Source organism: Cygnus atratus, chromosome Z, assembly GCF_013377495.2.
Source record: "Cygnus atratus isolate AKBS03 ecotype Queensland, Australia chromosome Z, CAtr_DNAZoo_HiC_assembly, whole genome shotgun sequence".
Taxonomy (NCBI): Eukaryota; Metazoa; Chordata; class Aves; order Anseriformes; family Anatidae; genus Cygnus; species Cygnus atratus.
This window is the reverse complement of record NC_066396.1, coordinates 27,774,381-28,050,869: the sequence shown is the minus strand read 5'-3', so window position 1 is coordinate 28,050,869 and position 276,489 is coordinate 27,774,381. Positions and strand designations below refer to the sequence as shown.

At 40.1% G+C, this 276,489-nt stretch overlaps 3 protein-coding genes across 6 annotated transcripts; 2 read left to right on the top strand and 1 right to left on the bottom strand.

Moving 5' to 3' along the window:
- Positions 1-43,564: 43,564 nt before the first annotated feature.
- DOCK8 (dedicator of cytokinesis 8) lies at positions 43,565-138,570 on the bottom strand. Its single transcript, XM_050716416.1, has 48 exons — positions 138,383-138,570; positions 121,309-121,411; positions 117,052-117,227; positions 114,087-114,158; positions 108,958-109,081; positions 108,183-108,395; positions 107,564-107,649; positions 106,889-106,955; positions 106,376-106,525; positions 105,659-105,739; positions 104,826-104,985; positions 104,078-104,217; positions 103,752-103,845; positions 102,694-102,856; positions 92,446-92,563; positions 90,715-90,785; positions 90,132-90,270; positions 88,536-88,637; positions 87,668-87,763; positions 86,341-86,575; positions 85,246-85,410; positions 83,339-83,514; positions 81,391-81,486; positions 79,971-80,066; positions 78,994-79,143; positions 76,543-76,656; positions 75,327-75,482; positions 72,984-73,123; positions 71,975-72,144; positions 70,152-70,297; positions 69,009-69,191; positions 68,106-68,241; positions 67,205-67,292; positions 64,826-64,922; positions 63,429-63,563; positions 61,698-61,850; positions 60,397-60,555; positions 59,490-59,590; positions 58,840-59,032; positions 54,004-54,147; positions 52,990-53,121; positions 52,045-52,179; positions 51,418-51,507; positions 50,109-50,345; positions 49,319-49,462; positions 47,687-47,793; positions 46,617-46,784; positions 43,565-45,980 (listed from the first exon to the last, which is right to left on the bottom strand). Exons 1-48 carry the CDS (start codon positions 138,433-138,435, stop codon positions 45,920-45,922), a joined length of 6,315 nt encoding a protein of 2,104 aa, XP_050572373.1. The 5' UTR covers positions 138,436-138,570; the 3' UTR covers positions 43,565-45,919.
- Positions 138,571-148,575: 10,005 nt separating this feature from the next.
- Positions 148,576-175,270, top strand: LOC118257652 (COBW domain-containing protein 1-like). 4 transcript variants are annotated; one of them, XM_035565838.2, is made up of 15 exons: positions 148,576-148,805; positions 149,634-149,720; positions 150,569-150,665; positions 151,809-151,900; positions 154,924-154,983; positions 156,008-156,045; positions 159,347-159,393; positions 160,108-160,194; positions 161,001-161,045; positions 164,563-164,619; positions 166,735-166,786; positions 171,886-171,954; positions 172,052-172,117; positions 173,914-174,043; positions 174,726-175,270. In XM_035565838.2, exons 1-15 carry the CDS (start codon positions 148,700-148,702, stop codon positions 174,797-174,799), a joined length of 1,107 nt encoding a protein of 368 aa, XP_035421731.1. In that variant the 5' UTR covers positions 148,576-148,699; the 3' UTR covers positions 174,800-175,270. The 4 variants fall into 4 exon arrangements, with proteins under 4 accessions (XP_035421731.1, XP_035421734.1, XP_035421733.1 ...); XM_035565839.2 differs by lacking the exon at positions 161,001-161,045 and having other exon boundaries at positions 148,618-148,805; XM_035565840.2 differs by lacking the exons at positions 166,735-166,786; positions 171,886-171,954; positions 172,052-172,117; positions 173,914-174,043; positions 174,726-175,270 and adding an exon at positions 164,908-165,223 and having other exon boundaries at positions 148,613-148,805.
- A 16,640-nt stretch (positions 175,271-191,910) lies between these two features.
- On the top strand, positions 191,911-275,817 carry PGM5 (phosphoglucomutase 5). The gene is made up of 11 exons (XM_035565869.2): positions 191,911-192,256; positions 200,227-200,389; positions 202,960-203,106; positions 205,517-205,642; positions 208,040-208,230; positions 209,140-209,294; positions 241,641-241,756; positions 251,692-251,827; positions 252,723-252,906; positions 258,671-258,805; positions 274,214-275,817. Exons 1-11 carry the CDS (start codon positions 191,996-191,998, stop codon positions 274,301-274,303), a joined length of 1,704 nt encoding a protein of 567 aa, XP_035421762.1. The 5' UTR covers positions 191,911-191,995; the 3' UTR covers positions 274,304-275,817.
- Positions 275,818-276,489: the final 672 nt, after the last annotated feature.

Sequence of the window (276,489 nt, the reverse complement as noted above, 5' to 3'; positions counted from 1 at the left end):
GGGAGGGGGGAGGGTGAGCGAACGGCTGTGTGGTGTTTGGCTGCCAGCCGGGCTAAACCACAACACTTCCCAAAAACACAGGCACACACACACACGCCACCAAGACCCCTGTTCCTGGCTCTGATGCATCCCATCTCACAACCATTTGCAGGTATGGCCCAAGTCAGTACCCCACGGCTGTGCTGGAGACCTTCTGTATGCAGATATTGAATAGTTTCATGCTGCTGCTGCTAGCACATTTGACAGCTGTCAAGGGATAGGACAGGAGAACAGTTTATATCTAACATGGTTACTTGAGAGTTCTGAAGATTATTTTATGGAAAAAACACATCAGGTTTTAACTGTGTACTTTCCTAGAGCTTTAGTATGGGAACACAAGGTGATCATTGGCCCAATCTGTAAAACTATAAAGGTGCAGGTTTAATGGAATACAAGTAAATCATACCAGGTAAGAATTAAAGAACTTTTACTGTAAATTAATAGATAAACTGGTGCACAAAGCAAGACACGGACCAATGCCTCTACAAATACATTTTTCAAATTCTACTCTGTTTACAAATCCCCAAAACAGCCTCCTAAAGGTAACTGTCTTCATAAACTAAAACAAGTGGCATTTTTCTTAGGACACAAGAGCTCTCAGTCGCAACATGCAAGAGGCTGGGCAGGGACATCAGGAGACCAGCTTGGCTAGGACACGACCACTTAGCCAAACTAAAACACAAAAGCAAAATGCATAGGCACTGGAAGCAGAGGTGCACATACTGGGACGATTACAGGGATATGGCCTGGGAGTGCAAGGAGAGGATCAAGAAAGCCAAAGCACAGCTGAAACTCAATTTGGCTAAATACATCAAACAACACAAGAAGGGTTTCTTCAAGCACATGAGACAGCAAAGGAAGATAAACTTTCCCAGCAATGAGCAAAACATGAATGAGTTCTTCAACCTGCATAGAGAAGGCTGAGTTGCTCAACAGCTTGTTTGCCTCAGTCTTCGTAGGTAAGTGCTCTAGCCACACGGCCGGAGTCACAAAAGATAAAGGCAGAGACTGAGAGAATGAAGAACTACCTGCTGTAGGAGAGAATCAGATGTGAGACCGTCTAAGGAACCTGAAGGTGAACAAGGTCCTGTGGGACCTAATGAGATACATCTGCAGATCTCATGGGAACTGATGGATGCAAGTTCCTAAGCCACTGTCCATCAGTTGCAGTCCAGCAAAGCTTCCAGTGACTAGAAAAGGGGAACACAACCCCCGTTCTTACGAAGGGAGAAGAGGAAGACCCAGGGAACTACAGGCCAGTCTCATATCTATTCCTAGCAAGATCATGGAGAAGATTCTCATGGTAATTACACTCAGGCACACATAGAATAGAGAAGTGATTGCTGGCAGCTGACATGGTTCACTAAGGGGCAAACAGTGCCTGACAAATCTGGTAGCCTTCTACAACAGGGTTACAGCATTGATGGATAAGGGAAGAATAGCCAACTTCATCTACCTGGACTTGTGCAAAACATTTGACATTGTCCCACACAATATCCTAGTCTCTAAATTGGAGAGACATTATTTGACAGATTGCCTACTTGGTGGATAATGAATTAGTTGGATGGTCACACTCAGAGCCGAGGTCAATGGCTCAATGTCCAAGTGGAGATCAGTGACTAGTGGTATTCCTCAGGAGTCTCTACTGAGACCAGAACTATTTAACATCTTTGACAGTGACACAGACAGTGGGTTTGGGTGCACCTTCAGCAAGTTTGCAGACAACACCAAGCTGTGTGGTGCAGTCAACATGCTGGAGGGAAGGGATGCCATCCAGAGGGACCTAGACAGGCTCAAGAGGTGGGCCTATGCAAAAAACATGAGGTTCAAGGCCAAGGGCAAGGTTGTGCACCTGAGTCAAGGCAATCCCACCCATCTATACACGCTAGGTAACCAGTAGATAGAGAGCAGCCCTATGGAGAAGGACTTGGGGGTACTAATGGATGAAAAATGACACAAGGTTGCACAGCCCAGAAAGCCGACCAGATCCCAGACTGCATCAAGACAGCTGGCCACCAGTTCAAGGGAGATAATTTACAGTGGCCTTCTATGAACCAAAGAGGGTCTACTGGAAAGCTGGAGAGGGACTCTTTGTCAGAAAGAGTAGCGACAGGACAAGGGGTAAATTAGTATACTAAACTAAAAGAGGGTAGGTTTAGATTAGATGTAAGGAAGAAATTCTTCACTCAGAGGGTGGTGAGGCACTGGAATGGGTTGCCCAGAGAAGCTGTGGATGCCCCATCCCTGCAACTGTTCAAGGCCAGGCTGGATGGGGCTTTGAGCAACCTGATCTAGTGGGAGGTGTCCCTGCCCATGGCAGGGGGTTGGAACTAGATGATCCAAAGACCCTTTCTACCTAAATCATTACCTTAATATTACAGAATCTTAGAAACTGTAAGGGTCTGTCTGTGGGAGGAGAAGAAAGGAAGGATTCTGCAGGAAAACCCAAGTAGGTGTTACACTCTAGAAAGAAATCATAAATGCAACATCTGTTACAAAACCAGAAATCCAAAAGCCCCAAATGTCCCCTTAGTTGAACTTTAAAATAGCATTCAGTGCTCTTAAGTAACCAAAGCGAGAGCCCATTTCTTCCTCCCTCCATCTAGCATTTCCTCAATACATTCAAATATTGATTCATCCATTTACACAAAATATGAACTTGTTTATGCTCCATACTAGATAGTCATGATATCCTGAAAATACTTTTCTTAGATTTTAGTTGCAATACATTCCAAGACAATCTCCATCTACACAATATTAAAAGTTAACGCATGAGCAAACTTAAGATGTTAGAAGACAGTTATGTCCTTGGAGCTATATACTCACAGATAATGGCAAACACAAAAGTCATCGTGTTCGTGTATAACCTCCTGTTCCACACTTTTGTGGAAAGTGTTAAAGCAGCTTCCTGTAAGAGTTTCAAACTGATGCCAAGACTTCAGATCTTCAAGACAATCAGTCAGTTACACATCCAGGCTGACATTTTGAGGACACAATAAAAGTGGTTTTCAAATACCTATTACCATACTCAGAATGCCTGGTCCCCACATCATGGTGTCATGATTGTTTAGATATTATTCATAGATCATTTTTGCCTCAAAAGATTGTCTTTGCATGCCCTCCCACAGCCATCTTATCTTTATCAGGTACTCACATTCATCTCAAGTGAGTGTTTATGCCCACACCTGATGCAGATTAGTTTTACAGCACAACTATGTGACAATAAAGGCCGGGACTAGGGAATGGCTTGAGCTCCAAGAGGGGCAAGTGATAACTTTGAGTGTTGCACCTCAGAAAACCTTTGAGTGTTGTACCTCAGAGTCAGAAGTTCTCTGGGAGCTAAGATTTATCACATAGTTTACTGTTTTCCATGCCAGATAGAAAGAAAGCTTCAGCTTTGCCTTTTAGCCCAAACAAGTCACAATATACACAATCATACTCCTACATATCTAAGCCCCACCAAAACAAAAACACTATGCTGCACGCCCATTTTCCCTTAAGGAGAGAACAAACCACACTTAACAGGTGCTAATCAAAACATCAAACATTAGAAAACATTCTGACACAATGGAGATTTATAAAAATATGCAACATCTCAAGCAAAATTTGAATCCGTATAAAACAGATGTATGTATCTTGTATCAAAAAGCAATTGTTCTTCTAAACTGCCTTGCAAATGGCAATCTAAATTCAGTCCCAGGAAGAAAACAGACTTAATCGATTAGCACAACTGAGTGCTAAGTAGAAGCAAAGATAAGCAGAAATGAAAACAGACATAGTAAAACAGTTAAGCAGAGATTTTACTTACGCCAAGGGAGCAAGTCGGCTGATAAAGTTGTCATCTTTACAGGAAGCTCTAACTTTGATCATACTTTCAATTTAAACAAAGCTCGCTATGTAATAGATATTTTGCAAACTCATGTAGGCAGGGCTTCAACAACTTCTCATGGAAAGTCTATGTACTTCACAGGCATATTCCAGCTTGACAAGATCTCCACAGATTGGTAACAAGTACTCCATCTTCTCCTCTTTTCCATTTTAATATTGTTCAACACCTCCTCCCACACACACCTCCAACACATGCACCTCCCTCCAGACAGACAGATTCACTTATCTAAAGAGGAATTTATGCTGGTCTGAAAAAACACCAGCCCCCTCAACTGCAAGGACATGCCTGGATAACATATTGAGATATGCCTTAGATGTTGTGTCAAACACTTCAAAGTCAGTTAAAGATGCACTGCATAGCACCAAAAGGGTAATTACACTCTCACTGGGGAAAAAACATTTTAAAATAGATTTGTACGTGAAGGTAGCATTTCTAGAAGTAAAGACATTATTTCCTAGTGAATGTGCTGTATTTTTGAACAGAAAGCCCCCAAGTAGCCAAAAGCAATATTGCATCTTGGTACACTTCACTGGCATAAGATCTCATAATTGCTAAAGGAAATAACTAAGGCTACGTCTGCATGGCACAAAGCACCATGCTAATTAACCTTGCAGAGACACTAATTAATCTGGGCAGGACACCATGATAACATGACTACACTGCTGTCCTGGGAATCTCCCCATGCCAATGTATCATGCTCTTTGGTCATACACACCCACACACACCAGCAGTGTCTTTCACATTAAGGAGTCTTACGCTGAAGATGAATCCCCATAGAGAGGTGTTTCCTCTCAGAGGCTGCCATATAGTTTATTTTTTTCATTATTTAAATCTGAGGTCTATGGTATACAATACCAAACTATACACTTAAATAATTCTTACCAAATAGTAAAATAATTGACTGGTGTTACAGAGGATAATTAAGCTGTTAGGAGGACCATAAGAGGATGTATTTACGGACAGTCTTCTTGGCATTTGAAAGTTGGCACAGAAGTTTCAGGACATCATCTCAGAGGGGTAACTGTAATAATGGCTATTGTCTATCAGCCCTTCAGCTGCAGCAGATCACCCCACAACAGTCCAGTTTCTCATCTGGTCTCCAGACAGGGCAAGGAGGGGTGCTTGTACGTGCTAGTGTAAGTGTTCGCAAGTTAGTACATTCCAAATAGCAGATAATGGAGCCGCTGTAGTTGTTAGCACATTTTCAAGAAGTTAAGTTGTTGCCAAACCAACTCCACAGCTTTCCTTTTAACATTATGGTGATTAAACAAATCTTGGGCTACAGCCAGAAAAACAGCTACCTTATCTGCTATAACTGATGCCACCTCTTGGTGCAGAAACCAACTCTTCATATACTGCAAATGGACTTTGAGCTTCTTCTGACTTGTTAAAAACACACACCATAAGTAATAGTGTACTGAATAGCAGCTTTAAGTGCCTGTTCCAATAGGAACTGGTCTCTGAACATGCAGAGAGCAAGAGGAAAAGGGAACATTTGGCATACAACACAACCTGCAACAGAACATAGTCCTCCCAACAGTGCAGAACAGGAGAACACAGAAGTGTCATTCGCTGTGGAATAAAACAAGTCAGAAAGTCATTCTACTGCCAGGCAGAACAGGCAGTTTCAGAGAACAGCCCCTGTCCATCCCTCTTTCTCCTCTCCCTCCTTAATCCACATTTAAAACCAGGGCTTTCCAAGACTAATCTCAAAGTCCTAGACTTAAAGGATGTCCTAGACGTAAAGGATGGACTCTCAAGCAAGGCAGACCTTCTACAAAACACAGCCCCGTGAATTTATGCATGAGCTACTTTAGTGACAGAACTCATATTGCTGGTAAATGGGATACACAAGACCAGCTAGAACCTGGCAGGCAATGCTGGCTTCTCATGTTTCAGTTAGTTTGCAGGGGCAGAGGTAACAGCACAACAAAGGGCAGCTTCACCTTGGTCCTTGGTTTGCACTACATCAGTCTGAAAACTTTTAGCCCTATGGAAAAAGTGACCGGTTTGAACAAGCACACTGTTTCCTGTGGCAAAAGCACAGGGACAACTTAATCTTGGAAAGTGCACTGCATTCAGACAAGGACAAACCACATAAACTGCATCAAAGTGCTTTTAAGCCCTCCTTGCTCCTATCAGAGAGGACAAGCACTCAAACAAGTCTGTCTGAATTGGTCACGTATCATTTCTACACTACTGGGAAAAACACCACTGTAAAAAGCATAATCAGATTACTAGAAATGAAACAGCCCTTGATAAGCTGGTGTTAGTTGCAGTTCTCACGCTTGGACCCAAGGTGCATCTGCTCAGAAATGGAAAGGTATTATTAAAAAACACATTTGCTACATGATCGCTCTCAAAACCAGTAATCTTTCTTTCACACACACGTATATATACATATCAGATACCCATGGAAAAGACTAATAAAAGCTGTCTCCTACAAAATGATTAATACTTTTTGACCCAAAGGCTGAGTGTTTGTGGATGGTACACAGTAACAATGACACTTTGGATAAACACTTTAGTCTCTAACCAGCAAAACTGGTCTATACTGTCACAGAACAGTACAACCCAGCAATCCACATGAATAGATGTGCTGAGCCTTAATACCTTTAGCTGTCAACTCAGATGAGACTGACTCAAATCACTGAATCCTCAGAGGCCAGAACATGCCCTACTCCTTCCTTCCTCCAATACCTTGCCTAGATAAATAGCAGAGTTCATCCTGAGTTTTCTGAAGGGTGATCTTTGCTTAGTAGGACAAACAGTTCTGTGATACAGCCACCACTCCAGACTTTTAGCTGGCAGACAGCAATCTGAGCTTTAACGAGAAACAGGCTAACTTCTGAAAAGGACAAGCACAACTATCCATTCTCTAACTGATGCTGCTATCATAGATGAAACTTCACTGACAGCACTTACAGCTTACCCAATGCTTTCTTTTATCCCACTTGCAGGGAAGTCACTGCTCACGGACTGTCACTCTAGAGAGTAAGAGGAGGGGAAGTCATCAACGTACACAAGTTTTTTTCCTCTTCCTTTTTCACATCGCCCTTTCTGTAGGGGGACCAAATTCTTTGTTCTCTGTCCAGATGACTTTAGCTATCACAAGTCAGATGGCCTAGGTTTAGAAGTGCAACATGTTTTCTGTTGCTCTAAAGCAAGATGGATATTACACAGCCACTTTAGATGGGCTAAATGTTAGGCAATGAATGGAGGGAAGACAGAGTGTCACAACTGAAGCAAGTTACCTAAAAGTGATTCAAGAAAGATGGAAAACTAGGATGACTCTTGGCTACAGATGTCTTCAATTAACCTTTCTCAAGGCACCAGTTTTTTTTTTGTTTTTTTTTTTTTAAACATACTGTATCAGTTATATCCTTTGCTTGGTCACAATATCATACCATGCAACTCGTCTGGCAAGCAAAGTACCTAAAAAATTTGTGCTTGCTCCCATAAGGAGACCAGGGATTACCAAAGGCTGTGAAGGTCATCCTTTTGTCCTGCAGTGAAAAAAAACTGGAAAAGTGGAGAATGACACTGAAAGGGGCCATAAGAAACTATCTTGCTTGCTCAGTTACTACACACAGATGGGACATGGGCTTCATCTGACAAGAGCCACCTGCATACCTCTCTGGTCCCATCAGAGATTGTCAAACAGAAGAGGGGAAAGGCTCTGCCAGCTTGTAAAAGGAAGAAGGTTACTTCACTAAGTACACTTAACTTTCAAAGTTAGGTTAAAGATATAGAGTTGGTTGTCATTAGCTCCTGAAATAGCAGCTCAAACACTAGTAATTGATGAGCCTCAAAGAGTCTTAACTGCTGGATTTCAAGCAACACAAGCACAAGCAAGCCTCTGTAAGAACTGCCCTTTCTTCCTGCTGTTGCCCCATCCCCTCATTTCCTATGAGAAGATTCCCCAGCATCAGGTATCACAATGTATCTTCATGGGTGTAACACAGCTAAAGGTAATAACAAAACATATATAAAGCAGCTAATCTGCTTTAGAACCACACCTGAACCTGTATGGTAGAGAATACATGTCCTTCACAGCTCCTTATCTAGGCCTGGGAGCTTTGTCTTGGTCCCCCTTTGTCTTGGGACTGGCAACATCCCGAGGCTTCAAGTTGGCAGGAAAAAAGACAATAGGACTAACATCCCCTTCTGGCACCAAGGTAAAACTTGGACCAAATCAGTCTGCTTTGCAGCTCAGGCTTTTCTATATCTGTTTTGTTCACATACCTTTGGGATTTTCAAATGGGTATTACCACCATCTCCCTAATGAGATTCCAAAGCACTTACTCCCAAAAGATGGTTTTTTTGTATGAGCTACTGTAGAATAATCTCCAAGATCCATCACTTTTTTGAAATAGCCCTCAGCACCCACCACACACAGTCCTTCTGTTATGACTCAGTGGAATTTCTGATGCCAAACCAAGATGAGAATGTGCTTCTGTCATGCTTTCAGCCTAAAGCTTTGGAGATGAAATGAATTAATGAACCCCAAGCTGCACAGCACTGATCTGCAGAAGTGTCAATAGTCACGTATCACTGAGGGTTACTGTCATAGCAATGCTGTTTCCCTTGTGCAAAAGGAAAAACAAGAAATATGGCAAGCTGTTGCAGATGTTCTTTATCAATGACTTGAGCAAGAAGAGCTAAAACCAAAATCATTCGGAATTTCTAGGGATTCGGTGACCAAGAAAAGCAAGCAAACAAGCATGTGACCTCCCAAAGAATGGGGATATTGTCCTCCAGAGTCCCACCATTAGCTCTTAATAGAACTGCTTTCCCCAATTTCATTTCAACTTTACATTTCAAGGAAATGTTTGACTGTGTCCCTCAAATGAAGCAGGGAAGTAGCTGGTCCTCATCCTAACACAAGCTAAAAAGAATAGCAAGGAGAAGACAAGCACTATTAACATGCAGTGTCAGTCAGGATAGTCTTCTCTGTTGAAATTATCATGGGTAGTATATTCAGCAATGAGTCAGATCAGAAATTCTACAAAAAAGTACACACAAGTGTAAATATTCCTGTCCCTTCTGGAAAAAAAAAAAGTAGGGAGACAGACATTACAACAATACAATACACTGGATTTTCAAGCTCCAACTCATGAGCATTGAGTTTGTAAATTAACAGCTACCTAATTACTTGTACAGGGGAGTGGTGGGTGAGGGAAGTAACGATATACAAATGTGAATTCTGTTACTTTAAACGTGTTTCCGTCAAAGAGCCAGCCAGAAGGAGGAAAACAAAATTGCAAAAATCCTCTCTGTACACAGTTCATAAAACACGAAGGCCACAGAGCAAGGCAACCCAGACCCATTCTCCCCAAAAAGCTGCAGACTTCCTTTTGCAAGCACAGCCTGCAGAAGGCGGGGGAGGGAGAGGACAGAAGAAAAGCACATGAAAGCCAGCGCAAACCTTTGCAACCCTGCTTCATCATGTCAATGTGAAGGCTCAGAGTGCTTGCTCAGGGTCACTGCCAATGAAAAAAAAAAATCATCAACTTGATCGCTGTCATGCCACAGCTCCAGCCTAACAGACTTTGATTTGTGCAGGACCATCCGGGATGTTGCAGCACCCTGTATGCTGCTTGCCCACCATGGAGATACCGACGGAGGATTTTCTCACACACACGCATTATACACTCTGTAATACTTTCACGACATTAAGTACTGCCCTTCAAAAACAAACCACCACTTCACGCCACAAGGACTCCCCCATTAAGATATATTTTAAATAGCCCATTAGACTGTAACACTCAAGCCTACTCAGCCACACAAAACCAGTCACATTTCACTATTTCACAAAAAAAATTGAAAAAAGACTAAACTTACAGGGTTGTTACTCCACCGTTTCTCTCTAGCACAGGGCACATCATTGAACTGCAACGCCTGAAACAGTAACTTGACCTCTCTGGGAAGGTGGGCGGTATTATACAAGCTGAAACATTAGAAACATGCATAATTATGCCGGGTATTTGCCACACATTCTTTCATCCGTGAACAAATATGAATGGAAAAGTCACACTGACACTACAGGCTTAGATTATGTCCAAACCATCAATTAAGAAGATTTTTCATGAGGCCTTGGGAGAACAAAAGTTTTCAGAGCAGGAGAAATTTTCTGTGGAGTTACACTGTGCATATATTACGAAGAGAGCACCGCCAGCTCAAAGCTGAGACAACAGTGAGCTAGACTAGGGAATTTTGGCTTTCTTGCCCGCCACCACTGACAGCTTAGCCTGTCGCTTTGTTCTCCTGGGAGCACAGGGACCCGTGGCACCCATTCATGCAGCGACAGCGAGGACACCTGCCAGGGCGCCACCTGCATCCTGCCACTAATCACCCACCCCTTCCTGCAGGGTGACACCTCTCCTCCACGCTGGTGTAGCGCCTTTCTGTCCCTCAGCACAACCCAGCCCAGTGAGAGCTTCATCCAACCAAGGACCTTAAGCAGGACCCGTCTGGTTGGGCTTAAAGCATTAGCAGATGGACAAGGAGGGCAGGTGACTGGAGACAAGACACCATGCTTGCCCCCAGCTGCACACACATCCATGGCTCACACCACAGCTGCTCAAGCTTCTGGCAATGCCCCTTTTACACCAAGCATGCGGAGGACCCTCACTGTATGTAGCCTTCCCTTCCAAAAATGCATTTGGAGGAACTGCACACACATCTAACCACAGTCTTCTGTTGTCACATGAAGTTTTCCTCTTCTTCAAATTCAAGACTTAGCCATGCTCCTGGCCAAGCAAGATGCAGCATCCACAGCTGCTGTGATCCTAGTTTCCCCTTGAGACGTTTTGACAGCAACATCCACATATTTTACCTCGCAGCTCTCTAGTTTATCCCCTTTCCACGAGGAAAGACTTTGTGTTCTTGATTCAACCACTTCATTCCCCATGCTTGCCCTACAAATAGACGTGGAATACACAGTGTTTATTTCAGCTAATTCCCCATGCACTACGGGCAATGCGTGCACATCTGAAGCACTGGTACAGAGCAGAGACATGAATTATTCTAGAATAATTCTTTTGTTTCATACTTCAAGCAGGCCAGCTCCTTTCTCTCTCTGCCCCTTTGTTTATATACTTCAAAGCTTTTGAAGGTCATAGCAATGCATACATTGAACTGCCTCTCAAGATCTGAGAATCAGCACTGGATACAACCATTGCAGTTTCCAAACATGAGCTGCCAACAACGATCACATACTGAAAACTTAAGCAAAGTTTTTTCCCTACATATACCTGAAAACACAAGATAAAAAAATTGGTGAGTGCCAAGCAGCGTAAAGTGATACAAGAACTCGCCAGGGATTTATTTATTCTTGTTAGCTTTAAACTTGTTTTTTCAAATAGTGGTTTATTTATTAGAGGTTAAAGCATACATACTTTTTTTGCCCTTCTGAAAACTGTGGGAAGCTTTATTTTGAAATTTCTCACCTTCTTTATAACTTAAAAGTCAGTTAGAAAAGGACAGAGCAGCTTTCTTAAACCTTACCTAAGATATCTGTCCAAAATGCCTGAGCTGTATGATGAAAAAGCTTTCAGTCAGAAGTGGTTTGGGGACAAAAGAAAGGAAACAATGTGCATCTGCAGCATAGAAATGCCCACAGAGCAAAGACCTGAGTTTGCAGCAAATCCCCATTGGAATCATTTAATTGCCACTACGTATGAATAGGAATTTATCAAGCCTTTTTCAGTATTTGCTTTTCAAGTAAATACTGAAGAACGGAATCTTAAGGTTATAGTATTGACTTTCCCATTTAGAAGTGGTTTGATAACAACCTTCCTTGAGTCATTCTGCCAGGAAGGAGTAGTGTGAGCACAGAGCTAATTTGGGCTTGTTAGTTAAGTTCCTTCTCCTGCTTTATTCAGAAAGCCTAGACAAATAGTTTATCCATGGACAGACCTCAGGGCCTTACAAAATATTTTGTATTCCACTGCAAGCTTAGGCACATCACATAAACATCTGGAGTGACCACTAAAAATGTGAACACCTCCCCCTCAGCCCTGCAGTAGTGTCTTCATGATACTGCTTCATAAACTGATCCCTGACAGAAATTTAAGAAAAAAAAAAGTATTATAGAGGGCTTCCATAAAAAAAAAAAAGTGTAATCCATAGCCTGTCTATACATAAGCCAGGGTTTGGGGAAAAAGGGAGGGAGGGGGAATTCAGGTGTATAAACAAACTTTTTCCAGTCTTCCTTATCAGTGCTTAACTTCTGAGAGGAAGAAAGAGCTTTGTATCATTACTGATAAGAGACTGTTTCCAGAAGTGTTGGAGACCAGAGTGCTCTGGGGGGAAGCGACGGTGAGAATCATGTATGTTCATCTTCTCCCTGGAGGTACAGTCCTGTCTGGAAGTGCTCTGAGCACACCAAACCTAAGACAGCATTCAAGTCATTCTGGTGTACTCTGACACCTCCACAGACCGGGAGCACTGAAAACCACAGATCCTGCATGAAACAAGCACATCTACAAAGGCTCCCAGCTGTGTTGTCCATGCCAGAGCCCATAATTAGTGAACAAGCTGCTCAAAATGCAGCAGATATTTTGATACCACATTTCACAGCATATCTGGACTGAAGCCAAAGAGCTGCTTGCTGCCTGAGATAAGCTATAAGGGGGGTAAGGCTCAGTCCTCCCAGGAATGGTTTCCCCAGGTCCTAAAGCAGCAACAACAGCACCTTCAGCTTAGATTGCAAAAATACCTGCAAAATCACAGCTATCAAGCCTAACCACTGGGAATTTTTATTTTCAAATCTGTAAAGAAGCTGTGCGTTACTGCGTATGTCAGCAACTGCATAATAGATGCAACTTGATTACCTCAGAACTTACTCTTCACAAAACCAGGGAAACATCATCCTTCTCTTCACTGCTACTCCACAGGAGAGCACTAAGTGCTTCTGGTGACACACGGGGCAGTAGCAAACAACCAGCATGATAAGCGGGCATTCACATTTCACTCCTGTGAGTAACACATATATAGTTTAAAAACACACAAAATCAATGCATATGTTAAATATGAAAGAAAATGTCCTCAAGAGCTAGATATGCTCCAAGATCATGTTTCAAAGCAATGCTGTATCTTTCTGTTAATCTTTTGGGAAAACCAGCATGGATACTCCGCTGCAATGTGATTAACACAGGAATTCAAGCCTCTCCATTGTGACCTTTCACAGAAACCTCAGGGGTCAAGAGGAGCAGCTTGTATGTGTTTTGCTACAATGCCAAGATATCTGAACTATCAACATAAGCCTTCTCTAACAGTAAGACCAACAAGTTTCTTGGGGGGGACTTTCACACAAACCCTCTAAGATTGCCACAAAACACGTTCTACGCAGCCACTAAGGAAAAGTTATTCTTCTAAAAAGTAGTTGCAGAAATTCCATTTTGATATTCAGCAGGGAAAAAAAAAAGTTTACAGACTATCAGAACAGTAACAAGAAAGAAAAAAAGAACTGCTTTCTTAGAGCAATGGTTAATTAACAAAATGAAGCTGAGAGGCGATTTCTTGTTCCAGCAGTGAAGTGCTTGGCAGACAGAGGGAGAGCTTGAGGAAGGTCTTTTTTTTTTTTTAATTTAATCTTCTTCAGCCACATCACAGCAAACCCTTGGAAAACCCTGATGTGCACAAGCAAAATTGAAGCCTGGCAGCAACGATGCTCTGTTGCCTTTGATGCCGGAGGTGGTCGTGCCATCCTCCCGCAGCTCAGTGACGGGCTCGGGGAGAAAGCAGCGAGGTGGGGAGGTGTCTGCAATCTATTGCTGCGCTCTGCAGAGGCCCCAGGCTCCGTGAGAACAGCAGGTGAAAATTTAAACTCAATCCCACTCAGCATGCTTGGTATAAATAGCCCCAGGGTGGCAAACATCAAGCCATGAAAAGAGATTATCAGATGAGTTTTTTTCTCCTCATTCTTACCCTTTGCAACTTGAGAAGAGTGAAAGAGGACACCAGCAGCTAGCAAGGAGGCTGCTAATTAATTCCTCCTCACCCAGGCATTGCAAAGCTTCCAGCCACAAAGTCCCTGCCAATCTAAGAACAAGCACTTGATAGCACTAGAAGAAAGAGGCTTGATTCGTTCTGAAAAATGGCATCAGAAGAGATACGATCATTTCACAAGATCAGCTTTCCCCCTGTAGGCAGGGAGAAAAAAAAATGAGAGAAGCAGCATCACTCTTGGGTACATAATTTTAGGACAGGTTAACATTCAGAGCACTGACTTGTGTCCCCAGTCATTTCAACGAGGGGTCAAGCATGCTACAGGCACAGATACTTTCAACAGGATGACTTTGCATGAGGAAGAGCCCTTATGTTCTCTCTTCAATGAAGACACTTCCCCCAAAATAAACAATCACAGTAAGTTGCAAGAGAAATGCCCTGCTGTCAGGGCAGAGCCCACATGCCGTTTCAGGGTGACAAGCCAGCGTTTCAGGGTGACAAGCCAGCGCAAGACAGGCAGCTGAAGCACTTGAAAGTGAGGGAGACACGGCTCTGTTGTCTTTAGGTGCTCAGTTAACCTGGATAAAAGGCTATAAAAAACTCTTTGAAACTGGTAATAAGATGAGAGATGAGTCAGAAGAAATAATGGGAGAACACTAAGAGGCTCTGCAAAGATATTTCAGCTCTCTCAAGCCTTCTGCAACCAGCAGTAATTTGTTTGCCTAGCATGGCTGCTCTGTTAGCACTATCACAATGCCAGCAGAGAAGCCCTGACAGCAGGAGCTGGACTCCTGGCTGTCACCAGGCAGATAAAGCCATAAGTCAAAGCATCATCTGAAGCACCTGCAGATCAGGTGCATCTTTCTGGACTGCCAAGCGGACACTGCAGTCATTGAAACTTCAAGGAACAAACCCACCTGCAAGCACAAACACTCTAAGCCCAAACAACTTTCACCCTTTGCACCCTACCTGTGTCTGTGATGTCCCTCCTTTCAGCTAAGATGCAATGAAGCATGCAGCTGTTTGAATTTATATTGTGGTTTTGGATGAGGGAGGCCAAGATATAAATTAGTGCAACACCCAGAGGAGCTCTAGCCCCATCACCCTTTGCCAGTTATGCTTAAACACTCCCAGTTTTATTCCCCTTCACAACCTGCTTCTACCCAAGGCAAAGTGGGAACAGCAAGACCCTCTCTTTGCACTGCATGGGTCAAAGCTTGCACAGGACAGCTGGACAAAGAGCAATGTAAAGGATTTGGCTATGTAATATATACTGTGTCACTCCCTGGGCACACAGCACACATTGAATGCACCACAGATGTGCACCTAGCCAACTGTGTTTCCTCGCATCGGCTTTCCCATCCCTTTCCCCATCCTGAAACTGCTTTTCTTCCCTCCTGACCAGCAGTCTCAGCTACATTTTTCCCTTGAGAAAAGGACTACAATTTCTTGCCTTACCAGAGAACAGAAGCTTCACTGGAATCAGAGAAGAAAGAATGTTTTACTTGGTTTGAATCTGAAGACACCTGCAGTTCAGTCTTGGTGTGCAATTCAGAGCCAACAGCAAAAGCATGGAAGTGTCAGGACCAGACACTTAAAGACACCAGATTTTGCTCTGGGCAAACAAGAGGAACATATATAATATACATACACATAAAAAGATACTAAAGCAGAAATCCTCCACTGATGATACCCTATTGCTGGTTAATCTGTTCCCATGGACAAGCTCCTCTTTGAGAAGACTGACTAGCTTCAAGCCCTTCTTCATGCAGGTAACCTGGAAGAGGATGGCCAGAGGAACCTGAAGATGCAGACAGGCTGGACCAGGAGTGCTGGTGGCCAGCAGCTTGTCTGGGTAAGCAGAAGTTACATAGGTATTCTCCAGATGGTTACTGAGCATTTCACTCCAATGCTATCAGATCTGAAGCATGAGATGGAGCAGAATGTGTAAAGGCAAAGTCTCTTCTTTCCTACTAAACTCTGTTTTTCATTCTCAGGAGCAATACAATGCCACAAACATTTCTTTTTTTGGTGTAAATTGAGGGCGAGTCCTTCCCTACTTGGGATAAACACACTTGCACACATTCCTTCCTTTTATACTGTGTACATCACTGCTTGGCATCACAGGCTGTGGCAGGATGACTCACTGTGGGATGTTACTGATTAACAGCTCACTTCAGGACTTTTCTGTGTGTCTCTACACAACTCCTTGCTCATATCACTCAGGCATCCTGACACCACCTGTTTCTTGTGACTGCCCTTGGGTATATCAGACAAAAACTACCTTAATTCCAGAGTTCACCAGGTACCAGCAATCTTTTTCCTCCCCTCCAGGCCACAGATCGGACCTGCTTGCAACTGCACAGTCCTGCAGCACCAGCCTTTCACATCCCTGGAGGCTCTGCACACCATAAAGCAGGATTTTGGGTCTTGTTAACATCCCAGGTGTCCAAGCTTTAAGAGACAAAGCTGTGAGTCACTGAGCCCCCAGGGGCCAGGGTAGTGCCGGGCAAAGGCACACTGCACCTGTATGCCATGGGCTAGAAGCCTGTTGTTTGCTGGTCTAAGAGTTGTAACAGCTAAGGGACCTTCTCATGTGTCTACACACACACCTGGTCTTATTTCCAAATGCAAGCTCTAGCAGTCTGCTGTGATCAGTTGTGCCAGCCCCACTGATTTGCACAAAAGCCAGAAATCACTCCCGTGTCAGGGGACTGGTAGCCCCTACGAGTATATTGTAAATATTACCAGACAAGATTTACATCTGCGTCAAACCTGTGGTTTGGCAAAAAAAAAAAAAAAAAATTATTTCAGCCCATCAGTGCTTTGATCCTCTGACAAATCATTTCCTGACACAAGCTGAAACAACACAAAGGACCTTGGACACCAACCAGCTGTCACAGTTGTGCTGAGAGCTGGCACTGAAGCCATGCAGCCAGAGGGGGAAGATTTAGGTGGTGGTAGTGGAGCAAATGGCAGTCTGCATGTCTGCATTCACAGCTTGTTTCTTCTTTAGATGAAACTTTTGGTGGGAGCTGGCAGAATGGGAGCCCACCAAAACACGTGAACAGCTGCTGCAGGACACTGACATCACTGGGGTATAGCAAAAACTCTTGGATGTATTACAACCAGGGGCAGGGGCGGGGATGAAGGAGAGATGGTTTTTCTTTGTTTTTCTCTCCAGAGGATGCTTAGGCATTGTCAGAGCTCCAAATGCAGCGACCCCTTTTTGACCTTTGGGCCTGAGCTGAGAGAGAGACAAGTGAGCTTAACAAAGATCTGAGACACCAGATGGGAAAAGTGCAGGCAGAACTATGGTTTAATAGCCCTCTCCTTTTATCCTGTTTAAAATGAAGTATTCACACGGTAACCCACAACCTAAAAAAAAAAATGAAAGAAAAACTGACACTAGCAGCCTGCTTTCAACATCCTCCCTCAGATATTCTCCTAGCACAGATATATTCATATTTTCCTCTGTTTGTACTAGCATATATAGCACCTGGCAATTACAAAGAAATGCAGCTTGAGGGGAAGCAGATTAGAAGTATGACTTGCTCCATAGTTCTGGTATGATGAATTCTTAATTAAAAAAACACTATTAATTCAAGGTGTTGAAAGGAACAGTCCACAAAACTAAGTAGTTTTTTCCAGCCTTCATCCTCATTTTAACTGATGTATTTTATCACCAGCCTTTGAGAAACCGATTCTACAGTCTTGAGTGGAACTAACCATAGCACACAAAACAAAGAGTGACAGAAAAAAAGAACCCTTGAGATACCCCTGACATTTATTAACTTTTCCTACAGACAGCATAAAACTGAACTCCTGAAACTCCTTCTAGTGCCAGACTTGTTACTCTAACGCTTCTTTCTTAAAACGAGTTTTGGTTGCCAAGCAGCTCTCAGATGTGCAACTCGACCTGCCAAGGTCTGGCTGCACCAGCGTCTTCAAGCTTCACAGCACAAAGGGATAAACTTAATAAAACCCGTGCTCGGTGCTTTGAACTAAGGCTAGATCCAGAACTGACATTACTCTGCAAGTCTCTGTTGTGATGCAAATGCTCAGCCTGCTCTCTTCCCTTCCCGCCCCGTGCATCACTGTTCCAAGACTACACCACCCAGCCCTGCCCACGCTCTTGCACCAACATTTCACCTTTCTGGCCTCCTGCTCAACCTGACACTCGTGCCAGCACACCGGCAGCCACAAGGGAACAGCAGCAACATGCCAGCACTGTGCGTAACCCAGAGCCAAAGCCAGCCCAGCTCCACAGCTGCTGGCCGAACAGGGCAGCAAGCAAACTGGGCAAGAGCAGAGGAACTGCTCATGTGGTGTTAGGTCAGGAGTTAAAATATCACAACGACCTGCAACTTCCATCGTGAACAGAAGAGTGCCAGAGCAACACAGAGGAGAAACTCATCTGCACAAGGCATCCAGCTTACAACGCAGTTTCTGCCACCTGAGATAGCCAGCAAGGCGACAGTAAGAAGGGTCATCCTTCCTCCAGAAGGAAATTAAAACATGACTTAAAATGAAGTTTTCAAGAAGCAGCCAAGAAAATGGATGGAGCTAGTAGAGACTTCCTAAATCAGAGAGAAGCTTGGGATCTCAGTCTAACAAGATGAATATTATCCCTTTTTCACAATAACTAGGAGCCTTCTCTTCCTGCAGGTCCATCTTCAGCTTCATCATCATTTTTGCTGACAGTACCATTACCATCACTCACCTCACCTGACTTCAGTCCCAATTGGGCCATCCAAAGTGAATCATAAGCCAGCCATGGAGTACAGCAGCTTTTTTCACCCCCACACACACAATAACAAAACATAATTCATACAGGAATGTAAAGCCAAGTCAGTTGTGGCCATACTTCTCCCAGAATGTTAGCAGCCCTGTAACAATCATCACTCAATTAACATGTTAATGAAAGGAAATCAAAAGGTCAGGTCAAAAGCCATGTGTGTGTAAGTCCGCATTCACAGCTAAGAAAATACCAGACTGCTGCACACTCTGCTGGTCAGAGCCTCTGGCATGCACAGAACACACAGCGGACACAGTCCACAGACCACACTGCCCAGTTACAAACATCTGAGACTGGAGTACTAACGGCAGCACCTGTGACATCTCAAACCATTTGCATGCTGTGACCCCTGGCAAATATGCTTTTTTTCCCTTCTTCTCTCCCTCCCAGGTTAATTTTATACTGTTTCCAAGATGACAACAGAAATGCAAGAAATGCACACAACACACAGGCATGACAAAATTCAGGCCAACATGCCTTGCTGAGAAAAGTTTCCTCTCTGCAGCTTCCCAGAGTTGGCAACTCCTGAATGGTGCATCTTTTATTAGTTACAGATAATTTTTCTTTGTAACTCTGAGACTTGAACTTGGTACCAAAATAGCCAAGGCAGCCTAGCACCTCTTTTTCCATAACTAAACTATAACAGCTCACAGCAAAAACAGCCTGAAAAGTTGCAATTATCGCCCAGTGCTGCTATGTTATGAGAGGCACCTGTATTCCTTCCTCCCCCCCACCTTGTAATGAAGGGAAAACTAATTGCACAGCTGACTCATCACTCCTGCAATACTCCCTTAAGACAAAGCTCAGGACTAACAGAAATTTGATGACAGACTGAAAATGCAAAGGAACAGTTTCTCAAGACAAACTTTTACTTGCCAGATTCAACAGAGGAGCCTGAGGTCTATCAGGGCCAGCTCTTTCACTTTTTATTCTTTAACTTTTTTTTTTCTTGCTACCCCCTTCTCCTGTATTCTCTTAGAACCTCTGAATAAACAGAGTGAGCACTCAGGGGCAGGATGAAAGAGGAGGAGCGGGCACAACTTGATGGGGAGTGAACAAAGCATGTGCTAGATAGAAAACTTACAGGAAATAGGAGTCAGGAGAGCTGAGGCAGAGGAACAGCAAAAGCATGAGAACAGCAGAGATGTTTCACAGACACGTCTGGGCAAAACTTCAAGGCCACGAGGTAGAAGTACTAGGAGCCAGGAGTCGCATTGTGCCTCTTCACCCTGAACAAAGCTATCGTGAGCAGCTCCCATGAGGGACCTGCAGGCGGTGCGATGGCTTCCACACCAGCAGCTTGTGGGCAGCTGGGAGAAACCAGATGCGCTGGGCATCCAGGCCTCCCCTAATCCCCCTCAATCAATACTCAGCTGGTGATCAACGTGGCTTAAGTGGTCAAGATGAGGCAATCGGCACAGATGGGACGAAGAAGTCCAGCTTATAATCAGGAAGGCAGTCAGCTGGCATGGCCCCGACAGAGCTGCCCCTTGAGCAAGCTTAACCTCAGTGTCAGAACTGGTACTTCTAGCAGGGATACTTTCAGCTGCCTTATATTCACGTGGTGCAGTCAGAAGCATCCTGCTAATCCTCCAGAACTACCCTCCTAATTCACCAAAATTAGCAGGAAATTAATTTTAGCTTTTCTTAGGACACTGTGCTGGAGACTACATCACTGCGAGCTGTTCATTCATCCTGCAGGCAGATACCTCTCACTGTGTGGCAGGCTAGGCAAGTGGGGGAAAGCACCATTTTGGCTATCTGACTTTAATTTACCTCTGTATGCAAGTCAAAACCCATCTCAGATAAGACCAGCCTCTTTGTAGGAGAAGCTACAATGATCTACTGCAGTTAAATCCTCACCTGCAAGCCACTATTGCTTTAATTAGATTCAGTTGAATCCAGGACTCTGCAGTCTAGACATGGTTTAGCAATTGCTTTTATGTGAGTAACTCATTGCAAGAGAACACGGTTCTTAAAGGAATTAGATACTCATCACATGTTAGGTTTTATCTGGGTCTTACCTCAATTTTTGGCAAAGAAAACTACTCTGGATTTGGACAGGACAAAGTCAGCCTAGCTGAAGTATTCAAGCACAAGTCCAAATGAAGATTTTATACAAGCAAGAAAAGAAAATGTTCCTCATATAACCCTAACACTTTTCCCATGTTTAGGCTTCCTGTTCAGAGCAGAAACGTTTATACTATGGTTTTGCAGAATAGTATAGAAACACAATTGAGGCAATACAGATTACTATTACTTGTTCTGGCCCCTTCTGACAACCTCTGTACTAATATGGGTTTTAGGCAGACATAGAAAGATTGACACAAAGGAGAAAAAAAAAAAAACAAAGTACCTGCTTCTGACCTACAGTACAAATACACCAGTCACATTTTCAAGGACTTCCCATGCTCATGCATCTTTTCACAGAAACTTAAGGCAGGAACATCAGAGCAAATCTGTGTCTCAGCAACTTGGGGGTTGAAATCAACGTGGCTAAATGCTCTAGCCCTCAGCTCAGCTGAAGTTGGTTTGACTAAGTTTAATGTACATAAAAAAGTGCTGTTGGATGAGAGAAAATAGTAAGTGTCATTCTTCTAGCTATAAATACATTTAATTGCTATTTATGCTTTTCTCAAAGAATCTCTGGCAGAGTTTTGGTTAGCCAGGGGAACATCAGCCCAGTGTTTCTGAAGACTGGATGTGCAGGGAAGACATCTTACATACCTGTCTAGTTCCTCTGCAGGGCACCAGTCACACTGGCCAGCCAGCACTGGTACCAGAATGGCTGTAACTTGACATTGCATAATACAGTATTGACGAGCTCAATTAACAGTTGCTTTCTAAGGCACCAGAGAGCATAAAGAAACCCATAAATCAGCCCATTTCTACTCGAGCAGTTGAAGAGAGCTTATTTTCTGCAGCTTACAGAGGAGACAACCCTGGCCAACTTTTGTGATGCAAATCAACAAGTTGCTTGGAGGAAGAAGGGGAGAAAAGGCCTTTTAATTGAAATTACAGTGAAACTTCCTCCCTACACAACGGCCAGGGAGACTCCAGGAGCCAATTCAGGAGCACTGCGCCTCGTCCAGAACTGCACCGCTCTCCTTCAGACCCTGCACAGCCAAATTTCTAGCCCCTTGTTTGCACACTCACATGCCTTCTGTCACATCACTGACCTGCTGTCACCAAAAAGGTCTGGAACCACCTGGAACCAGCACCGGTGCACCAAGCTGTTCCTGAAACTGGGGGAAAGGGTTGTAAATCACTGCCCTTCCACGAAGGTGTAGGTACAAGCAAGCTGCTGCGACTCCTTCACGCAGCAGTAAGTCTCCAAAGCAGAGCGCCTGCCCGACTGAAACAACTCAGGAATGCGAGCAATGTGGGCAGGGGGACTCTGATGGATACTGAGGGAGGACAGGAGCAGGCAGACTCCTGTGGTTTCCCGGCCGAGCTGAAGGACCAGCCCTGCAGACCCCACGCGTGCACACACAGGCACAGGCATCACGGGAATGCGAGCAATGCAGACGGGGGGCCGAGGGGGCTTTGCTGCCTGGTAAAGGGGGGTGAGAGCAGGTACAAGACCCAGGGCGGACTCTGGTTGCTGCAGGAGTCTTTAGGTCACAGCAGATGGGTCCTTTCCCATCCCAGCCTGTGCTTGTGGATGCAAAACTTTACTCGCAGCTTTGCAGCAAGACCTTTTGTCGCTAATAGCTACACCGGCTGAAACAAACTGCAGGTCCATCCCCTGGTATTTGGCAAGTTGCTGACATCAAAAACACACCAGCATCAGGAGCAATAAACACATGCACTTAACACTTCCTCGGCCAGTGATTTGATATTCAGCCCTACAAGCACAACCCTTCTGCTTTTTCTCCCCCAGGCTAACAGAAAGAACTGCGGCACATAGAACAGACCTGACGCTCTCCCAGCTTTACTCCAGCCAAAAATAACAATTCCTTACAGCATGAGGAACGCTGTTTTAAAGGTTCATGAAGAACACCAGGCTGTTTCTACCACACTTTCCTGGTCCCAAGGTCCAGCAGAGAGAGGGGCCGGTGCAGGAGTGTTGCTGCTGCAAGAGCTCCCCGCGGGGCTGATGCCGTGGCCGGCCAGCAGCATCTCCTTAGCACGCCTACCGTGCAACTCGTGACAGTCATAATGTGTGCACCGGCACAAAGAAGGGCTTGTTTTCCTTAAACTTCCCCAGCTGAGAAGGTTCCTGGCAGCCACTAGTATTTTCGTGGATGTAACTGATCTCACACATCGCTTAAAAACATGACAGCGGTCACAAGCAGCAGCGGTGATGGGGTGAGAAACTGCAAGAACAAACACAAAAGAGATAAAGGCCAAGTGATAAATCACTGATGGGATCAGGAAGAGAGCAAGAAAGCTCATACTACACACTGCTCAGCCCTTGTCCGCTTGAAAAAAGATCACGAAAAAAAAAACATAGAAGAACAGAGTTAAGAAAAATGCATGAACTTTGTCAGCCCAGCAAAGTGAAGCTGACAAACTGAAACTGCAGCTTATCACACCTACACCATTTTCAGCACGTCCCAATTTCAGAGAGATTCATTCCCAGGGTCTTCTTGCAGGTGACTCTCTGACCTGGTGAAGCTACCAACGGGCCACACACAGAAGAGAAATCCAAGCACTGCAGGTAAAGTACGTGTGTGAAGAAAACACTCAGTCCCAGTTTCCAAGCCAGAATAAGTCTTGCATTCATCTGAGAAAATAAACTCTTCAAGAGCTTACCATAAAAAAGGCAACTTAAAAGTTTAAGAATTATTTCAATACCACGTCAGGAAGGAATGGAACTTTAAAGAAAATCTCTTCTTGTGTTGCTTTCTGTAAAATCTTAAGGCTAGTCAGGGATAAAGACTGTTGTTTTAAAAGCAAATTGTTTGAGAAATGTGAAGTGTGTTTTTAAAAAAAAAAAATGCTGTGAAGCAGCTTAATTCTAATCCCATTCATAAATCCACACTAAGTCTTCTGGCTCTTTTCAGGTGTCTTTGAATTAGAAACCAAAAGGCAAATTTGGCTGCTCAAGAACTCTAACGTTTTCCAAAGTCAACTTTTCTTTTTTTAAAGAAAAAATTTGCTCTTCAGCAAAACTGTTCAATGACTAAAATTATGAGAATTGACAGTTAACATGGAAACTTTCTCCCTGCTTTTTGTTTTGTTTGTGGAAAACTGGAGATTATGAAGAGAATTTTAAAACATACATTTCTATTAACATCTTCATTGTCACAACTGATCTTCACTCAGTTGCCAGTCTCTGCAAGAAAAGGTGACAGTGACAGATGAACAGAAAGCTGGAGAACACAGAGCTAGGAGTTAGGAGGTACACTGAAAGACACAGGAGCTATGGTAACTCTACTTTAGTATAGCCATGAAGTCCCACCTTGGTGTACTTGTATGGTTTTCCATAGTGTCCATATGCAGTTTTGGACAATGTCCTCCACTTCGTTAGTATTTCTCCAGCCATACCGCGACCATCTTTTACTTCTGGTTTCTTGTGCACTTACACTGCAACAAACAAAAAACCCGAGCCTAGCCTGCTAAATTACTTCTGCTTCCTGTCCCTGTTTGCCCCAGAAACCCAATTACAAAGTTAACTCATGCTAATGGAGCCTGAAGGGATATGCACACACTCAGCTACATGACAAGTCACAGTGAATGACCTGCCTGATTTTGACCTTTGTTTGGTGATCTAAAATGTAAACAATGCATATCAAAGTTATCTATCACAGAATACCAGATACAACTTGGTCCACCTGTGGGTAATTGGCATTAAAAGTCAGATTCAAATAGATGTATGATTATATATTGAGGCACTCTGTTCCAAAAAAAAACAGAACAATAACAAAAAAACAGCAGGATCAACCCCAGCATCAGTTCCTACTCTGAAGAAAGTTTCAGCTAAATATCTTCCCTCAGCAGATATTTTGCTGTGTCAACTAAAGGCACATCTACTTCGAAGAAAGCAAGGCTTTGCTCCAGTGAGGCCCTCCAAAAGCCAGGCTTGCCGTGGGAAGCAGACTGTGCCTTAGTATATCAACCACTGACATCACAAGAAGACGCTGAAAAGAAGGAGTTGAAATAGAGTAGAACCTGTCTACTAGCATCTGGGTTACTAACAAAGCACTGGTGAGACAAAAAAAGACAAAAGCCCCACGGGCTTAAATTGCCTTTGCCAAACTGCAAAACAGAAAAGACCTATCAACTCTTTTGTTCCGATTTTTCTGTCGGAAGCTTGGAAATCGGAGACACAAATTTCACAACATTGTTTCATTAGTAATTATGCATGGGTCATGTCCCCTTACTTTTGTCTGATAATCAACATCTTGACTGTCCTTTGTTACTTTTTATATCCTAATTTTAAAACACTTAAAAGCCAAAAACAAGAGAAAGAAAGGCTCTAGTCTTAATACAAAGATTTTTTTTTTTCTTTTCTTTCCAGTCACTGCACTTCTTGGCAAGTTCTCTGGCACAGTACTGAAGAACTGCAAAAAAACTCTGAGGTATCTTTCTTTCTCTGTACAAACCGGATTAGCTGGGAGTAACCCTTAGAGATCCTCTGCATTACCATATGCTGAGACAGGGATGAAAAGAGCAACATTTGCAGAAAGTTTACTATTGTCTGCAGTCCCTTCGTTTTTTTTGACACAGCTGTTCCAAAGCAGCTCTGGAATGAGACCCCTCCTTTTCTCATTTAGCAGCTCATGAAGTGAATGAAAACACTGTGACAGAAGTCCTAACATACACAGCCATGTTTATGCACCTAAACAAACACATTCAACCTCTGACATGTCTCACTCCAGGGGAGACTCCAAGCCGTTACATAGCAAAACCAATTACATTAAAAAAAGTCAGAATAACTCAGGAAATCACTATTTTAAACTAAACTCTTCCATCTCTGCATGAATACGAAACATGAGGCAAAGGCGTTTTCCAAATCCCACGTGCAGAGTGGGATGCTCCTGCTCACCACTTTCAGAGATGTTTGTTAATGGGACAAACTTTAGAACAAGCCACGTTGGCTTCCACAGGCTCATGGGGGAATCCCAGTGTCAGGAATTAATGGACATGAAGACATGGCACACCTCTCTGCTGGCGCTGGGATGCTGCCCACCCCTTGATCTAGGCCTAACAGGTTTGTTTCCAGACACATTTGGTGCTCCCAATCAGTTTCGCCCCACAGCCCATAAATATTAGTGCCATCACAAAGAAGCTGGCAGCAGGAGGACAAGAGGAGACCTCGCTCATCTCAGTGGGGCACAGGTTTGCAGCGGGCTGCAGCCCTGCAGGGAAGAGCAAGGAGGAGCAAATATTCATAGGGATGGCAAAAGACACCGCAGCAGTTCCAACACCATGTCTGACATTCATGGTGCGAAACCACCTGGGTCAACCTGGGCAGCACCCTCCCCCTTAATAATTACACTGGAGATCTGGAAAGGGATCAGAAATGTGTCAAAATAATGAAAAAGTCTCAGAAAAGAAACTACTCTTGCTTTTAACAGATTGAGAAAGCACTATCTGGAAGCGGCTAAGGAATCACAGAAAATAAAGAAAGGCACATAAAAGGTAAATCAGAGCTTCTCCTTATCACAAGGATGAGGTACGATCAAGCTATGCAATTAGGAGTCCAAAATAACAAAAGAATAAAAAGATGTCTTGACTGCTCCCACTCCTGGTCTCATGTGCATGCGTGCATACAGATCCATGCTACAGAAGTCATTATCACTGCAAAGCATCCATGAAGGCTATCGGCATGGTGAAGCTGAGAGAAGGATTGTACAGGTAATAGTATTATCCAGAGCTACACTTGGAAACCCTAAAGTCTTCCGGGAAAAAAAAAAAAAAAAAAAAGCCTGGGGACTTAATGTTAAAAAAAAAAATCAATGTCTGCTAATTACAGACTGATACGAGACATAAGGCAAGGGACAGATTAGCCCTCCTCAGCCTTGGGTATGTAAATGCTACACTTTTCTCAAAGCCTCTGTTACAAAACTCCTCAGCACACAGCAGCCTTGCTGGGGCTGGAGCCTTGCTGGATAAATAACAACTTGGCTGTTGTCTTCTCTCTGCCACCCTCCCGAGCAGCCTGCACTGCCCAAGGCCCCTCTGCTGCCTCTCTGCTAAAAGGACAGAAGCCACCCAAACCACCTGAGGAGAGGAGCCACCCAGACAAGACATGCTTGTGCCATGGTGGGCTAAGGACTGAGAGAGCAGGACAGCAGAAAACAGCAGCAGCACAACCCACACCTGCCAGGGCGCTGCAGCTGCACAACCCTGCACAGGCCTCCCTCTGGGCACAGAAGAAGGCAGGCCAGAAAGAAAACCACAGATACTTGGCAACCTCCACCAACAGAGCTCAGGGCACTTACAGATGGGAAGGGCACCCTCTACTTCCCTGGCAAGTGACAAAGTTTCATAAGGCATGGGCTTAAAGGCTGCCAAACCATGGCAGGCCAGCAAGCCATCTGGTCTGTCACTTGAGAGGTGCAATGAACGTAGGCCCAAGACCCACAGAGGTGTCCTTGCTGTCCCCCCCCCCAGGTGGCCCATGTCCACCAGCTGGCCGTGAAGCAGCTCCAGCTCCCAGTAGTGCCATTCCTTTGTAATTCAACAAGCCACCACCCTTCAACAGACCACTTTCCTCAAGAGGCTTTGTTTTAGGGAAGTGTTGCAGCCTCCAACCCACCAGGGTCGGATGAGATACAAGGGTCTAGTGTTGGCTCCTGTGTGCAGTAAGAAGCCTGTGCAAACATTTTCAAGATCGGTATTTTGGTTGACAAAAAGGCCAGACTCGTTTGAAAGATTTGCTTAGCTACAATTAAGTTTCAACTGTTCGTGCCTGACGCCTCTGCCTTCAGTATACTAACTCGTCTGAAGAATTAAAGGGACATTTGAAACACAAACTTATGACTCAGGTTTAATTGTCAGGTGTCCTTCTCCAGTACAGCTCTAATTAGAAATCAGAAACATTTGAGAGCAGAAAGAGACTAAAAATTGACATAAGCTACCAAGGGAAGCCTGTGGGAGCATTTTAGTTCTAACAGGGTGCCTTCTTTAACTTATGCTTTAGCTAAACTACTTGTTGGGCTTCATACATGGGTAAGAGCCTAGGGCCTGTGACAGCCTGGAAGTGAGGACAGACTGCAAGAGCATCTGATCTGAGTGACGGAAGTCCTTGCATTACTAGCAAAGCTCAGAAAGCATTTTCAGTATCCACAGTCAACACCTGAAAAGTCATTTCCTGTTTTCCTCATCAATGGAAGTGTACAGTTTAATGGTGAAGCAATGACTGTCACAGTACACATCTTTCTGTTATCTTGCAGAGGTTGCCAGGGAACATTTTGTAAGAAGAATATGATTATGCCTTAAACCAGTCTTCAGATTTAACTTCCAGTCTCAACATAGCTGTCATGATTGCAGACAGCTTCCCTGTGTAAAATACATGGAGGAAGCAAGTGAGATAGAAATTAGAGTATAATTCACAATAGAACACTGCTAGGAGTAACCCTCGCAAAATATATAACTGCAAGAAATAATCAACTATCCTATTCCTGACATGTGCTATTACTTCTCTTTGGGCCCCAGCCATCTGACATACAGACAGCTTGCACATTATTGCACCTCAATAGGCAGCATCTATAATGGTAGCAAGAGATAACCGTGGAGTATCAAAGTTGACAAGCCTAAGTGGTTTCCATGATTTCTCCATGAGATGCCTAAATGCTTTTTAGAGCCCTGCCAATTATTCAACCGCAAAAACAGATACTTTTAAGATACTTAAGATGAATCATTTCCCACTAGAACCAAACACATTAAGTTTGATCATAAATCTGAACCTCTAGTCAAGACAAACTTATCTATCTTTTGTAAGTAATGAAATAAGATTTGTATAGTAAAATTCAGAATAAAACTCAAACAAAAATGTTTTAAGTAAATGCAGTAAAAAAATTAGAATTTTATTCACAAAAAAATAGAAAAGTTAGAAAGTTATTCACAAACTACATATACTGCATCATCAGAAAATTAGGTGGAATCAAAACTTTTCGCAAGTTGTTGGTTGTTCACTTTGTGTTGCAATTCCAAGTGAACTCCTCATCATTATGACACAACCTAGTTATTAGCTTAACACTCATCATCTTGCCACAATGCACAAAAATCTAGAAAAAAAATCATACCTGCACATGTACATACACACAAGCTTTCAAGCCGCCTTGGGAGTTCTGCATTTCTTCCCTTTCTAAGGCACACAGGCAAGTTTGGATGGATCAGACAGTACAAGAAGTGACGCCTGAAATTCCCACCATGCCCCATTAACCAATTCCATTAGCTAAATGACTAGGAAAACTACTTTTCTGTGACCTACCACTACAGTAGGTGCTGACACCACAAGAAAATTTGCAACTGTCCTCAATTAACAACTAATGCTTTGGTAACTAAAAGCACGATCAGCTGCCTGTTTGCAACAGCTCTGCATCATTTACAAGAGACTCTTCATTTAGAAGTTTTCATTTCACTTTCAGCATCTATTATTTAGATGCACAGGGCACTGCAGAAAGCGAGTCCACAAGAAGTACCAGAAGCTTACAAGCCCAAGAAAACTGCCTAAAAGGCAAACATATACAAGGGGGAATGACTGAAAAGACTCATCTCCTACAGAAGCCATTCATGGTATGAGAACTACATCCATTGCCAGTTCTGCCCAGGGCATGGAAGTAGCGTTTAGAAACCTGCTCAAGCAGCACCTAAAAGCTCCACCTTCAGTTTCCAATTGAGGGCCGAGTTTTGTCCTCAATGTCCCCAGTGCAATTTTAAAGTAAGAACTAATCTCTAAAGAAAGCAGGTTTGTGCAAGTTTAAAACCTGAGGCACTGGGTACTCCTCTACAGGCTAGAATGCTACAGAAGTTGTCAACAAATTAGCCAGAGCAGTCATCTGTAATTTATTTAATGGCAGTATCATGTTTGCCACCAGATAACCATCCACATCAATTGACAAGTTTTCCTCTGGCTGGGACTCGGGCAATAGACAGAGAAAAATCTTGATGTGACATCACATAATTTTGTTGTAACATCATGTAAGAGTTTAGAGTAACATCAAATCCCAACAAGCACATGATGGGCAAAATCACAGATTTTGATCAGCACTAGTGTGTAGCCACCTACGCCTCTGCCCAGCCTGGTGTTACGCTGCTGATGGGTACTGTCCTGTCGGAGTAAGCCATATTTCCCCACATGCACCTACACCCCACAGGATGCTCACACTATGAACTCACACAGCCAGTCCCCCCAGGTCCCACACCGCAGAGGTACAACCTCTGACTCAAAATGGCTGGAGGAACAACACAAGCTCCCGTGCCACAAGACACCTTCTGCTGAGGAGGCATTCTGGGGGTCTGATCCCATTTTACCTAGTCACTGACACGAGCCAGATGTTCCCAGCCGGAGGAGAGACAAGACTTCATAGATGTCACTAGCTGGCTGGCTGGGTCCCAGCCAGGAGCTGTGCCTCACGTGCACTACTCCCCTTGGGAATCAGACTCCAGACCTGAAGACCACAGCAGCAATCCCAAGGGCTTGAAAATCCACTCAAAGTCAGGGCTTTCTTTCTACCTTGGGTGCCTATTCTAAGGTTCAGTCTTTCTAAAACTCACATTAAACCAATCAGCCGCCTTCCACCTCCTGCATATTTTACTTTCTTCACAACATGCACACACAACCTTTAATCAGAGCCAGCCACTCCATCAGAAAGAGTGAAGTAAAAGGGCAAGACATCTGATATTTTCAATCAGCAAATTGTCGTGGCCACCTTTCTTGGCTAGCCAAGACTCAAGGTTGTCAACTAAGCTACAGAATTGCCAGAAGGGCTGTGCTGTTATTTAAATGTTTTAGAGCTTTGATTTCACAAAAAGCACACCACGACTGACCTTAACATCAGAACACGAAAGCTAAACATAGCTTGGTCTTAAGTAAAACCCAGGGCCAAAGAAGTCACAAGAAAGTCATTTGCAGTACCGAGGCTTACAATTATGCCTGAATAAGTTTTTAAACACAATTGTACATCGAGCTATAGGGCCTTTTCATGTTCTTTGTTTCATAAAGAATAAAACAGTTTTCAGACACACCATAACGTCTTTAAGTGCTTTTCGAGATCCATGAACAGCGGCCAAAGTTAAGGCACGTTCATAAGCTGGGCACTAAAACCCAAAGCTTCCCACCTCCACCGCCCCAAAAGAAAAATCGCTACGTTTAAGTGCTAGCTCACAGGTCAGACGGTACCGAAGGCAGTCCATTTAACCGAAGCACGGACGAGCACAGGTCCCTCTGTGGATGCCACTCGCTCCCCACGCTGATACCCAGCCTCGCTCCCACCCTCTACAGGTGCCTCCCCATCTCCCCTCGCTTCGGCCCCGAGACGTGCACACGGGGCACGACCAGCTCCCGAAACAAGCAGCAGAAACCTGCCTCCGGCGTGCTGCGGGCTCTCGGAAGGGAGCAGAGGAGCACGGCAGGGTGCCGGAAAGGCGCGCGGCTCGGCAGCGCTCCGTGCCCCGCCACCGCAGCGCCGGCTTTCCCCTGCAGCACGGTGGCAAAATAAATACAACAATTAAATAAACAAAAAGACAAAAAAAAAAAAAAAAAAAAAGTTCGCATACCGCTGCCCGCCCCGAGGGAAGCTCCAGGCAGGGGACCCGGACCCGCACCCGACGGCAGCGACTCCCCGCTCCCTCCCCTCCGGGGGGGGGGCTCCGCCGCCCCGCGCCCCCCTCCCGCCGCTCACCCGCGGTCTCGGCGCCCCGCGGGGGCCCCGCGGCGGGGGCGAGCATCCCGCACGCCGCTCCGCCGGCCGCTTTGTACCGCCGGCCGCCCGCACTGCGGCTGCGCGATGCCCAAAACCGACGGCGGTCCCCGCTCTCGCCCCCCGACGGCGCCGGCCGTGCAGCGACCCCTCCGCGTCCCGGCTAAACTCTCCTCCCCCGGACCGGCCGGGGGTGGGACTTGGTGGGGCGGGGGCGGTGGGATGGGGTGGGATGCCGTGGGATGGGGTGGGGTGCGGTGCGGTGGAAAGCAGTGGGATGCGATGGGATACAGTGGGATGCGATGGGATGTGATAGGATGTGATGGGTTGTGACGGGATGCGGTGGGATGCCGTGGGATGCCGTGGGATGCCGTGGGAAGCAGTGGGGTGCCATGGTGCAGTGGGGTTTTTGCCCCGGTGCACAGCATCCCGTTGCCGGCTGCAGCGCGCCATCCCCCCCTCCCCGCCCCCCATCCTCCAGCTCCGCAGTGTTGGAGATGCGCTGGAGGGTCGGGGGTTAATGAGGAAAAAGGTTGGTTTTTTTCTGTTTGTTTTTTTTGTTTTTTTTTTTTTTTTTTCATTTTGCATCCATCTTATATCCCGGGTCGCCCAGTCACTGGGATGCAGGAGCTCCACACCAGGGAGAGAGGGGTTGCCACTGAAGAAAATACGGCATCCTTGGGTAAACCCCACAAGGGTTCAGGGTTAACCTGGGAGAAGCCCTCCCAGTGCTCTGGGTGGAGGGACTGACCCTAAACCCTTCGGGAGGGTTTGGACCAGCCCTGGTGCCAGGACAGGGCTGCCAGAGAAATGAATTTTTCAGCCTCAGAGCCTGGGGAGGAGGCACCCGCCTGCTGCCAGCCTCTCTGCTGGACAGGGGCCTCGGCCACGAGCCCGAGAGGAGAGCAAAATGTGCAGCAGCTCCTCTGAGCTGCTCTGGAAATCTCAGCTCAGGAGCAGCGTTATGTAGCCAGTGCCTCAATCTTACTGGCCTGAACAGGCTGGCTCTGAAGCCCTTGAAGCTATGAAAGGGCACAGCGGTCCCTGTTCCATGAGTCCTGAGTTTTTGGCTTAACTGCTTGAATATTCAGTGTGGATTGATGCATGGTTTCTTTCACTCTTCCCACACTTAACCCAGGTGCTATCCTCATTGCCCCAGGCTCCCAGGTCCCTGTGAGCGAATGCTTTGGAGGCTTTGTGGTGGCCCCACATATTGGCACACCTCTTTTCCTGGTCTTACCTGCACTACAGTGTCAAATGCTGGCACCTTCCCTTGCTCCCTTCTCATTTCCTTCTTTCTATGTCACTCCTCTGCTTTCCTTCTGCCTTTTTCTGTGTGATTCTCCTTAAAAACATGAATATTTCTAGATGTTTTTTTTCCAGATAAAACACCTGAAGCTCGTGAATGGTGAATAGCAAGGATTGCTTCAAGAATATTGATTCCAGAATCTAGCAAGGAAGACATTAAGAAAATTTTAAAATTTCTGGTTTTCCCAGGGGACCACACCCAAGTAGCATTAGGCAAGAAATTATAGGGTTTTCTTGTCCTATAAAAAGCTAGTAGGCTTAGTGATATTTCCATCTAAATCATTTCCAGTATTTCTTCTGAAATACCCAAAGCCATTAAAACATTTTAGAGATTAAAATGCACTGAGTATTTTTGTAAATAAAGCTGTTATGATGTTGATAGAAACTATCTCTCAAACCACTAATATTTACTTAAAAGAAAAAAAAAAGACACTTAAAGACACTTTAGTATATTTTAGTTCAACAGCACGTATTTTTAGAAATATTTGCAGCCCAAGTCTGTGACCAGGCCCCGCAGCACTTTAAGACACTAATAATTATGACTGTGCTAAGTCTCTATGAAGAGGCAATTTTCTTATGGCTGAGCTACCAACTCCAGAAGAAGATGGGGGGCTGATGAAAGAAAGTTGAGACAACAGAGAGGACCACTTACCATCAGTTATAACAACAACCAGAAGTAAAGCACGCTCAGGCCAGCAAACAACTCCTTTGCATCAGCTCATTCATCCGAATAGTTGGGTCAGGACCGTGTTGTACCAGAAACTGTACAAACATGGAGTGAAAGCACTCCAGACCGCAGCAATGAACAGAGCAAGCAGAGAGGGCTCTTTCTACTCCTCCCACTTAATCCTTTCTTTCAGGAGTTGCCAGCTCTTGACAGTTTACACAAGCAAAATTAAATAAAGAAGTCAATTGTTGGTTACCTGTGTAAGTGTGGCCAGAAAAGACTCTCAGCATGGTCACGCAGCAGACGGTACTTTTCTCTTGGACATTGCAGCTGACACCAACAGGTCTTGGTCCACCCTTCAGAAAATGGTGGTGAACCTGAGGGTCTGCCAGATGGGGAAGAAGGGGGATGTAAGGGAGCAGAAAGAGAGGAGGGCCAGTGAGCATCTTCATGCTCAGCTCCATCCTCCCTGGCCTCCTGGGCACATGCACGTGGGGGAGGTTGGGAAGCGAGGTGGCAGACACTCCCCAGGCTCCCTGTAGGGAAAAAACAGCTTTAGTCTAAAGGAAAGCTGGCAGAGCCTGAGAGAAGGAAGGGGTCGAGGGTGACAGCATGTTCCTCACCCACTGCAGGTGGGCACATTTAGTGGAGGAGCAGGGTGCTGCTCCCTGGGGTGCACTGCGGGTAGGAAGGCTGGATATACCCTTAACTTTCAGCAGACAAAACCAACCCGCTCACCCCCCAAACCAACAGGAACAACAACAACCAGAACACAATCCCACCTATTTTCCTAAAACCAAACCAAACCAACAAAACAGGTGCCCCGTATTGGTGAGCAAGGTGGCCAAGAAAATCACAAGAGGCATGTCCTGGGGTTGAAGAAGTAAATCAAGGTAATTACTTGAAGAAAGTGTTCACATTGCAATTTCCATGATCAGGATCTGGCCCAGATAAATATAGTGTATGCTTTGACACACTTGTCTGTGAGATATTACTTATACTGTGAGTGCAAATTGCCTGGTAGCTACATCAGAGACAGGCTGCACCAGCCCTGCTCCCATTTGCAGCCCAAGCCCTGTTTCAAAGTGCGGAAAGGATGCCACAGATATATATCCCAGAGGAGTCACTTTAGGACTTCCTCTAACCAGGATGGGAATCTGTGCCTCCACAGCAAGCAGCCCCTCAGCAGGACAGTGGATGGAAAAGGCTGATGCTCACTGATGTTTTGCACAGCGCCCTGCCACCACCTCCCTGCAGCACCCCAAGATCTGAGACGCAAAAAGTTGCAGCAGCTGCCAGGGCTCTGCAAGGCTCGCAGCTCCAGGGAGGCCCCTGAGGCCACAACAAACTTCACCTGGTCTGTTGCTGTAAGTGGAAACAGCCCTGCCTCTTGAACAAAACAATCCTATTAACATTTCACAAACAGAATAATCCCGGTTCTGCCAAAAAAAAAAAAAAATTGAACACTTTCTTTCCATCGGAAAATCCAGTGCTTCCCTGTGCCTGATTTTGCTCAGCCTAGAAATATCACCCACACACACATAGACACACAAAGAAAAGTCCCCTTACCAAAAAGAGGCTCTGGCTTGTGGGAAGCAGTGTTCACAGCACAGGCCTAGGCCACGGCACCACCCCAGTTCACCCCTGCCTTTGTCTTCCTCGGGTCCTGCAGGGGGATGGGGTGGGATGGGGCTGTGCTGGGGGGAAGCATCTCCTGCAGAGCCCTGGGGTGCACCGCTGGTGGTGTGTGAAGGACACTTTGAAGTGCTGATCATTGCCCAGCAGCTGCTGCTGCCAAAGCTGAGTACCAGCTTAAGGAATTAAGCAGAAGTGCATTTTAAAAACACTGCTTCCTTTCTGCCCTGCGAACCCTCCTGCAGAGCAGGGGCCACACGCTGTGCTGGTGTGGATGACCCCACTCCGTGGCCAAGGCAGCTGGGAATATTACACATCCCAGGACTTAGATTAACCCTCTCTGCTAGCAAGCCTGTAAAAGCCCAGCTCTTTTTCCCTCTGTGCATCTGCTGTCCTGACTTGCTTTTTAGGGAAGCAGCAGATTCGGGACGTGTATAGGCCCTCTGACACTGCTCTCAGCCCAGCGCTCTGCTAGCAGATTACACTGCATGGCTTGTTCCCTAACACCGTCTGCAGAGGAGGGAAGCTACACAAACACAAAAGGAGGCAGGCTGTTTTCTCTGCCCTGGCTCAGGACTCACATCTGTGGCAGCCTGGAAATAGTACCATGTGCTCGCCTGTCAGTCCCAAGTGAGATGAAGCGATGCAGCGTGCGGCTGAGTTCCTATCGCCTGAGTTTTCAGCCCTGGAGGGTGCATGTTGCCATTTGTCACACGTTGTCTCGGATCCCACCATAATGCCTGTGGACATTTGAGGCTCAGCAGTTTTCTTGATTTGTGCATGAATGCACAGGAATGCAACTCCAGAAATCATTTACCAGATGAAATGTAGCACTTGCCTTTCCCCTTATCTTTAAAGGAGCAGTGCCAGAATACTATACTCCCCAGGGTTTGACCGGGTCTAATAAAATGGGGGAAAGGTCACCATAATTTTGCCTTCCAGATTTAATCTACCTTTTATCACTGAAATGTGTCAAAGGATGATTGCTTTTTTCCAGAGCTACCAGACTTTTCTTTTACTTCTGAGCTTGGTGAAAAAGCTATTGCATTTTCAGTTGAACCAGCAGCATTATGCAGTTTTGTTACCCAACTCAGCCTCCACAAAGAGCTTTACTTGGACTTAACATCTGCCATGAGTCATCTGACAGCTAGAGCAGGCACATAATAATTTCTGTAATGGGTACCTGCACAGAGCAACCTGGGTCTAGAACTGCCTTAGGGAAACATGCTACAACCTAACATTGCCACCAAAGGTCTGTTAGGACAAACACGATGGAGGAGATGAGTGGGTCCACTCGCCAGCTCAGGAGCCGGAGGGTTGGGCTGGAAAAGTTCACAGGACACCTGTTTCTCCTGCCAAGGCAGGCAAAAAACTTTTCACAGCACCCTGATAGCAAAATAGAGACCCACAGTGAAGGCGAAAAGCAACAACCATATTATGCCATAAGAAGAAAGCAAGAGAGAAGAAACTTCAGCAATTTCTTGCTGGAGCCAAGATGTTTGTTGAGTGATATCCCAAAGTTAGACTCAAGTCAGAGTGATCCTAAATCTGTGCGTGTTCACCCCAGGGAACGGCAGAGTCAGGAAATTAATGATCCAAGCATTCTTTTACCTAATGGAGGAGTTCCTGCCTTCCTTGCAGCTGATACTCATCGCTGACTTTGGCTCTGCAGCAAGAGACAGGACCTGAGGGACACTTTGAAGTATCCCTGCATTTTACATGCATTCAGAATTTTTTTTCTATCTTTGTACCCTAAATTAAAATGTGCTCTGCTCAAGATTTGGGCTAGTATGGACTGCTCTTAGGCATAGACAGATCTATTTGCTTTGTATAAATGATGACTGGATTTCAGCGACGGATTTCATGAAATTCATTAGTCAATTGTTCTCTCAGGAGGACAGCTTTCTCGAGATGGAAGATTTCTCAAACTTCATCCTAGTTTCAAATTCACAATGTCATTTTAACTTAGCAGAATTGTACTTTTCTCTCTCTCTCTCCTTCCTTCCTTCCTTCCTTCCTTCCTTCCTTCCTTCCTTCCTTCCTTCCTTTTCCTTCCTTTACTTTTTTCTTTTTACCATCAAGCTGAAGAAAAGAGCAGGTTCTTCATTCCTGTTTTGCAAACAAATTTGTGAAGCTGTTTTGGTAGAGATTGGGGGAAGTTTTAGCTGCTCTTCAAATGTATGCCTTGCTGATTAACTTGTGATTTATAGCACAGGAGCTGGGTGTGTGTTCTCCCTCATAACTCAGAGATTCTTGGACCAGCAGCATCTGATACTGGCTGCTGCATGGGTAAGAAACAGGACGAGCTGAACCACATGCCAGGTCTAATAAAGCTATATTTATTTTTTGAGAAACTTGTGACCACCAGTGGAAATCTTCAGCCTTTGGATGTACCTCCTGACAACAAAACCTGGCACAGACAGTGAGTATAGATTCCTCTATAAAGTAAACTGTCCTATTGCTTCATTTTTGCCAGGCAGAGGCTTAATTTGGGACGTGGCAGTTATTGTACACACACAGATACCCTCTTACTGTGGTCAGGCCATTTGAGAACAGATGAAGAGTCCCTGATTTCCACACATGGTGTTCTATTCCCATCTCTGCAGACAGTGATTGCACTTTGGTGTTTCTAACCATGCCATGGACAGCCCAATTAGATGAGTTATTTTTACTGATACAGAGCACTGCTGGGGACTCAAAAATAAGTTAGTCCTTAAAGCATTTCTTGATTTGTTGCTTTTCCTGCAGACAATGCTGTGACAACTCTGTTTCACTGAGTAAGGGCAGTTTTGCAGTCCTGTTTCATGTGTTCACTAATGATCTGGGTGATGGGGCAGTGTGTACCCTCAGCAAGTTTGCAGATGACACAAAGCTGGAAGGAGTGGCCGATAGGCCAGTAATTCCACAGTGATTCCAGTGCCCTTGGAAGCAGTGCCCTTGCTGCCAAGAAGGCTAGCAGTATTCTTGTCTGCATTAAACAAAGTATTGCCTGCAGGTCAAGAGAGGTGATCTTTCCACTCAGCACCTGTGAGGCTGCACCTGCAGTGCTGTGTCCAGTGCTGGGCACCCTGTGAAAGAGAGACCTGGACATACTGGAGAGAATGTGGCAAAGATGACATCAAGATGATGGAGGGACTGACGGGAGCACCTCGCATATGAGGAAGGCTGAGAGAGCTGGGGCTGCTCAATCAGGCTAGGGAAGAGAAGGCTCAAGGGATCTCAATGTAAGCACCCAAAGAGGGTGCAAAGAAAACAGAGCCAGGTTCTTTCCAGTGGTTCCCAGTGATGGGATGAGGCAATGGGCGCAGACTGGAACACAGGAGGTTCCTTCTGAACACACTTCTGTGCTGTGTGGGTGATGGAGCACTGGCACGGGTTGCCCAGAGAGGCTGTGGAGTCTCTTCTTTGGGGATCTTCAAAAGGCACATGGTCCTGGGCTCCCTGCTTGCTTGGGCAGAGGGTTGGACCAGATGTCCTCCAGAGGTCCCTGCCAGCCTCAGCTGCCCTGCCATTCTGTGATCCCACCCTCTTTCTAGCACTGGCATTCAGCAGCCCCCTCGGTGGCACATCCTGGCATGTCTCAGCTCTCCCATGTAGTCTCCTCAGTGCTCTCCTGCCCAGCTGTGAACCACAACACCTTAGTGAGCTTCATAGCAGCTCCGTCTGACAGCTGACTGTCCTTCTCAGCCCATGCGTGTGTTCACAGAGGTCAGGCACAGGTGTCTTGGTACATGGCGAAAACTAGAACAGCATCACAGAGGGTGGAGATGGGAAGTATTTAAAAACAAACCACTGAAGTTAAACAGAGGATTAAACAAGTGCAAATACCATGTCCTGAATGCTTTCCCTTAGTGGGCTGTGGGAATGATCAGCAGAGAAGGAAGGCATAGCTGACCTTTCTAGGAAGATGGCCTCCTCCCACGAAATGTTCTGCCTGCCAGGTGGGGCCAGAGGGTCAGTGCCCCTCTGAGGGTACCTGGGTTGCCAGCATGACCCCAGCGAGTGCCCAGCCTTGGGTACAGCCCCCATCAGTTAGTAAGAGAGATCAGCAGTGAATCAAAACTGGAGGGAATGTCAGGGCTTTCTGCCTTTGCCCTCTGTTTCCTCAAATTGTTCTGTGAACTGGTGTGTGTGCAAAGAGCAGCGCAAACTGGAACTCCAGATACAGATTTCCCAGCCCCTCACAAGGAGAGGGTGGTCGAAAAGCAGGAAAGCAGCAAAGCACAAGCCTGGTGCTCCCTTTCCAACCAGCAGCACTCCATGAAAGGAGCGGGATGCAATGCAGCCATGTTCATGCTTCCTTATCTGGCGCTCGATGGCAAGGGCAGCAGCACTCCACGTTATGTACGTGCTTGGAAATGCTGACAGCAAATCCTCTGCTTTGAACTTTTAATGACATGAAGTCACCTTGGCCAGATTCCTGCCTCTGATGGGAGCTAAAAGCAGATGCCTAGGAGAGAGGATAAAAACATGGCAAGTATAGGAAAATACTTCTGTCACTATACACATCCATCTCCTGGAATGCTGCAGTGCAAAGACTTCCTAAGCTGGGCTTCGTCTTCAACACTGAGTTTAACTGATCTCACTGTACCTTCCTTTTTTAGATCGGTACAACTACTTATTTAATCTATTTATATTTCTGAAATCCAGATTATTTTAGGGCAAGGAGTTCCAAATCTAGTTCTTTTTTTTTTTTTTTTTCTGGTGTGAAAAAGTCTTCCTCCATTTGCCCTAATCCTGCTGCCTGATCACTATCATTCTTGTGCCATGTGTATAAGGCAGCCCTCGTTCACCTTCTCCATTCAATTTGTGATACACACCAGCCACATCTTCCGGAATACCCGTGTTTCCAGGCTGAATCATTTTCACCCACAGCATCCCTTGTGTGCACAGGCCATGCAAACCGCAGTCACTCTTGGCACCAGTTGCTGCAGGAGGTGTGTGGAGCCATGATGCCGCTGCCCGGCTGCCTAGACCCTGCACAGTTCAGGAACCTACTCTGCAGCCTCCAAGGAAAGCACAGGGTGCCTTTTGTTTGCTACTTTTTTAGTCTTCCAGGTCTTGATGGAAACTATCAAAAGCCAGGCAATCAGCAAAAAATTATACACCGCCACCTGCACCAAGAAAATCCAACAGTAACAAAACCCCACTATACCAAACCAAACCAAAACAAAACAAAAACAACCCCTAAAACAAACTAAGAAGAATATAGAAAAAAAATCATTTTTTCCCTGTTTTCTTATTTTTTAATCTTCTGTAAATGCTGTTTGCCTGGCAGCTCCCATGAAAGGACAACACCCTGCGTTTGGTGCTGAGTGCCCCAGGCAGTCTAGAAAGTGAGGTGCATCCCGTGCACCATCTTACTTCTTTCTCCCTTTGTTCCCTGCAGGGTGCTGGGTTTTAATCTTTTGCCCTCCTACCACTTATTTATTTCATTATGGATGGATTTCTTTCACTCAGCTGCAACCTTTGCCCCATGCTGAAGCAGGTCATGGGGGCTACTGGGTTTCTCCACAACCCGAGCCTACCTAGTCATGAAGGACTGGTTGTATTCTCTTTAATTTGCCATGGATTACAAGAGTTTTGTTCTTGCTATTGTAATCAATGGCTGAAGACTGATACATGAGCAGATTTAGTTGAAATCTTCTAGACCCTGTCAGCTATTCTCCCAGTGTTAAAAACTGGAAGCATAAAGTTACAGTGGAGGTGGCATCATTCCGGGACAACTCCAATCTTTCAGGTAAGAAGCATCAGCTTAGTTTTTGTAAAGGTGTTCTTGCTTGCCTTTTATTTTATTTTATTTTATTTTATTTTATTTTATTTTATTTTATTTTATTTTATTTTATTTATTTTAGTTTAGTTTTGTTTTTAATTGTAGTATCAGCTAGGAAAAATGTCACCCCAAGGGGTCAGTTTTAAGTCCAGGATTTTATGCCTTCACTCAAGAAGGAAGATAGTCTTTTGGGAGCACTTACAACCTTTTCTTGATACCTGAAACGGGGCTGTGCATTTCTCTTAAAGTTGACCTGCAGACAAAGAAAATTAACTTTTTTGTTTGTTTGTTTGGTGTTGCCTAGTAGGCAACCTCTTATTAAGTAGTCATCCTCTTATTAAGTCCCAAAACACTTGTTTGCCTGGGGTTTGAAGATCACTTTCTGGCACTCTCAAGTTTTGGATGTATCAATGGTAATAAGCTTTTGTTATTGTTGTTGTTGCTGTTGTTGCTTTGTTTCTTTTTTTTTTTTTTCCTTTCTGCAGAGATTTCCTTGGGAAACTAAAATTTGCACAGTCATTCACATTTCAAAAGTCAGAAATGTGCAGTAGGAAATCATCCCTTCCAGTTGTTTTACAGATGTTTGCTAAATAGCACAAAACGTAGTTCCCCTGCTATCTAGCTGAAATTCCTTCTCCCTCCAATTGTTAGAGTTTCACTTACTTTGTAATTTGGATTTCACCAGCAGGCATCCAATACATGTTTAGGTATATTCCACAAATACAGGTAAATACAGAAAAAAACCCTTATTCCTATCAAAATAAATAATATGAAGTATTACATAGATATTTTTCTGTGCCATAAAATTCAAAATCAACTTTTTAAGATAGAAAAAAACATGTGTAATGATTTAGAATACTTACATTTGTATTTAGGTATCTTCTATTTCTATACACATGGAATTTAAATAAGTATGTACCAATTTTTCCTCACAATTTTCGTTGACAAGGCATATAGTTTGTTAAAAGTGTGTAGTTCTTATGTAGTAAACAGGAGTTAATCCATGCTTAGGTCTGTCCAACACAGCATATGCTGCATAAACTCACTAAGGGGAAGATTAAAAAAAAATAAGTAGAATTCAGGTTTGCAATTTTTTTCGTAAAGGGAAATTTTTGTTTTGAAGGGTACAAAGCAGCAACAGATTGCTTAAAACAGACAAGCAAAGCAAAATGTTACAATTTTCGAGGTTTTCTAAACTAATCCTAAAAAAAAAAAAAAAAAAAAAAAATCCAGGGTCGCTGGCGTTTTTGTTTGTCCTGATCAGCTAAACATTTTGTTTGATATTCTCAAGATTTTTTATTAAGCAGGATTGCATGACTCTATTGTTTGTGAAAAAACTTCATAGAGTCATAGAATATTCATGTTGGAAGGGACCCACAAGGATCATCGAGTCCAACTCCTGGGTCCCCAAAGGACCACCCCAAAATCAGATCATGTTTCTGAGAGTGCTATCCAAATGTTTCTTGAATTCACTTGGTTCAGGCTTGGTGCTGTGACCAGTGCCCTGGGGAGCCTGTTCCACTGCCCAGCCACCCTCTTGGAAGGTTAGCTTTTTAATTCTTCAGCAGTTGGAAAACAGTCGGTTTTTAAAATACAAACATTTCATTTAAACCAATCCCTCACTGAGAGCATAAGCAGCCACAGAATTATATTCATTTTACTCTGTCAAGCAGTCAATCAATGCCAGGTTTTACTGTTACCTTTCCAAGTAGTAATTGAGCTCTACTGTGAGCATGCATTGCCTTTATTCATGTAATCAAAAAGTACTTTTCTACAGGGGCCCCTTCTCCTTTCAGTGCCCTGGTTAGACCAGTGCATTACCCAGGCTGAGATGACTTATTTTAAACACGTCATTTAACCAGCTTAAAAGATTGTTAAAACATAGTCAATTGAGCTACTCCTCAAATCACCCCACTTCCAAATTCAGCAGTAATTGCAACATCCTGTGAACACTTTTTGTACGTGGTTCTGTCTTCCAGAAGGAAGTGGCATTGTAATGCAGTAAAACACTGTTATTAGGTGGTTCATTTCTGCAACAAACTCTGCTTTGAGAGATTGTAACACCTTGAGGAGTTCTTGCTGTTGTGGCAAGATGGGGCACAGCTTGGGCTGTGAACAAGCAGATGCTGGCACTGAGCTAGAGGATTCCAGCCTTAAAATTAGCCCCGCACTCCTTAAAGCTGATGCTCATTGGTGGTAAATGCAAGGAGTGAAATGAGGTGTGGTAAACTCTCAGCCCAGCCACCAGTGGGAACCTCTGGATCTGGATGGAGGTAGTTTTGTTTGCATTTGATTGCAAGTCTCCATAGTTTACCCCTGAACCTCATATGTGTGGACACACACAACCTTCTCTGACCTTGAATAGCCCAGAGTGCACGCGACTGAAGAATCAGGTGTGACTCTGTGTTATACCTATACACCGCAGGAAGAAAGGAAGGCTTTACAGTCACTGAGCTTCCAACCTGCCATTTTTCATGGCAATTGAATGAAAAAAGAAGTTGCGAAGCAAGCTGTTACCTGTTACCGCTGCACAGACACAATTTATCCTAAGGACAGACCAACTCTTTCCCATCCCAAATCTTTGCTTTCTGCTGAATGGATGATTCTACAAGGAAAGGCTGTTCCTACTGAAGCTTTCAGACACATTTTTCTGAGGTGCAAGATGCAACACAGTGGTGCTTCTGAACTTCCTACGAAACAGTCACTTTATTGAAAAAAAGAATATCATAAGGTAGAAAATTTACATTTCATATAGTTCAACTCTTCAAAGAAATGTACAAACCATGTGTCATTTGTGGAAGGGATGACGTGGGCTACAAACTGAGGGCTAGACTGGCCAACTGTTTGAGGGGTGTTCAGCTCATAAAACTTGAGCATTGAGTCCTTCAGTATTCAAATTACTCAGAGAATTGTTACAACACAAGGAAATCGATTGCACAGGACCACACAACATAAAACACTTCATTACTTTTACATACTATATTGTACACCTGTAGGATTTTTTTTCATTTGTTTTTATTTTGTTTACCTGATGTTTCTGATATTTAGCTGTAAAGGATAAGCATCTTGTAAACAATGAGGCTGGATTATGGGGTGGAAAGGTGACAGTATTCTCACCTTCTTCCAAAATAGGCTGTTAAAGAAGATGGATAAGAGGCTAGGCTTTGTCAGGCAGCAATTTCATGGCTTCAAAGCTTTGGGAAATTAGTCATCTTTTTAACTTAAAACTGTTTCACAGTAGCTTTAATATAGAAAAGCCACTCCATGGAGGCATCTTTTCCTTTGAGCTTTTTATAGTATATATATATATATATTTACATACTTTGGATGCTTTCACTTCAAAATCACAGTATTTATTTCTGATTGTTACATTTAACAAGACTATGAATGAGAAGGGAAGTATTTCCTTACACTCTAAGTGCTGTATAAGTGCAGTATTTTATTTAACTTGTTTCCACATCGCATCTTGTTAGACCTTCTCTGGTGAATCTTCTGCATATTACATGCAAAATCTGGCTTACTCAGATGTCAATGGAAGTGCTGGGAAGATTCCTAGGGAATTCCTAGGGACTTCTGGGAAGGCTGCAGATGAGCATAAAAAGTCAAAATGTTTCCACTAAAAGCAGTAGCCTCAGCCTACCTTATACTGACACAGCAAATAGGCTTTGTATTGAGAATTACATGGCATGAGCTCTGAAAAGGTTCACTATAATTTTCGAAAACAATGTACATAGAAAAAAACTCCTTAATTTCACTATTTCATTTAATTTTAGCATTAAATTATGTTCTCGGGCAAATGGGATTGGTTACTTGAATCAGCATTGAACTATCATTTCCAAACAGTGAAAAGATAGAGGGAAGGAAGTAACATCAGGGGAACTTATTTCAAAACACGAACATTACACAGTAAACAAGGTCACAGTGCAAATTGTGGTTCTGCCATGGCCTCACTAAATGAGTTCTGAAGTCTTAATATCTCTGTGTATCAGCATACCCATCTGCAAAATAGTAATAATGTTTCCTCACTTCAGAAAAGTGTTGTAAAGACTATTTAGTAAGATGCTTGCTCAGGGCTCAGAAAATAGCAAGCAGTGGGCATTATAAATTACATGCTAATTTATCTTAAAATGCAGTAAAGCCTGCATAAGTGCTTTGTAGGAAATCCTCACTGTGTGCTTTTGAAGTTAATTTTGAATAAGGTTATCTATGTAAGAGCATTACATAATAAAAATCAGTCATAGCTTAGCACCTTCTTTTTAAGCTATTACTTATTAGCTTTGCTAAACATGACATTGATTATCAAGAAATACAAGAAATCCAACATGTCAGGTAGTTGTCTCTACATTTCACAAGAAATGTACATACTTTTCATACAAAAGAAAGAAAAAATAAAAGAAAATCTATAAGAATTACTCTTTGCTACTTGCTTTCTGAGCTTTGGTAAGAGAATTTGTGCAGAAATCTCTCTGCAGTTAAACACTGTGATGGAAACTGGTGATAGAAACTGAAGGAATTTTTCCTTCCTACAGCTCCAGCTCAGTGAACACTGAGCAGGGGTCCATGTCCCTTCTCATTAAGAAAACATTTAAGCATGTGATTAACTTGCAGAATGTGTTTTAGTGCCAAATGGACATGGATAAATGCTGTCTTGGAAAAGGAACATAAATAGACGTCATTCCTCAGCATCTCTTAGACATCTTGTCTGGATTCATGTAACACCTCAGCCAAACCTCAGCCTGCCAGTGGTGACCAATCTCATGCCACTGATCACTGCAATGGTCTGCCCCTTCCACATTACATGACTATTTCACAATAAATGTAAAAGCATCTAAAAAGCTTCCCCTTTTTCCCAAGCCCTTATGAGATACAGTTGATTTGGAGTCATCCCACAGTTCTCTGAGATCTCATTTAAATGCATGCTGTCCAGAAAGAGCACGTGCTATCTTGTAAGAAGAGATTTCTGATTTCACTGGTGTTGAATACTCCATCACTTCTGGCTTCTGGCATGAAACTCTTCCTTGGCTGAAGCAGCTAGTCCTTAGGTGCTCTGTGAACTCTGGGCATCATATTTCTTAAAACTGTGGTTATGAAAAGATTCCCTGCAATGAAATGGATCCAGAAATAAAGTTTGCAAATTAAAAAAATTCAGGAAATACCTGCACTGTGAAAAGGAGCAGCTTCCCAATCACCAGCTGAAACATGTTACATGTTTGCAGGCCAGAGGCTTAGTCCTTCTTCCCCTCCCACCCCACACTGGACACAGTGGATTTGTGAACAAGCATATATTCTTAAGTAAAGAGCAGAAGTAAAGACTCTTCTGTCTCAGTCATGGGACTAGACTGGATTATGTTATCTGGAAGCAAAAGAATCATTCTTACTTCATGCTGGCTAACACCACAAGGTGCCATACATTCAAAATATACATGTTCTTATCTGGCTTCAAGTGTTCAAGAAATGGTTAAGATACACTTGATCAGGTTGAAGGGGAAGTCTTATGTCACCGTGCATTAAAATGACATCAGTCCCTAATCCATGATGGAAGTGCTTGAGAAACACAGTTAATACTACATTCTGCTCCAGTGGAAGTCAGCAGACTTCTTTCACCAAGTATGAATTTGACAGTGTGTATTATGGCCTGTTTTTTGCTGCTGGTAAACCTGCCTTTCCTCCTGAAAAAAAAAAAAAAAAGGCATATTTTTGTGTAGCTGCAACAGAAAGTCCTGCCCTGTCTGTACCTTGTGCTGTGGACTTTCACTACAGCATTGTACAGCTCTGGGATCTTCCTCTCAATCATGGGCCTAAGGTTCTCCTTCAGCTTCCCATAGTTCTTTTTGAGTTCTTGTTGATATTCCCGCTGGTCAGCAGTTATAAGGCGCTTGTTCTTATCCACTGCTTCACCACACCTAGACAAATGGAAAGAAAAGAAGGCATGACATGTATCACCTAGTTCTGCTAAACTCATTAACTTTGCATTAGGTAATCTGAATAGGCCAGTTGCTGGCTCCTGCAGGCCAGGCATTCCTCTGATAGCTGGTCAAGTTGAAAGTGATAAAGGACAAGTAAGAGATCTTTGTCCAAGTACACAAACTGAAGTAATATTTTTAAGGACATTAGAAATGCATGAGAGAGCTAATAAAAATAAAAACAAAACAACAAACAATAATAATACAAAATAAATGTAATGGCTGCAGAATACTGAGTAACTGGCCAACTTACTGTCAACACATGCAGCTACGGTATCTGACAGTAGTATCATATGCACAAGGCTCATTCCGATTTTATTCAGAGTTGTTCTTCAGTAATTGTGCTTTGTCTGGACTAAAAGGATAAGTATCTTGCTATATGAGTATGCTTATTAAAATTTACAAGCATATCTCAAAGCAAAGGCCGTATGTGTCTACCACTACCAATGTGTCCTGAGAGGGTCAAACATTTTCTTATATAAATATATATAAGAAATATTTATACATTTATATTCCCATATATAAATATCATTTAATAAAATCAAAGCATTAGTCTTAAGTGCTCAATTTCCCTAAAATATCAGAAGATAAAACAAATGTAAGCTCTTATTTTCTACATAATTCTTTTGAAGTGTTAAAATTTACTCTCATTTGGGATGCAAAACCCACCAAAGCACTGACCATGAAGCAGAGACAAGTTCTGCACCAAGTGTCTGAAGTGTGAGCTGTCAGGATTTGTGGTTCTAGTTTGCATAATTAATTACACAGCCATATTACTGTTGCATTATTGCCATTACTGACATTATTGATGCAATTCAATATTTCAATTTTGTTTTACTGACCTCATTATAAATTCTTTGAAGCATAACCTCAGCTTGTTGTGATGTCGATAAAGTTTGGGGTCTGCTGGAATTTCAGCCAGGAACACTTGTGCTACCTCTAGCGGTCCCTTGTAGGAATAACAAAGGAAAATATCAGAAAAACATCTGCTTAGACTGAAAACAGACCACATGTTTGGTTATTTTGTTTGTTATTTCATGTGTAGAATTATGAAAGAAAATAAAACCATGCACAGTCATGAGAACAGGACGTTTTTGCTTGTTTTTTCCCTATTTTATTTTTGTTAGAGTTTTTGCCTATTGTATTTTATCCTCTCCTCCTTTTATTTCTCCTCCACGCCCACAAAGAAGAGAAAGAACAAATTCTAGTCAATAGAGAAGATCTGGGGTAGCTGTACTACCAAATCTGGTTACATGAGAGAAACACAGTTCCTTATGCTTGGTATTACAAAGACCTCAAGGGAGTTAGATAAGCCCAGGGCAGAAAGGTGCCACTCTCCAAAGCTCAAAACTGCATCTTACTTCATACTGGAGGCTTTGGCTGATGAAGAATCTGGAGAAACCAAGTGTATTTAGGCTTTCAGCAAAGAAACCAAGTCCTGTGAAAAGGCAAATAATGCCAACTTTCATTCTTTCCTTTCAGATTTATTTATTTATTTATTTATTTTTACTGGGCATATTTATGTTATTGTAGCCACATCACAGCTTTCTTTTTGAGCACCCATATATTTGGCTCCATGTATTTTCTGTGAAGTGTCAGTTTGTGATGATCCCACAGCAGAGTTATTATTATATTAATTCCCTGAGGATGTATCTGGAGTGAACAATATGGCTGAGATGGCTAGCGTGTTAGAAATAGGAAATCCTTGGATGAATCCACAAGGCTTGTGTGAGTATCTGCACCTACAACCAACACAACACTTCAACAAGCACTTTTGCCAGAAGAAACACTCCCACCTCTGCTTGACTTCACCTCTACTTGACACAACCACATAGCAAACCTGATGAAGGAACTGTGCTGAGAACTACTCGAGTAATAAAAGAGAAGATTGCCTCCTTTCATTTTTCTTTTTTCTTTTTATTTTTTTTAACCCTCTGCCAGAGAAATCCTCTGCATCTGTATTGGTTTGAAAAGAAGGAACTGTGGACACGAAGGGAGCATGGAAGACCATTCCTGTCAACAGAGACATGTAATGTCAATTTAGAGCATTTCCTAGACCTGACACCCATACCTAAGCTGATCTAATCCATGTTAGAGGCTCCGTGACCTGAGAACCAAGCTCTTATGAGATGTATCCAGCACTTCTTATATCACCTGGGGTGGTAATATCACAGAAACACAATTTCTAAGCATTTTAGTGTTTCTGCTTTCAACCAGGACTTGGAAAGTGTATGCACGTGCACAAAGCTGCAAATGAATGGAGGATAAACTATTTATGCTCCCTAAATCTATGCGCAGAAAGTCCTAATGACTGGATAGAATACAAGAACTACATATCAAGGGATAAAGTTTAAATGCACATTGTGACTAAATGTGTCTGACTACATGTACTTGTCCCACTGCAAGAGATGATTGCGGAAAAAGTGCAGAGCATTATGCAGGAAATATTCATCTGGCTTATTTTGATCCCTTACCTGATTTACAGTGGCTCCAACTGAGCCCTGCAAAACCATTTGTAACATTTTGGCATCTGGTGGCTCTTGGTTTGTGGCTGCAGTTAGTTCCTGTGTTTTTTTCCTCATATCTTCAATAGCAACTTCAATTGGTGTTAAAATAAACTAGTGGAAATGGAAGAGATGCTTCGTTACTTGAACCATATACACAGTTGAACTGTTCTAAATCTGGCAATAAAACTACCATCAATCCATGTTAGAGTAGTAGTTGTGAAGTCCAGGAAGACTGTTCTTTCTAAATACCGTCTTGATAAATGCTCCATCTGATCCACAACTCTTTGATGTCTTACCTTGCAAGAGTAGGATTTGGATCAGACTCCCTGTTTGTATATACTCATTATTATCCTAAGTTACTGATTTTATGTCTTAAAGAGCTTTCCACTTCCTACTGCTAAGCAAGTTTCCTTGCCTCTATAGCAGCTCTGAGCCCAATTTAACTCTTTAACTGTGCTTTATCAGCTGAAGTACAGCCATAAACAGCGCTCCATGTATCCTCCTGCACAGCAACTCAGAGGTCAAAAGAAGGATGTATATCCTCCATCCTCTCTGCTTCACCTTAAGTATTCATCTTGCATTTCTCTACCTATTCTATGCCATTCCAATTTATGAGAGTAATGTCTGAAAAATTCAGCTTTCTTTTTTTCTGTCAAGCAAAGAATTTGAAAATCTCCCCCTCTCCCTACCCTCGCCCCTCTGCCCAGAGACTCCTTCAGCCCCCGAGAAAGTAGATCTGTCCTCAAAACCCAATTACCTCTTCTTTTTGGATAATATTTATTCTAGTTTTGATGTAGGGGAAAGCATGCATTGTTGTCAAGATGGTGTTCCTCTTGTATTGCTCGCTAAGCTCTCCTCTAGGGCGCCCATCCATGGTGAAAGGCGTAGTGTACATGAACCGACAGAGGTTGAAGTTCTTCTCAAAGTAAGTTACCCTGTCCTTCATCTCATACTCATCAAAATACGGCTCCACAAAAGTAATCTGTATGTATGCCTGAGAGAAGAGGAAAGAATCATTACAGTACTTTACAATGAAAAGACTAAAGGAATGGTACATATGAAATATCCCATAGTTCACACTTGGCTAAGCATGGTCTGGAACAGCACAGAGCTGCAAAGCCTTCAGAGTTTCTTCTTTTCTCCAGAGCTGACAAAATTTATCTCTGGAGAGGGCACAGCATAACTCCAGGAATCAGAGCAAGAGCAGGGACTGGAGATCAGAGCTTCAACTTTCCATCTGCTGTGACTAGCTACCAAACCGAGCCTTTCACGTAACCTTTCATAGAATCATAGAATATACCAAGTTGGAAGGAACCCACAAGGACCATTGAAGTCCAACTCCTGGGTCCCCAAAGGATCACCCAAAAGTCAGACCATGTGTCTGAGAACTTTGTCCAAATGCTTTTTGAACTCTGTCAGACTCAGTGCCATGACCAATGCCCTGGGGAGCTTGACCCAGTGCCCGACCACCCTCTGGGTGCAGAACCTTTCCCTAACACCCAGCCTCACCCTCCCCCGTCCCAGCTCTATGCCGTTCCCTCGGGTCCTGTCGCTGTCCCCAGAGAGCAGAGCTCAGCACCTGCCCCTCCACTCCCCTTGTGAGGGAGCTGCAGGCCGCCATGAGGCCTCCCCTCAGCCTGCTCTGCTCTGGTCTGAGCAAACCAAGGGGCCTCAGCTGCTCCTCATAACTCTTGTCCTCTAAACTCTTCACCATCTTCATAGCACTCTTTTGGATGCTCTCTAATAGTTTTATGTCCTTTTTGTATTGTGGTGCCCAAAACTGCACAAAGTACTTGAGGTGAGGCCACACCAATGCAGAGAAAAGCAGAACAATCCCTTTGCTTGACTTGCTACCTTCATGCACCCCAGGATATGGTTGACTCTCTTGGCTTTAAGGACCTCCCTAGTCACACAGGGATAGCTGTAGGTTTTTTTTTTTTTTTTTTTTTTTTTTTTGTGCCTTGCTGTTTGAGCATAAAAGCTTCAAGGAAGGAGATCCCTCTCTCTCCCTTTCTCTTCTGTGATGAAGTATTCAACTTCCCTACCTTATTAGGTACCTTCCCTACCTTATTAGGATCCAGCTTGCTTTTGTCTACAGGAGCGGAGTCTTTAATCACTTCCACAGCATCCTCCCCAAAACACTGGCCATAAAATCCCTGGAAAAGAAACAGAATTATTCCAGAATGTTTTAAGTCTTTAATACAAAGCTAATGACCTAAGTGTCTCTAGGGAAAAGGAGCAACTATGACTATTTCTGGGCTCTGTACAGTAAACACACTACTTCATGAACAACAGCTGGTCAGGCTCAGGCACCTCACTGACAAAGCTCAGTGTTAGCTGCTCACAAAAATGTAAAGCTCCAGCTAAAAAGAGAAGAAGAGAACATTGCAGTTTGAAGAAAAAGTTGAAAAGGTACCAAAACAAATATTGAGCCTGTTTAGATCAAATCATTCAACATATCATGAATCTTCCCATTAGAGACATGGCCTCAAGGTACTGAGAATGGATCACTTTCATCATTTTGCTATAAAAAGGCTATAAAAGAAAGGGTATATACAAAGGGAATAATCTATAGTATAGATCAGATTGTGATTGATTCCTATATATCAGTAATAATATTAGAGTTGTGCACATTCATTAGGAAGTATGACATAGCATAGGAGATTATATTATCACAACATTTTTTTCTTTACCTCTAATCTGTGAGAAATCTCAGGAAGTTTGGTAATTGCAGGCTCCTTATAAACAAATTCCTGTTCATCTAAGTCCCCAAATTTAGATCCATAGAAACCAACACGGAAGTAAGTTCCAAACATTCGCTTTTGACCCTAAATGATGCAGAAAAAGAGGAAAATTACAATTACTTTTTATTCAATGGCAACATAGAATACTTTGAATGCCTTTTTTTTTTTTTTCAATTTGATGTACTAAAAACAACTGAAAACCTACTAATCCTACATCTTCCCATATTTCAGAGCCATATTTAGCTTTATGTGTTTTCAATGCCAATGAATTAGAAGCACATATTCATGAAAGAAAGCATAGAGGTGAAGGGCACATTTGACTGAAACCTAACTTAAAATTTAGGCTGACCATGAAGTGACTTTTACAAAACAAAATAATATATTCATAAGTTTTTTTAATTCCATCAAACTTAACAAAATTCAAATTTTGCAATGAGCAAAGGTTGGTAAGAACTTGAAACTGACTAGACTCAGTAGTAAAATGCTTCTGGAGGTAGAGAAATAAGGGGGCAGCACACATGTTGAGAATTCAGCCAGGCATTTGTCTTTCTTCTGTTTGAGCATTGAAAATACTAGCTAATGGACAAGAAGGTTGTTTTTCTTAAGTCGATGTGGCCAGGTTGAATCAGGCAATTTCTTATTCTAGGTCTGTTCAGATGTTCTTCTGTAACTCTAAAACAGTTTTAGATTCACTTCTTCTCTTTCTTACAGGGAGAATAGAGCCTGTTTCACTGTAGAGTGTACTTCACAGGTAAGACAAAGCAGATGGAAGCTGTTGTTACAAAAAGGAAATGGACCTAGTTCATACCAGTTTTCATTTTATTATCACCAGTCATAAACAAACAGTGCAACCCAGTAACCTGTCTTGCTAGTGCTGCCTTGCCTTACAAGTACCTTATTAATAATGCTGTCAAAGGCCTTCTGTAGCTTGCTGTGTGTCAAGGTAAGCTTTCTGAAGTCTCGATGTGCTTCCAGTATAGGGATGACAATTTTGTACACCTCATTCACAGTTTCATACAATCCCCCCTTGGGAAAAAAAAGGGAAAAAAAGAAAAAACATAGAAGAAAAGAAATGAGTCCTCAGGCACTCTGAAAAGGAACTGGATCTATACCAATGGACAGGCTGAAAAGGGTATTTATGGGACTTCAATCTGTTATGTAATTTGTTTTAGTTTTCTAAAATCCAGTAATACTAGAAGAGTAGTTCTTAAAGTAGCTCTAAACCAAAAACTGGATCAAATTTGGATCTCTGATCTGCTGAGCTCTCAACCCCAAATTCCTGTGTGAAGAACATGGTTTCTCATTATGGACCAGAACAGTTAGATTTCTAGGTGACAAGAAGGGAATGGATTTGTTTTGTGTGTATGGCTTTATTGAGACCAACGAGCAACAAAATCTGCATCTGCAATAAAGGAACCCAAATGATTTCTTCAGAGGTGCTAAATAATGCTTTTTACCACTGCAGCAATGCAATGAGCTAGTTGAGTATTAACATCGTGACTCTCTACATAGTAAGGGTAGATTTTTAGGTCAGTGGTTATACTCTGTGTGAAAGCATAGCAGTAACTCTCACATCTTTCAAAAATCTGTATTTTAAGCAAGACCTTTTTTTTAAGATGTACCATCCCATGAAAATATCCGCCAGAAAGTCAATCACTTTCTGCTGATGCTGCCTGTAGTGCCCACAGTAGAGGTGGGTACGTGGCTGAGCTAGTCTACTTAAGTGTGTTAAGTGGAGCTGTTTGCGACAAGGCTGGGTCAACCACAAGATGCATCCCTTCCTCTGTTATCTGCAGTGGGGCAGATCTGTGGAGCCTGGCTGAGCAGTAAGCCTGCCCCTCCTTGTGTGCAGGAAAACAAGCTGGCATAGCCCCTCTACATCTCCACATGCTTTTGGCCCTCACTCACCGTGCTGAAGAGTTCTGCTGCTTGTTCCAGTAGCCCTACCAGACCACTTTCTGAAAAATACCTCCCAGAACATATACCGTCTTCATCTGGAGACAAAACATCATCTGAAACAGCAGATTCCTCCAGCACATTAGATGAAATGTTCTAAAATAGATCAGAGTAGAAAAATCAGGATCCAAGAGCAATAGTCTACAGTAAAGACCCAGGCAGAAACAGTTTCAACATACTTATATGACAGGAAGAAGAATGAGATGGAAGTGCAGCCAGGGGGTACATAGTTAAATCTTATTTAGAAGCAAATGGAACATCATAAATATTCACAGATGACAGATCAGGAGATTTTTAGAAGAATCCTAAACTTTCTCGCCTCGGGTTTAAAAGGCAAACTCCTGTAGATCACTAACTGACCTTCCTCTGGTGGCTGGATTTCCCTGGATCTGCAATGCACAGAATCTCCTATGCTGCAGTGGTCACTAGCAGCCATTCCCTTTCAGTTTCTTTTACCTCAGAGGTGAAAAAAATTCAGGCTGTACATCAGGTCTCCTGTGAGCTGTTTGAATAAGCTGAATTTTCAAGTTGTTAATTTTACAACTTCTGCAAACAAAGAAGTAGAACATATACGATATTATTCTAAGAACTATAATACTGGAATGTTCCTTCTTGTCTCAGCCTCTACCCTGTTACACCTTGATCCTAAACAATTTACTCATTTTTTTTGTTAAAGTTACTGATCTTATCGTGTGTTTAAATAAAACTAAGTAAATTATGCAGTGTCAGTCACTCTTTGTTTGATTCTAGACCACAAAGTAACAAGTCCACAGCTCTTCAGGATCCCTTTGGATTAATGATGCTGGGTAGAACCGACATAAAAAATATTAGAATATATAGAACTACATGTAAATGCACATTAAAATATGTGCAAATACAATATGGAACTAACATACGTGACTTTCAAGAGCAGCAGTAATCCTAGGGTTCAATTTGCTAGTAATTAAAAGAAGTTAACTTGGTGTCATGGTGTCTCACTTCAGCAGAACTGGCAATGGCAATCTGTCTGAGTGCAGGATAGATGCCAGCTGGCTAGCTATCTGATTCCTGAAAGACATCTTTATAAAACTGCAGAGACACTGAGGGCTGTTACTATTGATCAGATTTCAGATAAAGAATTGGCATCACACATCATTAGCAACACAAGACTTTTCCCCGTGGATTTTGTAGCTGTATTTATTCCTCCATAGGTGAAATTTACTCCAGCCATGCTGCCATTACTGTGTCTAGTCCGAACACCATGTCAGCTCCACTGCAAGGGTGAGCACAAAGCTCAGGACAGCATCTGCAGGAGTTAAGAATGTGTCTGAATTTCAGCCAGAGGGAAAACTGCAGCACCTTTTAGCATTCCAATGCCTGCCATTTTTGACCTACCAATCTCATGGAAGACAGTGACATAAACCACAGTTGGCATACCTGGCACACATCTAGGGAAACTCATACAACACGTTACAGTTCAATTCCTGGCTTTGCCTTTCTGTAACAGTAGCCGTTAAGACTGTTTTCACAGAGTGGCATGCAGCTTTTGAGGGCTTTCTTGATTTGTTTTCTTTAGCAATGGGAAAAGTGTCCAGAGAAGTGATTTATTTTTGAGAGAAAACCAAGAAAATCACAGACATTAATTATCTCTTCTTTGGCTCTAAATCTGTAATAACTTATGTCAGACATGTATTTCCATGTTTTACAATCCACATGTTCTAATAGGAGGCCACCCTCCATGACATATTTCTGGTGCTAGTATGAAGTTTTGCAAAGTGGACATACCTCATTCACCTTTAGCCTTGATCTACCTTCCATATGGAAGAATTTTGTAAGTCACTATATGGTAAAGGCAATACATAAGTTACGTCATATATTATTTGCAATTATTTTGGACCTCATGGACCTATTTTTCTTTAAGGAAAAGAGACACTTTTGTGAACTCAAGAGGCTTGACAGTGATCATCGGCCCTTATCCCCATGTTAGGAAGGAAGACTGCAACTTAGATCCCTAAAACAGCATAGCTGAATTAGCCTGACACCAGGCCCAGGCTAATTAGCCATGTGTCTCAGCAGGTAGCCATACACATACTAGGACCTTGTCTATGGTAATATAAAGTGACTTTATAGTTAGTCCACATGTTGTTCATAGTTTCCTTAAGTACTCCTCATCACTTGTAAGGGTGATTTATTGCAAACGCAAATTGCTGATCTCCAGGGATAGTTTTATGATTGCAGAGATGGGAGCATACACAGTTTTGCCTGGCACAGTATAAGGACAAGTGTTATATCACTGACAACCAGTTGTCTGGATGTTAATGGAATTGTCGCAAGAGACCTAGGTCAACTCGTTTAATTCTTTGCTACATCACTTTACTCTTTTATGCATATATACATATATAAAAAGATAACACTTCTGCTCATTCAGAACAATAGTTTTTATACACATTAATTCTCTCAATTCCACAACTGAATACATATCACCAATACTAGTTAATTCCATATTCAAGCTAAATGGAGAAACGGATACAAAAGAATCAATGGGTGAGATCTGGAACTCCAGGTAAAGCTGGGACACTTTGAGTAGTGTTATTCTTTTTTTAAAGAGGTCATCTGAACAAGGTAATCACAGGCGCTACAAAACACAAACCTGTGTGTAAAGCACGGGAGCTCCTCTCTTGAAAAGCTTTGTAAAAATGCAAAGTGCTATTATAGTTAATTATTGTCATTGCTGTCAGATGAAGAGTTTTGTAATTGGGTTTCTGCTCATTAAGGCATTTAATTCCCGCTCTCCTATGGAGCAACTGTTCCTTTAGCAAATGTAGTTACATACGCATTTTGACGAAGGAGACTGATTTGTCTAAGATACTCAACTCCTAAGTCTTAACTTCTCTAGTGCCTTGTAGAATAGACTTTAGTTCTCCAAAATAACTGGAACCATACTCATTCATCTGATCAGTCTGGGAGGAATGAAAGAAGGAATTGCATTAAGGTCAACTGTGCAAGATTACAAGTATTCGTGGTAGACTGGGAGCAGCAAGACCTTGGAAAAGGAATGCAGATTTCATCTACATCCAGACAATAATCATATAAAACAAGTAGGGAGGGAAGAAGAAAATAGAAATAATTAATGTAAGTTACAAGTTGGGAATGCAAAACTGATAACGGATGCAAAAGAATAAGAGATGCAGAAGTATAAATCCCTGGCCAGAAGATTATCCAGTAAAAAGTATATACAGGTAACTACCAGTGTACTAATTGTAAAGGAATTCTAATAATGCTAGTCCATTGCCTGATTGCTAAGGTGGAATTGTGAATACTATTCCCCAACATACTAAACTCAATGCAAAATGCCATGTGGTTCAACGATATTCACATTTACTATTCTGAAGGGAAAAAACAAATGTGTTGTGATTATATCAAGGGATGATGAATGTACCAACTACTAGTGTTAGCCATTTCAAAATCACCTGGATCATAAAATGTGCCCCTCAACTCTTCGAATGAACTAAGCAAAAGGATATTCATGCAGCTAGTACTGAGTTGCCGTATGTTTTGGAAAACTGGAGAAGTTCCAGAGGAGGAAATGTCTTTTGGGGACTACATTTTTAAAAAAGTGAACAAGATAAGCAGCCATTGGTAGGTTTATCAGGCTACATTCCAGACAAAATAGTGGAAATTCTGATACAAACTTTTACTAAGGAAAAAAAATCAGAGATCGTAATTAATCTGAATCAACACCAGACTATAGAAACTCAGGTTCTACTTTTAAAGAGACTATAATCTGACAAAGGCAATAATGCCCAAACAACAGATATCTATCCAACATCTGAGTTAGTACTGCACAACATTTCTATTAATTGCTTAGAATGATTCCAAAGCATTGCAGCAAACGCTACAAATGAAAAATAGTCTTAGAGAGATCTTCACATGTCTTAGACAATAATCACAAATGAAGAATCTACACATGGGGATATTTTAAAGGTACAGTCATTTTTGGTTTTTAATTATGTGTGGAAAAAAAAAGTGATAAACTCACTAAGTTGGCACAAAAATTAGTTCAGGTAAGGATAACTAAAACTGCATAATCTGACAAACTATGTAGAAATAAATACTTGCATTTCACAATGTTTAAGTGACAATAAAGAATGACTTTCTTATCCATGAGATGTAGAAAAGAAGTGTGTAAGAAAACAAATAAACAAACAAACAAAAACCACAAAAACTCTTTGGAAAAGATCAATGTATCACTGAGAAATGAGCTCAACAAGGCCAAAACAACCAGTGGAGTCTTTGAAGATAAAACTGAGAGATGATACTTCACAGGGTTAGAGAACTTGTGGGACACTTTTACTGCTTATAGACTAATATGATTATGCCATTCACTACTCAGAAGGATGTTGGTTAGTAACTAGAGAACAGTGAAAGAATTGGAGAACATATCTAAAAGAACACAGTAACTCCAATTACCTAGCTTATCCGAAAGAAGGTTGAAAGATTCATCTGTAGTTATTAAGAAACAACCCTAGGAAAAGATATATGATAATAGAAGGGTTCTATTTGGCAAACATGAAATTACAGCATCCAAAGGATGCAAAGAGAAAATAGAGACAGAGAGATACTACAGTACCAGTTTTCATCAGTGAGTGTAATAAATCATAAGTACAACCTATCACAAGTGTTGATGGATTCACTGTAACTTTTCCTTTCCATACATGCACTCTTACTCTGCTTTAACACAGGAAGAAATACACACCATGACAGATCATCCCAGCCTTATATTGTCAGAACTTTGGATCCTCCCCTTACCTGAAAGCTGACACTGCCCACTGGGAGATAGCTATGATCTTCAAGCATGCTGAGGTACTCAGCCACCAGTGCTGCAGCATGGACAAGACACATGGCTGCTTCTGTGTAGCACTTCCTCTTGGTGTGCTTCTCTGCCATATTCTGCAGCCAAGTCAGTCTCAAGTCAGGCGATGTCTGGTATCCTTTAGCAATTCTAACAACATGAGGAAGAAAGGAGATATGACTGATCTCTTCTTCTCAAATAACAGAAAGGACCTCTATAGTTCCAGGGTAAATGGAAGCTGACACCTGTTTCTTTATTCCGTGAATATGATTCACTGAGCACTGGGCAAAAGAAATAACTAGGGAAGAGGAACGAGGACAGAGAGAGATTACGAGGAGAGTAAAATTCCTGAATCCTGGACCCTTCGGTGATGATTAGTCCCTGACTCCTGTCCTTGCCCAGGCCCATGTCCACCAGCCACCTCCCACGGCTCCACTGCAACACTGTCCATCCTGCCTGGGCCCCCTGTGAGAGGTCAGCTGTGCTGAAGTAGCAGTGTACATGCAGAACAGCCATTGTGTTTGTCCACATCTTGTCCCTAACATACACAGCTCTTGTGCTCACCTCACTGCAGAATTTCGTCAGTAACAACTGTAAATGGATTCACCTGTACATGAGATCCATGAGCATCTCTGGATCTTCCTGAAATTCCCTCATTTTCACTGTATCTGACAGGATGCTGTTCAGATTACACAGCAGCTCCTCTACCTGCAGTAATACAAAGATCAACATGAATTTCTCAGGCATTTTTTTTCCCTTCTAGAAAAACACCAGCATCTTCACCAAATGATAAGTTATTCCCATTTAGTTCCTCTTAGCCAAGGAAATGACAGGATGCTGAATTGCTACTAGGTATGTTTTTCCAGCTCTACTCAATGCAGCAAACACTACTGACACAGTAAATCTTATACATACATTTTAATGAATCAAAATGAGTTGGACCTCTGTGATCAGTTTATTTCTGAATGGAAAAAAATAAACAAAGCAAAACACCACAAACCTATGTGCTAGTTTAGTTCATCTTTAGTTGAACTGTGATCTGATAACAAAGCAGGTGTTTTTGTAAGTCTTCAACACAAACTAAGTTATTTTAAGAATTTCAGCAAAGCACCTGGAACTTGTCTGAAATGTTTTTCATTATCGCTACTCCTGCCTTATAAACTGGGAGACAAGCTTCCACAGTGCTACTTGTCTGAAAATATAATTAATCAGATTCCTTCTTGGGAAACTCTTACAGTGTACAATTCCTGCTGGAGTCTAGAAAAAAATGTGCACAAAGCTAAGAGATAACTCTTCTCTAATGTGATTCCAATGGAAATTTCCAAGAGTTTATTCTACAAAATTACATCCTCCACTTTTGTCCTGCCTATTATTGCATAACAGATAAGCTCAGGCAATAACTCCTGCATCCTTATTTTCATTACTGTGGAAGACCAAGACTATAGGTCTTGCTCCAAGCACATTGCTATGTGAAAGCTCTGATATAAAGCCACAGATATCACAAAAGATTTGACCTGAAGGGGAAATGGCGTTGCCTGCATATCCACATCTTCTTCTGCATAGGCCAGGATGGTTCGTAAGGAACGTCGAAGGAATTCCTCATTAAATTCTGGTGATTTGCCAACCAAAGAAGCTAGTGACATGGTCACCTGCATCTTCACTCTTGCAAAATTCTTTCAGAAGAAAAAAACGACAACAAGAGAATGATGGCTACACCACACCATGCATATCAGTTCACATATCTCTATCTCCTGCATAAACCAAACACACTTTCCCCTGCCCACACCGAGTGGATAAAATCACTGCTCAGGCAAGTAAGAATCAGCAAACCCTGACTCTGATGTGTCCATGCTTTGGGGCAAGAATGTGCCTTGGAATACATATGCTTGCTTCAGACAGGGGGAAAGTCAGAAGCCCTTTTCTTTTCCCCTCTGGACAGGTCAGCAAGTGTATAAGTCACGCCATCCACAGAGAAGGAGAGGCAGCAGGACTATGTAAGCATTCTGGAAACAAGTCTAGGAAGCAAAAGGCCTCTGAGGGCTTCACATGGTAATGTACCATGCCTTGTTGGTTAACTGTCTCAGAGGCACATTCTGCTCCTGCAAAGCCTACACTTTTCACATATTCAAAGCTTTAAAAGTAAAAACTAGAGGAAAAATACTGTGTAAAATCAGATGCTATCTAAAATGCTAATGAATGTCCTTACAGGCTAGGACATTAGGAATCTACATGCATAAAATAAGCATTTTGCTCTGTATGCATGGGTACAGTCAGAGCCTAGTTTACTGTTCCCAACACAAAGGGGCAAGTGGAAAATTCACATTAATAACTAAATACAGTCATTCTACTGAGGCTGTAAATGCATTAGAGTAGAACTGGTCTAGGTTTAAGCAGTTCTGACACAGGAGTGAAAAAGAATACCAGAAAAACTGAAGAGTGTTGTTTATCCATAGAATCACAGGATCGTAGAATCATCTAGGTTGGAAAAGACCTTCAAGATCAAGTCCAAACAACAACCTGACCTACCCAGCCCAATCCCTAGACCATGTCTTGCCCTTGCTAACAGAAGTCTATTTGAAAATGCATTTACAGATACTGCATAAAAAAAAGAATCACATTTTCCTAAACAAGACAGAACGATAATTAAAACTACGTTTCCCCTACACTTGTAGGCACCTCTTTGACTTCAAATATGTGAAACAGCACAACATATTAATCTGCAGATGCTTCCCATGTGTTATCACAACTTAAGTTTTACTTTCACTTGGTCACGAAATTGATGTCACAAAACATACTGCTGTTCTCAGAATCTTACACTGGTAGAGCTGAAGCTGTATCTCATGAGGAGATAAAGAGTAGCACATGCTTGAGTCCGTGTAACATCTATACTGCTGCTGCAGTGGTGGAGAACTCTTTGACACAGGTCAGCACACTGTTCCACCTCCTCTTCAAACAGGAAATCTCCAAACTAAGGGAGACAGAGAATACATCATTCATTACTCACATTTCTGGCCATTAAAATATGAATTTGTGCTTAGCGCACAAAAATCACAGGATTCAGACAAAGATTAAAATTTGCAAGAAAGATATTTTATATCCTTTGATACAGACATCTGATTTCTGTGCCTCTGTAGGTTCCATTTCCAAGCCTTTTTACAGAAAAGAAAGGTTTTAAAATAGACTTAGTGTTTAAATAAAGAGCAACAGATTGAGAGAGAATAAATTTTTTTATGGAGTCCCATGGCTCCAGAAGATTTTGAAAGATCAAATATTGCAAAATTCATAAAAAGCATGGAGAGTTGCTATTTTCAGAATATATAATGGTTGATGAAACATGCAAATATTTCCTTAAGCATAAGGAGCAATTACTAGCTTTTTGCACCAACAGCCTACCCTTCCTCAGCCCTCCAGCATGTTCTCCCTCCTACGGTATGCCACAAAACTTCAATTGCCCAGCTTTCATCCAGACCCTCCTTTAAAGCGTCTCCTCAACACACCTCATAGACAACAAACCCATGGGACAGGATGTTTGTCGTAAGAAAATGTCAGTGTATACAGCACAGATGCACCAGTACTGTATGTACATAGACTGGACTGATAAAGGTGTGTGAACAGAATAGAGGATATTATTTCTCATTTGCAGGACTATTTCCCAGTCCTCAAACTTTCTTCACTTGATTATCTCACTGTTTTATGCCTAATTTATATTACAAACCTGCTGGCACAGGGTTCTATCATTTTCATTTGTTTATAAAATAACATTTATATACCTAAGGTGTAACAGAAATAATTGGAATGATTGCTTCATAAAATAAAGAACTGAGTCAGCTTAACTGGAAGATCTATTTCAATGAAATAACGATTGCTTCACAAAATTCATTATTTTTATCTTTGAAAGCTAACTTCCAATTAAGTACAATGAAAACATAATTATGAATTTCATAACTGCTCATATACCTACCCTATAATTAGACTTTGTCATCCAATCTACATCTAACAGCAGACAGGCATTAATTGGACAGGAGTATCCTGTTTATTATTTGCATTTTAGAAACGTTTAGGTGAAAAAAGCATTTCACAGATTTTTCCTTTTTGGAAATGTTTTTCTTTGTAGGTGAATGGATCTTTACCAGATTTTAGATTGGAAAGTGGTCTTGATGATATAATAACTCATTTTACTTTATGGAATCTGTGCAGTCCCTAGAGTTAAGATTCCTAATTAAAATCAAAAAGTATTTAAAATGATTAGATGGATTTTTTTAACCTCTTTTATTAGTGAGTTTTCTATATTTAAGAGTAAACTGCTAGAATCATGAAGTTATTCTGATTCAGTTAGTCCACTTTTTGTGGTCAATGAAATAATCTTGCAACAACTGGAGAAGTCTCTCCGTGTCCCTACAGACAGGCATTGGTATTTACATATGCAAAACATATTCAGTGAATGCTACAGGAAAAATGGTGAGTGAATGCACACAGCTCTGCTCTAGAAATGCTGCTCTGATAACTTGACTGGAAGCATGTAAACAGAAGTATTTCAAGAGCATACCTTAGCAATGAGTGCTCTGAGTGTAGCAAAGCAATGAGTCAAATAAGTGGTGCTCTGATCGCAGCCAAGAGAATTTACCAGGACCTTCAAAACTCCTCCCAAAAGATTGTCTCTGCATTCTGCCGCAAAGCTTGCCTACACACGGAGGAGAAAAACAACAATAACTGCATTAGGTAATTCAGCAGTGAACTGGCACATAGGAATTGGTTGTTCTACTATCCTCTCCACAAGACACATCCGGCAGCTTGGAGATCACAGTTTTGTTTTGTTTTTTTTAATTTGTTAATATCTGCTGAAGAGGAAACTCAAAACAGTTTTGTAGTGATCAGGAAGATGAGTGAAAATGTTTCCAACATTTTTCAATATCCACAGACCCCCAATGCACTTTTAAGCTCAGCCAGCTTCTGCAGTGACTCTTGCAGCACTGTCCACTTTCTGTCCAGTCTTTCATGCACCTTGGACTAGGAAGTGATTCCCTGGTGGCCATGCACCAGCCTTTTCCCTCATGCATTTCCTGGGCATACAAGCTATACAGGCATACTGGTATGCTCTGATCAAACCCGCAACCTGGATATTGGGAACACAAGGCTCTATGAGGAGTGTCATGCAAAAATCATGCCTGGTACTGCAACTATCTGCTAAATGCTTTTCAATTAGCAAGTTTTGAAGAACAAAGTTTTCTCTTTGCTATGCATTAATATATATGTTGCTCCAACAGCAGTATTCCAATACCCATGACTTTGGAGCATCTTTCTTAAACCATCCTGGCACAGTAAACTATCACAGTTCCACTGTGAAATTTTGCTTCATCTGACTCCTGCAAGTTAAGTTCTTTACATTGCTGTTCAGGGGGAAACATCAGCACATCCTTTTCAGAAGCATTCCATGCTGGTGGAAGATCCTTTCCTGCATCAGGCACTCTGTGGGAGTCAAGGCTAAATCCTTTTCTCTCACAGGATCACATGAGAGGCAAAGTATGACCTAAGGCTGGCCACCAGCCCAGTTCCAAATTACTAATAACTTTAGATACATTCCTAACATAAATGAAAATTTTTCTTTCCTCATCCTCTCCAAACTCCCGCGTCATGGTAAGACAGCTGAAACAACTTTCAGCCACATCAGCTGAAGACAAGGGGGTAGCCTTCCATTTCATTCACACTAGTGTAATGCTGTATAGTAGAAAGTGCTTGTGAAACCAGTGTAAAGCAATAGTTTTGTCTTTGAATTCATTCATCCTTGTCTTCTCCCCCTCCACTCCACTTCCCCACCCCAATTATAGAAGCTTACAGGAGGTCTTTAATGAAAACAATTTGCAATGCCTAAGAACATAAAGTTTTGCTTCCACTGACTTCTGAGGGAGCAGGGATTGGTACAAAGCCAGCTCTGTAGTTTCCCACCTGGATGATGTTCTCTTGCATGTCAAGAATGATCAGGTTAGCTTCAGTTGCCAGGTTTCCGCTGATCAGAGCTTCTTGATCTAGCTCCGCTTTTGTCCTACAAAAAGGAGTTCTAATTAAAGCACACAGCAAGTATCACAGGAATTAGATGACCTTCTATCTAAACGAAAGCAAAATACGAATGATAGTATTCTGAATAATCCTGTAAGAGCAAACAATGAAAACAGTGTTCAGCAGTGTTTCTTAAGAACCACGGTGTCAAATGAGGAGAGCTGATGCTGTAGACTACAAGTTCTAAAGCGAACACCTGAAAACTAGTCCACTGGATAGGTCAAATAGATGCTGATGCTTCCTTATTGGCTACTCTACCCTCAATATCACACTCCATTGTTCAATAACCTAGGAAGATATTTCTGAATGCATTAGCAGGACATGAAAACCCAAAATGGAAAAAAAAAAAAAAAAAAAAAAAGGAAAGAAGGCTGCATTTGGCAGAGGGGAAACAGCTTCAGCGCCATAGCAGCAGTACTTAATATAACAACTCAAGAATGCTGATTCTTGGGATCGTTGACAATACAAGACAGCAGGTCCCATGGCTGCAGGGTCAGTGCAGCAGCACCCCAGACCACCTAAGAGAGGTCTGAAGCACTTCCCAAAGACAGAAAGTATGGCAATGTGACACCATTTTAGTTGAGACCTAAGGATGAGATCTGTAACACAGCTCCCCTTCAGCTGAGCACTCTGAGCTTGGGGCTCAACTCCTAACAACTGTGTATTTTCAGACATGCCATAAACACAAAGAGGAGGTTTTATTCTACTTCCTAAACCACTCAGAAATGGGCTATTGCATGGCCTGAAGCTACTCTTTAAAGTTTGAGATTAGAGCTGCTCTGACTTGGGCCAAGAGCACCCAAAGGTGTATTTCTTGGATAGATGAACAGTCTTAAAACCACACTTCTGAGTGAGTTAATAATCTGTGGCTTTTCTGCTATGTTTGCTTCCCTTTTCTGCCCAGTGGAGTCACACCCAAAAAGAAAACCAGAAAAGTAAAGAGCCATTCTTTGGGGCACAACCAGGTAAATCTGGAGAGGGCCAGGACAGGAAGTCACGACAATAGTACAGTTATTAATTACAGTGACTCAAAGCAATGAAGAACAGAAGGGCCTGCCAAGAAGCTGGCCATGGATTGCTAAATATGAGTAAGAACTGAACAAATCAAGCAAACAACATAGTCCTTTGAACCATTTCCAGCAACCACACAGTCTTACACTGTAACCATGCCGAATGGATATTCTTTGACACCACACTTAGCTTATATCTGCAGCTCCCATCCCAGCCCATGCTGGGCTCAAGGAGTCCTGAAACCAGGACAGCAAAGTAAGAATATCCTCACAAGATCTGCATCTCTTCCAATCTTGGACAGACATCAGAAGGATTACTCTTTTAAGGTTCAAATAAATTTCTAGTTAACAATCTTTGTGTTCAAAAATATGTGTGATAATCACAGATGAATGCTAGGTGGCAACAACACAGTTGCTGAGCAGAGCACAACCCAGTATTCTCAGTTCAAGCTCACACACGTTGAAGAATATCATCAGAGCTCAGAGCAGCTGGACTGGTGAGAGGCCATTGTGTGTCACATAGTCAAAATTCAAACAAGTATCTATGGAAAATGATCTCTGCACAGCCCCTTTAGAGAAAAGCAATGAGTTTCATGCTTATAGAAACTTAGCACACATCATATGAAAATACTGTTAGTAAAAAACCTTTCTTGAAAATATGTTTTTCAATAAGCCTAGACACTCACTTGTGTACAAGTACTTGCGTTCACTTGTGTACAAGTACTTGTGCACAAGTACTGAAAAGGTGAAATGTATTGGTACATCATAACTTACAAACTGCAACAAGAAAAATGTTCACTATGGAATCACCTTCCCCTATTCCTGCCAATAACTCTTCCGTTAACACAGCACATCAAACCCAGCTCAACTTATTTAATGTGGCAAAACTTATACCACAGTGTTAAACACAGCAAGGTGCTACAGCAGCAGCAAAGTAAGCATCATAGCAAGCCTCTGTGAAGTATTTGACATGACATGTACCAATGACTAGTGTGTCCCACTCTGGTATCAAAAGGAAAAAATGCATAGTGATTTAAACATCCCATTCAAGCATTTGTGATCTTTTTGTTGTGCCACAGCAACAGCTGATACCTCTGCTGCATAAACATTTTCTATTTCTTTCCCTTTGACAGAGGAGTGAAAGGATTGAGACTGCTGATTTTGCAATACAACAATCCTATGAGAAAGAACAAAACATAATAATAATAAAAAAAGCTTGGTTCTAATAAAAGCAATATATTTTCATTAAATGACTTACTTATCTTGTCTCTCGTTTGCTTGCCGCCAGTGAGTCTGCTCCTTTCTCCACCTCAGGTTTTCATTTAGCCCCGCTGACCTGTCATTCCCTAAAAGTGCAATATATATCAGTGAGATTAAAGGATAGGGGGACACCTGAAGTCTAACAGCTCATTGAAAGAAAGAGCTACAGGTCTGAAACAGTCTGTTAGACTCATTCGATTTTATGGCCTCAGGGTTCTAGCAAAAGGATAGGACCATTTTTTCACCTAGGATTTTTAGAACATCAGCTTGTGTACAGCTGTCTTCAAAGACCAAAAAAAGAATTAGTCCATTTATTAAATGAAACTTTTTTTTTACTACAATTTGTTCTCACTTATAATTCTGACACTATTTCATAGCTCTTGATTAACAACAATTTGTCAGAACATCTTCAGATTTTTTGTTTGCCTTCATATTCTTCACCTGAGAAGAGGCCAGTCCTAGCTACCTGCTGCATAGTTAAAGACTAGTAATATTTTTATCCACAGCAAAACAAAATGCTGGGAAACGGAAAGGACTGTGGGAGAAAAAGATAAGGATGAGAACAGGCAGTGTGCATGAAACACAGGTTTCATGAAACTTTGGGTTGGAAATGAGGAGACATTTCTTCTCAGAAAGAGCAGTCAGGCATTAGAACGGGTTGCCCAGGGAAGTGGTGGAGTCACCATCCCTGGGGGTGTTCAAGGAAAGGTTGGACGTGGTGCTTTGGGACATGGTTTAGTGTGTGATAGTGGTGGTAGGGTGATGGTTGGACCAGATGATCTTGGAGGTCTTTTCCAACCTTAATGGTTGTATGATTCTATGAAATTCAGCAAACACATTTGCATCTACAACCTCTTGAGATCCTGTCAAAAGACATGGGGAAAGGGAGTATGAAGTACCAGCTGGTATTCTGCAGCGCTTCATCATTTCTCCTCTGGCTCCTTCACCTCTCAATAAAGCCTCTTCTAATCGGGCCTTCACATCTCGGGACTTCTGGAGTGCTTGGGTGCTAACTTTATCTGAGCTTTGTTTGCCCTGAAAGTAAAGTCGAAGTAATCACCATCAGTGCTGCCATCTTTGGACATGAGTCCAGGTTACACCACCAGAACCAAAGACAACAGGAAAGACTTGGACAGCAGGCAGAATATCATTGACTAGTATACAAAGGTTGGCACATATACTTAAAGGTTGCATATGAGGAAGGAGATAGTATATATACTGTTAATAAACACAAAAATGTAGCTCAGTGTTACAGAGTGAGGAATCAAGCACAGAGATAAAGTTATTTGACCCATTTCTGATAGGCTCTGTCAGAGAGGGGAGTCCTGATGTCCAGACCCAACCCTTAACTGAAGGGTCATCTGCCAGGACCTTGCTTTAAATGGGTATTGCATAAAGAGAACAGCTCCAGTAGTGACAGTTCCAATTGCTTACATTCCTTCACAGACAAAAAATATTAGTAAACTGGACCTGTGTATGTATTACCCATCCAAAGTAGCCTTCAAATCGCCAGGATAAGGAAAATAATACAACCAATAATAAACCAACTTTATAATATGCCCTCAAAGGTTTTGATGGCATTATGCATGAATGCTGGTGTCAGTTATTTTATCTGAATTAATTTATCTATTTGTAGTTTAGATTAGACAAGAGCTAATTTAACACTTGTCGATAACAAATTTCCCCTGGACAGCCAGAATGAAAAAAGAAAACCAACAACAACAATAACAACAACAACAAAAACAATCACCAGACAAACAAACAAAATACTTGCCAACAAAATCATGCTATGTTTCACTTACCTTGTACTCAAAGCATGAAACACAAATGAAAAGGAGGTCTAAAATCCTGTTCAGTTGCATGGATGGAAGGTCTGCAATCCATTTCTGTATTAGATTCTGATCAGCGTTTTTCATGATCCAGAGGAAACAAATCAAAAGATTGCGAGTGGTGTCAGGACCTAATGTGGCACTCTGTCTGTAGGGCTGGAAGCAGATAAGATAAATGTCAGCTGAAAGAAGAAAAAGAAGAGGGAGGATATTCAAGTGAAGTAATGTTACTTAAATTTCAGTGGAGTCAAATCTCAAGGTTAGGCTTCAGTAAGTTTAACCTCTTTCAGGTTATACTAACTGCATTTTTAAAATCTATGCATGTGTATTAATGACAGCAGGTTTAGTTGTATGTATGTGAAAGCAAGACAGAAGCACAGAACCACTGTTGTTAGATGACTGTATTTTAATTTCTTTAGAATAATGTAGGCATATATTCTATAACTGTTTGGTCCCCTCTTGCCAGCTGCATCAGCCAAATTGCACAGAAGATAAAAGCAATCACAAAGAAAAAGATTTAGAGAAAAACTGCATGGAGCTGCGACAGAGGAAGTTCAGGCTGGATATTAGGAAAAGGTTCTTCACCAAGAGGGTGGTCAGGCACTGGGGCAGGCTCCCCAGGACACTGAGGCTGCTGGAGTTCAAGAAGCGTTTGGACAACCCCCTAAGGCATATGGTCTGATTTTTGGGTGGTCCTATGTGGAGCCAGGAGTTGGACTTGATGATCCCTGTGGGTCCCTTCCAACTCAGGATATTCCATAATTCTATGAAAAGATGGATCTAGAGCTCTAATTCCATGGATTTAGATGAGACTGGGACTGGGAGGTGGAAGGGTGGGAGATGGGGAGTTATAGTAGCATTTGCTGATGTCAAAATGTGACTAGGTTGGATGTGAAGATGGCAATAGGCACACAGAATTAAAAAATGGAACCACTTATGGTGAAGAGGCAATTAGAAGATTGGAACAGAAGAGTAGGAGATGACAGGAGGAATATATATGAAGCATTCTTGGAGGAAAGAAGAAAACAATTTCTTATGACTAGTTATTAGTCACAAGAAAGGATACCAAGAAGAAAACATATGCAAGAAAGGAGACTGGTAGAGCCCTGGACATACCAAGGACGCCAGCGATATTCCAGAGCTCCTGAGGCTGAACTGATTCCCCGCAATGGCAAGTGCCACATTTTGATTGATTGCACCTGCAGACTCTTGTTCTTCTTCTGGGTTTCCTGTGCGCCCCTTTCCACTGCGTGCATCTGAAACTAGATTTGAAACATTCCACTGGGACTTCATCAGCCATCCAGTTGTTGCTGCTCACATTTCACAGTCTTCCATTAGGTGGTTACCTAACAATATGTTTGGCACCTCCATCTCTGAGACTTGGTCTGGCTGATGTACTAACCAGCCAGAGGCATAGCATTAGCAAGATCGTTTGGAGTCACTCGCAAAAGACGTCAAATTGTTCAAATAAACACAGGGAAAGGAGATGTGCCCAATAATCTCCATGTGTTTGTGGAAGCTGAATTAAAAGCAAAGGCAGTAGCAAACATGAGGTTGGCTCTGAAGTTCAAAACTAAGCCAGAGATACTCAGTTTCTGTCTATTCCAGGTGAAAGGACCAATGTGAATGCCATGCCTGAGCTTGGGGATATTCAGCAAAGTACCTAAGTCCGCTAACACCTAACACAGGCAATATTTCCTGCAGGTTAAAGGACAAGTTTAATTTCAGTTATTTGGCTGCTTCTATTCCCTGCAAGTTCTTGAAATCAATTTTCAGCAAATAAAGTTAGTTATACCCAAGCTTCATAAAAATCTCATTTGATTCTGAGTGTTCATTTGTGTTTTGCAAGAACTGCTTCTCAGAGAAACTAAGTGACCAGCCAATCTAAGTGTGTTCAGAACAAGATCAACAACCTCTGATATTGCAGGTATTCAAAAGAAAGGCACTCTAAAAACTAGCCGTATCGGTACACCTGGGCTTCTTCACTCTGACTCCTTTTCATCTGTGGCATAAGGACAATACTTATATTAGAAGAATGCAGTGAGACCTGATTAACCTATGTGTAAAAAATGCTTTAATGTTATTAGACTGAAACTGCTCAATAATACATTCATAGTATTAATTGTTTTCTCCAGACATCAAAATGCAAAATATTTTCAGAACCAGCGACAAAAGTATATTCTTCAAAGATTACACCTTTTTATTTTCTGTAGTCTTCATTATTTTATTTTTATGAAAGTGAAAGGTAGTTTTCCAAGTAGCAAAGATCGACTCTCAAATAAACAGTCAAATTGTTATTTTGAGCAGCTTCATATGAACATACTTGTAGAAAAACAGAAGTACTTAGATAAAAATGTATTAAAAGGCTTAATAATATCAGGCAAAGTTTATAGTTATAACAGGTGATAAGAACATATTTCCTGACTGATAGTAAAACTTGCCGGAGATTAATTTTGATATCATGTTAATAACCCTAAAGAGCAATAGAAAAATGTGGAAGGTATACAATCCAATTTATTTAATTGTCACGTAATGCAATGTCCATATCATTCTTGTTTTCTTTCCTACTGTCTGTTAAACCTATCTGTATCTCAATATTTCTTGCAAACTCTTTTTGCAAGATTCTACAGATATATATCTCTGGTCTATCGTTTGTTCATGGAGTGAGGACACTTAAATTTTTCCTGTCTTTAAAAATCCTGTTTACTTGGAAGTAAAGAAATATTCAACCTTGCTGAACTGTGGGGAATTTCAGCACTTAGGGTATACTTTTAATGTTTAAGTCAGATTGTTTAGACAAGGTACTTAGAGTCTACCCGATCTAGTGGGAGGTGTCCCTGCCCATGGCAGAGGGGTTGGAATTAGAAGGTCCCTTCCAACCCAAACCATTCTGCGATTCTATGAAGAGGCTGAAAAAGACAAACGAATAAGGGTCTTACTTGTAAAATCATGAAGCTGTGGCAGTGAATCCAAAATGATACCAACCAAAGGGAGGTATAAAGCTGCAATTTTAATCTTCAGCTCTTTTTTGGAGCAACGTGGGTCTAGGTCATGGGAACTCAGCAGGCTAAGGATAGCACTGACAGCTTTTTTTTGTACCTTGCTAATCCTGTTAACACAAAAAATAGCCATGAGCTCCATTAATGAATTACGCACAAATTATTTTTAGATCAAAGATTTAAGATTTAAGACACAAGGTGAAGGTAGAAGAAACAAATTAATACCCCAATATTCATTACATAATAACATCCACTCTGATCAGAGAGCCATGTTCCCTGCAAAAGACAGCTGTCTTACGAGGCCAAGTCAGTTCAGAGCACCCAAGTCTTTCAAAGCATCTCATAAAAATTCAAAATGGTGAAGAGAGATGCTTGAAGATAAGCATCAGACTTTGCACAAAATTAATCTAAACTCTTAAGTTTAGACAAATGCAGTAGTGTTTTAGAGAGAAAAGCAACTGAAATTTTAAGCTGTGATCTGTCTGCTTGCAAATAGTACTTTCTCACTCACTGAGATCAACATACCACAGATAAAGCAATGACTGTTTTATTGCTGTGTTACAGAGTGACTCATTTAAAGATGGTGAAGACCATTCATTTGTTTCCCTTTCTCCATAATCAATTTTCTTCACAATGACTGATTTATTAATGTTTGTGAGAATGTCTGTAGCAGATATCTAAACATCCACTGCATTTTTATATGAACCTTTATGAAGGTTCATGCAGTAGTACTTCTTTATGGAGGGAGCACCAAATAAGCTTTGCAGGACTCACCCACTCTGTGCCAAAGACAGAAAATGTTATTTCTCATAACTCCAGCCAACACTGCCATGATATATTCAACGCATCCAGGGGATAAACAGGACTACCCTGTAGTTTAACTATGGCCTAGCCAATAGTAATAGTGTGACAATGTTCCATTCTAAAATTTGCAGACTGGGATACTCACCCCTCACTGTCTGCATCCAGCGCTGCTGACAATTCTGTGAAGAGTAAGCCAGTCAAAAAGTGCTGCTGACGGTATTCTGATGAGAGGTCAAACATACCAGCGATTTTCTGGTCCTGGAAACTAGAGCAGGAGCTAGAGTTCTGCAGAAGTATATTAGAAGTGGTTAAAGGATGATTACTGAAATGAAACTTTCTTAAAAATGTTGTAGGGACATCCATGTAGATTACGAAATATCCTACCGGAGAAGTACAGACATTAAAATAAGTTTGGACATTTTGGAGGAAAATATCTGAGAGTGAAATAAAAAGCATGCATTTTCCAATGAGTTGCTTGCTAGGATGCAACCTCATCCTTTCCATTCTGCACAAATCAGTAACTCATTTGACATTTTTTAAGACGTAAAATTCCTATGCTGTATTTATCAGTTTGGGTAGGAGACAAAGTCAGAATTTTCTCCACGTTCAGGATTCTACATTGCTCTTACTGTTGCAGAGCAGATGAGGTGGACTTTGGAAATCAGAAGCTCTGCACTCTTCAGCATCCACAATGTCTACCATGGAAGTAAGGTCAGGAAGGTTGTGTGAACAGTGTTTCCTTTCACCCTGGAAATCCTTGACTGAGCTAACTGGCAGCAGACATAATTTAGAGCAGCGTTCAAACTGCTGTAACTTATGACTATGACTGATATACGGCCAGTCCAAGAATGGAAAGTTACTGCTATATGTGTGTTGTGAACTTTTTAGCTTCTCCAATCATAGGTGCCACAGGTCACCTAGAATGCTTTTATCCCCTGATCAGGTGAGCATAACTCTTAGACTCTACTCCACAGTGCAGCTACTAGGGTTTATGAGTCCAAAATTTGCTTTTAATTTATATTGTTCAATATTCTCTCCCAGTATTTCTGTCAGTCACCTGGGAATAGTCCCAGAAAACACACATATGAAGTATCAGTATACCACATCATGGAAGATGTCTTCCAGCATACTGGATTGAATGAAACCCACATCTCTGAGTAGCCCCATATTTTGGATTCACATAGCTCCACCTACTCCCATTTAAACCTCAAGCAGACAAGCACTGGATGTGATTTGTTTGTGTGGTATAACACTAAGGTGAAGAACATCCACTTAAAGTGAATTTGGCTACTCTCCAGGAATTCCAAAAGATTTATTCACAAGGCCGCATTTCTTACTGAAAATCTAACTGTAGTTGGGTAGCACTCCTGCAGACAGATCAGAATTAGTGCAAGGGTGGTCAGCTATTGTATTAAATCATGCAAGGTTCTCAGAAGCCTTATTTATTTGTGTAGTTGCACTTCACAAGTTACTCCTAAATGAAAAAAAAAGAGTTGATGCTGATTGAAAGAAAGAATGATCAAATTGGTGCCTACCCAGCTCTGATTTCCTAGAACTAGTTGCAAGAGCTATGCTGATTTCCCCTACCTCCACAAGCAGTGTACCCCTATTCTAGCCCTTTGACGTTCAGGATTAGCATTAAGCAAAACTCTAAGGAAAATATATATAAGGAAAACCAGGAAAAACTCTGAGAAAATATTATTTACTATTATTGACCTGTCAGAACCTTAAGGTATGAGATGTAGCATATCTTTAGCAATGACACTTGAAGAGGAAACCATAAATTTGAATTGCTCCATTACTCAGAGAAATCACTGGCAAAGTCATAGCATATTCTGTACTATGGGGTGGGGAGGAGCCCAAGAAAAGAACACTGCTATTTAACATGAAAAGAATGATAATCCTTCTCTGAACAACACTACTGCTCAACAGAAAATTTTTCAATGATATTGAAAATTACAGCGGCTTAGTCACTAACTCCCATAGTGCTAGCACCTTCATCCACTTGGACAACAGAAACTTTGACTAGAAGGCAAATGCACTGAAAGTTTGCTGTGCACTGCCACATGCCAAATTTTCCATGTCTCCAGACACTGATATTGAAATACATATTTGTGGTTGTGTATGTGTGGAATATAGGTATGCCTGTAAATGAGCTCTGTACCTTCAGAGGCATGTTCCTTTTAGACCATGTATGTCTACCTTAACAGTCATTTTCTATTTACATGTTTCTAGAGAGGTATGCTGAAGAATTACCACAAATATATCTGTGCCATACAAATTTTAACTTGTGTAGGTTCAGTTTTGCAGTAGCACTCCTTAGCCTTTACTCTTTTGCCCCTTTTCTTACAAGAGGGAGATTGTTCTCCCCGATTCAGTGGTGGCTGATTAATTCTAACCTAAGCAGCATAATACAGAGCAACAGAAATCTTTCCCTACATTCATTGTTCAGGTGAAGTCCCCATAACATTGCCTGACGGACGCCTACCTGGGAGGACAAGGATGGGGAGGGGGATGCTGGAGCAGAAGCTGAGGTCATGAAGAAGAGGTTCAGATTGAGGTAGTGCTCATGGCTGCAGAGAATTCTCAGGAATTCCAGCCTCATGGAAATCAGGGTGGAGAGTGAATTCAGTTTGTTCGAGAGCTAGAAAAACAAACCAAAAAATGTGCCTCGTGACTGGTGTTTGCTATTTAAATTACCACGCAGTGAAATATCCTCCTTCCTGAAACAGCCCAGCATGCATTAAAATGCTCAGTGTTTCCCTGTACCTAACCACTGTTTCCATCCATTAGGTGGTGTTTGTTTGGAATGGTGGGTGATGCTTTTTTTCCCTTCTGGCTGACTTCCCAACTTCCCAAGAGACTGTCATTTATTTTTTCCCTCCCAAAAGAAAAACACATAATACTTTTTCCCTTTTCCATAACAACAAGATGAAAAACAAACAAAATTTTGTTGAGTCTGTGGCAAATTCATCAAAAGGCTGGCTAGTCAGCACACAGCACCAGTGGTCTTGTGATGTCCCTTCACAATAATACTGACATTAGTGGGATTTTGCACATACTATAGGAAACAGGGGTGGCAGACACCTTGAATTCTCCCATTAGCTGACAGCTTTGCCTTGTTTTGGCAGAAAACCTGCAGCAGGTATATCAACTCACAAGAAAGAAGGAAAACCTTCCAACTCAAACACAACAAATAACTTCATACTATTACCCTGAAAACATAATTTATTTTTAATTTTTTGGAGGCTTGTTGTCCTGGTTTCGGCTAGGATAAACCACAACACTTGTAAAGGAAGAAGATAGAAGTGGATGATTTTGATTGAACCTGCCATATCTAAATATTGCCTATAACAGCGATGTTTTAGTGAGAGACCAAAAGCTGCTCTATATGCTCTGCAGACCTTGAGGATCACAAGGGCTGCTACTCAGGGATGTAAAAAAGGAAGGGAAGAAAAGTAGCCCCATGGATGCTCTGCTGCAGTGTAAGGTATTGCATTTCTAAAAGAATCCTAACCTCTACTCATTTTTTTTTCCTGCAGACCACAAATCAAAAGAGTTTTAAACTCTCTGTATATGCAATAGGAAATTTACCTTACCCTTTAACACAACTCAAAGGATCCTGATGGATAAATGAATCAACCACAACAGAACACAAGACTGGCCATAAGCCAAATACAATCCCAATCACACATGATGCATACCTGATTGCAGTAATGTTTGATGAGATTAAACACAAATCCTCGGTCCATTAAAGAAAGAAGATCATACAAGAAAAATGCCAGGCTGATGTTAATTTTTTCTGCTTGTTCACTTTCCTTTAAAAAATAAGGGGGTGGGGAGAGAGAATTACAGTTATGATTTACAAATGTCACGTAAAGGTGGAAGACTTTTTAGAATCACTGAAAAATACTGTAGGGGACAGCTCCCAGAGACTGGGAATAGACTGGACAAATTGTTTCACTTCTCTAATTTACATGATCCTGTTAAAATTATGCAGAATCACTCCTGTAAATGATTTCAACTGTTGCTGCTTTCAGAGAGAAACTGGAATAGGAAGAATGACCAAGTTTATCTTTGCAAACCTTTGGGCTGACAACACTGAAATGGAATTTGAAACCTGTTCTGAACTACCTATGGGCTCCAAACTTGTATATGCCACTTTCTTTCTCTTTCTCTTTTTCTTTTCTTTTTTTTTTCTTTTTTTTTCTTTTTTTAATTGAACTTTTAACATTACAAAAAAAGTTTAGGTATTCAACATATTCTTTTAAAATATTAATAAAAATATTCACTGGATATACTGATGGAATGCCAAGTATTTTGTTTAGAAATTTCATGTTTAAAACTGATCAGAAAAATATTATCTCTAAGATAAACCTGTGGGTTCTACCACTTGTTAACTAAACTCCTTTATATTTACAATTGGCCTGATTACCAGAGACACACAAAGAACTCCACGTACCCTCTAAAACAAGGGTACAGTTATTCCAAACATATCAGTTTAAATTGTAATAGCTCAGTAGCATATGTAGTTCACCGAGAAGAATTTGTGGAGGTGCCTGAGGGGTCTGCACATGTTTTATGCTCAGAGCCCTCAGGTGGGTTAACTGAAGACTGACAGGAGATGACTGCAAAAAATGTTACTGCTACTGTTATCTCTGACTAGTGAGAGCAGGTGTGCAGCACCTCAGGGTGCTTATGACTTAATTTTTCATTTTTCAACCTTTTTGTTCCTTTTCAGGAACATATATGTATATACGTTTTATGATACGAATTTACACTGCAAAATATTTTTCAACTGTGCTGAAAAAAATAGTTTTCCACCAGCTTACAGGGTATTCTAAACCTCAGTTCAATCTAACATGTCCAACCATATATCGAAACATACAGATTGTAACTTCACGGGTTTAAAAAGCAGACAGGTATCAGCACCTGCTGTTCTGTACAACTAATCAACAACCTTAATTCTGCAAACACTGCAGTAGGATTTTCACACATAATTAGGCTCTGTATACTCAATTAAAATTGAATTGAATTAACAGTCCATAAAAACCTGTGTATTTCTCATGCAGAAGCCATAAAATACTAATCTCTTGGTAAAACTTACAGTTCCATTAAAACATTTTAATGTAGCAAATTTTTATCACACAGCATAATAATAAAAAAAAGTCACTGATGCCTAAGTGAACATTTCCATGAAATGCTTTTCCTGCACGTGGCTATCACAGTAGCACACCAAAGAATGGAGTGGAACAAAGGCTGAAAACTTCAGAAACAACTTTTTGGTGGACAGTGATGGTCACCTCTGCTATTCTCTCTCCTCATTTGTCTGGTTGTGGCCTTTCACTAGTTTCAGCTACTTGACAGCACAGCTGGGCACAGGTGGAGAACTGGACTGGGGACCCAAGCTGGTTGAGCAGTAATTGAGCAGGTCAGCTTTCCAGCCTGGTATGCCCTGTGGCAGAACAGACTGCCCTGCCAGCACAGTGCTTTGGCAGCTCTGGGGCATGAAAATAAGCCAGCTGCAACAACAGAGTGAACAGAAGTCACCCACTGCATATCTGTGGCCTTCACTTTATGTACTGGCCAATGGGGAGCGGCATCAGTGATGCCAGTTGACAGTAGTGATGTTAACATACAAAGTGCATTTCATGATCCTTTTAGCTTCATAATCCATTATGTCAATGGAATGTTAAAATACACCAGGAGAAAGACGTACATGGGTTTTAGGGTTTATTTCTTGTCTTTGAGTTTCATGTGACCAATTCATCTTAAGAGATATTTGGGGTTATACCACTCATGGCTGGGTTTTGCAGACCTCAGGAGGTACATTGCATTCATGTTACAACCAGGGAAGTCAAATGTAGAAAGAAGCGCTATGCAGTAGGATTGCGGGTAATGAGAAAGAGGGATAAAAGGAAAAAGCTACACATGGGCTGCACCTTGATGTCCTACAACTGAACATAAAGCAACTCAGCTACTGAAAGAGGGAGTCCAACCTTTCCTGTCTGTGGGAAAAGGGATTCCCTCCTATACCAAGACTACAGCCTCAGTTTTGGTCTAATTCCTGTGACGCTCTTGAAGGTAAAATAGGATTAAATACAGCTTAGTGTAATGTAACTTGACCAGCCATGATACTTATTTCATGCATTTACCTTCTGTGGTTTGACTAAAAGTGCAGCAATCTCTGAAGTAACCACACTAACTATGGTGGTAATATCATCTTTGAAACGGTCAGAGAACCGGCTTCTTCGAGGGTTGTCCTGTTTCTCTATATTGTGAACATACTGAGCCATGCTCTTTATCTGCAAAGAAAAAAAAAAAAGGAAACAGAGATATAACAGAAGTACAACTACTGCTTTAAGTTAGTCCATGAGAGTAAGATTCATAAGATTCCTTACTTCTTTCTCCCTGAATGTAGCCACCCTCATCTTCTCAGAGCCACTTGACAAATCCTACATTTATTGGCAATGACAACAGAGAGCCTAGGGCTCGACCGTAGATGGTCACTGATTCCTGCTCATGATCACTCGGCTGACTGCTCTCAGCACTGAGGCTGGGATGACCCTCGCTGGTCCCCTGCCCCTGAAGCTCTGAAATTCTGCTGCTTGCACCTTCTGGCTTTCATGATGACAGACAGGGAGTGACACTTTCGGAGTTAATTCCCACTCCTTGATCTGCTGTTGTGTTGTTTATATGCTTTCAGTGAAAGCCAGTATGTCAAAAAAATTTCCAGTGGCATCTGTCACCTCAGGGCTCTGTAAAACTGACTTTGGGAAGCCTTGCCACCTCACCTATGCTTTAACAAAGTGTAAGAAATGGGAGCAATTATTCACAGAAAAGGAAGAACGGGCTCAGTTTGACATGTCTTTCAGACTTCTGTAGCTGTAGACTCCTGTGCATGTAGTTCATGTGAGATTTTGGTGTCACAGGCTGTCAATTGGGAATGGGAGTGAATATGGAGAATTCTTCACATGTACTTCCATTATCTGGAATTTTACAGATAATATCACAGATAATGTCACAGTGGGATTGAATAACTGAAGACATAGTGGTCCAACTAAAGCTGTGCCTGCTGTACATGCTGCATTTCACCACCAAATTGATATAAAACACCACTGATATATCTTACCAGGAGTTCAAAGAAGAACCAGGCGTACTTGAAGACAGTCTCTCTCACCATACCTGTGCTGACCACCATCTGCAGTGCCAGCTCCTCATGGAAGTGCTAGATAATAAACACAAAGTGTTGGTAAATGGCTTTTCATCCAACTCTTCCTTCAGTTTCAACCAACCTCCAACACTCACACCTTCAACATCACTCATACTGGAATCAGTAGATGGCTGGGGACATGTGGACATCCCTGTAGGATGAGAAGGTGGATTTTACTAAAATGCTGCATAAGTAGCACGATGGCAGCAAACAGGCTTTGGGATCCATTTTTCTGTGGAGCCAGAACCTTGGATACCCAAATTGGAAAATGCCTTTGGTCCATCTTCAGCCTGTTGGCTGTGTGCCTGGCAGTGAGCAGTCACATCCTCTGCTCCCTCCTGAGTGTTGCTGTTTAGTACATTTGTGTTTCTTGTGAGAAGGTATAAGTAAGATTAACTCTGTGGTGTGAGAGAAAGACACAGCAACAACCACAGCAGAGCATTCATCAAATTTTTAGTTGGACACCACTCTCTTTGCAGTGAGATTCAAACATAAGACTCACAGTCCCAATGATCTAAACTTTTAGGAAGCTCAGATCTGGACTAAGCAATTATTGTAGTGTTTATTGTCTGTTTCTGACACACACACAAAAAAAATAAAGCTAATGAAATTCCTAAGGCTATTTACATTCAATAGAACATAATAATGCAGACAAGATTCAGAATGGGTATGAATCTATGCTTTTTGGCATAAATCAAACTGACGAACAGAAATAAGAAAGAAGTGTCTCTTAACCACAACAGAAATTCTGGACTGCTCACTGTAGAGTTTTTCCCCAGCTTCTTCATCCAAAGCCACTCCTGCTGATTAATGCCAAACATGAGATCCAGCTCTGGAGGAATTAGCTATCTAATATGGTATCTTCTATGTTGTCAAAAAGCTATTTGGGGTTACATACTCAGGATGAAGAGGAATTTCTTGGTTCTAAAAGCTACAAAAAGGGGAGAAGTAAAACATTCCTTACAGAAGACTGAGGTGGCAAACATGTCTGAATGCAATTTACGGTAACATGTAAAGGCAGGTATCCAAGGGGAAAAAGCAGTGAAAAGAGACAGAGGCCCTAGCACCTTGAGAAAGAGAGCAAAGGGAGAATTCAGGCAGGCTGCTACTTGTCTAAATCTGTCCCAGAAAAAGAATCTAAAGACTCTGGAGCAGAGGCAGAAATGTTTGGGCAATATTTACCCACAGATTCAGTATTTCACTGAGTATATTCACTCCTGTGGGAGAACTCCTTGTTCTCCCTCTCCCCTCTCCACGTGTAGAAGTACTTATTACCAGCACTGTCCCCAGAGATTCCAGGCTCCGTTAATTTGCACCCTCACACTTATTGGTAGGCTACCTTTTTATTGGATGGTCTTGGATTTGCACAAACACTTGGCATATCATTTGTTCCTTCAATGTAGAAAGACATCCGACTAGAGCTGTGATCCACAGGCTGAAGAGAATGACCAGAAGAAATATATACATGATAAGTTAATACATAGAACATGCTAATTACCAGAAAATAAATCAGCAGTGGTGTTTTCTCTGCAGGTAAATACAGATGTTCACCTAAACATCTTTTTTGCTTCTTTCTCTCCCACTGATCCTCCCCTCCCGAGGAGGCCAAAGACCACCCGAATTTGGCAGACACAGGAGTGCGAAAATACCAACACTGACATCATGTGCCCAACGTCAGCACTGCAGCTGTGTTTTGGAAGCTCTAAATTTCACCCTTGAAAGGTCCTTTGAAATGTCCTTTAAGTATATTCGGTAGTTCTACATCCTAAATAAACTATCATCTGGGATTCTTCCTACCACTAAAAGTAATGACAATGTAAAGGCAGTGAAATGGCAGTAGTCACTCAAGCATTGTAAATTGCTACATTTATCAATGTGATGAAGCTGTAACATCAAATGTTTTAACTGTGTATTATTTGGAAAAAATAAAAACATCCTGAAATCAGTTTTTGTTGTTTGTTGTTTGTTTGTTTGTTTGTTTAGGACACAGTACCTTAGTATAAAATTTGTAAGGCTATTAAGTTGAAACCTACATTATTAAAAATTGCTCTGGATGTATACATATACCCATAAAAACAAACCAAATAGATTGGCTAAGCCTATGCACCTTACTAGTGATGGTTTAGTTTGCTAAAGCCATTGTTCACTTTAACTGGAGATGCACCTGATCATTCATTGGAAAAAAGACCTCAAAATGTTTCTGAAAATAACCTTCTTGAGAAGCAGTATTTCACATACATAACACTCAAAGCAAAAGAAAGGGGCATATGGTTCCAAGCTGCTGCAGAGCTCTGCCAGGGCTGCAGCCTGGAGCAGGCTCCCTGCATGGGGGTAAAATCCTGTAGCTGTGAGAGCCCAGGCTTCCAAGCTTCTGCTGAATGAGGAGCTTTAGATTTTGTTTCCCCCAGTGAGATGAACACATCTATCCTCAAAAAGCTCTGAGATGATCAAAGGACATTGCAGACCAGCAAGTGCTTGGTGCCCGTCAGGGAACTAAAATCCTGCTTCTTAGTTCATCTTTTCCTATCCTGTAATCTGTTGGTGGCATGTGTATTTCTGGATGAGAAAGACAGATGAAGTTTGTGTTTGATTCTGTGGTGAATTAAAAATTTGGAAAGACTCAGTTGCAAAACCCACACAAGGCATCTGCACTGTAGCTGATATCAAATCATGGGGCTGTTGCTATATATATTGCCTAATTATTATTTTTTTAATGGGAAACTATTTACCACGAAGCAGGCTTTATGAATAAAAAATAACAATAAAAAGAGTGAAGAGGAACCAGAATAAATTATCAGTGTATTTTAGGAAACCTGTTTCCGTCTCAAGGACTCTTTTACCCCTTTTAGAAAGTGAACCTGTGCCCACTGTAATCAACAGCAGTCTTCTCTCACACTGGCTTTGTTAAAGTTGGACCATCTCTCCCTGAATGCTCTAGGAAATAATGTGAACAGAACCTAAACATCATGAAGAATGGGAGGGTGAAGCACCTTGGAAAATAAAATATTTCTGTGGAGTGGCTAAGCCTCAGATTCAGTCAGAATTCTTACCTCGTATTCTATTCACTGATAAGAGACATCAAAACTTAACAAAGTGGATATAACATATGCACATGCCAAATCAGACAAACAGCAGATGCTTCTGGTGATATATACAGTGCAAATCCAACTCTGGTTTATATGTATACATACATAAGAAGCAAATCCAACTCTCAAAGAGCAAATCTAGACTCTCAGCTCAGGTTCTGGCCCATACACTTCTCCAGATATTTGACTTCCTTCTCTTACCTTGGATGACATGATGTTTTTGACCTCTTCATCAGTAGCAGCCTGTGTGACAGTGATGTCAGGATTGCTGCAGCTTATAACTCGGCTCTGCAGAAGTTTGCTCCCCACGGCCACTGCAGAAGTACGCCCAAATGTGTAATAACGAGACTCCGACAGAATGGCACTGCCCCCTGCACCTGCCCATGGGGAGATGTTTGAACTAAGACTGAAGAACATATTTATATGAGACAAACATGAGATTCACTGAGATCTCTGCTTGGTGCTGCTACAGCACCAGCAATATGAATAGCACAGAGCTCTCAAAAATCTCACCACCAACAGCTTTGTTAACAAATTACTTAGGCATTGAATAACAAGGAACAGACATTTTGGGAAACTACAGCTCATAAGGTGATTGTGCGTGCAAGTAGTGAAAGTTTAAGAAGACTATCTGAGTAGCAGCACTATTGTAGTAGCTCTTTCTTCCCTCTATCGCCTCTTTTTAATTTTTCTGTAGATTAAGACAAGATTCACATGCCTGAACAGATAAAATTTAACACCATACTCAAAGTAGCCAAGAAGGCTGGTAGATTTGCCTGCAGGAATTTCACTGAACAGTTACCTAGTTTTCAGCTTCCCTGTGGATCTTATTTTTCCAAGATAAAGATTTTCTGAGTGTAGGCAAACTTAGAGGTTTTAGCACATCCTAATGTCAGCCTAAATGTTCCTTAAGGGAGGTTTACATGAATATTTGAAAAAGACTTACATATCTTTAGTTCTCACAGCACAGCTGCTTGGTGATATGTCAATCAATACATAGCAATTGATCATATGAATCCTATGCATTTTAAGACAATAGACACCAACAGAGTCACAGAATCAGTGAATGGTTAAGGTTAGAAGGGACCTCTTGAGGTCATCTTGTCCAAACCCCTGCTCAAGCAGGTATACCCACAGCAGGTTACCCAGGTCCCTGTCCTGGTGTTTGAGTATCTTCAAAGAGGACGATTCCACAACCTTTCTGGGCAACCTATTCCAGTGCTCCGTCACTGGTACAGTACAGAAGTGCTTCCTGATGCTTAGATGGAACCTCTTGTGTTCCAGTTTTTGCCCTTTGCCTCCTGTCCTGGGCACAGCTGAAAAGAGCCTGTCTCTGTCCTTCTTTGCACCCTCCATTCAGGTATTTACAGAAATGGATATGAACCCCTTGACCCTTCTCTTTTCCAAGCTGAACAGTCCCAGCTCTTTCAGCCTTTCCTCATGGAGTGATGCTACAGTCCCGTGATCGTCTTGGTGGCCCTCCATTCAACTTTATCCACTACATCTATGCCTCTCTGGTACTGGGCACAGCACTCCATCTGTGGCCTCAACAGTACTGAATAGAAGGGAAGGATTATATTACTCAACCTATTGGCCAACATACAGGATTTTATTCTCTGCTGACATGCTTAATGCAATAGAGAAATTAGCAAAGCTTGGCCCTCTGCCACTTAGCAGTAAGTTGATTTGCATGGAAAGCAGTTCACTGATTTACAGGCCAGTAAGAAATTGGCATCTTAGGGCCATTTTAATTTTGGAGGAAATTTCTTTGAAGAAAGCCTCAGTTCAGGACATGTCTTGCACTTTCATCTCCGTGGAGCTACATGTTGCCTGTAGCCGCAATGCATGCCCTCTGACCAAGACTCTGGATCTTAAACAAAGGACAGTGAGAGAGAGATCATGGGTGGCAAATCTGTGTTGCTCTCTGCAGCACTCAGAGAAAAGTGATGCATCTAAACAGTGCTGTGCTTGAAAGGTATGTAGTCTGGGTATAAGAAGTTCTGTTTTGCTATTTTATAGGCAGTTGCCTATGTCTCAGAAGCAGCACACTTAGAAGCATGTATCAATAAAAAAAAAGAATTCTTTTGCAACTATTGCATCAATATTACCTAGTTTGGCCACTTCTCTTTGAGGGTCTGGCAGACGAAATACATAGTAGACATAAGATGCCAGAAGGCAGTTTCTCCCATGCTGGTCTTTGCTCAGATCTTTGCTGTTGTGGAGACTGTTCACTATTGCAACCACAGATTCAAAGGCAAACTGCGAGAAGTTGGCTGTGAAACAAAAGGTAAGAGTTAATCTTAGCCCTGAAGGGTGTTACACAAATAGGTTAGGGCATTCCAACTAATTCATACATGCTTTAATTCCGTCCCTAACAAATTCACAGCTGCAGACAACAATTGTTATACCATGCCAGAATCAAAGTGTATATAGACCAATAACCCATCTTCAATTGACCTACTTTCTGCTTCTCCACCACCTCACGCTTCATAAAGGCAGACCCTAACTGTTAATTATCATTTCTAGCAGCCTTCACGCATTTCCTATAAAATACCTACTTGAAAGGCACCAATACTCATTCTCCTCCAGCTGACAGGGAAATACAAGCTACCAGGCTCTTCCACAAATAATACAGTGAATGACAAGTACTGATTATCAAAATGAGATAGGAAATCAACTGCACCACTCTCTCCAAGTGTGCTTTCCTTCCAGATATAACATAAGTAATAGGCAGCTGGCAGCTTCAGAAACAGAAAATGCATGACTATATCATCTCTGTTTTTGTGCTCACCCAATTCTGTCTAAAAATATTTGGGCAGAGGAAGTGGTGCAATCAGCAGTGTCAGCTGTAGAATAAGTTATTTTGCCGGTGTTTTCCTTGCAAAGCAACTGAACTCTAAACAAAGTTAAACCACATTCCTGCTTCTGATATGTCTCTCCAGGTAAGTAAACAACTACAATTTAAACTACCTCTAAAAGAGAGGTACCTCTGAAAGTCTTATGTGTGGGGAGAAGAGGAGGACAGATAATCTAATCAAACCTGATTAAATTGTGTTGTGAAATTGTGTCTTGAGAAGCACAACTCCTTCTGAAGTGGACTACCCCAACTACTAAACCTGAGCCTGAATAATTAGCAAGCTTTTCCACATCCACATATTTAGTTTGCTTACACTACCATTCTAAGACCACGCATCAGTAAATACCTGTCTGGCCAGCTATGACCATGGGCTGTACAGCCAGCTGGAAAAGTTTATCTAGTACTAAATGTAAAAACAAAACAAGAGGTTCGAGGCGTGAAGAATTCAAACAGATAATGCTGAGTTTCAGTTCATGTTCCAGTGTAGCCTCTGTGATCTTTTGGTCCATCAGTCGAATGGGGAAGGTCACTTGACTTTCGAGAGAGTGGCACAGAGTGAAGAACTTCTCCAGGTGATTGTCCTGCAAATACAGCGCACTCACAGTTAACAAAATTGATACAGGTCAGCCTGCTACTAGCTAAGCAGAGCCTGAATTACATCTGATATGGGGAGAAAAAATATTTTCACCCTTCTGGCTTAAAGTGGTGGTTAGCTCTAGAGACCAATTTCTAAGTCAACTGCCACAATGATTTGTTTGCTTCTTTTCATCTGGCTCAAATTCAGAATGTAGTTAGTTCAGATTAAAAGCAGAAAAGCTAAAACCTGCAGTAAAGTGATTGCTTCATTTCATGACAATGCTGTTCCTTCTCCCCGTCACATCATAAGTTTATAGCTCCTCTGCCACCTGCACCTAACAGTCTCACTTCCAGCTACATACAAGTTATGTGCCTTATGAGTATGCCACACTTGTATGTAAAAAGTATGCTATAAAAGGGTAGCAGACCTGCTTCAGACACAGGATCTCTGGTTGTTTGGATGTAGCTATCAGAGTTAAACAGAATAAGAGAAAGAGTAGGAGACACAACAAAACACCAGAAGCAATGCAATCTGTTGAGCTTCAAATCCCAACAAAAATGGGAAACCTCTGATTTCCTATCACATTTAGATGACCAGATTCCTAGAGTTCTCATTCAGCACTAAGCTTGGGTCCCTAGACCACATGGCATGGATGGCTGAGCTGCCTAAAGCATTTTGGCAGTCCAACCTGCCCCTGAAGGAGGGGAGATGCTTCTCTGCAGATGTGGGTACACTGTCTGACCTAACATCGCAGAACAGAAGACACACACAGAAGAAACTGGCACTGTGCCCTGCCAGTGTCCTTCAAACAGGCCTCTGCTGAGCTGAGAGGACACCAGACTCCCTATTGCTTGATGTGACTGGCTGCTGAGAGTGCTCATTTGTTCACTCATACCCATGGATTTCATTCACCGAGAATATCAGGTTCTTTCCACAGCTATAAGACAGTAGCTTTTTAGCTTTTTTTAGCTTTTTAGCTGTTTTCAAACCTGTGTAGGCTTAAATATCTTCAGTGTATAAACCTCCTCAATCAGCCTGGACATCTGAACTCTCTTTGAAATGAAACTACAACTGCATATTGCTTCTGATGCATTACCTGGGTGTGAACAGATGAAACAGCTTGCACTTCAATATTGAAAACACCCTTGTGTCCCTCAACCCACTTAATAGGTGGCGTCTGTGATGGAACTTTCTGTGATAGAAAAGAAATATGGGAATCATTGTCTGCCTTTTAATGATCAAACAGAAAGCCTGTTTACATGGGTCTGTAGGGTCTTCATGTGTTCACTTCAAATATCTAATTCAATGCCATACAGAGGACCCGAGTTAGGCATCTTCTTGCTGTTATAGACTAGGTGAATTAAAACTGATGCATTAAAGAGGGAAATGAGGAACATTTCAGCTGGATGCCTAGCATAGACAGTGTGAATGCACACCACCTGATGAGAATTTTTTAAGGTTAGAAGTTCACAGTTAATGAAATGCCAAAGGCACTCATTGGTGATGTGGTACCCATGGACAGTTTTTAAACCCATGGACAGCTTCTAAACCTGTGGACAGTTTCCTGCTTGCCATATTTTACTCTGATTGCAGTTTTGTGCTGTAGTAGCAGCACCTGATTCCATTTCCTCTCCCTTTCCCACATAGCTACAAAAAATGAGCAAATCATGCTGTGAAAGAAAGCAAATTATTAAACTGACACCCTCTAAACAGATGTATCACTGGTTAGACAATTTGCAATGATCGGTTTGGATTAATAACTTTAAAAAACACAATATAACAATTTAAAATAATAATAACACCAATGAAAATAATAACAACAACATTTTTCTCCAGAGCTTTCGCCCTTTAAAGTACAAAAAGGGGCAATTGTCTACAAGCAGACACCAATGTTAGATCATAAAATACTCATAATGTTCTTCTACACTGGGAAAATATTATCTTTTTATAATTTTCTTTGTTACCTCAGGAGAGTGAATTGAGTAGTGGAAAGGCAGCTTATCCAATGCAACAGGAAGACAATAATGTCCTGTTTGAAGACGATCATTTAGCAGAATTGGCAGCCACTGAAACAAATGAAGAGAAAATGCAGCAATATTCATGACTATATATGATTAGAGCTATTTATCTAATTTGTTATGGACAGTCGACAGAACAACAAATGAGATATTGACCTGAGTTTCTCTGCTCCAATCCATTCAACAGTAATTTGCATTTTAAATTCACTGATAGCTACTGTAGAAAAATGTACAAGACTGCTTTACAAACCAACTCTTTTGAAGAAAACAAACACAGAGATTTTAATGTGTGACATGTTTTTCAAATAAATCCTATCAGAAAGATTTAATAGGGCCCATGTTTTTCTTTAAAAAATAACTTGTCTTGAATAGGCTGATTTTTGGCTTTGAAGCAAATCAACAGAGTTAAAGTTTTGCTAGGGATAAATTGAACATTTTGCTAGGGAAAAATTGAACATTTTGCTCAATGTCACCATGAGGATTAGGGTCAGAATGACCCATCCGAACTCTGTATTGATATCTGGACACAATTCTTTTTGCTCTTATTTAAATCTGAAAGAGGCTGTGCATTTGAGTAGCACAATGCAGACATATTTTGTATTTAGGTGAGTAGAAACCTAAAAATTAAGTCCTCGCCTATGTCAAGTCTTGCTTCTGAACTACAGGCTAATTTACTTCTTACCAATACCATTGGAATTGGTGGGACTGTATCTGTCCACAAAAGAAAGCCCATTTGAAAGGATTATTGGTACTGGAGTCAAAAACAAACACATACTTCACAACCAGAACAAACAGATAGGCTCCACAGTTCAATACCACTAGGACTTTTTCCAATCTAAAGTATTATCATCATTTATGCTTTTCTCTCATTCTAAAATCTCTCTAGTTAAAAATATCTATTGATAAAGAAAAATGTCAAAGAGATTATACTACAATACGTATTTCTTACGCTAATCAGCATGAAGATAAACAAAAGTGATAGAATTACATTTTGGCTTCTGGATTTTTTGTGATTTTTATTTTTACAAGGGTAAAGACCAGTTTTAAGATAAACTATATGCCATATAAAACTTAATTAAAATATTATTTTAGTTGTTACCTCATGTATGAACATGTTAGATAAACAGTAAATAACAGTAATTGCTTTTTTTTTTTTCTCAGTAAATAAAACCTAACAGAATTAGGTGCTATACTATAAAGCACTGCTGTTGTAAATATTTAGGTGTATACTTAACTTCAGTTGTTTTGAGTGAATTCATCAGCTTCAAAGATGCTTACCAATGTAAAGATACAGGACAAGGATGTAACATAGCACAAGTTGCATCTGTATTTTTAAAACCTGTACGCTTAATGAACATATAAACATGCCTGTGTTATCCATGAATTGACTATGAGGACCTTCTACAGGTTTTGATGTGTTACCACAACCAGAAAGGAAAGGTGTGACAAAATTCTTGACAAGCAAAGAGTCTATATGCATGGGATGCACACCATGCCCACTTACCCCCATACACGTACACATTTATATTAAATGAAACTTACTGAATACCCGACGACGGTTTCCACAGATGCTCCTTGCTTTGGCTGGCAGCTGATATGATAGAATGTGAACAATAGATGGTGTTTCTCTGTGAGTTTTGCTGGCAGTTTGATTTTAACTTCTTCATAAAAGTCAGGAGACCTGTTTAAAAAAAAAAAAAGCCACACACATCTCCAGAGTAAGTATGAGACTGGGTAGAAGGCATGTTTGCCAGTAGGCTTCCAGATGTTTATAAGAAAAGTATAGATACGGAAAACAGCTTCTGAGACAAGTTAAGCAAATGGGCTACACCCATCTCTGGACATATCTACAGCTTTGAATCAGGGAAAGCATAGATGCAGAGTGTATCAGCAGGAATGTTTCAAGTATCACCCATCTTCTTACTTTCAAAACCATTCAATCTTAATTTGGGATTTCAGCTGTTAAAATGGATTAGTACCATTAAAATTAGTACAATGTTAAAATTAAAATCAAGTTTAAAATGGATTAGTACCATTATTCTTTGATTAACTGTGTAGGCTGAGAGTTATGTAAAGAATTCATGATTAATACATCTCATCTCATACAAATAATAAGATTGCTTACTTATTATGATATGTGATAGCTGTGTATATCTCCTGCACAAATTCTGGACCTGAAGATTTCCCAAAAATTACCTGCATTAAGAAGAAAAGAAAGTAACAGCAGTCAGATCTAAAGCATTTAATAGTTATCATCCTGTATCAATTTTAAGACAGTATATCAAAGCTGAAAATAACCCTTCACTTTGACCTTTGCATGTTGAAACAAATGTGTTATTACCTGGCATCTTCCTCACACAACATTCAGTGTAAAACACCAGGAAGATGGGGCAAAGGCACTGACTATCTTATATTATATTGTCTAGTCATGCACTATTAAAAGTTAGGAACTCCAGAAATGAAGTTGTGATAAGCCTCTTGAACATTACCACATTGCCTTTAATCAAATGTTAAAATGTTAAATTATTTTTTTTAAGTTTGTTTTTCAGTTGTATCTTGATCATTCAGGGTGAGATTCACCTCACCTTAACCTTAGAGGTCCACAGCTCCTTTATGTTTAATAGTGTTTGATTCACTTTTCTCATTTCAGCCTCCATGGTAAGGTGCTGGAACCCAGCAACCTTAAAGGGAGACCAGGGAAATAAGCTCAGACAAGGATATCTGTACAGCACAAGCCCATATGTACTGAGGTGAAGCTCACGCTCACAGTGCAGAGTGATGCAAGACAAACTGCCTCTGTCCTAAGTGTTCATCAAAACTTAATTAGTGATACGGGCAGAATTTAACAAAACCAACACTGCAGTATTGTGTGAAAGATAAGTGTTACATTCATACAGCACAGCTCCAGAAGAAGAAGAAACGTGGCTTGGGAAAATATTGTGCTGATGCTCTGATTTCAATTCCAGAGCTCATCTGGAGTAAGGAATGTACAACTATAAAGTATGCATTGTGTCAGCATACTCATAAAGGCTGATCAGGTGTCAGTTCCTGCTCCAACATATTGCTGGATTAGGGTTCCTCAAAGTAATATTTCAATTCAGTATTTTTCCCTTTAGCACAACTAAAATCACAAAAGATGTTATCCCATGTCATTCTTAAATAGCCAATGACATGGTCTGAAAGTTTCCCAAAAATTTCAGTCTGAAGCTGATGCCTACAGGGCTAAAGCACTTCAAGCTTAACGCCTGAAACTTAGTAAAATTGAGGACAGGATCCTATAATGAGAAATATTGGATGACCTGAACACTGACAGCACTGCCTGCTTTGCTAGGAGTGCATTCATGTGCCTTAATACACAGGACGCTTCAGAAAAAAAACTCTACCTAAGCTGCATGATTGTGCACCCGTTCATATTCACGTAACGAAGACTCCAACTTCTGCATGGCAGTGTTACATTATTTGCGTACACACAGTGCATATGGATGGGTTACACTGTATGGCAGAATGCATCATTCTTAAAAGGTCTCTGAGGCTCTGTGAATTTTACCGGCAGAGTTTCCAACATGGCATTGGTTTAATATAGCGCCACTCTTTTGAAAATAAGGTCGGAAGAGTTAAATAGGAGGGAGTGATATGCCCGTGTTCCACTCCAGTGACAGTTCTTTCCTGGCATGGGTCAGGACTGCAGTTCTGCTTCCTGATGAGTTGACAAGCTTCACAATCTCTCTGATGTTTGCCTTCCTAAGGCCCAACTAGAAACTGTGGCAACATGAAGTAAACAACAAGTTGTCTCTTCAGTGACTCCTCAGGACTGCACCTAAGCAAAACGTTGCTAAACATGCTCAGCTTTTATTACCGGCATTGCACAGGATGGGTCTTCACCGCACATAAACTGGATCTTGATAGTAATGTTTCTTGCAGAAGCTGGTCGGTTAGCAAAATTCAGCCTCTGAGGGTAAACGTAGAGGAGATTTCTGAAAGACAGAGAAAGAAGAATAAAATAGGCAAATGGCAAGCTTTTCAAAATGAAGTGCACAAACTAGCTTTTACCTTCTCTCTCTTTTGTTTTTTTTCTCACTTCTCTTTCACTTCTTTTTTCACTTCTCTCCCTGTCCTTCAGTCCCACCTATATAGTGAAAGCTTTCCAGGAACAATTTTCCAAAAGTTTGCATGGAAAAGATAAGTTCATCCTGTGACTTAAAACATGTTGTGTTTAGGGATTCCAATTTCTAGATACAAATGAATGAATAACTCTGCTTGATGTAATAAAAAGTAGGAATCTCTCAAGAAAGCAGCTCCCTTCTCAGCTACAAAGAATCAGATTTTGAAAGGGGAAAAGAATTACTCAGAGAATCACAAATAAAACGAACAATATACACTCCTAGATTACAACACCGAAAGTGGCGTGTGTACCCAGACAGATTACTAAACTTAAAACGCACCATTAATTTCTGTGGGCTATTTGGCAGCACAGATGGTCTTCTGAGTTCAAGACCCAAGAATTCTGACAGAAGAGTCAAAATGAAAATACAAAGCTTTTTCTCCACTGAAGTCTCTGGAAGGTCTGAGATTTCAGCTAGACCTGAATTGTACACATTCTGGAATCACAACTATGTCTATTTTATGAGTAATTAAATAGCCAATTTGGTATAAGATTCTCACGCTTTGTCCTTACAGTATAAGAAATAAGACGAATATTTGGTGGAAGCATGTCGGCTTCCAACAAGCAGTACTCACGGACTTTCACCCTTGCTTTGTGTCTGTGACAGTCAGAAACTACACACAAAGTTTCCCTGTCCTTATCACAGTACCTTAGTGCTATTGTCAGCTGAAATTGTGTGGAGTAGCTTTGGAGAATATTGTAATTAAATCAGATAGTCCATCTTCCATTTGTTGTATTCTAGGACATGGAAAACTGTGGTTTGTACTCCTTATTGTCATGTGCCAGAAAGTGACAGTACTCTTCAGTTACACAGTCCAAGCTACTGCACCAACCAACATATGCTACATGAGCCATGGCATGTCTTAGCAGACAGACCAGTATGTGACTTGCCTTTGCCTTAGTTCAGCATAGCACTCCTGCCTGCCACACTAATGTGCTTTCTTCCTTACCTTCCTACATGCACTTTCTGTTCTACCAAATTCTTTCCAACATGATGTTAGGAAAAGCTAAGTGAAAGTGAGAAATATATCAGTAACCTCCACTGAATTATGTCTGGGGAATGGCATATTAAATGAAGGATATTATCAGCATTACAACTGTCAGAGATGAAGAAATACATATAGGGGAGGGTGCATAATCCAGTTGTTGCTTCATTAATCTGCAGCCCAGCAAAAGATGTCACAAATCCATATAATGTCCCTGAGCACTGGATTTTACATTTAGTTGTGACTTGAGATGAAAGATATGGAAAATCACAAACAAACAGAGCTCTCTGCTGACTCTGCTGACAACCAAGGAAGCATTACTCCAGCATGTACTGTACTGAAGAGCTAAAGCTTATGCCATTTATGCTCAAGCAGTTTTAGGGACCTTGCTTACATGTGTATTAAACCTGAGGAAGAACAGAGGCAAACACTGATTCTGGGCATCCTGAAGAGATGAAAGTGATGCCTGACTCTAAAAGTAGGAAGCTGGAAAGATGATTGAACGAGGTTTCTTCGCACTGCAATAGGGACAGGCATGAACAGCAGATCCTTTGCTGACTAGTGCCTAGAGTGCTACCACCTGCCAGCATCAGTGCCCTCCAAAAACCTCAGAGCCCGGGCATTTCCACACAGCAGTTAGCATGCCTCTAAGGATGTGGTGAGCTCCAGGAGGCATCATGACCCCCTTGAGGCTTAGTGCTGAGCTGAGTATTCAAACAACATGCCATAGCAATTGCTTTCAGATAGTGTAATTAAACTTCTCCTCTCAGTCCCTCAACAGAAAGAGCAGGGGTCTATCTCCAGCCATAGCCAGAAGCATGCACAAAAAACAAGAGCCATCCACAAGTCAGTAGGCATCTACAAAAGCCATGGCAGAACACCGAACATCAACACTAGTGTCCCAAAGGATAACAGGGTTCTGGGGGAGGCACTGATTCGGACAGCTTCTCTGGGTCTGAGGCTGACCCAGCAAGGACTGTAAAGTAAAAGGCTGTTTCAGGATGGGAAAGCTAAGGGTCCATACAGCTTGACACAGGACACAATGCAACAATTCTCATTTGAATTTGCTGACTTTTCTATACTTTCATGAGACTTAGCAGTGATGATTGGATCACTTCCTATGGCCAAAGCAATGCAGACCAGTGTTCTGCCAAAATAAAATCTGTGCATACTTTTCAAGACTGTGATCTGACAGAATTTTTGTCTGTAACAATTTGCTGTGTATTATATGTGTGATATAATGAAATCTTTCTTCTTGCTGTTACATATAAGGTTTCAGCAAGTGCACCTCAAACTTCTGAGACATGTTAATTGATGACTGTACATAACAAAAGCCAATATATTACCAAGCAGTCACTACTGATAAAAAGTACAGATTGTGTATAAGTGTACAGAGACTGATCAATCAGCATTGCTATATGCTACTTATGGTATTGGAAACAAAACCTGATACTCTCATTAGTTATAACTTTCAATCTTTGTGGATTTCTCATGTTCTATTCTTTCTGGGGGAATCTTCAGAAAAAAATGGTTGAAACTGATAATGTAAATCACAAATACTGTACAGAACTACTGCCCTTACCAGGCATTGACTAGAACAAATGGCATAATGACAGAACTTCAACATGTCATATCCCAAAGGTTGTATATATATATATATATATATATATCATATATTGCGTATCTTAGAACAATTTTCTTCTAATTTGGACAATAGTTTGAATATTTTTTCTCATGTTGCTGAAATTAGGAAGTATTAAAGAGTCAGTGGTCAGACCACATTAAATTTTGAGTGAGAGTAATTTTCAGTTTAGTCTGTCCATTAGTACCGGTGTGAAAACCTTAATTCTATTAAATTATATTAAATTCTATTAAAAATCTTAATTCTATTAAATTTTTAGTTAAAAAAAAAATGTTACCAGAGGAATGGAGTGAAAGGCTGACTCTTAACATCAGATTCCTCAGGATTCAAATCACATCAAAATTACGAAAAGAAAATAGATCTTCCTAAGCTTAGATGTGATCTAGAGCTTAGAGTCAAAGCAGACAAAATTTTAACAGCTTTCTCTCCAGAACCCACAGTTATTCTATATACATCATTAAACTGACTTCCTGTTACTTCAAAAATTAAATATTACAAAAAAAAAAAATAGTCAACCACATAATGGGATTGAAAACCAGGACCAAAGACAAGTAAGTGAGATGTTGTGAATCATAAAAAGCACGAAGAAAATAATGTAACCTATCATAATAATTTTCTAGTGTGCAAATGTAGAGAATTTTCTGACCCACAATTCTCTGCTTCACATTTTCTTTTTCAGAAGTTAGTCTTAAAACAACTTTAAACTTTTTCAATATGAAAAGCAAAGAGATTATACCACCTTCTGAGGTCTCTACCCTCACATTGCAGTCCTCTGCCATAACTAAATCCACTGCTCCACTGATAATAACCTCACTTCCTTAACTTCCCGAGTAGCAGTGTTATTTAAGGGGATAAAGTGAGTGGATATCCACCAGGTATTCACTATTGCAATATGAAGACACTGTAGTAACCAGATGGCAGGTCATACATAAGGCATGGCCCTGTCACTTGACTGAAGTATGAAAAATTGAAAAAAGGAAGATAGCAACCATGACTTAGAACTGTATTTTTACATTCATTTACCATCCCAGAACCTGCAGTTCCTCTGGCTCTGTAAACCTAGGTGAAGTTCTACCTCAAAATTATTTGTAGTGAATCCCTGATAATTAAGAACATACCAGATCTTTACACGACAGTCAACCTATTCAAAATATGGTGGTATGGTTGACAATTGTGGTGGGATAATTTTGGCTTTTAAAATTTCAGTTGGAAACTTAAAAAAAAACCTTAATGGTGGCCATAGGATTCAGCAGTAAACCTAGCACACAAGAATTATGCAGCTAGGAGTCAACAAGTGGAAGTTGGATTTGTCTAAATTGACTTGTTGATTGCATTCACCACCACCACCTCCCCACCCTCCCCAGATCCTGATCTGGGAGGCTAGAATTTATACTGAAAAGCTGCAATGCTCCTCAGTGATACCTCTTCTCTAAACTGCATGCCTCAAGGTATCTATAAAGCAAGAATAGAAATGTATTGAGAAAAATGATGTGGTCTCTGCAGGAAGCCCTGCAGAGCTAGGCTAAAGAAGTCATCTGTCTTACCAAATGGGAAGACACCTACTACTACCACCAGTAGTCCAACACCTTAACAATTCTTGGGTGAAGTTCAAGCATGTTCATTTTGGTGGAAAGCAAATGGTCTGAAGAAGAAAGCACAGTGTCCTGAGGTCAGCAACAAGATCTGCAGGCTTGGAAAGGAATTCTTTCAGTTCTGAGAGTCCTGGCTGAGAGCTCTTTACAATAGAAACAGATTCAGTCAGTATCTCTCAGGCTCACACTACTGAACTAGGGTTACTATCAGTGATCAGAGTAGCTTCATTATTTCTCTCCAACACCTTCACACAAGATCACAGTATAAGCCATGGCCTGCTGAAGTGGAGCTGCAGCAAGACCAAAACAGTGAAGAGGATGATTCCATTCAAAACCATCTGGAAAGGTAGATACCTCATAGTAGTTGTTTCTTTCATGTCTTCAGTATAACTTCTCTCTTGTGAGAATGGTGAGCATTTGGTGTTGCACTAACTGGTAGCAATAATAATAATAAACGAGCAGTTCAATTTTTCTGAGAGTGCTTGACAGAGCGCTCTTACCTTAACATCCTAGAGTAGAAGCAATAGTCATACCTTTTACAGGACACAGAAGTGGGAAAAAGAAATAGCCTCAATTTTGGGAAATCAAACCACAACAAATTCCCAGAACTGACTGAACATAATATACAAATATTAGTGTAAACCTTCTGACGTTCCTGCATGATAGGCATCTTGCTGTGGATGTGACCATGCAGTTGGAGAATATGAGATATAACCATTAAAACAAGGTTTTGCAGAAGTCAGTGGCAGAATTGGAACTAAATTTAGGAAGAGCCATTCAGTCCCACATTTCTTATACTTTAGGATTCTGCTTGGACTGAGATACCTACATGTTAAATCCATGCAGTCTTTAATTCCTGCAGGTCTCTGGAAGACTCAATTTTACTTGCAAAAGACATGAACACTGGTTTCTTTGGTCTACATTATGAATGATTTACATTTACTTTCTGTTAATTTCAAAGCTGACTTCAACAAGATTTTCTTGCTGATAGTGCTCTTTTGTTTCCACACATCAGACTGAAGAAATAATACTGAAGCTGAAGAACAAAGGCATCAAGAATAAAACATGAGCTGTGTTTGGAGGCAAAACACAACCCTTATGTAAGATGTGACACTATATGGTAGAGTTTAAATAGTATAAAAGTGCTATAAAAAGTAGTATAAAACAGAATATGAAAACAGATACTATACTAATGATTTCCATATACAGCAGCTATTCAAGACACCAAATTGTCAAGATTTGGTTAAATGCTATTGCATTTCAAATCACACTTGCTTAACAGCCAACTCAAAACTGTGTATTTATGAATCTAATTTATGATGATGTTAAATTACAATTACCCAAAATGTTTTGAACAACCCTCAAAACCCCTCTAATTAAAGTACTTGTTTTTTTTTTTTTTTTAAATAATAAAACACTTTTCTTTAGAGGCTTTGCTTTCGTCTGGAAGTTTAGGCAAATACATATTTTATTCAGATTCTCAGCTCAGTGAATATGCAATGATTACCATGCCATGGCGGCATGTTTTTTTCTGTGCCGGTACTACATAACCAACGAAGATTGTCATGAAAAACAAGCTGTCTATGGGAGTGGGGCCTGTGCTCCCAGAACGCTGTTTGTGAAGTTTTTATCTTTATTGTTTCTGCTTTGTTATACAGTATTTGACAAAGTCATTTTTAACTAAGTAATAAGCAGAGGAAATTTTATGAAACCTTCCATGAAAAGTCTTACTTCCCCCTCCAAATCTCATCAATCATAGACTCATAGAATCATTGAATCATTAAGATTGTAAAAGACCTCCAAGATCATCTAATCCAACCATCACCCTACCACCAATGTCACCCACTAAGCCATGTCCCTAAGCACCACGTCCAACCTTTCCTTGAACACCCCCAGGGACGGTGACTCCATCACCTCCCTGGGCAACCTGTCCCAATGTCTGACTGCTCTTTCTGAGAAGAAATGTCTCCTCGTTTCCAACCTGAACCTTCCCTGGCACAACTTGAGGCCATTTCCTCTAGTCCTATCACCAGTTATCTGTGACAAGAGGCCGACCCCCAGCTCCCCACACCTTCAGGTAGTTGTAGAGAGCAATAAGGTCTCCCCTGAGCCTCCTCTTCTCCAGACTAAACAACCCCAGTGCTCTCAGCCGCTGCTCACAGGACTTGTGTTCCAGGCCCTTCACCAGCTTCGTAGCCCTTCTCCGGACATGCTCCAGGGCCTCGATGTCCTTCTTGTAGTGAGGGGCCCAAAGCTGAACACAGTACTCGAGGGGCAGCCTCACCAGAGCCAAGTATAGTGGGACAATCACTTCCCTAGGCCTGCTGGACACATTTCCTGATCCAAACCAGGATGCCGTTGGCCGTCTTGGCCACCTGAGCACACTGCTGGCTTGTACTCAGCCAACTATCCACCAATATTCACAGGTCCTGCTTTAGTAGTAATAGGGGAATCACAGAGCATCATTTACCTACAGTCTTTCCTCAATCAACACTAGTCAAAGCTGGGTGGAATGATTACCGTAGAAAAGCCTCCAACTAACACTGCAGACTGCAGACTAGAGCAAATCTGAGCACACTGTCAAGTGGTGTGCAATTAAATGAAATAAAACAGCAAAGAAAAGCTTTTTTTCCCCGCTTCCCTTAAAAATCCTGTAAACACTAGGCACTTCTCCTATCAAAGCACAGACCTTCCATGCCTGGTTAAGCTGAGTTACTGCTGAGGTGATGGGACTTAACCATCCCTCTTCCTCAGAACCAACACCTCACAGGGGCAGTAAGCATCACCATTTTCATTTATACTTCACAAGAAAATAAAATGATAAACAAACTTTAAATTATATGTTTTTTCCTATTAAGAATAGAAAGGAAGGTATTGAAAGAAATAAATCTTGGAATGTTTTGACATTTTCAGGGAGCTATTTTTATTAAAGAATTGTAGGTACACAACAAAAAGAAGTGTTCAATTTCTCAATGCACAAAGAAAGTTGGCTGGCTGATCTCTCTGGCATAAATCAGAAACAGAATCACCTAAATTAATGGCATTACACCAGTGTAAAAACTAGCAAGAGCCAAGTTCAAAGAGTATTACGGAGGACTCTGCTTTTCCTACAATAGAGAAAAAACTATTATTCAAAAAGAAAAAAAAAAGACTTTTTCCCCCCCACCCCCTCAGGTATCTTACACTGGAAAAAGGAAGGAAGGAAGGAAGGAAGGAAGGAAGGAAGGAAGGAAGGAAGGAAGGAAGGAAGAAAGAAAGAAAAAGAAAACTAAGTCTTTGCATCTCTTTTAAACATCCAGGCAACAAACTGAAGGTAGATATTTCATTAGTATTGTCTGGACATGTGCAGAAGTATTATTATCTTAGTAAGATCTTACCAGACTGTATTTTTAAAAGCTTTCATTGATTTGTTATTCTAATAGTTTTCTATATGTAACCCTCTCCTACATTCACGGTAACACATTAATAGGAAACAGCTAATAACTTCATCTATTTTTCATTCTTTTAATACCTAAATCCATAGCACTGGTAAATAAAACTGGTTTGTAGACTTACAGTCAAAATTAGGAAACATTAAACTGACTTCAGGACAGCAGCAGGCCGTCACAGTCAATTCAGTTATGACTAACTGCTAGCACATTGTTTTATGAAGCTATGGTTCTACTTCTATGATTCTATGGTCCTTGAGTTAGAGGAAAGATAATAAAATAACATAAAAAACTTCATATCTGGCTTTGTTCAAGTTCAGAGTCAACTTCGTGGAGGGTAGCTTTGTCTCAAGCCCAGAACAATATTCACCATGGAGAGAACTAAACAAGGAGGCTTGGATGGCGATTAATTTAAACAGATAATTGGCCTATACTCCCTATTAACACTTATGCTCACCAAAAGGAGCACTGTTGTGATTGTGTATATGGTGTAGGAAAAGCATCTCAGACACAGCTAGGTTATTCTAGCTTGTAGGAAAAGGAAGTGCTTTCAATGATGCTGCACAAACCCAGGTGCTACTTCCTGGCCCCACCAAGTCCGCATTTTGTAAGGTTTGCAAAGCTGCCTCATTTGACTTTCTGCGGAACTATTTCTGGAGTTCAGAATTATTAACTATTTCAGCAGCCTTTATAGGCAACTCCCCGGTCTGACTCCAAACATGGTTGCAGTCACAAAGCTGTCAGAACACAACCTAGCGTTCTGGCATTTTTTTTTTTTACCTTTTCCCCAGTGTATTTAAAAAGCTGTCTCCAGGGTTAAATTGAGTTATTAACTGATTGAGTTTACAGTTTACAGCATAATACTATTTACAGCATGTCTGTTGTGTCATCACCATTGATTCATTAAATGAGGTAAAGATTACCTAAGGCAAACATACCAAATAGATCTTCTCTTTATTACTTACTACTAGTTAGGCAGGACAGCATCCATTTTGTTGCCACAACTTTTACTTAAGATGAAAATCAAAACAGAGCTCAAAAAAAATCTGAACAGGCTATGCATGCTGGGTGTGAACAACTGTTGAGCAACAGCAAGAGTTTCTTCTAATATGGACATCTTTATGCAACACAGATGCCTAACTACTGAAGATGTGTGGAGACACACCAACTTGCTTCTGGAGATCCACAAATTAATTTTTAACATGGTGACTCTGGTATTCAGGATGTCTAGCTGCAGAAATTTACCCTGGTGAGAATTAAAGAGAATATTCTGTGTGAACTCAATTCCCTTTCTAGCTCAGGAACTCACAATGGTTGCCAATGCTTTTTGTTTTCAAAAGCAAACCTTTATACACTACAGGGCTCAACAGTGGAGCTAGAAAGTGCTGCTTAGTTTTGGGGACAGACAATGAATAGGAAAGTTAAACCTTCAGCCTATTTTTTTTCATCAAAAAAGTGTTGTTACTCAAGTTCATTTATGTTTGCATTTTCAATTGTATAAAAACTACCACTGCTTTTCTTCCATGTTTTCGCTAACAAAACAGTCAAATGAAAGTATTTTTTATCTTTAATACTGCAATAAACACCTTTTGAATTATTGTTAGTTAGCTATTTCCAGTATCACTACTTATCAGAACACTATGCTGCACAAACACATCGAAGCACATTCTTTTGATACCTGTTGCTTCTTGGAGACTCAGTTATGTCAGACCACTAAGAAATGCTACTGAGTATTTTAGTCTCCTTGAAACAACCAGAACAGATTTAATGAAATAAATGACAGAGTCCTTGTTCAAAGTGAAAAAATACACAGAGCTACACATTACTTCCTTAGATGGCCAGATGACTCAAATTAACAGTAGTAATTATCAAGCACAAATATCTATGAAAACTATGAATATTAAAAATAATGGTAATTGAAATAAACACACAAAAGGAAAGATGATTATATATATTAAAATGTATTATATATATATGTCAAATACATATATGTGTGTGTATCAATTATATATATATGTAATATCTATGCCAATATATATACATCCATTATATATATATATATGTCAAGTCAATGAAAGCTGTTAGGTTTTTGGACATTTTAGAAATATTTTGCATGGGACAAGGTAACTACATAACTAAATACAGCATCCAGCAGGTATCTTACCTTGTAATGGCTAACAATATCAAATCATCAGCATAACACAACGTTTTAAGCATTTAAAAATATTTCTGAAAAAATAAATCACAATTATCTTTGCAAATGGATCTTAAGAATTAAAGAAAAATAATCTTACCTATAAATGGTATGGGGAACATACACTTCTCTAATTGGGAATTCCAAAATCTCTTTGTGAGGACGACTACGGTTTTCTGGAAATGGCTTCACTGGTAGTAATTCTGGTGTCAGGCAATAGCCGAGGTTTTCTGGAGCTGGGGAGATCTCCAGTTTAAGTGCTCCTTTAAAGAAATCATATTTCACCAAAAAGACATATCAAAAATAACTAAAGCATAGAAGTAAGCAGAAGTAAGAACTGGATCTTTGGTTTGAGGCCTACATAAGAATAAAAAACATGCATGTAGAAGGATACACAGCGAGCTGAAAAAAGGTGCTGTCTAGCAGAGTTCTGTCGCTCTCTATGAAGATTCTGCTTTGATTAATATCTGCCAGAGTAGACACCACCCAACAGGAACGACACACTTGCTGTGGTCAGCAATTAAATGACTACTACTGATAACATTGACACAAAAATTTACCAGGCCTTCAATTTAACTTTTGGTAAGTGAAAACTTTTGGGGGAACACAGACTTGTCATTTCTGGCTGTCAGCTAAAAAGGCAAAAGAACCTTTGCACTCAGTTCGTGTTTTCTGAGGTTCCTCTACAATCCAGAAGAGGTCAAGCCATAATTTACGTAAAAAGTAAAAATCAGCTGGTCAGGTGTTTGAGTGTAGCTAAACTCTATCTTCACGTCTCTACTTTGTTAGCTAACACTGACCCAAATACAAGATGAAATATGTACACATTTTAATCTCCTTCTGTAAAATATGACCCATTAAAAAAAACTGCAGGGAAAATCTCCTTTGAAAGCACTGTCTTCAAACAGCTTGAATAACAATAAAAGGCATCCAGTAAATACACTGTAAATTAGGGAGGAAAGCAAATCACTGGAGAGTATCAAGCTAAATATGAATCTTCATACCCACTCATGTGGACCCGAGGAACCCAGAGAGTTCCACAACAGTATGTTATAGAGTTAAAAAAAAAAGTTTATTATATTTTGGGGTTGGAGTTGATAGAGCGATTTAGAGGAGAAAAGTATGTATATTCTATTCCATCCAAAATGGATTATGTACCTGGTAAAGTCTTAATTCTTCTCTGCAAGGAAGATGATCTTTTGAAATCAGCTAAAAATTTGAACAGATCTTCATCACTAAGCCTGTCACCTTCCTACAGGAGAAAGACAAAAATCAGTATTCTTATAACAATACTCCATGACACTGAGAAAAGTTTCTGAATGAAACATAACCTTGAGGCATCCAAAGCAGGTGGGTCACTGCCAACTCAACGGCAATTATCCTCTGTACCCCCACTAACATCACTGGGTAATTCTTCCCAACACAGCTCACATGACACATATGAAATATGTCTTAGGCAATCAGAAACAAAGAGCATCTTGTACCTGTTTAAAGAAGGTGCTGAGTGTCAGAGAGATTGTTTTGAAGTTTGATGCTGGATAATTGTCCTCGGAGCTGAGACTCCTCTCAGAAAGTCTTCTTGCCTGTAGCAGTGTTGCCTTCTTGTCACTAGCTGATCCTTTCCCTTCAAAGGGAAATTAAATAAAATACCAGCATGCTTTGTATTGCTTCTCTACAAAGACTATAAGGATACACTAAAAATCCACGAGTTCCTGGTAACGTCAGAGGACAGAGAACAGTACCTACTACCTTTTGCCTGTATTTCCCACTACTCGTATTTCAGACTATGCGACATAATGGAATGCCAGGACACACCTAGTGTGACATTATTTCTGCTGCAACGCACAAGCTTATTTAAATTTTTATTTAATGGGTTTTATAACCCCCTTTGGTCAATGTTAGGTGCAGCTTAAATATATCACTTGTACACTCCAGAAACTAAGTAGTTTGATTCCTATGTATTGCAAATGGACTCCGTATAGTAAAGACACTTTCCCTACTACAAAGCCAGTGTTCAACCAAAATTGAGTCTAAAACATGGAAGAATATTTAGAGTACATAAATACATAAGCAGAGATGAAATAGTGAGAATATTAAATTGTATTTGAAGGCTGAGAAGGTGTGAACTTGAATCTGTCAGTCATTCTTGAAGCCTGAGTGAATGACATTGTTTCCTATGGTCAAAACCACCTAAGAGTTGCTTTGTGTTAGTTAGAAAACTTAGATGACTACCATTTAAACCTTCAGTCTCAGGTATTTCTCGTTCGAGTGTGGAAACATTGAAGAAATTAGTTAGGCTTATGGGAATCCAGGCGAACGGCATTCTGTATTTCCCCAGCCGCTGACAGAAGGATTCAGCTTGTGCTTTCAGTTTTTCAATCTTTTCTTTTGTCTAAGACAAAGAAAATAATGAATGTGTTAAAAGCAATCAGTTAGTTTAACTCAGTAAAGAGAAAAAAAAAAGAAATTATTTACAGTTCAGTAAATTGCACTCTTATCTCTTGTGTTTTCTTGTTACATTACTGCCAGAATCATAGCTGTTTTAATTTGTAATTCACTTCCCATTTCTTTTTAACAAGTTCATTTTTATTATCAAAAATGAGCATGCAGATCTTCTTGCAGTGACCCTTATGTCCACCATGAGCAAGCACAATAAAATGTTTGCAGGTTTAGTTCCTTCAACAGATACACAAACAATATTCTACTGAAGGTGATATCTAAAAGGTGAGAGATGTGGGGGGATTCTAGGAAACACTATCAGTCTGCTCCATGGAGGTAAATGACCATGCATTCCCTGAATAAAGCTCATGCTATCTAGTGATGTCAGCAATGAACTGGTCATGCACACACCACAACAGTGGTGTCCTGACTTCTTAATGTCAATCCTCAGGATTTCTTCTCAGGACTTCTTCGGAAGTCCTGACTTCTTCATGTCAATCAAAGACACCAAATTGCTTGTCCTATGGATGCACCAACTGACTTCCTCCCCATTGTTCTTTGGATTCTGTCCTATTCCATGTGTGTGCATTTTTTGATCTAAACATTCTTCATGGTTGTTGACTTACCTTGCCAGCTTCACTTTCTTTAAGAACCATGTAGGGTTCTGCACAGTCTCCAATTTCTCCTTGCTGAAGTACTTTTTCTATCTACAAAAAGCAATAAAATAAGACACTCAGAAAGGAAAAATGTCACCATAATTAACACATTGCTTCTCTAACAATACAAAAGAACCAGCCTAAATTTACAATACATAACTCTTAAAGCTGTCTTTATGGACTAATGTACAATGAAACTTCTCCCAGTTTTCCATCTGTTTAGCTATAAAGCAGAAAACTTGTATGTGACTACACTGTCCATCAAGTATGACTGAGTTTTCACTGAAATCAAGAAAATTAACACATTCCAAATGAAACAGTTCAGGCTAACTTAGTTTCAGAATTAAATATACAAAACAATGCAAAGTGTTCTAAACCAAAGGCCCTTCTTCCTCTCACCCCCCAATATTATTCAAAAATTAAAAACGACTTATTTCACTTTACTTTTAATTTTCTTAACAAAGAGAGAGGAAACTCTACCTACTAGAACTAGAACACAGAGTATTGATATAACTTCTTAGCTTGGGAGTGAGATATACCTACATTTGTATGATTAAAAATTATCAGAATACCTCCTCTCGGCTATGGGAAACTTACGTTTGTTAACTATTTGTCAACTCCACAAACTCAGACAATAGGCACGGCTGGGAACGGGAAGCATGTTGTTGAGGTAGCACTGTAACATACCTTTATTACTAGGTATATATCCGATGAGGGATAAGTGACAGAAAATACTGCTGATCTTGCCTGAGTAGACAGGTCAATGGAGGGTGTATGAGAACGCAAGAATCCTCTTAATGAATCAGGGTTCAGGTCACAATGAAAATTTTCAGAGATCTTGAAAAGAAAAAGACTTATAATGTATTGCAAAGTAAAAAAGCATTGAATTTTGTTTTAATAAGTCAAAAGAAGTAACTTGAACTACAGAATAAACAATTGCAAATGTGATAGTTTGAATAAAAAGAAACCTGGATCAGGCTGCACATGTGCAAAAGTTGTGTACTTTTTGTAAGCTATTCTAAATAGCTTTTAGAGTTAAAAGATATAAATAAGAGATAAAATCCAAGCCAACTGAAAAAAAAGAAACAAGACAAGATAAACGTCCTAGAATTTTCAAACAATAATGAAATTAATCTGAAAAAAGTAAATGAATGAACAATTATTATTCCATTCCTTTTTTAAGCTGTAGTGCACACTTACCTTTTTTCTTTCTTTTATATCATAGAGAGCTATGCATGCAAACAAAGGTTCAATCTCTATATCAAATCTGTTAAGGAAAGACATGCAGTACACTCATTAGAATTTTACTCCTAAGACTCTGCATAACAAAAAAAAATAAAAAATTGGGCATACATTTTCACTGGTATTTCCATTAAGAAGTGAGGAAAAATATTTAGTTCCAGATTGTGGCTCTCCCAAAATTTGGAGGATTTTTTTTTTAATAGTGCCTTTCATTAGATGATTTCAAGAGGAAAAAAAAAAAAAAGGAGTAAATTGCTGTCAATGTATTTTCTAAATTGGTCCGAAAGCTGGTCTCAGATATCAGTTAAAATGATCATACCATTCTTGATTTTTTTTCTATTTATCAAGTCCACTAGCATGCACAGAGACCAATCTAGTTTTACTCATAATATATACCTGGCATCATCTCCAAATCCTTTTGACCATGACAATATAAAGACTTCTGTAAATATGGATAGAAACAGTTTTCTGCCAAAATTACACATGGCAAGAACAAGCAAGCATGTAAATGCTTGTTGAACAGGAAACATGCAGTGTAACAGGTCTGTAGCAATACAATCAGATAAATTAAGAAACTGTAAATGAGAGCTGTAACTGAGGCCTTCCAGAGCTGGAGTATGTAAGGATACTTACTTCAGAGACTGCAGCTTTACCAAAATCCTGTTACCCAAGTGTTCCTTTGGGCGATCTGGCACTGGTCGTATCTCCACTGCATCTTCCTGTCATTAAACAGTTATTCTATTCATATACTGTTAAAGTAATTGTAAATTTGCATGCTTACATAACAGCTTTATATGATGTAACTTGGCTGCTGCTGCTACCAAACAACATTCCCTCACTCATCAACCATTTCACCTCTTCAGCCAGAAAGAAAATTGATATACATTCCCAAATATCTACACTACTGACTGTCATCTGGTGTGTTTCCCAGGCATGTGTTACTTGTGCTGACACAAATATTTTAACAGAATGTGGCCACACTGTTGACCCACACTAAATGAGGGTAGCAAGGCCTTAGGCAACACCATGAGTCTGGTACAACCTCTTGAATGCACATACAAAATAGCTTGTGGAGCCCATGGTGGTGTCCCTTCACTGTGTTATTACCCAAGCTAGACACGCAGAAGCAGAAGAGGCAGAGATCCAGGCCAGGAGCCCCATGTTTGAATGTGGAGCAGGCATCCATCAACACGCCGAGAATGCCCCACCCCAGCAAAGCACAGCTTGTGCACGGGAAGTCCTCCGAGCTCACCTCATCCACGGATGGGTAGAGGGCGAGGAGCTCAGCGTGCCTGTTGGTTCGCCGGGCTTCCTCATTCTGCCTCTCAAACTCCTCGGCGCTGACATGCCGCAGCAGGTTCTCCAGGCGGGGATCGGGCTGCAGGCTGCGCAGGTCGAAGTCACAGGAGGCCGGGGCAGTTCTGGAGGTGTCCTCGTGGAGCATGGGCACATGTCTGGGCCCTGTCTATTGGAAAATGAAGGCACAGCAAAACTTCCTACAGCCCACTGTGGCTTGGACATCATGAGGTTTCTCTTGCCTATCTTTCAGAGGCTGCCTTAATTTCACATCTGCCAGGAGGCCCAACAAGTGGGAGATGATGGCAAGTACTGTCCTCCACTTTGTGCCTCTCCGCGTGCAGGGGAACAAAGAAAAGGGGTGTTCACCTCCCATTTTCAAGGTGGACATTGCTGAAGTCAAAGCAGAGCAAGTTGAGGCGGTGAGCCATTGTAATTCTTCAGGTCTCCAAGCCTGACTATATCCATGTTGAGAACAAACAGGCTGGGGGACCTCCAACAGCACATAGCCTATTTTGTTGCTCACACTTCCCTGATCAGGGGGTGGCAGGGGGAGTTACACAGCCACACCAGCCTGTGAACTGATACCTCCATGCTCAACAAGCAATGGTTACAGAAACTCCTCATAAAGACAAGCCAACTGCTACAGAGATCCCAGTATGCTGCACCTTGGCTTCTTCTGAGGGAGGCTACTATATTTGATAACTTTTTCTAGAGAATATAAAAGATACCTGAAAGCTTGCTTCACCGGAGTCCAGAGTTTCTGATTCAAATGTTTGCTTCTGAAGACGCTTGTGAAAATCTTTTCGGGATCCCTTATTTTTCAGATTACAAGTATCTGAATTCCCTTGGTTCCTTTCAGAGAGAAACCCAATTAAGTCAGGATGGATCAAAAAAGGAATTAAGGGAAAACAAAACAGAAAAATAAAAACTAAAAATTAAGTAATTAAGCAAATTAAGTATATAAAACTATTTATTCTTTTCGAACAATCTGCTAAATTCTGTGGTAGCCTTTTTGGAATTAGTCTCCTTAGTTACAGTATCCTGCTCTGTTCATTTTCCTTTCCATAGTACTTACAAAGGAACATCTAAATATCTCAGTACTTTCATAAAGATGTCACAATACGTAATTATTGATCAGGGAGACACCTTTTTATTATATTTTGAGACTAACTGAATTATATCATCTGATGTGTATTAATTTTAATTGTTTTTGAATTTTAATCATTTACCAGTTCAGTGCAAATGAAAACTGAAGTCATAAAAGAGACAACCCCATCTGTCCTTGGTTATGACCTTGTTTTGGAACTGCATTAATCATCCAGAATGAAAGACAGGAATTTAACACAAGTTTGTTTTGAGACACCTTAGCATCCATAAGAGGTTTTGTTGATTTATTTTTAACTACCTCTAGTGTCATTCCAATGATGAATGCAGAGATTTGCTTACCTGAGATCACACTTTCCCTCTGAGGCACAAGCTACACTGAAGATGCCCTTCCTATAAAGCATTCCTGGAAATTTATTTTACTTCTTTTTAAAAGGATGGTAGCAATTAAAACTCACCAGGAGGCAAACTCTGTTTTTAACAGACATGTCACATTAATGGCTGAATTCTAAAAGCAGGACAAGGAAAAGAAATAAAGGACAACTGAAGGGAGAAACCAACATGCACAGGAACTCACCTCACCTTGGCCTATACCAAAATCATTGTGGTGCTTTCAGACTGATAGCCAAATAAACTCCACCACACTGCTCTTTCAATTGCCCCTCCTCAAAGGAAGGAGTGCAGAAAATATGATGAGGAAAACAAAAACAAAAACAACCCAAATCCTCACTAGCTGAGATAAAGATAATTAAATTAAATGATATTTAGTCACGTCCTGGGAAGTGGGGCCTCAATACATGCAGCAGTTGTTTGGGAGGACAGACATAACGACAGCCCCCTCCTCTTCTTCCCTTTCCCACCTTTTATTGCTGAGTGTGACTCCACAAGATAAGGAATATCCCTTTGGTTGGTTTAGGTCAGCTGCCCTGGTGATGTCCCCTTCTCACCCCTTGCCCACTCCCTGCTAGCTCTGGGGGGTTTGGAGGGAGTCTGGGTGCTGTGCCAGCACTGCTCAGCAGTAGGCGCAACACTGGTGTGATACCAGTGCTGTTCTAGCTACAGGCACACAGCACAGCACTGTATGGGCTGCTGCAGGGAAAGTTAAGGCAGTACAGACATAGTACAACCACAAAGACCCCTCAGCTGCACCTAGCCCCTATTGCACATGTCCTCCTGCTCAGAGGCACCAGGACTATGAGACCTCCTCAGTCTTTGCTCCTTGTGCCACCCGCCAAACTTTTTTCACTCTGCTGCCTTTAACTTTCCCATCCAGGAATGGATGAAAGCCACACACACATTTCTATCATCCACAGCTCTCCAGACCGTAAGTTCAGCTCCCTGTCCTACAAATCTTTGTCTCTCAAGTTGACAACCACATCCTTTTCAGACTTTCTCAATACAGTGGAAAACTTCCTATGAGTACTTTCTCCTCCCTTAACTTCTTTGCTTCCTCCTCATACCTGTTTTCAGAATAGTGCCCCAGCATACCATGAGACTCCCAATAGCAGCCACTGGTTTTCCCAACAGTGGAGCATCTTTTATGCTACCTTGTTCTTTGCAATTTTAATTGCTTACTTTGTTAGCCCTCAAAGGTCAGCTCTTTGGGAGGGCTCAGACTTAATAAAGCATCTGAATTCAAATTTGCCTCACCTGAAACAGTGAGACAATAAAACACCCCAAAAGTCTTTTCATGCATGTGTATTTCTCTGGCTCCATTCACATTTTTGCATGCACACATAAGAGCAAAAATAGCCATGTGCTATTTATTGTTTGCTGCATGTACTTGACTGCTCAGTTCCTATTTGTGTGCAGAGACAATGCTGCCTCTTTACAGTGCACTCAGAGCTGTGCTGTGTGAAAGCACGAGCACTGTGCTCTGCACAGTGTACGTAGTGAGCCTGCAAAACCCGCCAGCTTCTTTCTGGTGACTCATTGTGGATCACTTCTGAGAACTGAACCAATTTCATAAGCACCCCTGGAGGAAGTCTCCTCACAGCTCTCGGAAGCTGCTTCCTCCCCGCACAGGTGGCAAAACTGAACCATGCAAATCCTTTATGGCCAGCAGTAGATGATCCACAATGCATGGTTGCTGACATACCCCCACATCAGTAAAACCAGTAGCTGGGTGACTGGGCACAGCACAATGACAGCAAATACGCTGGCCTGCCCAGTGCCACATTGCTCCTCAGGAAGAGGGCATGAGCACATGAGGAGGTGAACAGGAAGTGCTGCAGAAAACTGGAGCCCCAGAAAGGTCTTTCTGAGGAACTGAACAGGAGGGGCTGCTGGGGAAGGCAGAGAGCTCCACTAACACACTGCATCCCCAAGAATCTGGGGATGGGCTCTCCTGCACAGCAAGCATGTGCTGAAAGTTCCCTTCACATGTAATATGTGAAATTGAAATAAAAATGGATAAGAGAAGAAAAAAAAGGAGAGGAGGACAGGACAGGACGGGACAGGGACAAGGATGGGACCGGACATAAAATAAAATAAAATTAAAATAAATAAAATAAAATAAAATAAAATAAAGTGTAATGCATAGATCCAGTTCTCTGTGTTGAATTACACTGACCCCAAATGCAGAAGTCCTTCACCGGATTCTATGTAAAATAGTTTTCTTGGATGTATCACTAATAATCCAATGAATACTGCCAATCTCTGCCAGAAAAGCCCATAATACTGTCTTTTTTTTTTTTTTTGTACTAGGACTACACTTCCTTTTCACACACCATTAGAAATCAAATCATGTAGAATTTTCAGGGCATGTAGAGGAAAGAGGTGGTCCACACATATTTATCCCTGTTCTCATTCCTTTTAGTGTTATGAAATAGCAAGTTAGCATAAATCAAAATTAGTACAGCCTGGTTATTTTAGTAACAAATGTAATAAAAAAGGGAAATGCACTTTCCCTGCACTGTCAATTGTACAGTGTATAGTTTTGACCTTTCATAAAATGATAGCATTTTCAGTGCAGGGGCATGTTCTGGTAGCATCTGAAAATTTAGCCATGAGCAGAAATCTGTCTTGTTTCTGCTTATGGTGATTCTTTAAATCTCCTGTTTTCTGACAAGAAATTCAGAAAGTTTTGACAGCTGTGGATCTTCAGGAAATCTACAGCATTTGCAAAACATAATCACAAAAACTATATATAGAATCATAGAATACCCTGATTTGGAAGGGACCCACAAGAATCATTAGGTCCAACTCCTGGCTCCACACAGGACCACCCAACAATCTGACCACATGTCTGAGAACATTATCCAAATGCTCCTTGAACTCCAACAGGCCTGGTGCCATGACCACTGCCCTGGGGAACCTGTCCCAGTGCCCGACCACTCTCTGGGTGCAGAACCTTTCCCTAACACCCAACCTGACCCTCCCCTGTCCCAGCTCCATGCCGTTCCCTCGGGTCCTGTCGCTGTCCCCAGAGAGCAGAGCTCAGCGCCTGCCCCTCCGCTCCCCTCGTGAGGGAGCTGCAGGCCGCCATGAGGCCTCCCCTCAGCCTGCTCTGCTCTGGGCTGAGCAAACCCGAGGATCTCAGCCGCTCCTCATACATCTTGTCCTCTAGTCCCTCCACTATCTTCATAGTGCTCCATTGGATGCCTGCTAATAGTTTTATGTCCTTTTTGTATTGTGGTGCCCCAAACTGTACAAAGTAAATAGTGTACAATAGTAATCAAAGAGCCTGAAAGGACTGAAGACTAGACAGCTAACAGCTGTATATTAAAAGCCTGGTATGAATGGGTAGAGTGAAAACTGACAAAACTCAAACTGCAATAGTCCTTACATAAATGCACAAAACTTAAAAAGAAAAAAAAAAGAAAGAAAAGAAAAAAGATTTTTCAAGCATCAGATAAAAGGAGAAAAAGAAGGGATGAGAGGTCACGATGAAAGAACAATTACTCACCACATAAACACTGAGTAGACACCAAAGCTATTACAGTAGGAGAAGAGATTAAAAAAGCTTGGCTTGTTTAGCCCATCAGTTTAAAAGCTGGGGTAGGATATGATTGCTGTCCCTCAGTGTGCAAAGAGGCTAAAGAGTAAGGAGAGAAGAAACAGCATTGGCCTAAGAAGAAGTGGCACACATGGCTATGAAAATGTTTAGGCTGGGACCTGGAAAATGGCTGCAATTTTTAGATGAGTAAAGTTTTAGGACAACCGTGGTAACAGCTACTACTACTTACTACTAAGATACTGCTTTAAAATGGAGGTGAATCAGATTAGAAAGGTATTAGGTATCCTCAAAGCAAGGGATTGACCTGACACCCACTTGGACCACACGGTTGAGGAATAAAATTGGAATATATTTGAATTGGTTCATTTGTAATTTGTTCACGAATTTATGACATTGAAATTTTAACCACCAGGCATTCAAGAACTAAGCTTTGTTTCTCTGAAGATAATATTCCACCAAGTATGTTATACTTGCCAATTAATTGACTCCTGAGAATGCAAGGAAGCACAATGAATGTATCCTGAATTAATCCTGATTTAGATAAATCATCATTACAGACACTTGATGTGAATTACTTCCTGATTAATTCCTAGAGAACCTGAATATAAGAAATAGGTACAAAATTATTTAGCCCATCGGCTCAAACAAAACAGTAGAGCAAAACTACTGAGAAGTCAGTTCTGGTCTTCAGTCACTGATTCAAATTATTTTTTAAAATTACTAATAACATGCATCTTCTCTCTGTCAAATAGGATGCAAAATGTTTTCTACTTCATTTACTTGTAGGTAGCTTACTTTCTATTCACAATCAGCCAGTCCCGGATATACGTCTGAACACAATCTCTGACATGTGAATCCAGTTCAACCCTGTGGAAAAAGCAACACATGGTAAATATTTTAGTAACTAGGTCATGCCTTAAGGACAGAGAAATTTATCTAAACATGCTGTTCGGATAAAGGCCTCACTATTAGTTCTCTCCTGTATGTTTATTTATTGCTAAGCTATTGTTTGAGGTTTAAGGAATATGTGTACTGTATGAGTACCCTTACGCAGGTTTTCGTTGCCGTGTTTATAAATTAACAAACATACATTTAACAGAGATAACCACTTGCCACGAATATAAGACTGGTGTTGCTATAAAGTACTGCAAAATAAAATAAAGTGTACCAGGTATCCATCTTTGTGTTTTTCCAATAGAGATACTTTTCCAGAGGCCTCAGCTCCTGTACTCTTGCAAATACATAGTCTCTTTGTAAGACTTTGGTATAACTTTCTTTCTCATAGAAATGGAGAAAATTCCATAAATGGACCCTAAGCATTTAATCAGACAGCTCAAAAAAACTGTGAGATATGAAAATACTTTACGATTTTATGATTCTGAAATGTCTCATCTAACGTAGAAAGTTGTCAGTACTGCCTGAGAGGCTGGATACTGATTGACACTGAAACATTATACGCTATAGTCAATGTTAGTGATGATGAATGTGCTATCATGATGTTGTAGCACAATTACCCTACCCCTATTCTGAAGAAAGGTAGTGACCTGTACCAAAATTGATTGTTAGCACTTTCCACCCAGTGCTCAAATAGATATGCAGCCCAGGCTGGGTAACATCTCATCAGGGTTGAGACCACCTCATGCCACGAGTGGGCTGAGGCAGCACGTGGTGACTTCCTGCATCAGAAGGACATGCTTTTGTCAGCAGCCAGCACATTAACCTCATCTGGTTGGTGGTGTCTGCTTCCTGCTTTCGGCACAGGAAGATACCAAAAGCTGCATTGCCTGCACGCAGATTTCCAGTGTATGCCCTTCCCAAGCGCTCAGCTCCCTAACATGCCATGCATCCTTGACCAGGATTTTCCATTTAGTGTTAATATCCATAGTGGCAGTGTAAATGGCTAAGCAGGGAGCTGTTGTATAAAAACGTCTGCTGGATACAAATTTGTTGCTACTGTCTCCCCAAGCTATGCCACAGATGCCTTTAAGTATCTTTTAATACCACTGTGGTGGAAAAAGATAACTGCTGTTTTAAATAACAGTTATATTGGGAGACGGTGCTGGAAATGTGTGTATGGGAATCATTTTGTCTTTTAAAATCAAGTTGAATAACAACTTGAGTTGTTAATAACAATAAACTTAATTTCACTTACTCACTTGTTGTGAATAACAATATACTTAAGTTGGATTTTTTTTACTATTTTAATCCTGTCTTCCTGTATTATTAGTAGTGTATTTTTATACTGAATGGGAACTTCAAGCATCAAAATATTGTCTTTTGATACCTGTTCTCTTTCCCCAGCTACAAGAAAACAAGTTCATAAGAAAGACTAGAACATTTTCTGAGTGACTTCATGTGCAACTTTAAGTCAAAATCACATTTTGTGCAAATTTTACAAAATCTCATAGGATCTGTATGATTCAAAGAGCGCTCAGGATCTGCATGATTAGTGTGATACCTTCTCTACCACCTTTGCTCTTCTGAACTTCCTGAGAGTTACATTAGGCCAGGAAGGAATATGCAGGCTGAGAACCCACCTAGGGGGACTCAGCTAGTCCACAGACAGTGAAAATCACCTGAATTGTCATCCCACTGAGCCTCATCACATTTGGTGTGCTGAGCAGAAAGCAATGAAGGCATTCGGTTGTTGTATAGGGCTCTAACTCATACAGCTAGCTGGTATAAATTAGGACAGGCTGTTACATCTCATGCAAGAGCAGAGGGGGATGCAGGTCTGCCCTGAGCCAGGACACCATAAGCTAAGCCTGTTCATGCCTTCAGCACTCAGGTTCAGCACAGCAGAGAACATAGACCATGTTCATATGGTTATATCGTGAATACACTGGAAGGAGCCAAGCTGCATCCCAAACACTCCTACACAGTTAGCTATCTTTGCAAACACAACAGTTTGGGGCTAAACTGGTGCTGAATTCAGGTTTATCTGGCTCTTGCTGCTTGCAAACCTTGCTACACCTTTGTGGTTCTACTCAAGAGTAACATTTACGGCCAAACAATCCTTGGAGAGTATTTTGCATACAGTGCATAGGACTCTCCTAAACCACACTAGAAAATTCTCCAAGGCAGTGCTTTTTCTCATTCTGAAAAATTCTTTTGCTCACATCTTCCTTGTTTATCAAACCACCATAAGTATGTCCAGGATAGATAAGTACTAGTATCAACTCATGCTAACTATTATAATTTAAAAACCATTGAAAATAGTGGAAAGCTTCCTAATTATTTCAATAATATATACCTGGGCCCAGAATTGACTTCTACACTAGAAATTGACATTTTTTTTCTTCCCCCAAACCTTCTGAATATTAAGCAAAGAAGATACTGAGAAAAAGATGCTTAGTGATCTAGTCAATGCCATGTAACACGTAGCTGGTGGGAAAGAAAAAAAGGAAAAAAAGCTTGGTCCTACAGTTACTACATGATCAAAATCAACCTCCACCTCCAAGAGTCACAGCTATAGAATTGTTTTTCATACTACCCTCCTGTCCTTCTTCCCTCTTTGTCCTGGTCTACCCCTACCTCCCATCTGCAGCTACCAGCCAGAGCAGGAAGTTGTCTAAGTTCTTGCATAACTTTAACTGTGCCAACAGGCCTAACAGAATCAATGACAAAGTTCAGATGTTTAAAGCTAAGCAAGTACATGATGGCTGGATGGATAGCAGAGTGAGGTGTCTGGACCAATATCTTTATGCTCAAAACTATTTTTAAACATGCAGCATTTCAGAGAGAGAAAAAGTCTCCTTACCCATCTTCTGGCATAGAAGGTTGTAAAGTCCTGCACTCTTTGGGTGTAAAGACAACATCCAAGTCATCTTCAGGAAAATCACCAAGTTCATGTGCCAGTTCTGAGTCCAAGTTGTTCAGCTGCATCATTAGGAAGCCTTCAAAATCTAGTGGGTCTACTGCGTCATAAAAGGAAGGCTAAAGAAAGAAAGAAATAACTTTGTTTTAGTAACAGAGGTATTTATAATAGTGTAACTTAAGCTTCCTTATTTAATTCTTGTCATTATCCCATTTTTATTAAAAATAAGGAAGAGCTATCTAGCCTAATGTAGTGTGCCATTGCATTGAATGCAAGGAAAAGTTGCTAACAAAACACGTAGCTATAAAAGAAATGATGAAACAAAGAAAGAAAAGTTTTAATGTAAAACAAAAACAAAAACAAAAAAAAGAAATTTGCACCTATTTTCCTTTTTAAGCTTTCACAGATGCTGGTAGGAGTAGTGCTGTCTGAAGTACATTCTGGATTCCCTCAGATGTACTCTGCTGGATCCCTGTGAAGCACACCCAGTCCCTCCTGTCCAGTCTATGGTGTTCATCAGAGTGATAGAAAAAGCATCGGAAAGTAGGAAACAAGGGCAAGGCAACCAACATGACAGTGGCCAGCTGGCAGGGAGCTGCCAATGGGCTCTGAACCATGTGTGAGAAAGGCACTAACAATAACAAGGCTAAGGCAGTAAGTCTGGTAGGTTACACTGAGCTAAGTGCCAGCACCATGGCAGCCATCATGAAGATGCCTCTCAGTTGGGGTGTTGTGCCTGAAGGGTACTGGCTATTAGAAATGCTACGTGCTTACAGCTCCAAAATTGAGGGCAAGATTTATCCAAAATAGGAAGAAATTATTTTCCATCTCTGAATGTTGTTGGTTTTAAATTGTTTGGGATTTTAGTTTTACTTGAGTTTTAATTTTATTGGATTTTTCAACAGTTAGTACAATAACTATACAACATATTACATGGAACTACTAAAGTAATTATTACAAAACCTTAGGTAACCACCATTTCTATGGCATGTGGGATTGCACCTCGACAGAGAACAGAAGTATTTGATTTTATTTTATCAGCCATTCTTACACAGAACATTCAATCCACAACAAAGTTCAAAAAGTGCAAGCTCTGCCACTCGTACATGCTGTGAAACTGTTTGGCTCTTTTTATTTGGTTAGTCTCAAAAACAGAAGCAGTAAATGTTGTTTGATATCATATCTAAAATTGTTACACATAAATGTAACTTCATATATAACTTTTAATATATCTTTCCAATTGTAGATAAAAATGACATTTATTTTCACTTTCTGTATGGTCAATAAAAATAGATTGTATATGTGTAGAAAATAAAATATCTGTCTAGTTGTGTGCAGAGACCAGCATCTCATATTGTTGACTGTCTTGACAAGTAACTAAGAGTTCTAAAAAGTACAGATTTAGAAAACTCTGGTTTATGTTTTGTGAGTTCCAGAAAGGCCATGGAAACCTAAGTGCAGTAATATCAATGAAATATAGCTAGAGCATTAAAACAATAGCATTGAAATACCTTATTTATTAGGAGGAAGAATTTTAGCCAAAAAAATAGATATCAAATCATCCTTGACTGTGAAGAACAAGGACTGTATAGCACCAGCTAGCCCAAACACATTTCATACAACTGCTTTCTGAAGCTTCCAACAATAGTGGGTCTGAAACTTGATAAGATAATCTATCTCTACGGTTCTGTTGATGGGGTGTGGGGAAAATAAGGCACCTGATGTCCCTGATAACAATACTGCCGTTTATGCAATGTTACTGTGACAATTGTCTCATCCAGGGTATAATCTCGAGCTATTCTCTTTGCATTTCTGTCTTCTTCTCCACAAATAAAATCTGCAGGTCAAAACCATGAAGTTTTCACTCATTATTACTGAGACCTACTCATGGAAGACTCTCATGGGAGTTGGCTGGATTTTCACCGGAGTATGAATTTACTTCTGTAAGTGACAGTGTTGTACCCAGGAATTTTATCTCAACAGGACAATGAAGAATTCTGCAACTTATGAAAAGTACAAAGGTGCACAGCAGTAACAAAGGTCTGGGTAGCTCTGAACTAAAATGGCTCACGCGTACCATGCCACATCACATCAGTCACTGTAGATAAGAAGATGAGTTAAAAATGGTTAGTGGTATAACTACAAGTATTGGAGGCTCATTAGTGTTCTGGAAACTTAAGTGAGGAAGTTAGTCAGCTAACGAAAATCCAAAAACATCACAGAAAGTGAAGCATATTTTGGAGAAATACTGTAAAAACATCTAGGAGATGCAAAGCATTTTAAACATTTGTAAAAAATAGCAAATGATGCTGTAGAGACCATTGAGCACACGCCCCAAAAACCCACATATTCCTCTTTTGTAGGGAAACTATAGTGGTCTTTACATGAGCGAAGTGTCAGAACTTGCCCATCTGCCTGTACATTTAAATGATCTATTGAATTCTCTGAAATCAGTTTTGGAAAAATTTTTCTCATTCTTTGCCCTTCTTACCCAAAAGGAAAACCTAACACTGACTGAGCATACTGGGTCAACAGTTATGAGTAAACAGGAATCTTTATTAGCTATTGACTTTTCATTAATAGTCTTAGGACAATATCCTTGAAGCCCATTTACTGTACTGTCCTGCTAGTAGTTAAAACAGTATGTGTTTATGCGTAAATATATATTAGCAAACTGTACAAAAAATAATTTGCAAAAGATTAAAGCAAAACACAGTTTAAATTATATATATATATATATAAACATATTATGTCCTTTCAGTTGCTGAAGATGTAATGTTTTGCATGCAAAATAATGTTGCTTATTACAATCTAATTTTCAATTAAGCATTGCATTTCCTTTCAGATACCACACTTTGTCATTCCAACAAGTCAAATACATCACAATTCATTATGTCTTGTAACTTTTTCTAGCTGAAGTGATAGTAATAATCTTTAATTAATGGAACTGTGTGCTTTTGACTATTGTGAATGAGATACAAATGGAAAAGATGGTGAAAAAGGTAACTACAGGTGGAGGGTAATGGTCTCCCTAACTGTGCAAATTATCAAAGAAAACAAAGAGAGATACTGTTTCAATCCAGAAACCTACACTCATATTCACACGTTACAGAAGTGTGCAAAACAATCATTCTACAAAAACAAACAAACAAACAAAAAAAAACAGCCACAAATCATTACTACAAACATACCTTTTTAAGGAGGATGGACTAGAGGCATGTAGATTGTGACAGCGCACAAAATGGCAGCTACGGTGCAATACCCAGGAAATGAAATGTTACCGAGTTTCTTATGAGCAAAAGCAACTTTATGCATGCAGAAGAGAACCCAGCCTCCACTGTCGGAATAACCACAACGAATAAGTTAAAGCACACCACAGCATTTCAGATTAAGGAAGTGAGTAGTGGCGGGAGGCCCTGACACACAGGAAGTAAATGCTTACATCTAGTGTTTTTCATTTTTCACAATCACTGGTGCATAGAGACTTTTTCTGCTCCTACTTATTGAGTCTCACCAAAAAAAAAATAAAAGTACCAAAGCCTTTTTTTTTTTTTTTTTTTTAATGGCATAGCATGTTTGCAGAATCCCCATCTTCCTGAAAGGCAATTAAGAAGATCTGGTATTTTTTCCCTTTGTCATAAGGGCGATGTCATATGGTCTGATTTTGGGTGAGGGGAAGAGGATTAACTGTGGAAGGCTGAATTTGGAGCCACATAACCATTGACTCAGTTAGGTCTATGCCAATCAGGGCACACTTTGGCATTTCTCACTTAGCATGCTTACTCAACATCACTGAAAGGCAGGCTGGCATGCTGTCTCTGCTGCTAGCTCTGGGAACTATGAAATAAGCCATGCTAGCTGAGCCTCCACCTTTCTGTTTTTCTTTTTTCTTGTTGATCTCCTTTTGCAAAACATCTGTGGCCACCACACAATGCATTTCCTTGGTTGTGGAGTTCAACATTTCTGGCAAGGCAAGGCAAGGCTGTTATATATTCCAACACTAACTATTTAACTTTGATTCTCAGTAGTATGTAGAACGACCGTCTATTTCAGGCTCCAAGGACCATTCCTAGTTCTTTCAAGTGTGTAATATCCTCAACTTACCAGGGAGCATTTTTAACAGCTTGAGGCAGAAGACAGGCGAAATAAAGATGGCTTAAGATACCAAACTTGTACATAGAAGACAAACCCAGAACTTACCAGATGAAGAGTAGAAAAGCCAGGTGTGCTTAAACTTCGTTGACAGAACTGCGCAAAGCCTGGTTGGAGAGTAAATTGCTTTCTTATTTCTGCAGAGGAGTACCTTTAATTAAGCAGAGAAAACCCTTATAATTACAGTTATACACATACATATGTCAAATCCTAGACCTCATCCAATCTAGCCTTGTGTCCCAGTGTTTATAAACATATTTTGATTATGTTCTAGACTCCTCTTGTTTTGTAATTCATACAAATCTCCAAAAAACATTTGCAGTCCTAAGTAATTAATATTCTGACACTCCTTCAACACATTTATATCCTTATGTATCCTTGCAACTGGGAAGGATTATGCAAGAAAGAATTACCTTGCCCTTAAGTGAAGTATGACTGCAACCTGTGGCAGTGATACCTGCAGATTTGTTTCTGTAAAAAAAAAATTAAAGAATAATAGAGCAAAGAAAGAAGAATGAACATCAGAGAGGAATATATTTTAATGAACTAGTAATTGACCAATGGATAAAATCAAAGTAGGACTGCTCATTGAACAGTGTAAGCACAGAGTTATGCTAATAGTGTAGTCTGTTCTGAACAACACAAGAGAAACCCAAGCATGAATTTAAAAAACAGTCTGAACTGTGTCAGATGAACATTTGAGGAAAAGACAACTTTAGTGCTAATTAGTTGATTTCAATGGGAACAAAAAGCCAGTACTGAGTTCTTTGGAAATCCCAGAGTGATAATACAGTTGCATGTACCCAGAGTGCAAAACAGAGCAGCTTGCTCATTCTTCAAGGAAATAAATCAGTAAATATGTAATATTATTTAAGACTAATCAAACATGAAGTGATAACAAAACATTTACAATATATTTCTCCATGAATATTCAGGACAAGATTTTCAAAAGAAGAAGAGGCAATTAAGCAGATCCCAAATCTGAACAAAAGCCTTCTGGCAGCCAGCCCACCAGGACAACCAACACTAAGACAGGAAAACACAGAGGCAAGAAGACCTTCTCTTCTATATGAGACTCTCTTCCAACTCCAGCGAGCATTGGTAGGTGTCTTCAAACTACCAGATGCTACAGTCTCCTTATTTCGTGTGCACCTTCTTTCCATGACTGCTTGACATATTCTGCCACATGTAGTTTCTGGCTACTGCTGTTGTTCACACGTATGACAAAAACCAAATTCTGCTGAATGCAGTTCTACTCTTGTTAAGGGACAGGCATCTAACAGAAGGTATTCAATTTTTTGGCCTTATTTCCAAAGTATAGATGCATAAGATGCATAACTAAGAGTAAGTGCTTGGAGGTCAAGGCCTGGCATGAATGGGACATGACTACACTCTAAAGGCAGCAGTAACTGCAGACAGAGCAAAGCCAGAGTTACAGAGAAAGAAAAGGAATCCATTTGGAAGAGAAATTCCTTGTCAATACTGATATCCCAAATCTCAGGAAGGACAAAATTTTTTTTTTTTTTTTAAAGGTGATTCAATAATTATACAAGAAAGAAGCCATGGAGGGAGAGTAAGGAAGTCTGCAGATTTCCTCATTATTATTGCCCTATTTTGAAAAGCAAACCTGTTTGTATATCAAGGTTTCTTTTCTTTTTTTTTTTTTTTTTTCATCTTCCCACTACAGACAATCTCTAATCATGAATGTGTGTAACAAAGCATAAAATAAACCTCAGATTATTAAAAATTATGATTTTCCTTTGAACAGAGTAAGTCAGTTTCTATCCCGTGCGGAAATACCTGTTACTGATATAAATAAAAGTCTAGGAGCAGATGTATTCATAAACCTGTGTTACAGTGTATTGCAGAAGCTGCTGCTAGGGGAAGGAAAAAAAAAAAAAAGGTAAAAATTACACCAGATATGGGGTCATTTTTGAAAAGGAAATGGTATGAACTTTCATCCACAAAAGAGGAAGCATGCATGTGGACATGGGGGCTAATTTGCTGTCTGGTAAAAGCCTGTGCAAACCCAGCTAACTGAAAGGAAACAAGTTTCTCAAAATTAGTTCCAGAGGCTCCCCAGTACGCAAAAGAAAGAATTTGCAAAATAAATTGCTTCAACTGAAGAATAAGCCCATAATCTATAAAGGTGAATTTCAAAAGGTTTAAGAGTAGTTTAATTGATTGATTTCACATTTTTCTTATCTCTGAAGGAAGAATGAGAGAAGAAATAGAGTTATAGTTACAGAAGACAGCATGTTGGTTTGAACTGACTCAGAAATGGTTGGCATCTAATGGGAATAAGTAGAGGAAAGACACAGCTGCTAAGAGCCATCAAACCCAAAGTACAAGTCAGCTACCCAACATGGAGAAAAGGTGGGTGCTACAGTCAGAGATTGTCATGGAGAGTTTTGAAAACCTGAGTACCAAGCTGGGAACAGATGGCCATTCCAGAGGCCCTTCATGATTATTTGAGTTCTCCGTTTTAGGGAGGACTCAAACAATCACGGATCAGTCAGCTTGTCTCTGACACTCAAAGAGATAGCAAAGCAAATTATTGGGCAATCAACTGATGACCAGCTGGAACTGGTCCAGGTCCCAAACTGTAACCTCCAATTGAAGCACAGGCCATGAAATCAATTTTAATCATTAATCACCAAAGCAATGCCTTTTTATTATTAGCCTGATGATGAATTGCACAGTGAGCAACTAAAAGTTGTTTAGTACCCCAAGGTCTGAAAAGTTTGTGACTTATTGGTATAGAAAAGAAAAATTAGATAATGATGATTATGGATTTATCAAATGGCAGTCACGTAAAGATTTATAATACTTTTCTCTGAGAGTTAACTGGTTTCAGTAAGGCTCTTGTTAGTATCCCTCATGGCATTCCCTTAAGCAAATTAAAGAGATAATGTCTAGATGGAATCAACACAACTGTTTCCAAACTTGGTTAAAAACAAACAAACAAAAACAAACAAACAAAAAATACCCCCACACTTATTCAAGGTGTAGTCATGAAAAGTTTAGAAGAAGATTGTGAACAGATTTCAAACAATGTACTGTAAGTGAGTAAGGTAATTTTTCTTCAGCCTAGCTCCAGCCTAGCATTTTATTTAAGAACACTGATGATGGTATAGATGACGTAGTAATGAAATTTGTGGATGACATCAGACTGGAAGAAATTGGGAGTACTGAAAAAGAGGGCTATACTTAACATGATCTCACATTTAGAAACCATCTAAATCAGCACAATTAAATTCAATAAAAATAAATGTAAAACCCTAAATGTAGGAAGAAGAAAGCCCATCAAACGCAGAAATACAAAAAGGGAGATGCACTGTCTAAATAAATAACCACGCTGCAGACAATCTGAGAGAGAAGACCAGGCCGCTTATTAACAGAGTACTATAAGTGCAGAAAAAAGGGGAATTTATTTCTATTTATTTAAGCCAATGACAGTGTTAAAGCTGATGTACACACTAAGAATACCACAGAGGAATATGCAATCACATTGAAAAGGCTCCAAAGGAAAGCAGTGAGAATACTCGACATTTTGATCCACCTGGTAAGACTGAAAAAAGTGGTGTCCAGATTCCAAAAGAGATGAGTGAGGGGAGACAGAGCAGTTGTCCCCAACTATGTTAAAGATAGCAATCCATAAAGAAAACAGTGAGCAATTCATGTCCATAAATGGAAAAAAGCAATCTTCTTAAACTAAAATACAAAATATTTAATAAGCAATTGGGAAAAATGTTCCCACTTCGAAGGCAATGGGACACTGGAGGAAACTATCTGGTGATGCTACGGTGATGAGAGCACACCGGCACTGTAGTGAATACTACCAAGAACTAACAAGAGGCAACAGCTGGGCAGCTGCAAGCCTTTCACAGAGCAGAAGTGGCACCAGCAGCATTAACAGCTGCTGCATCTCTAACAGCTCTACAGAGCTATCATTTTGGTACCAGTCCCTCTGCATTTTTTTTTTTTTTAAGGAGAAAGCTGCCTGAAAAATAAAAATGTAGATTTGGAGGAGTTTTTTTTTCCACAAAAGTCATGGTGGAATTCACAGTCAGTCAGTGCTCCCATGTTATGTTGCAAGACAGTATAAACCTAGAGAAAGATGGGAGATGATTGCAGCCTAAGGCTTTCCTGGGTTTTTTAGATCCTTGGTTGCTCCACAGGGTTGGAGCAAAATAATGTCAGTTGGAATTCATTGCTTCACTCTGTATTGATGTGGCCCTTCATGAATGATGATGCAGTATTCCTTGGTGCAAATCTTGAAAAAGCTGGAGCTCACCAGACTTTCTGAACCACCCAAATATGACACAAGATAGCCAAAAAAATATACCAGTGCTGTTCTGCTTAATCAGAATTTTGACAGCGTCTGCGTCACTCATCGATACAATCCTCCAGCAATTCTCCTGAATTGCTGAAAAAAAGTTGAAACATTCAACTGTTCATTGCAAAAATACTATCCAATGCAAAGTGTACAGTTTGTATAATATATTAAACCAATACTGCAACTGATGTAACAGACTGTATCTGTGGGTTTTTAAAATTAAATCTAACTCGTAGGTCAAATTCTGAGATGTGTCTCAGTAGAGAGCTCATTGCAGGTTTGTGGACCTGGAAGTTTGGGGTAGTGCTTGGGCCTAGATGAGGTATCGGGAAAGGAAGGTAACATTGTCATTTACTTTCTCTCTCTAACATGTAATACTGTGGTTGAACACTGGTAAGTTCTATAATTAAAATGATATGAATACACATAATGCAAGGAGCTAGTTCTGTAGTTCTTTGAAACACGTTTAAAAGAAGAGACAATAAGGATTTTGCTAGTACAGATATCATACGAAATCTTGAACACAGAATGAGGGATTTACAGAGAAAAGAAAACATAAAGAGAATAGTTTTAAAGATCATCTATTAACTGGAAAACAGAAGGTATGTAATAGGAAAAAAAAATCTTAAAAGTATGCTTCATACACCTACCAGTCCAGTTATCCAAATAAAATTAAACATTATGTACTAGATTGGGGTATGAAAAGAAAATTTTAACACCCTGACAATCTCTTTCAGCAGATTCTGAGGAACGGTGAGTTGCCTTCTGCAAGAGCTGCCAACATAATATAACATCAAGAAAAGATGAAAAAAAATGAAATAAAAAGGGACTATAAGAACAAGATCCAAGGATGGAGGAACATTTGCATGGAAATGTATATAGATGGGAGAATCATGAAGTAAAACAGTGAAAAGTTTGGCTTAACAGGTAAAATATTAATCCTTAGCTACCCTGAGAAGTAATCCCTTCCATCTGTTGCCAGTGCAGAAGCTTCTCAGCTAGCTTTTGTTCTTTTTCTGAGCCTTCAACATGCAACTTCTCTAGTTACAACTGAAAAACACAGAACCAAAAATTCTGGAACAGAAAAAGCTATCAAATACCTACCCCTCTCCTCCACTCCCACACACAAACACACAGATTTTTGGGCAGCAATCCAGATCTTTAACTAGCAAATATGGGAATCTTGCTTAGAAGTTCTTCTCTTGCTGCCAGTGGAACTGCCTGTTCTTTTAAGTTTATAATTAGTCCTTAAGGCACCAGAGGCCAGCTTTGTTACTCACTGTTTACAGCAGTGGCTGATCTGAACTAGCAGCTAATTGGCGACTCAGGTAGGCTGTGCGTCCTTTGGCACACTCCTTCTTAGGGGTCTACCACATTAAGTCTGTATCAACTAAGGCAATAACAATCCTGTTCAATTTGGCTGAAATTTAACCACAATCTTCTCAAAAAAGATGGTGCTGGAACGAAGAGAGAAATCTAGGAGTGGAAATTGACTTCATTACACTGGGAGCTTGTTACACAGAAAAACAGGCAAGAGGTCACTTTTTATTTTTGTCCCAGGTCATGTATGCCATTCATTCAGTGAAGATTTTTCACTGCAACTTGGCTTTGCTGTTTCTCCCTCAGGAAGACATAAGCATACAAGTAATAATACTAATACTACTAATAATAAATATTTTCTAATCCTAGCAGTGGAGGAAAAGGACAACCATACTTTCTTGCCATGCAAAGAAACAGAAGACTTAGGATGTGGCCCTGATGAACCATGCTTTTATGTGCTTTTTAATCACCGTGTTCTGTGGATAATATGCAAAATATAACATTTGAGAAGAGGTTGTACATTGTTGACTGGTTGCCTATTGCAATTGGAGTGTTTCTAGGTGTAACATTTCATGTGACAGTATACTGGTACCTCCTGGAAAGCAAGGTATATAAATTAATCTTACCCGTCATTTTAGTATAGGCTTAAACTGATCATGAGAGTTTATATACTCAATACAAAGTATCTAATGAATATTTCACCTGATGCTAATTAGCAATGCTAACAGAAGATAAATTTGTGTGGAAACTTTTTTTTTTTTTTTAATGTACCCATTGGCTTAAAATCTGATGGCATTCTGCATTATATACACAAATCTTTCATTCCGAAGGGATTAAACTCAATTTATCTAAGGATAATTTTCCATGGTTGTCTCAAGAGAACTTTCTGTGTGAGCTAAAGCTCACATTAGGGCCTCCTTAAATAGGCATTTCAACTGAGAGGGCTGAAGAACACCGTTCTAACAAATGTCCCCTGATCTCTACAGAAGACTCTATCGGTATTCCCGGGCAATACTTTGTGGCTGTGCTTAGTTCTTTGTTTGTTTGTTCCTTGCTAAACTGTTTAAATGGCTTCCAAAATCCTGGATCATCTACAACAAAAAGGGCAATTTCAAAAGCATTAGTGATCACATGTGCTAGCTTTTATACTGTGACTGAAATGTAATAGAACGGCATCAGCATGTCCTTCTGGATTTTTGTTTGGTCTGCACAGTTCTACCAACTCGAAACAAGCTGATTGTGGCATAAATGTAAGGATTTATCTTTCAGGCCATGCATATCACCTGAGCTTCACAAAGACTTCATTACAAAAGTGCTACTGTAATACTGATAATTTTTTAAAAACCCATAATTATGCTAGTTGGCATGCTTTGTTTCCACTTTCCTCCTAAACAACAATTATTAATAGTAAGTGAAAGAAGGTCAGACATTAAAGATAATTATAAAGAGCACTTAAAAGTTATTCTTGGGGAAATTTTCATTTTTTCTGTGACAGGGCTGGTTATTTTGTCACTTCTTTTCTTCCCAAGATCAAGGTTGTTATTTTTATCAAGAAGGAAGGAATGTATATTTTGTATCTTTCATGACGGACTTCAAATCAAATTGACTACATATTCCAGCTGAGTCTTTCACACTGTAATAATGTAATTATTTCACAAGCCAATGGAGGAGATAATGAAAACAACACAGAATTGGAAAAAAAAAAAAAAAAAAGAGTTAATATTTTGGCCCCTCATTTCCTAAGCATACTGATTTGTAGAGGTTCAGTGTGACCTTTCTGTGGGTGACCTTTCATTTGTTTCATGAGGAAGCAGCAGAGCCCTGCTGTGGTGTTGCTAATGGCATAATGTAGGACTTATGCTGATATTGTTAGACTGGCATCTTCAACTCCTCTCCTTGTGGCCTGTGCTACCACAACTCACTCTGGAAGATGCTGCTTGGTCTTACTGTAGATGTAAGTTCTTTACGACCCAGTATTGATGGGAAGCTCATAATGCTGATGATTATCTAACTTCTGCCTCTCAGATATGTCTAAAAGCAGTGATTGATATTGGAGCTGGCACTGGGATAACACATAAAAACATACAAATTTTGCCCCACCAAGCTAACACACTAGATCAGTAACAAAAATAAAATCCTTGAATGTTTTTTTTTTTCCCAGTTATTTCTTAGAATAATATACATATTTTTTCTTTACAGCTTTAAATTTAAAGGAAAAAAAATGTCTATTAGGTCTGTGTACCTGAAAGACTTGGCACAATTTCAAGTACATGGGGAGGTACTGCCATTTTTAGAACAGAGAATTTTGATTTCAACAGAATACAGAGCAATAACTAAGATACATGTGAAAGCTGGATCTTCTGCTCAGACTCTTATAAATAAAAAAGCCCAAAGAATTTTGCACATTAACAATGATGTTGTTAAAAATAATATATTTTTGTATCTGTTGGCTATTGCTAGAAGTACAAATTCTATAGAAATTATGCTATACACACTCACACACACACATTGGGATGATGCATCATGAAAACTGCATTTCAATTCTTAATTCATCTGTAAAATGTCAAGCTTGGGAAAAGCTTAAATATTATTCTAACAGTGTTCTGGACATGAAATTTTGTTATTATAATGATTGTAAAGCTCAGCTCATGTGACTACTGAAATAAAATATACTCTTGCCAAATCCAGATTGCTTGACTTTAGGGAAAAATATTAATACTGAGACCAGGCTTGCTAACTCTTTTATAAAAAATCTCCAGGTCATTATTATTAGAGTTAGGTAACTGCATGACTTATCACATGCAAGTATTGCTCTACAAAGGTCAATAGAAAAAATGCTGTTGAAGTTTTTTTTTTTTGGTGAATTTGGCTAAACGTCTGGTTTAGTCCTAGATCTATTCTGCTGTAACTGCATTCTTGGTGGCAAACATTTAGGATGGGTATGGTATCTAGTGAGCACTTTCCAGAGGGTGGAATTTACCTGCTGCTACAAACAACAATATAGTTCTGTCTGTTTTGTTTTGTTTTGTTTTTTTAAAAAAAGGTAATCAAGTTAGAATAGAAATAAAGACAACAATGCTCAACTATGCTCATGTACAATAGTTTTAATGACCATAAAACCTAAAATAGGTTTTATGATTTTATTTTTTAATGAAATACAACATTAAATATTCTTCTTTGCTGAAAATCATGTCTGAAAATTCAAAATGCCTGGAAAGGTAAAATAAGGAATGCTTATATGTGCAAACTGGTGGATGTAAAGATGTTTCTCTTTTGCAACTTCACTTTTTTTTTTTTTTTGTGTGTAAACTTAGCATTTCCTGTGCCACAAAAACAGAACCTCATCACAGACTGCAGCTTGGACTTCCCAACGCATGTAAATGTTTGAAGTCTGAAAGGGACATAAGATTTTTGAAATGGATTCTAAATGCAGCTTTTGTGCAGAGCCTAAAGTCCATTTCTTGCTCATCTTCCAGAGATAAACCAAAACCCACAGTATTCTAATCATGCAGCACAGATTATCATGTCTGGCTTAGTGACTGCACAGATATATGTGCAGTATAAATCCAGTCTTCAACAACTGTTATAGAAAATAGATGTATTTTAAAGACAATTTGAATACCCAGTCAAATGAAGAGATTACCTTCCAGCTAACAACACCTGTCAATAACATCTGTCTCCACAGTAACAACAGCATTCTGCTTGTGTGGCCAAATGTTCTCTAAAGGCTTTGTTTCTATAGAGGCTGTTTGCTGATAAGTGGCTGCTGTTACCTTGGTTCTATAAGAGGCAGACCACTCCAGAAAAGGTAATCATAAAATTTAGGGTAAACAGTACAAAAGTAAATCACTGCAAATAACCAAGGTCATCAGCATCCTCAAAAAGTAGGAGGAGGGCATTTTCTTACTCTTTCTATTCTATTTCCTAAAAGCCACTTTTTTTTTTTTTTTTTTTTTTTTTAGGCCGGAAATGTTGTAGTCTTTTGCACAGATTACCATAAGAAAGGTCTGTAGGTCTGTGCATTTAGTCTTTGTAATGGACAACAGGATATCAAATCTAACAAGAGTGTTCTGCATAATCTTATCTTTGAAAAAATGAATGGATACTTATAGACATTTATCTCAGCACTATGAATGTATATCCTATGGCATAATCTTGGTATATAATGTTGATTACTTTGTAAACTCATTCCTGTAACTGATTTACAATCTGCCTCTGTCAGAACCAGCGTTCACAGTTCCCACCAGGATCAAGAACTTCTAAAGGATTCACATGGTGTTGCATGGGCACATGTGTTTTTGCAAATTGTTTGCTTTTCATTAACTCTGTGCTTGTACAAAATATGACAGCTTGCAATCTAATCTGAGTCTATAACATGTTTATGGGAATTTGAGAAAAACATTATAGCCATGATCATCTTTACATGCAGTTGTCTCTCTTGGGGCCTCCAGCTAGGTTCTCGCTCATATGGTCTACAGCACAGCTCACTTCCAGGTGCAGTCTGATTGTGTGGATGCATACAGGCTTTGATATAGTTGAACTTAAATGCAACAACTATTAATTGCAAAAATGTTATATGCAAATCAGCTGATACTGCTTACATTACACATAGTGACCAGCCAAACTGCACCACCTACATTTATCGTTTGCTCAAGCATGGCTGTAAAGCAAGTTTAGAAGCAGTGCACTGATGTAGATTTAGTCTAGTTTGACTACTCACTGGCAACACCCTAGCAAAGGCAAATGAATTATCTTTAGGGCTGATGAAAAGATAAACTCACAGGCATTAAGAAGTTCCCTCTATTAACTGCAGAACTATTTACTATAGACAGGATCCCTACCAAGCCTGCTTTAATATTTTTAACTATATGGTAGATTTAGGTCATAGGTCCTGCAGGTTACATCTCCCCCTTGGAGTGGAACAATACCTGTAAACATGTCCCAAATAAGAGAGACAGGATATTATACCTAAGGAAATAGCCATCTGAGGCATCTAATGGATGTTGCTTAGTCTTTCACATGCAGTGAGCAGTCATAGCTGATACAACAGGGATGAAACTGTGGTCTGAACTCCTCCTCAATTTTTCGGCTCACTCAGGTTGTCCGGAACCCAGGAAGTAGTGGGATGGGAGGTAAAGAACCTATATGCAGAGGCTGCAGTAGGGACTGGCCTTTGTGAATAGCACATGAAGGAGTAGACTTCCCTGTCATCTCTCTTCTCTGCCCCTGCTCTAGATGCATGTACAATCTATTCCTTGTGCTGAATACAAACCCAGAAGACACAAAGACACTGACACCTTAAAAGAATTAAAAATAGGGCAAATCAGCTTGCAGTAAGTCAGGAAGAAAGGAGTGACCTTTCCTGGGAAGAAGTAATGCTTAAGAAATCAGGTCTTTCATATGTATAAAGGAAACATGTCTAAAGCTGATGAATTATGTCTTGGATGAGCAGACAGTGAGGTAGTTTGAGAACTGGCTGAACAGCTGGGCCCAGAGGAGGCTCAGTGGCTTGTAGTCTAGCTGGAGGCCAGTAACAAGCAGTGTACCCCAGGGGTCAATGCTGCATCCAATCCTGTCTAACATCCTCATTAATGATCTAGACAATGGGGCAGAGTGTACCCTCAGCAGGCTTGCAGATGACACCAAACTGGGAGGAGTGGCTTGCTTTTGTGTACACAAGACTCTCTGTGTCTTGCTGCCATCCATCCAGAGTGACCTGGACAGGCTGAAGACATGGACTGACAGGAACCTCATGAAGTTCAGCAAGGAGACATGCAAAGTCCTGCACATGAGGAGGAACAACTCTGGGCATCAGGACATGCTGGTGGCCACCCAGCTGGAAAGCAGCCTGGCAGAAAAGGAGCTGGGGGTCCTAGTGAACACCAAGCTGAACACGAACTAGCAATGTGCCCTTGTTGCAAAGAAGGCTGGTGGTATATGCTGGAAGGCTACATTAAGCGAAGTGTCACCACCAGGCTGATGAAGGTGATCCTTCCCCTCTCCTCAGCACCAGTGAGGTCACACTCTGGAGTGCTGTGTCCAGTGCTGGACACCCCAGTACAAGAGAGACATGGGCATACTGGAGAGTTCAACAAAGTGCCACAAAGATGCTGAAGGGACTGGGGCACCTTTCCTATTAGGAGAAACTGAGAGAGCTGGGACTGTTCAGCCTCAAGAAGTGGAGGCTCAGGGGGGATCTTATCAATGCCTACAAATATCTGAAGGAAGGGTGCAAAGAGGACAGAGCCAGGCTTTGTGGAGTATCCCTCCTTAGAAATATTCATTGCTGTGGACATGGTCCTGGGCAACCTGCTGTAGGTGACTCTGCCTGAGCGTGGACGGGTTGGACCGGATGACCCCCACAGGTCCCTTTCAACATGAACCATTCTGTGATTCTGCAAAAGAAATGAGCTGGTAATTTGATCGGATCATACTCTACCCTGTAAACTGGGAATAGGTTATACATGTTCTGGCAATGGAGAAAAAAAAGCATGTTGAACCCAGCTGAAAAAATGGAAAAAAAATGACTATAAAAATTAATGAAAGGTGAAAACAGTGTAGTGATAACCTCAAGAGACAACTGCCCAAATATTTCCTATAGCCAAATTAAAAAGCTGTCAAACAAAACTAGCATGCAGAAGCAAGATGACAGCCTGTTCTTTATGCTCCCTGCATGTGCAAATCAAAGTAATTTCAAAAGTCATCTTCTCATTTAATTTCATGGAAGTCTATGAAAACTGTCCATTTAATATAAACTGTTAGTAAGAAGCTGTTATATATGAGATGCAAAACTTATGTACATGCCATTTTTATCTTTAATTTGTTATTACCGCTTAATATTCTCCACGCAAAATACAGAACCACTACTATTTCACACATGTAGTACATAAAAAGCAATCTGTTGCCATAGTAATTACAGATTAGATTTTTTTAGCTTCTCTTAAAAGCCATACTTATATGTATATTTATGCTTTGGATCTCAGACTAATTCAGACAGATTACTATTTGATTGCTTGAACAAACTCTTTTGAATATAAGCTTGCAAGGGCTTATTAATCAGGGTTATCATCACTCAGATTCCCATTGTGCAACTCATTTGAGTGAAACAGGATTCAGAGCTTTGATCAAGCGTGCTTTCCCTTGTGACTCTCTTTTCTGAATTAGGTTGACTCAGTAAAAATGAATACAGGATTTTTCATACTACCACTGTCCTGACAGTACACATGCTTAGACAATGGTTCAGAGGTCATATTTGATAAAAAGTAGATAACAAGTAGCTTTTAAAAGTTGATAAGCCATGAATGTGTGTTTTAGGTTTACAGCAAAAATCTGGTCTTAACTATTAACATAGTTATTTTATTGAGGTTTCTGTCATGCACTACTTTATGTAAAAAACTGACTAGGACAATTTACCACAGTTTTTGAAAAGTGCATCTTTATACTTACCACATGAGCCTGTTGTACATACAGAATATAAAAGGATTGAGGATCTCTCTGCAGCTTATTGAATATATTTAAAGTAAAACGAACAAAAAAAAATAATGAAAAGAAATATCTTGGCCTATGCAATGAAGTCTGGAAAACTATTCTAAGTAATTATTAGTTTATTATATCCATTCAGTAGGAGTTCTACTGAAATTCAATCAAAAGATACATGCTTCAATCCCATCAAGGTGATGCAGTGAACAGAAATCTGCTGTCAGAATAGGTAGGAAATGGCCTGTTCTGCCACTGAAACCATCCTGCACTGTACCTGACCCCTCTGCACTAGGCTTTGCCACTTAACAGTAATTTCTTCTGAACCTTCAGAGATAAGACTTTGTACAATACAAGAGGTTAACCTGGCTTTATTGTGTCAGGTAGGAGTAATTTTATGTATTGTTGTTATTAGTGTAGAGTTCATGGCACTATTTGAGAATGAGATAAGATTTTGACTGTAATCTTAAATTTTATTTTTAATAGGATTTCTTGAGCCAAAGGTTTGCCTTAATATATATTTTTAAATATAGATCTACGACTCTAAACTCATCCTTAAGTGTACTTCTTAAAAACTAAAAAATGAAAAAAAAAATGTTTGGCAACTGGACAATTTCAAGAACACAGAAATTCAATGGTAAAACCAAATACTAAAAATGTTTTATATCACTTGCAAATGCAAACATTGGTGGTCTGTAGAGAGAGTTCAGAAGCATGTCTGTTGCGAGGGTTTTAAATTGCATGGGTCACATGACTGAAAGTTAAGTGATATGTTAAGGGGTTGTAGTGCTGCTCTTGATAGCTTTCTGTTTTGTAATGTATCTGTTGAAATGTTTTGATTGTACAGGTAGGTGCCTAAAGCATAATTTTCTTCACTTGAAGTCAAAACAAAGTACTACTACTGTTAGATCTATGTGAAAGATAAAATAATAAACTACATTAGCTAAATAAAAGTAATAAAAATAGAAATCTCTTTAGTGAATGTTATGTTTATCCTAACCCACTGCTGAGGCAAGCTGCTTAAAATTCAGCTTGTATTGCCTCTCAGACATACATTGCTCAATTGCTACATGTTAGAGCCCACACTTTTCGACAATGATTAGTTGCTTTCTTCAGTACTTTAATAAAATTTTTTATCAACTTTCTTGGTTTCTGGTTAGAAATTTTGTGATGGAAAAGTAGAAACATTTACAACATGCAGTCCAGGTACCTTTAAATTATTATCTAGGATTTACTCGATTCAGCATGGACAATCAGCTTTTTCATGTTCCGTGGTGGTTTCTGAAAACTATGGACCCCTAGCACTCCCAGACAGCACCAAAAACATCTCCCAGTAGTGCACAGTAAGGAGGATTTTCTTCCCCTTCCTTTGCCCTGTGCAGGAAGCCATTTGGAAAGACAGGTATAGCTTATTTTCTTTCAAGTGATACCTTTATATGTTCTTTGAAATGACGTCTAAGTTGTACACAAATTTAATTTCTCATGTAATAGTAATAAATATTATTTGAATAGGACGTTTTCTGTGGTCTTACTGAGTTTTCAGCCACTCAGCTCTAGGTAGTACACAAATAAGTTTTAAGAATGTTGCCTAGCATGAGGGACACTCATTTAAGGGCTTGCTCCTTCACTCTGCATATAAGATGAACATCGTTATATATAAAAGTTACCCCATTAAAACAGAAGGAACTACTCACACATGCGTGCATTAAAAACACATGTGCAAGTCTTTGCAGGATTAAAAAAGGCAGGAAGCAACAGGTTGGGGCAACAAACACAAGATAGGTGGAAGGAAAAATAAAATGATAGGAAGACATGGTTATGTGGGCAGGTTGCATATGCAGTCTACACATCTGTACTTATTTTAAAGTCTGATTTTAAAGTTTGACCTTATTTTAAACAATTATGATGCTTGTCATGTAATAGTCATTCCTGAAGCATCTGCAACCCCATTGCACATGATCAAGGACTCATGCTAACTTTAAATCATGACACCAGAGCACTAACACAACATTTTGGATTATGCCACTGCTAATTTTTTACAGAACAGTGGTCAGCACAGCTTGCAAGATGTTTGGATACCTACCATGCTTTCCACAAACACAAAAGGCTCACCCATAAGATCATGGAGGCAGCCAGTGTTGTTGTACTGAGGAACCTGTAAAACTCTACTGGTCCTCACTGAAAACTGCATAGCTTAGTCAAGTCACTGGTGAGAGAAAGAACAAGAAAGAGAAGAGCTTGCATATGTATCTGTAGTGAATGGAGAGTAATTATACAGACAATGTAATAACTCCTGTAAATGATGCCTTGCTGGTAATGACCAACTTTCATTAAGAGTTGTATTTTGAAGAAGTAAGCTCAGGAGCTCTGAAGAAAGGGGAACAAAGTTTTATAGCTTTAGAACAGCCTTTTGTGTACAGACAAGTAAATTTAGACAGTGACTTAATATTCCTCTTATTTTGAAGATTCCTTTCAAAAAAAAAAAGAAGAAAAAAAAGAAGAAAAAAAAAGCTTCTTGTGAAAAATACTACTCTACTGTCAGTAAAACAAACCACACTTGGGTCATGCAAAAATGGCCTGGTTCTTCTGAAGAAAGGGAAACATGATGTTCTGCTAGCAAATACACATCATTCCTACCAAAGTGTAAAAGAGAATATTCTTACTTGCCAAATAAACACGCAGGTTGTTAAAATGGAACTACAGCCAGAACACAATGAGTAACATATTTGAACATTTGACTTTCTACCAAAAACACTGAATATTTTGCTATCAGATCAAAATAAAAATAAATAAAAATAAAATCCAAATGGTTTAATTTCACAACAGTTCTTACTAGTGAAACTTTTGTCAGCCGTTGTGAAACAATGCCAGATTAATTGGTATGACTGCACGCCTTTGCAAGGCTTTAGTCACACAGATGAACAGTGACCATCACCACAGCTGGGAAAAGCTGCCAGAAAGCTGACCCTAAAAATAGGAAGAAAAAAATAATAATCCAAGTCCTCTAAATATCTGCCAGTTACAGTATATTCAAACAAACCTCCAAATGATCAGAAAACATGGCAGGACCCTGCAGGGAACCGCTCATCTGATGGCTTCTCAATATGATATCTCACCCTTGTGTATATTCCCCATACATTTAAAATGAATTCTCAAGGGACAAGGAAAGGTACACTGATGTGTACTCTGCCATGGGAAAGGCATATCACAGTGGAGCTAATTTTATCCTCTGTAACTGAAAACCCCAAGTCTTCCAATAAATTGCTGGGGAGGTGGAGTTTCTGTGCATACTTTTCTCTCTGGCTCAGAGATTGGCCTTTTCCTCAGTTTATATTACCATTGTGCTATTTGCTCTTTTACGTGTCAGCAAACTCAGTTACCTTGTACTTACATCAACACCCTGGAAACATACATTTTGTCTCAAACAACAATGCTCTTGAAAAGCTGGCCTGTGTTTTCCTTTAACAGTGTGAAAATAATTGTCTTGCTTTCCTAGGAGCAGAGAGACCAGCTGAGAGTCACCACTTCCCTGGGAAAAGACCCCGGAGCCTAGCAGACTGCAAGCTCAGAGTTTGCTGTTCAACAGCTAACTCACCCACTTGATTCAACGGGGGAGAGAAGGATACATTTATTTCTAATCAGAAGGATTTTTTCTTTTCATAGATGAAAGGGTAAAAGGAAAAAAAAAAAAAAAAGCGCACGGAGGGATGCCACCGCGGTACGGACGCCCTACATAAACCCTCAGTTTGCGAGGTGCGACGCTTTCAGCCTCAGATCTTTTTGCTGCTGCGTGCGGAGAGGAGAAGGAGGAGAAAGAGGAGGAGGAGGAGGAAGAGAGGGAGGAAGAAGAGGAGCCCCCACCTGCCCTCGGCAGGCGCGGGGGCGGCGGCAGAGCCCGGCTGCCAGCAGCAGGCAGGCGGCTCCGCGGCCGGGGGGCTCCGTCCCGTCCCGTCCCGTCCCGTCCCACCGCGGGGGTCTCTCTCTCACCTGTTGATTTTCAGGGCAAACGCCCTCCTCTCTGCGGCGGGCAGAGTCGCCATACGGCCGCCGCGGAGGGCAGAAGCCGGCTGCACGCACGTCGGGCGCCTGGGTTATTATTTATTATTATTATTACTACTACTTATTGCATGCTGCGGGCTACACAGCCGGCGGCCGTCTGACAGCTCTTGGGTGGCAACTTCCGCATTTCACCTTCCTCACCGAAATCGGCCCAAGTGGGAGGGCTCTGCCGCTCGGCACCGACGGCTTCTCGCCCCGCTCCCCCGGGACGGGGGGCTCCGGCGACCCCACCGCGCCCCGCAGCCGCCCCGCAGCCCCCGCTCCCTCCCGGATCCTTCCGAGGGATCCAGAAGGGATCGGCAGAGAAAGCAGGAATTCGACCGGGAGAATTTGCCGTGGAGAATTCACCTCGCACCTGTGGGTGAAAACCTGTGGAAAGTGTTGAGCATCCCCGCCAACACCCCCAGCCCCTTTCACTGGGGAGCCGTGGTGTTGGTGTTGCACACCCGCAGACTGCCATTTGCATGCGTGGGAATAGCTGGGATCACTCCTCTGTCCCCCCAGCACGGTGATGGAAGGGTTCAGACAGGTGGAGGTGGCAAGGTCGGGAGCACGTTAGGGTCAATACCTGGGTATTGAATACATGCGAGCCACAAGCCACATCTGCAAGGAGGAGCACACCTCACCTCAATGAAATGTCACCTCACGTCAATGAAATGTCTCATTTCACCTCAGTGAAATGCAGGTTTAAAGCTTGTGAAGCCAAGGATTAAGCTGTAAATAGATGCCACTTCTTGACCTGTGATGATATTTTGCCGATACACACATGCACTCTGGATATATCTCCCTCTTACCCCTTAAGTACTTGACTAGTAAGGAAAACCTACAAATACCAACACCAGATACCAGCTAAGTTTGGCTCTAAGCAGGCACCACTACCGTACTTGCAGCTTGACTCTTTTAAATGTCCATTTTTAGTAAGTATCTTGTGGTTGTGTTGCAAAGCGATGTTTCCTGATTGGTATGCTTCTCTCGGCCTTGGTGCAGATTTCACTGCTACTGCAAATAAGCAGAACTCAGGCTTCGCTGAAAGGGGAAACAGAAGCCAGAAATGTTTTCTGTAAATGAATTCTGGGGTAGCAGAGGTAATTCAGTTTAGGTTGTCCGGTCTTTATTAAATCATTGCCTTGGAGGCAACAACATTAGGATTCAGCTGTTGAAAGGCAGTCACAGCTTGTTTCTCCGTTCCCAGTGAGCTGAAGGGTATCTACAGGTAAACAGAGTAAGTCGACTGAAGCAAGGAATGGAAAAATATCATGCCGTGCAGATCTAAAATTGTATTACCAACAATTACCTTTGACTCTACAGGATTCACCAATTTTAAGAGCACTGTTAGTACGGCTGGTCTTGAATATGAATGTTAACCCATATGGCCTTCAAAGAGCACTATCTACATGTCCTTACAGACGGGCTGAAATGCTGAAGAGCTGTAAGATTTAACAACAAAAACAACAGAAGTAAATAAATGGAAAATGGAAACAAATATAGACATGTTTAGGGGAAAAACATGCAAAGATCTACAGCAGAATGAGATCTTGGAGACAGGTTTGAAAAACTGAGAAAGAAAATACTGAAATCTACTATTAATACACTGTTATTAACTGGAAAACAATTGCTTTGGGAAGAATACATTAGAAACTTTTTTGGACAGAACTTACCCACCACACCCATCCTTTCTTTACGTCACCAAGATAAAGCTAGCGCCACTTACCTACTTGTAATTTCAACTTAGTTATCACTTGGTTACAAATCAGTCATAACTGTGATCCGGCATGTGTGTCGGTCTCAAGAAAACTGTTGAGTGTCAGAGATACTGGACGAGGCAAGATAGTGCTTTGCACTGCCTTACTTCTGCACACTTGCGTGCGTCTGTTGAAACTTGATCACTCCTTCCGAACTCTTTCCAGTGCTCAACCCAGCTGTGGGTTTAATAGATATTTTACTACCATGCAAGAAACTCCACATGTGCAACCTGCCCTCTGACAGGCCATTTGCAATCTCCTTGTGTCAACAGTGAAAAAACAAGAACAATTAAACATTTTTTAATAGACCCATGCAATTTTAATTGATACGCCTATTTTTTGAGAGCTTAATTTGACATAAAATGCACACACAATTGACACAAAACACCCAATGCTTGATTTTTCTTGGAGCACTTCACATGCATTTCTTACCTACTCTAGTTGGAGTCAAGGGCCTCAGCACCTTTGAAAGCTATGCATCAGAAATGAGCTGAAATATTTACTTTAGTATCCTGGCCTCCCTAGATCACTTACTCTTTTTGATATTACTCAGAATTGGTATATAAAAGAACTTATTTTCTCTTATTTGCTTTTTTTCTTTTCAGAATTTTAGCTTAGACATTGATATAAACCACACTCTTCTTAAGATGCCATGAAATAAACACCAGTTTGTCCATTTTCTGTGTTGTTCAGACTCATTGCAGAACAGACAGGAGACATTACTTATGTCCTCTTCACACATGTTGAGATGGTCTCTCTCAGCTCAACTGCATTCTAACTCCTCTGTAAAAGGAGTAGTGGAGGAAAAACTCCATTTGCAGTTTTTCAGCAGTACAAGGTTACTGCTATCACATGCAATTGTTTTCGGGTAGCTTAAACCTGAATTATGGATAGCCTGTCATTAGAAGAGCTACATGTCCACAGAAGTCAGGTCTCTTGTTTCTCAAAATATTGCTTCTAAAAACCATAGCCGTCCTTTCATTGTTTAATTTCTAAAGCCTCCATGAAGTGCTATGCATTTTCTAACTATGAGTCTGTTTCTAGCAGCTTACAAGCAAAGGAGGAGAAAAGCAAGCAATGAAAAATAAGCAAGTAGCTCCCTTAACCATTCTGTACATTGTCTGGATGTAGAGACAGTAGGACAAAAGTTTTGGCAATAAATAGGTTTCACACCCATCTTTCTGTTCACTGTAGGCCCAATCAAAGGAATAGGACTTTGTCATTCTTCCTTTACTGAAGTGTATGGTTAATTGGGTTTGGGGTGTTGGTTTTGTTGTTTGTTTGTTTGAAGACAGGACCATTCTTCTATTTCTAGCTGTGTCTTCAGAACTGCTAACTATTCAAGAAGAAATCACTACCTCAATTTTTATGCTATAAAAAAAGTACAGGCTTTATCTTAACAGCTCATGTGGTACCTTCTTTGATTGCCAAATTTGGCCACACAAATTGAGGTGGCAGTAATGCATATAACATCTCAATCTCACAAATACACCCATTTATGAATGACACAACTATTTATTTTGCAGTTTCCCACTTTTTTTTTTTTCTTAAACAAGGACAAAAGGATAATTCAAAAATAATTTGTCATGTGGGAAAAAGCACCTGAAGAGAAACAAAAAACTAGGGTGTTGTGGTTTAACCCCAGCAGGCAGCTAAGTACCACACCCTTTAATTAATCACTACCCTTCAATTAATACGCAGATATCGTTCACTTAGTTTGTAGACCACCCCCATGAAATGCCCTTAAAATTTTCATACAATGTCTACTGAGTTCTTTCAGTCCATGACTTAGATTCTACCTGTTGTGGTGGCCGCTCAGGACAGGAGAGGTGGTGTGTTGCATGGAGTTACTAGACACCAAGGCCAGCTCAGGTTGAGTCACTGCTGCACTTGCACTGCTTCTTGTGAGACTCATGCTCTGTTGGTTTGAGTGGTTCCTGCTACAGAACTTCCTATAACATGTGACTCAGATTGGGTTGAATGGGTTACAACAATTTAAAGGTATATCCATCACAATCTCCACCCCTGGACCCCTCTGACCAGGCTACAGGGTTCCACATTGCAATGAGCTCCTCCCCTTGCCCCTGGCCTGGCTAGCAGCAGAGGGTTCCTCCTATAGCACTTCCTATAAAATGCAGCTCAAATCATGGGTTACAGCAGTTTGAAGGCATATCTATTACAATCTCTACACTTTCTGCTTTTGGACCAAGCCATAGGGGTTGACATTGCAATGAACACCTCCCCTCGCCCCTGCTCCAACCTGGGCTTGTCCATTGGCCACAGTCCCTTAGAGGTGCACCTGCTCCGGCACGGCCTTACCAGGAGCCACAGCCTCTTCAGAGGCCTACCTGCTGTGGCATGGACATATCCACAGCCACAGCCGCCTCAGGGTGTACCTCCTCTGGCATGGAGACATGGGACCTTCAGACGTCCCTTCAGACACCTCCTGTGTTGTGGTCTCACCCACAGCCACAGACACTTTGAGGTGTATTCTGTCATGGCCTTATCCATGGGCATGGACACTGCAAGGTGCACCTGCTGTGGCATGGACATCTCCACGGCCACAGATACTTCAAGGTGCACTTGCTCCATTGGGGCTTATCCATGGCCAGAGATGCTTCGGGGTGTACGTCTCCCACGTGGGCTCACCCACAGGTCTCTGTCCCTCTGACTCGAGTTCACTCTGGAGCCCCAGCCTGTCCAGTAGAGATGCACAGGGACAGCAGTGATGCCTTGGCCATCTGTCAGCCCAGGTGCATGGTCACAGCTGTTATCAAAATGTTCCCAGCTGAGCACCATGGCTGCGTGCTCACCCTCCCCAGCTGGGATGGAGGAGAGAGTTGGAAAGATAAAAGTGCAAGAAATCATGGGTTGAGATAAGGTTCCCCTTCCTCCCATCAGCAGGCAGGTGTTCAGTCACTTCTAAGAAGCAAGGCTCATCATGCAGAACGGTTTCTTGGGAAGACGAATAGCATCACCCCAAATGCGCCTGCTCTTCCTCCTTCTTCACATCATCTTTTATTGCTGAACAGGACATCATATAGTGTGGGACATCTCTGTGGTCAGTTGGGATCCACTGTCCTGGCTGTGTCCCCTCCCAGCTCCTTGTGCACCCCCAGCCTCCTTGCAGGCAGGGCAGCATGAAAAGTCCTTGGCTCTGTGTAAGCACTTCTCCTCAACAACTAAAACATCAGTGTGTTATGAACACTATTTTCATAAAAAATCCAAACCATAGCAACATACAAGCCTCTATAAAGAAAACTAACTCTATCCCAGTCAAAACCATGACACAGGGTTTCCATGGCTGCTAGTATGTTGTATATTGTCTAGTATATTGTCTTTAGAAGACGTTTAGATGTAGAGCTTAGTGATATGGTTTAGTGGAGGACTTGTTAGTGTTAGCTCAGAAGTTGGACTAGGTGATCTTGGAGGTCTCTTCCAACCTAGATGATTCTGTGATATTCAGCAGCTACAGCCCAAATATATAGATCGTTAGAAGTTTTCATCTTTTTGGATGAACTGAATTATCAGCAGCCTACTTCATCAAATGAGAAGCAAAAGTCATCAAGTATTCTTTTTCATCTATTATTTCACCACTTTTTTTTTTGGTTTGTTTTGTGAAAAAAAAAAAAAAAAGGAATTCTGTCATGCAAGTTTACATATTTTTAACTCATTGGATTACTATCAGATGAGATGTTAGCAGGCGGACTTTTTAAACTATCTGATCCAATAAAATTTTGTCAATAGTGTTGCTTCAGCTTATTATTAAACACTGTCATTGTTTGAATTCCTGCAACTAACAAACCTACTGTATACAAGGTCATGAAGTGTAATCATGTCTTTAGAAAAAGAAGTAGGAAGGTCTTTCCAGTCAAGAGGTAAAAAAAGTCATCAAACCAAGTTTGAGTGAAGGGAGAAAAAAAATCAAAATAAAGCAAAGAAAATAATGCAATTTGGAACACATGGTGATTTTCCACACCTGGCTTGCTTGGATGGCAGCAGATGCTGGGCAGTCTTGCATACAATACACTAGAAAGCATGATTTCATTCCCCATCTCCTCAGCCCCATCCTCCTGTCACAGACACAAGCATCCCAAACTGTGATCCTAACGATTGCTTCTTCACGCAGCACCACATTTCAGCCCTAGAATCCTTCATAAAGGCATGCATCCCCTGAACCCCACTGCATTTTCAAATGTTCTCACTCTGCTTTGGTCTCACTCCTGCATCCTGGGCAGCAGGAGGTGGGACACCAGCAGCTGGGCAGGGTGAGGAGCTGCAAGGCCAGCCTCCAAAGGCAGCGAGGTGCTGCTGACTGCTTGTAGTGCCAGAGCAGCTACGGTCCTGACTGCTGCGTGTAATTGTCAGAGCTGGCAAGGGATTGGGAAGCACTGGAAGGGACAATAAACAGCGTGTCTATGCGCCATCTACCGGGGGCTTTTTTCTGTAATGACACGCATTTCTAAAACCCTTTTTCCTTAAAAGTGTAAATAAGGAATCACTTGTTTACTGGCAGTCATATCCCTGAAAAAATGCTATTGCATGGCAGGGTGCCTACCACTAAACATGACTTTTGTCATGGCCCAGGACAGGCAGGGATGATGAAGCCCTGCTGAGGCTCTGAGCGTCCCTTGCTCTTTGCCGAAGACATGCCTTTGATGAACTGTCAGAAGCTGAATTAAGTCCACAGGAATATTCTCAGTATCTTTTCAAAGGATAACTTTGCATCCTTGGCAAAATACACCAGCAGTATGCAATTTCAGTAAAGAATAACTGTTACCTGATCACCGCATGAGAATATTTGGAGGTTCACATCAATGGGAAAACTGTGATGATCTCAGTAACCGCCAGCAGCACACAATGACTGATGTTTGCTAACACGACACCCTCCTACAACGCTGCTGGCTCATGTAGCCAGTGCCACTACGCACTCAGCTAAGGGAAGCTGGATCTGGTCATTTGCAGTGCTCTCCTTGGCATAAATTTCAGTAATGTCTAAGATCACTTCCAGTTTAATAAGAGAAAAACTCTTATATGAAAATTAGGAGGCTAAATCTAAGAAAAGTGTACTTTTCTACTACTCCTACTTATGTGTGAAAGAAATTGGCAAAGAAATTCTCAACCATCCTTTAAAAAACAAAACAAACAAACAAACCAAAAAACCCACCCACCCACCCAACAACAACAACAAAAAAACACTTCTATCTTTAAGTTTCATTTCTGTGTTGGTGAAACATAAGAAAGGGAACTTAGACCACACTGCAGCTGCCTTTTCATAGAACACTTGATTCTAGAAACAAAGCAGTAGCCTACGTGAATCTTCTTTTTTTCCATTCTTTTACCATTAATTTATACAAATTCTTCTGTAGAAATATAAATATTATAGGCAGAACTCTCAACAGAACACTCACATTCAGAGTAAACATCACTTAGGTGGAGGCAACGCTGATAGGTAATATATTCCATTATAACAACCATCCTCTTACGTACAATTAGGGAACTTGCTAGGTTGTATATGTTGATATTCAAATTCTGACTATAGGCCATGCATCTGTTCAAATATTGTGTTTCATTAAAACAAATTAAAGCATAACGTCATATTACACTCCACTCATAAAAAGCAGAAGTGTCAAAAAGTAGGTGTACTGACTGAAGTAACACTGTTGCTTTTAAAAGCATTTCCTTGTCTTAGATTGCATGTTAATGATGTGTTCATTAAAAAAGAAAAAAAATAATATAAAAATCCGGCTATCACCTTTTATCAGGGAGTTAATATTTCAATATTCAAGTCATTTTCAGAGTTCCACATGGGCAGAACCTTACCTCATTATTGAACCTCGCTACAATGCAGCAGCTACAGAGGTCTGACAGCACCTGAATTGCTTCTCTGAGTCAGGTCAGCACATGCTGATGACACTGACTTTCCACATACATAGCGCCAGGAATCCATCACAGTATTTGCAGGATCTGGGCCAGCATTATATCTTTTACCTACTGTAGCTTTTTTACCAGTTATTACTGGACATCATTTCTCAGAAGATTGCTCAAGCAAAAGGTTTTCAAACCCTCTTTATTTGTCTCTTTATTTCCTGTGTGTCCACACTGGGCGTAGCAGAAACATCCACAAGTACATTCATAACAATTGTCATGAGAAGTTCTCAATCTACATACAAATAAGAAAATAGAATCTAAATATAGATAAGAACATAGAGAAAGCTTAACAGAAATACTTAAACAGCATTCACAGGCAAGAAAGAAGTTAATGTACCCAGGGCAGTATGCAAATCACACTAAGGTTATGCCTCTGCTTAGCAGTTTATATTTTGAGATATACATGGGGCTGTTAAGCAACTACTGAACTCATCACAAAACTGAAAATTTCAGTTCCTTCATTGTTTTGCAGGTTAAATAACATCAGAAAATCTGGTATTGTTGTATTGATTTGCAGCAACACCTTTCTCTGGGATGCTGAACTACACTTTATAACATACACTATTAATACCGTACGGAAACCTCCTTCTCCAGAAGGCATGATGCTTTAAGACTGTTATATTCTATATACCACTGAAATGTCAATGATTTTATTTTCCTGTTGTTTTAACTGCATCATGCTTCCATTATTGATACATGATACAGCAGCAATTTGCAATCTCTTGCAACATTCTTCAGTACATCCTTTTGCTTACTTTCATGGCTCTTACAGTCTTGTTTCCTAGTTCTCTTAAAAGAGTAACAGCCTAAATAAACATTTCTATCCCTTGTTGAAATCAGTCTGAAACAAACTACTTGCTTGCACTGAGATCTTCAGAATTTTGGAAGGTACTAACTTACTTAAACTGCAGCCAAAACCACCTAAACTAACGGTTAAATATGACTTCCTGCAACCTATCAACACTTCACCGCTTTCTGATGGTGTGACTGGAAGAGAAATATCTTAGAATAAACCACTCTGACTGTGCCACCCAGTTTGCTGTGTTCATTTTAGTGGCTACCACAACAAAATATGCAGGCTTTGCATTTAAATTCACGTAGCAGGCCTTACTACAAAGTTCAACAGAAATCCGAGGACAGCTAATACAGCAAAATTCTGATGTTTGAATATAAACTTTCAAGAAATTTGAAAGGAAACCCAGAATCCACATTATTTATTTTGGGTAATTTTGTTCCAAAGAAACGTAACCACCTGTGCCATGTGAACTAATGAAAAACAGAACAGCTTAAAGAGCCAGGACACTGGTCTCATCATCTCTTTTTTCCCCAGTATGTCTCACTGACATGTAAATGAATTTTCAGTATTAAAACTATCTGATTTTTGAAGACAATTTACAGCCTTTTTTTATGCTCTGTCATGCTAACATGTCAGTTTCCAACACCTCTCTGATTATTTTCTTCCTTTTGTCCACAGCTTTCTCACAGTGGAAATCTTTACAACTTTTGTTAATTAATCCCTTAATAGCAGCAGTATGAAAAACTGGGCAGTCTCAGGACAGCAGAAGCATATGCCATTGGAATTTGCTTTCAGAATTCAAACAAAGACAGACAGTCTTGAAAAGCAGATCAAGATTTTTCCCTTAAAACACGATCTGTAACGTTGACCTGGCCTAAACAAGAATGCAAAAAGGTGTATCATATCTTGTATTGGTCCTAAAACTCTAGAAATAAACAGGTTGCATGCTTATACGATATAAGGAATGGATGAGATTTACTGCCTTCCACAATTACAGCAACAGAAACTCCACAACTAATTTCTGTCAGGTATCCTTATTTGTTGATGATACCTAAGTCTGTTAGCTTGTTAAACTCTAGGCTTTCACGCTCAGGCCTCTACTGAAATTGTATCAAACAGGCAGAAGATTTATAGTGTAGGAGAACGTGAATTATTTTAACTACAAGCAGAGCAAAAACAAACAGACAAACCAAAAAAAAAAAAAAACCAACCTACATTTCTCTAAAAAATCAAGAGCATAATAATTTGCTTTTGAACTTTCCTTATTACCTTAATATCTAGACAATCACATAGCTACAGGTATTTCTGTCGGAATAAATAGTTGTACATGCATGACAAGCTGAACTAATGCATCATATAACTACTTTTATCATTTTTAGATCAGATTTTTACACGTTTATGACTGAAGTAGGAATTAAGCTCTTTAACAGAGAGAAATATCATTCATGTCACAGGGATGTTTTAACCTGTAAAAATGTAAGAGGATTCAAAGACAAACACTAATCGTGTGTACCGCCACAGAAATAAACAAGCACACAAACCAGACTAAGACACGTATTTTACCAGCTCGTACTAACACCTGCGTTACTAAAACCTGTGCTATTAACCTTTACACACAGACGCGCATGCGCCCAAGCGGGCGGCGCATTCCCACAGCGGGCCGCGACGGGCGGCGGCGGAGAGGGAGGAGGGGAAGCGGGAGGGGGGTGGCGGCGTGCGCCGCGATCGTTGGGCGGGCTGAGGGAGCGCGGCGCGGCCGCCATTAGCCGCGCTGTGATGGAGGACGAGGAGTGCCCGGCCCTGGTGCCCATCGCCGCCGGCGGCTCGGAGGGGCCCGACCCCGGCAGGAGGATCCCCGTGACGATCATCACGGGCTACCTGGGTGAGGCGCTGCGCTGCGGGCGGTGGGTTCGTCGCCGTGTGGGGTGTCCCCACTTAATGGTGACCCCATGTAACGTCTCAGCAATGTACTAGGTTTGTCGCAGTTGAATACAGGCTGAATTGCGGCTTTGCGAACGAAAGGTTTGCTCTTCCTCTCTTAAACCAACGCAGTGGTTTGGAACACCGCATAAAGCTTTATACAGTAAAGGTCTAGTTAAGTCTAGGACTGCACACCCCATTCCAAAACTCGTCTTAAAACTTGGTACTCCATTGTCCTCCCTCAAAGAAACTTGAGGACGCAAAGGAAAGTTGTTTTACCAGGCTCCCCTAGTTGTGATTTTTGTGGAATGAAACTCCTCAAGAGTGTGGTGTTGCAGGTTGCTTCATGATGCCTCGTCTCATGGCACTTAGTGTACAGTCACTACTGATGACAAAATTGCTGCTTAGAAGAAGCAATGAGAGGTAGAAGAATAAATGCTTATTCTGTTAACAGAGTAAAAATGAATTTTCTAGGAAAAGACTGCCCAGCTCGTAAGGGACTTGTAAATTAGTTGAGCCCTGGCACTTAGTGTAGAGAAGACTCTGTTTTTGGTTTGTTTGTTGTTAAGCTGAGATACAATGAGCTAATAGTTCTTTGAAGTTTCCTTCAAATATATCTTCAGGTTAACTTTTGCAATGTTATAATAGAATGCAGGGTGTGAGACTGAAAATTTTTATTTCAAAACAGATTAGATTCGTCTGATGTATGTGTGCCCACAGTAGTATTTGCTTCTAATTTGAAAATTTAGCCACTTTTAAAACCATATCAGAAATGATGTTTGTGTTCTAGGTGCTGGGAAAACAACTCTTCTAAATTACATACTGACAGAACAACATAGTAAAAAAATCGCAGTGATACTCAATGAGTTTGGAGAAGGTATGTACACCTGTAGAAACATTATTATTATTTATTTCTGCCTGTAAAATATATGTAAAATTTCTAGAAATCAAGAACTTTGAAGTTCTAAATTCATTGCTGAGATTATTGTTATAACTCACCCTTTAAAAAGGCAAAAAGTCTTTTGGTTGGTATTAATAGAAAACTACTATGTGCTAATCAGTTTTGTACATCAGTTCAATTCCTTGAAGTCAAGTAAATGCATATATTATGCTGCTACAAGTGCTGTACCTCCATTTGGCCTACTCATTCTTAAGCAGATGGAAATTAAAATGAACTGTTGGTGGATAAGCTTTTCTTTCCTTTCTCCCTAGCCACTTACAGATCACAAATTATCTTAGACCAAGAAAACAGGGAGATACATGCATGGTCTCTCTGGTCCTACGACCTTTTTGCTTCTGTACCTAGGATTTTTAGCTGTCAGGATGGATTTTATATCTCTACAATGGTCAGTGTTGCTTACAGTTTGCACTGTGGTAGTGTTGTTTTTCTTTAGTGGTGGTGTTTTTTCTATATGCGTGTCACTTCTGGTCATGGAGCCTAAAATAACATAGCCTTTTCCCTTGCTTTTAGCAAAGTTAGTTGCAGTTGTGCTGTCACGTTTATCCTTTGGGTTTTGGTGTTTGTGGAACCAATTTGACTTTGTTTTTTAAATTTCTCAGAAAATGGAAAACACTGATTTATGAACAATATGTTAAAAACAGTCTTAGAAAACAAAATATAATTTAAGAGTAAAATGTATGCCAACCTGAATCTTTCATATCTCCTTTGCAGGCATTCTTTCACAGATTTTTGGATTCAAATTATAGTACTTCCTCTTTTTCCAGGAAGCGCATTGGAGAAATCCCTGGCGATCAGTCAAGGGGGAGAACTCTATGAAGAATGGCTGGAGCTCAGAAATGGCTGCCTGTGCTGTTCAGTAAAGTAAGGAAGGACTGTTACGTGAATTCTTACAGCGGGTTTTTGGGGAATTGAGGAGAGGAGATCGAGGTCTTGATTCATAAAACTGATGGTAGTGTTGATTGTGACCTCTTTTTGTCAGTTAAAACAAGAATTGGAATTTGATAGGTAGAAATGTATTTTAGAAATGCGTTGGTCTAAACACCAATTGGGTATTGTAGGGTAAGGAGCTCTCAGTCTTCTGTTACTATTATATGCTGTTAAACAGGAAGGCTGGAACTAGGACTCAGGTGAACTAATTTCCAGTTTAAATCCTTACTTGGTGTTTCTTACTCTATATTGACTAACACTTGAATATTTTATTCCTCAGAAAGGGTAGAGGGTGAGCTTGGTGACCTAACGAAACGCGGTATTCTGAATTGTAAACTGATGGTTATGTTGAAAAGTAGTAGTGCATTTGGTTTTGTTATGTTTTGTTCCCGTGTTTGTTGGAATGCCAGATTGTGATAAATTTATAAGAAAGGTGATGGTTTGTTTGTCCAGAAAATTTGAAGAACTGGTCTTATGCCGTACAATTGGATTAGTAAGGGGAAAACAAAGATCCTATTGTACTGTGTTGTATGGCGGGATATAAAGAATGCCGCCATTACTACTTTTTTTTTAAATACATTGGTTTCTTATGTAAAATACCATATGTTTTGACTTCATCAGCTGAGATTTCAGTCAGTGACGCATCTTGATTTTGCTATATGTGATAGAGAAAGACAGGAGAACATTGATCAGTCTCCACCCCCCCACCCCCCTTCATTTTAAAATCTCAGTTTCCAAATAAAAAAAAGTTACACATTCACACAGCCCTGCTTTACAGTTATTTCAGTGTTTGAAAATGAATATTCATTTAAATTACCATTGTTACGTCCTTGGGAGTGGGCAAATAGTATTTTCAGACTAAAATAAAACAGAAAACTGCTGTTTATCTGATACTAGAACAGCATCTTGATGACCGAATTTTAAGCGTAGACTGTAAGTCGTGACTCAGACCTTTGCTTTGATGATACTGTCACTGTGTTCTGCATGAGAAGATAGAGAAATGTGTTTATATAAAACATGTTTATGCATGTTTTACTTGTATTCTCTGTTCTCAGGTTTAATTGTTTCTTCTTATAGGGACAATGGTGTGAAGGCTATTGAGAACCTCATGCAAAGGAGAGGAAAATTCGACTATATATTGTTAGAAACAACTGGTTTGGCAGATCCAGGTAGTTCACATTATGTATGTTTTTCTTAACCATTATAATTATCCTGTTTTTATGAAGTGTTTATTTGCTCACCAGTCGGTTCACCATTCAGAATGTATTATGAAGTGGTGAGTCATTAGTCACATGCTTTGGTTGCTGTATAGACTGAAACTGAACTGGTTAAGGGAATTGGTGCACAAACAGGTTGTGGTGTTTTTTGTTGTTGTTTTTAAACTTTTAACCTTTAGATTGACTCTAAAGCTTAACAGAAATCCGGTTAGAATATGTGTCTGTCAAGAAAACAGCTGGTAAGGCTTGGAGAAGAGAAGTGCATTCTAAATCTGGTAGCTTTCAGTAGTCTTTTCTGTCTTGCATTTCTCCTTTCAAAGTATAGATTAGCATCATCTAGTTTAGTGTTACGTTGGTTGTCATAAGCCTTGTATTCTGTGAAGTCATAAAATGTACTGCCAACCAGACTGACACATTGGTTTGGTATGTAGAGGGCAGTAATAGATCTTACAAATTCCTTGTGTGCTGTTTAATGATATTTATTATAAAAAGGTGTTTCAACTGGAGTTCATGTTAGTAATAGCTATCTAAATGGTTGTCTCTGAGCCATACCAATTAAAAATGTGTTGTTGATTGAGAGTGAAGGAAATTCTTACTGGCAATTCAGTTGTTTCCCATTTAATAGATTGACACTTTCCAGCTCAAAGCTAAATAGTTGTCATAGTAAAGTAATTTTTTTTTTCAAAGGAAGGACATTGATTTGGCCTCTGTTACTCACAAATCCTATTTGAGTCAAATTGGAAAACTATTAAGCTTTTTGGAAAAAATCAATAGATACCAGAAAACCATTAGATCTTGTGGCCTTTGCTATAACCTGCATGAGTAAGCCCTGTAAACAATTGACAGGTATTTGGTGTTGATACAGAGTGATGTTTGGAGGACTGCATCTTGTCAGTTCACGTGGACAGCTCTAGGCATTAGAATAAGTTCAGTTATTGTTTTCTTCTTCTTCTTTCTGCTTAGACAGCCTGTCAGTAATGAAGGGTCTGATAATTGAAAAATACAAGTACTGTCACTGCTGTTAGCTCCTTCTGTCCTTCATATTGTGGCACTGATACATGCTAAATTGGTTTGTTTCATGACAACTTGTGATTTTTTTCATAAATATGCAGCACATCCTACAGTTCCTAGAATCTATTTCACAGGGTCTTTTTAGCAGAAAGCAAGGAGTAGCGTGCTCTTAGGCTGTATATATTACACAGGTTCCAGGTCACAAATTTCTAAATCCTTGGTAGAATGTGACCACAGTGGTTCAAATACTTTTTAATTCTTTTTCTTCTAGGCTTATCAGCTTAGTTTTACATTATGTAATTTTTACATTTATATTTCTTTATAATCACAGACTATTTCAGGTTGGAAAGGATGCTGGGAGGTCTTTAGTCCAACTTCCTGCTCAGAGCGGGGTAAGATACAAGATCAGGTTGCAGGGTATTCAGTCAGAGAATAGGAGTGATAGAACAACTCTAGTCAGCCTGTTCTGTGCCTGCCTTTTCATGGTGAAAAAGCGTATTTCTGGTATATGTGGTCTGAACCCCTTGTTCCTGTGATCCTGTGTTGAACTCATACACGTGTATTGACATTTTTTGTGTACATGGGATCCCCATGCTGGAAGTGCTATCCAGGTATGGTCTTAAAAGTGCTGAATTGAGGAAAACGACCTGCCTCAGCCATGCTCCTGTTCCAACAGCTTGGGATGCTGTTGGCCTTCTTTAATCCCATGGCATACTGATCGCACAGCTTCTGCTGACCAGGATCCCGAGGGCCATTTCCATAGACCCACTGCCTAGCCTGTATTGTTGCAAGGGGCTGGCTTTTCTTTAGTGTGTGGCTTGACCTTTCTTGCTGAATTTCATCAGGTTCCTATTGCCCTTTCCTTCCTGACTGCCCCTCTGAAAGGCAGCCCTACCCTTAAGCGTATCGACTGTTCATTTCCCAGTTTGATGTTCTATGTGAGCTTGGTAGGCATGTCCTCTATCTCCTACTCTGGACTGCTGCTAAAGAGGTTAGAAAAGGACAGGTGCCAGGATAGACCCCTGCAATACCCTGCTTATACTGGCTTCCAACTAGGGCGTGACCCATTAACGGCAGCCTTCAGATTTTGATTGTCCAACCAGTTTCGTCTAGTTGTGTTTCTGCTTAGAGTGGTAATGCTGCATTGTGGTTACAAGAATGTCTTAGAATACAGCGTTGAAAACTTTGCTAGAGTTGAGGTAAATGGCATGCGGTGCACTGCCCTGGTCCACAGATAAATTACTCATCAGAAAAGAAGGCCAGGAATGGCCTTGACAGATAGATCAGTCATGATTTACGCTGTTAAACCTCCAGTATAATACCTGTCTGCAATTTGAACTTATGTTAGAGATGTGTTAACCTGATTTATCCTAAAATATTTTAGGCTAGAAGTTTTCCTGTGCAGATCTGAGATAAGGAAAACGTTCTTTTCTGTCTTCAGTTATTCTTGACTTTCTTCATACTGTTGATTTGTGATGTAAGAAGCTGCATAGGACAGTTTAGAAAAGCCAGTGAAGCAAAAAAGATCCCTGGGAGGGAGCTGATTTCTCCCAAACGTCCCAATACCATTTTTCTTCAACTGTTTTATCTCTTTTAAATGCCCCCACCCTTTTTTTTTTTTTATATAAAATGTGTGCACAGTGACCTAGAAACAATGGGTGAAGGGGGTAGCGCAGAAATCTTTAAAAGTGAGGGAGCCATGCAATGGGTACAGTAATGGCACTGAGTTAATACCACTGAGTTACTAAACTAGTTCAGACAACTTACGTGCATCTGTGTGGGGTTTTTAAAGCTTTTCTTAGTCATAGCTGTTGATCTGCACACAAATATGATGTAGCAGCTGATAGATAAAACATGTGGTTGGGTACTTGACCTCTATGACGCTATCTGAATTTGGAAGAGGAGAATTTTAAATACAGTACTATTAATGTTATTTTTGCAGCTAAATTTACTGTACTTCTTAGGAGCTGTGGCCTCCATGTTCTGGGTTGATTCTGAGCTGGGAAGTGACATTTATCTTGACGGTAAGCAGCGCAAGCTTGTTTATCTGTACCTGTGTTTAGTGTAATGTAGTCTTATAATTTAAGGCAAGATTTCAGAAGATGTTTGAAAGACATAATCTTGGTTCTCACATCCCCAGATTTAACAACAGAGATCCATTTTCTTGCTCTGACGCTTGTATACTTGATGAGCTGTTTCAGTTCACTAAACCCAGCAAAAGTTGCGTATGTTTTGCGGGGGGATCAGATAATGAGAGATCTTGATTTTGATACAAGGGGGAAAAATCAAAAACAAAACACCTCATTAGTTAGATGTTATTAAACATTATTTAGGAGTAATATTACAGTTTCTATTCAGTTTCTATTATTTTTATTCAATGTTTCATTTTTCTTTTTTTTTTCTGAACCCTTAAGTTAGTATCTGGACTCATCTGTCTTCTGTTCTGTGTTTTTTTGTCTTTTGTACTCGTTTGCTCTAACATTTGCTTGTTCCATTAAATATCTGAGTTTACTGTAATATAAACTGTCAGTAGTTAAAGAGCGTGTTGAATGTTGTTGTTTTTAGCTAGAAAAAAACTTAGATTTTGGATTAAAAAAAGTCCCCGTAATAATCTGTTTAGGCTGTGAAACAGCCAGCTAGTCAAGGAAGTGTTCAGTTATGTAGGAAACAGCTTCCTAAGTTTCTGCTAGACAATTGCAGATTCCTGGTCACTTAAAATAACTGTATACCTCGGTCAGTCCCCTTAATTTATTTTAACGATCTGTGGAAGTATCTCTCTGCCAATTTGCTTTGGCCTGGAAGGAGAAGGAGAGGCATCCATTTGTTATGAACTTCTCTTACCTGGCTCAGTAGAATTTTTTTTTAAAACAAAAACAAAAAAAAAGTGACAAGTCTAATGTTGAGATGCACTGGAAGCACTGAAAGTATTATGAGCAGTTTTAAGTGTGATGATACCATCATTTTATTAGTTGCACAGGAAGCTAACAAATTGTTGAATTACGCTGAAAACGGCTAACAGTTTTACTCCATTTTGATATTCTCTTTTAGGCATTATATCTGTCGTTGATGCAAAGCATGGATTGCAGGTAAGGTACTGGCTTTGTTACATATTTGAAAAAAATTTGCAACGTTAAAAAAGCTATTGCAATAATGTTCATTTTGACAAATTATTTTTTAACAATTGCTTTCATTCTTACAATGGATGAGGATATATTTCAGTTACTATAAGTAATCATCAGTTATATTTAGTGCTGTATTTTGAATGGGAATAAGAAAGTACCAATACACAAGTAGTTCCCAGGTCCTTACCTGAGAGTGCAGCAGCATGTATACTAAGTGTTGTCAGGTTGCTAGATATTTAGTTCCTTACAGGTTGTATCATTTCACCCAAGTATCTTGGTTGTATTCCAAATATACTTTTGTATTATTGTGAAAGCAGTGGGAGAAATTTGGCTTACAGAGCATCATCGGTCCATGTTGCCTGAAGGTGGAGGGGTAAGAGCAGAACTCTGATACTAGTGTGGTAACAAGTGAGTTAAGGCTGCAAACTGGGGAAAGGTGCTAGCATAATTGCAGCTTTGGGGAGGAGAAGTTGGAGAGCCTGATGATGAGGCATCCTATCAGATGATAAAAAGATGACTTTGTTATGTGGAAGTAGACGAAAAGACTAGGTATTAGAATAATCTATATAAAATGTAGTGGAAAGACAGACCCATAGAACCTACAGGCCTATAGAGTGAGGCTGGGTAAGAGCAGAAATTATGATTAATACAAATAGTTTACCTTTTTCATTACCAGCTGGTTATAAAAATAATTATTTGTAACTTTTTAACTTTTAACAGTGACAACTTTGATTAGATACTGATTTTGTAGGATTCAAAAAGAAAATGGTCATAAGAAAAGATGCGCCTATGATATAAAAATACCATCATGCTCTGCTAGTGTTTTTGGTATCTCTATTTTATATTTCAACAATGGCTGCAAGAAACTGAGAAAACTGAAGAAAAAGGGTTAAAAATAAGGAAGTGATCCCTTCTTTCTAAGGATTTATTTGGTTCATGCTATTTGGTTTCTTGTTTTAGTTGAGCTGATCTAATAGCTGGCTTAACAAATGAGTGCAGACCTATCGTTTTACCAATTTATGTTGCACTAGTATGGTACTCTTGCAGTCCCCTAGCAGCTAGTTTAGTGAATTAAGACGTGTTCTGCATGGTCTTCTGCGGAGGAAATGGTGGAAGAATGAAGGGGAGGGTCTGAGAGCTAGCTTGCCGTCATAAAAAGGATCCAATTTTAAAATAAGATCAACTATTACAACAAGTCACAATGTTTTAGATCATTCCGCTTGTCAGTTGGGTGCCCTTGTATTGGTTTAGATGTGTTTTATTACTTGCAAAAATGTTGTGTTTAACTTTCTCCTTGCGCAATGCTAATTTATTGGCTTGAATCAAATAGACTTGTGTGGTACAGGGCTGTACTTAATTTTTAAGAAAAACAAATTTTTGATGTTTAAACTTGTAAGTAATATGCCAGAAAACAAAACCGAAAATTGAAAAATTCAGCTTTTCTATGTATTATTAACTTTGTGAGCTCAATGAAAACTCTTATATTGTTTTTTTCATTAAGTCTGTACAATACTGACATCTGCGCAGAATGATAGCACTTCAGACTTTGAGTTACATGCCAAGCAAATAACTTTTGCTTTACATTACGGGCTTGCTAACTTCTGCAGTTTCTCTGGTTAGCTTGACCTCAGGAGCTTCTTGTGATTCAAAGAATTCTGAAAGCAATACAAATAGGGACATTGAGGTAATAGGCAGAAATTTAAGGTTGTCATGCTTCAAAGACCCAACACATCATTAAAAAGACGAATAATACCTAGTCAGGTCAGTCAGATTGAAACGGAAGTTGTAATTGGTATTGTGGGCTGCCATCCTAATAGGATTGTCACCCAACAACCTGAAATATTCATTTTTTTTTTTTTAAATCAAGGGCAAACAGTTGGACAAGTTGAAGTGACAATTCTCCACTTTCAGGACTAGACATTTGGGATACTGACACTGTCTTTTTCAGGGTAACAAGTCTGACCATGTTTGATTTGATAGAATCAATACACAGAGGGTTAGAAAGGAAGGGTTGGAGGAGAGGTTTCCTTCCAGTCATCTTGTTATGATCTGTTTAGGTTGTGCGCAATCAGGAAATAGTTTTTGTTTGTTGTGTTTTTTTTGTTTGTTTGCTTTAAAAAAAAAAGCAACCCACTGATAGTATACAATACTAGAATTCTGACAGTTTCACTTAAACAATAGTTTTCTAAATTTTGTTAATTGACACATTTCAAATGAAAATTAATTCCACTTTCACTTGGTATTCCTGTGTCTTTAAGAAATTGATTTTAAAATAATAATCCTGATACATTTAGAGCTGGTGAAGGAATGCACAGGATGATCTTCCCAGGTATGTAAGGCGTCAGAGGTGCACTCTTAAAAAATATTATGTCAGTTTAAAGTTTCAACTCTTCCAGGTGTTTGTGATGCTTCTGAGGCATTACTGCCTTAATGGCAGGGTGTGCAAAAAATGGCTTGTAGCTGAATGTCTTCTGTTAGAGTATGAAGTCTGTTGCTCTAAATTATTAATGAAAATATGGTTTTAAGTTGCTACACTTTGCACTGCTGATTGAAATGTGGGCATTTTTTTCTCTTTCACTAATTCTGTGGGAGACGTTGGGCACACAAGTGTAGGACAAAGCTGCGGGTGGTAAGACATTGAGCTCCTGCAGCATAACCAGATACTGCTTTTTTTGTCAGTGCTGATTAATTATTTTGCCCAGTTACTGCTTGCATAGGCAGTGCACACTGGTGATGGGCAGACTCGCCAAGGAGTAGTTTATTCATACAAACCCAGAAAGAGTTGTGAATTTTTACTATAAATATATAGGTTTTCAAGTTTTTTGGAGTAGTATGCACTCCTGTACTGCAACCCTAGTACATCTTTAACCGTTAGATGACATCACACTTGTTAGGAAAATTACTGTACTTTTAAAATTCAAATATTTTTTTCCATGGTTACTATATGTCATGGTGACTTTAGTTTTCAGATTTATCGTGAATTAACTGAATATAAATACTATAGTATAATTTTCCAACTCTTTGGCATTCTAATAAAAAAAAATAAAATAAAAAATAAAAAAAGTTTTCATTAAAGAAAAGTTAAGCTTCTCTGATGATGAGTATATAAACTTTTAAAAAGTAATTAAAATAACCAAGATGTAGTCTTCGTTATTTCTTGTTGAAAATCATACCTTGGCTGAAATGTTTTTGGCTTACTTTATGTGCAAATGAATTTGACCGTTATTTGAACATCCTTAATCCAATTGTTTTAATTTTTGTCTAGCACTTGACAGAGGAGAAACCAGAAGGCCTTGTCAATGAAGCATCTCGGTATGGATATAAAGACTCATTATTTTTTATTGTTGTCAGCAACTGGAACTGTATGTTGAGTTATGGAAGAGTATGGAAGGTCATTAAATTTTTTTATAAAGCTTTTTGCTTCTTTACTTTCACACCAATCTACATTGATTTAATGAGGTAGAAAACAAAAGTGAGTTCATGTTCCATCCTAACTCTTCTAATACATATTTTAAGAGAGATGGAATTTTACATAAAATACGGGGAAATAACCTGTACTTGGGGGCAAAAAAGAATGACATGTTAGGATCTGTCAGGTAGTCAAAGTAGAATGGGAGATAGAGAAATATTTTGTTTATTAAATGTGGAGCCAAAATGAGTAAATGTAATTGTAGTAATAGCAGTTCTCATAAAGCAGGGACTTCAAATATTACTTTATGAAGAGTACATGCAAGAGAATTAGGTTCATAAATCACCAAACACTTTGGAGTAGATGACTTTTTTTAGCCTTTCTACATCAAGCCTTTGTAGCTTAGTAGTCTCCAATTCTGTCAAAGGAGAGGAGTTACAGGAAGGTGAAGTCAATAGTATTGTAGTTATACTCCATGATGTTCTTGTTTGATTAATGCTTGCCCTTCTTTACTAACAATATAATACTTTTATGTTCATGTGGGAGAGATGTTGCTTCTGCCTTACAGAAATAATTTGTTTGTTCAAGTGTCTTTTATTTTTTTCCTTAATATATAGGCAGGTTGCTTTAGCTGATCTTATAATCATCAATAAAACAGATTTGGTTTCAGGGGAAGAATTGAATAAAGTCAGAACATCTGTCAGGTATGAAACTTTTGGTGTAACTGTAACGCTGTACTGGCTCAAATGTTATTTTTCTATGTAACTACAGTTCTTACTGTTAATACAGAAATTAGATCTCATGATTATTCTGATATGTTGTTTAATCAGCAGTGAAAAAGAGACTGCAAAAGAGACTTTTAAAGACATGTCCATTACATTTATGAGCTTCCACAGTCTTAACAGCTTGCCTACATAGGATCTGATATTATCTGCTAAGGGAAGGCCTTTGTCTTAAGTGTCTACTTCATTTTACTTTGGGGCAGCTGTTACCATTTTTCTGAGTTAACCATTTGTAGGAGGGGGAGAGTCTTTTAGTAGATATGTGTTCGTTAGCAAATACAAAGGGTTACAGAAGATATTCCAAATAATTGTCTTGGGTGTAAAAGAACCAGTGGTTTAAACTGAATGAGTGATCAAAGGCTTGTGCCATCTTTCTCAATAAACTGATAAACAAAATATTTAAATGGAGAAATACCTTGCTACTTTATTAATGGTTCCTCTAAAAACAGTCAAAATGTGTTTCAGTATGTATCAGGAGGAGTCTTGCATAATAAAACGCTATATTCACTAATTTTGTTGTTAGAACTTGTGAAGTTCAATCTTACTTAAGATATAAAAAAGTCACAAAAACAAAGTCTTTTGGGATATCTGTGGGATTGTTCGATTTGTTAATAATGGCATTGGAGTTGTTGTGGTGCTCTTTCTTGTGCTTCTTTACATGGTCAAATTGTTCAATCTGTCTATTACAATTGCTTTTACACTTCTGCTTTTTTTCTGTTTTATTTTAGGTCAGTAAATGGATTTGCTAAAATTCTAGAGACGCAAAGATCAAGGTATTAGATTGGCCAGTATTGCTAGGTACCAAATCCTGTTTCATGGACGTTATTTTAGCAAAACCTGCATTTTGGTCTAAGTTTAATATGAATGTAACTTTTAATTATTAAAACTGCTTTTTAGTAATGCTGTTACTTAGGGAATAATAGCATTTGGAAAGTTTCTGAGAAATGCTAATGCAGACATAATTTACTGGCTTCAGTATATTCCAAAAATGTAGCAGATTTTTAAGGGAGTGTTACAGGCAGGAATTCAGTTTTTCTTGTAACTTGTGACCCAGATCTTATATTCAGAGTAACTTGTGAGGCCCAGTTGTTTCTGAGGTAAAAGTTGATCACAAATTTTACAATATCCACATTTGAGTATCTTATTTTTGAAATTGCTGTTTCCATGACCTCTATGCAGTGACATTTCTTCACCTAATGTATGTATATACTTTAAGTATAGCATAAATGTAGCATCTGGGTAAAGAACTCATTGGGAACAGCCCTACAGAGAAGGATGTGGGGGTTCTGGTGGACGAAAAGCTTGACATGAACCAGCAGTGTGTGCTTGCAGCCCAGAAGGCCAACTGCACCTGGGCTGCATCAAAAGAGGAGTGGCCAGCAGGTGGAGGGAGGGGATTGTGCCCCTCTGCTCTGCCCACTGAGGCCCCACTTGGAGTGCTGCATCCAGGTCTGAGCTCCACAGCACAAGAAGGACATGGATGTGTTAGAATGAGTCCAGAGGAGGGCCACGGAGCTGATCAAATGGCTGGAGCACCTCTCCTGTGACGAAAGGCTGAGAGAGCTGGGGATATTCAGCCTGCAGATGAGAAGGCTCCAGGGACACCTCCCTGCAGCTTTTCAGTACTTAAAATGGGCTTACAAAAAAGATGGAGAGCAACTTTTCGCTCAGGCAGACAGCGACAGGACAAGTGGGAATGGCTTTAAACTAAAAGAGGGGAGATTTAGATTAGATGTTAGGAGGAAATTCTTCACTCAGAGGGTGGTGAGGCACTGGCACAGGTTGCCCAGAGAAGCTGTGGATGCCCCATCCCTGGAGGTGTTCAAGACCAGGCTGGATGGGGCTTTGAGCAACCTGCTCTGGTGGGAGGTGTCCCTGCCCATGGCAGGGAGGGTTAGAACTGGGTGATCTTTAAGGTCCCTTCCGTCATTCTATATTAAAAGATTGAAAGATATTAGCATCTTCCTTAAGGTTAAGAGCAAGTGTAAAATTGCTGTGAAGAGATGGAGCTGCAGAGATGCAGTTGTAGCATTTCCCTTTTCTCCTGTTAAGTAAGCATTTCAGAACATTATATAAATTTTTAAAATTCTGGATTTCATCTTAGGAGGAATGGGAAATTTTATGCGTGGCAAAGAGTGGAGAAATAAATTGGGGCTTAGGAAAGAAGTCTTTATGAAAAAAGATTTATAATAGATTGTTCAAGCTGAAATCAAAGAAGGGACAACATGAGAGTTTTAGTGAAAATAGTGATATTGAGAAAGCGGATCAAGAGTTCCATGTTCTTTTGCTGCAAGGCAGAGAGCAGAAATCATCAACAGAATTCTTTGTGTTTGGGGGTGGGAAGAAAGCTCTTACACGATTTCTGCAGGATATAACTTTATTAATGTGTATCGGTCTAACTGCCTGAAGGAGATGATTACAACTTTGGGGCCGATTTTTGTAATGTGCCAAAAAAAAGAAATCTATAGTGGCTGACAATTTTGAAGAGCATACTAAATTTACTGCTTTGAGGCTTGAATTAGTATCTGTCCATGGAGGGTTAGGGAAATCCTGTGTGTGAGGTGTAATGTTCACATCTGTACTTTCTGTGAGTGTTTGATGCCAACCAATGTTAGAGAGATTAGATTAAGTGGACCTCAGGTACAATCCTCAGTGATAACTGTTATTTTACCAATAAATATTCTTTAGTGAGTGATACATTTCAGAAGTGAAATAGGCACCAAAATAATTTATTATCATGTTATTGGAAAACATTTTTCTTTAATTACGGTTTTTGTCCCTCAAAATCCAACATGTAAAAACAATTTATTGTGTTTCTATAAACCAAATACGAGTTTTCAGAAGACTGCTGAGAACAAACAGTTTGCAGTGAAACTAGTCTTGGACTTTATAGAGGGTTTGTTATGCATTTTACATTATAAACCTTTCATCTTAGATACGGCTTTGTAAAGCTACTGTTGGATATAAAAGTTTCATAATAATACTGGCTACACTCTAGAAGTCCCTTTTTAATGTCTTGTCTGTAAATGTATTCCTTGTCCTCAGCCACGTTAAATATGTTTATAAAGCTGTCAGTTGCTATTAGCAGTGAAAGCTTTGTTACAAATCAAATGAGTATATTTCTTTTATAAAACAAAATATTTTTATGCAGGTGTTCAGGTAGCTATTCTTAAAAGTAAATATGATCAGTGCTGCCTATTTCAAATTATGTTTTTTCATCATTCTTAGCTTCAGATATTAGAGCTGAAATTCGTCATAGTAACATTTGCATCATAGCATATTTCTAGTGATTATTTGAGCAGATGCAGCTTGGTTGTTCTGTTGAATGAAGTTTTGGTGTTCCACCTTGTTCCACCAGTATTTGAAAAATAAAATTAAACTATGGCCATTTCCGAAAAGAAGTCTTAGCATCCTGTGTTCTCAAACACGGTCTCTAGATAGAGTAGCTTTTAAATAACTTTGTTTCTAGGTGTATGGCTTTTATGTTCTCCTGAAATCCACTCTCTGAAAATGACAGCCTGTAAGTACTCATGGTTTTCTAGTTCGGAGAATTCAGTGGCCAAGCAATGTGGATTTTTCTCAGCCCACTCATGTCCAGGGCTGCAAATGCCAATGTCGCTGCTTCGGTCTCACAGTGGTAGATGCCAGAGACACTTGCACTGAAATGTCTAAAAAATAGATATAGACTGTTATTTTTAATAAAGCTTCAGGAATCCAGCACAGAAGGGGCCAGTCAGTGGTTTGATGAAGGGGAATGTACTTAGCTCAAGTTGTAAACTTAAAAACTTCAGCTCTCTTGGCTGTGTGTCAGTATAACTGCATGTATTTCAGCAGTATTTTGTGTATCTGCCAGTTTTTTTAGTGCACACGCGTGTTGTAGAATTATATTAGTAAATATTAAGGATGCAGAATAATTGCAGGAAGAACTTCAAGATTCCTTTTCTTGTATGGGAACTTTATATTATTCAGGCATCCATCATGAGGGATTTTATATTTCTGGAAATACTTTCTTGACCTTTATTTTTTTAAACTATGTTGTTCAAAGTTCTGTTTTTGTGCTTATGTGTGACTGTGTAACTAAAAGCTGCTTTTTGCTGTAGTAGAGAACGCCAGCCACCAAAGTCCAAAATTAAGGCTAGCTACTTGTGTTTGGTGGCATTAGAATAATAGACCGGAAAAAAACACACAGAAACATAAATAGCTATTTCAAAGATGATTCATTGAACTATGCAAAATCTTTAAATGCAGTAAAAATACAAAGCTTTCTTTTTTTTTTCTTCCCTTGTGTAGAGTTGATCTCTCCAATGTGTTGGACCTGCATGCTTTTGACAGTCTGTCTGGAATAAGGTATGGCAAGAATTTCACTGTCTTTTATTGGAAATAATGTTCATTGTATAAATACAGGCATGAAATAGACATATGCTGGCAAAGTCTACATCAGAGTTGCTGGTACAAATTCTAGTTAAGTCAGTTGTTTAACATTCTCACTTTATAAATAATAGTTTTTTTTTCTACTAGACATGCATGCAACAAAAGTTTTTTTTTTAAGGTTTTAAGTTTTGCTTTAATACTACTAATAATAAATCAGATTTTGATTTTTTTTTCTGACTTGTAAGTTTCTTTTAAAACTTACAGGATTTTGAAAAATTTTCTCACTTCACATCACGAAGAACTGGAGACCTTCGTAGTTTTCACAGAAAACCAAGAGGGACTGAAGGTCCATAGCATTCTAAGCCACTGCAAATACTATATAATATGTTCCTGGTTCCCTGAAGTCCCCAGGTTCTTTAATGTTGAAGAGAGGACCAATTTTAAATTAGAAGACACGCTGTGCAGTAGGAGTGAGCTGTTCACTGGAGTTGAATAGAAGCTGGCATGTAGTATTTCACTTAGTGTTGTAGTACTGATTTCATTCTGACAGGCAATAGTTTTGTACTTTTTTTTTTTTTTTCCTAAAGTACTTTCAATAACTAATGTCCACTACATGGACAGATTCTAGTTAGTTTTCCCTGCTTGCACTAATGATGCAAGCTCCTACTTTTGCTCATACACAAAGGAGTATCAACATTGTTCTTATTTGAAGTATAAATAGTTAAAATAAGTATACTGTTAATTCTTACTATAATCTGTGTTTATATTTTAAACAAACAAACAAGGAATTGTAATATTCAGGCATGTTTCAGATTGGTGAATGCCTTGAGTGATAATTTAATACTTAAAATTTATTTTTTAAAAATATTCTGTATCGCTGACAGTAATAAAGACATCCCCCTGATACCAGAAGTTTTTTTTTCTTTTATAAAAATACAAAAGTATAAAATGTGATGGTGTGCTAGTGAGCATAATTTTAAATTGGTATTTTGATTGTTTATTCATGAGTTTTATTTTCTGAAGAACCAAAAAAGGAAGGAGAAAAGCATTACATTGAACCCTATAACTATTAAGACACCCTGATGATTAACTTGGCTAAACAGCGTATTTGCACGTGAACTTCTTGAACCTTTTTAAGCTCATTCTTACCAGTTTGTAAATTTCACATATTTCCTCTGTCCACTTTCATCAGATTTCCAAAAATCTTCGTCATCTTGCTGTGACTGAAGTCACAGCGCCAATATTGTGATCCTTTTTTCATGTAAAATAGTTTCTTTCTGAGGTTGTGTTTTCTTGTATTTGAACCTCAGCACACCTGTGCAGTGTGTGACTCGCATGATGTTGAATCCACAGTTATAATGAATTTATTTTTGAGCGAGTACTGTCTAGTGTTGCAACTGTTCTTGTCAGAAAAATGTTTATAAGCTTCAATGTGTTTAATGTGATTTGCTGTTTCACAACAGTATTTTTAATTCAAACTATTACCTATTTCATTGTCTTCTCAATGGAAATTACATAGTGACACGATTGTTAAAAATGAATTAGAGGGCCATACTGTTAGCCTGTTTGTAAAAACGGATCTCCAAATCTTTTAAGTCAGTCTGACAGTTGAGTTAGTATGTTGTGATTAGAGACACTTTGTTAGCTCTTTAGCTGATGCACAGCTTTAATCCTACAACTTCAAACAAGAATATGTTGACCAGATAGGCTGGGACATCAATCACTCCTTCCTCTATCACACACTTTTAAAATTTTTTCTAATGTAGAAAAAAAAATCTGTTATTGTTTTGTACATTATAAAAATAAGATTATATGATTGTCAGTAATGTGTTGAGTGGAAATCTAACAGGTAAACTATGACAAACTTTCTAACACAAACCATTCTAACACAAACCATTAACAAGATCAAACCATGTAATTAAATGTAACTATTTTGAGGTTAATACGGAACTAACAGTTTAAGGTTATTCTGAGTGTGATATTTGGTATTTTAGTTTTGCTATGCAATACTGAAGAGTTTATACAAACGTCAAAATAATGACATTACATCCATGCTATTCAAATGCGACATTTAATTTTACTTATTTTCAGTTTGCAGAAAAAACTTGAGCATGTGAAGACAACACAAGCGCATTTAGATAAGGTAACTACCAAAGACACTGCTTCAGTCTGTTTGTAAGAGAATTGTTCAGGATAATTGCAACCATTGCATGCTCATCATCTTTCTCAGAAAGTTTCAGTTAGGTAGTAGAATGCCTTAATACCTCTGGAAGATTACGTTGAATGTCTACTGCAGTGTACTTTGTAGATGCGCTCTAAATGTATATAGTAAATTACACTACCAAAAATAGCTTAGAGTTACACTGTTGCAGGCAGTCACATCATTTATTCATGTATATTGGAGACTGTTATTGAAACAGACAAACAACACTACTCTTCAATATTTGCAGAACTGAGTCATGAATTTATAGCTGATCTCTATCCTGTAGGTTTTGTGTCCAAATAGTCTATGTACGTACTTTGCATTTTTTGAAGCTTTATTAAAACTTAACTAGGAGGTTAAGGAGGTGTATATTCCTGTTCTGAGTGCTACCCATTGCTTTCACAAGGAATAGCAACAGTTTGACTTGTAACAGCCAAGTAGATTTTACCCTAAACTAGTTGTAAATTTTACAAGTATGTGTACGGTAGAAATTAGGAACAGTTATGTTGATACTATTTTTAGTTTGTCGAACTCTAAAATATTCTGTTTTTCCAGATCTGCAACCCAATGTGTATTTATGTCAATGCAGAAATCTTCTATCCCTGTGTGTAATAAAATGACGCTTGCATAATGCAGCTGTAAAACGCATTTCTGCCTTCATGGCTTTTGTTTATATACAGAGCAAATAAAGTATTCTTTGTGGTTTGCAAATCGAATTTCTAACACAAGCTCAAGGAAAAAGGATCTGGTCTGTCATCCCTACAGAATACAAACAGTTTTGGGCTAAATGCTGCTTTCAAGCATCTGTCTTATCCTTGATATACAGGTTTTACTAGTAAAGCTCCCTTTTCATTTTCTTTTTTTGGTTTCGATTTGGTTTTCCAACTGCTGTAATCAGTCTTTTTTGTTTTGTTTTGTTTTGCTTAGAACCTTGCCAAAAGCAAAACACTTTTTTTAAAAAAAGGGAGCTATTGAGTTTATTTCCAGGCAACAAAAGCCTACTGATTTAGTACTGGGAAAAAACAAACAAACAAAAACAGCAACAACAAAAAACTTCAAAACAGTTACACAAATGCTTAAGTGAATACCGCTTTCTCTGCCCTTCTTTCCCTCAGCTTGCCCTATTTTTTTTTCAGTGGGTTACACTTAGTCAAGCCAAGTTCATCCAGCAAGGCAATGACTGGCATAAGAGGTTGGGGATATTTGTTCAATGACTTTTCTGTGGTGCTGCTGCCCTCTGGTTCACCCAAGTGCCGCAGTCCCTGTGGAGTTCTCCCGTGCTGTGGATAAAGCACAGGCTGCAGTCCCTCAGGGGTATGTGTAACCCCTTTGGCATGCTGTGCCTCCTCCAAAGAATCTGCTGTCCCACATGACTGGAGTTGTCTCTCTCTGTTTTAACAGGGTGCCATATACTTCTCTGAATGGCTGAAGATTTAGTGGGATTATTTTTTTTTTAATTTTTCACTGTTGTACAGTTTCAAAGCTGACTGGATCAGGTCCTGAGAGACACCAGGCAGCTGATGGCCTCCTCCCACATACCTCACCAGTGCAGCCTCCTGCTACACAAATCTTGTAAGCTTACATGTATTAGAAACGCTTGTTTAAGAGCTCTGTGAACATACATGGATTATATGCTCCACCCCTTATATCATCAGAAACTGAGTTTATACCTACATCGTATTTCACCTGTTGCCTCTAAGAATCAGAGCATAGGTATAAAAATGTAGCAGTCTGAATATACACTTGAAAAATTCCATTGCATACTCCTTCAACTGGATTGTGGGGGTTAGCAGTGTAACAGTTTGCATATTTCCTTTGTAGACTTTACCCTTTTCCCCTTTGCTGTACGTTACAGAGATTAGTAGTGCTTACTGCAAGGTTTAGGCCCTATTTCTGTAAAACACCAAACCAAGACACTCAACTGTTTAGTTTATTCACTATCCCTTAGTATATGAGCAAATACTCAAACAAAACCGTTAAAAGGTACAAAGAGTAACATCGCTACTGGATATCCAATATATCTGAGTCTAGCAGCTGTAGTTCATTCAGGACCCAAACTGTGTGGTGAACAATGTTCATTTGATACAGCATGGGCATTTCCCCAGTTGAGGAGTAAAATGATATATCCGATGACTTAAATTTCCCAGAGTTTGCTCCGCATCCTGTAACCATTCTAGCTGAGCTCAGATCTTTCTCCTCAGCTTGCAATTACTTAACTGAAATATATAGATCTTTGAAGGACTTTCTGCCACCTCTAAGTCACAGTTTGTAGGGTGGGAGCAGGGAGGTTTTTCATCCCCTGCTGTCACTTTCGCTACTGCAGTTTCGTCATGCTTTGCTGTGAGGCTGATCTCACACCTGCATGCTACCCGTAGTATGGTGCTGTAGGTCACTCAAGTGCCTATAGGATGTCCCACTATTTTATCAGGTGGTAGGTAACACTAGAGGGTCAAGAGTGACAGCGTCCAGATGTCAGAGCTTTGGGGCCATGGCTTCAGTGATAACACCTTTTCAGGGTCCTTTATCCCTCTCCTGTAAAGTCAAGTGGTAGTCCAAGCAACTGCGGACAAATTGCCACTTCTGTCCAGTCCCTTGACAGAGGTCATGTTTGTGTGTTTGGAAGGATTGAGCTCAACATACCCTTCCCATCAGTTAGAGAATCACACAATGGTTTGGGTTGGAAGGGGCCTTAAAGATGACCTAGTTCCAAATCCCCTGCCGTAAGCAGGGACACCTCCCACCAGACCAGGTTGCCCAAAGCCCTATCCAGCCTGGGCATCCAGCTTTGAATGTCTTCAGGGGTGGGGCATCCACAGCTTCTCTGGGCAACCTGTTCCCCAACTATCACTGGGGACTTTTACTTGATATTGTGTTAGTCAGTAAAAAGTTACTGATACCTTGTTTGGAGCAAAAGAAATACATGGATGATTAAACACCTATCCTCTCTGTTTACAAGTGTGAAATTTTCTTACCTTCCTAGTAGCTTTTTTAGTCCATCAACATTTCTCCATGGAGGAATGGAGATACGGCACTGTAGCTTTCTGCTGTTTTTTGCATAATGTTTTTTTTCACTGCTCAGTTCCTTGGTATGCCTGCTCCATGGGTCACCCATGACCCCAGTCTATGTACAGGTACCCTGCTCTATGGATCAGTGATGGGCCAGCAACATCTTCAAGGTATCCCCAGTCTGGTGCACTTCACCCACTTACAAGAGCTCTCTAAGGGGCTGGAAAAAAAAAACACTTATTTTTATGCAGTAGACTAGAAAAGTGTGCTGTCTTTTTAGAAAGTTCACAGAATCACAGAATCGTCTAGGTTGGAAGAGACCTCCAAGATCACCCAGTCCAACCTCTGACCTAACACTAACAAGTCCTCCACTAAACCGTATCACTAAGCTCAACATCTAAACGTCTTTTAAAGACCTCCAGGGATGGTGACTCAACCACTTCCCTGGGCAGCCCATTCCAATGCCTAACAACACTTTTGGTGAAGAAGTTTTTCTTAATGCCCAACCTAAACCTCACCTGGTGCAACTTGAGCCCATTCCCCCTTGTCCTGTCACCAGGCACGTGGGAGAAAGCTGTTATGATTGAATTTAATTTTCAAGTTAAAATGCAATACTTATGATACCTGTAGTTTTCCTTTTGAACTGCAAGTCTTGGCTGTGAAATTGATAGTCTCAGAAACATGAAAGATGGTTATAGTTTTCTCTTGGAACTAAAGATTAAATATAGAAACAGTTTCTTGCTTAACTAAAATTGTGATCTGAATCTTAAATTCATAGGTTTTTGTTTAATAAAAACTTATGTTCGTCTTAACAGGGTTCAGTTATTGTAATAATAGTCTGAAGTAAAGTAGAAGCCTTCCTGAAAGTTGCAATTTTCATAGTATACTTGTGTCATTATGGAGATTTCTTGCTGGTTTTGTAGTGTGGAGCCATTCAACCAGCAGGAAACGGAATTCATTGTTATTATCCCTGTTTAGTTCAACAAGCACAGTTTTAAGATAGCTGGTGAGACAAATGAGGCATAAATGAGAGCAGAACACTTCTCTCACAGTAGGCTGCAAGTCCCTGTTGGATGATAAAGTGTGTTTATTGACTTCATGTGGAAGGTCAACGGAAAAAATACTGCAATGTGCACAAAGAAGTGCACTGCTATCTCTTGTTTTGAAATTGCTTGAAGCGTGTTAGTGCTTGGATGTTTTTGGTGAGATTTCTTGGGCATTGGATAAACACGTAGATTTGCTGCTTATTGCTTTTATTTATTTTTGTGAAATTGAATTAGCGATCTTCTGAAAGTACTAATCTGAGAGATTTTTAGGTTGTACAGAAAACATTCTCTGTGTGCTTGTATGCCATTGAGAGGTTGTACTTGCAAAAATACATTAAGAAGACATATGATTTCCTTTATTTTTGAACAAAATATAGATCCCAAACTGCATTCGTACTGTCATCTTCTGTTACAATAGCTGCATCTGAGTGGTAGCTGGTGGTTGTTTTGGAATGAAACTTCAGACATCTTTATTTCCGGAATCTATTCCTACATCATTTATTTGTAAAAAGCTTTTTTATGAAAGGAAAGTACTCATAGATTAAAAGTACGTTGATGATTTTTCATTTGATAGAACTGTGATGAGAAGCAGAAATGACAAAGATTAGTAGGCCAAGAAAATAGCATTTTTAAACTTAGTTATATGATTGAGCTTACTGGCCTTTAAGCATTGGAATTGTTAGGCTTTCTTTGAGAACTAACATCACCTGCACCAAAGAGTTTTGCCATAGAATATGATGGTATTAGCCTGTCCAGAGTATTGGTTATGCCCCCTAAGTGCACACCCAAACAGAACCAAAAAATCCAGCATGTTAGGGCAAAAGAGAAATGGAGACTTTATTTTATTTTGTTGTAATTTGGGATGGAGTTGTAGATAGTTACTTTCTTTTCTATAACGCCAAGTTATAAAGAATGCTAACTTTTAAAATTAATGTATTGAAATGTTTATGCCATTCAGTAATAATAACTTGGTCTTTTCATTTGCAGGGTATAATGACAGTAACATTTGAAGTTCTAGGAGATATAAAAGAAGAAAACCTGAATCTCTTTATACAGGTAAATAATACATCACTGGCAACTGAGGTCATTGTGGCTTTGTATAGAAAGTCATCCCACGCTATTCTGTTTATGAAAACATTTTTCCTCTTTATAGAATCTTCTGTGGGAGAAGAATGTGAAAGATAAGACTGGACATGCCATGGATGTTATAAGACTGAAGGTTAGTCTGAAATGACCAACTTATTTGTTTTGTCCTTTCCCTTTTTTACATTTAAAATGTACTGTCAGTTACAGAGCTATCAAAAGCACTGCTGGAGCAGAGCAGACAAAAGGGAGAATAGCAATTTGTCATTGTTCCATGTAGAGACAGCTTGTTCTTTGCTGGCCAGTGGAGCAACTCAAAAGGAGATAGCTGACAGAGAAGCAAACATTGATCCTACTTGTTGTGAACTCAGGGGGAAGACTTGCAGTCCCAAACATCCCCAACACAAAATGTGGCAGGATTAATGAGCAGGACATAACAAAGTCAGTCCTTCATTTTTCACCTGCTTTGCTCTGAAAGGTTTCATCCATCTCACATGTCTCCTTATCTACGGTTGTAACTATAGGTTGCTATGTGTAGTTAAAGTTATTGACATAATATGCAGAAGTTGAATTCAGCATAACAAAGCAACACAATAATAGTTGTGGTCTACACTTAAAAACTTTTTCTAATATGTCAAACCACAGTTTTAAAGATGAGACCCATACATACGTGTATTCGTCTTCATGAACACTTCATGTGTGATTCTGTTGCATGGTTTTGAGGTGAACGTAGGTGACATTTTAGGATATATTTTCATTTTCCTTACACCAAACGACTATCATTAAAAACTAAAACCCAAGTCTGTCAGTTAGTAAGGTTTGAGAAATACAAGAAAATATGCTCTGGTTTGTTTTCTGAGAATACTTGTGTGTTATGGATAGCAACATAATTATTTTTACTTCATTGGAAGAAAGGTTGTATTCTTTGATCTTTCAGCATCAAAACTGAAGATTCTTGTCTTCCCCCTCCTAAAAAATAGAAGAAACTAGCCACTGATGCATTTTAAGCTGTCTGAAAACAGTAGTGCTGTGCACAAGTATGCTTTTGTTGTACTGAGCATTGGAATGAAAGTAATTCTTGAGGAGATCTGAGGCAAATAACATACTGTGTGCTGAGTCTCAGTCATGGACAAACACACCAAAGCAAACGAACCCCAGTTAATTATAGAATGGGTTCCAAAGTTTATTGCTTTTATATTTTGCCTGCAGTGATAATCCTTTTGGCAGTGATAGTCGTAGAATTCCAACTAGTTTGTCAAATGCAGATCTTTTTTTCATGAAATATTCTTAACTCAATATTTTTTTTTACTTCCTTAGGGAAGTGTAGAAGTGTTTGACAGAATGCGTGCCACTAGAATCTTTTACAAAGTTTTACACAAAGTGATGAAAACTCTTTAATGCAACTTCTAGAATGTGGGTTAATGAGCTCAGTCTGACAGGAATCCATTCTAATTCCACTGCTAAATCCATTTTACCTCACAAATGTTAGCTCTTTCTCCAGTATCCAGAGGTTCTTTTTCAGAATAGCGTTAATGCTGAGCATGAGAGCTTAATCAGAATTATCTCAACATTTTTGCTCATTTTACATCATCTTTGGCTTGCAATCAGTCTTTTGTAGGAACATACTTCATGCATACATTTAAAGTGGCATGGTAGCAGATGATGTTTTATTTTACTGAAACATAGTAGGTAACTGTCCAAATGAAGGTAGAGTATGTCAGAGCGTAATTGTTAGTCTTCAACAAACTGAAAAGATATGAAAATGGATGTTACAAGAGGTGACCATACTGCATTGTCATTTGGATTAACTGGTGCATAGTTTACAGAAATACTTTTCCCTGTTTGCCTACTTTCAAAGTTGTTTTTCCCTCCCTTAAGTGTTTCCTCTTTAAAGGTTTGTTTATATACCCTAACAGTTATTTTTCTGATAAGGGACTGGTATCTATTCAAGGCAAATCTCATCAAGTGATAGTCCAAGGTGTCCACGAGCTCTATGATCTGGAGGAGACTGCAGTAGAATGGAAGGAAGATGAAAAGAGAACAAATAGACTGGTTTTAATAGGTAAAAATACATTATGCATCTCTTTGTGTAAGTTTAAGGAGCTAGTTTTTTTCGCAGGCGGTCCAGGGACCTGTCCAGTAAAAAGCAACCAGCCTAAACTAGCCAGAGTAACAGCAGTGAGAGGATGTTCAGTATAACCTTCACTCCAAGGTTTATACCTGAAGACCTCCTGGGTTTTTTATTGCAGCTGGGGAGAATCTGTGCTATCCTTTTTAGTGAAATAAAATAACATAATAAGTATTAATAAATTATATAGGCATATTTAAGATTATTTTGAAAATACTTAAATGTAAACATGTTGTTGGGAATAGTTTGATTATTTGAGCACATTCAGTAGTGGTGAGGAAGGTGATTATAGTCATCAAAGTGTACAAAATATGATATGTTTCTGAAAAGCTTTTAACACTGGGATTGCATGTTTCTTATTTCCGGCATGATACTGTGCTTTGCAAAGTGTTTTTATGACTAAAAAACCTCCTAATTTTCCTCTTTTCCATGTACAGCTTGAAATGTGTTGTTGCATGTAAAATGTAAAGTTAAACTTGTTACCAGCAGCTTAATTTTAACAAAGTTCTATTTTCACTCATTAATATAATAAATATTTTCTTTGTTGAGAAGACTTGTAGGTTCATGCATGGCTTTTTGTGAAATACAAATAGCTAACCTTTTTTTCTCTTTACAGGTAGGCACTTGGATAAGGAGATCATCAAAGAAGTATTCATAGCCACTGCGACAGAGAAACATGGAAATAGTTGACATCAGACTACAAAAACAAGTTGAAAAGTCTCTGCTTAACCTTGCGAGCCTTTTATAATAAAAAAGACAGAATGACATGCAGTGTAGTTGTTTCGTTTTCATTTTGCAGTTTACAGAACAGTTAAACTCTGAAGTTCTCCTGAGAAATCCAGCTCACCTACTGCTTAAAGATTAGCTGTTATGGTCTAGAATCAAACACAAAGAATTCTAGCATTTTGGATTTGGCTTAAGTTACATCACTAACATCATTTAGATTGCAGAAATACAGATATGCAAAAGCCTTTATTATGCCGTATGTGAAAAGAAGCCATAAATTCCAATAGGCATGCAGTAAACTTGTTTCAAACCTAGTCCTTTCTCCCGCTAATTCTCTTTTAGTACTGGAAATTAAGTAGTATTGATTTTTACCAGCCATGTAATTACAGTAAAAAGTATTTAATGTTTACTATTAAACTCTCTTGTATAACTTTCTACTTGTTCCTTGATTTTTGAATGCATCCATCTATCCTAGGTAACACTAAATCTGTTGTATTAAATGAAACTGAAAATATGTAAATAGCAGAGGATCAAGACCGCTTGGAATATATAGTCCACATAATTATGCAGCATTCAGTCATGTAGTCGAAGTGTTGAAAGATGTAACTGGCCTCATAGGTCTAGGCCTTGACCTTGCCAGTTCAGGATTCTGGGGGGCTGGGGACAGGACATTTTCACTGTGTTATCTAGGCTGCCCTGCACAATTTGTTATGGGGTTCTCTGACACTGCAATTGCTGCCTTGTAAACCTAGTTTGAACTTTCTGTGCTCCTTGCTCGTGGAAGATAAAGCTGAATTTCTTGCTTTCTGACTTCTCCAACAGTCATTGTACACCTCCTAGCTTTAGAAGGGTAAGTTCACCACAGCTGGGTGAATGCAAAGAGGGTGGATGGAAGAAAATAAGGTGAAATTAAAAATATTTCAAAATATAATTATAGCATATGCGGTGAACAGGGTAGAAGAATAGGGTAAACAGAAGTTAGTTTTCACTAGGGTGTGTCACGTGTCATGCACATAATGTATACTTTAGGAGAAAACGTGCATCAAAGTAAAAATAAACGGCCATTTCCTGAATAGCAGCCTTAAAAATTTCTTTTGCTTCTACTATTATAAATGACCTTAGGGAAACAATCAGAGTTTCCAACGAACTGAGGAAGGAGACATGGTTAATCTTTCACTGCCAGATGCTGTTGTCTCATTTGATTAATATATGAAGTCATGTGTCCATTAAGATAGAGGCCTTCAGTCTACCAGTGGATAGACAAGCAGACGTGAATTGATTTGTAAGTAGTTTTAGGTAGCTTGAAGAAGTTTCCATAAACTATAAACTGAAGTTTATAAAAAGAAAGATTATTTTTTTGGTAGAGAAAGTAATCATTTATAAAAAGATTTTTTCTTTTTTTGGGTAGAGAAAGCAATCAAATACCTTTTATCATATAAATACCTTATGTACTTCAAGAAGTCTGTTACTTTTAGAAACATGAATTGATATTCTCTGAAGTGCCCAACTGATTGTTCATTTTCAACTTGAAAAAAGTGTCCAGAGATTTAATAAGAACTTCAACCATGAATCATAAGAGAGCAAGCCATGGATACCTGACATCATCACATTTTAAATGCATTCTTTTTGCATTTGCTGACCAATCACGTATTCCAGAGATCCCACAAGTACGGTCAATATCCTGGTTTGTGTTGATGTTGTTAATGGGGCATCTCTGCAGCTAGCAATCTACTTCTGTATAGCTCATCTTGCTATTACTATTCCTCTGCAGGCACTTAACCTTTTGCAAAGGTAGCTCTAGAGGAACTTCAGTCACCGTGAGCAGCTCTTCTCTCCTCCTGTCTCCTATAAACTATTTGCATGCTTCTTCCCATAGGTCTGCAGGGAGCCACTGGCCCAGAGAAAGATAGGCAGGGTGAGATGGTGCACCTCTTTATCCTTGCTGGCCATCAGTTTGCCTGCCATGTCATGTCATTGTCTACTCTGTTGACACAGTAGTAGTACTATCAAGGGCCTGCTCTTTATTCTCTCCTCCCAAAAAGATTATTGTATTCTTTTTTGTTGGATATTTGTTGGAGGGACTTTCTTCTTGTCTCATATGTCCAGCTTGGGGTGCTTGTTCTTGCAGCACACCAGAATGAAAAGAAGAAGGAAGGTATATGTCTGAGCTCCAATAAAAACTACGCTTTATGAACTCGTGGTTGAACACTTCTGCTATTTGTTTTGTGTTAGTGGCAGTAACATCAAGGATGCCCTCATCCTGGCATGGAACCTGTGTTACAGTGAGGTGTTATCTGTAAGTTCATGCCAGAGACTGCATGGAGAGGGCATGAGTGCAGGGGCAGGTCCACCTATGGGGCAGAGAAGGGCCTGTGAGTAATAGCATTAGCATTTCTGAACGTGGTGCTTAGGGACATGGTTTAGTGGGTGATACTGGTGATAGGGGGGTGGTTGGACCAGATGATCTTGGAGGTCTTTTCCAACCTTAATGATTCACTTCTATGATTCTCCCTGTGGGGGTCCTAGGAGGGGCGCAGCAGCGAGCGGCCCTGCCTTGCTGGTTAGGAAGTTGTGCCTATTGTGGGACAGGAGCCACCCACAGCCTGGCACGCCTCGTGGCCCCACCTGCTCCGGCAGGGTTGCACCTCCTCGGGCGCAGGGTCTCCCCACGCTTCTGCCTCTGCTAAACCACACTAAACCATGCAAGATACTAGGTACGCACTTGGCATCGGTCTTACCAATAAAATCACACTTATTTCCCTAGCAGAGGCGGAGGAGGCATTTTACAATACATTGTAAATCCCACTGTAAAATCCCAACAGTTTGGTACCCTCTGCACCATCACAAATATTTCTTACATGGAATCACCTTTCCAAAGCAGCATTTTCTCTACTGCATTTTACTTCCCACATATTTTTTTAGGTAACCCAAAAATAACCGAGAAAAACGATCTCTTTCCTTGGACTAGCCAAAGCACCATCGGATAGTGTCACCTGTTGTGTTCCTTTTTCAGGAATTACTCAGGACGTGTGATTTTATTTTATTTCCTAATAGGCTGCTTGGATTTACAGCATTAAATCTTATGGAGAAAGTTTTGCTGTGTTTTTTGTTTGTTTGTTTTCCTTTTAAAATATAATAAAAATACAATCCCTCCTGCTATTGAACAGAAACAAGCACCTGGATATCTCGATGTCTTCAGCTGTGCTAGCTGCAGAGCACAGAGTCTTAACTTATTATTATTATATAACTTATAATTAACTTCCAATAGGTTAATTCACTGAAACTGCACAGTTCTCTTTGTGTTGTTAGCAGATGCAATTTTTAAAAACAGCATGTCTTCTGGAACCTCTCTTTGTCAGAAGAGAGCATAAAATAAAGATCAGACTTTTGGAAGGTAGCGTGCTTTAGTTTCTTAGAATTCTTTCTGTTGCTCATACTAAAATATCCCTTGGGAAATTGCACAACTTGGTGAAGAAATTAGAACTTTCACACCCTGCCAAAGTGGAGTGTGCTGCTGTCTGTTTCTGCCAGGAGCTACAAGGAATTCACAGCTCTAGAAGTAACCTTTAGTTGTCATAATCACCTGAAGGCTTATGCTTTCAATATTTACTCTCCTTTTTAACACCATGTTTTTATTTTTTCACTCCACCTTTTGTCAGTTATTTTTATCATTGCTGTGAGAGGCTTTTTACAGACCGAAGTGTTCTCAGTTTAGCAGACAAGGTCACAACCGGAGCTGACGCCTAGGACTGGATCTATACAAACATCGAGTAGTGGAAAGAAGTTCTTTGTCAGATATTTAACTATTTGAAGCAACCTGGAGTCTCAGTTACCTAGGCTCCTTAAATCAAAGAAGGACATCCCTCCACAGTATGCATTGTAGTTCGCATTCCTTGACATCGTATTCCTGGAGTTTCTGGATATTCTGTGATTCTATGGTTTGATTTTGGGGTGGGCCTGTGTGGAGCAAGGAGCTAGACTTGATCCCTGTGGGTCCCTTCCAAATTCTGTCATTCTAAGAAATATCATAGGTTATTTTACTTTACCATGCAGGAAAGTCAGAACAGGCAATCATATAGCTGTCTTTTTTGACCATAAAAACATATAAGCTTTTTTTTTTTTTTTTCCCATTACCTATCAATATTTTTTAAAAATTGAATTCTATAATTTTGACTGTAAATTACATAAATTACAGTTGTCTGAAAAACAAATACTGACAGGTTCATGGGGTGTCTGACATCAGTGTTCCATGTTGCACCTATTATGAGTGTTGCAGAAAGCCAATCTCTTAAGCTAAAGGGAAAAAAAAAAAAAAGACTGGTTTTATTTAAAAAAATACACAACGTAATTCACAGTAGACAATTCAGAGTAAGTACTGCAATACTACTAACCAGAACTCCATATCTTTCCATCCCTGTGTTCCCCAGGAGTGGTGGGAGCCAAGTTTGCTGAGGGGTAGGATCTGCTCCTGCGCCCCGCTTGGGTCAGTAACGAAGCCCACCACCCCATTTTAAGCAGAAGGTGCCGCATCACTTTGCATTTCTGCTGAAGCTGATCCTGGCAGCTTCCCACCCTCCTGTCTGTCGGGTACCTAAACATTGCCTGGTGAACTGTTTCCTTACCTGATCCTCACACTGAGATACACCGCGTGTATGTTACAAAACACATGATGCAGAGTGTGATGGATGGGATGAGGGGTGGGAGGAGGACGGATTCCAGCTCTTTTGCTAACATAGCATGGGCAGCTGTATTTTCCTATTTGTTGTAGCTGCATTTCCTATTTCCTATTTTCCTAATATTTCCTATTTCCCCATTGATCTGGTGGCTTCATTAATCCAGTCACAGGTTTTATAGCTGGAGCAAGTGGCTTATGCCCAGTTAACCAGTCTGCTATTAGGCAGGGGTGCCAGCTATTTGGGGGATTTTTTTTTTTTTCCCATAAGGGAGGACTACCAGTTTCCCGCTTACCCCAGCTATCTCATCAGAATAGCACGTCAGAATATGTCAGAACACCCATTCCCAGAACTTTGTTATTTAGCTCAATAAAAAGGGCATACAGTCCACCTGCTGGGGAATATCCATGTGCCCCCCCCCCCCCCCCCCCCAGCTGGAGGGGTGCTACCTGCAGCCTTAACACCTGCTCCCAAAACACACCATGCGCACACGGGTGGGCACTGGCTGTGGCACCAGGCTACCAGGGCCTGTGCTTCTTACTGCCACTGATTGGCATTACCCTCCTTGTTCCAAGTGTGCCCCACCAAGTGTGCTGGGCCTGGGTAGGACTGAGCCCCGTCCGTGCCTTGGGCTGTCTCCCAAAAACTGAGCCTTTTCCACTCGCAGACCTTCAGCCAAGCTGTTAGACCTGTGCCAAGCTGTAAGACCTGTGCCTTGCAGTGGCACTACTTTTCTTAGTGAAGCAACTTGCTCCTTCTTCTCTGGGGGAGGAAAGAGACTGCCCCTACTGCCTCACTCACCGTTAGCTGAGGAGTCAGATGAACCTTCGTCCATCACAAATCAACATTTATGACTGGGGAGCAGCACCAGTTACTGCGCAATGCAGCGGCAGTCAAACATTTTCCTGTGAAGGCCAAAATGCCACTGCATGGCAGGGAACCTCTCGTTGTGAGGTCCGCTCCTGCATTTTGGAAACTGGTTTGGGAACCTTGTGTGCAAGAGGAGCAGCACAGAGCTAAGAAATCAAGTGTGTTTGTGAAACTGTCCTTTTTAATGTCATTCACTACGATTTACATCATTGAAAAAAACTTTCTCCATGGGGGGAGGGTAGGGAAGGGTGGGGGAGGAGAGCATTTTCGAAGATTATGCAGACCAAAGAAAAGAAAATGTTGCAGAAAACTAGTATTTGCTGTCATCTACTGGTAACACTGATTTTAGCAACTATTTGAGCTTAGCTGCGGCAATGTTCTTCTGTTTTCTCATACAGGGTTCTAAAGCTGATCTTGGATTTACTCTCTTTTTCAGGCAGTAAAGGTGAGGGAGAGAAAGCCTACGTCTTTTTAGTGGTAATTCTATTTTATTTTTTCTTACTAAATGCTTTCCTCTTCTTGTGGTTTAAGTCCAAAACACAGCACCATACCACTACTAGGAGGAAAACTAACTCTATCCTAGCCAAAACCAGGACACCTCTGTCTTGTAAAACTATGAGAATTCGGACCAGTTTTTTGATGAGCAACTTAACTGACATTATTGCAAGAACCAATGATGGCATCAAAGGTGCCTGAGAAGCTAAACTTTAGCTTACTGACACGAGCACCAACAGAGGAGGGATAACTTTAATCACAACTGAAAAGAACTCTTCATTAATGTGAAGAATATAAAAGCAGTATTTTCTCAGTACAATTGAACTAATTCCCCCCTCCTCCTGAAAGGAAGGAAAGGAAGGAAAGGAAGGAAAGGAAGGAAGGAAGGAAGGAAGGAAGGAAGGAAGGAAGGAAGGAAGGAAGGAAGGAAGGAGAAAGAAAGAAAGAAAGAAAGAAAGAAAGAAAGAAAGAAAGAAAGAAAGAAAGAAAGAAAGAAAGAAAAGAAGGAAAAAAGGGAGATCTATCCAAAACAAAACAAAACAAAACACTCTATCTAAAACCAAGCAATTGCATGGGTGATGTTTATATCATACCATGAAAAGATTAGGACTTTCTGAATATATAATTCCTAAGGAGGCTTCTAGGTGATATTCTTGCTGCTACTGGGTGGACGCCAGTGTGTGAATTCCTGAGGGATCACTTGCATCTATTACTATCTATCATGCATGGCGTGCTGAGTTACAGCTGCTCTTCCTTGCTTTAGCTCTGTAGGTACCAATCAATAGCAATTTGTACTCTTTGAGGAATTGCCAAATCAGGCAGTCCTGCTTCACATCACTGACAGACATTTATGCTGAAGGCTGCTAGACAACACATGCTCTGGATGAGGCAGTCCAATAATGCAGCAGAAAAACAGGAAAATCATGGACGTTAAATGTGTGAAGCTGCATTTTGTCCATGTTTAAGCGTGCAGGAAATGATGTACACAGCACTGCTGGGAAAGGGCAGGATGGAAGACAAATGAGACTATTCTGTAACACACTCTTTGTTAAGAGGCACCACTAAGAAAAAGGGATGCAGTGTCCACAGACAGCACTTTCAAGTTTGTCCTAACTTCTTTTTAACTATCTGTATTTTAACATTGTCTGTTATGAAGGAGAAGGCTAATTTGTCATATGTTTTCATGTATGCTTCCAGTCCTTTTCACTCAAATGTGATTTTGTGAATAAAAAAAATCATTGCCATGGGGCTGAGGCTGAAAGAGAAATGCTTGTGAACTATGGTTGAATATTTTTCTATTAGGTCAAGACTGGCTGAAGAAAAGCTAAAATATTCAAAGCCACAAACCCCAGGAGACCACCACTTTGGTAGGACATTTGCTTGTTACTTATCTGCAAGAGAAGCTGGAAGGGAAGTGGCATCAAAGACAATAGGATTCAAAGCCTGATGCGAGCAAGTCAAAACAGCTTGGTATGCACACACAGGCCTTCACTTCTGTGCAAGGGGAGTCTCCCAGGAAAACGAACTTGTAGCTCTAGAGTGGAGAAATTAAGCAGCATGTTACTTCTTTAAAAAGCTTTGTGGACTAAATAAGACAAACTTGCTCAAGACAGATTCATTTCTGAAGCATTAGGCTCTGAAGACCTCAATCCAGACCTGGACTGCTGGTATAAAATGAATTGTTTTATATATAGCAGGAATTAAAGGAATTATCCCCCATGGTTGCACAAAGGTCACCTGTATCACCCTGCTTGTGATTTAAACTGATAATTTAGTGTCTATTGCTCTATTATGTGGAGACATGTTCATTTCCTTTCTTGTAAGTGCTCAGAGATCCTCAAACAGGAAACAGAACAGCTGAGTAGTTTACAGCCCAATAAAAATAGCAATTCAGCCTTGCAGTTCTTCGGAAAGAGAAATTTTATTTTTTTATTCTCTGTATGCCTTTACAATCACAGAGATACTAGGTACATTAACTCAGTGCCTTGGAAGTCTGCAGGGAAACCACCTATTAAATACCTGCAATTGATACTTTGCTTATATTAGTAATTTAGTTAACTTTGTGTTGCAATTGCCAAGCACAGCTAGACTCGTTTTCCAAAGTGCATCAAATATTGATTCCACTTGTGCTTGCAAAGCATCTAGATAAGAAAATCTGAAGTGACACTGGATTCATCCGAAGCCAGATGAAGGGGCAGGGAAGACCAGGAGGGAAGAGGTACCAGAATGGAAAAGCTAGCTTTTCTGACTGCAAGCGCTCAGAGGTGCTCCTCCAAGCGGGGATGCCCAGCGAAACACCCTGCCGGGCTTGCAGGTGTCTCACGGACGAGCAGCAGGACGTGGCAGGCTAAGGAAGGGAAAAATAAAGCAGCTTTTCCTGCGGAAAAACGGACTGTCGAGGAGCAGACACAGGGAACGACTGCAGAAGGAGGCGCCGCCCGATCAGTTTGCGCATCACTGCTGAAAGCTGGCTGGGGTTCTCAGGGCTCGAGCGGCTATGTCGTGAAGAACCTCGAAATTACACCTTTGACTCGGTTCTGTCTGATTTTTCTGGAGTATAAGGTCGGTTCAGAACTTAAAGTCAGTATTTTTTTCTGGATTATTTTAATCCCTTTAAGGTACTGCTTTTATGTCTATCCAAGCTTGTTAGTGGTCAAAGAAATAGTCAGAGCCACCTGAATTCAGAGAAGCTGTGTAACAGACACAGTACATTACCATAAGACATTTCTCTTGCCACCAGTTATAGTCAGATGATAAAATAAGTTTGCTGGGAAAATCTGTCTGTCAGCTAGAATTTAGGGTATTAATGCTGAAAACTTTCTTGATCCTTGAGATGAAAGAGAGGGAAATTCTTAAAAAGAGAAAAATCTCCCATGCTTTAACCAGTAATATTTCCTGAAATGGCAGGGCCAGAAACAGCAGACAGTGAAGAGTGAAGTTAACAATGTCTTTTTCACTAGGTGCAAAGAGGAGCAGAGAAATTCTTTAATCAACTATACAAAGTGATCTGAACCATGATATTGATACTTTTTAAGGAATTGATGGAATTCTGCCTGGGACCCTTCCTGAAAATGTACCTAGGGTGGCTTTCTAATCCCAAGGTCTTAAAGAGCTTTCTAAAGCATGTGAACCAAGGGACTTAAATAAATGTGACTTTACCCAAAACTCAGAAAGTAAACTTGGTATTATTTTTCCCCCCCTCATTCCAAGGAGCTGATTTTCCATGTCGCTTTCTCCTTCCATCTCTGTTGCATTCCTGAATAGTTTTCAAGTCTTGAGTCCTTGTCAGAGAGACTGTGACTTGGAGCAGAGATGACAACCCCTTCTTTGCTTTTCCTACCTTGATACCTTGTTGTGGAAGCCAGCATATATACAACAAGGAGTCCCTGAACCAAACAATCATAATATTGTGTATCTCCCTTCAAAGGTGTTTGCTTTCAGAATGGCTGGGGAAGAGTGTTTCCTGCTGTGCATTTTTCAGCTTTATATATGCTTTGATTACAAGTTAAAAATTCCAGGACTTTTTAATTGTCTGGGCAGCAGATCTGTACAATAACCAGTGTCTCAGCTTTGTACGCCAATCTGCCAGTACAGTGAGAAAATCAGTGTTTTCTCTGTTACCATTACTAATTAGCATCCCTGGTGCTGGTGGCTCAAAAAGATAGCCAGAATATATATCAGAATGTACATTTCACTTGTCTGCTATCACTGCCCAGCTCCCAGTATCAAACTGCTGGTCCTCAGGTGAGATTTTGATTAGTTTTGTTTCATTTTACTCAGCAATTCCATTGGAAAGCATCAACATACATAGCGGATATGCTAGCTTGTAAGGAGCAAACTCTGGACCATGAAGCAATTTATCTGCCAGGTTTCTGAAGTGCAAAAGTGGGAAACGATGGTGAAGAGGCCATTCAGCTGGCAGTATCTGTGAGGATTATTCGGTAACAGTTATAGAACATGATGTCATAACATAACAGCCTGGTCTCGTGTCATTCTCATTGGCTGCAGTGGTAGTACCTATTTCTTGTGCCTCGGAACATCAGACCTGAAATCTGCAGGTCTTTTGCAGTCGGAGCAGTTTGCAGGTTGTGCTTTATTCTTTGAATGTCACCTGCCAGAATATCAATCATATGCATGAAGTTTTCACTCTTAACTTGTGACACAAATGGTAAATAGCCATAAATGGAAGTGGAAGGCTTCCACAGCGTATACGGAGTAAGCTCTTGCTAAATCAGGACTTGATGGCATGTTGCTTACTTGGCAACACAAACAGTTTCTTAAACAGAATATAACGATCTTTACCACACAGGCTAACAAGATTGTGGTGATTGCACATGTAATCTTACATGTAGAAGGATTAATTTACTTATTTTTAGAAAGACTACAAATCTCTTAAGAGTGGGCAAAACTAAGAGTATGAAGCATTGCTCCATATTAAGCACTTCCAGAAGGAAAAGACATATTACTACAGAAACAAATATAGGAAGAGTTTCTGCTGGACTCAGAGAATCTGTCACTTCCTGAACAAGAATTTAATTAGGTAATTACAAAATGTTAACATTTGATAATATTAGTGTTTTAGATGGCTTAAATACATTTCCAGATTCTGTGAATAACTTCCAGAAGATCCATGTTGGAAGTCCTTATTTGTTTTGCATGTGTGCTTTGTTCATTCTGGGCACTGACTGCCCCGAAGCGTTTTTATGGGGTAGCAGGAGGGACTCGTACTGCACAGTGCCCTCTCCCAGGTGCCTTCTCCTGCTGGTAAGAAGGAGACAACTGTTCTGCACAGATCTTTCTTGTCCCTAGCCTTTCCCTTCCCCATCCCCATCCCAGCTCTCTCTACCCTTGAATCAAGTGACTTCCCAATCTGTATTTAATTAAAGGACAGGAACTAACATTGTATACGTTGATGGTTCGTCATTCCATGCTGAGTTTTTTGGTATTCATTCATTTTAAATTCCCACACAGAGAAGAATAATCTCACATCTCTACATAAACCCCAGCATGAACTCAAGTTAAGAATACTGAAATGTTCCCAGAAGATGTCCTCTGCAGATGTCCAGACTCCTAATGTTGGTAGCTAGTGTGTGCACAGAGTTATACATATTTTAGAGCTTACTTACATGATTGAATCTAGCAGCTGTTAAACAGGAGTTATTGAACAATACTGAGAAAAACTTGAATTGTACATTACTTACAGTCTTATTATCAACACAGCATTTATTCCACCCCTTTTTCCAGGGTGTATGAACCCAGCCAGGCTGCCTAATGAGAAGCTGTAATTTGTGCAGAAACATATCCACTACATCCTGATTTCAGACATCCAGCCAAAGCCGCTGTATGGCAGCACTTGTTTTGGACTAGACAGCAAACCTAGCATGCAGACCAAGACTTGAATACATTTTAATTCTTTTAATGTACAGGGAGTGCATAATAGTTGATGACCTAAGAAGGCTGTGTAAGTAAGTATAATGGTGTTCTTGCAATACATGCATAGAATGGCAATACATACATAGAAGCTTTGCATATCCCCTTGCAGGACTGGAGAGGGCTTACTTCGACTCCCAGGCATTGTATTTTGTTTCCTTTTCCATGCTAGTGAGTCACATTCCAAGTCCCTGTTAAGGCGATAGGAGAATTAGTTTCAGCTGCTTCCCCTGCTTGCTCCAGTCCTGGCAGCAATGGAGCTGGTGAGCTGTGGCAGGACTAGAGTGGGGACAAAGACAGTTGCTTGGGCCCACATTCAGGTTCTGCCTCTTCCCCAGAGTAGCAAGGGCTGAATGGGTAAATGCCCTTACCTTTCCATGCCTCGTGGACTAGAATTCAGTGTGCATGCCTGAGTGTTTATGGATTTACTTATTGAAAATAAGAATAACTGATAGGTCTGTTCATAGCACTGGAAAAAGAAAAATTGCTAGTGATGCCAAGATACCCAGAGAATTAAAAGCACTAATTTGAGTAGGCATATTGTTATAGTTTTGAAATGGATACTTATCCCGATTTTCTCAGTTATGCACAAAAATATTTAAATAAACTTTCCACATTTGAGGGGATGTTATTTTTACAACAGTTGCTTTCTCTGTTAGGTTAATGATCAGTGATCTTCCTTCCTCACTCCCTTCCTTCCTTGTTTTTCTTAATTTGATGCTTAGTGATGGGCAATTTTTTAAGTCATTCCTAATCTATACAACATTGTGAGTTGCTGACATAGCAGTAAACTAGTTGCCAATTATGAGAATTATTTTTTTAGGGAACTTTTGCTGTGTGGACTCTGTAAATCAATTTGCATGTGAGTTTGTGTGAAAATGTCCCTTAGAACAATAGCCCTGTTTCATAATAATTAGAAGCTTACAGCTGTGGTGAAATATAGCCTTTTCCGGTGATTAAGAGTAATTTCCAGAAAACAACCTCGCTGAGTTGTGATATCCACACTATTATAAATACTATTTCTCAATAAAGCTCTGCTACAAGGGAACTCATTTTCCTATAAATGTATAAAAATACACTTTTTGACCTTTTCTAAACAGTTTATAGCAGGGCTTACATAGAAAATCTTTCATTTGTGAACTCATTTTCATCTTTTGTTGTGAAAGAAAGGACAGCTCAAGCTACTCAAAAATCTTTCATTTTGATTTTCTCTTTTATTTTTTTTTTAACTCCAAAGTGATTTGCATTTTGAAACAAGCTCATTAAAGCCAGAGAAAATGAAGTACTCACAAGTAGAAAATACCTCATCTGGAAGCAGTGTGTTTTAAAAATTGTTTTTGCTTTTATTTGCAAAACAGTACATAGATTGGAATTAGCTATTTTCTTTCTATGTTTTGATTTTGATGTGCCAACATTTTATGATGACTTTTCTGCAAAATGCTTTTTTTTTTTTATAGGTCAGATTAGCAATTTTCATTTGGTAATGAGAAAACTGTATGCTGTTCTTCAAATGATCACTGCACTTTAACAGTAATTGGAAAATCCAGTTGCATGCCAGAATGAGAATTTGAAATGCAAAATATGGCACCTTGGTGCATGGCTTAATTTTGAGTATCTATCTGCATTTCTATCACAAGCATGTACTGCATGGAACCGCTGTAAAAGTACGTTTCTATACCACACTCAGGTATCCTAGCACTGAGTTACGACTAGTAATGCAAATGAAGGAGCAAAATTTGTTAGCTGATGGTACTAACACAGTTCTGCTGCTGAGGCAGCGTTTGCAAGGCAAGAAAAAAGAATATTTTTCTTTAACAGGAAATAAGCTTCAGATCCATAGCAATTTCTTGTATATTTGCATCAAATCACATCTGGGCTGGGCTTCTCTAACCAACCTTTAAGCAGATCCCTTTGCAGTTTCTGTTGTCTTGCAGAGGGGACACTTATGGTCACTAGGCCACTGAGGCAGAAGTAATTACATGGCTACAGAGGACTTCTGTGGGAGAGATTTCTTTCCTGTGAGTCAACCAGACAAGAACCCAGTGTCCAGCTCAGTGGATGAAAAAATTGGAGCTGAAGGCACAAGAACAGACATCAGTACAATGCTGGAAAAAAATAATGAAATGTAAAAATTATGTCTCTTACAACAGTGACTCATTCAATTGCAGAACACAAGTGAGTTATTGTAAACATTATAAGGCCCAGAAATTAACAAGCGTTAATCAAAGTAAAGGTTGAAAATACTCCTGAGCTGGATAATGTATGCCAAAGCTAGCCTGCAAAGTTGGCAGTCAGAAAGGTAATTGTTTTACTTGGAAAAGGAGCAAACTGAGCATGTATTCTATCACTCCATTAAGTTGTTTTTCATTTTACCACCATTTAAAGACTAAATCGCAACACACTATGTAATTCTAAGAATATATTTAGCTGTTGTTTTCCTTGAAGGCATTCCAAGGTTTTAATATCATCCCATATTGATAGTTGTTCCTTTGTTAAGAGATACATAGCAGTAACCACTTAATGTACTGCAATAGAGGTCATTTCCAGAGACTTCCACTTTTGAATGAAATTTGCTGAGAGCAGAGCCACTTGTGGGACTCACATTGCTATAAAAGAGAATTTGAAGAGCTTTCCCAGGTATAAATACATACATAATGCTAATCCAGGTGCTTGAAAAATTAGGAACTTATTAAAAAAAAAAAAAAGGTTCCTTTTACTCAGTTCTTGTACTAGAATGTTCTCTAGTTCTATACATTCTCTAGTTCTCTAGGCTGGTGAGTTTTTTAATTGAAAAAACAACAACCACAGCAACTGAGCTTCTCAGGAAATAGTACGACTTTGGGAACTTGAGTTCTAAAAATTATTAAAGAAATCACAGTAAAAGAGGGATCATGAAGACTTTTGCCTGGAGATACTTTTCTAGGAAAGATTGACTATGAATTAAAAAATTTACAGTGCTCTTTATAATCCATTATACTCCTGGTAGAGCCAATGTCAAGGTGATACCTGAAAAAAACCTCCAAAACACTATTTTTCTTTACTTTTCAACATTATTTATGTAGAGGAAATGGCTGAAGATAAAAACTTCTGGAAAACTGTCACTAGCAGTGCCTCTAAAACATGTATATTCTGGGAATTTCAGTGTTTGTGGCATTCTTCAAACTGATGTATTTTTTTTCCAAACGCTGAATGCATTTCTCCTACAAGCACAAAATGTGCAGTCATTTCCCTGTTTCGAAGACTAGTACTTTGCTTCTTACTTTGATCCTGTGTATTCCTTTATTTGGTATTTGGAACTTATCATCCATTGTTTCTAAGGCTTTCTAGCTTTGTTGCTGTTTCCTCTTTGAATTGTTGCTGTAGTTAATGTCAGTTACCTGATTCAATTTCAGTTTTCACTATTGCAGCCTATATATTGTGGCTGCATTACTGGTAATGCCCAAAATTATTTAAGGTGTAACCACCTCATCTATAACTGTGCCTTGTTTACATTAGGAGTGTGAGAACTGGCATTTCTATACTTTCCTTTTGCTATTTAACATGCATTCTGATTGGAACAGACAGCCATAAATGTCACTAATTTCTGCAGAATTAATATTTATAAGAAATACTGGATAGATTTACTTTTCCTTTAGTTTTTCTTCCATTGATTTCTGAATTCAAAACAAACAAACAAACACACAAACAAAAAAACAACCAACCAACCATCAACCTAGTTCACAGGCTTAAACACACAGATGACCCTCTGGAAGTATTATATTATTACCCCACTTCTACTGTTGTTCCAGAGCATGGGAGCACTAGAATTTCTCAAACACTGGTAAGTTTAGGACTTTTCTTAAGGAAAAACATTTTCTCCTTCTTCTTTTTCAGAAATGATTTATTTGTTAAATCGTCCACTGTCACAAAAAGGCCAGCATGTGGGCTCATCTAAACAGAGAGATCCCTGCAATAATGGCTTTGCTGACATAGCTCTACTATAGACCATAGTACGTAAGCTCTAGGAGATCTAACAGAGAACAGATTACTGCTTCCTTCTATCTGTTCTGCAGTACTGGCCCTCTGCCAGAATGTAAGTGACCCTTCAAGAGAGCTAAAATTCCTACCTGCTTCAGTGGGCAAGTTTATTTAAACTGTTAGGCCTTGCCTACTGTGGCATGGATAGCATTCTGCTGTGAAGGTGGTGGTCACTCACAACGGGGTGGATGAGTAGTAGACAATCATATTTTAAAAATGCCATACACAGTCTGCCCGAACCACCAAGAGGTCTGCAGAGACAGCTCAAAAGCATGACTGAGTTACTGTGGTTACCATTCATCAGGTGAGTCTCACTGAGAGTCTTACTCTCATGAGTCTCGCTTCATGAGCACTTAGACTATGTAATAGACAGAAGCATTTTACTCCTTGGTTGCCTGGTCACCTCTTGTAATGCTGCTAACATGTCTTGTTGAGCCTTGACACTCCATCAAGTTTCTGAGCAGTTTCTGAGCAGCCTCTTTAGCGGAGACCTTGAGAATGCTTCCACGAAAGTGAACCCAGTGAACTACAAATTTTTTTATCTGCTCAGGTACACTTATCCAGGGATTTCATAAGCACAAGAATGACATTTAGGTTGCATGACTTTTTTTTTTTTTTTTTCCAGTTCTCCAGCCAACAGAGCTGCCCTGGCAAGAAAAAAACAAAACAAAACAAAACACACACACACACACAACACTGTTGTGTGGACCTAGTGTGAAGCAAGCATTTGGATGGAAAATTTCAGCTGATGTTTGACAGCCATAAGCATCTGTAAACACTGCTTTTATACTGGGAAATGTCAGACATCCCTGCAATACTGCTAGCATCTCTGCGTTTATTTTAAGCAGAATGAACACTCACGTGAATGGACTGAGTCAATGAACATCTCTAGGAAATACATAATACCTGACATTTTTTCAAAGTGAAAGACTGTTTCAGAGGGATGCTTAGCCTCACAGGAAAGACGCCTGGATGGAAACTTGCATGTTCGGTTATCCTTCTGTCAGACTAGACCCTTCCTGTGGTACTCAACTCCTGCTGTGAAAACAAACAAAAGAAAACCCCTCTGTGAGCTCGCTTATTATCTAAGAAACTTGCTTGTGAGCAACACGGGAAAAAAATCCCTTCGCCTCACTTCAGGCTCTGTAGTGAAAGAAGGTGTTTATGCATTAACTCCTTGCTCCTCTCTTTTCTCGCCCGCAAAACGGGGCACCACCACCTCCAGCGAGGGAGCGGACTCGGGGTCAGATGCAGGTGTTCCTGGCGCCCGGAGCGGGGCTGTGCTCCCTCGGGACGGCACGGCCGGCTGCCGATAGTGCCTCCCGGGACTATACATGACTGCCGGGGCCGGCTGCGGCGCTGACAGAGCGTGATCCCCCCGCGCAAGTGTGCCGCGCTGTCCGCCCCTCTGCCCCCAGCCTCCAGTTACAGTCCTGGCAGGAGGCGGCGGCGCTCGGCTTCGCCTTGCAGGGCTATTTTTGGCCGACGGCAGAGGTGCCGCCGGGGCCCCGAGCCCGCCTCCGTCCCGGGGGGCCGGCCGTGAGGGAGCCCGACCCCGCGGCGGCCGAGGGGGGGGGCGGCACCGCCCGCCGCCGCCCCGCCAGCCAGCCCGGCCGCCAGAGGCTGCCGCTCGCCAGCCGAGCCACAGCCGGGCGGGCGGCGGCGGGGCGCCGCCATGGAGAGGACCCCCATCCCGGTGCTGACCGTGCAGACGGCGCCCTACGAGGACCAGCGGCCGACGGGCGGCGGGGGGCTACGGCGCCCCACGGGGCTTTTCGAGAGCCAGCGCAACTACCTGCCCAACTTCGTGCAGAGCCTCCTCTCCTCCGTCGACCTCCGCGACCGCCAGGGCTGCACCATGGTGGTGGGCAGCGACGGCAGGTACTTCAGCCGAGCGGCCATCGAGATCGTCGTCCAGATGGCGGCGGCCAACGGGGTAAGACCAGCGAGCCCTCCCCGCCGCCCTCGCGGCCCCCCCTCAGGGCGACGGCTGCCCGCCCGCGGCCCTTCCCGCCCCGCCAACGGCCGCCCGCCGCCTCACGCTTCGGCGCCCCTCAGGGCTCGGGCTCGCCCCTCAGGCGGCTCGGCGCGGTTCGCCCCCGGGCTGTGCCGGCCCCGCCGCCCCTTAGGCTGTGGTGCCCCAGGGTGTAGCCGAGGTGTCCCTGAGAGCCCCGGGGGGCTGCCGGCCCCGCCGCCTCGCTTCACGCCTCGCCCCTCCTGGGGCAGGCGCGGGAGCTGGAAAACGCGTTTGACCCCGCGGCAGAGAAATGTGGCGGAATTAGAAATAAGTGTGTGGGAAACGAAGGTGTCAAGCGTGTACTCATGATCCTTTAAAGACGTAACGGGAAAATATTGTCGAAACAGGAGAAATACAGCACCTTGGCTGCACCTTAGGAAAAATTGTTCTTCCCTGTTCACCAGACGAACAAATTATGAAATACAAGAAGACAACAGTGACAGATAACTCTAATCAGATGGTTTACAGGTTTCTTTTGTTCAATTTTGAAAATAAAAAATAGTAAGAGAACCTATATCTTCTGATAGTACACACTTATGTGTCTATTTGTATGTATTTCCAGCTTTCTAGTTGGAAATATCAGCTAATGTAGGCTCAAAGTTTTCACTTTAAATCAGAGTTGAAACTGCTGTCTCTTCGTGGCTAATTTGATTCTTCAGGTCTTGCAAAAGAAGCAATACAATTTTATCACATTTTTATTAGTGAATTGACTTGATCTTTTTTTTTTTTTTTTAAATTTCCCCAAAGTTCTTTACATTCAGTCCAATTTCATAACCAGAATGTCATTCAACTTCAAAGCAAATTTCCGTGTGTCTGAATCTTTCCTTCTCATTACTGTCAAGTACGAGCTGTGTGGTTTAGCCAGCCCGTTGCAAACAACGAGCAGTTTTAATTTATCCCTAAATTGCGGTCGCACCAGTCCGATGCTACCAAACACACGCTGAGCAGCACCTGAGGTTTCAGGGAGCCTGGCTGCCTTGTGTACCAGGTGCCTTTGTAAACTCGCTGTTCATGCAGGGCTTGGCACGGGACGGAGTCTCAGTGGCACCGGGTGCGAGGAAGGCTCTCGGGGCACCCGCCAGGATATGCAGCATGGGGAGCGAGCACCGGCTGTGGGGAGCAGCAGGGTGCCACAACTTGCTGCTGGGAGCCCCATGGGAGGCCCAGAGGAGCCCTTTCCCCTGGCCCCTCTTCCAGCTGGCTCGGTGAGGGAAGCCGCTGGAACTGTCTGCTGACAGGGCAGGATAAAGCACAGTGAAAGCTAAAGCGGCAGCCCTGCAGCGAGAGCTGCTTTGCCTCTCCTGAGGTCACGCGTGTCCCTTGTGTGGACAGTGTGAGTTAGGGCTGCAAGGTGACCACAAGGACTGAAGTGCTGAGGGAGGCAAGAAGTTGAGGGCTTAGGAGAGCAGGGGGTTCTCAGCCAGACTGTGCTGTATTCCGGACTCCTTCCTGGCTAATTTTCCTGTCAGCTTGCCTCCTTCCAACTTCTCCTGTCACATTCCCCATTCCCCTGCAGATTAAGCCTTTTTGACCTCAGGAGGTTTCCAATTTGACAGATCGCTGGCACTTTGCTGTAATAGTGCTTCCTCTTTTCTTAAGTTACTGCAACTTTCTTGGAAACAGTTTCTCCTGACTGTTTTCTGAAGCCAATAAACAGAGTTTCTGTGCTCAACAGTTCCCACAAATATGTGAATTAAAGCACAATACTCTTACTAATGATACAGTTTTAGAGATTCAGGAGGCTGGTTGGTGGGGTGACACTGACATTGAAAAGTCTTCCTGTTTCCATGTGCTCCATCCCTTCTCTGCCATCCCGACCTTGTGCACCCTCTTCCTCATCTCTCTACAGCACACTGTAAGTCCATAAGCCTCACTTTTTTTTCTTTTCCCCAGTGAGTACTAATTGCACATTTTATTCTATGACTGTTAAAATGTGACAGCTGGGAAATTATCTGAACATCCCTGAAGCCATTGTTCAGTGCTATGCTGGATAACTTGGCCAGGGGGGGGAGGGGGGGGAGAGAGAAAGGGAATACTCCTGAGGGCAAATATCTTTCCCTCTGGGCGAGGTGAATGTCACTAAAAGGAGCGTGGCCAATATCACAAGGGGAAAAAAAGTGAGCTGGCATAGACAGGATGATATGAAAAGTGTGGAAGCCTTGAAGCTGCACTTAAAACCTTTACCTGCAGCAGAATTCCAGTAGGGTGATGGCCAAATAGTGCTCAGAAACTGAACCTGATTCTCTGTCCTGCAAGACATGTACTGATCCGTATGGTTAATTGTGCCTGCTGAGTATAAAAATAAAGGGGATTTTCTATTATCAACTGTAAAAGTATTGCCCTTTAGAGTCACTAGGTTCCCCTTGTTCTAATTCGGTGACTCACCCCGCATTCTCCCTGTGTTAGCAGCCGAGCACAGTTGGCATCGGCCCCAGGACAAGGAATGAGCTGAGGCCCCCTGCCCAGTCAGCTGCCACTGCTTGCCCTGCCTTCCTGTCATCAGCGGTCCCTCCTGCTCTCACCCTCCAAGTTGGGGTCGCAGGTATACACTCCACAGCTGCAGCTTGTGGAGGCTTCTGCTGTTGGCAACAGCTACAGGGTGGTCCATGCCATGCAACTGTAGTCTGCACATGGTTCACCGCATCTTTCTGTTCAGAAAAATGGGTATAGGCTAGCTGGAAGTGGTCACCCTTTGATGGAGCGCACGGATGGGTTTGCAGCAAACTCATTTAGCTAAGGGACTGCACGTCACGGGAGCGTGAGGGAGTGTAAAGAAAGCCAGACAGGTCCTGTCCTATTCCAGTTTGCAGTAGCCACTTTTGCAAAATGAGATGGTAGGAGAATATCTGAGGCTCTATCTTCCTTTTCACCTGTGTCCTGTCAGTAGCAGTGTCCGTGTATCTTATCAGAAAGAACTGAGGCAGAAAACTCCATGACATGTAACACAGTTCCACTATAAATTCAATGCAAGTATTCCATTAGACCCATCAACTGGATGTGGCACTTTATTTTTGATGCATAATTTAGGATAAATTTAAATGAGAAACAATTATGTCAGGGTCTGATCAGAAGCATGAATTGATGATCATACTTTGTCTATGGAAAGTCATAGCAACATCCCAGAGGAATCACAGAGTACTGCTAATAATGCTGTAAAGGTTTGAGATGGCAAAGAATTTTCCAGTTGTCTTTATAATATCATGTTGTTTTTATTTCCCATGGTCTTCCGTGAAAATCTCGCCTTTCCTTCCTGCACCTGTATGACTGACATATTTGCTTCTTTGTTGAGCCTGACAGTCAGTTATCATTAAGATACTGTAGTGAAAGATCGGATGGCATTGCCCCATGCTGTTCAGGATATAATCTACTCTCTTGTATTCTTTCAAGTTTAATTGACTGCGGCATGTGAGGGAGAGATTACTGGAAAGAATAATAATAAAAAAGCATTAAGTGACTCCATGTTGATCGACTGAATTGTCTGCAAATGCACAGCTGCACGTGGTGATATTGCATAAAAATGTTCTTTTAAAGTACTTGCTAGGACGACTATTCTTTTGGCCATTTGAGTTTGCTGAGGATCATGGTCTTTGTTGCTGCTGTTGCTACTAAAAGCAGAGTGACAAAATAGAATGTGGCATGGGGCACAGTATTAGAAGAGCCATTACATGCCTGTGATCTTGTAGCCATGCAAGTTTTTGAATTCCAAAGATAGTCTTTCCATGCTATGAAACTGTCCAAGATTTTCAGAAGGATATTACTGGAACTTTAATTGTGAGTCAGTATACAGACCCTATTTCATTTCTGTTCTAGCCCAGATTGTGTGAAGTCTGTAAATCTGAGAGTTCATTACTTAAAATTAATTAGATGTCAGTTTAATATTTGATTCAGAGACAAAATGAACAGCAACTGGGCCAAGAGTGGATGAGGCTGTGCATTCCTGCCACCAAAATGAAGAGAAGAGAGGAAGATGTGTACACTTATAAGGAGTGTCTTCAGGGATTTTCACAGAAACACTGAAGACCTTCATATAGAGCAAAGCTCTTTGCAACGGTCACCACAAACAAAATATCTGTGTACTATAACATACAATTTCACTTTCATCCTTAATTTGGAATACTAAATATTACAGTATTTTTACAGTATGGAAATTAGTGTAATGAATAACATTTCTAATTAGAATACACACAATAGCCTCGTGACAAATGTTGAAGGGAAAACAAAGTAGTCCTGTTCATATTAATTTGGGGCATCCAGAAAAATGAGAAAGATGGTTTGTGTTGAACAGGAGAAAATGGAGGTACAGTGAAGAGAGAATGCCAGGTAATTTGTGTATTCTGAATACTCTACATATTTTGCTTACTTCAAACAGTAGTTTCTGTGGGCTTGAAAGCACAAATCTAAACCTTGCTTAGAAGTACAGAAGAATTCATGATATACCCTGTTTTCAAATATAAATGTATTTGTACTTGAATACATCAAGATAGATTCAGCTCTGTTGTTTTCAAGCATTTTGCAAAATATAATTCTTGTCCTTTTGCTTACCCATACACAATTCCGTTCTAAGAGTTGGCACCCATTTCTGACAGCTGTATTTGGAAGATTGAGTCATTGCTCTAGTGTTCTACAGGCTTCATAGTTTAAAAAAGGGAGAGAAAATGTTCAAAACATTTTTTTTTTCAATATTTATTTTCATTATGCTTTCCTTCTCATAATAAATGTACATGGTATAGGCTGGAAGAATGTTTGTTAAAGCCTGTTAACTAATGTTCTGTGTTTTTTCTAAAGCTTCGGTACAATTGGCAATAATGGTTAAATGACACTACTAACACAACAGTCTTGCAAGAAATGGCATCTTGTCCAAAAACTTCTTCACGGACTGAAAAGAACCCATAAAAGGACACATTCAAATTCAAAATAATTTGAAAAAAATCTGTATTTCTCTATCAAATTACTTACATGGCACTGGTATAAATAAAACAGTAAGTAATGCGGCTAATTGAAAGTTTTCTTTCTTGAACTTGATTCTGAAAGTGCCTCAAGGCATGTGCTTGAACAGCTAGTGATTTCAGTGCCCCTCCTGGAGGAGTTTTGAAGGTGTTTTACCGTATGTGTTTTCTGAGGCAAAAGTGTGTCTTGTCAAAAGTCAGCCCACAACAACTGGAAACACTTCTGCTTTATAAAAATAAGTCTTCCTTGTTCCACAATGTAGGAATTACATTTCTGCAGTAACAAGTAGCGTTGTATATAAACTATTTTTGAAGTAGTTTAGTATTCAAAACAGTTGAATAAAGGAAATGCAAATGTAACATTAGGAGATTTAAAGTAGTTGTAAAAGATGGCAATAACATTACATGCATGCTAAGTTGTCTAGTCACTAAGAGAGATACTAATTTTGTTCTGTAATCAGTGAAATAACATTTAATCAGCCACTTCACTAAGCTTGGGGATAGAAGCGGAAGAAAGATGCCTTTATTGTTGCTCCTAAGATTTGTAAATTGTGATAAATTGAGAGATTGACAAACACATGTACTGTAAATTACTGCTTAGTTTTACCTTCAGGGAGAAGCAGGAGTGGGAAGGCCGGAGAGACAGAGAGCCAGAAAGCGATACAGAGTCTGCCAAGAGCAAATGCTGTCACAGGGCACTAGCACAACATTTAATCTGTTCTTCAGGGAGAACTAATCACTACTGTGTTTTGTTCTTCTACAAATAATCAAATGTTTTTCTCAGGTTTTGCAAATAGGAAGACGGTATTGTTCTTAATCATTCAATCTTAGGCTAATGAAACCATATTATTAGTCTTGAATAAGAAATAAAATTGTTCAATACCACTGAACTGAGCAGAAATGAGGTTCAGCCATCTGGTACATGTGTTAACCATGCGTATGCCCCACCTTGACCAATCGACCATGCCAATGGAAGGACTTAGAAAAAAACATCTGTTGAAACAAAATGTCGATTTTGTTATTTGCATAATTTTCCCCCCAAAGCATACACATTTCCCTGGAAAATATTATAATTAAGGTAGAATAATGAGAAACCGCAATTTTTGGTTTCTTATATTTATTTCTTATCATTTCCTTCATAATTGCCCCTACCATGGAGAAAAAAAGGCAGTGAGACAAAACATTTTCCTAGTAGTAGCAACAGTAAATCAAATGAACCCTGAAAGTTTTCAATGAACTTTACTTATGATTTAGATAGCTTTCCTGTTTTCTAGCAAAAAGATCCCAAGGAATCAAAATTATCTGCAGAAACTGTGAAAAGAGATCAGGGTGGATAAACACGTCATCCTAGCACAAGATCTTGAGATAGAAACCTCAGTTAATAGACTATGTTGTTCTGAATATATATATATTTTTTTTTTAATTTGAAAACAGGTCTTGTCATTGTCAGTGAAAGAGAAATAGCTAACCGTAGTTCTGTGTTTTGTGAGAGTTAGAAAAAACAACAACTAGTTTTCCATTTAGAAGTTGATTGTTTCGATTTGGAAGTCTTTCTTTATTGTTAAAATGGTTGACAGTAACAGGCTTAATAAATTGTCTATCCTTTGCTTTTCTGAAACTATTTGGAATCCCACCTCTAAATAACTGTTAAAGGCCTCACACAAGTGCTGGACTCAGAAGATCATCTATATAAGGAACAAGTATTTCTACAGAGGAGGCAGGTAGTGACATCTCATGTGCTGTTGCTTTTCCACACAGACTGTAAAGCCATAAAATCTCCCTTAAAGTAGAAAAAAAAATCTGAGGTTGAACTCCCTATTTTTTGGTAGGGAATGTGAAGGATTTGGTATTCTCCTTCTCTTTCCCTCCTTCCCCCCCCCTTTCTGTTTTTAACCTTCCTGAACTGTTACAGAATAGGTGGTTTTATGGTTTGTTTTTTTTTTTTTTTTGGTTTGGTTTGCTTTGTCTTGGTGAGGCTATTAAAAATATTTTGCAGTATCTTCTGAAGCTCTATATAGAGCTGCCTCAGTTCTCATCTGTAATATTAACCTTCCCCTCTCATCAATGCTTTTTTACTTGCCTGTTTCACAGGAACTAGAACCTTTTTTATTTCTCTGTAAGTAAATTTCTAGTTGGCTCCTAGTTTATTTATGTTGAGTTGAAACTGTAGTATGTGTAGGTGATGAAGGGAAGGTTTTGAAATTGGAACCACACAGTAGAGCTGCACATAATACCAAACACATTGAGTCAGTGTTTAATAACACCACCTGAGAGCATTTTTTTTTTTTAGTTTAAGGATGGTGAGAACTTCTGCTCAGCTCTGCCCTGGGAAATGCAGCCTGTTCATCTGGAATAGCCAAAGAGTAAACAATGACTGAAGGAGAAATAGTATTTTCTACGGGGCAGGACATCCAAGGATATTTGGGTTACAGAGTTGTGACTTAGAGATTACAAGTTTTAGTATGTTCAGTACTTGTGATTGCACTGAAAGGCTCCTCCATGAAGGCAAGTTGCTTGCTGTTCTCTCTTAGCTTGTTGAAGCTCCAGCCCTGCACACACTGTATCCACACAGTCAGCCGTAAACTATACTGATATTTGAGGGTCTTTGCTGATTCATAGGGATAGCTTGAAAAGTCTGATAACAGGATCATGCCCCGGTACTGTGCTTGGAAGCTTTGCAAATCACTGTTGGGCCTATGCTCGTGCTTGCTGCACCAGGGCTACAAGATACAATATTTGTTCACACTCCAGAGTAGCATCCAACCAACCTGTGTACGTGTTTTTTTCTGCAAGCGAATAGGTTCCATAGCAGGAATTTATATTTCCATCTTAGCCACTGTATACATCTATACTGTGTGTGTGTATAGCGTGTGTGTGTGTTTGCTTATTAATGTTCAAGAACTTAGTACCATTCAGAATATTTTAACCTCTTTTTTCACCTAGATTGGCAGATTGGTTATTGGGCAGAATGGTATCTTATCCACACCTGCTGTTTCATGTATTATTCGAAAGATCAAAGCAGCTGGAGGTATTATTCTAACAGCTAGCCACAGTCCTGGGGGACCTGGAGGAGAGTTTGGAGTCAAGTTTGAGGTTGCTAATGGAGGTGGGTCTTTTTTTATTAATGCGTTACCACATTGCATCTCAGTTTGATGAAAATACAGTCCAACTGATTTTACCTGTTAGTGGTTTTGGTTATTCTGTTAGAACTAGAAAGAACACTATTTTTTTCCTTTTTGTTCTCAGGGGTAGGAGTGCCTTTGTTTGCATGCATACGTACAATAAATATTAAGCGTTCATTAAAGTCCTTGTGAGATCGCTAAGATTTCTACAATGGAGTTTTACTATCCCATTTTTATTGTATTTTACTTAGTCTGCCAGATCATTGTAACAATTTTCTTCCTTTTATAAAGATGCTGATGAAGGAACTTTGTTTTGCTTGTATTTCTGTGTTGCTTGTCTTGGCATTTACTTTAAAGTGTTTAATTTCAGAAGTGCTGTAAGCAGCATAACTTACATGTCTTATATAGAAGAAAGAACTTCTCATGTTTACCCAGAAAATAACTGCATTTATCAAAGGAGAGTTGTACCACTTTAGTTAACTATTGTTAAACACTATTGTTAAATAGTTTAAATTTTACTCTTGAATAATGTAATTTGTGTATACAGCTGATGTCTCATTTTCTGAAATCTGCAAGTTCACACGTAATTATGTTACACATTGTATATGTTTTATGTTGTAGATCTGTGCACACCCATAAAACATCACAGCGACAATTGCCGACACCTTGTATAATTCATAAATGTAGAGTGCGTTCCTTTTGAAAATCTCAAAGTGCCCTTAAAATAATGTTTTCTTGCCTATTGTGAATCTGGGAAGACTTGACAAGGGGATGCTTCTCCCTTGTCTATTGTTTGACTGAAAAACATGCATAGTTAAACCAGTGGGATTTTATAAACAGAACAGGCTTGAATCCTAGAGAGATTAAAGGGACTATGTAAGGGCAGACAGTGAGAAAGCCAGGGGTAGAGCACAAACACACCAGAACCAAACTGTTAGATGCTTTAGCACTCTGTAAACTTCAAAATACCATGTACCACCTAAAATCTGTTTGGTAAGTAGGTAGCAGTTGGTGGAGCATTTTTTTTTGTGGTGTATTTTGCCATTTTAAAGAAAATTCAAAAAGGCTATTAAACTTTAAATTTAAACCTTTATAAATATATATATACCTGTGCTTCTCAAGCACAGGTGACAGGGTTCAATTATTTATGATAATCTGCAAGGACAAAATGTAAAATAGTTGGTTTAACTTGTCATTGAGAAAATGTGGGTTAAGCACCAGGCAAGACTTTTTGTCTCAGAGAATAGTTGAGCACCACAACAAGCTCCTAGGGGAGGCTACTGTTGCTCAGTGTTCTCATGCAGTCTGTTTTGCAGATCCTGGCTAGGCAAACAGGCTTATTTCTGTAGTTGTAGGAGAGAATGCAGAGTGACACTATGGGATTGCCTTAGCTGGAAGTATTTCTAGATGAAATATCCATTCATCGAGGATGATCTAGAGCTAATTAAACCTGTCCTCACCCTACAGGTAGTTTTGGAATAGACCAGTAAGAAGTCATTTTCTAAGCCAAGTAAAGAGTTAAGTGACTGTTACTTGTTGTATTGCCTTGGACTATCTGATGTACTGGATCTGAGATGTGGCAAGGTGATTCATGTGGCAAAACTGCATTGAATACAGCAGCATTGCTAGAGGAGGTGGGGATTTAGTGGTGAAAAGATTGAGACATTGGATCAGGAGAGAGTGAACATAAAAGAGAATATAGGAAGTCATTTTTCAGAGTGGAAGTGTAGGAGAAGAAGAGTCAGATAAGCCAGAATAGTCTTTTGTTGTAACTTTGAAATCTTGTATTACATACAGCATAGCTTAGGTGGTAATTTCTACATCAAGCCTGCAATTTTTATCAGATTGTCAGTAAATTTTGTAAAATATAGTCAATCTTCAGGATTTGGTAATAAAAGTAATGCATGAGTAAGATGTGATTTCTGTTTTTCAATGACCTAACTGTTCCAGGTCAGAATTGCTTGTCAAGCGATAAAGTTATTTTGAATTCTAACAAAGATATATTTCATTAAGCCATTGGAGGGAAGCTGAAAGAAAATAACACTGTTAATCTGGTAAAGTATTTATTAATGATAATCTATTCTGAATGAAATTAAGTGAAACACCCAACTATCTCAGCTTCACAGGTATGCATTTGCAAAAACCCTACAAAATACCAGAAACTGTTTCTGACAGTTTTTCCATTAATATATATGTTGAGATGTTGTAGAAATAAAAATGTCGAAGTCTTTGAGCAATAAACCCAAGGAAAGTTGGCTGTAATTGTTTTTCCCTGGGTAATGATTGACTTAAATAAGTTTTATGAATGCATTGAGTGAGATTACACTGTATTTCCATGTTGTATTTTTTTTTTCCAAAAATATGTTAAATGTGTTACAATGTAAGAAAAGACCATATTTTACTACAGTGTTCTTTTTTGGGACTTATTCTTCAATAGTGCTGATACATTCTTAAACTTTTTTTTTTTTTTTTAAAGTAGCAAACTATTTTGGTAAATCTTAAAAATTGAAAAAAAAATATAAAAAATGAAACAACATGCTCTCTTTTCTTATAGGACCTGCTCCAGATGCAGTTTCAGATAAAATTTATCAAATCAGCAAAACCTTGGAGGAATATGCAATTTGTCCTGATCTCAGAGTTGATTTATCTCGCTTAGGAAGACAAGAGTTTGATCTGGAGAACAAATTCAAACCTTTCCGAGGTATAGACATAGGCTTTTATGCATGCTACATTTGTTTATTCTAGATACTAGAGTTGCTGCAGAATGATAGTTGGTAACTATTTAAACAAAATTTAATTTCTTCATAATGCTTTACTACTACCAGTTCTTAAAATATTAAGCAGTACAGGTAAGTGTTCCATTTGTCTTGCACACAAGGGAGCTAAGGCATGGACTGCAAGCGCATTGGGCCTTATCATTTAGTCAAATACCTTTGTAGAATATATGTGCTTAGGCCTGCTAGTGGTTAAACAGAAAACACAAACATTTTTGGGCTAGGTATAAGTTGCTCATGTAAGTCTTATTCGCAGAACAGTTAGTGAGAATCTTGCTTTACTCATTCTTTGCTCATACTTCCTTTCTGAAAAGTTGTGAGATACAGAAGGAGTAACTTAAAATGTGAAGTAACTCGAAGCACATGTTTAATTTTAAGCATGTCAACAATTTTATGGCTACACTTGACTTAAAATGAGATAACACTGCCATTTTGTCCTGAAGGAGTCAAAAGCAAAGGAAGGACTCCAGAAGAGGAATATTCCAAATAGTGTAAAACTTCTGTGTGGCCTTGGGAACTATTCCTCATTCTTGACGGTCTAGAATTAAAGCCACCTGGTTTTCCACAACACATTTTCTGAGGGAAAGTACATTTTGATAGATGAAGTTTGTGATTTAAATACAAATCTTATATTATGTTTTTTTGTTTTGTTTTGTTTCTGTTGTCATTTAAAATAACATGTTCTTTTTGGCTTCTATTGCAAACAAAAAGCAAAGAAAATTCAGCTCTTAACACCACTCCAGAATCATACTTGATCGCTGAATTTTGATTTTTCAGCATTTTAATCTCTCCAAATTGTATATTTCAAAATGAAAATTGAAAAAAAAAAAAAAAACAAAACAAAATACCTGACAAGTAGCATAAAAATAGATTAAAAATAACTTCAATTTTATTGAATTTTCTTCTGAGGAAAAATTGTTTCCCAATCATCTCTCCCCAGAATGCATCATTCTGGGACAATATAGCTGCCAGAGAACCCTCCTGCAATTGGCCTACAGGTACATGAATAAATACAATTTACACAGGTCTGAATGCAAAATCAAGTTGCAGAAAGAATGAAAATAATTTAAAAAGTATTTTAAGATTTTATCTGATGTATTTCAAACTTCTCATTACTCAGTTGTACGAACTAACTCCTGCAAATCAAGACTACAGAGGTGTTGAAACAACTGAGAATAAGCCAGTTGGATTTGGCAGGAACTAAAATAATTTTTAGATTTTAATCTTGCATGCACTTTACCTTAACATGTGTGAGCAGTTCCACTGAAGTTGAGGCATTTGTTCATTTGTGTGAAGCTTGGATCCTGCATATACTGTATCTTCTTAGCCCTGCTCCTAATATACAAAACTGTCTTTTAGTGAATTTTTGAGAATGTCACTTTATACCACAGAATTGACTCTTTTTCAAATAGGCTTTACAGATTACTTTTCAGCCTTGGGAACTTTTTTTTTTTGGGTTTGTTTCTCAGTTCAAGTGTATTTTGCTAATCTATTCTAAGCTTTTTTCTTAGGCACAAAAATATCTGTGTCATTTTCATGTTACGCTGAAGAAGAGCGGTGGGGTGAGGTCAGTGTTTCTGAGGAAAACTGGCTGATATTCTAAGTAATAATTTAACTTGTAACTAAATTATTTCAAGATATTCATTTAACCAGATAAAAAGGCATTTGTATAACATATGCTTTTTAATTTAATTAGGAAAAGTAATATGTTCCAAGATGATTGAAAAGCATGGCTTTTGGCAGGTGCTTGATAACTGCTTTGATTATGACAGACTTACTTTCATTAATTCATTTTAGTTTGATCTGTTTTACATCTGACAGAACTAGAAAAATTGTATCTCTGTGCCTTTATGAATTCACAATTCAGATTAGCAAGACCTTAGCAAAAAAACAGATGTTGTGTTTGAACCTAACTTTCCTGAGTCAGTAAGATATAAAATGCAAAAGTATAGTAGTGAATTGACAACAAACTGGAGACAGATTTTCTAGGTGCCAAAAAAATGAGAATAGGCTGTATGTCTCTCCTGATGGGGTGATACAGATACTGCTGTCAGATAATAGAAACTGTGACTTTATATCCACACAGATATCTTCCATCTTCTGCAGTCCTTTAGCAGGTAAAGCTGCTAACCTGTGCCAGGCTTAAAGCCTAATGGAAGCCACACTGAAATCAGTAGAAATCTTTTACTTTCCCTCTGTGGACTTCAGAGCAAATCCATATTATATAGGGGTTGCACGCTCCGATTATTGTTCAGGTGCATGGGTTGTGAAACTGTTCTGGGAGACATGTTCCCATATGTGAACTGTACAATTTTTTTTTAACCTTATTTTTTACAGTGGAAATTGTTGATTCTGTGGATATCTACCTCAATCTCCTTCGAAATATATTTGACTTCAATGCAATCAGAAATTTGCTGACTGGACCCAACCAGATTAAAATAAGGATCGATGCCATGAATGGAGGTATGAATTTAAGTTACTGTCAGGACAAAACTGTGAGTACACTGCAGTGGTTTACCAATAAAGGTACGGTGTATAATAGTCAGACTTTTTAGAAGAACTTGGGGCAATAAGACAGGATTTGAGCATTAGCCTAGTAACAAAGGCAATCTTAACAATGGGTTAGGCCCCTTACTAGGTGAGGAGATAGATATTTCTCGATAAGAATCGAAGGCATATGTATCCAATACTTTCTTAAATTTTTTATTTTTTATTTTTTTTTATTTTTCTGCATTTGGAAGCAAGCAGGATGAGTTAATCTTGCCATGAAAGGATGATGAAGTATTTGCAGTGTGTAGTTACCAAGGATGTTGCAGGACAGTCTCTACTAAGGGTAAATGGTATAAAATTATTTAAACACAAATAAATTCCACCCAAGACTCCTCAAAGAGTATTGGCTGAGCAATAAGGAAGGGAATGCTTTGTGTCACATACAGTTTTGGAGAGAATGTTATTGAAATAGTGTGTAGAGCTCTGATGCCCACATCTGTTATAGAGTACTGAAAAATGCTAATGGTGTCCAAAAAGATGCATGGTCTGGCTAAGGGTTAGAAAAACTGATTAATCATAAGAAATTTAAAGGACCAGGTTTGTTCACTTTGTTTACAAGGTGGTAAGGTGATAAGGACATTATGACTTTTTATCGTGATGGAGAAGTAGCCGTACTATAAATACACTGTACACATGTGGTAGCATATACAAGAACTTTGTGCAACAGAGAGGTTTTTTTTTCTCATTTTTGTTCAGCAAAATCGTGACTCAGTTATCTCTTTCCAAAATACTAAGAAGAATCAACAGTAGAAATCTGAGGCCAGACAAATTCAATTTGAAATGTAGCACACATGTTTATGGGTTATGGTGGTTAATCACTGGAACAATCTATCAAAGGATTTGGGATTTGTCATATTTTGGTGGCAACTCACCAAAATGCCTTTCTGGATAAAGTGCATTAGCCAAAAGTGAACCACCAACCATAATAGAGTTACAAACTATAAGAGACTTAGTTACAAACTAACTAAGAGCTAGTTACAAACTAGCTCTTCAACTCTGGAATATGCTTTTGTGCATGTAGACATGGGTAGTTTAACATTGGCGTAGAAAAGAGTAATTTATCACAAGTCTACTCTTGATAAGAACCTCAATCATCATTTATAGTATATTTATGGAACTGGCATCTAAATTTGCTTGAACACAAGTTTCTTGCAATAATGTGTAATATGTGTAATGTGTGGAGAGAGAGGAAGCAAGAGCAAGTGAGCAAGCAGTCGGTTGTGTTTTTTTACATCTGTGTGACCTGTTCACACTTGCACCAGGAATGCAGAGAGCTCAGTCAGTTGTTAGTGTCTGTTCAGCCATCGAATGCTCTAGTGTAGATTTCAGGCACGACTAATGTTACAGTTTCTCCATAGAAACAAAAGATTTAATTGTGGGGTGGACTAATGTTTCGTATAGTTTGATAATGACTGCATTTCGAGGTGCATGTGTGTTTAGGTTCCTTTTATTTCTGGGCTGAAATGATAGACATTTACTATTAAAGGTTATAAAATATTCCTTGTAGTTATTTAAGATGAAGACTCATGGGTTGAAGAATATAAATTTATGTTTTTTTCAGTAAGTAAAATCAGGTAAGTCCTACTAGGGAATTAAGAAAAGACATGAGATTTTGATGTGGAATCTAGGTGAAATAAAAAGCTGCTCCAAAATGAAACTCGGTGTTGCTTTTGGATAGTCCACAGTATTGCATAGACTAATTATGATATAATAGCGTGAACTGGGGTCTTATTTGGCTATATCATAAAAAATAAAGGAGTTATTTTGGAGTTAGTTGAAAGAAAACTTTTATTTATTATCTACATGAGAGTAGAAAAAATGTGGTAAAATTCATTGGTGGACAAATCTGTTGTAATTTCAATAAGAGTTAGAAACCTTTGAGGAGTTTATTCCCCATTTGTGTTCCCCTATTGTTTACTTTCTTTGCTAGTATGTTTGTTAAACTGTTACTTGCATTCTGGGACACCCAAAATAGCATCTCATTTTTATTTTAGTAAGGAATACCCCTAAATGTATATGATAGTTTCTTTCCCTAATAATAGCTAAATAAAACTTTGATCTTTCACCCTTCAGTGATTACTTTCTCACTTCCACTAGTGGGGCAGTGTGTTTTTGATGCTGACTTGCCAATTGATCATTTACTATGGGGATGATCACATACTTTTATACGAAATAATTGTCTTCTGTTGGTAAGACAGATGTATAGAGTTGCTGAAAGTATGTTCTGTATCAAGTCTCCACGGTACTGTGAAAAATTTAAATGTCAAGCATATGCTCTTGTGATTGCATAGCAGATTTCTGTTTTTACAGTTATGGGACCTTATGTGAGAAGAATCCTGTGTGATGAATTAGGAGCTCCTGCAAATTCTGCCATAAACTGTGTTCCTCTAGAGGATTTCGGTGGACAGCGTCCTGATCCCAATTTAACATATGCAACTGCCTTGCTGGAGGCTATGAGAGGTGGAGAGTATGGATTTGGAGCTGCTTTTGATGCTGATGGAGTAAGTATTTTAATTCATTTGGAGTTTTCAAAGTAGTTGTTTTTTTATCTGGGGTTAGATATGGGACATGTAGGTATAATTTATTTGCTTTTCAGTAAGACCTCAAAATGGGGTGATGATACCTTCAAGCAAAGGTTATAGTATTTGTACTCATAAATCAGACACATATGGGGTAATTTGGCCCTGCAGATGTTTGCAAATTGAACAGGATGTGAGTCCGGAATGAGAATTCTTTAAATATTAGGCTTTTTTTTTTTCTTTTCTGTATTGGTTTAAAACTTCCCCAGGTGGGAAAAGGCAGCATATACAGATAATATTGACTTGTCACAGTTACGTAGTAACTAAGTAACTAAGTGAAGTCAGTTTTGGTTAACATCACAAACTGAAGGTTTTTTAGCTAAATAAAGCACTTAATCCTAATCTTGTTTGTTTTATTTTTTTTTTTTTATGTCATATTATCAGCCTACCAACAAAGTATTACAGAAATGGCTTTCTGACCTGACAGGATGTGGGAATGATGAAAAGGCTGTGAAGAACAGAAGCTGTTTTTTGTTGTCCTTATACACAAAATACCCTCCTACTCCCTGTATAGTGCGTGACATTGGCAGAAAGATTCTCCTACACAAGCATTCCCTGGCAGGAACAGACCTACTAAAGTATCATGTAGGAGGCTGATGCTAGGGACTGATTTGGAACTTTTGTTTGTAGGGCTTGAGGGAATTATGGTGTGATAGTGAAACTGTAAAGCTGTCAGGACAATGCCAATAAATTATTCTGCCCAAACAGGGATCCAGGTAACCCAAAGCCTGTTCCTTTTTTACTGTATCTACAGTGGATCTAAGAAAACAGATTACCTTTCCCCAAAATGTAAGATTTAAGATGCTTTTTTGTATCTCTTGTCTTCTTCAGGACCGCTACATGATCCTTGGCCAAAATGGTTTCTTTGTTAACGCATCTGATTCGTTGGCAATTATTGCTGCCAATCTGTCTTGCATTCCATACTTCTGTCAGATGGGTGTCCGAGGATTTGGTAGGAGCATGCCCACCAGCACAGCCCTGGACAAGTAAGACAAAACATATATCTCTATCACCTTGATCATTTCATTAGTTATCTCTCTGTTTTGTATTATATAGCAATACCAAAATTATTAAGTCTTTTGATTAGAGCTTCTAATTTTCACAACCTTTATGTGCTTGATTGTTTTAACTAGTTTCAAGAATGTTTTGATCTTACCTAGATTAATATTACCAACCTTTACTTGGATGAAAAAAGTTCAATACAATATGAAAAGGAACTAAATCGGTAAAATCTTTCTGCAAGTATGAACACTGAGTTATTCCTTTATATATTCCTTTATATATTCCATATATTCCAAATAACTTCACTGTTTTTCTTAATCAATAATGGTTTACAGCCTAATTAAGGCCAGTTGAAAGTATACTTAAGCTATTTCTGACAAGGCCAATCTGCTCCAAAAAAAACCTGCTTAAGGTGCATCCTCTGTTAGCAGCTGGATTTTAAACAAGTCTCATCCAGGCCTACATTTTCTATAAATCTCCTCCTAAGAGGATTAAGCTAAATGTTGTTGCCTTAGATTTTCCGTGTGGAAAGAGTGTTCGCAGTGATAATTGTATCTCAGTATTAATCTGGCTGCATAGCTTTACTAACAGAAGAATGATCTGCTGCTCCTATTAAATTTGTCTAATCAGGAAACAGTCATTTTAAAATGAAATGTAGCTTACATGAAGAGATTGATCACTATTTGAAAAGCAAGAATATTAGGGTGCTTCTGTATTTGGAAAATTCCAAAAATTTACTAAATTCAAAGCTAGCAGCTTCATTTAATGATTGACTGAATCTTCAAGGAAATATTCCTTACTTGTAGGTGGATGGTCTGTTTTAAGAAAATACTGTTGGGATGGGGTTTGCTGTATTTTACCTAATCCATTTAGCAATCTGAAAATCTCATTGTTTAAGTGAAAGCTACTATTATATTAAGATACTACATGAAATAAATAGAGGTTCATTTTTGTTATACAACTTGAAGTATGTACGTTCTTGTAAGACTTGAAGACTCTGTGACTTTAAAGTATGTTTGTCTCTCTTCTTAAAGCTGGGTAAGTACGTCAGAAAGTATGAATGTACCGAAGTCCCCTTCAATAACACTGTGACTACTTGACATATGTTCTTGACAATGTTTATTTGACCTTCTGGAGCACAGATTGTCTCATAGTCATTACTGCCTTATTTAGTTCGGTGGAGCTAAGTCTTATTATTAAATAAAACTGAGCAATTGATAATGATGGGAGGATGTAAATATTTTCCTAGCCATTCTTAGAAATATTTATTATAATGATGTTTGCTGCTTGTACCCAGGACACTTTTGTTTTTTTCTCTTTTGTTTTGAGGTTGTCTGTGTTTTCCTGAAGATTTAAAAGTTACATCTTTTCAAAGATGGTTACTTTTGTTTTGTGACTCTTCATTTAGATTAATGACAATCCAAAATACCTGAATTCGGAAGTTTCTGTAATAATGCCATAATGATATCCAGATATTCACATGCTTTGGTGGCCAAAATTCTATAAGTTGCTTAACTTCCATATGCCAGTGCTGAACTCAGCCCTTGAAGAGCCCAGCTTAGTCATGAAATCACACACAGTTCCTCTTAAGCAAGTCACTTTTTCTATATATGGGCTGGCTACATGCATTGACATACAGTAAGCAATATTATAAACACCTTCCTCAAAGATCAACTAGAAGAATTATTGAACAATCATGCCTTCCAGGATTCCTGTTGGAGCCTACCTTAAGGAACTGCTTAACATCCAGGAAAGATTGTTTTCTATAAGAGCTATTTTTCCAGAAAATTGTAGAATGTCATTGTCTGAAATCCAATATACTGCCTGAAGGAGTTTCATGTTGAGTTGGATTCCAATCTCATATATCTCTATACATAAGGGACAGTTGTACTAGTGTCAGTGAAATCTTTCTATGGGACACTGGATATAAAATAAAATACTTAAAGCATTCATGATTCCATTCCCATGGACTAAAAAGTTAACTTACAAGAAAAAATAAATAATTGTGTATTTTGTGAGTTGTACTTTTGAAGGACTAGAATATGTTGCCAGTGCATTGAAGCAAAAAGAAAAAAGCAAGACTGAGCAGTTCTGTGTAGAATTAGTGTACTAGTATAATGTTTAGGATTAGAAACCTGAACTCTCCACAAAGGGAAGGGAAATCCTTTCTCTTCAAGATTATGATGGCTGATAATAGACAGCATATTGTTTAGTGTGACAGTACCATCTCTGTTTTCTGCTGCATATCTCATCTCCAATATAATTCCATCTCCAATATAATTCAGTGTGGAAAATATTTTTGTTCTCAGTAGAACATTCAGAAAATAAAATATAACACTCCTTCTTTAAATTCTGGAGTAGGTTTCAAGTTGCTGCTTACTTGTGTATGCTTTTAATCTATTGTCTTTTTTGTTTCTTGATCCTTTTTATTCCTTTTTGATGGGCTGTCTTCTGTGCTCCAGGGACAATTGTCGTAGAAGCCCATTCTATATCTGCCCATACAGCTCATGCTGCAAGCTCATGCACTGGAAAGAAAGGATTGAAAATTAAATTAGAAGTGTACTGTGAATATTAATCCTGGCAGAAAAGAAGGAAGTAATCATGGCATAGTTGAGGCTGGAAAGGATGCCTGGACATCCTTTAGTTTAATAACCCTGTTCAAAGCAGGATCAACCAGAGCGTGTTGCTAAGGGCCATGTCCACTGGGCTTTGAGTGTCCCCAAGAATGGAGACTCCACAACCTTTCTGGGCAACCTCTGCCTGTGTCTCACTACTCTCACATTAAACATTTATGTTTTGTGGTGAAGCAAAATTTCCTGTATTTCAGTTTGTGCCCATTGACTCCTTGCCTGTCACTGGGCGCCACTAGAAGAGTCTGTCTCCATCTTCATTCCTCCCTTCCATCAGGTGTTTATGCACATTGGTAAGATTCCCCCCTGAACCTTCTCTCCTCAAGGTTTAAAAATTCTGTCTCTCTCAGCCTCTCCTAGTATGACAAAAGCTCCAATCCCATAGACTTCTTTGTGGCCCTTTGCTAGAACTACTCTAGTAGGTCCGTATTTTTCTTGTTCTGGAGAGCCCAGAAGTGGAGACAGGATCACAAATCCTGCTGCACCAGTACTAAGTAGTGAGGAAGACTCACTTGATCTGCTGGCAGTGCTTTTCCTAATGCTGCCCAGCATGTTGTTCGTCTTCTTTGCCACAAAGGCTTATTGCTGGTATGTGGTCAAGTCATCGTCCACTAGGACCCCAGGGCCTTTTCTGCAGAGTTGCTTTCCAGCTCATTGGCGCCCAGTATGTACTGGTGTGCCTGGGATTATTCCTGCCCTTGTGCAGGGCTTGGCATTGCCCTGTGTTGACCCTTATGGGGTTCCTGTTTGCCAGTTTCTCAAGCCTGTTAAGGTTCCTTGGTGTGGCTGCGTGACCACCCGGTATATTAATCCACTCCTTCGAGTGCTGTATCATCTGCAGACTTGTGGAGGATACAATCTACCCAGTTGTCCAGGTCGTAAATAAAGCCATGGTATAGACCCCTGGGGGACATCCGTAGTGATTGGTCTCCAGCTGGAATTTGTGCTGCTGATCACATCTGCTTGAGCTTTTTTTTGCCAGTTTTCAATCTACCTCACTGTCAAGTTATCTGGTGTATGTTTCATCATTTTGTCTATGAAGATATTATGGGAGAGAGAGTTGAAAGCCTCGCTAAAGTCTATATAGACAATATCTGCTATTCTTCCCTCATCCAGTGAGCTAGCCACCTCACCGTAGAACGCTAACAGATTGTTTAGGCATGACTTCCTCTTTATAAATCTGTGTTGATTACTTGCAGTCACCTTCTTGTCCTTCATAGGTTTGGAAGTGATTTCCAGACTAGGCACTCCAACTACCTGCCAGAGATTAAGGTGAGGCTGACGTGTCTGTAATTCTCTAGATCCTCTCTGTTGCCCCTCTTGAAGCTAGGATTGATATTTGCTTGCTTTCTGTCCACCAAAGGCTCCCTCAGTTACCATGATCTTTTGAATATAACTGAGAGTATCCTGGCAATGACATTGTCCAGCTCTCTCAGGACCTGAGGTCTCATGTACTTGTGCATGTCTTGTTTGTTTAAACATTCCCTGTTGTGTTTCTCCTTTACTGAAGGAAAGTATTCCTTGCTTAAGAATTTTTCACTCATCCCTCATCTTACATTTGTCCTTAGGAAAAGGCTCTTGTGTTACATAGTTATGGTCACAATAGAAAGTGTGAATTGTTAAGGTGAGTGAAATGTTTGACAGATAAAGCTTTAATCGAAATATTGGTTAAAATGGACTTGCTGAATTAAATCCTAATGAACTTGCAAATAATGATTTTAATGAAAACTGTAAAAAGTTTTGAATGAAATATCACAGTTCATCATCTGATGTTAGCTGAAATCTGTCCTGTTTGCCTAACTTTCCAAAGCTGCTTGGTTTTTGCCTTCCTTGCAACTATTAACTATTTGCTGTTATGCCAGTACTGAAGATCTTGTTTGTTTCTAAAATGGACATCAAAATATGCATCAAAGTATTTATGGTGGGTCTTGACCTTGGCAGCTAATAAATGCTCATCCAGCCGCTTTCTCCCTATCCTCAACAGAACGGGGAGAGAAAATAGGATGAAAGAGCTCATGGGTCAAGCTAAAGACGGGGAGATCTCTTACCAATTATGGGCAAAACACACTTGACTTGGGGAAATTTATTGCCAATCAAAACAGATTTGGGCAGTGAGAAACAAAAAACCCACAAAAATTAAAACAATACCTTCCTCCTATGTCCCGCTTTTTTTTGCAGGCTTAACTTTACTCCTTTGTTCCCAACCTTTTTCCCTCAAGCTGCACAGGAGGTTGGGGAGTAGAGGTTGCAGTCAGTTCATAGCAGCTCATTTCTGACTCCTTTATCCTTACACTTCTCCCCTAAAGTAGCATGGGGTCTCCACATGGGCTGCAGTCCTTCAGGAAAATGTTTGTCCTGTGTGGGCTCTCCACAGATGGCAGTTGTTGTCAGGAAATATCCACCAGTTTACAGCATGGGGTCACCCACAGCATGCACGGTGGATATCTCCTCCACTGTTGTTTTCTCTGTGGTCTGTGGGGGAACCTCCTCCTACTCCTTCTTCACAGACCTTGGTGTTTGTAGGGTTGTTTCTTGGGCTTTATATTCCCAAGCCCTCATTGCTGGGCAGCATTTTACCCTTTCAAAAGTTTGTTTTCTCTGAGTTGCCACCATCTTGTCTGCTGGTCTTAGCTGTGCCCTGTGCTTTGTCCTTTTTGAAGCTGTTTGAAACTATCTGGGTCCAGCGTGAGGACCCATGCCCTTGCTGCCAACACCTGCATGGCTACACCCAGTGTAACAACTAAAACAAATCCTTTAAATGATTAAATATCTCACTCACATCTAATCTGTCATTTGTTCAAGTTTGCATGTATTCCATGTGAGATAGTAAACTCAGAGCAGATCTTATAGACAAGATTAAGTGGTGAATTTTGTTCAAATTCATACCAGTTTACTTTAATAAGTTGCTTAGATGTCTCACTTACCTTGCTAGATTTAATCTTGAAGTATGGTAACTTGAATTAGTCATAATTTGGCTTTGAATGCATGTCTAGAACTATTCAATTCCATTGGAATAGTTGTTTGAAAACACTTTGAAAAGTCTTTTTACATATACAAATAAAGATACAAATAAAGGAAAAGGACAATCAGAGCCAACTGAGATCTACAGCATGTGATAGTATGGACAGCAGGCTATGCCTGAAAAAGTTGTGAAGTTAGCAATTTCATTTCCTTGAGGAGAATAAGAATATCACTTCATTAACAAGGGGGGAAAAGCACACTTAATAAACTGAGTACTTAGAAAACATTTCTACCGTGCTGTTGAATGCTGATATTCCTTATTTTTTATATTTTGACATTCTAATACTAAAAAATGAGAAACCATGTTAAAAAAATGATGATTGAAAAGGAAATGGCAATATTTGTAATGCTATATACAGTAGGTTAGAAGAAATAGTACCTAGAAAAGAAGCAAAACTTGTGTTGTACTTGCTATGTCTCAGTCTTCCTGAGGAAGTTAGGAAATGCTAATTTCAAGCATATCTATCTGGGATTTAATAATGCAGTCACTACTCCGTAAAAAATTAAAACACATGGAAATGTTTTCCCAGTTGATGTTACAAGTAAGAAAATGGAGCTAATGATGGTCAGAAGGATGTGAACATTCCTTATTTTTTTTTCATGAGACAATGATGGATTCTGCTAGGTATGCTTCATTGTATTTGATGGTGTAACCATGTCTCTGGAAAAGCACTTATATTTTCAGAGCCCCACTAATGACTGAAAGGTATAATTTGATCTGTGTTTACAAAATGAATTTGTTTATTGTTGTGTACCCAACTCTCTTTTTGGGCCTGCTTCTGTGTCTCAGTGATAACATAGCTTTCACAGGAGAGAATTGGCTCAATGGAACTACTGTCTTCTGAGGTCGTGGGACCTCTCTTACCAGGAATCTTATCTGTAAAGAAAACAAAAAACGTCTTCTTATGGTGCATCCATACTATGTGGCCATAGTTTAGACTAAATCATTATATTAGAGCTTTTCCTCCAGCTATTAAAAATACCACGCACAGTACGTGAAAGAAAAGATATAGAAAATCTAGTAGTTTGTTCACTTTTATGCATGATGATGTGTTGTTTAATAGTTTTTCAGCATGAGTTTAATAGAGGGAAGCAATAATCTAGAGGATTTAAATGTTGCTTAGGAATACACCAATAGCAGATGGAGCAGTGGATTACAAGATAATTCACTTGAGATTTTTAACATTTACATGTGTTTGCTTGAAGTGACTGCTGGAGTATACTTGTATGTACTGTAGGAAGAGTATAGCAGTTGACAGGAAACATCTGCTTTAATATGCTCCAACATCAACAGGATTGTGGCAGTAAGTCTCCAGACATCAATTCTCTGGCAATACATAACCTTAGGCTGGTATTCTTTTTCTTTTGGGGAATGTGGAGCTGTGTACACTGTTGAACAAACTATTCTTTTTCATATCCTTGTATTCTGGTTTATCTGATGTCTGCTTAACAGAAAAGGAAATGGAATACTGAGATGTTAGCTAATGGTCTACAAAATGAGAATCACAAGAGTGAGCAAAGGTTGTTTCTGTAGGAATTATGAAGTAGGGTGGATGTGGAAAATAATAGTCAAGTTGGTACAGGAAAAGAGGATTGTTTAGATAATTCATTTATGGCTAGCATTATCTAATACCTTGTTTCTATGGCCAGGTCAGTATAACAACATTTAGTTGCTCTGATTATATTTATCCTGAGCAGAAATAGTCACCTCACCACTCAGTATCTGCTTTACATCTGATAGCTCATCTTTTTATGCAGTTCTGACACGTCAGTTTTCTGTATGCTGACTGTCCATTTACTGTCTGGTTGGCTAGAGGCAGGTTTTGAGGGGGCCTACAGTGATAGTGACTGTTCTGACTTAAATATCTTCATGCAGCAAAGGGTAAAGATGTGATGGCTCTGAATAAACTATGTTGGGTGCAGGAGGCAGCAATCTTTGTTAGCAAGAAACTCTTAAATTCATAGTGCTGATGAGGATTTGGAGGGGGATCGGTTTTGTCCAAAGCACAGCAGAAGGGTTCGCTGAAATGGCTCTGCCTGTTTTGTTCCTGTAGGACAGAAGCCCCCAACATTATGAACAGCAATGAATGGCACAAAGGACGGGATGAAAAATATTAATCCAACTAACTGTCATCTTAGTATTATTTTGCCCAGTTGCATGGCAAAGGCTGTATTTTTGCTTACTCATTATTACCAGCCAAATTCCTCTCAATTATTGCTTAGAGAGGAGCAACAGTGCTCCAGGAGTTTTTATCTCATTGTAAGAATTAGGAAAAAAAACAAAAGAATTGGCTTGTAGGAATTGCCCAAGAAGATGTCCTCTCCATTCTTAGCTTTTGTCAGTTTGCTTTTGTCTCTGACTCCTACCTGGAAACACTAGAGAAGCAAACATTGCTTCCACTAACAAATATTGAACATCTTTCTTTGGCATTGAAAACAGTTGCAATAGAAAGAAACCACAAGGGCATAATGAAGTTTGAATGATGACTTAGTGCTTACTGTGTTATGTCAGAGTCAAACTATGCACAAAAATTAATACAGGCTGATGAGATGGCAAAGAAAGGACTGAATGTTCCCCTGAACGTGATTCCCAGGGCCTGGTACCAGCAAGGACAGAGCTACGGGGAGGCAGTGCTCTAAACCCAAGTCTCAACTGGGGGATACAGCCCCACGCAGACCTCTTTCCCCTTGAAATGTTGGACCCTCTCTGTACATTTGGAGGGTATTGTCCAGTGTGAAGTGCCTGTGCTGCTTCTTCTTGTCCCCTGCTTCCCATCCCCCAGTTCCCTGACACAGCAGGAGACTGTCAGAGAAACAAATAAAAGTTTAAATAGTGTCTTCCTCAGAAATCTGTGCTGCATATATATGCTTTCCTGCTGTGCTATAATCATTCCATTATATGTAGGATTTAGTGTTCCTGAGGGCAATTAATGTATGTGTGCAACAGAGTGCATGCATTGTTAGTTCCTGAATCCTGAAAGCAAGTAGGAATACAGGAGATCACGGAGCCTGCTGAAAATAGATGTTATTTCATCTCTGGACAACTCTAAATAGTTACATAAATAAACTGGTAAACTTGAAAAAATTAAGAAGTTGACTTTTCTGACCAGATAGTGGGATTGCTTTTGGTAATAGCTCCGTGGGTACATTCAGTGTTGGCTGAATAGTGTCTAGTAGCGTGGCCACTAAGTATGTGTATTTACAGAACAGTGTACATATGAATGAGTGGATTTATGTACAGGGCATAATCAACTGAGATCATTTGCAGCAGATCACAGACTGAACAGGTGAAAATAGACACTATGCTGTAAGAATTATTTTGAAGGAGTAAGGGACTCAGGCCTTCAACTAGTGCCTAATGCACAAGTCTTAACCAGGCTGGAGTGAGGAGGGTCTCTCTGTGCTGCCGCTTGTCCTGAATCTAACTGAGTCAGTTGAAGGATGTCTAGTCAAGCAAGCTTAAAATGTTAGAAGTATAATACAGATTTGTTGAGCGCTGTGTTATGGGAAATTTGTTCAGGATTTGCAACTTTTTAAACAATACTGCAATAAAAATGGCTGTGTATGTCCTTTGTGTGCTTGTATATCTGATAAAGAATACTGTTTTTTCCCTTCCAACTTTCAAATATGTTATGCAGCTAAAAATTTTATTTATATAAATATGCCATGTTTCAAAAGCTTTGTGGAGAAAAAAACTGCAATTATTGTTACAAGGCATTGCAATCTTTTCATTAGCTCTGCCTTAGTTTCATTTCTACAATGTGCTTGTAATCTAGCTGTTATCCTCAATGTGTTGTGTTTTTTTGAACTTTCCGGGAGAGAATGAATTGTGTTTTTGTGTTTTTCAATGGCTGCATTTAATTTCTTGTAAAGAAAAGTACAGAAAGCATGTCTGTGTACTAGGAAATATCAGTAGGAAACCCTGTGTTGTCCTCTATGGCTGAAAGGTCCTGTGGCTTACGTCTTTACTTCGCACGCAGCTTAGTTTTTGTGCCTGAAAGGGATTCACTGGCCAATTCTGACCCTGAGGCAACCGACCCTACTAAGAATGGTGGGTTGCAGTTATGCAGTTAGTTGCTTTCTGGCCTGTGCTTGAAGTGGGCAGCTATGGCCCTGAGCCTGGAATGAACAGGTTGATTGGTTGTACAGTGAACAGTTTTCAGGACTGAGTGCAGAAAGTTGTATTGAAAACTCTTGACATTTATCAATGAAAAGAAGAGTTGAAAGCTTTACTGTGCTCTGTTTCCAGCTTAAGTTATGACTGTAAATGAGGTCTGCTTGTACAGTTTGTATGCCAAAGTTAGAGAGAACAAGATTTTGTGCTTGGTGGGACATAAACGTATTCTGTAACCGTGACTGATTTATTAAGAAATAAGTTTATTTGGAGTCTTAACAAACAAACTTTTGTCTGGACTTACTCTGCCACATGTGAAAACTACCTGAAGAAAAAGAACAATTTTTTTGCAAGTCATTCTGGGCAGGCCTTGCACTGTGCAATGGACAGATGTTGGGCAACAGTCCACAGTCTCCTTAGCAAAGTCCACAGTAAAGTCCACAGTCTTCTTAGTGACACATCTGTCTTATATCTGAAAATGTATGTGAATATGAATAAGCAACAAGAATTTCTACAAATGTCTTGATAAAAAAGACCAAAGGCATTCTAATTAAAACAATCTGAGGCATTGCTCAGCAAGTCAGTTAAAGAAGACTGTGACTACTAAAAGAGAGTTTAAAATAAAGTCCCCTTTTACTTTCAAGGATTTATGCAGTCTTATTTTCGGCTTTAACCTCGAAAGACTCCCATGTGGATTAGCATGTTTGAACAAGTTTCGTCTGTGTCAGACAGCACAGCTGGTATCAGCCCAAGAGCGACCTCTCCCATCAAAGGATTTTTGTAAATTGGTGACCTTCATGGAGAAGGCTTCCTGCTGATTTCAAAGAAAACCTTTCTGGCACAGAATTTCAGAACTGTATGTTTAAAACTCTATTTCTTATGTGTATTTTTTGAAGTGTGATCTTCTGCTAAGTTAATAGATCAGATCGTTTACAAATTAAGAAGACAGGAAATTGTTCTTTACATTCTGGTGGCTTTGAAGAAGTTCTCTGTAGAACTGTGATAGAGCCACGGTACTTAACACCCTTCAGAGAAATATGGGAGTCCTGTAAGAACAGATCTTACTTTAAGACTTAGTCACTTGAATTGTCAGATTAATTTTGAAGGAGCAGAAACATTGTCTTTTGCTTCCTTTTGTGGAGTAATGAAAGAGGCCTAAGATCTTTCCAGAATCAGAATAAGGAGGTGAAAAGAGTGGTGTGTGTGTGTGTGTGAGAGAGAGAGTGCTCTTAGGAGAACCTAGTATTAAAGGAGAATGGAGGTTTCCTTTCTTAATAGTATTATAAATTACCATTGAAGCTCTGTTTTTGGTGTGAGTGTGAGAAATCACTTTTAATTTCATGTATGACTGCAGTCAAAACAGAATGAAATGCTTTCTATAAACAGAATATATGAAAAGTGCTGGAATACTCTGGTAATTTCTACTATAAGAATATTCCAGATTCCAGATATAAAGAATATCCAGTATCCAAATCCAGTGTTCCAAGTATAAAGAAGACAGAGCCGGGTTCTTTCCAGTGGTGCCTAGTGACAGGACAAGAGGCAGTGGGTACAGACTGAAACACAGAAGGTTACATCTGAAAGGAAACGCTTTTTTTTAAAAAAAAAACAAACAAACGAACACACAACTTTATAGGGTAAGTGAGCACTGGCACAGGTTGCTGAGAGTGGTTGTGGAGTCTTCCTCCTTGCAGATATTTAAAAGCCACCTGGACATGATCCTGGGCAACCTGCTCTGGGTGACCCTGCTTGAGCAGAGGGATTAGACTGGGTGATCTCCAGAGGTCCTTGCCAATCTCAGCCATTCTGGAATAACAGTCTATTTCTGTGGCATATTGTAGTTTCTTCTTCATTTTATTTTTTCTTTTTCTCTGTTGCTGTGAACGCTATCGTAAAGTTCTAAAACTGCTTTGTTCCTTTCCCTTCTCAGCCAAACATCACTACCACACAGAATATTTAGTAACTCTCAATCTCTAAAATCCACAGAGGAGTTTGCATAAGAGAAAAAGCAGAAGAATTTTAAGGAAGAAAGTCTAAATCTAGATGGCATCATTAGGGAGCAACTAGAATAAATCATGTCTGACCAAGCTAATTGCCTAGGTCATACAATAATTGAATCTGTTGATAAGGGTAGGGCAGCAGACATAACAAGATTTTCGACAATGTATTTTGCAATACTCTTTTATTCAACTCAGGACTTTATGATCTGGATGGGTGGACAACTATACAGGTAAAAGTCAGCATACATGGTTTGGTAGTCAGGCTTATGAGCCAATTGTTAATGAGCTCGTAAGAAAAATAAAAATAGAGGGATTGTACAGGAGTCCACCTGTGACCTGTCCTGTATAAATCTTTATGAGTGATCAGGGGAAGGGGATGGAGGGCACTATAACCAAGTTTGCAGATGATACCAAATTGGAAGGTGGCCTGTTGGTGTGCTGGAAGGTATCAGAGAGACCTGGACAGCTGGGAAGAACAGACAGACAGGGACCTGATGAAATTCTGCAAGGACAGATGGTGAATCCTGTCCCTAAAATGGCAGAGCCCTGCAGTGATGCAGGCTGCAGGCAGAGGAGCTGGACAGCAGCTCTATGGAAACCTGCTCTTGGGTCCTGGTGTGCAGTGAGCTGGGTGAGGGCCATCTGTGTGTCCCAGAATCAGCAGCAGTCTTGGCTGTATGAATGAGAGCATGGCCCAGAGCCTGTGGGAATTGATTATCCTCAGCACTTTTGAAAACACTTCCACATACTGTGTTTGGACCAGGGATTCTCAACACAGGAAAGATCTCAAGTTGGAATGAGTTCAGTGAAGGGTCGCCAAGACAGCTGGGGGCTGGAGCACAGGCCCTAAAAGAAGTCTTGGGAGCTGTGGGTTTGTTCAGCCTGGAGAAGGGATGTCTTTGTCAAGACATAATTGCAGCCACCTGTAGTATCCACCTATATAAATGTCAGGATGGAGCCAGGCACATCACAGCTATGTATGATGAGAGGACAAGAGGCAACACGTAGTTTGGAACAAGGGGGTTGTTCCAAACCCATCTGGATTAGGTAATGAGCAACCTTGTTTTATCTCATAGTTGGCCCTGCCTTGGCCAGGAGGTTGGACTAGGGATCTCCCATGGTACCTTACAATCTGAACTTTTTTTTTGTTGTGCTGTGGCCCTATGAAGAGACCATTGCTGGAACATCCTGGTGCTGCAAGATTGCTAAGGTTGCCAGCATTCTTGCAGTCCTGTAGTTACCATGATTATCAGCAAAGTGATGTATAGAAAACCTCTATCTTAGTTTCAGTTCTTTCATTTTTTGTTCTCTTTTAAATGCAAGAGATTAACCAGCTGGAGAAACTACACTTTTTTTTTTTTTTCCTGATCATTTTCTAAGCTATCCTGCTGACTGTGAGTGAGAGGATGTGTGCAGTATTACAGTACTTGGGAGGCGGGGAAGAAAATGCAGTGGAACCAGCCAGTAACTTCTGACAAGTACCTAAGACTGTTGTTTCTCTGTTACTTGGACAATTCAGAGTACTGAAACTCCAGCTTGAATTGCTGTCAAAACACATTTTGGTGCCACAGGTTGTAGTTATATTCATATCTGTTTTGTGTCTTTATTAATGAGCATAGGCACAGTGCCTTTTGAACCAGCTGACCTCACTGTAATAGGCCTAAACAGGCTAAATATCATTGGTCACGTGTGTACTCCAAATTACTGGAGAGTCTTTTCCCTGTAGTTGGTTCATGGGATTCTTGATTTTTTTTGTTAAAAGGTCACAGGTCTTGCCAATTGTTAATGATGTGCTTACTGAGACTCACGTACGGGCATGAACGTACGGACAGCAATCTCAGTAAGGATTTGCAGAATAATGTGAGACGTGTGCCCTCCACGCCTCTCATGAGGAAGCTGTAGGCTATGAAACTTTGTTCTCTTTCCCTGTACTATGCATATCTTAAGGGTCCTTTTGACATTTCATTTTTGCACTCTTTATGAAATTCTTGCCAAATCCTTAATCAGGCAAAGTCCAGTACTGACCTTAAAGACCACCCAGTTCCAACCCCCTGCCATGGGCAGGGACTAGGCCACTAGGCCAGGTTGCTCAAAGCCCCATCCAACTTGGCCTTGAACACCTCCAGGGATGGGGCGTCCACAGCTTCTCTGGGCACCCTGTGCCAGTGCCTCACCACCCTCTGAGTGAAGAATTTCCTCCTCACATCTAATCTAAATCTCCCATCTTTTAGTTTAAAGCATTCTCCTTTGTTCTATCATTATCTGTCCCAGTAAAAAGTTGCTCTCCGTCTTTTTTATAAGCCCCCTTTAAATACTGAAAAGCTGCAATGAGGTCACCTTGGAGCCTTCTCTTCAGGCTGAATATCCCCATCTCTCTCAGCCTTTCTTCATAGGAGAGGTGCTCCAGCCCTCAGATCAATTTCTTAACCCTCCTCTGGACCCGCTCTAACAGCCCCATATCCTTCTTGTATTGGGGACCCCAGCCCAGGATGCAGCACTCCAGGTGGGGCCTCACAAGGGCAGAGCAGAGGGGCACAATCCCCTCCCTCCACCTGCTGGCCACCCCTCTGTTGATGCAGCCCAGGATGCAGTTGGCCTTCTGGGCTGCAAGCACGCACTGCTGGCCCATGTCAAGCTTTTTGTCCACCAGAACCTTCTCTGCAGGGCTGCTCTCAGTGAGTTCTTCTCTTGGTCTGTCCTCATGTCTGGAATTGCCCCGACCCAAGTGCAGCACCTTGCTGTTAGACTTGTTGAACCTCATTCGATGCACATGGGCCCACTTCTCAAGCTTGTCCAGGCCTCTTTTGAAGGCATCCCTTCCTTCTGGTCTATTTATGGCACCACTCAGCTATGTGTCATCTGCAAACTTGCTGAGGGCACACTCGGTCCCACTGTCTGCATCACTATTGAAGATATTAAACAGCACTAGTCCCAAGACAGACCCCTAAGGGACACCAGTCATCACCAGCCTCCACCTGGCCAGTCATTGACCACCACTGTCTGGGTGTGACCTTCAAGCCAATCCTTCAATCCAGTTAATGGCCCACCCTTCAAATCTGGTTTTGTCCAATTTGGAGATCAGGATATCATGTGGGACTGTGTCAAAGGCCTTGCAGAAGTCCAGGTAGATGACATTGGTCAGTCTTGCTTTGACAACTGATGCAGTCACTCCAGCACAGAAGGCCACCAGCTTGGTCAGGCACTGTTTGCCCTTGATTAAACCATGCTGGCTGTCCAGGATCACCTCCTTGTCCTGCATGTGCCTTGACATTGCTTGCAGGAGGATCTGTTCCATGCTCTTGCCAGGCACAGAGGTGAGGCTCACTGGTCTGTCGTTCCCTGGGACTTCCTTTCTACCCTTTTTAAAAATGGGAGTGATGTTTCCCCTTTTCTAGTCACAGGGGACTTCACCTGACTGCCAGGACTTTTCAAATATGCTGGAGAGAGGCTTGGCAACTCCATGAGCCAGCTCGCTGAGGACCCTGGGATACATGGCATCGGGTCCCATAGACTCGTAGCTGTTCACTTTCATTAGGTGGTCTCAAACCTGCTCTTTGCTTGTAGTGGGAAGGACTTTGCTCCCCCCAGCCCTCGCCTAGAGGGTCAGGGACTCGAGAGACATGGGAAGTCTGACTGGCAGTGAAGACAGGCAAAGAACTTGTTGAGTACCTCAGCCTTCTCCATGTCTTAACTATATATGTACATATATAGATGTTAACCATATATGTGCATATGAATGCGGAAATAGTGATGAAAAGTGATTTTTTGTGTCTCAGCCAGGAAGGGCATGAATAACATTAAGGATTATTGCAATACATCTGGAGAACGTGGTCACGTGCTTACCAGATGGTTGGACTTTTCAGTCATCGTTACTATGAACTCTCTGCAATCAAACCTCAGATTCTGTGTGGATCTACAGTACATGTGTGAGCAATTTCACCTCACAGGGACTCTGAGCAATGTGCCAACTGGTTTTATTATGTGAAAGACAAAATTCTGTTAGCTTATGTTGCTGCCAAAGCACATCTCTCCCTCATTATATACTCATACAAATGCTTATATTTGCTAGTTGATTTTACCAGAGCAACTTTCATCTCTTGTTTTATCCTTGCTTTTAGCATAGCTGTATTTAGATACTGTATATATGAACAGCTGTTTCTAGTGATTCTATTAGAGTTGGTATGAAGGGGACAATGAAGTTTTCTCATGGCAGGGAGTCACAGGCTCTCTGTCCTGAAGGTTATACTTCCTTTGGGAGCTGACTCTTAAAACTTTTATGAAAGAGGGTGCAAAGTTACATATTTTGGATTTGAATCTCAAACTGATGACTAAAGCAACATGAGAACAGCATCTGGTATGGAACATTATGATGAGTACACCTGTTAGCATCCCACACAATGAAGAAAACAAATCCATAATAAAGAGTTACTCAGACTGCTTCATGTGAAAAGCTTTCCAATACATTTGTAACCAAGAGAAACGGATAAAAACAACATTAGTTACTGTAATACTGTTTGTTAGAAGTTTTCAGACTCAAAAGTTTGAGTTCATGGAAATATTGCACAGTTCAATGTCCGAGTGATGACATTTTCATGTAGAATCACAGAATCACAGAATCATTAAGGTTGGAAGAGGCCTCCAAGATCATCTGGTCCAACCATCACCCTACCACCAATGTCACCCACTAAACCATGTCCCCAAGCACTACATCCAACCTTTCCTTGAACACCCCCAGGGACAGTGACTCCACCACCTCCCTGGGCAACCCGTTCCAATGCCTGACTGCTCTTCTTGAGAAGAAATGTCTCCTCATTTCCAACCTGAACCTCCCCTGGTGAAACTTGAGGGCATTCCCTCTAGGCCTATCACTAGTTACCTGTGAGAAGAGGCCGACGCCCAGCTCCCCACAGCTTGCTTTCACATAGTTGGAGAGAGCAATAAGGTCTCCCCTGAGCCTCCTCTTCTCCAGACTAAACAACCCCAGTGCTCTCAGCCGCTCCTCACAGGACTTGTGTTCCAGGCCCTTCACCAGCTTCGTAGCCCTTCTCTGGACATGCTCCAGGGCCTCGATGTCCTTGTAGTGAGGGGCCCAAAGCTGAACACAGCACTCGAGGAGCAGCCTTACCAGAGCTGAGTACAAGGGGGCAATCACCTCCCTGGTCCTGCTGGCTACACTATTCCTGACACAAGCCAGGATGCTGCTGGCCTTCTTGGCCACCTGGGCACACTGCCTGCTCATGTTCAGGTGAGCATCAATCAGCACCGCCAGATCCTTTTCCTCTGCACAGCTTTCCAGCCATTCTGCCCCAAGCCTTTAGCGCTGCATGGGGTTGTTGTGACCAAAGTGCAGGATGCAGCACTTAGCCATGTTGAACCTCATCCCATTGGCGTCTGTCCATTATACATATATATGCATCTATAAAGAGGAATATTTTCCTATATATGTAGCTGACCACAGTAATGCATAAATAATTTTTACCCTAGCTGATTTGCCCATGAGACCAGTAAGAGTTTTTGTGTTTTCATTATTACATCGCTTGTATTACTCATTTGATGTTCTGAGAAGTGTGGGCTTTGTTGTTGATGAACCTGCACTAATACCTGGGTTTTTATTAAAGTTTCGGTGTACCAGTAGTGTTTGTTGCCACTAAAACAACATCATGAAGTTGCCAAGATGTTACAGTGTGAACTGAATCACAGTCTGTAGATTTCCTTTAAGGATTGCTTCATTCTCTTTCTTTTGCTTGGTACTGTGGATCTCGGATGTGGTATGCATACAACTACAGTACCATGTGAGCCTGTTCTGCATCTGTGTGCTCTAGAAGGCATTTATGTCAAATCAGCATTTATTTCCCTCTCCAACTAGCAAAGTTCATCAGTACCTTCTTGCTACTATATCCTTTTACTCAAATGCCATAAACATAATTAATCTTTATAGCTAATATAAGTTAGGTATAGGTACATCTGTAATCATTGTAATTCACATTCTTTGTGGGATTTTCAGGAATTGTTGTTTGCTCCATGTTTCAATTTTCTTCAAATTTTTCACATTTTCTTTTTACTATGTACTTCTACTGTGTACTTTTTGTCTAGGAAGAATGAGAGAGTAACCCCACACTTTGGCTGTTTTCTGCCACAAATGCCACTACAAATACTGTGACCCTAGATAGCAAATTTAGTCTCTCCTCTCCCGCCTTGAGACTGACAGAATGCTGTCTATGGATACACTCCAAGGTGCAAGGTGGCATACTAAAGGTACCACTCCGTACCTTTTTTCCCCAGTAACTCGTCATGTTTTTTAGAGATGTAGACTCACAGCATGCTATGTGTCTCCTGTAGTATGCCAGAGAGCTCCTTGCTTGAAGTCAATGTCCAGACATCACACGTGGATTGTCTGGCCTGCAGAATCTTTCTGTGATTCTGGAGAGTGACAAAGTACATATGTAGCTGGTGTCTCTGGACATTTACTGCTGGATTGTGTTAGGAAATGAGCTTGGTCATAGATCTATTTGTAAGTTGGAGAATTAATGTTCTTTTGCAGCTGTTCCAAACTGACTGATCACTTATTGCTGGGGTAGTCTGCTGAATTGTTTTACCTCTGCAGTAATTCCGTGTCACATTTTTTCAGTCTTTTTTTCCTATGTGAAGATTGACTTTGTAGGGAAGATTGGGCATGATGCAATCTTAAGGATTGCTCTTCTGTGGGCCAGACAGCATCGATTGTCCACACCAACTGTTGGTTCTTAAGTCTTCTGGAATGGAGAGCTAATTCTATACCCCTCCTTGCTATTTGAATCTTGTTTAGATAGTTCTACAGAAGCACAAGAAATTTTGGTCTAAAACCATATGAGTCTATGAGTTCACAGCAAGCGTGCTGTGATCTGATGCAACAGTAAGATTACTTCTTGTTCAAATGAGTCAGGTACATCAAAAGATCTCAATTTCTTTTTGTCAAACTTCTGTACAAACATAATTTGTTTTGTTCTTTCTCCCATAATTTAGCAATGCTTAAGGCCTGATTCATGCTTGCCTTTGCCAACTCTAGGATCTTACTGAGTTTGTTACCATTCTGAGCTGCGTGCTCATCCTACAGTTTACATCTGACTTCTCTGCTTTGCAAAAATTGGCTTTGCAGTGGGTATCACTCAGACAGTATAATTAGAGAGACTGAACTGAGGTTTCTATAACTCACTGGCTTGAAGTGTTGGTAGAATGTCATGCTGAGTTTACCATAATAATGTTTAACTGTAGCTTAGACTAACCCATCAGACCCTTCCTTTTCTATTCTTACAGCCACCATCAAATGCAGGAAGAATCAAGCTCCACATGTTGTATGTTTTCAGAGTAATACTTTGTTATTTGTACCAGATGAGTCCATTCTTTGTGGTACTGAAGAACGTTGTGGAAAGCCTTGCAGTATCTTAGAAATTCTTCAGAAGGATCATTCAGCACATTACGGTTTGTTAATCATGAATGGCTGAGAGTCCTTGTAACACTTCAGTATGCCTCAGAGTATTTCCGTACCTGAGATAAAATAGGCAAGTGGTCTACTTAATTCCTCGTGTGCCCATTGCTTGTGCCCCTTATTTACACACCCTTTATTTAACCTGCTATCTTTAGGATCTTTTAAACATCACCCTTTAACTTGGGAGACTGCTCCAAGTTACAATAAGTGAGGCAAATGCATGTGAGCAGAGACTGAGAGGACAAAAATAACTTATTAACATTCATTAAATGTTCATTCTAGAATGTTTTTTTTCCCCATGTGGATGTGATGGGATGCCCTTCCTCCCTCAAACTTCGGAGTCTGTTCATGTCTGATTGGTACTTCTGGTTAAAGAAAATGAGGGACCTGCAGGGTCTAGGCAGGAGGAACACATGCAATATCTAGTCTCAGCACAGACAAGTATCTCAACTCTTTTTAGTAACACTAAAGAATTGCTGGGGTTCGTTATAGGGTGTGTGTTCACAGCATCCTGTTTTTCTATACAGATGTACACAATGAGGAGAAATCAGGAGCAAGAGGATGAACACAACCATTTTTGTGCATTAGAAGTACTTCTTCCCTCCCCTTAAAATAATAAACCTTTGAACTTATCTTTATTTACACAGAATTATCCACCTTGGCATCAGTTTTTTTTTATCTTCATAAGGAACAGTATTTCTGTCTGCAAGGTGCTGGATTTGTTAGCAGATTTCTTGGAAGCAGGCTTTACAGTGCAAGTAACTAGTCTTGATTTTTTAATGGGTGCTTAATACTCAATAAAGGAAAATAGTTGACTTTTGCCTTTTGGCACCAGTTCAGCAAAATACTTAAGCATGCACTTAACTTTCAGGCTTGTGAGAAACCCCAGAGATTTGAATGGAAATATGAAAGACCTTTTTAATAGTTTATTAAAAAAAAAAAAAAGAATAGAGAATAAAAAAAAAATCACAAAGCACTCGTTTTTCCATGACTTCAATGTTTTTATCTTTTCCCCCTTTTTATTATGCGCTATCCTTGTTACTTTTTGGCTCTGAGCCTTTCTATAAAACACTTGTTGTTCTGTATAGTAGAAATTGCAGTTGTACCGTGACCGGGTCAGCATTCTCTTAGCATAAGCCTCCCAGATTGCTTCTCTTCATAAATCTCAACATGGGTGGCACACTCAAGCAGGGCTGAGAAGACATAAGAAGACATGGAAATGGTGTGGAACACAACTCAGAAAGCTGGGTTGCTTGTCCACAAACAGTACTCTAGTTTAAAAGCATATCAAATCTGTGAAGTTTCTGGAGAGTGCTCCACCTCAGGGAAGATTCAATGCCTGTATCATGCCTACATCACTCAGCGCAGTGTTTTTTCTGGAAGCCTAAGTAAGCCCATATGTCTGCATGGTATAACACAGAGCAGTGCAGAGACACTAGCTGGAGTCCCACTGCATGTGTGTTTGTGCTAGCAAGGCACCAACCAGGAGACCAACCAGCAGAAGAACAGTGCCCCACTGATGAGACCAGACTGCTTCCTGCTTAACAGATAAGCTTCTTCACAGTGAGGTTAGTAATCCCTGAACCATGCTGTGTTGCACAGTATGACATGCTTTACTATCACTTGCACCTTCAGAGCAGGACAGCTTTGTGGAGCTGAACCTGAGAAGTGCTGTAGACTTATTTCTTGTCTTTTTTCTTGTTTCTTGTCCAGTCATGACTATGTTTTCTGTCATACACAGCAGAAAAGAACACTAGTATAAATTGTAAGAATGAACTCTTTCTATTAGCAAACTCAGTGCAGATATAGACATTAGGGCTGACAGTCAATCTGGATTTAAACACAGTGGATTCATTCTGACTTGTGACATTCAATGGGAGAGAAATGAAAGAGATGTTGGCCATGTGAGAAACCCAACACAGGTAAAATTCTTAGCAGTTTGGAAACAGGATTTTCCATTTATCTAATTCCTAACAAAAAGTATCTGAGAATCATTTCTAGCAGCTAGATGTGAATTCACATAAGGTCTGGTTCCCCTACCTGTAATAACAGCAAAAATACTTCTTTTGTAGTGAATCATTTCTCATTATAATTAAATTAATTTTTCTTTTAAACAATTGGATGATTTTTTTTTTTCTCTTGACCTTTGAACGTGCTTTTTATTGGAGTAATCTAATTTTAAATGCAGTTTCCAGAAAGTGCTTCTTAGTTACTCTGCTTGTAGCAAACACCACCAAGTCAGTATTTATCTGGTTCTATTTTATTATTATCATGCAAAAGTCTAGCATCTAGCAGTTGTATCTGTTTATGATTCTTTTCTGAACATGCTAAAATTTGTCAAAGTGCTGAGAATTTTTTTTAAAAGTCTGAGGGAGGAGATTTGGGGAGGGTTTCTGGAGACTGCAAAGAATTGTGTGTTTTGTACTCTGAGCTACACTGATTTGTTGCTGACAGCACTGTCCATACCATGATAGCCTGGATGAGCAGAAACAGATGTTGTAGGTTCATTGGCCAGTTTCCTGTCTGAAGGGGGGGTTTCTAATAAAGTCCAGTTTTACTTGGTAAGATTTCTTTAATGCTGTATTTCCTTGAAAAGAAGGAAACTTAGGTAGATAACATATGCACAAACTTCAGTTAAATTGAATTAAATACGTAGCTCTTCAGAGAACTTTTGTCTCCCATAGAATCTCATTGCTAGGATGCTTTGATATCATTCAAACTTTACAGGGGAACTTATTAACCAAAGCTGTACTTAAAGGCCATAAAACCCAAGCCTATTAGGTCTCCCTCAGTGCAACTTCTTAAAAGTGGTTTAACTTCTCAGAAAGATATACTTTAATGCCTCATAATCCCCTTAGCCACAAATTGGGGATGGTAACAATCTCACTGTGATAATATGCATGCAGCTACTGTTAATGGTAGTTTTAACATTGACAGTAATTTCATACCTCAATAGCTACAACAATAATGAAGTTGCAGTGCATGCAAACGTGGGGTGAAAAATTTCATCTTTGAATGAATTTTTATTTTTTATTCATTAAAGGTGCATTTACTGTGCCTAGTCACCAGTTAATCCTACATCAATGACATTTCATTCTAGAGCAAATTAGGGAGACTGGTCTGAAGTACAGTATCCATAAAAAAGTATCCTTACACAGTGGACAGGATTATCACGTCAGTTCTGAAGGCAAACGCAGACTCCACAAGGAGCTGTGCTGGCTGTTTTTACTTTGACCACTTACTCCCTGAAAAGCAAGGAAGAGGCAGAGGCTTTCTGCAACCTTTTGGCAGAGTTTGCAAGTAGAGCTGTGCTGCATCTCTGCATCTGCTGTGCTGCTTAGAAATGTGTTTCAGTTCGGCAGTGCTTCCCAGCTGGCTATGAAGCTGACACATCAATTTACTTCTACCACCTGTGATTGAATCACAAAGTTGCCTTTTGGTCTTGGGACACAAATTAGTTTAACACTGTTTTGTAAAGTGTCTGGTGTACTTCAGAAAGTGCTATCTTTTTTTTTTCTCTTTTTTTTTTTTTTCCCCACAAGGGGTTTGTAAAATTTGACTGAGGTTTTACAGAATGTGTGCAAGAAAATGGGGTGGTGAAAATGGGGGGTGGAAACATTGAACTGCGTGTTCACAACGATGGCCACGATGGACACGATGGCCTACAGGTGGCAACAAGGAATGTAAATTACGCCAAGGCCCCACTGTGTGCATATTTTGGAGCCAGAGTTCCCTTCTCAAGTCTCCTCAAGTCTGCTCCTACAGGAGTCATGGAATCATAGAATCACAGAACAGTTTGGGTTGGAAGGGACCTTAAAGATCAGCCAGTGATGGTTGCTCACCAAACCCCCTGCCATGGGCAGGGACAGCTCCCACCAGACCAAGTTGCCCAAAGCCCCATCCAGCCTGGCCTTGAACACTTCCAGGAATGGGGAATCCACAGCTTCTCTGGGCAACCTGTGCCAGTACCTCACCACCCTCTGAATGAAGAATTTCTTCCTAATATCTATCCTAAATCTACCTTTTTTTAGATTAAAGCCATTACTCCTTGTCCTGTCACTGTGCTCCCTGACAAAGAGTCCTTCTCCTATCAAAAAAAAATATAATAATAATAAAAAAAAATCCAATGAACTTCAGAGACCCAAGGGAGATACTAAATTTTTAAATCATTTGTTTTAGGAATTTAATGCTTATCGTCCACGCAATACTTCATGTCCATGCGGTATAGTGGTGATTGTGCTGAAAATGAAAGTGTTCCATGTAGCTCAAATAAGTTTCTGGTATGTACGGTTGGTGTGTGTTACAAGGCATGTCTCCCACAGTATTCTCCTGGAGAAGCTGGCAGCCCATGGCTTGGACAGGTACACTCTTTACTGGGTTAAAAACTGGCTGGACAGCCAGGCCCAGAGCATGGTGGTGAATGTAGTTAAATCCAGCTGGTGACCGGTCACCAGTGATCTTCTCCAGGGGTCGATGTTGGGGCCCATCCTGTTTAATATCTTTATTGATGACTTGGATGAGGGAATTGAGTGCACTCCCAGTAAGTCTGCAGACGACACCAAGCTGGGGGGAAGTGTCGATCTGCCAAAGGGTAGGAAGGCCCTGCAGAGGGACCGGGACAGGTTGGGTCAACGGGCAGAGGCCAATGGGATGAGGTTCAACATGGCTAAGTGCTGGGTCCTGCACTTTGGTCACAACAACCCCATGCAGCGCTAAAGGCTTGGGGCAGAATGGCTGGAAAGCTGTGCAGAGGAAAAGGATCTGGCGGTGCTGATTGATGCTCGCCTGAACATGAGCCAGCGGTGTGCCCAGGTGGCCAAGTAGGTCAGCAGCATCCTGGCTTGTGTCAGGAATAGTGTAACCAGCAGGACCAGGGAGGTGATTGTTCCCCTGTACTCAGCTCTGGTGAAGCCACACCTCGAGTACTGTGTTCAGCTTTGGGTCCCTCACTACAGGAAGGCCATTGAGGCCCTGGAGCATGTCCAGAGAAGGGCTACGAAGCTGGTGAAGGGCCTGGAACACAAGTCCTGTGAGGAGCAGCTGAGAGCACTGGGGTTGTTTAGTCTGGAGAGGAGGAGGCTCAGGAGGAGCCTCATTGCTCTCTCCAGCTACGTGAAAGCAAGCTGTGGGGAGCTGGGGGTCGGCCTCTTGTCACAGGTAACTAGTGATAGGCCTAGAGGGAATGCCCCCAAGTTGCACCAGGGGAGGTTCAAGTTGGAAATGAGGAGACATTTCTTCTCAGAAAGAGCAGTCAGACATTGGAACGGGTTGCCCAGGGAGGTGGTGGAGTCACCGTCCCTGGGGGTGTTCAAGGAAAGGTTGGATGTAGTGCTTGGGGACATGGTTTAGTGGGTGACATTGGTGGTAGGGTGATGGTTGGACCAGATGATCTTGGAGGTCTTTTCCAACCTTAATGATTCTATGATACTATGATTCTATGAAAGGTAGGTAGTGTTTATATGACTTTCCGTTTCTGCTGGGATAATTTTTAGTTTGTGTTATTGAAAGCATTTAAACACAGGGAAAGGCCAATGTGAGTCTAAGAAACAGAAGAGATTATTGGAACATTGAGTTGGCACCACGCTTAATGCTGCATGAGTGCCAAGAGGCTCCATTGATGGAAAGGGAATTCAAACTGTCTTGAATATAATTTAGCAGTAATAGGATTTCTGCAGTTATTAGCAATTTGTAACCATACCCAGAACTGTAGCCAGGTGAAAAAATTCACCTGAAGTTACCAATTTTCAAGACAGAAACTACCTTGAACACCAGATATTGATTTAGTGCACTTTCAGTCTACCCACAGAAGTATCTTAGAGTTAAAACTTTGAAGGGGGTGGGGAGGTGGCAAAACCAAAAAAAAGCCAAACAGTTTTAGATCCTTTGTAGCTAAAGTGTCTTCGGATGCTTTTTGTTTATCAGTTTCTGTTACCATAATCTTTCTCTGTGAGATGCAGCATACTTGAAAGCAGAAAGGAAATTAACTTGCTGTCTTGTAAGTACTTTTTTTTTTTTTTTTTTTTTTTTTCCCTGCCTTATGCTCCTGACAGCCTCTCTGCCAACCATAGCGGTTTACATCTTATCTTAGTGACATGTCCTGGTTATCTGTGTTGTGTGCGAGCACTTAGCATTCCACTGCTTTTTGCTTAATAAATTAGAGACTGGGAGGGAGTTACACTGTAATACTTGACCGTATAAGGGAGGTGACTGTTGTTTTAGTACTGCTCCTTGCACAATATGCAGTTGAAGCCTTTTAAGGGAAGGTGGTGCAGACAGAGTGAAAACATCCAGAAGCAGAACATCTATTTCACATTATACTTGGTGCCAGTGCTAGTGCTGTCATTGCTACTGCTGTGAATTTCTCACAGGCTGTTAAGAGTTTCAGAGCTGAAAAGAAAAAGGGGAAAGTTGCAGAAGATACCACAGAAGAAAGTTAAAACTGTTTAGTTCATGGCTCCTGCACCTTAAGAAATAATAATGAGGAGGAAACTGACCAGAGGTGAGCAGAATTAGACTTCCAGAGTTGAGAAACAAAGTAGCAAGGAGTTCTGCAGCATCAATGAGAAGAGAACACAGGAGTGGAAACATCATGCAGTGAGAATGGGATAGGGACTCTGTGGCTGAAAAGACAATATTTTGTCTAAATTTTCAAGGAAGTTTAAAAAAAAAATCCTTAACAAAGGGATTTAGAAAGTTGGAGACGGAGTGAGCAAACACTGGATGGAGAAGAAAGTGTGGCAGCATGTTAGGAGTTCAATCCTGGATGTTATCTCAGTACTCTGAAAGAATGAAATTTTAGGTCTGGTTGAAGGAAACTTAAGTAAGCCTGTGAAGGCAAAAGCTGTACGATGTGGCTAGAGAACAGTAAAAGCAGGATCTCTAATAAAGGATCAGAAAAATTGATGTAGGCAAACATAAGTCAGTTATTATGATCTCAGAAGTGTCCAGGGAGTTACAAACATTTTGAGGCATCTGAGTAAATAAAATATCAAATAATACGCAGCATTTGTGCAGCAAGGTTTGACTGTGCCAGAAGACTATATTGCAGCTAGAGAAATGATTTTCTTGATAAATCATATGCAGATCCTTACTTGAGATATTTTCTGTCCTTTGTGTGAAGAAAGACTACAGAAGTGGGAAGAAAAACTGGCTTTCTTAGCTTCAGTTAAACCATAGTCTTTATGTCAAAATAAAATATGCTTTAGGCCTTAAAAAAATGAGCTGGAGATCAGACAACACAGAGTATATTTCAGTGGCTAAAGTAGAGGTTTAGAAGACCCAGCGTGAACCCTTTTTCTTTTTTAGCCATTAACTCTGAAAGAAGATCTTACAGGTATCTTTTGAGAAATGCCACTACCACCTGCTTTCCTGCAATGACCCATATGTCTGCCTCTCAAATTCTTTCAATTGCTGTTGACTTTGTTTGGGCTTTGAGGGTGCTTACCCTCCTGCGGAATGGGGCTCTTTGCTGCCTAAGTTACAGCACCTTGTCTACCTCAGCACTGGCTCCACAGAGTGGAGTAGGCTTGAAGAAAATATGTCCATGAAATGCAAGTCTGTATTTTCACGTCTGCTCACCCAAGTGTCTGTGAGCATGCTTCAGATGTGCAGCTGGCACCTGTAGGTGGTGGAAGATGAGAGGAAGACATGTAATAGTTACTTCTTTAGTAATTATTTTATTGATTTTTTTTTTCCTCCAGGTTAAGACTACAGAATGAATGCAACACCGCAGTTTACCCTAGCCAGCATTAAATCTACAATGCAAAACTCTAGCCAGTTATTTAGACCAGTTCATGAGGCCTGTCAAAGAAAGCCCTTCCCTCAGTGTTGTGACCTTTATCTTTGCAGTGAACAGGCATTATGACTCTGGAAGGATAATTTTGTTTGATTGACTGATCTATTCTCAGAAGTTATAAAAGTTTCACTGCGCACAAGAAAGTCAGCTTGCCCCAGGCCATTTGTTGTATCTGAATGATGTGTATTCATCAGGTCTTTCTGTGGCATTGTAGAGAATAGGTTGGAGTAAACCCTCCTCTAACTTTTGTGAACGTATGGATAATTCTGCTTAAACCAGTGGTGTTTAGTTAGTGCAGAACCACAGTGACTGAGAGATACCCTCAAGGATCACTTTGCCTTGTTTGGCCATTTGTGAAAAGTAGTTCGTTGTTTTCACTGGATGGAAAACTGAAAGAACAGTCTCACAAGGTTATTCTTTAACTCTTTGAAATAAAAGAATGTGTGTTTTTTTTTTCTTTTCTTTTTTTTTTTTCTTCACAATGGAGAGTTACCTTTTTACACAGTTTAAGCAGGATAACATTTTTACTGCTGTGCCAAGGAAAATGATTTGGACTATGGAGAGTCCTCTATCCTCTGTTTTCATAGTTAGATGATCTGCATATGGTTAATGAAGTACAAGGAAGATCTGGGATGTTCAGATGTTCAACTGTAAGATAATTTATCCACTTGCCTGGTGCAGAACAGGTAAATTTTCCACATTTGTTTCTCAAGGCTTTCAGAAGCAATTTCAGAATTAGCTATTAATTCTTTTCTCCTGACAGGAAATTTTCAAAAGTCCTAGTCTTCCTTATGAAGCCTGTTACTATGTTCATTATTACCTTCTTTATGAACTAGCCAGCTCATTCTTTGGTGAGCTGTACTGTAGAGCTCAAGAATTGGCTTAACAATTCTTGGTTGGTACTAAACTCTCCAGTAATTCTGCTTTTCATTGATGAAATAACTCAAGCTACTTCTCATAGTTGCATTGTGTGTGTTTTTATGTTTTAATAAAAAATGGACAGCAAGTATAGGTAATGTGGGAATAGATCCTGAAAATAAAAATGAGAATTGAGTTGTGCGGTAGAAGGGTAAATGTTACTACATATCCTTACAGTAATTATGTTCTTATTTTTACTACTTTATTATCTCCCCTTGTAAAAACATATGCTTTTTTTTTTTTTAATTCACAAAGCATACATAGTTTTAAATAATATGTGTGACTGTAGAAAGTACAGTCTACTATTTCTTGATTTTTTTTTCTTTGTACTTCAGCATACTGGGAACCTAAATACCTTTAGCTCTGGTATGGGCAGAATAACTGAAGTGACTGCCCTACAGTTTAGGTGGAAGTGTAAATGCCCTATGTCCCAGTCTAGCAAGAGCTTCTGAGTGCTACACACAGACACAAGAAACTTTACTGCATAATCTCATTGATGTAGTGAGCACTTACGCTGAGAGAAAGCAAGAAAGAATACTGTTTGAAGTCAGTCCCATTAAATGTCTGAGGTGAGAAGAACCAGAATGCCCGGGGTTTTCTGTATTCCTTCCACATAGTTCATACTCACAGAACATATAAACACAGGTATATCAACTGTGTGGTTAGACATAAATAGAATGCCTTTGCTTCAAACAGACTAGGAAAATAAACCTATCCATATGGCAAGTTTTCTTCCAGTTTTTCTTTTGAATTGCTCTGGAGGTACATTCCAACCATTGAGTCAGAACTCTTGACAGTTGACACTTATACACAGAGAACTCAGAGGGTTAGGTACTGTCCTTACAGAAGCACTGCTGCATCAGTATCTCGGTGATGATTCATCATTCAAATGTATATAATAACATACAAAATTTCCTCAGAAGAGTGGGACAGTGTGTCCGTGACTTCTACAAGTTATAATCTCTTTGCAGCAGCAGTTCCAAAACTCATTTTCTGAGAGAAATAGTATCCTGTCTGACCATGAGATCTTATGTAGACAGCAAAAACTTTATGGTAACCACCTGTCTAACTCCCCAAAATTTAGGGATTCAAGAACTCAGACTCCAGTTTAAACATGCAGAAAGAAGAAGAAAAACTTTAAAAGCTGCATATACGTAGACTTGTTTGAACTATCCTGTAAAAGTACATTGCTAAAAACATCATAGATTGATTGTTATTTTGGATCTGTGATCGAGTACAATTACCATGACCAATTGTTCTTGCAGAATTACATGTTCCAGGAATCCTCATCATAAGCTTTTCTTTGCCTAGTGGAATAAATGTCTTCTTAGTGTTTTTTAAACTTGTCCTGAAGTCTTATGCATGAAAGAGTGCTGGAATCTTCATTAGTACATAGAAACTAACTACCAAATTTTGGACCACAAGAAATGCAATGCTTATGTTTCAGATGGCACTTCTTTTTATGTATCTGGCTTTTCAGTGACTGAAAGCTATGATTTTGTCATGTCTACAAGAAAGCAGTTTGGCTGAAAAAAAATGTTTGGGTAACTGAAGATACTTTTTTTTTTTTTTTAACACTGGTGTCATGCCTGTCTTGCTTCTTGTTTCAAAAGACGTAGATGTACTGAAAATCCCCTTTCCTCCACCACCGCTCAATCTCTATTTTCCATGGCTTTGAAGATTTAGAAATTTCCCAGTTACAAAATATTTGTTTCCATCTTCTGAGAGTTATTGTCCTGTAGCTTGTGTTATTATTAGTTTGATCTGACACAACACATTATTGCTCTTAATCTGCAGTTTTGAGTATTTTGTTCGTCTTCCTGTGGAAATCCATATTTTCCAGGGTGGTCATCAACTGTAAATGTCTCCAAGTTGCACAAAGGCACATGCTGTATTTATTGGGACTTCCACTTAATTTCAGCAAAATGACAATAAAAAAGATGGTGCTTATTTTTTAGTGTGCTTTTAATAGCTCTCATCTTCAGTGTTTAGTGATGTCAAATTTCGTATGGGAAATTTAAGCATTTTGTGTAGAATTTATAAATGCAGAAGACTTTATTGAATTGATCTGTCCATCCTTTGCTCACTGATATTTATGCTCTGCTGCCAATAATTGTGACTGGTAGATACTGATTCTTTAAAGTTGTCATATTTAAAGTGTACATTCTCCTCAGATTACTGACCATAGGCACAGATTTATGGGCAAGGCAGGGATAATCTTGGGCTGGGGACAGTAAGAGTTATATTTTTCCAATTTGCATCCTCTAGTCATTGTAACACCCCTACACTGAGGGTGGGGCTCTTTGCAGTGCTGCTTTGATGAGATGCCAGTCTTGTCAGATATTATAATAATTGCATGTTAATTCAGACAGACTGTTGGTTTATTAATACTATTGCTTCTCTGTAGCTTTGAGGCAAAGAAAGATTATTATGAAGGTTATTGTGGTTTGCGTTACTCAGCTGGGACTGAAGCCTTTTGTTTTTACAGAGCTTTGAAAACAGTACTAGTCCTTGCTCAAAAAGTGACAGTAAATGGGGAAAACAGGCAGAGAGAGGAAAGTGAATCTCCTCTGGACACAAATTATAGCAGAAATCATTCTGGTTTAGAATATGGTGTATTGTTGAGTACCTTATTTACTAGATCTTTTGCTTGTTGTGTAATATAATGTAACTATCTTCTATCCAGCACTGCTGAACAGTAGTAGCTAAAGTTGGCCTGAATTTGCTGCTTCTAATTATTTACTCTGTTAAAGTCTAACTATTTACTCTGTTGAAGTCTGTGAGAATCAAGAACAAACAAAAAATAATTGCTAGAAACACTCTCGTATTTCACTATAAACTTTATACATATGTATTTATATTTATATTACGTTTGTTTGAAAGACATAGTCTAAGTTAAACCCAATACCAACAAATCATTATCTGTATTTTTAGAGCTGGCGTAGTAAACAGAAAACTTTCAACAAGCATAACAGTCTCTGGGAGACTCTCATGCTCATCAAGATAGGTCCATCTGAGGCTGTTTGTCCCCAAACTAGAGGAATACAGAAAAGTGAAAGGGAAGAGATTTCCTTCTCTATTAACAGTACCAGGATATTGGAACATTTCTGCAAACAGAGAGATTCCTGGTGTATTATTAGGCTACCTCAAGAGAATTAGTTTTGCTCTTCAAGCATGTTAGTCATTGTTTTCTGTTTGATTGTTTTCTACCTTTTGGCAGGATTGTCCCGTTCCCAGCCTGCAATTACTGTCACACAGAGATTGAATACTTTTATGTTTTTTATTTTCTGCAGAGTCTTCTAGAGCCCTTTTCAGCTCTGCACTATATAATATCTATTATGCAGTGATATATCTAAGGGTCAGTAATACAGCTAGTGCTGTATAAACACAAGAGGTACACTTGCCTCTATCTCTACACAGACATGAAAGCTGAGTTTAAGATTAAACATTCTGATAATTCTTTTTACTCCAAGTACCTCTCTAGCTCTTTTCAAATAAGTATTAGCAACTCTTACTTGATCTCATTTATAAACACCCTTTTTAAGGTGTAACATATAGATACAAAAATGAACACCTATTCCTAGAATATATGAAAATACTACAGTGTGTAAACATACCTGGGTTCTGACTGACATTGGTTTCTGAGACAAGAATCAGTTTTGAATGGTGCTGTTGGTCTGCCATGTTGTGTTTTACTTCATAGTCTAGCTGTCAGGAGACAGAGCGAAACCTACAATATTCCTCAACTGAAGAAGTTGCCAGCAGGTCAAGGAGGTGATCCCCCCCGCTCTGCTCAGCCCTGGTGAGGCCACACCTGGAATATTGTGTCCAGTTCTGGGCTCCCCCGTAAAAGAGGGACATGGAGCTACTGGAGTGAGTTCAGAGGGCTACAAAGATGATTAGGGAACTGGAGCACCGGTCATATGAGGACAGGCTGAGAGAGCTGTGCCTGTTTAGCCTGGAAAAGAGAAGAATGAGGGGAGACCTCATCAATGTGTATAAATATCTGAGGGGAGGGTGTCAAGAGGATGGAGCCAGTTTCTTTTCAGTTGTGCCCAGCAACAGGACGAGAGGCAATGGGCACAGACTGAAGCACAGGAGGTTCCGGCTGAATATGAGAGGGCACTTCTTTATTGTGAGGGTGACAGAGCACTGGGACAGGCTGCCCAGAGAGGTTGTAGAGTCTCCTTCTCTGGAGATATTCAAAACCCGCCTCGATGCTATACTGCGCGATGTGCTCTGGGTGATCCTGCTTGGCAGCGGGGTTGGACCAGATCGTCTTCAGAGGTCCATTCCAATCTAAACCATTCTGTGATACTGTGATCTCAAGCCATATATATAAAAAAACTCAGTTTTACTTGTTGGTGTTTTATTCTGTCTTCTGTAGAGTGGCAAAAGTAATGAAGGTTCCTGTGTATGAAACACCAACAGGATGGAGATATTTTTCCAATCTCATGGATTCCGGACGTTGTTCACTCTGTGGGGAGGAAAGCTTTGGCACTGGTAAGTAATACATAATCACAGATTTCCACAGACTTTTAATGACAATATTTTTTCAAAGTTAAACAAGTCAAAGCCAAAAAAATCATCAAATTAACTTGATCTTGTGCTTGAACAGAGGACTGTCAGTTGGTTGTATCTTGAACATCTTCTTGCAATCTCTGTTGTTCATATACTTTTGGAGTAAGAAAAATGTGAAAGATGGACATTGTGAAACCATAGGCAATCCTATCACTGCCCAGACAGCTTTCAGAGATGTCTGCCACTCTCTTCTGACTTGGACATTATGCAGAAGGATCTCACTGGTCACACTATAATAGTATTTTTCACAGACTGCAACAGCCTTTTGAGGAATGTTGCCTGCATACACATGGTTCTTGTGGACTTGTGGATGAGTCTACAAAGCATGAAGACTGGTATGTCTAATGGCATGTCTAGTCAAACCTGTTCCAAACATCCCATGTTTAGAACATCACAATTACTGGACAGTCAGATAAAGATAAAATCATCGCTAGAATAAATTCAGCTGCATGTCAGCACCTATTTTCACTAAGTATTTGTCCCTCATCTGTCCCAAGACCAGTCAACAACAGAGTGCAGAACTAAAGACAAATCTGAGCAGTCCTCAAGAATTCAGTACTGATGCTATTCAGTCAGAGCAAACCAGAAGAGTCTTTACTCTGTAAATCTACACAAACATAGTTTTGGATTATGAGAGAAACCAAATACATTTTACAGTGTTTGGTTTTCCTTTTCCAGATTCTGCCACATAAATTATTTCTACTTTTTTTTTTTTTAGTAGTGTTATGTTATAAATGTTTTTGAATAATCATATATCAGAATTACTTGACCTATTTCCTGGCTAATTTATTCTGTATTTTGATGCGAGTTCCATGGAGTTTGATTTTTTGGTGTGTAATTCATTGCCTACAGCTTTTCACAGAAAGTTATTTATCATGCAGTGAAGTTTGGTTTACAAATTTCATGTTGCTTTCTCTAGTATTTAGTATTAGTTGAGGTTAGAGCAGAATGATGCTTGTTTAAAAATGAAGACTTCTTTAAGCCGTACACATGCCACTTTATACAGTAGCCTGTCATATACTTTCCTGTAAGTATCTGGATTATGATGGAAAAAACAAAAATATGTTAGATTTCTTTGGGTGCCTGTCTGTAGGAAGTAAAAGAAATTAAATGAATGATGAATGTGTATTTTGCTTTCTGTTCTGAATGTGAATGACTGTCCCAAGATAGGAAACCTAGTTGCCTTGCCTTAACTGCTGTGAGGAGCAGAGATTTGTGTTGCCTTGGGTGTATCTTTTGAATGGATATTTTTAATGGTCTTTTGCAGGGTCATTGAGTGACAGTTCTAGTTTGGAGAGAAGGGTGTTTCTAGAAGTAGGAAGGTCTTGTTCTTTTCAGAACGTACTGTCTTTTGCTGCCATATGCTTTTAGACCACATCTCCATTTGCCCATGAGAGGTCTTTACTGGGCATCTTTCACCTTTTACTGTGCTTTGACGCTTTTTCACCAGGCCAGTTCTGTACCACTTCTCTCTAAATATTAAAGTCCCTCTTGCATATCTGAAGACAGATATTATCATGAAAGTTGGGTGCCTCTTGAGACATCAATAGGACCTCAGTAGCACCCAAATTATTTCGGGAAAAAACAAAAACAGAAACAAAGCCAACCTACTTTCATTGTCATGCTGAAGGAAGAGAAATGTGGATTGTGACTGGAAGGACTAGGAATTGTGACCTGTAGGAGTTTGGTGGTGAGCTCCCATACAGGTACTGAAGTATGTCTGCACACCCTAGCCAGCTAAGTGTATCATGTCTTACTGCATGCAGTTTTGTCTGCAGAGGTAATGCAAAGCAAGCAGTAGTAGGCTGTACGGGCCGTATGCCATGACAAACCACTACTTCAGGCCTGTTTCTGGTTGGGAAGTAAGGCACCTAGACCAGCTTCATCTGGTGGTGTTGATTATGATTCTTGTAGATGTTTGCTTTCTCAGGGAGAAGAGAGGAATCTTTGCTTGCTTAATAGTGACTGGCTTCAAAGGACAATTGTCAGGAAAAATTTATGGTTCAGTGTGGTGGTTTTACTCAGGTGGACAGCTGAGCTCCACCACATGCTCTCTCTCACTGCCCCTCCTCAAAAGGAAAGGGGAAGAAAATACAATGCAAAGGGCGCAGGGGCTGAGATAAGGACAGGGATATCGCTCAACAATTATCATGATGGGCGAAACAGTCTCAGCATAGGGAGATTAGAGAAATTTATTGCCTATTACTAATAATCTAGAGAAGTGGGAAACAAAGGAAAGAAACCAAAAACACCTTCCCCCATCCACTCTCTTCTACCTCCTCCCCCAGAGTGGAGCAGGGGGATGAGGAATGGGGGCTGCGGTCAGTCCCTGACGCTTTGTCCCTGCCGCTCCCTCATGGTCCCTCTCTGCCCCTGCTCCACATGGGGTCCCTCCGACGGGATGCCATCCTTCCCGAACTGAGCCTGAGGGAGCTGCCCACAGGCAGCAGCTCTCCAAGAACTGCTCCCACATGGCTCTGTACCACGGGGTCCATCCATCCCCCAGGAGCAAACTGCTCCAGCACGGGTCCCCCACGGGCGGCAGCTCCCCTCAGACCCCCTGCTCCTGCGGGGGCTCCTCTCCACGGGCTGCAGCTCCGGCCCGGGGCCTGCTCCTGTGGGGGCTCTCCACGGGCCGCAGCCTCCTCCAGGCCACATCCACCTGCTCCATGGGGGGCTCCTCCACGGGCTGCAGCGTGGAGATCTGCTCCATGTGGGACCTGTGGGCTGCAGGGGGACAGTCTGCTCTGCCTCTCCACAGGCTGCAAGGGAACTGCTGCTGCGTGCCTGGAGCACCTCCTGCCTTCCTTCTGCATTGACCTTGGTGTCTGCTGGGCTGGTTCTCACTCCACACTCCCAGCTGCAGTTCCCCAGAAGTTTTTTCTTCCTTTCTTAAATATGCTCTCACAGAGGTGCAAACAACATCGCTTATTGGCCTCGCTCTTGCCGGTGGTGGGGCCCTTATCTTAACATGGGGCAGCTTCTTGATTCTTCTCTCAGAAAACACCCCTGTGGCCTCCCACTACCAAAACCTTGCCACGTAAACCCACTACATGCAGTTATGAAAAAGACCAAACACCAAATTTCCCTGGCACCTTGAAAAGGTATGACCTATATCCCTGTTCAGGTCATCCTAAGTAGGTTCTCCCAAGCGTTGGTGGACTTCAAGCCTGCAGACCACTTTTATAGAAATCAAAAGAAGTGGTTTCAGGGCTTGATCTACTGAAACGCTAAGGGCATTATGCTTTGTTTTGGCCTAACTTCTTTATTACCGAGAGTAGCAGATGCTTATTGGGGTTGGGAAACAGGGGCAGGTGTCTAACAGAGGTAAAGGGCTTTTGAGTTTTGCCTGTTCTTCAAGGTGGGCAACATAATTACAATTCCTCTCTCTCCCTGCCCTTGACTTTTTTTGCTTCACTAGGATCTTGCTGTAGGGCACTAAAACAATTGTATTTTGTACAATAGCCTCTCTTCTAATTTTGAAGCTTGCATCTCCTGACCTCACACCAGTCTCTATATTCCTAGCACTCTCTGTGTTCCTGTCTGAATCTGTTTTCTCCTATCCTGTCATTAATTCTTCACATTTCTAATAAATTCTGTCTCTTGTGAGTTTTAAGATTCCTTGACGAAAACATTGCTGGCCAGCACGGAGAGCTGCTCTACAGCAGCACTTAACCTGTGCATCTCAGTCCATTCTGCTCAGATGGGCTTCCTAGTACCTGCAGCACTTCATTGGAAGTGTTGGAAGGCCTTCCATTTTTGACAATTCCATCTAAATGATGGTATAAATTATCAGGATTGAAGCCCATGGGCATTCAGACAACTTGGAGCACTGGATCAGTGTGTAGGTAGTTGCTGTGTAAATGGATTATGACAGTGCCTGCAGGGCAATTACAGTGATGTCTAAAGTTTGTTTTTCTCCCTGCCTCAGTTTTCTTATCATCTTTCAGTTCAGTGCAGCTGTCTCAAAATATCTCATATGCCAGGAGGTTTATTTGTAAAACACAGGCTGGTCTGTGGATGACCAACACGTTAGCGATGTGAGCTGTTTTTAGCAATAAATATTTACCTTATTGCGAACCTTTTGGTAATGTCCTAAGCTGCATGACCTTCACAAGTTTCTGCCACTATTGGGCATTTGAATCAATTTTACATCTTTCCCCTCCATTGTAGCTATTTAGGGAACTGAAACTTAATACTTTTTTAGCTTTCAGTGTGGGATTTTTCAAGAAGCGTGCCATACAGCACATTACACCACAGAGTGGTAGCATTGTTGTTCTGTGCAAGAGAATGGAGTTTTACAGATCCATGTTCTATTGTCAAACTAACTGAACAGCATTGGAGACTGATTGGTTGTGTACCCAGGTAATCCAGCCCAGCTGGAATTTCCAAACAATACAGAGCCCTAGTTTTATAATATAAGGGATTTTGCACTGGCAAGTAAATAAAAGCAAAATTTCTGCTATAAAAGGAAAAAAGATCTTGAAAACATCCCATATGGCTGTGTTTCCCAGACTTGTTTTTTGGCAGCTGATCTTGGAGCTCAACCAATGCTTTAAAAACTTCTTCCATTTTTGTAGCAGTGTGGGGAGCTTGTCAGATGAGGTTAGTAGCTTTCTGGTTCTGTGACTAATGCCCAGGACACAGTTCAGAGAAGGGCGTCAGCAGCAGCAATTAGTTTCTACATTTCATCAGCAAACTATTAATCAGGATTAGGAGAGCTGTGTGGTTGATTTATCTTTCTGCAATTTAAGCCCCTTCAGTAATTGCTGCATCTTTCATAAACTTGCATGTTTCATCTCCACATTTCCAGATGCCATTAACAGCAGCTGTCTTCTCCTGCAAGATTATGTGGAAGAAGAACTAGTGGAGAATATAAAGATGGTCTGGTGCTGAAAATAATGAAAGCCTTTAAAAACCCATATGGTGGTATCTATTACAGTAACACAAATCTGAAATAATCCTGTTAACTTGAGTAAAAGAACAGATCAGAATGTTCCTAAATCTCCATTTGCCTAAAATATCACCAGGATTCAGATTCCTGGATGATAAATTTGTAAGATTAAATTTGTAAGAACTGCGTGCAAACAAAAATGTTGTACTGTGAGTTTGTGTATTTGCTTCAATCTCATTTTTGCTTTAAAATTGTATTTACAGAATACAATACACCAGACAGAGTTAGCTAGTTTAGGGAAAAGCAAATATGTTGTCTTCATGCATATGACCCTCAGGGCTCACTCTCTCAATCAAAATTGCAAGTCATTTCAGATAAAGAACAAATGAGACATATAAAAGCTTGTATGCCCAACAGCTTTACAGCATCAGAAAAATCATAATATGAACATATTTTGTATGATCTTACTTTGTTTCTCAGGTTACTGACTCTCAAGTCTTTACTTCAGTTTAAGCCTGTCTAAGCTGAGTACTTATTTCTGAATGGGAACATGCTCTGACAGTTTTTCCCAGATTGTTTACTCTGAGTCTGGCCTTAGCAATTGACTGTTACAGTAGTAAAAAAAACCTTTTGCTACTATTATATGGAGAAATACGTGACAAATTAACTCAAAAATAAGCTGTGAAAGTACTTGTTCTTATAATTTTCCTTACCAATGTCAAAATAAATATAATGGGATAATTGGAAAAATACTTGTTGACTCCACTGTTCTTTCTGCTTCAGCTCCTTACAGGGCCTGGAATTCATTAATGTGTTGGTTTTTCAGTAAAACGTATAGCTCAGAATTATCCTGAGATTGATAAATTCCCTCAGCAAGACGGGACAACTGTTAGTATTGTAATTTCAGGAATACATAGTTGTGTGGCATCTTGATCACTTTGTACAGACCAGCTCTGCCTCTGCAAATCCACAAGAGATACTGGGTATATAAACGAAATACTATTATCTAAGCTGAGGCAGAACTAGCTTCCTCCCTAATCTTTCTAACATGTAAGTTGAGAGGTAGGAATAAAAGAGGGAGAAAACAAAAGACATCTACAAACAAAGGTGCAGCAGGTGAAAACCAGAGTTGTCTGAGTTGTGGTAGTGAATTTTAATCTGCTAAAAGAAATAAAGGCAATACATTCACACATAGGTGCAAATAGTAACTCAACTGATGGATATACTGGTACAATAAAAGAGGTGGAATAAAAAAATTCTGAGAAATCCCAGTTCCCAATTTTCCTTCTAGTAAGAATAATGAACTGAGACATTTCTCGGGCACACAGGATTATTGTTGCTCTATCCACATTAGGCTAGCATTTTTAATCAGTGATTTTTAATTCTGGAACTGTTGTGTGGTTTCCAGGTTTCTCCATCGAGACTTTTGCCTCTGGATTGCTTTTGTTCAATGCTTTCTCTTTCCAGAGAAACATCAGTCTGTCTGTTGTCCTGAAGGACACAAAAGGACACAGTATGTGCCAAAGCTGCTAAATGGATCAGAAGGATGATACATGTGTACACTCATCCTTTGTCGTAGAGATTTATAAGCTTAAGCCATGCCAGAACAAGGCTTGGAGCATGACAGAGACCTTTCCAAAAATTCTTCTCTCTGTGTTTCATTGGACCATTTTGGTTCAATGAAACATGCTCAAACTGTTTGTTAAATCAAAATGCATCTCTTCTTTGGTGTTTACTTCAGACCTTTGCATAGAAGTCTTGATATATTGATCATTTTGCTGACTACATAATCTATTTTTCACTACATGATCTGATGGCTTGTAGTCTGCAGAGCATTATACAATAGGAGAATAAATGATTGCTTACATTAGAACAAATTGTCCAGGTGTTTGGCTCAATACCATGTCTCCACTTGTTGCTAGTATCTGTGGAGATATGTAAGCAATTTAAGTTACTGGTAATATCAGCAATAGAGATGACTTTTTAGGCAAAATTGACTTTTCCTGTGCTAACGATGAATGACTAAAAGAAGAGCAAGGAAGGTTAAGAAGGAAAGGAACAGCCATGGTGGGGCATGCTCACAGTTACCAGGGCCATGCCCAGCCTCTCAGGGCTCCCCGGCCCTGCTCAGGGCCTAGGACCCCATATCAGCCCCTGCCCCAGCAACACCACAGCTGGGCTCCAGCTCCCCACGCTCCTGTCCTGCCCAGACATGGGCCCTACCAAGCTGCTTCTGGTCCCCATGGAGCCCTCAGACCCTGTGGTGACCCGACAACTGGTGACATGACAAGGAATGCAGACAATGGGGGGAAGTGACAGCTCTCTTCCAGATCTCCCGTTTGGTGGTAGTGGCAGAAACCTGCACTGGCAGCATTATCGGGGACAGACTCTTGGCTAAAGTAAAACTGATCATAACCATGCCATCTGTTTTGCGTATGAGCAAAGATGACTTTATTATCTGTAGGTCTTAATGTTGGTGTTTCTGTGGAAGGCATCCTTCAGCTGACCTAGCGTGTTATCATGACAAGGGAGTAGAAGAGCTGAGGACCTGATTATCTGAAGGGCTGACTTCCTGTGGAGGGACATTTGTTTTCCTTTTTTATCTGAAGCTATTTGCAAAGCTCTGAGAGCTCATAAATAACCCTGCCCTTTTTCTTCTGATTAGTCGGCACTCCATGCTTTGATAGCGCCCGGAGGCTCTGAACCAGGGAACACAGTAAGCTCTTGCTGTTTTTATAGCAGCTGCTAGAGGACCAGCCGATTGCTCTAGGCATTGTATTAGGAGACTGTTCTTGTTGCAGAGAGCTCACAGACTACAGACCAAGGCAGATAAAAAGAGGAGAAAAGAAGTATTTTCAGTATCGTGACAGCTACTTTGCAAACATGAAGGAACATTACTGTCTGTCTCAGTTTTTAAATCCATCTGTGCTATTCAATGTCCCTGTTTTCTGTGTTACCAAACTCACAGACACAAGCATAATCTTCATGTAGTTAACTTTGTGGTCTTTTTTTTTTTTTTTTTGTTAGATTCAGGGGGCTGAGGGTCTACACCCCAGGGGTGAATGAAAGCAAATGAGCCTAAGTGGCAGGCAGAGCTGTGGCAAGCCCAGAATGGTGGGCTTTTAGCAAATTCGTATGAATAGCCTCTGTTAGCCTGACTGCTGCTGTCTCTCAAGAAGAGGGACTGCAAGTTGAAGGCAGCAGCAGTGACTGGAAGATAGATGTCAAGAGTGAAGCCCAGGAATCACGGTGGCTCCATGCAGGTCTTACTGTTTTCCTTATATGTCTTTAATTTTCTCTTGACTTTTCACAGGATTAATAGCTTCAGTGTATCAATTTATATTACGGGATCCAGGTTTGCTGCCAGTAGGAAAACACAGCCATTTTAACAAATGAGTGTACAGAACTTTCAGGTTATTCTGTAAAACTGAAAAGCAGTCTTGCAACAAGGTTTTTGTGTTTGATGAAGGAGGATATGTCATGCAGCAGGTTTTGAAACTAAACCTGTTTAGATTTCTCTGTGAAGGATTTTTGCTAAGTAATTTCAAGGGACATGGATAGTCCAACTGGTTGCCACTGATTTGTCAGTAATTGATGGAGGAAACAAAACTTGTGATTTAATGTACTTACTTTGTACCCAGGGTTTCTGTATTGTGTGACTAGATAAAAAATGATAACAGTACAGCTAACAAACTTCAGCCAAATCTAGCATTATTATGCTAGAGTAATGGCCACAGATTTAACCTGTCTAGTCAAGCTTTTTGAGTTCATTAGCTTAAGTCGTCATCTTCCATATCTACTGAGCATCAGGTGTCTGAGATCTTACTTTATATTAATTATCAGTAATGCATGCTTTGTTATGAATTTTTGTAATCTGGATTAGGTACAGATTGCCTCAAAAATTTGCTTTAAATTATCCAAAAGTAGAGGGCACTAGCTGAAGTGGCCAAGACCTTTCCTATGAAATACTCCTTCGCTAGAAAACGCTGATTATTGCGCTGATTATTGAAACCTTTTGCATTCTCGTTTTAACAGGTAGAGTTTAGCTTCATAGAAATGTTTCTAGTCAAGGTATGAGATATGTTTCATGTCTGTTGCAGAGCAGACCATTATTCCAAGTTGGCGTTTTGGTTTTGGACATGGGAAGTGCAAGTTCAAGTCCATGCTTGTTTGAATTCAGACAGTAGACTTGAACTTGTGCCTCCTGTGTCTCAGAGTATGTGCTAAATCCTTTGGGGGTAGTCCAAAATTGTTCTCAGTCTCCACTGTTGTATCAATTTCTGTCTTCATAAATAAAAAGCTAGGAAAGGAGTTAGGTCTGAGCATTCAAACAGTTTTATCACTGAGAGGTATAGAGAAATGCAGAAAGGGGAAAAAGTGTTATTTTCTACTTTTTTTTTTTTTCCCCAGACTTATTTTGTCATGCTCATCATGATCCTTTTTTTTTTTTTTCCTGATGGGAGGTCATGAACATTTTGGAAATCTTCATTTTTTATGAAATGGGAAAATTCTTTCTCCACAGCTTGATGATGAACGTCTGTGCAAATAAGGATATGCAGTTGAACTTGACTCATATAACTCAGAACATTCTGCTTCATGGCCAAGAGTTTGCGTATCTGGCCCAGTTCTAGGAAAGGGTACTAGAGGTGTGAAAATACCCTGCATGGCTGTGAGCGGGAGCAATGATTAAAAATGTTTTACTGCTACTACTACTTTTATCCAAGTACTTGAGTATCTTTTTTATTTAACCTTAGAAGTACAGACTTTGTTGTATGTAAATGGATCACATTTTAAACATTAGTTCTGCTTGTCCGTCTGGGAGCTACCATAGTTGTGGAGATTACTACCTTACAGATTACTGTTAGGTGACGTACAAGTTGAATGAGACATTTGCCCAGCCTCCTTACCTTGTTTTCTGATATGCAGTGATAGCAAATAATGTGCTTTACATCTCTCTCCTTAGGGTCTGATCACCTTCGAGAGAAAGATGGATTATGGGCTGTGCTAGTCTGGCTTTCAATCCTAGCAGCTCGAAAGCAAAGTGTCGAGGAGATTGTCAGGGATCATTGGGCAAAATTTGGCCGGCACTATTACTGCAGGTGGGTGTTTGCTATGTCTGCACGATGAAAATCTGCCACAGATTGCCATTGTTCTGTATGCAGTTTTTTTTCTGTTGAGAAAGGAGAACTTAATTACTTACTGAAGGAGCAGTGTGTATATGTCCCTTACAGTGTATGGATAATTGATTTTTCTGACATCAAATGCTGAAATATTCAAATTACTTACATGTGGAATCCATGGGAGTAGTTTGCTACATGGTATTGAAAAAAATCAAAATCTCAGCACAATTTACTCATGTATTTGCTTCTGTCTGTGCTTCCACTTGAAAATGTTTTTGTGAGAACTTGGACTGTTGTCCCAGAGAGGAGAACTCTTCCAAAGATCCAGATGTTTACTCATTTTTATTAAGGTCTTGGAAAAGTGAATTCTAACTGGTGTTTACGTGATACGTATTTTATCTTAGTCTCTGCCTCTTTTTTTTTTTCAGAGTATAGTTAATCCAGGGGAGTTAACATATCTGTAACATCTTCTGCCCACAGCTGTTCCTCAAAAATTTTAGCAAAATTTAATCTATTTCAGTTTCTTTTGAACACTGGGCTGATTGTGTCCTTAATTTCAGAAGGCTGTCTGTGTATTGATTATGTTTTCTGTGTTACTTTAGAGACCATGCATTTTCTAAATGGTTTCTTTTGCCTCAGAGTTAAGTGGCCAGTGTAGAACTGTGGTACATGCACATCATGGGCAAGTTGCACAGAACTGCATGCATGTGCTAGTTTGATTTGCAATGAAGTACTTCAACGGTCCACCTCTAATTTTTGAAGTAAGCAGTAAATTGCTAACTGTGCACATACTGAGCTTTTTTTTTTTTTTTTTTTTTTTCCTAAGCTGTTCAGGACTTACTTTTTACTTCTACTTTTCTTATATATATGAAAGGTTTGATTATGAAGCATTGGAGCCCAGAACAGCGTATTTCATAATGAGAGACCTCGAAGCTTTGATCACTGACAAATCATTCAGCCATCAGCAGTTTGCTGTGGGCAACAATATCTACAGTGTGGAAAGAACAGACAGCTTTGAGTACATAGATCCTGTGGATGGCACTGTGACCAAAAGACAGGTATGGCCGTAGTGATGGAATAGCAAAGTTTTGGAGCTTTCAACATGTTTCTTAAAATGTTGTTTCTAGCATTCAGGTGACAAGCCTCACCATTTATTTATAGGATGGTGATTTCTTTGCTCTGATAGATACCATATTCCCTACTTGAGATTAGCTCAGACAGGATAAGATAATATACCTCTGGTTTAGCTTGCCCTTGCTGTGCATAGATGGAGGCCAGCTGTAGTGTCACTGGGAATGTAGCAAGGCATTGAGTCCCTGTTGACAGCAATGCAAGTATAGTGAGGGTTCCCTTTCCTGAACAATGGAAAGTGTCCTGTAGAAAGACAGTCTTTGCTTTTTCTATTTTCTACCTAAAATCTATACTTTTTTTTAAAAAAAAAAAGGTCAAATTTTCTTGCTCTCAGTGTCGCACAGTATTTGCATTATTAAGGCACATTATTCTCTTGTGGCCAACAGCATGCAGAAGACTTAAGTAGATTGTACCATATGCGGGCATGTTTGACTTCTCTAGCCAAAATGACTGCTTCTTTGGTCTTTCTGGGCTGACTGTAGTCTGTAAGATTCCTTGGCTATCGAGTTTTGCAACTCAAACTGAACCTTCAGTATTTCATGACGTACTAAAAACTAACGATGTACTATTGCCTGGTTAAATGTTTATTAAAACATCTTGAATATGAACTGTGGCTCATATTTAAATGTGTTCTGACTTTATGCTGTTTATTTTTATTGTCCTAGTTTCTGTGGTTTGTAAATTACTTGACCTGACTGGACCCCTATAAATGATATTACGAGCCATTAAAGCTATTGTCATGCCATTCTGCTCAGCATCTTTATAGTTTCCATTCATCATTGCATTCAGATAATATAAGCAGCCCACCTGCCAGTGAGCTATTCTCTTTGCGCTTTTTGCTGCTGAAACAATACACGAGGATATTGTCATATCCAAGTCCACTGGAAAATTACGGGCACAGCAGGCTTGTGGCCCTTGTTCTTTTAAAAAAATAGCTAGTAAATGTTTAGCATATTTTTCTTTCCCTTACTTTGCATCCAAAGCCCTGTCCTAAATTGGAATGTAATTGCTAATCAAATCACAATGTAACACAAATAGAGAAGCATGACTTGGCATGTTTTTAGATGGACTCTGAGTCCATAAAACCAGAAAGCATATGTTTTCATAGGCAAAAGCACTCAGTTATTGAGAGTACAGTTCAACCAGATCATCTTCATACAAGGTTACATTTCTAGCTCTGTGTGTCTGCAGCCTTGGTGGGATTCTCCAAGCACAATAAAATAAGAAACGCCATTAATCTGTACAAATGAAACAACAGTTCCTGCTGCCATTTTCCTCAGGTAGCTTTCTCTTATGTAAATACAGATGCCTCATTGTGACTGTTATGAGTTTCATGTAGATTTTCAAGCTATGTCTTCAGGAGCCCGTTCAAAATTTTGTTCCCCAGCAGTATGTGAAGAGACATCTATATTCAGTGTAACTACGCAACTTCTCATGAATGAGAAACTGGCCTCATACTAATAAATCAGTGTTAATAAACAGCAAAAACAGACACAGCAACAGAAAACAAACAGCAACAACAAAATAGGCAGATAACAATACACCCAGACTGTAAGTTCTAATTTATTCTGACTATGGAAACCCATGAATATTGTTTATCACAATGCAATAAGGTATAAAACTAAACATTCTGCTGTTCTTGAAGACTGTTTTCATTTTTGAAGTCTTATTGTGCGAGCCTTTGCACAAACATTAGCACATAACAGCGATGCTCCTGAGGATCCTGCAATCCAGAAACAGGACCAGTTGCATTTGTCTGTGAAATTTGAATTAGAAGGACCAGAAGTAGAAGTTGCCCATTATAATGATTAACTTTGGGCTCTTTTTAGAGACCTATCATATTCTGAGATTCACAGAATAAAACTCCTGAGCTTTATCATTTAAATTTTAATGTTTTCTTGCTCCTTTGTTAGATTTAGGATTCAAAAGGCTCTGCATATGGTCTTTCTGTTTTTTTATTTATTTATTTATTTATTTATTTATTTTTAATTTATTTTTTAGTTTAAGCAAGAGTCAGGAAAAAGGCATTGGAAAAGCTGGAAGAAAGTTGTTTCTTGTAACTCTGGAGATAAGGCAAAAATTCTTTTCTGTTCAGAATGATTATTTCAATCCTGTACCAGCAATAAGGTATTTCCTGTCAGAATAGTGGTCTGCTATGCCTTGGAGACACTCAAGGGTCCATAGAGGGATGAATAGAAATTATGATAACCACAGTATTTTGAGGAAAGATGTAGCTATTTTACATGCACTTAATTTATGTACGTGTCTCTGTTTAATATATTACCGATATGCTATATTTTCCACTGGTGTTGCATATTCTTCTGTTATACTTTAATAATGGTTTTCAAAATCCTAAGCCATTTTGCTTTAAGTTTGCTACTTAGTCTTGTTCATCCTAACTTACTATCCTAGTTAATTCATACTTATTTAAATATGAAAATGCTAACTGAAAAAAAAAAAAAACCCACAAAAAAAAAGCACACAACCAGACTGCTAAAAATCAAAGTTACATAGTACAATATGCATTAAGTTTAGTTTTATGGGTGCTTCACAGATCCTAATAAATTTGGTGCTTAACCAGATTATAATGCAGAAGGGAGAAATCCCTGTAAAGCTCTGTCTGTCATACTACCTTCCAAGCCAGTGAGTTAACCATGGAACATAATTTTGTTTCAGAGTTTCCACACAGCTCATTAATATCCATTAGCAGGCCTAATTTGCCTAGAATAAATATCTGCAGATGTCCAGTGTGGGGGCTGTACTGAACATTTTCACATGCTTTCTCCCGGAAAAAAAACTTATCAGTTTCCACAAGAAAATATGTTTGTGACAAATAGTGTGCCCTATCTTATTAAAAGTGCAAGTTTCTGTCCTGTGTACTTTTCAGTGTGCTACTCTTTCATTTTTCCCTACCATATAATTTCTGCCTGGCACTTAGGAGATTATTGTTTTTAACACAGCCTCTGTGTTTCTATAATTCCCTTTTGCCAGACTATTTTAAGTTGTACGGCAGGAATTGTAGTCTTATAGACAAATATCAGCTGTCATCACTCCTGTGTAAAAGTCAGTACTGTTGGTCATGTGTCCCTGAGAAATGTGAAATGGAGAAAGTAATAAGCTCAGAAATAGTACAGTGAACTGTCTGAATGCTGGTCGTGTGTGTGTGTGTATGTTACACAAAAATCCCAAGTACCATAAAACCATCAAAGTGGCTACAGATACTGTAGTTTGGTGGAATATTTTGGCATCGTAAAGTTAAAGGCAGAGTTATGGGGAGTGTTTATAAACCTTCTTTGTTCCAAAAGACCTTAGGTTAGTGAGTGGTGAGACTTCAGAATCTCATGTTCTAAGAGAAGTAACAATGTGTTATTGTTATTATTGACAGATAAACAGGGAGTATGTGGAAGAATATTCAAGTTGGTGTTGCTAGTCATGTCGTTGTGGGGGTGGCTTGGTCTGCCAGGAACATACAGAAAGTCCACTTAGTAATTGAATAGGAAGACGTTCACATGCTCGTGATAGTTACGGTTTCAGTTTGTGCATGCGTTACACTCCCTTCCTTCTTAAAGCTATTTGACATTAATGTTACATACTTTGAGATGCTGGTCCTATGTTTGATTACCATTCAAAGTGCTGGTGCATGTTAAAATTAATTTATATTACTCTCCTACCAGTGAAAAAGAGGTTCATGTTATCACCAAACTTAGAGATGGATAATATCTCTTAGGCCATCTGAGCCAACCCTTTATCCACGTGTGATATTTTCATATTCCCTAGTGTTAATGGGTACTATCAACCAGAAAGTACTTTATACAGGGCTGAAGATATTTTGACGTATATCTGAGAAAACAAAGGTTTTCCACCTGTATTTTAGAATGCTGAAGCACTGTGTTGATAACATCAGAGTCTTCTCAAGCTGCTGATAAAAATGGAAGAATAAAATACTTCTCTCTTTAATTCTCTTCTCTCATTTTTGAGTGGTTTGCTGCCCCTTAAAATTAGCAAGGATCTCAATTTATGCACTAGGCATTTGCCAACAGCAGGACTAAAACGGGAAATAAAGTTCAGTAGTAGAACAGACGTGGCATTTGGCCTAGGGGTACTATTTACAGAAAGGGAACTAGGGTGTGTGTTAGTGCAGAATTAGTAGAGTATTAAAACACTGCAACTGTTTAACTGTTCAATTTAGTCCTTTAGTTTTAGTGCGAGCAAGTTTATCTGTCTGACCTTCTTGCTTACTTTATGGCCTTCCTGTACAGAAAATCTGTTGACTGTGGAACCAGGTACATTGTCTGTAGTCTGTGGAAGAATGTGTTCATATATACAGTATGAAAGCAGGAAGGAGTAAAGAAAAAGAGATGAAGATGGAAGCAAAAAGCAAATTCCTGTTTAATTGATAATAAATCATTTTTATTCTACATGCAGTTATTGTGTGTTAATTAGTATACTTGAAATTAACACCATAGGTTAAGTTCCTGAATTGTTTCACAGGCTTTTGTTGAAATCCTTGTAATCAAATCTAGATGTGTGGTCTATAAGGGAACTGATGCTGTCTTTTGTTTTCACTACCAATGTTTTTTTGCTCCTGTAGCTGCTTCTAACACTTTGCTGATCTTATAAATATTTCTCAGACCATTGATTTTTTGCTCTAGCAAACAGAACAAGAACAAATCATTGAAAGAAATTAAAAACAACAGTAAAAAAAAAACCTTGTTACGAGGAGTGGGAGGGAAAAGACAAGATCATTTCTGCTCTTGAGAAGGGAAGAAAGTAATAAATGAGTTGTCCAAAGTTATAGAGAAAGTGGAATTGCATCCAAATGACTCTTCCTTTCATGTTTTATTTTAGGGCAGTAAACTGTGATTTGTTGTGGTGGTTTTACTCAGGTGGGCAGCCAAGCTCCACCACAGCCACTCTCTCACTTTCCCTTCTCAAAGGGAAAGGGGGAGAAAATACAATACAAAGGGCTTAAGGGGAGATCGCTCAACAGTTATCGTCACGGGCAAAACAGACTCAGCACAGGGAGATTAGGGAAATGTATTGCCTATTATTAACAAGCTAGAGAAGTGAGAAACAAAGAAAAACTTGAAACACCTTCCCCCCATCCACCCTCTCCTACGTCCTCCTGCCAAGTATGGCAGGGGAATGGTGGCTGCGTCCCTAATGCTTTGTCTCCGCTGCTCCACAGTGGCCACATCCACCTGCTCCACCGGGGGCTCCTCCAGGGGCTGCAGCGTGGAGATCTGCTCCATGTGGGACCCATGGGCTGCAGGGGGACAGCCTGCTCCACCAGGGGCCTCTCCACAGGCCGCAGGGGAACTGCTGCTGCTTGCCTGGAGCACCTCCTGCCCTCCTGCTGCACTGACCTAGGGGGCTGCAGGGCTGCTTCTCACTCCTCTCTCTCTCCCAGCTGCTGTTGCCCAGCGTTTTTTTTGTTTTTTTTTTTGTTTTTTTTTTTTCCTTTCTTAAATCTGCTCTCACAGAGGCATAAACAACATCACTTATTAGCTCAGTTCTGGCCAGCAGTGGGTCCCTTTGGAGCCGGATGAAACTGGCCCTTATCTAACATGGGGCAGCTTCTGGACTCTTCTCACAGAAGTCCCCCACTACTGAAACCTTGCCATGTAAACACAGTACATCTGTGAAAGGTATTGCCAACTTACATATGTGCCACTTATTCTTCTCCCATAGGGCTTGCGGATTATTTTTTCAGATGCTTCCAGGCTCATCTTCAGAATGAGTGCTTCTAGCCATGTGAGAGCTACTCTCCGGATCTATGCAGAGAGTTATGAGAAGGATCCTAGCCAACACAATAAGGAACCACAGGTAATGTAATAACACTGTAATAAGACCTGTAAAACTCGGCCATTTGTAATTGTCTGGAAGTCCAGCAGATGCCCTTAGGAGCCTGAAATACACTATCACTATTGTTTTGTGAAGTTCTAAATGTAGAATACCTGAGCATTGTGCCAAAACTGCTAAAACTGCTCAGGAAGCATCACTAGATCTGTGTTTCATTTGGGAACGCTGCTTCTTGATCTTGGAAAAGAAATATCAGGGATACAATGAGAGACTGAAGAATTTGCATTAGTTATAATGATACAGATTGAAAGTGTAAAAGGATATTTTGAAAATAGGATAATTTGGAAAGAAGATATTTTGGAAATCATCAATTCAGTGAGGATCATTGAAGCAGAGAGCCAAAGAGTAAAAAGGAAAGAAGTGCTATGTGAATATTCATGCATTCAGTCAGTCAGTCCAGACAACTCTAGAAAATATCACACCCAGAGAAAGCCCATTTTTTGTTTAAAATGCATGTGTTAGTGGTTTAAGTGGAATGCCGGAAAGACAGTGACATCTAAAGCACCAAATATTGACTTAACTTTGAAGGGTATATTGGCTTTATTCAAGTCTTTTAATGCTGTCTTTTCACATCTATGGAATTTACTAAACTCATAATCATAGAAGTCCTGGATTAGTCCTGGATTTTACTATGTACTGTCACTTGTGCTAGCATGACTAGACTCTCATTCATGGCCTGTGGAAGAAGCATAGAGGGTGTCCTTTTTGCTCTGAAAGGTTTTGCAGACCTGCTTAGTTGCATTGCAACCACTGATAGGCTGCTCGCATCTGGAGATGGTTTAGAAAAAGAATAAGCAGGTTGGGGTGATGAAAATGGAGCTGCTTAAAACTGATTTACTGGGACATGAAGCAGAGCTGCAGATGTAACTGCCAAGTCAGTTCCTAGCAAGTGATTATTGGATACTTGAATATGTGCTGTGGAAGGGTTGCTTTATACTTGTTCTGTTCTTGTACTCTTTCTCTAAGTATCCAGTGTGCCACTCTCAGACAGGATACTGGTTTAGATGGACCCATTTTATGCTGGTGGGAATAGTAGTGAAGCTTTAGGTGCCTTGAGTATGGTTTCAGGGCTCTTGGAGAGGAGAGGGCATGTGTTCTACATCTCAGCTTTTTCCTTGACAGCTACTTGTTTTCATACAATTCCAAACAATTTCATGCATCACCTCAGCTGGCAGAATCAGATGTGCCTTGCTTCCTTTGTAGCTCCTCTGGTGTGAGGTCCATCTTCCAGATTAAGGAACATTAATCCAGCAGTTACAGGTTTTCTATCCAAGAAAAGTTTCTATCCAAGTGTCTCTTGGCTTGACCTAGAACTTGTCACTGTGGTCCTGCTGGCAATCAGTGGACCTGACTTGTGGATTGAATTCCCAGTTTGACCTTGGACTTGTCTCATTGCCATCAGCTTGTCTGTTGATCTGGACTGTCAGTTGAACCTTGGCACAATTTCTGCGTCTGTCATGCTTGCCTGACTTGGGTAATGTGGACCTGAGCCCTGCCCTGCCAGCCTATTTTGCTGTCCCTGGCACTGAGGAAGCAGCCAGCCTTTGCAGCCTCCTGACAGTATGTGTCTTGTTCGTGATGCTTCCATCTCCTTCTGTCACCCCCAGCTTGACTCTTCCATAAGTCTTCCTTCAGCCCTGCCATGTAGGTAACTAATCTATGCCCAATTCTGCCCTAGGTGCAGCTCTCTGAATCCATTGGGACATTAGGGATACTTCTTTGCAGTAGGGGCTGAAGGTTAGTTTTATCACGGGTGCTGTCAGAGCAAACTGATGACTTTCTGACAGACTTTTGGAGAGGACAGTCCCCTTCTGCTCGTAACTGCTGGAATGGGGAAGAAGAAACTTCTTCACACATCACATTGACAGAATGTTTTTTTATATTTAATTCATTTGAAGTGAGTGTATATGTAACACACTTCCCAGTTATAGCAATCACCACAGATTTTCATCCAGAATCACAAGGAACACTCAACACTCCAACCTCTGTTTTCTGTGCTTGTGGATAATTTTCCTAATTGTGTGACGACATTCTGAGGCAGGACTAGCAGTTTTAGTACGTTTATGTAATAGCTAACACAACAGGAATGTCAAGGGCTGAGATGTCTGAGTGATAAGAGCTGAGGAATGAGTTTTAGTCCTTCAAGAGATTTTTTATTTTTTCACTCAGTTTTTGTAAATAAGTGTTGTATTTGGAGTAACTATATTTTAAAAATTTAATTAATTTTCAGGCAGGTTGTCTGGGGATCACTTACTTAGGGTATCCCAGGCATTCCTTGCAAGGAGAGTACACTTAGGAAGTATGGATGCCTGAGTCTAAACAGTGTAGGGATTCCTTGTAAGGGAAAGACTTGCAGCTGTCCAAGAATTATCTTACATCACAACCAGACTCTTTCCTAGGAAGACAGAAGGTTGAGAGTAAGTTTCATTACAATCCAGAAGACAGCTAAACCAATTAGTAATATAAATTTTATATCCACCTCTCAGATTTTTCCATCTCAACCACATGTTATGAAATAAAACAAGAGAGGACTAAGGATGTGATATGGAAGAATGGATAAGTTTTAGCTCATAATAAATGAAAACCCTGTATTTGAAGTCCCATGTAGTTTTGTATTCATGACTAGAATGCAAATGCAAATTTCCCCAAACATAAGTACATCCCTGCCAATGGCAGGGAGATTGAAGTTAGATGATCTTTAAGGTCCCTTCCAACCCAAGCCATTCTGTGATTCTACGATAAGTGTTATGAAATCCTTTTGAACCCTAGGGGCATGTTTGCCATCGTTTCTTTATCAGATTCCTACCATAAAATTAGTGAGTTTCTTTTTATGTTATTAAACAATTGTCTATCAGAAGTGTAAAAGTGCTTCAATTTCTCCAGAAATTTTGCAGATCCAGAGGTGGGTCTGGAGATGGGCACACCCATGGAGTTGCTCAGGCAGGAACTAGCACCACTGGGGGGTGCTGAAATTGGCCCTGTGTGCCCTTGGACAGGGTACAGGGGAAGTCCTCAGGGGAGATGGTCAGGACTAGTAAGCCTTCTCAGTGTCCTCAGGGATTTTAGAGTCTGGTCTTTTTTTCAAAACACCAAAAGCGTCTGTTACTCCTAGAGACAGAAAAAAAGTCTGTACATCTTTTTCTATACATGTGCCAGAGCTTTTCTGATTGTTACATTTCTTTCTGTTTATCCAAGATACTAGTGAACTGGTAATTCCAGGGGAAGAAACGGCATTACCTTGAAAAGCCGAGCTTTACTGCACAGTGAAGACAGGTAGATATTTTAACATTCAGACAGCCTTAGGAAATACCTAGTCTTGTAGACATCCTTCTTATCTCTTACCGTGTGCAAAACGCTGGGACAAATAGTCATTTCAGCTTGATTAATGCAATGAATTCTTCATCTAGTTTCTCATTGTATATAGCACAGTTCCCACTGCTCCTCTTTCCTTGCCCTGGCTGGTTACATTGCCGCCAGCAATGGGGCATTATGAACTTCAGGGTCATAGATTGTATCCCACAGGCATATGGAATCATGGAATTACAGAACTGTAGAACCATTAAGGTTGGAAAAGACATCTAAGATGATCTAGTCCAACCTTTAACCTAACACTGCCAAGTCCATCATTAAACCATGTCACTAAGCTCTACATCTCATCCTGTCATAAGATTAAAAGGAATTATCACAGAATCACAGAACAGCTGGGGTTGGAAGGGACCTCTGAAGGTCATCTACTACATCTACACGTTTTTTGAAGACTTCCAGGAATGGTGACTCAACTACTTTTCTGGGCAGCCTGTTCCAATACTTCACAACCCTTTCAGTGAAGAAGTATTTCCTAATATCCAACCTAAACTTCCACTGGTGCAACTTAAGGCCATTTCCTCTGGTCTTATCATTTGGTGCTTGGGAGAAGAGACTGATCCCCACCTTGCTATAGCCTCCTTTCAGATAATTGTAGAGCATGATAAGGTCTCCCCTGAGCCTCTTTTTCTTCAGGCTAAACAATCCCAGCTTCCTCAGCTGCTCCTCATAAGACTTGTTCTCTAGACGCCTTACCAGCCTTGTTGCTCTTCTTTGGACATACTCCAGCACCTCGATGTCCTTCTTGTAGTGAGGGACGCAACGCTGAGCACAGTGCTCAAGGTGTGGCCTCACCAGAGCCAAGTACAGAGGGACAATCACTTCTCTAGTCCTGCTAGCCATGCAATTTCTGATACAAGCCAGGATGCTGTTGGCCTTCTTTGCCACCTGGGCACACAGCTGGCTCATGATCAGATGGCTATCAACAAATACCCCTGTGTCCCTTTCTGCCAGGCAGCTCTCCTTGAGTACTGTGTTCAGTTTTGGGCCCCTCACTACAAGAAGGACATGGAGGTGCTCGAGTGAATCCAGAGAAGGGCAACGAAGCTGGTGAGGGGTCTGGAGAACAAGGCTTATGAGGAGCAGCTGAGGGAGCTGAGATTGTTCAGCCTGGAGAAGAGGAGGCTCAGGGGCGACCTTATCGCACTCTACAGGTACATTAAAGGGGGTTGTAGCGAGGTGGGGGTTGGTCTATTCTCCCATGTGCCTGGTGACAGGACAAGGGGGAATGGGCTAAAGTTGTGCCAGGGGAGGTTTAGGTTGGATATTAGGAAAAGCTTCTTTACTGAAAGGGTTGTTAGGCATTGGAATGGGCTGCCCAGGGAAGTGGTTGAGTCACCATCCCTGGAGGTCTTTAAAAGACATTTAGATGTAGAGCTTAGTGATATGGTTTAGTGGAGGATTTGTTAGTATTAGGTCAGAGGTTGGACTTGGTGATCTTGGAGGTCTCTTCCAACCTAGATGATTCTGTGATTCTGTGACTCTTTCCCTAGCCTATAGTGTTGCGTGGGGTTGTTGTACCTCAAGTGCAGGACCTGGCACTTGGCCTTGTTGAACTTCAATACAGTTGGCCTCAGCCCATCGGTCCAGCCTATCCAGATCCTCCTGCAGAGCCCTCTTACCCTCGAGCAGATCGACACGTGCACCTAACTTGGTGTCATCTGCAAACTTACTGAGGGTGTGCTCGATCCCCTCATCCAGATCATTGATGAAGATAATGAAGAGAACTGGCCCCAGTACTGAGCCCTGGGGGACTTCACTTGGGACCAGCCTTCAACTGGATTTAGCTCCATTCATGACTCTTTGGGCCTGGCCACCCAGCCAGCTTTTAACCCCACAAAGCATACACCCATCCAAGCCAAGAGCAGCCAGTTTCTCCAGGAGAATGCTGTGGGAAATGGTGTCAAAAGCCTTTCTGAAGTCTAGAAAGACAACATGCACAGCCTTTCCCTCATCCACTGAGAGTGTCATGCTGTTGCAGAAGGAGATCAGGTTCATCAAGCAGGACCTGCCTTTCATAAAATCATTCTGACTGGGCCTGATCGCTAGGTTGCCCCATATGACAGGTTTTGAGGGAATACGTACATTTGATTTTAGGAGATTCTCATGGTAGTACAAAAATAACAATATTTTTTTTCAGAAGAGCATTTGATAATCTTCAGTGGAGTATGTGGAAGAGAGTGAGTAGCAAGATTTTGTTACATTTGGGATAAATGCTTATTTTAGTCTAAGTATATCTGATCTTTGTAATTGGCTAGGTGATGACATTTAAATTCTGTATCATTACACTGTGCCTGTAACAGCTGATCAGGAATAACACTGTTAGTTCCATACATTATATATTATAAAACAAAAAAATATATATTTGTTGCTTAAATGCTTAAGTAAACACATTGTTGCTTCTGCTTATTGGATCACCTTCTTTCGGTACCTTTTTTTTTTTTTTTGATTATTTTTATAGGGAGTTTGAAGATGAATGATTTTCATTGCCCTGTGTTTCTGCCTGTTGAAAATTCCGGTTGATTCTACTTCTTTGGATAATCATAACTCCTGAGATACTATTTAGTTTTCATTTTACTACAGCAAACAAGCAAATTAATCAAAATTTCCAAAATAGGTTTGCGACACCAGCTTGCTAATGCTCGCTCCCCCTCAAGTTTTGGTTGCTATTACTGATAAACACAAAAGTACTACTTCCAAGTGCTGGTATTTTTCTTTAAGAAAAAGTATCCGTGAAAGTCTTATTCCGTCTTCACTGACGTGTTATCCTTAGAGTGAGTCTGTAAGGTGAAACTGTTCTGAGGGTACTCAGATCTTGCTAAAACTGATGTTCAAACATGGAGACTTACTACATACTTGACAAAACCTGAACTGGTGAAATCTGCTGTGGGAGGTAGAGCAACATAAAAGTATTTAATATTTTTTTTTACAGGTACTAGTACATTTACAAGTACATTTGTAATGCCTAAGAATTAAGGTACACAAATCTTTATATCCAACAAATAATTTCAATTATTTATTTGTAAAGTATCAATTAGTAGTTTCTCTTCAGCTTGGCATTTGCTTTATTTAAAATCAGGAATTTAACACATTTTAGTGACTGACAGTGTCAAAAGAAAAGCAGGCTTTCCTGTGAAATTGTTATACTGTATTGTTAGAGTTGGATTAATCTCACTTAACTGTATTCATCTAATTTAGTCTTTAGTACTCTGTCCCCAGTGAGTGAAAGCATCTCTAGAAGACAGTTCTACATATCCTGCAGTATCTAACCTTACATAGCCACCTGTGTTAGTCTGAGATAAATTGCTCCCTTCAAGTGGTTTTATCTCCACTGACACTAGGAGGGGGTGGAAGGAGATAACTCAAAACAGATGCTATACTTTTTGGAGAGATGAATCTCACCTTTATTTTCATGTTCCAGGGAGAGTATCATCTCATTTCTCTTAAAATGATAAACTCATGCATTAAAACTATAACCCATTTTAGGACAGTTTGCAGTTCTTTGGGTATGTGACACTTGAATCTCTGTTTCACGCTATGCAACACATATGCATTTCAACCAATTGACTCAAATAACAGTGCCACTTTATGGCCTCTTCTACCAAGTCTGAGTTTCTTCCACCTGAATCTAAACGTGTTGAATACAAACATAAGCTCGGTCTTGATTCTGAATTAGCTGGGAAGAAATAAAAATGTTTTCTGTATCAGCAGTACTTCTCAATTAATTATTTTAATTGTTTTTAGTTATAATAACACTGTACTGATTAAAGAATGAGGGGATTCTTAAAATGAAAGAATGGGGTAGAAATCTAGCAACAGATCAAGCTCTGTGTTGATTCAGGGTTTTTACTCAATTTCGGGTTTGCCTTACTGGTCTGGGCTCTGCCCACAGTAACTGTGCTTAGGACCAGCTCTGCTGGCCAGGTGATGGAGGAGTTACGTGGTTCTCTGAACTAAAACCAAACCTCTGTGAAATTGATGAGTTTTGCCCTTGTGTGGTTCTGATGTTTGAGTGTTAATTTACCATGTATATCTGGTCTTATCATTATTAGTCAATAATCTGGAAAGCTCAAGCAGAAATCTTTTCTTGTTTTTTTTTGTAAGTTGATTTTCACAGATGTCCTTCATAAGCAAGGTGGCTATCCACAGGGTGTGATTGAAACCATTCCATGTTTAGTATAAATTGTTTCTCTAAATGTGAATGAAATCACCCATATTTAGTACAGCTGCAATTCCAATTGAATTTATTTTTCTTTATAATTTTAAAAGTCAAATAATGGGAATTTGGGAAAATTTCCCCCCAAAAGAAACCTCTTCTGTTAACTTTTTGTCACTTCTTATTGTGAAAGTAGGATATGATTTATGACATAAAATCAAAAAGCTTGTTAAACTTTTAGGACAGCTCAGTAGCCTTATTTATTCAGCCAAGTGTAATGATTCTTTGTGTGAAATGTTAGAAGATTGTGCATGAAAAGTTTTATATGCTTTTCTCTGTGTGTTTGTTCATGCCTTCTGAATGAAGGCAAGGGCCAGACCTTGTTACCTTCCAGTTCATCTGAATTCTTGGATAGACAAATTTGCAATTTGGACAGACTGTAATATTCTGTTCTAGGTGTAGAACCAGTAGCAGTAAATAGAAATGCTTGTGATGTTTTAGCATTACCTTGTATCTATATATACATGATACCTAGCTAGCCAGTCTTAGCATTGTTTGAGTGTCTTTGTTCTCTTTCCACTGTGACTCTTTTTCCCTCATTTGCAGTACCTAACATTTGCTTGTGGAGCAGCCATTACTGCATAAGAAGCAAGTGTGCTGTATGAGCAACACTTGTCCAGAATACGATTTGAAAAAAGATATATAACTATGCTCGATATCATCAAGTTTCAACTACTTGGAGAGTGCTACAGTGCATTTGTTTTGACAGCCAACAGAAAACCTGAGATACTCTGAAGTGCTGTTTAGGATGCTTGAACTTGTGACTTTCGTTTGGCACAATTTTGGCACCATGGGGCCACTTAAATGAGTTGTGCTCAAGTGAGGCTTTCTTCATACCTCATTGTGCTTCAGTTCTATCTATGTCTCCATGACTCTCAGAGGAAGAGCTGATTTTCAGGTGTCATGGCCTGTAAGTGTTTACTTTCCACTTTCAGAGCTTCTATAAGAGCATTCTTGTAACTAGAGAGAAGCAAGGCTCATAAGGGCCTTTTGTTCCAATTCATATGTGGGCCAAACAGTAGCTATTAATGAATGTAAGGGTCACCCAAATGTTATTTTAGTAGCATCTTCATACAATTAATTGGTTAATACTTTCCACCTTGGAACAAATAAAGCATAGCCAACCGCTTGATCAACAACAGAAAAGTCCAAGGGAAAGTAGTAAAACATGCTAATGATTAGAAGTCCAAGGTCACAGGTAAATGTGAATATCTGTGGTCACTGCCTGCTCTATGATCAGTTCAAGGAAATTGGCAGAAGCAGCATCATGATCACCTGGGAATTAAGGAATAGTTACTCCATTTCCATGACTAGTTCAGTTCCTCCTATAAGCCAGTATCAACAGGAATAAAAATCAGGAGTGATTAATGGTAAATGACTGTCAAGTTCTGTGCAAAAGTACATTAAAAACAATTTGCTGTCAGCATTTTAAAATCACAGTTTATAATTATGATGGCATCTGGTTCTATGCAGGCTAAAACAAAGTATTTAAAACAATGCCCAACACTTTTCTAAAATGTGAATGTTCACCTTAAAATGGAATAACAGTCTGTTGCTGCTTCTTATCACTGGGATGTACCTCATCACTGTATATTACTGAGAAGGCTGCTTTCTAGCTACCTTGGAACATATTCTTAAAAAAGATGATTTCTTTGGCTTTCATCAGTCAAATAGGCATCCAACTAGCAATTTCTGGAGTTTTATTGCTTTATAATAAACAACAAACTTCTATGTAAAGTCTTGGGCCTTTATGCATTAGAATAGTTCTTTGTATAAATTTAATAAGGTTAGTAGCTATGCTAAATCAAATGCAAATGAAGATCTAGAGATGAGTAGATGAATGGGCACAAAGAACTAAAATATGAGTTTTTTGACCTTTAAATTCATTTATAGCTTTGTTTTACAGATCAACTTGTTCCCGATTTATGAATCCCAACAGATGGTTAAATATCTGCTTGTCTTTTTTCTAGCCACCTGGATACATTATCGAACTTGGATAAGATCCAAACAGGAACATTCATATACAAACACCAAAAATGAAATGACTCATTATGCAGAATTGTTTTGAATTGTTTCATTCATGAAAGCAGTGTTCCCTCCAACAACACGATTTTGCTGCTGTTGCAGACTAAACACCCTGGAAGCAGTGTAGTGAATAATCTGGATTGTTCTACATATTAACTAACCAGCTCTGTTTACAATATGTTATTATTCATTACTTGAATTGCAATAGAAATAAATAGGTGTTGTCATAGACCCATTCAGTCCATATGAAGTACTCCTTAACTGGGATACAGTGAATCACAAATGCTACAATTACTGTAGCCAAAGTCTGTTGAATTAGGTACTAGGTATCTAAAGAATCAGTAGATTAACAGCAACCACACAGTGATTTTGGAGCAAGAGTTGTTTCATTGTGCTTTGTCCAAAAAGACACGCCAACTAAAAAAGTCATTGACATAAAAAGTGTCTTCACCATCAAAGACTGAATTTCTGACACAATTTTTGAATAACAAATAGCAGAGGAAAAAAGAAACTCATTTTCAGGTAGACCTTTGTAAGGACTTATATAAAAAATTGGGATTATATATGATTATATATATGTGGTGATTGTATAAAGGGATTGTTTATCACTCACAAACATAAGTTTGTCTCAGAGCACGGAACTGGAATCAATAACCTAGAAGCCCTTTTGCCCAATATTATTTAACAGAGATAAAATGAAAAGTTTCTATAGGGTTCTATCAAAATGTTCTTAACAACACCTATGCACAAGTGCAGTTTACTAGAGAGTTACTGCCTCTTCATTTATTTTTGACGCATTGGGTCTTTTAGCATGCCTCTGGTTGGCTATTAAATGTACAGTATGGGTCACAGAGTTCATATAAAGTTTTGCCTTTACTATTCATAGATTTTCTTTGAAGGGATGTGGGACATGGAGATTTCCATCTGTTTGATCAACCTTCTGTGTGTATGCTATTTAAATAATTTAACGTCAAATTCTGCCTGAAGCTTTATAGTGAACAACTTTCACTCTAAGTTGGAACTGGAAGGGGTAGTTTGTTTTCATGTTATCTTGGAAAAATATATCATGTGATAGTAATTATAAAATATTTCCTGAATCAAGGAAACAGGTTCATTAAACCTAAGCTTCAATCTGAGCTCTTTGGATGTGCTAGAAAAGAACTGATCTGTTGCAAACATACATATTTCCAAGCACCACTCAGGATACATTTTCCTCCTGTCTTTTTTATGCCTCATGCATGCCCTTCTCTACTGCTCGGGGCAGAACAGCTGGCCTTTTGGCCCTTTTTATTGCTTTATTTGAGTTAGCAAGCAGTAGTTAGTAGTCAGTAGAAGTAGTTAGTTAAATAGAGATGGCAGTTCCCTTTTCCCCATATCACGTGTAGCTTCATTGTAATGAGGTGACCACCACCAGTGCTGTGGATGTTAGAGACCCAGTCAGTTTGTTCCATGATTAACCAGGTTATCCACATTGCTTAGATCTTTTAGGACTGGTGGCTGTAGCATAAACTTTTCCAAATAATTCTGTTTTTTTGGAATACAAGACCCAACAACTATCTGTCCACCAGGCGGGCACTCTGAGATGACCTGTGCGTTTACCCCATATGCAGGATATACAATATGGTGCCAGGCTGTGTGTTTAGTGCTGAGTGCTTGCTAATGCTGAGCTCACTTTGCAGTTGCTTTAATCCATTCTATATGTCTCTTCCATCACTTAAGTGTTGCTTTGTAAGTGTATTTGTTTGATTTTCAAAATACATTACAGCCAAAGGAAAAGATCCTTCTGGTAAGTAAGGCCATCAAAACATGTTTGGGAGATTCCCCACTCTCTTCTGCCTTTCTTTTTCTCTTCCCTAAGTTAAAGTAAAACCGATTCTGCTGCCCCAGGTTAAGAAGGGGTAACAGCAGCTGTAAGCAGGCACATGAAACAAGGGAAAATGACATGGGAGCAGGGACAGGTAAGAAAGGAAGGAGTTATTTCATAACTCCTCTGTGTCCTTGTTCTTGGACTTAGAGCTATTACAGTTACCCTGATCTCTGAGCTGCCTTCTTTATAATGTGTAAATGATGAGAAGGACTTAGAACGAATTTAAGTGTTATGAGTGAAAAGGATTCCTATGAAGCTTCAAGGCTTATCATAATTTATAAAACAATAACAACAACACCTAGCAAGAACAGCTTTTGGTGACTTCAAAACAATCTGCAAGCATGTTTTTCTGAAGGCTACTTTGAGGAATTAGAAAACTACTTTAATTGATATTAAATCTGATAGACAAGCAGCTGAAGAGGTAGAATTTTGGATTTGATAGCAGTTTTTAGAAGGGGAGGATGCAAAGATAGAAAACACTTGGCACATCTGCTATCTTGGCAGAGCTCCAAATGTTAAACTATAGTCCTTCTTTGATGACTTCATGCTGTACTAACTGACTTGTTTATCTCTCTTTAATTTTGAGGCATTAAAAATTGTTCCAGGAAAGTGAATTCTTCTGGAACATGTAATACTGTGCCAGCTCTGCTTAGAAATCTGTAGCAAGGCATGAGCACTTGCTCTGAAATAATTACTGTCCAGTGTCCTTTTGGTTATTAGTAATTCAGGTGCCTAAATGCTTATACACCATGTAACAGTCACACAAGGCTTAGCTTATTGATGCTGGATCTTTGCCTCCAGCAGCGCATTCTTTTAATGACTGGCTAATTCAAATGGCTTTCCATTATCTCTCTCTGTGGTCCCAGAATTCAAGGAACAAATGGGGTAGTGCTTCATGTTTTACAAATGCCAGTATGTATACAAATAACTTGACCCCATATTTTTATTATTACACCCTGCTTATTTGCTTGGGTACATTTAAAGCTGAGAGAGCCCAAAATAATGCTGGTGGACATGATGCTGTGTGCAAAATGCAGATCAATACAGGAAGAGAAGACAGAGCAAAAATTTGAGAACCATAAAAGAGAGTTGTAGTTACTTGTGTTCACTAAAATGCTTTGGGTCCCGTTGAGGTTATTACCATTCTCTGAGCTTTTTCTGCTTTATTTTTCCCAGATAAGATCTGCAGAATTCTTTTCACTGATGCAACTGGTCAGGCAACTTGTTTTTGAGACTTGCAGTGGACTGAGAAATGTGATTTTAAGACCTTACAGAAAATGTCCATGCCTAGACTATGTAAAACTCATCTATATTTGGTTTTCCCTAGCAAGACTGAAATTCAACACAGACTAGGCAAGAGACTTGAGAGAAAAGATTCGTGAGCTTTCTAGGCAAAGTCTGAACAGGTTATGATTTTGGCATCAGAATTGCATGATTTTTTGATGAAAGTTGTCAAGTTGTAGCTTGTGCTACACAGGTTTTAACAAGGTGTTTCTTGATGCTTGACCACCTGTATTGAGAAAAATGTTTGTCCAAAGCCAAAGTCCAGGCACCTGCTGACCTTTTAACATGCAATTAGGTACACTTCAGCCCTGCCCGAGCTTTTAATAAACTGGCTGCATCATGGGACAAATCTTATCTAGAGCTTGACTAGGAGAAAGGTAGTTGAACAGAATTTTCTTACAAGGTCACAGAGAACTAAAATACTGCATCAACCAACCAGGAATAACACACCTCAGACCATTCTGGTACTGATTATTCCCATGCAAAGTGCTTTGAATAATTTTTTGCCTTACATTAGATAGCTGCATGTTTGAAGCATTTCCTCATGTGAATAATTATCCTTAATTATCCTAGTTACTTTTTTTTAGTGGTATAGCTTCTATTTGTTCTTGCAAAACAAAAAACTTGTTTTTTTTTCTGATTAAAGTCACTAGTTCTGCTAATTTACAGTTCTATTCTTAAATATTACATACAGGATAACATTTTATATCTTACAAATAGTTTATAAGGAATAAATACGTTATAAACTTAGAGAGTGATTGCAATTGCAAGTTGACCTGACAATAGAAAGGTTTTAGAACTTCTCAAGTAAAATGAGCATTTGGAAAATATTTTCAAATCAATATCTCTTTAAGATAGTATCTTTAAGAAGTCTTTATAGGTTTATGTTAACTATAAATGCCTGCTGTCTGGGACTTATATTTTGCAACTGAAATGTAAACTGTTCGTTGCAGAGAGAAGGAGTTTTTAAAAGGCATATGCAGCTCTTGTTCCTTGTTCTGCTCTGCTTTTGCTATTCCAAAAAGAATGCGCTTTTTTAACATCTGCAGGATGAAGAAAGTGTAGTTAAATTGAAGTATGAGAGGACAGAACTAAAATAGGCTTTTCTCTTTTGACAAGTGTGATTATAAGAAGCAGAATATTTTAATGGTAATTGGAACCACTTGGCAAAACAACAGCAGCTAAAATGTTTATGTAAATGGGTGTCACATAAACTGATTTGATTTTGGTTTTTTGTTCAAAGCACTGGGTAGAGCTTTGTTTTTCTTCTTGTTTCTTCAGAGTAAATTAGTTGATTGAGAAATGAGGGTAAAGTAAAGCTAGTTCAGTAGGGTTTTTTGTTAAATTTTCCTGTGCTTTTTAGCTTAGATATGGAAGAAGGTTCTCAGGAGAGTGCCAGACAGTGTTCAGATGCTTCTTTCAGTTTTCCTTAATCCATGGTGCAGGAAAGAAGGAACGACATGGTCCAGACCCTATAAATTGGCACATTTTACTATTTATTTCTGCATGATTTGTCCACGAGGCGAATCCATGCTCCATGTGTTAATCTCTCTGAGCAAGTTTGACTTTAATGGGCTTGTATTCTGTTTAATCATTATTCAGTTGATAGATATCTACAAATGTGGAGGTTGTTGAATAATAATGTCAGACCGCTCACACTTGTACACAGCTACGTTTGATCATCAACCCTCTTGATAATGGCATGCTTGGTGTTGTATCATGACTCTGCCTGCACAGTTAATTTGTCTCCCCGCTCTACCATTTAACCATCTGACCATTTACATCAATAAAGCAAATCATACTACCAGAAACTGTTAGGTGAAAAACTGATTTAAATAATTAATTATATTAAGCTTGTAAAAAGATATCTGTTAAGCTCTTCAGAGTCACAGATTTGATTTGATTTTTAAACCTGACAGGTTTAAAGACAGAATGTAGTTTATTTGAGATAGGGAAAAAATAATTTTTGAGGGTCAGAAAATTAAAATCCTAGTTCAGCAATAAAATATATAATTCTCTTAAAATATGTTTTTGTACAAAACAGCTCTGCCAGTTTAACTTTCTGTATCATATAATTAACTGAGAGAAGATTTAGTTGTCATTTGAAAAATCGTATTTTACTTGGTTTTCGTATTGTACTATCACAGCTGCTATCTGCACTTACCCATATGGGCGGTTTCATACATAAAACCATTTAGTAAGGTCAGTAGCCTGAAACTTGAGAGTTCATGCTGCTTCTGTGGCTTTTGTCCTGTTTAATACATCACTTGTCAGAACAGAAATAATTCTACATATGTTATTTCTGAACTGTTTTGTACAGCAGATTTCAGAAGAGCTCCACAATTCCTGTTACACTGAGACATTGCAATTTTGGTACATTTACTGGTTTCTCTTTTATGTGCATCTTAGGTATTTATAATGTAAAACTTCAGAAAACGACATGATATTGTGGTGTATCAAGTACAACAACACAGTGTAAATGCATAAGGTTTTTTGTTATAATTGCATTTAATAATTGACTATTATATAATGCTACAGTAAAGAGGGGAATAGATAAATATAAGCTGTCTCTTGATATTTCTGCTCTATGTAATCCATTGCATTTCTTCCTCTTCAGGCTGTGCTGAGTCCTCTTATAGCAATCGCACTGAAAATATCTCAGATTCATGAGAGGACAGGGCGAAAGGGACCCACTGTCATCACCTGAAGCCACAGAGGATTGTTAAACCAGGGCCAAAGGAGGAACAGCAAGGAAGAGACGGGACCTTGCTGAAACAGTTTAGCTGTTTGTGCCTTGTATGATTTTAAAACTTTTTGTGGGGATAGAGGGAGGTGGGAAGAAAAATTCAATATGATATTGAGCATATTCAGTTGCATTGATCTCCAAAGACAGTCGTGTATTGACTTCTTTGTTTTACCTGCAATATCTTTATTTCAGATAGCAATATAACCACAGAAAAGGCCTTAACTCTCAAATGTTGCCAGCAATGTTACAGAAAAGGCAAACTGCTTATTTTTGAATGCTATTATAAAGGTTGGGGGAATTTCAGTTAAGGAGAGAGGAGGAGAGGTTGCAAAACACAGACATGTTTGGTGAATATTGTTTGTGATTCTTATCTTATTGTTGGTTTATGGAGACATACAAAGCAAGTCTGGGGCTTAAAGCTTTATACTAAACTTTGCAAAGGGTGTGTTTCGTAACCTGACACCACTTCTCCTCACCAGTCTCTCCCATTGCTCACAAATACACGCTGGCAGCAGTGTTGTGTACGCACTTGCACATGCTCCTAAAGAAAGGGTCATCCTATATTTTTTTTTACCCCTGCTTTTAAAGCATATCAGTGTGACCTGTGCCTTTACATCTTCCTGAATTTTGAGACTCTTTTTTTACCTCCAGAGGGAGGCATTTGTGCTATAGAAGCTGATTGTGTCCTTCCAGCAATATGTTGGGTGTGGAATCTTGGCTGTCTTTTGCAGTATTCCTCATGTCAGCAGATGATATTAGTACTTACTGTGTTTGAAAGTTGCAAGTTCAGCAGTTTTTCATGAAGAAGTTATTATGGAAGTTTTTTAAGTCTTTGGAGCAGTGACATTCTGCTTACCACAAAGTGGCAAGTCAGTTGTGTAGTGAAGAGGAACTGAAAACAAACACTAATGAATTAAATAGAAGTAACTTGTTTGATACACCAGCTGGACTCAGCTTTTGTTAGATTCTATGTTACAGTAGATTATGAAATAAAAAGTTGGGGAGTGCAAAGAGAGAAGATATGACCTGGCATAAATCTGAGAGGGACATTGGGGATACAGACATCAGCATTTTTCTGCTTGTGAAGTGATATGGCGGTTCTAGCTACAGTACTGTGCTCTGAATAAGAACACAAACACTTTATGCATGTGACTTGTTTGAAAGCTTTGCTTCCTTGGGAACAGTGTGGTCACTTGTATCATTTGTCAAGGTGGCTTTGTGCAACTTGCCTCTTTGCAGTGCGTTCCAATTCATTGTGGTTGTCAAATTTTAGTGCAATTTATATAACATTGCAGCAAAGGAAATTGTTTTGATTTCTTTCAACACTTCTGTCAAAAAAATTCTATAACACTGAGTACACAATAAAGAGGTATGCTGTATTTCTGTCTTCATATGCAATTGTTAACAAGACACACTGCACTTTCAAGCATCCTAATAAAACTGTCTTTAATACAAATACACTATCTACTTAATTGACTCTAAACAGATGAGGCACTCATGTTTTCACAAAGCATCTCACCTTACTATTAAGCGTTCCTGTAAGCCAAAAGAAATTGTAAGGCTTCAGTTCTTTTCTACAGATGTTTTTTTTGGGGAAGACCATGGTGTTCTCACATACTTTGGACATATTTTGAATGTAAGAATCATCATCTTTAGAGAAGAATTGTTTAACTATTCTTTCAGTTTTCCTATAAATCAAACTCCTCTAGGTGCAGGCTAGTGAGTTCCTAACTGTAATGTATTACAGGTGGTCAAGCATAGACTTACTCCAGATAATGACACTTAAATTCAAATTACTGTGCTGCATGGATGGATGTTTTGACAGGGACAGTCCAAGAACTTCTAAAATCTCTTATATGTTCTCTGAAAATGTAATCATTTTCATCACAGGGTGATCTGAGCATACTCATGCTTTTATCAGAAAGTTACCGGAGCACTAGCTGCAGTAGATGGCAGTCTGCTTTCATGAAGGCAGCCTTTGTGAACAAAGGGTATGTTTCAAAAGTTCTGTACTGACTGTTCAGAAACAATAGTTTTGCCTCAATACTGAAATGGAGAAAAAGACTGTGTGTGACTTGGAATAACTGTCAAACAAAACCAGCCTAACCCCAAATCCACTCACCGTCCCTTTTTAATGATGATTGGCA

Coding starts and splice junctions, on each gene's coding strand:
- DOCK8 (XM_050716416.1), bottom strand. CDS start 138,435: ATGGCGACTCTGCCCGCCGCAGAGAGGAGGGCGTTTGCCCTGAAAATC. Junction 107,650..108,182: donor TCTACCCATCCGTGGATGAG/GTGAGCTCGGAG, acceptor GTTTAATGACAG/GAAGATGCAGTGGAGATACG. Junction 45,981..46,616: donor GTGAAAGTCCACAGCACAAG/GTACAGACAGGG, acceptor ATTTCATTGCAG/GGAATCTTTTCATAACCACA.
- LOC118257652 (XM_035565838.2), top strand. CDS start 148,700: ATGGAGGACGAGGAGTGCCCGGCCCTGGTGCCCATCGCCGCCGGCGGC. Junction 159,394..160,107: donor CTTGTCAATGAAGCATCTCG/GTATGGATATAA, acceptor CTTAATATATAG/GCAGGTTGCTTTAGCTGATC. Junction 171,955..172,051: donor ACCTGAATCTCTTTATACAG/GTAAATAATACA, acceptor TCCTCTTTATAG/AATCTTCTGTGGGAGAAGAA.
- PGM5 (XM_035565869.2), top strand. CDS start 191,996: ATGGAGAGGACCCCCATCCCGGTGCTGACCGTGCAGACGGCGCCCTAC. Junction 192,257..200,226: donor AGATGGCGGCGGCCAACGGG/GTAAGACCAGCG, acceptor TTTTTCACCTAG/ATTGGCAGATTGGTTATTGG. Junction 205,643..208,039: donor GATCGATGCCATGAATGGAG/GTATGAATTTAA, acceptor CTGTTTTTACAG/TTATGGGACCTTATGTGAGA.